General features: G+C 39.1%; 4 protein-coding genes across 13 annotated transcripts; 3 read left to right on the top strand and 1 right to left on the bottom strand.

The window, feature by feature from the left end:
* The first annotated feature begins 62,691 nt into the window (after positions 1-62,691).
* On the top strand, positions 62,692-144,982 carry LOC127651226 (serine/threonine-protein kinase DCLK2-like). 8 transcript variants are annotated; one of them, XR_007971541.1, is made up of 19 exons: positions 62,692-63,475; positions 83,755-84,095; positions 110,260-110,389; positions 117,290-117,397; positions 117,976-118,032; positions 120,401-120,483; positions 122,030-122,077; positions 124,325-124,409; positions 125,562-125,667; positions 126,019-126,076; positions 126,954-127,073; positions 130,921-131,067; positions 131,492-131,625; positions 131,922-131,999; positions 132,278-132,374; positions 133,610-133,690; positions 137,751-137,864; positions 139,704-139,786; positions 143,421-143,566. XR_007971541.1 is itself a non-coding variant. In XM_052136965.1 (18 exons), exons 1-18 carry the CDS (start codon positions 63,079-63,081, stop codon positions 143,748-143,750), a joined length of 2,487 nt encoding a protein of 828 aa, XP_051992925.1. In that variant the 5' UTR covers positions 62,692-63,078; the 3' UTR covers positions 143,751-144,982. The 8 variants fall into 8 exon arrangements, 6 of the variants coding, with proteins under 6 accessions (XP_051992925.1, XP_051992922.1, XP_051992921.1 ...); XR_007971540.1 differs by having other exon boundaries at positions 133,610-133,696; XM_052136965.1 differs by lacking the exon at positions 139,704-139,786 and having other exon boundaries at positions 110,260-110,362; positions 143,421-144,982.
* Positions 144,983-146,066: 1,084 nt separating this feature from the next.
* Positions 146,067-198,346, top strand: LOC127651966 (protein FAM193A-like). The gene is made up of 23 exons (XM_052138031.1): positions 146,067-146,365; positions 155,023-155,091; positions 155,407-155,646; positions 157,211-157,380; positions 157,464-157,631; positions 157,835-158,066; positions 172,647-172,771; positions 172,876-173,023; positions 173,517-173,591; positions 175,071-175,148; positions 176,836-176,954; positions 177,551-177,793; positions 190,674-190,806; positions 191,959-192,102; positions 192,282-192,548; positions 193,137-193,350; positions 193,570-193,794; positions 193,897-194,179; positions 195,409-195,595; positions 195,858-196,088; positions 196,175-197,012; positions 197,119-197,200; positions 197,303-198,346. The coding sequence occupies exons 1-23, from the start codon at positions 146,216-146,218 to the stop codon at positions 197,394-197,396; spliced, it is 4,515 nt and encodes a 1,504-aa protein (XP_051993991.1). The 5' UTR covers positions 146,067-146,215; the 3' UTR covers positions 197,397-198,346.
* A 7,468-nt stretch (positions 198,347-205,814) lies between these two features.
* On the bottom strand, positions 205,815-213,023 carry LOC127651711 (TNFAIP3-interacting protein 2-like). 2 transcript variants are annotated; one of them, XM_052137672.1, is made up of 6 exons: positions 212,586-213,023; positions 211,357-211,650; positions 211,077-211,166; positions 210,628-210,906; positions 210,167-210,283; positions 205,815-209,059 (listed from the first exon to the last, which is right to left on the bottom strand). In XM_052137672.1, exons 1-6 carry the CDS (start codon positions 212,904-212,906, stop codon positions 208,817-208,819), a joined length of 1,344 nt encoding a protein of 447 aa, XP_051993632.1. In that variant the 5' UTR covers positions 212,907-213,023; the 3' UTR covers positions 205,815-208,816. The 2 variants fall into 2 exon arrangements, with proteins under 2 accessions (XP_051993632.1, XP_051993633.1); XM_052137673.1 differs by having other exon boundaries at positions 208,939-209,059; positions 210,160-210,283.
* An 8,877-nt stretch (positions 213,024-221,900) lies between these two features.
* Positions 221,901-243,011, top strand: sparcl1 (SPARC-like 1). Of its 2 annotated transcripts, XM_052137606.1 has the most exons (11): positions 221,901-222,040; positions 223,010-223,065; positions 223,566-223,631; positions 224,939-225,967; positions 226,451-226,553; positions 226,931-227,052; positions 227,434-227,554; positions 236,323-236,459; positions 236,652-236,800; positions 242,118-242,266; positions 242,406-243,011. In XM_052137606.1, exons 2-11 carry the CDS (start codon positions 223,012-223,014, stop codon positions 242,432-242,434), a joined length of 1,959 nt encoding a protein of 652 aa, XP_051993566.1. In that variant the 5' UTR covers positions 221,901-222,040; positions 223,010-223,011; the 3' UTR covers positions 242,435-243,011. The 2 variants fall into 2 exon arrangements, with proteins under 2 accessions (XP_051993566.1, XP_051993568.1); XM_052137608.1 differs by lacking the exon at positions 223,566-223,631.
* Positions 243,012-288,358: the final 45,347 nt, after the last annotated feature.

The raw sequence follows: 288,358 nt of genomic DNA, 5'->3' as shown, positions 1-288,358 counted from the left end.
TTTTGTTCAATAAAGAACCTGCATGTAGATCCCTACTCCTTGTCTACCTCACGTACAAATGTAACAGAACGACCAACCGCAATGGATCTAGCGGTTCTTCGGGCAAGCTGCCGACTCCTAGATTTGAGGCAAGGAAGCCGCCCGGTGGAGGATCACGTTAGGGACTTCCTGGACATAGCGAGTGCCACCGACTTCCCTGACTCCTCTCTGGTGGTGTTCTTCCAGGCCGGCCTGGCCGGTTCGCTCAAGGAGCGGTTGCAACCGGCAACGCGCGGCTGGACGCTCCGCAATTTTGTGGAGGAGACGCTGCTGGCATGTGGCTCGCCTCCCTCAGTCTCTGTTGGTCGTTGTTTGTAATGTCTGATGTAGATGCTTTGCCCTGTTCTTCCTGTTCATGTTCCCTTGATGTTCTCATGTTTTGGTTTCATTTTTCCCCTCGTGGTTGTTTCCTTTGTTCCTGTCTTGTTTATTTTCATTTTGTGAAAATAAACCCAAAACAAACACTCAATTTTAACATTACACTTCTGAACACATATTTGATGCAATTTTACAAAATAAATTATTAAATAATCAAATCATTATGGTAACACTTTACAATATGGGTGCATTAATACGCATTAATTAATGCATAACTAATGCACAGATAATATTGAGTTACTATATGACTCACGATTAGTTAAGCCATTCATTAATGATTGACACATCAGCAACTAATAGAAAGTGTGTCTGTTTAATATATTAAGTAATATATAATTTGCTATTAATTTAATGTGTCATCATGGATTAATTCCCTAACAACTTATTATATGAACTAATAGTGTTAATTAATGTGTTAATTACCACAATGAGCCAAAGCAATGTATTTGAACTTCTACCCAAGACGGGTTGATTAATACATGCTTAATTACTGCATTATTACTGCAAATTCATGTAACTTGACAGCATTGGCTCTTTTAGTTCTTCTTGGTGCTGGCACAGGCTCATCTCTAGGTCAGGAACAGAGTCAACACAAGGGTGCAAGTCAACTCTATGGAATCTCTTTATAGGACCAACCTCAAGGGGCTCAATGGTATATGTAGTACACTGCACATCAAACCCAAATATAAGGTGCCCGTTGTACAACAGGAGCAGATCTTCTTGGATGATGTTGTAACGGTGGCAGCTCCCAAGAAGCACAATTTAAATCAAATGAGTAAATAAATTGATCTAAACAAAGTTTTCGGGTGCCAGACAGGAGTAAGGCTGTCAATATACAAAATGATGCCACGGATAAGCTCTAAAAGCCACCAGCTACATACATACAAAATAAATTTATCTTTTTACTTTGTACTTTTTGGCTCTCTACACCAACATAAATAACAAGGCAAGAGAAAATAGGTTTCAAGTCAAGTTCAGGTTATATTTTTTGTAACTAAAATCAACACATTACAGTTACCTTTTACACCTTGATTTAAACACTTGCAAATAATAAAAAAAAGGGGAAACAACAAAAACCAAACAAGATAATGAAATAAAGAAATAAATAAATGGCAGAGGATCCGCTCCAATCCCGCATTTAATATGGTAGATTCAGGAGTCCAGATCTCATCAACAACCATAAAAGAAAAAAGAAATAAAAAGGAAAAGACAACAATATTAAATGTCAAATACTGTTCCCTCTGGCAGGATAATAGTACTTAAGGAAAACAAAAACTACTCTTGATAATTAGGGGGTCACAGCTTTGATCGGGGAATCGCAAGTAACGTTTACCAGGAAAGTGAGGATATCTGGGCTGAATTCCTTCAGCGTTTGAGTTCACCCACGCTCTGCACTGGAATTCGAAGCTCGAGCACGATTCCTCGGAACACTCTCGCAATCGCTCCAGCCCTAAACACAGCGTGCGCTCAGCTGATGAGACGGCGTCTTTCTCCACTCAGGTATTCGCTTTGCACTCTCTCTCCTTACTTCCCAACCACCCTCCTTTGATGACTCCACCTTATATATACACGCGACCATTAACTCCCATCCGTTAATTACGGTCATATTTTCTTCGAGGGGCGGCAACAACAAAAGCTTGTTTTGTTTTGTCACAATGTATATGACCTTCCCACTGCTGTTGCTCTCCTCTTTGTCTTAATGTATGCCCTCAACATGGACTACCCTAAAGAACTCGTTTGAAACCATTCAAAAAGTGTTTATGTGCCTTGACCCCCAGTGCTCACCAAGGGTCCACTCCTTTAAAAACAAGTTGTTGAAGTAGCTGCACTACTTTGTTATTCCAGTAATTAGTGTTGTTTCCTTGGATGCATTTGTGGCAGGAAAACATTTACAAAAATAAATAAATTAAAGAAAGAACGTTTGGGTTCTTAGAAAGTTAGTTTAAGCTTTATTATGACTCTATTATGACAAGTGTTGTTTTAATAGTTTAAATACTTGCTTATTGATCCAGCACATGTTTGTTGCATTATGAATGTGCCAAAAGGAACTGATGGATCAAGTTGAGAGGATGTACAGTTTGTTGTGACTTTTGGATTAGGACTTTGGAATATTGTTTATTGCTGCAGCATTTGGAGATTATTATTACATAACTCTGGCATTTTAAGAAACAAATGTGTTACTTCAGCAGAGCATTTGTGTTGTAAATGTTCTTACATGTAAAATATACTAAATGCAGTAGATGAGAGGATATTTTTTTGTATATTTTAAGTGGAGTGTAGAACTGCATCACATTTTGTTCATTTTAAATGTGCCATTTTTTTCTGCAAAGCTTTTTTGAGTTTACTGAACTTTAGGACTATGTAGTTGTGCCAACAAATTTTTTAAATTTAGACTATTAGTTCACTCAACCCCTTATTCTTCTTTCAACAAACTCATATATATGAATATTTAGATGTACTTATTGAGGAAGGTAGACTTAATTAAAGTAGTTTTATTAAACTTTCATATATGATTTGGCACAACTTCAACCACTGAAGTTGAAAAAACTCAAAAATGCTTTGCAGCCAGTTGCTTTATTTTAGTTTAGTTGAGTTATTAAGTTAACTCAACTTTTTACTTTTTACAGTGTATGGCCCTGTATACAGTAGGACCCAATGAAACCTGTATTGTGTTCCTACCCAAAGGTCTGTGATGCAACTATACCCACAGACCAACATCAATCATAAGGAAATAGACATTGTTATTCAATTCAATGGTAAACCATTTTTAATGAACCACTCTTTTAGAAGGATCTTGGCAGTGGAATCAGCCCCTTGATCCTTGGTTGGAAATGACTGTGTGAACTTCGTGAAAACATCAGTGAAAATTAACAGGTTCTCTCAGCAATCAGAGGCAGGTTCAAGCACAATAAAATCTACTGTCACTACTTCAAGGGGCCTTGAACCCAGAAATGGCTTCAAAAAAGAATGTATCCTTGGCTGTGGCATCTTGTTTAAGATGTCAAAAAGACACTTTTTGATCCACCGCTCCACATCATTATTTATGCCAACCCAAAAGCATTGTTGCCTCAACAGGTTTAGTGTGCACTCAATGGCCTGATGTCCCAAACTGTCATGAACACTTTCAAGGACCTGTTCTTTTAGACATGGTAAGAGCAGCTATTAACATTCACCCTGATGTTGGTCATTCACAATGTGATAAAGCAAGCCTTTCAGCTTTCTTATACACTTCCACTGCTTCATCAAAAGCCTTTGATAGACCAAATCTCTCATAAGTGGTGGGCTTTTGTTTACATTCCCAAAATCTTCTGAAAGAACTGAGGGACCTTTGGTTCAGCTACTTTATAACCCGGCAGAATAGGCGTGCTTCCGTGAGGGTTTCTACCTTTCAATACTCCACATTCTGAAGCAAGAATCTATCTAACCCTACAGCACTTTTCACCAGCCATCATTGGGTCAGGCACTAAGCCTGTTCCTTGGTATTACTGTCATCTTGTTCTGTATCCTCAGGAGTGGCAGGCTATAGCTGCCTAGATAAGGCATCAGCAGCTGCATTATGCCGTCCTGGGCAGTATTTCACCTCAAAATCAAAGACGGCTAATTGAGTGATCCATCTTTGCTCAATTACACCTAGCTTGGCTGTTTTTAGATGGCACAGAGGGTTTTTATCTTTGATGACCACAAACTTGGAACCCAGCAGATAACCACAGCATTTTTAATTTTTCAGCTCAAGCTTCATACTACAGCAATTTCTGTCATTTCTTTCTGCATTACAGTCTCCTACTGGCATAAGCTATGACTCTCCTACTGTACAATCAGTGGGCTCAGTGGTTGAGGCTCAGGGTTACTGAACAGAAGGTTGGGGGTTCAAGCCCCAGCACCACCAAGATGCTACTGTTGGGCCCTTGAGCAAGGCACTTAACTCCAGGTTGCTCCGGGGGGATTGTCCCTGTAATAAGTGCACTGTAAGTCGCTTTGGATAAAAGCATCTGCCAAATGCATAAATGTAAATGTAAATGCAATCACCCTGCTGCTGATATAAGACAGAAATCTGCATACTCTAATACAGGAGCAGAAGTAAGCTTCTCCTTTAGCACTCAAATTCTGATTGGCACTCGGATGACCCCAAAGCACTAAACTCTCTCTTTGTGGCACCAAACTGTTTGATACACAGACTACATAATTAATAAAGGGGGCCGTCAATTCTAGAAAAACCCTCAATGAACCCTAACCCTAGTAACTACAGAATCCTAAGAATGAGTGTAATTCCTTAACTGTACTGGAAATGTTCCATTGCTTGACTGCTTCCTGGATCTGGTAATACTGGATCTGGTAATACCCATGGTTTCAACCTCCAACTCAAGATAACGCAGCACGCTTGAGTAGGCGGTCACGACAAGTATCGATATTGGTTGAGCCATTTGGACTGCCCACGTACTGCCTGGCTCACAGCAAGCGAGGGTGCAAGGTTTCCCTGCAGCACTGATGATTTAGCATTCTCTGAGACAGTCTGCTAGTTTTTCCTTACACACCTCTTAACTATGTGTCCAACACCATTACACTGGAAACATATTGGCTGACCATTTATTTATTTATTTATTTATTTATTTTCATGCAAAAATAGTGTGACAACAGAAAAGATACACAATAATAATAACGTATACACTTATGCTTGAAAATGGAGTGGGAAGAAGTAAAACTTATTAAACCTCACCCCAGTCTATCAAAGAATTTATACAAACAAAAAATAGCTGCTTCCTTCATCAATAATCTCAAAGAGAAAATAATAATAATTAAAAAAAAAGAAAAGAATAATAATAATAGTAATAATAATACCTCATTTAGAAACAGTGGTTGCACAAGTCAAAACCACACATTCATACCATACATATTAATAATATACAGATATTTCCACAGGTAACAATGATAATCAAATACCAACAATGGTAGACGAAATACCACAAGGGTACATAACAATGATTATCAAATACCAACAATGGTAGATGGAATACCACAAGAGTACATAATGACGAACAACTACCATGAATGGTAGACGGAATACCACAAGGGTAAATAAATAATAACTAATCCAACAATCCACACAACATGAATACAATCAAACCACAATGTCATTGTAATGGAACCAGACCTTTCGTTTGTAAAGACGTTTGAAATTGTGAATGCCTTGACACTGCTTTAATTCAAGCCCCAGATTATTCCACAAAGTAACCCCACAAACAGACATAGAAAAACTCCTCCTGGTGGAACCCGCCATTGGGACCACAAAGTTTCCAAATCCTCTCAAACTGTACGACTGCTCCTTATGAGAAAACATATTTTGAATGTTCACAGGTAATAAATAGTGATACGCTTTGAACATGAACTGTGCATTATATAATTTTACAAGATCCTGCATTTTTAATCGCTTTGATTTAAAAAGAGAGGATTTGTGTGTTCGAAATAGGTGACCTTGTGTATAATTCGTATAGCTCTTTTCTGTAGCAAAAAAAGTGGCTGTATTACATTTTTGTAATTATTGCCCCATACCTCTACACAGTAGATTAAATATGGCTGTATTAAAGCACAATACAGGGTATGGAGTGCATTATACTCAAGAATATGCTTAACTCTACTTATTATGGCAAGGCTTTTGGAGACTTTAGTTGTAATATGTGTGATGTGGGCATTCCAACTTAGCTTGTTGTCTATCGCTACACCTAAAAATTGTATTTGCTGAACATTTTCAATATGTACTCCGTCTATCTCAACCAGTTTCTGCAACTCAGCTTGATACTTTCCAAAAAACATCACTTTGGATTTATCTAGGTTTAAGGATAACTTTCCATCCATTTTTTAAATTTACTTAGTTCTTTGTTTATAACGCTAATCAGTCACTCCAAACTATCATTACTATAGAAAATATTTGTATCATCAGCGTACAATTACACATTTAACCAATTTAGAAACATTGAAAATATCATCAATATTTTCAATACCATCATCTGTAAACCTTGGCTGCATCTTGGGTTTACATTGAGGTACTGACATTGTGCACTACACAAGAGCTTGTGTAAGCTCTCCTTTATTTTTCCTTGTTCTGCTACAATTTTTAAAACTTCTATAAGAGTAGCAGGGTTTTTCTCAGGTAAACCAACAGCAGTGCACTGAGCTTCTGCTGTATCAGACACAGCACATCTGTTGCTGACTAATAAAGCTTCATCTCGCACTTCAGTTAGTTTTGACTGTGGCTTGACTCTCACAAGTTTACGAAGCTCCCTTCTAAGGCTTGCGTCCCTAATTGATCTTGGATTTCAAACTCACATTAGATACTGCATTTGATGATTGTTTAAGGATAAAACTTTGAGACAAAGCATGAGAAAGCACGAACACCCTCTCCTTCCATATGTTTATGGCTATAGAATGCTTGTAATATCTGACACAGACTGCAGTTTTCTCGAAAAGCTTCTCTCAGGTACACAAAGAGGTCATATGGCCACTTTGGTTCATTCCCCATCCGTAATCTAACCAATTTTAAGGCTGTACCCTTTAGGAGGGAGAGTATGAGGTCTAACTGGTCCTCGGTGGTCTGATTTCTAGCATGTAACACCCTCTCTACTTCTTCAATGAACTCATCAACATGTATCCCATCTTTGCTGAAATTACCACTAAATGGTTGGCTGTGATGCTCTCTTGACACATAAACATGAGACATGGTTGGCTCCCTAAATTGGCAATAGCTGCGATGATCCCGTCATACTTTCTGTTGAGTTCTTGAATCTGTCCCTTAACATCATGCGTACTACTACCTGCATGTGTTCCTCATCAGTGTTACTGGTAGTAATACTGGACAATTGTCATCAGTCCGTACCTTTGAAACCAAAGGATATGTTGCCGAATGTTTGTATAATACTTCCATTTTTTCTTGTAGACAGTCACTGTATAGGTGTCTCCTCAAACAGTTCCCCTGTGAAATCAGTGGAAATCAGGTGCTCTCTTGTCCAGCAGTCTCATCACCTTGCCATGTCACCTCTGGCCGACGTCTGTACACTGGACCACTGCACCATGGAAGACAGCCTCCACTCTGTGTCTCACTGAAAAATATCTTCACCTCTACCATATTTCAAGATGAACAAGCAAAAAACTATATATAGGCTCCCAACGGTCAGATACCCCACTCCTGGTACCAAAAATGTAGCTGATTGGGCTGCAAATAATCATACTGGACACAAAAATATATATATATTATTATATATAATATTTGTTCTGATGGCTGTTTATTAAAAAGTCAGCGTTCGATGGGGCCTTATTGAAAAAAGGGGATTAAAAATACATAGTTAATTTTAAGAATGAAAAATGGTAAAATGAAAAACGGAAATGAAAAGAGTGTTTCAATTTATCACATGTGTGCAACATGGTCAAACTTTACACATGAAATCCATTTGCATCCTTCAAAAATAACCCAAAACAAACACTCAGTTTTAACATACAACTCTTCTGAACCCATATATTATGCAATTTAACAACATTTTGTGTTGAATTTTTATATGTACCCAAATAACTCTTTACCGATGAACAAAAACTGGAGCTCTATTTCACAACATCTGTTTTCACATCTCCAATCTGCAGGCAACGCAATACAATGAGTTTTTAAAAGGGACACATCCAATTTATGACCAGAGTTAAATTACTTGAAATTGCTCCACTTACTAAAATAGTATATTGTAACTAAACTAATATATGTGGCTTGCTCCATCATTTTGAGATGCATTGACCCAGAATCACATTTTAAGTTAGTTTTGTTTTTGTAAAAAGGAAAGGTCTTTTAGACTTTCTATGATATAACTTTTATGTTTCTATCCCAATCCATCCCAAGCCAAGATATAATCATTTGAGTAAAAAAAAATTAAAAATAGTTTTTGAGAAAATGGCCTTTAAATATTCCAAACAATTTTTGGACATTATTTGACAGAATTGGGAGGTTTACAGTATATTATATAATTAAGATATAAATAACAGTAAATAGCAGGGATACTGATCTTGCGTGTTCTGTGTCCACATATGTGCATTTGAATTAATTCAATGTCTAAATAATGTCAGTGTCATCTCAAAAAGCAAAAACATATCCATGTATTCACACTTACTCCTACACACACACATCCACTGACTGTTAAAATACTGTGAAATTAGTTGTATCTACTCTGCAACTGTTGTTGAATCTTTGACAGTTTCAGAAATGTTAGCTATATTCTCTTCTCTAAAGTAATTTTTTTCCCCCCAAGATAACTATGGACATCAAATAACATTCCTGAGATAAATATAGTAACTGTTACTGTACATCCTTGATTTCTTCTAGTTGAAATATTGTGATTCGCCGATTACACAAGAGATGATTATTTCAGCAAGAAGCATTTTATTTTTCAACATCCCCAATGAAGTTCATTCATTTTTTTTTTCTTGATGTAAATTGTAATAAAAAGGAGTGTATAAAAACAACAGTTATGATTTATGACACTTTGAATTTCATGATTACACAAACATAATTAAGAAGCTGGGACTTTTCTTTATCAAAAAAATTTATAAAAAAAATAGATAACCCAAATAAAGTTTTTTACCACATTTTTACATTTTTCCAAATATGGCCCATTTCGACTTATGACTCTGTTTGATAGAGTGCTCACATGTTTATGAATATAATGAAACATATTGTGGTTAAACACTCACAATAAATGCAAAAATCACAGAGCCTATGACAGAAACATCCAAAATGAGGTGAGAAAGGCATGAAAAGGAGGTTTTCGTGATGCATGCAAAAAGTGGCTACAGTGACATATTCATCATAATACTCACCTGATATTTGAGGTGGAATGGCACCTTACTGGCAAGTATTGCATGGATATCACCCTCTTTATGCATGTTGTTATAACTGCATATCAATGACTCATAATGCATTTGTAAATTAATGAGCCCCTTTATGAACCCTTAAACAAAGAGAACATTCATGTAAAGTGGTGTCATAAATCACAACTGCCAAATCAGAGGACTAAAAATTTGATTTTGCAACAGGGTAAAGTACTGAAAAAGTGCACGTGTAGTTGAGTCTTCAGCTTCTTGTTCTAGTCACTACAAAGTGAAATGTGGCAACAATCAGCATATAGAGGTATCCTACAAATTTCACACATGGGGTCCCATTTCTGCTTATTTGAGATTTCAGATGACATGATGCATCAAGAGTGTGAGAGGTACCCCACAAACACCCATGTGTTTAACTTTCCCTTCATGATGGTCTTAGTCATCTGCCACAACACACAGACAGACACAAACAAATATCCTCCCACGTGACAAGCTCATCCAAACATACACCCTAAAAATGGGATTAGCGTGGGTGGCTTTAGTGGGCCAATAACCCTGGCTGAACCAGGCAGAGCCTGCCAGTGGTGTGCAGACTGGGAGACAAAGTGGGTCACAGTGAGAGAGTGATGTAATGTTAAAGCAGAAGAGGGGCAGAGAGGATTGAGAGGATTGTGATTAAAGCTGTCTCTTTTTCTCTCCATCTCTCTTTGTAAATCTCTTTCTCTTTCTGACTGTCTTGGTGAATCTCTATATGTCTTTGGCTCTTTCATTGTATTTTCAACTGTCTGTGTAGATACAACAGACCGTCTAAATTTACAGCTTGAAACAAGAATTAATGTAAGTGTCTTTATAACAATATAGGTTTTACATTGTATGCTTTAAAACACTCCAAAAATTGGCCCCATTCACTTCCATTGTAAGTGGAATTTTATTTAAAAAATTGTTTTTATAGTATTCAACATTATGCCACAAAAGTTGTTGATTGAGCTTAACTTGTATAAAACCCAGAATTTTCCTTTAACCTTTAAAAATTGCTATTTTCTATGGTGGTGCATTGCTGCCGCATACAAATCAACACCTTTTCTTGTAATAATGAGCAATTATGTCATAAAACCTTCATCTTTTCCTGGGTTCTTTTTCATTTTAGTGAGATGTTTTGAGCATCTCACAAATTAACCAAGGCTATGTGTCACTTTTCATGTCCCAGCCCAAAAATATATATTTTTATTTTGTAACATTTTATTAAGTCAGCATGGATTCTTCTCTAGAACATACAATGGCAGACAAAAGTTTGGAATAATGTAAAGATTTTTCTGTTTCAGAAGGAAATTGGTACTTTAATTCACCAAAGTGGCATTCAACTGATGACAAAGTATAGTAAGGACATACTGATGTAAAAAACAGCACCATCACTATTTGAAAAAATAATTTTTTTATCAAAACCAGACAGGCCCCATTTCCAACAGCCATCACTCCAACACCTTATCCTTGAGTAATCATGCTAAATTGCTAATTTGGCACTAGAAAATCACTTTCCATTATATCAAACACAGCTGAAAGCTATTTTTCTTTTTTTTTTTTTTTTTTTAAATGAAGCCTAATATTGTCTTTGTGTGTGTTTTTTGAGTTGCCACATTATGCAATAGACTTAAGGTCAATATTAGGTCAAAATTGCCACAAAAAAAGGATACAGCTTTCTCTAGAAACTTGTCAGTCAATCATTATTTTGAGTGATGAAGGCAATACAATGCTTGAAATAGCCAAAAAACGAATTTCATACAAAGGTCTACAATACAGTCTTCAAAGACAAAGGACAACTGGCTCTAACAAGGACAGAAAGAGATGTGGAAGGCCAGATGTACAACTAAACAAGATGATAAGTACTGTACATCAGAGTCTCTAGTTTGAGAAATGACACATGTCCTCAGCTGATAGCTTCATTGAATTCTACCCACTTAACACCAGTTTCATGTACAGCTATAAAGAGAAGACTCAGGGGTGCAGGCCTTATGGGAAGAATTGCAAAGAAAACCACTTTTGAAACAGAAACTAAAAGAAAAGGTTAGAGTGGGCAAAGAAACACAGACATTGGACAAGAGATAATTGGAAAAGAGTGTTATTGATCTTAACCCCATTGAGATTTTGTGGGATCAGCTAGACTGTAAGATACGTGAGAATTGCCTGACAAGGTACAAATTGTAATAGTAATTTTTCACGGTATTAATGTCCTGACTATACATTGTGAACAGTTGAATGCCACTTTATTGAATAAAAGTACCAATTTATTTCCATGAGAGCAAAATCTGTACATTATTCCAAACTTTTAGCCACAAGTGTATTTCAAAAAATTAATCTGGGCAATAATGAAACCGGAGTGTTCGAAAAATGGCAGAGAACGTAATATTTGTTTTATAAAAAATATATGATAATGTAAAATCGTAAAAGAAGCTATTTTAATGACAATTAGAAAAAAATGCAAGATTTGAATTGGCAACTTTTCAAACAGATCATGTTACAAATGACTGCATATGATAAATATATTGAACTTGTTTATTAAAGTTTGTTCATCGTTCGTGCACTTCACATCAATTATTCTTAAAACAACGAGTATATAAATATAAATGCAATCCAATGTTTAAACAAATAAAACTACAGAGGCATTGTAATGACAATAGTAAAATAAAATACTGTTTTTTGGTTGACATTTTATTTGCCCCTTAATAAAGTGTGCAATGAATACAATTTTTTAAATTAAAAACTGTTAAAGTAAAGCTATTGTGCATGCATATTTATACATATATAATGCTGCAACTACCAACAAGTGCACAAAGTGGTTAATTACCGTAGGAACTGTCAGTTGTTATGTGTCATAATTTAGTTATTACGATAAAACATATAATTTTTATGACAAAATATATCATTAATATGAGAAAAGAAGTTGTTTTATGACATAACATCTCATTCTTATGAGAAATTATTTAGTTTTTATGACATATCTCTTTATTATGAGAAAATATGTCATTTTTATAACATAATATCTTGTTATTACAAGAAAAGATGTCTTTTTTTACAACATAATATCTCGTTATTATGAGAAAAGATGTCATAACTACATAACTGAGTGAAAAAAATAATAAGTACATGGCAGCATTGAGCCAACGTAATTTTCTACCAGATTATGTCTCAGATAATACAATCAAGTTTTTCTTTAAAACATTGCTTTGATTTCAAATTTTAATTATTTAAAAAAAATTAAATGTGGGTTGAAAATAAACACCACAGGATAAAAAAATATTTGTTGGTGTTATAAACTGACAGCTGTTTATTAAAAAAAAAAAAAAAACAGCAGTCTATGGAGCCTTATTATATAAAAAATAAAATGAATTACATTTATTGAAATATGGTTCAACGAAATGCAGTAGAAGCTAATGCCAAAAGAAAATACAAACAGGGCATCAGTCTAACCACATAATTCAACATATACTTAATACATGCGTATATCATTCACAGCATTACATGCATTTAACACACACTTAAAGGCTCACAGTATTTTATGAATTTAATGTTTATGCATTTCTAACCAGGCTTTAAGGACATATATAATAATATAAAACAATAAAATTCTCATTACACATGTTCACTTAAATTGAAAACACTCAATATCAAATGAGATATGATTAAAACTAAATTTGCAGTCCTCACATGTGTGAACAGAACATGGTCAAACTCCACACTTGCAATCTATATGCATCCTTCAAAAATAACCCATAACAAACACTCAGTTTTAAGATATGTCTCTTCTGAACACACATTCATTGCAATATATAAACATTGTGTAAAATTTGAAATGTACGCAAAGAATTATCAGCCGATGAACAAAACCGGGAGCTCTCTTGCACAATGTTTGTTCTCACGTTTTCCAAAACAATACAGCACCAAAAAGCAAGTATTGCAAGACTCTTAAAGGGACCATGTCCAGTTTATGACTAGAGTTAAATTACATAATTTTTCTCCACTTGGCTACATTAAACTTTTAAACTCCCATGAAAATAACAAATAAAAGATAGAAACGTTTACCTTGAGGTCAGCTGTCTCCTCTCAGCATGCTGCCATGTTACTTCTAGACAGAGTTGGGTAAGTAGTCAAAAAAGTAATCTACTACAAATTATCTAAAAAAAAATTTCAGATTACTGTAGTAATAACTTGATTGAAAAGGTGCCTTTCTAAACACTTTTTACTGAAAAGTTTGTGTTTTTCCCAGCCTGACCTAATGAACATATATGTAACTGTGGCAACATTTTTGCAAAATGAAATTACGTGCCTCATTACATGTTTTGCTGAAGTTTCCCAGTGAAATGTCCAGTATGGGGTGCCAAAACCTAGTGAAATGGTGTTGCAATCAGAAATGGTTTTTAATGTGAATATTAGATGGAGGTTTTATTGAGGAAAACATACTTCCCTAACCTAAAATTTTAACCTAAACCAAACCAATAGTGTTCTAAATGCAAATGAGAGGTAGCCAAAACAGACATCTTTACCTTTAACTAACACCTAAACAAGTGTACCAAAATCATTTGGAAAAAGCACATTTTATGAAGCAACCACATACGTTTTGTTGCTTCTATGACACTCTTGTCTCATGTGCCAGCTTGTGTGATTGGCTGATCTTGAACCACTTTATTCTTAGTCCAAAGTCCAACACTCAATCAGGGAATCTACCACAGAAGTTAATCACATTGGAATGTGTGTGAAAATGAAGGTGGGTCTGCAATACAAGTGTTAAAATATATAGTTTTAAGAATATAAGTGTTTATATATATTATAACATCATATAGCAGTGTGTGAATAATAGAATGAAAAATAAGTTTTAATGAAGTCATAATCAGCCTGCACCATTGTAGTCTTGTGTGAAAGTGGATAAAATGCACAGATGAGGTTGGGCCTCTAGTGGTATATTCACCAGGAAACTTTGACTAAGAGTAGAACGCAGCACATAAAATTCAGTTTGCAAAAATGTGGTTATAGGCTGCGTTCCAGTTAAAGTTTTTATGCCCTTCCCTCGCTAACTTCCCTCATGGACTCAGATGTACACGATTACTTATCCATGCAATGAGTTTTAATGGAATGGACTAAGCCTTTGATCACTTTACCTATGGAGCCCACTATCACTGGTGCAATAATGCAGATAGCATTTTCTGAGATTGATGCAATCACAGATTCACATAAAGTTTATCTGAAATTTCAGAAAACGTTTTTTATTAGAATTAATTTGTTAGAAAGAATGATTGTTGATTCGACCTATTGTCTCAAAAGACTGTTTGCTGTTTGACTGCAATAATAAAGGACAAAAGCCGGGGGTGGCATCACTACTCCAAAAGTGGTGGGGCAAAATATTCTGAGCATGAAGGATTAAATTTAGATCATCATAATCATATAATCTATAAAAATATGAAGAACTGAGAGTCATACCCCTGCAATGACATAAAGCCATCCATATTTGGACAAGGGGATTAAATATGTATTTATGTTATATTCCACGTAAAATTAATCTATCTAGTCAAATACTGTTCCTTTATTTTGTAGGGGGCATGCTCACCTGTGAGATTTATTTTTTAAAGAGTAACACCAAAGCATATGATTTAAGCGATTTGTGAACCATATTTCTACATTTTCTTGTATAGATTGAATGTAAAAATGGGATACAATGCATCTCTAGACTTAAAGTATTCAAATGATCTCACTATCAGAGGTTTCTCACATTTAAATTCTATTCTATTCTAAGGTATCTGAAGTATTTCAGTACTCTGACTTGTTTTCCATTATCTAAGCATTTGTAGCATTTTGAATTTGAATATTTTTTGTTTTAATGTGTTATATGAAATGTAATTCTATGAGACTAGTTATAATGTTCTGACTGTACCCATGAGTAGATCACAAGTCTAGTTGGGAGTCACGAGTTGGGACAGTGAATTTTTTTTTTTCTTCTCGATAACAAAGATTTATAATATATACTGTATGTAATTGTAATTTGTAATTGTAATTTGTGGAAATATTTCACATCTCTTGATGGCATCCCGAAAGAATTATGGCACCGACGAAGTAATGGTACGTTGGTTAACTGTCACTCCTTTGGGGAATATTTTCTTATTCCAGCCTGCTCGTTCTGCGGCCGGGCTCTTGCATGATCCCCTCCGCTGCGAACAGTTCATTTCAAACGGAAAGGGGAGAGAGAAAAAGGCCTAGGCCTCTCTTCAATTGCCTTATTTATGTACATTCTCCCAGAACCTACATTGTTTGCAATGTGCATTGATTACAAATTTCAATATGACAACTCAGCTATAGTACAACTTCTCAAAGATCTCTCAATCTATCTCTCTCACCAAAGAAGAGGTTAAATAAACAGAATTAATTTGAAAGGGTACAGTACAAAACTGTATACAAAATACTGTAACAATAACCATGTTGCAATTACACAGGGCTACACACAACTCAAAGCTAGCTGTGGGCAATCTTTGTTTCTGCTTCCTATAAAAGCCCATTGTAAATACAAGAAATACCAGCAAGGACAGTTATAGTAATTGTACTTATTACAAATCATCTGAAATGAAACCATAGATTAAATATAACACACACACAATTTCCCTCAAACATTAGTTTTTTCTGCCTTTGCTTTCCCTTCCTGACATAATGCTGTCTAAAGTATATAGAGTGAATCAGACATTGAGCCTAATTGTTTGAATGTGTAACTGGCTTGTCATCAAACAAGATGACCATCCAACGATCTTCTATAGCCGCTTGTGCTATGTAGGGTCACAGGTAGTGCCGGAGCCTATCCCAGCTATCTCGGGCTGAAGGCATAGACACCCTGGACAGGTAGCCAGTCCATCACAGGGCAACACACATAGACATACACATTCTCACTCACACCTACGGGCAATTTAGGGTCTCCAATTAACTTAACCGGCATGTCTTTTGGACTGCGGGGGAAACCAGAGCACCCGAATGAAACCCAAGCAAACACGGAGAGAAAATGCAAACTCCACACAGAAAGGCACAGTTGAGCTCGAACCCAATACCTTCATGTTGTGAGCCAGAAATCCATAAAATTCCATTAAGTTGTTTGGGTCTATTTGCCAAGTGAGATGTAATATTCCTTACGCACTGATCAGTTGTTTTAATTAATCAGTGTTTTATTTGGTTTCCAGCTCTGTCTGTTTTAAATGTCAGAGCAACCAGCTAGAGTGTCCGATATTAACTATGCTGGAAAATTGTATTAATTCTTTACATCCCTGTCTTAAATAGCTAAGAAATCTATATGGTAGTAAATAGTATGATCTAACATATAAAATTCACCTTTTTTACTTTGCAAACAGCAATACATGAAAACAAGCTGTTTATTCAATAAAAAAATAGAAAGATCTCTGAGGGAGATATTTCTTTTCATCATTATTCGGCTGCATGCAATAAGAGCAAGTGACTCTTTGATGCATTTCCATGAGATTAAATGCTTATTTTAGACATTAAAAAAATATCTCCTCTCCCAAAATGTAAACATGGTTGGCCCATGGATTTAGTTATTAAACAAAGACTACATGTCAAAGCAATTAGGAAAGAGATAGTCACAGCATCAGGATTTAGAGCCATTTAAGACCTTGTCAGCCAGATCTCTTGGCACAAAGATGTGAACACCAGTCTCTGTATTCACTATTTATGACCTGGTTTTGATGTCTTTGATTACTCACCAGCTTGGATGATGATTAATACTTTTTTAGAACATGATGCTGAATTTGTCACTGGCAATTTTGTTCATCTTTAAGCTAACTCTAAAGCTTTGAACATCGGAACCCTCTGACTCTGTCTTAAATCTATTAAGACAGAGGCATATTCAATCAAGTGTTTCCAATATGACCAGTGCTGCACATTTCCCTCATTACTTCTACTGAGGGAATTTTCTATTACTACTTAAAGCTGTTTAGACTTACTTGCTAATAGTAGCTCCATCAAATATTCAAAAAATCCAGACTGCAACTGTGCATAAAAGTTACAAGGACTTATTCATTTTATAATTCGATATGGATTATAAAAGCAGTCTGCCAAACATATAAAGTTGACAAGTGGTGAATCATTTCACGGGAAACATTTTCCAAAGTGTCACTTGCAATTAGCAGCCAGCATTGCATAACATGCCATTCAATGTGTCAAAGTGGGTGACACCAGACTCGTCAGAATCGTCAGAAACACAAGTCCGTTTCAGATATGACAAAACAGTTTTGTGATGACTTATTAACACCTTTCATCTGATTCTCATCACTGAGGAGGCCCTATTGGAAACCTCTATCATAGAGATGGAGGTGTTCATTTGAGCAGCATTGTTTATTTTTCTTCTTAAAGACCTCATGAAAACATAATGGTAATTTTGTGGCTTTTAGTGCCTGTCTGTTAGCTTTGAAGCTATAGTATATGTGAGCATATCCCCTAAAGTTGACAAAATGAACTTTTAGCAGATGTGCCCATTTAAAAGGTACCATCTTTCTTTTTGAGGAAAATAATCAAAAAAATATTGATGACTCATGCAGCACTACATGGATTTTTGTTTAATAAAATGCTAGAATGAAAATGTCCCTTTCTCCATATCTGACTAGCAAGTAATCATGGCTTTGACGTGACTTACTATACTTCTATTGCTTTTTAAGTCTTTTAACAGGAAACACAAGATCAAAAACTGATATTAGGCTACAATGTTGTGATAAGGATCAGGCTTCTTTGAGTTGGGTCATAAATCTTAACATATTAATGTCTGAGTGAGGAACCAAAACCATTCATTGAAAAAAAAAACACCACTGAACTCAGCAAAAAGCCTGTTCTTTAGAGACATGGGCAGACAGTCGAAAATAAACACAGGTATATTATGCACTTAAATGAACAAATATTCAGATTTGATCTGCTTGACAGCTAGTCAAACAGTCTGCATCAGAAGCATACACCAGGAGCAGACGAGGATACCCATTCTAGGTCAGATTTGGCAAATCTAGGACAAGTCAGACTCTCCCAGAGCCTTGCCGCTGGTGCTGTCATGTTTTAAAGCATTTTCATTTTCAGAAGGAAATGCAACTAAACATGGACTACCTTCCTTGCTTTTCCAATATTCCTTTTGTCATTTCTTTCTGTTGTACCTTTATGTAAACTAAAACTGAATGTCAGACTGTCTGACTATTTAATTACCTCTTCCAATGTTTTTGTTGTATATAACACAAATCAGGGATTTACTCAGTTTTATCTGTCCTACATATTTATATGAATACAATAGGTTACCTGAGCTTTCATCAATAGCAAAACTCTCTGTGCTCTGCTTGTACTTATCTTATGAATGCACTCAATATAAAAGTTACAATCTATTTTCTCCTCACATAATTTAGGTGTAATTGTACCTTGTATTATATAAGAGATGAGCAATGCTAATCAGTGACTTACTAAAAGTTTGAAAACGGGCATCTGAAGCCCAGCTTTCCTTCACTCATTATTCATAACAGTAGTCTTCATCTGGGAAAGTGGCAGTCTTGGCTGCCATCCTTGTCTGTCTACACTACAGAGTAGGATCTGGGAATTTGTTTGATTGAAGATATCGTGATATTTGGCTACGGTGTAAATTTGTCTGGCAACCATTACATTTTTAATATTTCATTCAATTTTTTTCTCCATGCTCCTTTTTGTGAGTTGGCATAAACCTTAAATCTACAGTAATGTGGACAAATTTATGCTAGCAAAATAATTTAAAGACACGTTACACATTTCACATGGTTCCTCTACTTGATGATTTTAAATATGCTTAGTTAAAAAATGGATAATTCAGGTGCTGGATTCTGATTGGTCAATAACATATTTGAGCTTTGTTCTCCACAGTTTTTCTGACCAACCACAGGGCACCACCATGATAACTCTGAATGCTGCTGGACTGTTTTCTGGTTACGGTTTCTATAAGAAGTTTGGCGGTCAATTAATTAGAATATATAATATGATAATTAATCACACTGAACTAACATGTTAAATCAACAGCCCTAATAAGAAGCAATGTAAAAACTACTGTAACAGTTCAAGGATGGGCAAGGAGGAGGAGGGAACTGGCTGAACAGTCAACATAAATTATATAAATTTTTAATGATATAAATTAACTTAAAACAACATAAAACATACACGAACACAGACACACATGCAGTACAGCCATGTTCGTCTCTCTCTCTAACTGGTGCCTCCGGCTCGGCTGATTAGCACAATTTAGAGCCGGCCGTGTCCTAACGGCCCGCCCTCGCTCTCCTCCTCGTCACAACTACTAAAATGAGTGATCTGGATGGTAAACAACAATAATTTCATGCATTATAGAACATTTCAAGCATGTCAACAATAACAAGGTTTTCATGCAGCACATCCGGTATCCTTAACAGATCCATGTAAGGCTCTGAGTTAATACATTTTCCTCAAATTACATCAAACATTTATCTGAAGTGACTTATCCAGACGTGCTGTTGATACTTAGCATCTACGCGTGGGAGGAGATGAAAATGTATCATGGTTTAAATGCTCACAACTATTTCCTCAGCCGAGAGTTCAGGAATGGTCACTCCTTTTATAACAAAGTTTTTTAGGCAAGTTTTTCTATGTAAACAAGTGCAGCTACGATCTACTTCAATGGGAAAAGATCAAAATCCCATGGTTGGTCAAGATTACTATCCAAAAGGGATGTAAAGCTAATGCATGTGCACATTCTCAAGTTGATTGACAGATGATGTTTATATCTAAAAGGTGATTGGCTGGTTTACATGTAGTATGGGACTTCTTTCTACATCTGTTGCCCGTTAAGTGTTCCAATTTCTCCCTTTAATTTTTAACAGAAGTGACCCCGTCTCTGCTAAATAGTCTCTGGTTATAATCAATTAAGTCGTTCATGCTGTCAGTTTGAAGCGATCATACAGTATGACTATCATGATTGTTCTCCCTTCAAATGGCCTTTTGTAAGGTGATTTATCCCGTTTGGAATGAACAACTAGCAGGAAATATTTCAGGAACAGAAAGACGTTACTTCCTTAAAACATCTTGAAAGGGTCTATAGTTGATATGTTAGTTAGTTCAGGCTCAACTTGTGCAGTTGTTGGCTGATATAAAGACTCTAAGAAGTTCCCCCTCTGTCGCTCACTTCGACGTTGTGTCGAATTACACTAATGTCGCTTCATTCAACACAACGTCTTGTTCCCTCCATCAGGGAACAGAGGTTACAACAGTAACCTAGATGTTAATGATCTCAACCTAACTAACCATGGGCCACTCCTTAAACTTGGAGGATGTCAAAAAATAGTTATCACGATGGCCAAGAATATATGTCAATGCATGTGAATAATAAGAAACCTGAAAGGATGTCAGTTAAGGGATTTGCTTAATAAAAATATGTTTTATGAATATATTCACAGTATACCACATTTGGTGTACCTTATTGCTTAATTATATATTAAAATGTATGACACCAGGATAAAGATGGTTCAAAAGATCTAGTTAATATTACATTATTTAAACTAGTGTTGACAGATGGATATTTAGTTATGTATATGTATGCAACTATTCTCATTCATTCTCCTGTATTGCTGTACTGCAGCATTAATATTTACTAAATAGTTCTCTCCCTCAAATATGTAAATGAAATTTAGCACCACAGCAGTCTCCCCAGATGCACCCTAAACCTTACCTTGTGGCCCAACAGCCAAGTTATATTACTTGCAAAGGGGGAGAGCTGTTAATATTTCACTGCTCACTGTAAAGAGCGTGTGCGAATTGCCTGGAGTGTGAGACAGCACCTTCTGTTCAATATGAGGCCTTCAGAAAGCAGACTTCTCTCACAAACACAGTTCCCAATTGACTGCACTGCCTACAAGTTATGTAAAGACTGAACTGAACTTTTTGAAAAATGGCTAAACTTTTGATGAGTTTTCAATTTTCTTGCTTATCATGTCATAATAATTGTTTCTTTGTTACCTCCTGGAAATATTAGCTACATTTAAGGGTGCTAAGGAAAGCATTGGACATAATATTATATTAAACCAAATGGAGATCTTAATCTCTTGGCTGTTTAAATATGAAAGCATGTAAAAGCCTAATAAGGAAAATTTTATTATATTTTGTAGCACATATATTTTCCTCTGTTATTGTGTATTTTCCTTTCTAAGAAACTCCCTTGTAACCTAAATGCATGTTAAAATATGTATTCATAAGTTGCGAATTCTCAGTGCCAGCAAAGCCTTCTCTGCTGGCATAACATGCCAAATAAATAAATATTTTTCATCCTTTCATTCTCATTCTTACCTTTTTTTTATCGCTTTCCACTCTTAATGAATCTACAAACAAATAGAGAAAAACGCTTAGAATTAATTCCTTGATGCTTACAAGCGAAGCGTGACAACTGTTTCACTAATCACATGCCCAAACCCAAGCCCTCTGGCCTTCAGAATTTCCACAGAATCCATCAACAGTGCAAATTAATTGGCAACTAAAATCAGATTGTCAGATTCATCAGCCTTGCTATATGTTACAGAACAACTGACCATAAAATGGATCTAGCGGCGTACTTCATGGAACTAAGACAGGCGGGTTTAACAATTCAAGAGTTCTCCCACTTCTTCTCCATCGTGGCCATCCACAACGGTTTTGATGACAAATACCTGAAAGACATCTATCGAATCGGACTACCAACACGCCGATGGAGGGAATTGCCGGAGACCGGAGATTACACATGGAAGGAATATGTGGGGCTCGTTTTGGAGACATTCGCTGCAGAGGAACCACCTCTCTCAATCCCGGTTTCAGCTTCTGAGCATTCCACGCCTGCCACGGCCAACGAGCTGGAAGTCTCATCCGTCCCAGAGCCAGCGTTCACAGCCTCGTCCATCCCAGTTTTCAATTTTCTTGCTTATCATGTCATAATAATTTTTTCTTTGTTACCTCCTGGAAATATTAGCTACATTTAAGGGTGCTAAGGAAAGCATTGGACATAATATTATATTAAACCAAATGGAGATCTTAATCTCTTGGCTGTTTAAATATGAAAGCATGTAAAAGTAGGTGACTAATAAGGAAAATCTAATTATATTTTGCAGCACATATAATTTCCTCTCCCTTGTAACCTACTATGTACGTCATGCCGGGGGCTCTCCTGCCTGAGAGAACGAGGGAGGAATGTGGCAGGGTGGAGGGTGGGGCCGGTTCGTGATCATACACACCCGGTCCCTTATCAGGCTAATCATGCCTCCGAGAGGGATAAAGGTCTACTGCGGAGGATTGTGCGGGAGAGAGAGATAGTTTACGGACATGTCTGTCGTGTGTGTTTAAGTTTATCATTAAAACTATTATTTATATTGTCAAGCCGGTTCTCGCCTCCTCCTTTCCATTGATCACTTTACATGTACGTATGATGTCCAAAGGCATAGGTTGTCTTATTCATTGTAAACTGTGTTTTCTTAATGGCATGAATCACACTGAAGGCCTAGACTTTTAATGCACAGCCCACCACTGGTATTCATATATTGTTAAATAAAGAAGTTAATAAAATACCCATTAATAATATTCCACTACTGACTGGTTAATTAAACCTCTTGACATTAAGACAGTAGATAAATATACAGTACATACATTATTCAACTGAATTTATCCTGGGTTTTAACGTTAAACTATAAACTAGTGCGCCTTGACACATTTCTACACATGAGAGCAAAATTAATATTTCATATTTGTAAATTACACAATGGGATACACCTAGAAATTGTTTTGCGGCATATTTTTGTGATAAGTTGACTCTCCTCTAAACAGAAAGGGTTAAACCTCCTTTCAACCATCCAATAACAGCCATATCAATCAATTTTCATCATCTGTCTTTAAAATCCCATAGCACACACTCAACTTCATCAAAACAAAATTCTCATTTCCTGCTACAATCTCTTTACAAATTTCTCAGTGCAAGACATTAGGGACTAAACCCTTTGACTGCTGAGCAAAGAGTTGGAAATTAAAAGCATTAAATCACAATTTGTTGTCTGCAGTGACACATCCTTCATGGGCCAGTGGGCAGCAGTGGAGAGGTCATCCACTGGCTGTGAGTGATGTGCTTCATCAAGGTGGTCTAGCGCAGGATATTTAGGCTGATTAACTTCCCTCCAAATGACATGATGAGTTTGTCTGCACATTTGTTACTGTTGCGTGCCATATTAAGACTGACAGTCTATGGAGTTGTATTATACAGTGGGCGACAAAGCAACATGATTTCATTCGTTTACCATGAGTACTGGCAACTCCCAGAAACTTGAGTGAAAGTGACCATTTGTGACTAGATATGGCTTGTCCAGCAACTTCAGAATGTTTAGAAAACTTAATGTAGATGAGGAGCGACTGTCAGCAGCAACTATCAATAGGAGTGAGGAGTAAGTGGAGCTCATTATCCATCCCCTGTGAGACACTGGAGTCAAGTGCAGGCAAGACAGAGGAAAGAGTTTTTTACTGTTCTAAATGAGGGCAGTCTAAAGAAGTTTGATTCCTTCATTGATAGGTTGTTCATTTTGTTAGTGATATGATGCATTGAGCACTGCTGCAGGTTATAAAAAATCACTCTCCGTGGCAGAATGTTCATTTTTAGCTATAAGAAATCAAATTCCTTGTTAAATTAGAATGAAATATTAGTTTTACTGGCAATATGTCTTATCTGTGATAAGATTTTCAAAAGCTATGGCCAGATGTGCAGTCATCCAATAACGTTAGAGCAACAGCATTAAGAACACCCACTAGCATCATACAGTACATAGACTAGAGACATCAAGCGACAAAGTCTATTTTCAGACTGTCAGTGCAATTCAGATTTTTTGTGGTTCCGATCTGAATACGATTTTCATGATTGACTGTGCATAGCAACTGATCAGATTCGATTTGTGTGTCTCGTGGCTATTTTCATTTTCTGGCATATCTGCATTTGTTGCTATAGCAATGACGTTGCATCAGTTTAAAAAAAAAAAATGTAACATGGAGGGGAATGGAATATAGATTTTAGCTTAGAACATGGTAAAGTGTGGCTGTATGTGGCTAGCATGTTTCACTTTATTTCATGCTGCCATCTCCGCCGGTATCATACTGTAGTCAAAAAAAAACTTTTGAGGTCTTTTGAAGACTTTTGAAAATGGTATACATAACTGCATACTTTGGAAAATTATGACAGCAGGAAACTGAAAACAGAGGTTCTCTTACGAGAGGTTCTCTCGTATTGCGTAAGCTAGCTTACGCTACGGGAAAGATTCATCTTTTCTGAGATATTGAAGCCAAAAAATTATCCTTAATTTTTGTATCCATTGTCAACGCAGTGCGGCAGCTGCAGACCTTGAGCGGGCTAGCTAGCGAGCTCATAGGTTGCTCTGCGGCAACTGCTGCAGCCTATAGACGAGCTTGGGCGAACTCGCATCCAATGAGAGGCGTCCGCGCGCTCACTGCATCAAAGCCCGCCAAAAGGGCGTGACTAGAGTGCATATAAGCGTAGTTCGTAGGCTGGAACCCTGATTTTCATCTCTTCAGCGAAGCTCTCCGCATCGCTGACCTGGAAGCCGCGTCGCCGTTTGAGGGGCATCTAGCAAGCGTGGACAGCGCTAGAAGAAGCCGGCCGTCTCAGCCACCTTCAGCCATCCTGCGAGCTACGCCATCCGACGACGTATCCTTTTATTAAGCAAGCTAGTTCTCAAGAACTATTCACAAAAGAGTACGAGCGTCTTTTTCAAGATGCCTCGCTCCACTTGCGCCTCATGTCGCGCCCTTCTCAGCACAGGAGACCGCCACATCATCTGCGCTCTCTGCCTGGGACTGGGGCACGCAGAGCTCGCCCTCACTGAGGGCGGATGCGATTTCTGCGAGGAGCTACCGATGTCGACCCTGCGGGCTCGACTCGAGCGGTCAAAGCAGAAACCGCCCGCCGCCTTACCCTCAGCCGCGCAGGAAGAAGCGCCGCTCACAAAGGCTGCCGGAAACTGTGGTTGAAGCGACTGCCTCGCCGGAGCCTCTCCCTCGAGCATCGCTTTCACCCTCCCCGCCCCCGGACGCCAGCAGTTGCCGCCGAGCGGCCGCACTGCTGCCATCTCGGATGACGAGCGGAGGATAAGGGCTGCTGTTCCATCATGGCTTCGGACAGCGAGGAGTGGACAGGCTCCCAAGCCTCCTCCTCAGCCCAGGAATCCAGCAGGACCAGCGCCGGAGTCGAAGGGAGTTAACACGCCTCCTCACACAGGCCGTCGACCGCCTCGGGCTCGAGTGGTCACCGCCCCTGAGCAGGCACCCAACAGACTCGACGGCTGCTTTCTTCAAAGCCATCGCCGCTCTACACCCGCGGCCGGGCCGCTCCCTTCCTGCCGGAATTACATACGGAGCTTGCAAAGTCGTGGAACGCTCCGTTTTCAGCCAGGACCCGTTCACACGTCTCCACCTCTCTGCGTCGGTGGACGGCGCCACTGAGAGAGGCTACTCCTCCATCCCCCGGTCGAGGACTCGGTAGCAGCACACCTTTGTCCGCCCTCCGCGAGATGGCGTTCCAAGCCTGTGCTCCCGTCTAAGGCCTGCAGAGCGACTTCCGCCTATGTTGGCCGCGCCTATTCCGCCGCCGGCCAAGCCGCATCTGCTCTGCACTCAATGGCCGTTTTACAGATCCTACAAGCAGACCTTCTTCGGGAGTGGGATGAGAAAGGCAGGCACCCAGAGGCTGTTACTGATCTACGAGCGCGACAGACCTCGCTCTTGCGCTACCAAAGCTGCAGCCCAAGCTCTAGGGAAGTGCATGGCCTCGCTGACTGTGACCGAGAGACACTTATGGCTAACACTAGCCGACATGGGAGAAGCAGAGCGCTCCACGTTCCTCAACGCACCGCTCTCTCCAACCGGTCTCTTCGGCTCCGCGGTGAGTGGCATTGTTGACCGCTTCTCAGAAGTCCAGAAAGCCACCCAAGCCATGAACCTCTTCCTGCCGCGTCGCGCTAGCTCCTCTGCAGGCCGCTCACGTGATCAGCCTCCTGCACGAGCCTCTTCACAGCGCCCAGTTCAACAATCTCAGACTTCTCAGCGTCGACAGGGCGGCCGCCCTCGATCAGCGCTCAGACAGCCGCCGCGAGACCGCCTCCCGCGGGCCTCGATCTAAGGTAACGCTGAAACCCGAGCAGCCGAAGTCTTCCTAACTGTGTTGAACAAGCGACGGCTCAGTCCCGCCGCGGCGGACCACTGTCAAAGCTTTACCCCTGTCAGTCCCCTTCTCTCAGGCTACTACAGTGGTGAATTTAGCAGCCAACAAGCCGGTGACACTGCCCGCTTGCCTGCACTCAAACGCCGTTTTCACGGCGACCCAAATAAATCTTGTAAAGAGCAAACATGTCTTATGTGTAGAAAAAGTGCCCACAACCCAGTGTTCGCCCCTACACACAAGCATAACACATCCCGTGCCCCTATCAGAGCACGCTCTCATAAAGCGGTTACTGAACCGCTCGAGCGTCAGAGTCAATGAAGGCGCCCACAAATGCGTGCGCGCGCCCATTCTCTGCCCGCTCTGTCACACGACCAGCCCTATGTGTAGAAAATGTGCCCACAATCCAGTGTTCACTTCTGCACACAAGCACTGCATGTCTCGTGTCCCCACCAGAGCACGCTCACATAAAGCGGTTACGAACCGCTCGAGCGCTAGAGTCAATAAATGCGCCCGCAAATGCGTGCGCGCGCCCATTCTCTGCCCGCTCTGTTACACGGCCAGCAACCATTCCTCTGTGTGTAAGTCCCGTGCCCATGACTATGCTTGCGCATCACGTAACAGATGTGACTCTTTCCCCATTCATTCCAATCGGGAAGTCACTCACAAAACAGCCTGTTCATGCTGTCTGCGAGCAATCATGCATGAACACACTAAACGCGCTCACACATTTTGTTCAGCGCTCTGTGTGCGGCAATCAGAGCGAATTGGCCATTCACCCTCTAGCGTTACGCTTCAAAGCGTGGGAAGCTATTCCAGGGATATCCAAGTGGGTGTTAAGCACAATACAACAGGGCTATTTGCTACAGTTCGATCGCCGCCCCTCGCTTCAGAGCGCGGCTCGAAACCACTGTGAACACGGAAGCAGCGTGCATGCTTCGTTCAGAAATAGCAAGCCTTCTGTGCAAAAGGGCCATAGAAAAAGTGCCACCCTCTCTGAGCGAGTCGGGGCTTTACAGCCGTTATTTTCTTGTTCCCAAGAAAGACGGCGGCCTCAGACCCATATTAGATCTCAGGGTTTTGAACAAGGTGCTTGCAAAAAGACCGTTCAAAATGCTTACAATCAGGAAACTCCTCGCGCATGTGCGCCAGGGGACTGGTTTATTTCTCTCGATCTGAAAGATGCATACTTTCAGATTCAGATAAATCCCGTCACAGGCCATTCTTGAGATTCGCCTTCGACGGCCAGGTTTATCAATACACCGTCCTTCCGTTCGGCCTGTCCTTAGCACCCGTACTTTCACGAAGTGCATGGATGCGGCGCTCGCACCCCTGCGGAGTCAGGGTTTGCGAATTCTGAACTATTTGGACGACTGGCTGATTATGGCTCAGTCACATATGGAGCTTCTGTCTCACAGAGCAGTTCTCCTCAGCCATCTGAACAGTTTGGGTCTTGCAGTCAATTGGACCAAGAGCTCACTACAGCCCAGTCAGACCATTTCCTTCCTGGGAATAGAACTAGACTCCGTGGCAATGACGGCTCGCTTATCTACACAGCGCGCACGCCGTGTTCAGCGACTAGCCGCATCTTTTCAGATGAACAGCCTCAAGTTTCTGAAGAAATTCCAGAGAGTGCTAGGTTACATGGCCTCAGCCGCAGCAGTACTTCAGCTGGGTTTACTGCACATGCGCCCGCTTCAGCATTGGCTAAACACCCGCGCGTCTCGCCGGGCTTGGGCCACAGGCCGCCAGCCCATCAAGGTGACTCAGACCTGCATATCAGCTCTGCAGCCCTGGACAGTGGCCGAATGGTATCAGCGGGGAGTGACAATGGGAGCTGTATCTCGCCGAAAAGTCATCTCGACAGACGCGTCCAACACGGGTTGGGGCGCGGTCTGCGAGGGCTCTCCGGTTTCGGCCTATGGTCAGTTCAGGAAAAGCTCCTTCACATAAATTGTCTGGAAATGATAGCGGTCGAGTACGCGCTCGTGCGCTTTCTCCCGGTCATTCAGGGTCACCACGTCCTGGTCCGTTCGGACAACAGATCTGTGGTATCCTACCTAAACCGTCAGGGCGGTGTCAGATCCAGGAACCTCTTCCATCTGACAAAACGCATACTGAGTTGGTCCCAGTGCCACCTGCGCTCGCTGAGGGCGACGCGACGTGCCAGGCCACCTGAACGACGGCCCGGACAGACTGTCCAGAGACAATATTCCCCAGGGGAATGGTCCCTGCACGCTCAAACAGTCCAGACGTTATGGCACCTATTCGGCAGAGCAGAGATAGACCTCTTTGCGTCCAAAGAGAACTCTCACTGCCCAGTATTTTTCTCGAAGCGAGGACGCGCTGGCCCAGGACTGGCCCAGACGCCCGCTTTACGCCTTCCCTCCCGTCTCGCTATTGCCACAGGTAATGCAGAGGATCAGGGAAACGCGTCACTCGGTGCTCCTCATAGCCCCGCGTTGGGAGAATCAGACATGGTTCCCGGAGCTTACGCAGCTGTCACTGACAGCGCCGTGGCCCATCCCAGTGAGAGCAGATCTCCTCTCTCAAGCTCGCGGCACAATCTGGCATCCCCACCCAGAGCGCTGGGCTGCATGCGTGGGTGATCAACGACTACCCGTCGCTCTGCCAGAAGGAGTAATAAACACCATCATACACGCTAGAGCCCCTTCCACGAGAAGACTCTATGCGTCAAAATGGTCTGTGTTCTCAAAATGGTGCACCGACAGAGACCTGGACCCACGGACATGTGGGGTGTCGTCGCTGCTCGTATTTCTACAAGAGCTGCTGGATGAGGGCAGATCCCCATCCACGCTCAAAGTGTATGTGGCGGCCGTTGCGGCGTTCGCTGAACCCCTGCACGGCCAGTCATGGGGTAAAAACGAGCTGGTCATCCGCTTCCTCAGGGGAGCTAGAAGGATGAACCCCCGCGCCCCCATCGGTTCCTATCTGGGATCTTTCTATAGTTCTCGAAACTATGAAAGCCCCCTTTCGAACCACTTCAATCCGTGGATTTGAAATACCTTTCACTCAAAACCGTTTTTCTGACTGCCCTGTCATCAGTCAAACGTGTGGGAGACCTTCACGCGCTGTCTGTCAGCGCTGCGTGTCTTGAGTTTGGACCAAGTGACTCCAAGGTCATTTTAAAGCCTAGACACGGCTATGTTCCCAAGGTGATCGGTACTCCTTTCAGAGCACAGGTCATTTCCCTATCGGCGCTGCCAGCACCGGATAGCGACGCGACGCCAATCTCCTTTGCCCGGTCAGAGCACTGAGATTGTATACTGCACGCTCCGCTGCTTTCAGACGCTCCGAGCAGCTTTTCGTTTCGTTCGGAGGGCGCACCAAAGGTCTCGCCGCCTCGAAACAGACACTACCTAGATGGATAGTGGACGCTATTGCTGCTGCATACGCGTCAAAAGACCTGCCATGCCCGTTGGGCATTAGGGCTCACTCCACTAGAGGCATGGCATCCTCGTGGGCATGGTCCAGCGGAATTTCCATTCACGACATATGTGTGGCAGCGGGATGGACTTCCCCTCCACCTTTGTCAGATTTTACAATATGGAAGTGCCCGCTCTGCAGGCAAAACTACTAGCGGTTTAATACGCTACAGCTCCCCTGGTGAGCTGCACTGATGGGACACATTCCACACAGACCGGCACCGCCGCTCTGTCGTTCCCGTCCTACTATGTGCTTATGTATTACACAATCAATGACCCGCATTCTTGCCGGCCAAATATTATTTCCCCACTCATAAGGGCTCCCCGGGTCCCCCTTAATTCCCTGGGGCTTATACAGTGGATGCTTGGCGCGCACGGCGTTGACAATGGGTTCCCGTAGCGTAAGCTAGCTTACGCAATACGAGAGAACCTCTCGTAAGAGAACGTATCGGTTACCTAACGTAACCTCGGTTCTCTCTAGATGAGGGAACGAGTATTGCGTAGCCGGCCGTGCTCGCACTACGAGCGACTTTTCGCTTCAGTCAATGAAAACCAGGGTTCCAGCCTACGAACTACGCTTATATGCACTCTAGTCACGCCCTTTTTGGCGGGCTTTGATGCAGTGAGCGCGCGGACGCCTCTCATTGGATGCGAGTTCGCCCAAGCTCGTCTATAGGCTGCAGCAGTTGCCGCAGAGCAACCTATGAGCTCGCTAGCTAGCCCGCTCAAGGTCTGCAGCTGCCGCACTGCGTTGACAATGGATACAAAAATTAAGGATAATTTTTTGGCTTCAATATCTCAGAAAAGATGAATCTTTCCCGTAGCGTAAGCTAGCTTACGCAATACTCGTTCCCTCATCTAGAGAGAACCGAGGTTACGTTAGGTAACCGATACGTTTCAAACTTAAACAGATTAGTGTGTAAGACTTTTGGGCCCCATTTTCCAGTAGTTTGAATGATGCATAGAAAATACACATACATACAACATAGTATGTTGATTTTTAATTTGTTTTGGTACAGATGTCACAGATCCTTCCAGCCCTAGACCTTATTTATATGACATTGCATTGAATTGTTAACAACTAAAAATTATTGTAGATGTAACTCATATCAAACAAGTGATATTTTCTTCCTGCAACTCTACAGGACATTTTTGCAGTCGCACTCTGTCCTGTGGAGTATTGACTCCACCTGAGAAAACTATAGCCGTGAGGCTTTTGTAGTTTGGAATATCTTGGCAAGTAAAGAGTGATCAAGTCTGTTTAGAAATGGCAATCTATTTTAGCATAATATGCAATTCAGTGCATCAACACATCATCATGGGATTAGTGCTCAGCGAACTCTGCAGAAAACTTCACAGATTTCCGCAGAATTATAATGCAGAACTCAAAACTTCCTCCTCACTACAAAAAGAACATTTGCTGAAAGAAAGCTGCCAACATGGCTCATTCTCTCCTTTGCATCTGACCGCCCTCACAACACATCAATGCCTACTTTACCGTATCACTTCCGTAGCCCCTCCCAGTAGTAGTGAGCAATGAGATGGCTAGGATTTAGCTGGCCAGTCAAGAGCAGAGAGCTAATCATAACAGTGGATGTTTACTGTCAAGTCTTAAAGGAGAAGCACCAAAATGTGTATTACAAATATATTATAAGTGAACCTCAAGCAACATATTAAAATAATAATAAATACAAAAATGCATGTCACGACCGATATAATACATTTCCACAGAATTCTGCAAATTTTCCCCCAAAATCAGTGCAGAAAATGCAAAACAACATCTAATTCCAATTGAGAATCCAGTGTTAAACCCTGTCACTTTAAAGTATAAGAACAAAGCTACCTTTTTACCATCACCATTATCTCGCTCTTCTAAGAGCTCAAATGAGGAATTATATCCCACCAGCACAAACCACCTTAATTTAAACCTCTTATTAGCTTTAATTCCATTTAAAATAAACTCACAACCTGACTGAGGAGAAGGCAATTAGCACGTGCTGGCCCAGTGAATGGGAGCAATATGGGAGATGTGCCTCTTTAGCTGATGTACTCATTCACTTCCAGCGGTGTAGACTGTTTGTGCCGTCTGCACGTCCCAGGTGGGCACCCACCAGGCATGCTCTTGACAGAGGGCCAGATCTCCGGTTATCAGTTTAAACAATTAAGCAGCTATTTCAGGAACAAGGAACTACCATCCACCCACCAACTGACTTCACACTGGCTCATGGGACACCATGGCAACAGTCCATTCTAATCTTGAACAATAATAATAATATTGTGGTGGCTGATCTGGTACACACCCTTAAAATATTCTCAGTTTTTTCAGAACAATTAAAACAAAACAAAAAGCAAACAATGATACAGTCATGAAAATTGCTGTTGTTTTTCCAATATTTATTACTCAGAGGTGTTCTTTTATTCCTTCATCTAATTCCCCTTAAACATGATGGCTATTTCTTACCCTATAAGACATTTTCAATAAATCAACAATGAAAGATAGTTTTTCTTACAAGTGACTGGCATAAGAAGCCAATGTCAATGTTTAAATACATATATATATTCCGCAAAGTGGCATTCAGCTGATCACAAAATATTGTCAGGACATTACTGATGTAAAAATCAGCACCATCACTATTTGACATCAAATCTAGACAGGCCCCATTTCTAGCAGCCATCACTCCAAAACCTTATCTTTGAGTAATCATGCTAAATTGTGAATTTGGTACTAGAAAATCACTTTCCGTTGTATCAAACACAGCTGAAAGCTATCTGGTTCATTAAATGAAGCTTAACATTGTCTTTGTGTTTGTTTTTTAGTTGCCACAGTATGCAATAGACTGGCACGTCTTAAGGTCAATATTAGGTCAAAAATGGCAAAAAAGATACAGCTTTCTCTAGAAACTCTTCAATCATGAGGAATGAAAGATATACAATGCTTAACATTACCAAAAAACTTAAGATTTCATACAAAGGTGCAACTAAACAAGAGGATAAGTACATCAGAGTGTCTAGTTTGAGAAATAGATTCCTCACATGTCCTCAGCTGACAGCATCATTGAATTCTAACCACTCGACACCAGTTTCATGTACATTAGTAAAGAGAAGAATCAGGGGTGCAGGCCTTAAAAATTCCACTAAAAATGCCTCTTTTGAAACAGAAAAACAAAAAGAAAAGGTTAGATTAGGCAAAGAAACACAGACATTGTACAACAGATAATTGGATAAGAGTATTATCTTAACCCCATTGAGAATGTTTGGGATCAGCTAGACTGTAAGATGCGTGAGAAGTTCCTGGCAAGACAGCCAAATCTATGGCAAGTCCTACAGGAAGCGTGGGGTGAAATGTCACCTGAATATCTGGACAAACTGACAGCTAGAATGCCAAGGATCTGTAAAGCTGTGATTGCTGCACATGGAGGTTTTTTGATGAGAACTCTTTGAAGGAGTTTAAGAAAAAATAAAATACAATTGTAATAGAGATTTTTCACATTGTTAATGTTCTGACTATACATTGTGATCAGTTGAATGACACTTTTGGGGAATAAAAGAACTTCAAATGTTAAATAAAAGCTTTAGTGATGTAGCCAAGTGAAGAAATTTTATGTCATTTAACTTATGTCATTTAACTTTGAATACATACGTGCATCTTTATAACAGTTTAATTTTTGTAAAACTTGCTTTATATATATATATATATATATATATATATATATATATATATATATATATATATATACAGTATATATTATCCCTCTTTCTCCCCAATTTGGAATGCCCAATTCCCACCACTTAGTAGGTCCTCATGTAGGTGGCGGAGGACAAGTCTCAGTTGCCTTTGCTTCTGAGACTGTCAGTCTGCATATCTTATCATGTGGCTCGTTGTGCATGACATCGTGGAGACTCCGCATGTGGAGGCTCATGCTATTATCCATGATCAACACACAACCTACCACGCACCACATTGAGAGCGAGAACCACTAATCGCAACCACGATGAGGTTACCCCGTGTGACTCTACCCTCCCTAGCAACCGGGCCAATTTGGTTGCTTAGGAGACCTGGCTGGAGTCACTCAGCACACCCTGGATTCGAACTCGCGACTCCAGGGGGTGGTAGTCAGTGTCAATACCGGCTGAGCTGCCAAGGCACTCGCTTTGATATTTTGACATAAATTAAGAAATTACTCAGGCAGTAATATTTCTATTATGAACCCTTAAAAAAACACCCTACAGGAATCCTGCAGGATTTTCATTTTATCTGCAGGATGTTTGCAGGTATCCTGCAGGAATTATGAAATCCTGCAGGACACATTTAAAAATTGTGCAGGATATTCCGACATGTTTTAGAATGGAACAGAGACATGCAGGAATAGCCAGCACACTTCCTGCACTTGTCATTTCTACAGGACAACTGCAAGCCTCCAGCAGGAATAAAATTAGGTTCTAACCACTGATCTATCTATATATAAGATATTATATATATATAGATCAGTGGTTCTAACAGGTTTAATCAATCCTACAGGACACCTGCTTATTTCCTACAGGAATAAAACAGTATCCTACAGGATACACAAGAGGACATACTGATGTAATAACATATAGTAACACTGTTGTTATATGTAAAATACCTGACTCAATTTTCAAACACCAAGACAATTATTTATAAAAAAAAATAAAAAGAATTTAAGAAGAGGCTCCATTTAAATTAAACAAATATGTTTACTATTTTTAAAACAATAATTGAAGATGGCATTTATGTGTTAGGGTGTACAGAATATGCTGTAGTGTTTACTAGCATAATTAAAACGATTTTATCTATTTACGTTGGTGTTAACGTCTGTTACGTCAGTCAACGTATACACGCAAGTTCAACTTACAAGAAGCGTTCTGTGTCCGTCATCACCCTGGCTGCTGGTATGATGATCATTTAATCTTGATAAAGTATATGTTAGTGATGTGTGATTGTTTGTTAAATATGTGAATGTGTAGTTTTGTCAAGTTAAATCTCTGTTAAAGAGTTAACAAAGGCTGACAACTTTACGTTTGAAATATCAAAACAAGACTTGACATTTGAAAGAAGCTTTGTATATTGTTAACAAAACAAATGTGTTACAAATGTGTTATGTTGTGCGTTTTCCACCGTGAGGAAATTGTGTTCTACCTCCTTAAGTCTCCTAGCACCGCCATTGTATTAGGGCACCCATGGCTGGTTAAGCACAATCCCCATGTGAGTTGGTTTGAAAATTCTGTGTTAGCGTGGAGCTCTTTTTGACACAAGTTTTGTCTGGGTGCTGCTTCGTATTCTGGCTCTGTTTCTTCTATGTAACAGGAGGAGGCAATGGATCTAACTGGTGTTCCTGTGGAGTACCTTGGCCTGCAACGTGTGTTCAGCAAGTCGTGAGCGGCATCCCTTCCTACACATCGGCCGTATGACTGTGCTATTGACCTTCTTCCAGGAACCTCTCTGGCCAAGGGCCGCCTGTACTCCCTCTCTGGACCAGGTCTTCGCTAAGTTGGATCTCCGCAACATCTACTACCTGGTTTGGATCAGGGAGGGTGATGAGTGGAAGATGGCATTCACTGGGCACTTTGAATATAGCGTGATGCCCTTTGGGCTTATTAATGCTCTGGCTGTCTTCCAGGCCCTGGTTAATGATGTGTTGGGAGACATTATCAATATATTTGTCTTTGTGTACCTTGACAATATCTTAATTTTTTCCCCTTCGTTACAGGTACACATTCAGCATGTACGGCAGGTGCTGCAACATCTTCTGGAGAACCAGTTGTACATCAAGGCATAGAAATATGTTCCACGATGATTAATTTGATTACAAATTAATCACACTTTCCCCGGACCATAATAATGAAGATGCCTAAAAAATGCAAGCTGGTAGTACCACCTGTTTACTCCAGAGGGCAGTAAGTGTATCTTCAGCTGTATGGGCAACATGCAGTTTATACAGTGAACAAAACATCCCTTCAGCAGGCAGCTGAATTATGATTTAATTATCTGAATATTTTATATATATATATATATATATATATATATATATATATATATATATATATATATATATATATATATACATATATTTAAAGATAACTATGTATAATTATTTAATCATTATATATTGAATTATTGTTATATGAAGGACTTTCTCAGCAAATATTTGTATATGCGATTAAATCCGATTAATTAATCGGGACACCATGTAATTAATTTGATTAAAAACGTTAATCGATTGACAGCCCTACACACACACACACACACACACACACACACACACACACACACACACACACACACACACACACACACACAGTGCTATAAAAAAGCATTCCTCTTTTCTTCAATTTTTGTGTATTTTTAATTCTAAATTATTTTCGATCTTCAAACAAGATATTACAGCATACAATTAATAATAATAATAATAATAATTCCTTGCATTTATATAGCGCTTTTCTAGGCACTCAAAGCACTTTATATAGTATAGGGGGAATCTCCTCAACCACCACCAATTAAGGCAACCTGAGTAAACACAAAATAAAGATTTCAAATATATATATTTTTTATAGCTGGTTGTGCCACCTTTAGCAGCAACAACTGCAACCAAATGCTTCCGATAACTGGAGATCAGTATTTGGCAGGGCTATAGTGGAATTTCTGCCCACTCTTCTATGCAGAACTGATTTAGTTCAGCCACACTGGAGGGTCTTCGAGCATGAACTGCCCGTTTAAGGTCCAGCCACAGCATCTCAATCTGGTTCAAGTCAGGACTTTGACTAGGCCACTCCAAAACTTTAATTTAGCTTCTTTTGAGCCATTCAAAGGTGGACTTATGGGACAATGCTTTGGATCATTGTCTTGCTGCATAATCCAGTTGTTCTTGAGCTTCAAAACATGGACTAATGACTGGACGTTCTCCTTTAGGATTTTCTGGTAGAGAGCAGAATTTATGCTTCCCTCAAATATTGCAAGTCACCCTGGCATTGAAGCAGCAAAGCATCCCCACACCATCACACTACCACCACCATGCTTGACTATAGATATGATGTTCTTTTTGTGGAATTCTGTGTTTGATTTACAGGTTTGGGGAGTAACGAAATACATGTAACAGGATGTTAATTAGAATACAGTTACATTCAAAAGGTATTTTGATATCTCAAGAGATTACGTTGCATTTTATTGTAATTTGTTTCATTTAATATTTAGTCCTTTCAGATGGAAAACATATATACATATGATGTGATCCAAAGTGCATTTGAACAGCTCTGAAACACTTTCTCATGACATGTTACATTAATATAAGCAGACAGAGTTGTAAGTTTGAAGTAAGTTTTGATCAGAAGAAATATAAACCTTGTGTAAATTGTCAAAACAAGTGAAAAAATCTACCAGTGCTGAAAAAGTAATTTAGAATAGGTTACTGACCTTGAGTAATCAAATCAAATACCTTACAAACTACATTTTTCAGCATGTAATCTGTAGTGGAATACATTTCAAAAGTAACCCTCCCAACATTGTTGATTTATGCCAGATTTAATGGAACCCCTGTCTTCCAAACAGTTCAGGGAACTGTTCTTCTGGGTGAGTAGTGGTTTTTGCCTCGCCACTCTTCCATGGATGCCATGTTTGGCCAGTGTCTTTCTGACAGTGCAGTTCCTTGGATGTTGTCCTTGGCTTTTTTGTGACTTCCTGGATGGGTCATCACTGTGCTCTAGGAGGAATTTTGGAAAGTCGGACACTTCTGGGAAGGTTCACTACTGTGCAAAGTTTTCATTTGGAGATAATGGCTCTCACTGTGGTTCTTTTGAGTCCCAGAGACTTTTAAATTGCTTTGTAACCCTTCCCAGACTGATGTATTTCAATCACCTTTTTCCTCATAATTTCTGGACTTTCCATGGCTTAGTGTGCTATTGAGTGAGACCTTTAAGCCAACTTCATGTTTTTGAAAAAGTTATATTAAGGTTATTTGATTTAACGGGGTGGGCATTAATCAGGCCTGGGTGTGTCTAGTCCAGCTGGGGATTTAGTAAAAAGGGGGGCAAATCATTTTTCACACATGCCCAGTTGCTATTGGAACTTTTTTGCTTCAATAAATAACATTTTCATTTAAAAACTGTATTTTGTGTTTACTCAGATTGCCTTTGTTTTATGTTGAAACAATTTAGTATGAGATATACTGTACATAAAAACAGAAGAAATCATGATGGGGCAAATACTTTTTCACAGCACTGTATATAAATATATAGTAGCACTGAATTATTATTTAAATTTCAAACAGTGACCACAGCTTTTATCATTATTAAAAATGCAATTTCATGATGTCATATAAATTGATAGAATGTGAAATTTGTACACAAGCTAAAATGTGATTAAAAAGGATCAAAAGCGCAATATGAAAATACAATTTACAATTTATATATTATTAGAATAAGACTATGCCATATTATTTGATGATGCCCCTTTCTCAGTTTTCTTAATATCTTTTTTAATTTTCAGTTGCATTATGCTTACATGTTGTCAAAAGTCTGGCGAGTAAAAACAAAACTGTACTAGCCATTTGCGATTCTTTTTCCAACGTAGAGGGTTGTGGTTAGTGTTAATTTCTACATGTACTAATAACATTTAAAAGTAAAGTTGTGTAAGTTAACATTTGATATTATGTTATAAACTAACATAAGCTAACAATGAATAATTTAATCTTTATAAATTACTGTAATATTATTAAGGGAGACCTATTATGCAAAATTCCCTTTTACATGTTTGTACATACATGTGAGTCAGCAGTGTGTACACAACCACCCTACAATGTTAAAAGTCCACCCACTCCTTTTTCTGATATTTCTATTAATCAAAAACAGTGTGTCAAAATTAATAGTTTTCGTTTCTGCTCTAAAGTGACGTCATGTTAGAGCAAGCCTCGCCCACGACTGGAGACGGACTCCACCCTATTGTCATAGATCCTCCTGTCTACACACAGTCCGCCATTTTTTCCCACGCTGGAGCAGATACAGTGAGAAGAATTATGTCTCAGCTTTGTAAGCGTCATAAGTGTTCTGTTGTTGGCTGTAAAAACTGAACAAAAGAGTCATGTACTCCCGGCATCAGAGCCACTGAAGACGCAGTGGACAAGTTTTGTTTTTGAAGGAAATGTACCCAAAATATACAAAAATATGTGTATGTTTGTGCAAATAATTTTACACCGGACTGCTTTGTGAATGAGTGTCAATATAAATTAGGATTTTCAAAAAAATTGATTCTCATGCATGGATCAGTACCAACTGTACGTGTTCCAGCTTTATAGCCTGAAGATGTAAGTATCACAATTTTTATTTTCTGAATATTTTCAAATCGCCTTACCGAATGTGCTTTTTAGTGGTTTCCACCGCTAATGCAGCTAAAGTTACCATTGTATCTGATTGTATTCACGGAGAACAGAGCTATGTCGTTATTTTTCATTTTTAACACGAAAGCGTTTACTGTCAGTTACCATTGTCTCTGATTATATTAACGGAGACTAGATATACATATATATATATATATATATATATATATATATATATATATATATATATTCATACATATATTTCTGAACTCCGGTATTTACGCTGTCAGTCATATCGGTTCCAAAGACCTAAGAATTGTTCTGGATGAGTAAATTGCACTAAGACAGTGTGTATCCTGCTTGCCTTGTAAGCTAAAGCATTTTAGTTTAAAAAGTGGATGAGCAATGTAATATGTCTGTAGCAGACACAGCAACAGATTTAAGAGTAACAAACAGCAGCGAGGTTAATAAAACTGTGAAACTATATAATAGACTTAAAGAGGCGTGGGAGGGTTTCTTCTTGTTTTTACTATTTTGGTAGATGTGTTATAAAATTACTGTTTACTGACTATGAGGATGAAAGTCTGGGCATTCTGCTGGGGAGAAGGCCTGAATCCACTGTCAGTCTTCAACACTTTAGACATGTTTAGGTGAGATTTACATTTGATTCATTTGCAATAGATCATTACTTTGAAACCCAAATAAAAAGCAACAACTCTACTGCTACTGAAGGAAAACTACAAATTACAGAGGAAAATAAGTGACAAAATGAGACAGTCATCAGTCCTTCAGTCAAGGCTGACTGGACCACTGAATCATTTGGACTGTTTCTGGGATGCTTACAAAGCAATGATGAGGTGATAGTTTAATGATAAATTTATTCATATCAACCTGACTGAATCCCAGAGCGGCCTATATAAATAAAGAAATGTCATCTTTTCTTTCATCTTTATTCACCAGTCATACAGTGTGCTCCATGTCATACAGTGGCCAGTTACTGTAGGTTTTAATGCTACAAAATATGATTGAATGGCACTCTTCCAACAATAACGGATTTGTGATCATGTTTTAATATTTAAATTGGTGAATAGTATTGGTTTGAAGACTATAAAATCATGTGACTCGTTTTGCATGACACGTTAGACTCATGCTATTATCTGCGATACACATACAACTTACCATGCGCCCCACTGAGAGCGAGAACCACTAATCGCATCCATGAGGAGGTTACCCCATGTGACTCTACCCTCCCTAGTAACTGGGCCAATTTGATATCTTAGTAAACCTGCCTGGAGTCACTCAGCATACCCTGGATTCGAACTCGCGACTCCAGGGGTGGTAGTCAGCATCAATAATCGCTGAGCTGCCCAGACCCCATTAGTCTGCACTATTATAAGCAAAAAATACATAAAAATGAAATCTTGTTTTGTATAAATTAGTGATTTGTATAAATATATTTATACAAATGAGCTACCTGAGCTAGCAATGCACCCTATTGTTCATGTAAAATGTAGGTCAGTCGGGTTCACAGTATTACTCAAGCGGAGGATACTGACCTTGCACTGTCTAGTGCCTGAGATAAATGATAGGATTAGGAGCCTCACAGGAAGAAGGATTAGTAACCCTGTTGTCGTTGTCTAAGGATGCCTGGACAGTGTGTACGCAGTATTCACGTGACATATGGAAGCGACTTAAAGCTCTCGAGGCTCTACTGAACCCAGCTAAAGGTCGATCTGCTGGAAATGTTCAATATGACTCAACATCTAGTAGCAAACCTCTCCCATTGTTGGAAATACATTATACATTAAAACACCACATTCTATTACCTAAGACTGTAATTTCAGCAGTATAATTGCTGAAAAGCATCATGTTGACAAGATTCTTATAATTGATGTCTCAAAGCATTAAACTGTGACCCTTAATCTGAAGAGGGCATAGTGATTCAATGCAGGAAGCTGATTAATTGACCTTAAAGGCTGGCCTGTAAGCGTTTGGTCATTAAAAGATTATTCTGGTTTGTATGGGGCTCTTTTAGGCATTTCTCGCCAATGCTCATGGAAAGATAGGGCAAGGGGCCACAGCAGCAGGATTGGACAATTTAACTGGCTGGAGAAGAACTCAATCTGAAACATATTTAATGAAATAATTCACACAAAAAGCACAATTTCTGTAATTATTTAGGGTAAAACAGGGCTAAAATGTTCCACGGGGTAAAAGGCTTCATTGATTTAATTTTCTCTCAAAACACTAAGCAGCAAAAACTACCACAGGACTTTCCTAAACACCTGTATGTCACTATGCACTGCAAGATCCGTGTAGTGTCTTAAAGTTGATTTTGAGGCAATTTGATAATTTTTTTTATTATTTTTTAAAATGTTGCAAACTTATGTAGCTTATGAAAATCCCTAAATTTAACGCATTTCCTTTGAGACAAAATACTTATGTCATTTTCAGTTTTGTTTAAGGTCATTAAATCAAAACATTTTCAATAACCGCAACAAGTGAAAAGATAGTATTTTGTGTAAAAAGCCCCCCTGTTACAAGGGCTAAATGCCCCTATTAAACACATTGTTTTTTGGAATAGATTTGTTATGAAAAAATTTTCAAAGTGGGCTCACATTGACTCATCTATGGTGAGGGGGGGGGACATGTTCGGTTCACTTGATTTTGTCGTGGTGCTGTGGCCATGAGATATTAATTCGTGGGAACGTCATATTAACTTGTGTGAACGTGATAATAAGTAGTGGCCACGATATCATTTTGTCGAGGTAACAACATCCTTATGTTGTGGCCACGCAATGTGAAGTCGTGGCATTGAGAACTTACGTTGAGGGAACGACATCTGTCACTGTAACCATATGCTACAGCAGTCGGCATGAGATGGAGATGACTAATGAAATAACATTTTACATTGAATTAGTACTGTCATATAAAGATATAGTGCGGTCTCTGGCATTAAGACATGGGTACGTTATAAGTGAAAGACAACTGAAGCACATTCTTAAGTTTAATGGGCTTTGCCGTCGGAAATTTGCTGGCTTGAATGAAATATTCGGATTCATTATTGACCAGTTGAACGGTCCCGGACGCCTCCATGGATACCGCACTACGGTTAAGTTAGTTTTATATTTGACATTCGTGACAATACTCATTAAACTCTGTGCAAATCACATTTTGAAGCCAAACCAACTTAGACATGCATGAATGGGTTTTCTTTGCCTAGCACAAAGTGGAATAGTATTTTTTTATATAAATTTATTAGCTCTATAAATCAATTAAACAATTTAACCATTTGATATTATGAAATCACAACAAATATAAAATGTTCTTAGAAATAACCCTTTCATGACACAAGGCTTTGTTTGTGGAATTTACATTCTATATATTTTCAAATAAATATAGTGATGAAAATGTTTGTAATATTCTTGTTACGTTTGCAGGAGGAGGCAGACGAGGAGTGAGGATCTACACGCGGGTTTTATTGAACAAAGTGAAAACAAGACAGACTGGAACAAAGGAAACATCCACGGTGGGAAAACTGAAACCAAAACATGAAAACATAAGGGGTACATGAACTGGGTAAAACATCGACTAGCAGACATCTACAAACAAGCATGAGCAAACAACAATCGACAAGGGAATGGAGGAACAGCGGGGTTTAAATACACAGACATGATGATAACAAAACAACAATCAGGTGAGAACAATGACAGAGTGATGAGGGCCGGGAATCATGGGAATTGTAGTCTATGACGGTGACACAAGAAACACGGGGCAGACAACAAGGGATTGTGACAATTCTAATTCCATTAAACTGACCGTGTGACCAAGAGACATGAAACCAACTGTAAAACACTCAGAATATTATTCTTTATATTGCACAAGTCTTGTTTTGGGGAGTAAATATTCAATACGTTTTATACAGATTCAGTTATCCCTATAAATCTATTAAACTCAATGACCATTTGACCTAGAGATATTAAGCCAACTGTTCTATATAAAGAATAATATTCACATTATCTCGAGGCCACGACTTCACATCGTGTGGCCACAACATAAGGATGTCGTTACCTCGACAAAATAATATCGTGGCCACGACTTATTATCACGTTCACACAAGTTAATATGACGTTCCCACAAATTAATATCTCGAGGCCACAGCATATTATTACGTTCCCATGAGTTAATATGTCATTGCTATGACAAAACTAAGTGAACCGAACATGTCCCCTCCCGATCACTGTACTCATCCATTCATAATAGAGATTAGTTTGTTTATAGAATACTTGAGATGTAATAAAATGCCAAATGTGTTTGAAATTAACATGAAATTGCTTTTTCTGAAGTAGTAATTTTGAGTAAGCCTCATCTTAATTTATTACTCTGTCTTAAAATTATTTGCATTAGTTGACAAATTGTGCCATATAACTATTGCCCCGGTATCTACACGTTATCACTTTAAACCCCCTAGGGGCATTTTACCCCAAGTGAGGGAGCCTTTTACCTCAAGTGTGGAACACTTCAAAACACCCTCACATTATTATTTCTTTTCACACAAATTATGTTGCTCCATCAATATGAAATATAATACTTTTTTTTTTTTTGATAAGAAAAAAATCTAAAGCACTGTTGTACACTATACTTACCTTCATGTCATTCCAAACCCTTATGCAGCTTTTTCCATACGACAATAGTTGACAAAGAATTTATTTTTTTTTTGTTATTTGCTTTTGTTTTGGAGCTTGACCAATGTGGTCACTACGTACTGTGGTTGAATGGAAAGAACAGCATGGAGATTCTTCAAATATGTCTAATGTTTGAAAGGTTGTAAAAAATAACAACATTGGAGTTTGGAACAATATGAGGGTGAGTAAATAATGACAGCCTTTTCATTTTTGTGTTAACTATTCTTTTAATAGATATAATGAAGTTTGTTTAAAATGTGTAATATTCTCATTATAAACTTGATGTTGTAAATCTGAATGCATACTTGGCAACAAATTACATAAGAAAACATTTAAAATGTTGCAAGTGAAATGAATGATTTTTATTTTTATTATGAATTAATATTACTGTTAGGTTAAGGGTAAGATATGACTACAGATGGCACACTGGGATAAATGTAGTTTCCAGAGTACTAAAGAAAATGTTAGCCATTGAGTTTGGCTTATATCCAGCACTTGCCAGTAATGAAGTGGATGCGGTGAGTACCTTGCAATAACAATAATATCTTACTCGCATTGTTTGACCTCGTATGAGAGTTAATTAGTGGAGATCTTGGAGGAATGAGGAGGTGTTGTGAGCAGATTGAAATACATATCCATTTTAACTTAATTTAAGCTACCATTTTAAGTTCCACACTATTTTCTGAAGCTACAGCAATATAACAATCTTATTTGTGAGTTTATGCTTAATTAATCTTTCCAAACGTTATTAAAGAAATAGTTCACTCCAAAATAAAAATTGCATCATCACTTACTCACCCTCATGCCATTCCAAACCCACATGACTTTGTTCTCTGTGGAACATAAAAATAGATAATTTTTATAATAATTTAATCCAGTTCTTTTGGCTAAATTCAATACAGTATCAGTAGTAAATAAATACTTTAAATCTTAAATTTATCCTTGTGACTTGTGCATCATATTCGTAGTCTTCTGAAGTCATACATTCACTTTCTATGAAGAACAGACAATAATTTCAGGTGATTTTCACTCTCAAATCAAATCAAACCATTGATAACTATAAACAAAGCTTAATCCATTAGTGGCAATGTTGAAAACACTAAACAACATTGGTTCTTGCCTGTCTCCAAATGCCATCAATGATGTCACCTGTGAAGAAATTAAGAGAAATATTTCTTGTGAACAGTATTTTGATTGTGCGTCATTTCCAGTCAATATGTAATTTTGTCAAATTATGGCACACGCTATGACATTATATGCAAGACAAAAGAGTTGAAGAAGTTAATCCCAAAAATTTTGGAATGTTATTTTCACCACTGAATGTTAAAGAAACAACCTTAAACTAAAGGAATAAAAACTCTAAAACTATTTGTCCAAAGAAAACACTTTAAGACACAAAATAGTAAGCATAGATTGAACCATCTCGAGAGCTAAGAGTAGTGATTTAATGCAGTTATGATTTACAGTAAACAGTCAGTTGCTTTAGCCCAGGGCCATTACAGCAGTAATATAGAGTGCAGCATGTTAATCTCACACTATGTTAATCTCACACTGCAATCAATTTGATGAGTGTTTCAAGTGTTTGCCTGCAGTTTCAGGAGAGACCATTCTATTATTAAACTCTTTGCTCATGACCCCTCCATGGAATCTGTTTTAGCTTTCTTTTTGTAGGTATTGGTTTGCAAATGGAAACAACAATAATGCTGAATCATCTTTCACCAAGTTCAGTATATTTGGTTCACAACTCTGAAATTGCTGTGAGCTTTGTTTCGAACCCCAAAACTTATCTTTGGAGTTCAGACTTTTTCAAAAATTACACATAGTATCGTTGAACCAAGAGTCAAGAAGAATAGATTTATAAGAAAACCGTGCAATGACAATTTCATATTTTCTATGCACAAGGAATTATAAAAAAGCAAACTTACTGTCAGAACAAAGTTTCATGGAAAATTACGTATACGCATTTATATTACGTTCATTAATGATTAATGATAATTGTGGCTGCAGAAATCTCACACCATGATTTGGGTTTCTTTTTTTAAAGGAATAGTTCACCCAAAAATAATTTACTCACCATGTTGTTCCAAACCCATAAGTCTTTCTTTCTTCTGCAAAACACAAAAAGAGGATTTATAAAGGATGTCCTGTTAGCTTATTTTAAAGCTTAAAGGAATAGTTCACCCTAATATGAAAATTCTCTCATTATTCACTTACCCTGATTTCATCTCAGATTCTTTCTTCAGCAGAACACAAATTAATATTTTAGAAGAAGATGAAGCTCTGTCAGGTCCTTATAATTAAATGGGTGCCAGCACTTTGACGATCCATAAGTCACATTTAGGCAGCATAAAAAGTAATCCACATGACTCCAGTCGATCAATTAATGTCTGCTGAAGCTTATCGATAGGTTTATGTAAGAAACAAGTCAATAATTAAAATGTTTTTAACTTTAAATCAACACTTCCGTCCAGGGATCTGATGCTGTTTAAACTCTCATGTGATGTTCGTTCTTCTGTTGTAAATAAGCACCACTTCCGACAGCAACAACTTACGTCACGCGACAGCTACGTGAATGCCTGGTCAACTGCTGGCAGGAAGCGCTTTTTAAAAGTTAATAACATTTTAATTATCAATAAATTTTTTCACACAAAGTATTGATTTGCTTCAGAAGACATTCATTGATCGACTGGAGTCATGTGGATTACTTTTATGCTGCCTAAATGTGACTTTTGGACTCCCAAAGTGCGGGCGCCAATTTACTTGTATTATAAGGACCTGACAGAGCTCATATCTTCTTATAAAAATCTTAATTTGTTTTCTGCTGAAGAAAGACATTACTTTTCCTCATTGGTAGTGAGGAAAATGGTGGGCAGGAAAATAAGGTACTGAGAAGCACTGATGGGCACAGAGAGTACTAAAACCAATTGTGATAGAGAAAGAATTTTAGCAACAAAGGAATGAGATACAGACTGGGTAAAAGCATGTGTACCTGACAGCTTTCACTCAGGTGAGATTGAAGGAGAGTGTCTGAGATAGAGTAAGAGATGGATAAAGCAAAAGCGACAAACAGAAAAGGTATAGTGATGCTGAGGACTCTGCTGAGCAGTATTTGGAGGGCCTCCCCTCAATTACCCATGACATGGACGACAGATGCCAGCTCGCCTGCCAAAGGCCTCATCACTCTTTGCACCCACCGACAAGCCATAATGGTGGCGGGATACTAGTAAACCTGATTCACCCTGCAGCAGTCACATCTCATCCATCCCAACCTAATTAAATAATTAGGACAGTTCAGTAACGATCACTCACTATGACAGCAAGAGCTTGGGATGCACACATGCCATTCACAGGAGTCTAGTCAACAGCTAAGAAGCTAGGCACCATTAAAAGTAGACAGAAGGACTGTGTTCAGAATGATGTGGCTTTTCATACTTTCTTTAGAGCAGTCAGAGTTAGAATCACATTTATCTATAAAGTTGTATTTACAAAGACTTGATTCTATTTTGCATTTGACTAATTTAATACACTTTTTTCTTTTTTCATAACACATTTTAGGCATAATTTGAGCAAAAGTTTGTTTATTAATAATAATAATCTGACTTTTGAACCCCACCATACACAATATGTTCAGTTATCATGATTTTCATTATATCAAATGACCGATTACAGTGTTTGAGTGATGGTTTGTAATTGAAACAGGGTTGTGGAGAGTAAGTCAAAAGATACCAGTTTACAGCATGTGGACTGATTGGATTTAATCATGGTAAAATGCACCACATAGTGCTTGCCTGCTTATTAAGGCTATCAAAATATTTTATGAGAGCAACTGTGCTGCCACAAACAGACTATGGCAAGGCCAGCATGTCCTCATCCAAAACAAACCTTCTGCCGAACTGACCACTACCCACTGACTCACCTTAAGTGTTCTCCCTGGACATAATGTGGTATGGACTGCAGAACTCTCTTGCCTTCTTGTTGGCCAGACATTTTTGACTTGATAATATGAGTAATTTTAGAAGCAATTTAAATTCCTTCCAAATTTGAAATACTGACATCATAATCAATTTGATCTTTCTGCTATACGTGTAACACACACACTCTCTAATGTTGAAGACCAAATAAAATTGCTTGAAGATTGTAGTTTTCAGTCCTGTAACAATGTATTTCCTATTGAAACAGTAAGTTTGGGTTGGGGGCATATCTCCCATTTTTAGTGGCTTCTCCAACGTGGACCAGGATTTGATACTGGCTAGTCGGTTGCAGGTAGCAGTGTTGGGCAAGCTACTCTAAAAATGTAGCTAGCTAAGCTACCAACTACTCAACATAAAAATAAGTTAAGCTAAGCTAAAAGCTACACTTCAGAAAAGGTAGCAAGTTACACTGCAAGCTACATGCCAAAAGTTTGCTACATTTAAGCTACTTAATTTTTTTTGTGAAACATAAACTTGACTTATAAACTATGACTTGACATAACCTTAACATTAACTTGACATAACACATTACCAAACACATTCACATACAATGGCAAACATGAGGGCTTAAATAACAAGTTAACCAATGAACTGACAGCACTATAAACAAGACTAATAAACAGAACTATAAACAAGAGGGAAACATGAAATCAAATGACAAGGAAACCACATGACATGAAACAAAAACTAGACTTTTCAAAACAAAAATACATGAACACACACATTAAACATTACAGGTACTACACTATATTACCATATTCATATACTATTGTATTAACATGGTGCTCCCAGGTAATGGTACATGTGTTTTTGTATAGGCTAATAAGTGATTTGATACTCTTTTGGTTGGTATCTCCAGAAGTCATTAACAAGCTGCACATGTATTTAACTTAATAAAGACTTTCTTCATCAATGGCAAATAGGATTTATTTGCAGGTTTGATTTACATTGATTGATTGTAAATCCACTGCAACCAGCGTTATCTTTATTTGCTGTATTTCAGAGTTTTAGGCAAATGATTCAGACTCCTTTCCCATCTAGTGTGACCAATTCATTGTAAAGAACTTACTCAAATGAGTGATTCCTTTGTGATCGGACATCTTTAGTTCTGATTCAAAACTGCCATTTGTAAACACCTGGTACAAGGCATGATTAAGAGGTGTAGGTTTTCTCAACCCTAACCTTGTAAAAAATGTAGCTTCGCTACTGACAAGCTACTTGATTTAAAAAATAGTGAAGCTACAATCTCACTCCTCATAAATGTTGTTAAGCTAACAGCTTTGCTATATTTGTAACCCTAACCCTACTGCCCATCACTAGCAGGTGGTATTCGAGAGAGGGACATCATCATTTGACAGGACAAAAATCGGTGTAGTGCAGAAAGTCATTGTTACATCCCATGGCGTATCTTTCTTTTATTTCCATCTGTGGATGGAGAAGTTGCATGTATATTGATTATACATTGTAAGTTTTCTGTTGTCTCCCTTGTGTTCTCTGTCGTCCCAACCAGGTTAATTTACATCAGCTGTGAGTGATTAAGTCTGATTGGTGCACTACCTGAAGAACATGTGAATAAAGCTGAGGTGGAAAGTCTGCTAGGAGAGACTCTTTCCTCCTGCCCCAGTGTTGGTAGCCTTTGTGATTTAGTACTGGTCTTAATTAGAAACTACAAGTTGTATTTTATGTTAAACTGTTACCCCGTTTTAAAAATTGAACCTATAAGATCCTGTTGGGTGTGGGATCATTTCTACCCGTTGGTATCTACGGAACCGGTAGAGAGGTGGGCGCCATTTTCTTTGTTATTAAACCTGTTTTCTCTTGTTTATGGCTAGGTAGGGAGTGAGGCAAGATTTATGTTGTTAATTTTCTATTTCTTTGTTTGTAAGGGTAAGTAGTTTGTGCCTCCCTTTCAGCTAGATTTTGTTTGTTATTTTGGCCTGGTCCCCTCTTGAAGACTTTATGCTTCCCTTTGTTTTGTATTTATAGAGGTAAACTTTTTTTTGTTTGTTTGTTTTACTTTTCGTAACCTGTTGTGGTTATTGTTGGCTGGGACAGGAGTAAAGACCTCCAAAAAAAAAAAAAAAAACAATTCTTTAAGTTCACTATCACTTGTTAGTTTTCTTCCCGACCCCCTAGACAGGGAGGAAATATAAGTCATCAACATTTTATCTTGTCTGTTTTCAAAAGACAGAGACTGCAAATTTGAAATGGGTAAATCTGCTAAAGGTTAATTATGTGAACTTTAAAAAAGTACATTATGTAGACAGGCTAATCTCAAACATTATGTCACACATCACAACAGTTCTGAGGTGAAATGTCCACTGTGTGGCTCTAAAAGTGAAGTTAAATCTTCACCCGACCCAAACTGATGAGATTCTTTAAGGTTAAATGCTGTATCAAGTTTTATATCAACAAAACCTACCCTAAACCTAACCAATAGTGTCATAAAATCAAATGTGAGATGAAAACAGATGTTTTTCATGTAAATGCTCTGAGCTTTAAATCAGCATAACCTACCCTAAACTTTAAACCTAACCAAGTGTCATAAAAGCAAATGTGAGATGAGAATTGCAGTTGTTAAAGCAACCACTTCTTTTTGTGGTACTTCTGTGACACTTTTTGCCATGTCACCTAATCTGCTCTTCTGGACTACTCCAATCTTTTGCATTATAAGTGTAACCACTCTTTCAATTAACCGATTGCACAACTTAATTGCACCTGAATAAGCTTGTACATGTTGCCGGTGGTTGAAAAGAAACAACATAGGATACAAATCTTTTTGGGGTTATATTTCAACAGCTGTTTTAAAAAGGAAAAAAACTGCGGTCGGTGGGGGAAAAAAATGAAATATGGTAATGAAATATGTCATGCTAATGTTAAATGCATACAACCCTACCATATGCTTCAATATACATAATCTTAATACACGCTTATATTATTCACAGCATTTTTTATACTTGCTCAAACCGCTCAAAGCATCTTCTGCATTAAACACATGCTTAAACCTTTTCAGTATTTTATGCCTTTAACACATGTTTAAATCAAGAATAGTTTGATATTTAAGGACCGTTTAAACAATAAAATTCTCATTACACATATTTTCACATATAAGTATTACATTTATTCACTCAACTGGAAAACACTCTGGGCTATAAATCATTAAATAAGATATGATTAATTCTATATGTACATACCCAGTCCTTGCATGGTCACCAAAATGTGGTCAAACTCCACACATCCAATCCATAGGCATCCTTCAAAAATAACCCATAACAAACACTAAATTTTTACATACAACTCTTCTGAACACATATTTAATGCAATTTATGAGCATTTTGTGTAAAATGTTATATTTTCCAAATAATTATCAACCGATAAACAGAACCGGGAGCTCTCTTGCCCAATGTGTGTCCTCACGTTTCTAACACAAGATAGTGCTGGAAAGCAGGTGTTGCAAAACTCTGGTATCGTGAAACTCTGGTTCTTAAAGGGGCCACATTCAATTTATAAAAGTTAAATTACATGCAATTTCTCCACTTGGCTACATAAATGTAGCTGGTTAAGTAATGCAAATGTTAAAATTAGGGCTATCAATCAATAAAAAATGTTAAACCTTCTGTTATGTTTAAAAATAATAACATATGTTATGTTCGAGTAAAAAATTATTAGGTATAAGAGGTATAAGTGCAACGAGTTCAGGAGAGAGAGAGAGCTACAGGCAGCTGCCCTCTATGCGTTTACATTTGTGTCTTTGTGTTTAAGTTAATTAAAAACATTACTTTGATGCTTCGTCCAGTTCCCTCCTCCTCCTTTCCTTTGAACCCTGTTACAGAGTTCAATAGATTTGCAGTTGATTTTTCAGCCCACCATCTATAAATTATGAAAATGAAAAACTGGCATATGCTTACCACATGTTTTCACACTGACTGAGCACAGGCTTACAAGCAATTTAACAGTAAGACGTGCCACCTATTTGCCAGTTGTGGTACTACTCAGTTACAATAGATACACAGAAATTCTTAGCTTTACTTTAAGGATTTACAGTACTTAAAATAAGCTGATACTTGGATTACTCACAAATTTGATCTGACAGAAAAACAGAATCATGGTTTATGTTTGGCAAAATTACAACCCAAATGAATATTGAAAAAAGGAGCATTTATAATTGAATAACAAATACATAAAATGGGATGAGCACTTTGTCAGTTGTATGCAATGTATTACATGTCTATTGCCTCCTGGTGAAAGTTACTGTGCTCTTCTGGAAGCTAATTTCTATAATGGCCACCATTTGACCATTTTGTATTGTATTGCACATGTCTCTCTGCTGTGAAACCTTTGCTGATTCTGCTGAAGTACAATTTAAAACAATTAAGTGATAATCTGACATGGTGCGAGCTGCGAGGCAATCGTCTGTGTTGGAAGGTGGACTAGTAGGGAGTTGGTAGGATGGTCAGCTGGTCGATTTTCTGGTGCCCCCCACGGAGCCGGTGAATGCAGACTGTGTAATATGAATACAAAGTGATACTTTACATGTGTGCTTCATAAATGCCACATATTTATAAAGCTGTGTCAAGTTAAAGTAGATGAAATTTAAAAACAAATTGCCTCTCTTGATTCCAGTATTTTGTTGTTCTTCGCCCACCTGTTGTGCCTCCTATGTTTGCGATGGGAGAAAGATATATGTACAGTGTGTATGTGTGTGTGTGTGTGTATATATATATATATATATATATATATATATATATGCGCATTTGGCAGAAGAATTTAAGGTACACATTTTATCAACATGCGTGTTCCTTGGGAATTGAACCCATGACTGTGGCGTTGCTCTACCAGTCGATCCATGGGAACCTTCAATGATCTTACTACATAGTTTTCATCTACTGAACTCTATAGCGCATTCAAAGAGACCATCTCTTTGGCCTTTCTGTAGCTTCTCTCACAAGTGTAATTGTTTATTTCCTCAGAATTGATCATTGATTACCCACAGAAGTGTCCAAACATTGTTTTTAACCCCTTTTCTAATTCATGTAGTTGTTTTACTATATCTTTAGTATCTTTGGAATGTTCAAGTCTTCAGTACTTACTGCAGTCCTTTAGATTTGCATCTTGAATCATTATCCTTTAACTCTGGAGTCTTTTGTTCTGAAAATGTGAAAGTTATTTAAATGATTTGCAGGCAGAGGCCAGTAATACGGTAATTGTTTTTCATCTGTGCAAAGCTTTCCTTCTTTGATTTGTTGTATTGAAGTATTTCATTTTACTTGCAACAATGTGGTAATATGTTTGAGCTTCAGTGTTTAGAAATACAATTATCATAGAAATCTAATAAAAGCAATGAGGTAAACAATTACTTTTTTTTTTGGCAGATAAAAAAAATGATCTGAAAATAAATGTAAAGTTGTGTTTAGGTTAGTTAGTAAATGTTTTAGGGTTATTCACTATTCCTTGTCAATTATTTCAACAATTAGTTGATTAGTTATGACCAACAACAGGCTGTGTTCTTTGAATTACATTGTTGCTTTCTTGTAACACTATGGTGTCTATATATGATATTTTAGAAGTATGGCTCACTCTACATTTAACTGAACGTTAACCATATCAGGAACTGGAAAAAGCAACAATTTAAAATGGTGCATGTAGCATTGAAGAGGGCTTCTTCTTTCTGCAACAGACTGAACAGAAGAAATGGAAATGAGCAACAGATGGATGGCAAGAAAGAGAGGAAGAAAGGAAATGAGCGAAAGACAGAGATTTGAGAAGCATTAATTAATAATTTGCCACAAGCGTATTCTAATATCAGACACATGAAGTGGCTTTGGACGTTAGCACTCTATCCACAGAATAACATTACATTGAAAGTGATTAAGTGGCAATACATATTTCTCCTCACTTTGAAATCAATTTTCGTGCAGGGACCTGATTGGTCATTAGAGGCACCTCATGGAAGGTTGGAGTACAGCTGAGGAGATTGAGGTTCAGGTTTCCTAGCAACCTGAGGAACCATTGTCTTGGTGTGGCAGTGGAACATCTGAATGAGTTTCTGTTCAGCCCATTTGAAATGTATCTATAACACTGAATCAGCTGAAAATCTGGTCATGAATATGGGCAAGCTACTGTATATGATACTGTATTTATCCAGTGACATTGAAGTTATCTCTCTCTCTAGGGTCACACCTAGAGCTGAGTTTTCAAAGTGTAAAGTAACGTTCTGTACAATTCAGCGTGCATTACTAATTATTTGCCATTTTAAATAATTACATGTTAGGAGACATGGGTGACCGAGAGGACAATGAGATTTTTAATTAATTTTGGGTCTGAATAGGTCCCTAAAAATAGTCCAATAGAGTGAAAATCCGGCAAAAATGTGAAAAACATTTTTGCAGTGTGCAGTTGACAGTAAACCGGGACATGAAACACACATTTTATAGTATAAATGTTACCATGAAGACTAAAACCAGAGGATTTAGCAACCGTTCCATCTTCTGAATGATGAATGAATGACTCTACTTGTACAACTGGTTTACCCATTTCTTTTTCTGCCTTTTGTAAATGTACATTTGTATTTGGCAAATCAAAAGCTGTATACTGTGCATGTGTGCATTTGTATACTTTGAATTTGTGTTCCCTGAGAATTGAACCCAAGGAGTCATGCACAACTTATACAGGCTTTTCACAATTAAAAATGGTTTTCTATTGTGATACATTTAACAAATGTTGTAGATTTACATTGCAATTTGACTGTCTTGAATTTGTCTAATTTCTTCTATTCTTTAATGGATGGATACATCAGAACATTTTGGTAGATGACATGATAGGTATGTTGAAAGAATAGTTCATCCAAAAATTTTAATTCTCTCATCCTTTCCATACCCTCATGGTGTCTTAAACTGGTATGACTTTCTTTTGCAGAACACAAACAGTTATATTTTAATTAAGCTTGAAATCGGAGACTTGTGGATTAATTTTATGGTACCTTTGTTTCCTTTTTGAAGCTTGAAAATTGGTCACAATTCACTTGCATTTTATGAACAAACAGACACAATATTTCCATTCAAATATCTTCATCTGTGTTCCGCAGAAGAAAGTCATGAGTTTGAGACGGCATAATCATAAATTATGAGAGAATTATAATTTTTGGGTGAACCATTTCTTTAATGGCCTTTTGTTTGACATGATTTTCTCACCTCTTCTCACAAGTGTGATGCAACATGAATCATGTAAACTTCACAAAAGTAATGTTACAACACAAAAAACAACGACGTTGATATTTGGTCAAGCACTGGGTGACACATAGTCTGTAATGTTGTGAAAAATGTTAGACAGCAGTGAATTGACCAGATAGCGCTATCCCATAAAGAGCACTTGATATTCATTGTGAAACTGGCCGTCAATGAACTTGACTCATCATGAAGCAATGGAGCAAATGAAAACAGCATATCAAAATTAAAGGGATAGTTCTCTGAAAATGAAAGTTTTCTCATATTTAACTCACCCTCATGATATCCCAGGTGTGTATGACTTTCTTTCTTCTCCAGAACACATTTGTGTTCTGCTGAAGAAAGTCATATACCCTTGGGATATCATGAGGGTGAATAAATAATGAGAGAATATACATTTTTGGCTTAAATATCCCTTTAAGCCACAACACTGCAGCAAGGCCACAACACAACAAAATTAAAGGGATAGTTTACCCCAAACATTTTTAATTATCTCAACTCAAAGATTTTTAGAAAATATTTCAACTCTGTCAATGCAATGCAAGTGAATGGTGGCCAGATCTTTGAAGGTCCAAAAAACACATAGAGACACCATAATAGTAATCCAGTGGTTAAATCTATATCTTCACTATCAATCTTCACTTTCACTTTCAAATTCTTCTTATTTTTTGGTGATTCGTATTCTTGGCATGTGCCACAAATTCAGTATTAAAAAGGATTCAAATATTGATCTGTTTCTCACCCACATTTGGTACATTTTTGAATTTTTGGTAAACTTGAATTGGATGGATGTACAAAACTGAAATATCCTTCTAAAAATCTTTGTTTGTGCTCGGCAGAAGAAAGAAGGTCATACACATCTGGTATGGCATGAGGGTGAGTATATGATGAGATAATAATTTTTGGGGGGTGAACGATCCCTTTAAGCCACGACACAACTAAATTATCAATAAATAAATGAACTCTGTTTTTTTTTTTGTTTTTTTGTTTTTTTTGGCTTTTCTGTTGTGTTATGGCTTAATTTCATTTTGTTGTGAGTTACTTCAATTGTAATGTGGCTTTTCAGAGGTGTTGAGGGATTTCTGTTGTGTTCTGGCTTATTTCCATTGTGTGGTGGCTTCAATTTGTTGTGCTTTTTTATTTTACATTGTGTTTTCAGCTTTTAGTTACTTTACTATTTTTGTTGTGTTGTGCACGCCTGGCCAACTGTACTGTATGTGTGGATGTATTGATGGTCTCACATACACTTCAACTTCGTGTCTCATAAACATATTATAAATGCAAGTATGTTCTCATCTGCTTGAAAAACTACCATATGTGTCCCAGCCTCATGGCTATAGCAGACATGCTGTTATTTCTCCAGGGAGAGTTTTTGGTGTTAGTCATATGATGAGATGGGCCGCCTACTGAGACCGTCCTGAAGTATATAACCTTGCATTACTTTTGGCCACACATGAAACTGATGCGGCTTAGTAACAAATGCACTAGAAGACAGACTGATGGCATTTTAAATGGGCAGATATTTTACCAGCTGCTAGAGTATGCCATCAGCCACAACGTTCATTTGTAATGAAGACCACACTACTTTTCTGATGCATCGTTTACACAAATCCAAGTCCACCTCAGAGTAATGAATGGCCCAGTGAAGTATTTGTTTGTCTGTTATGTGTTTATGTGCGTGTATGTGAACCTACTTACAGTAGATATTGTTTGGGTACACAAAGGTCAGCTAAATATAACATCATTTTTTAACTGGAAAACTGATTCATAAATAAAGAAAATACTGTTTTTAAATCCTAAAAATACACACACGCACACACACACAAACACACAAATGTTGGTCTACCTATCATTATGAGGATTTTCCATAGACATGATGATTTTTATACTGTACAAACTATAGATTCTATCCCCTAAACCTAACACAACCCCTAAACCTAACACTTACAAAAAACTTTCTGCATTTTTACATTTTCAATAAAACATTGTTTAATAGGTTTAAGCTATTTAAATTATGGGAACACTAGAAATGTCCTCATAAACTACATTCATAGCATAATACCCTGGTAATTACCAGTTTGTAAACTAAAACATTGTCCTTGTAAACCACATAAATATGCCCACACACAATGTAAGGGTATGGTTTGTCTATAGTATTTCTAAGCTTTGTAAACAATTATAGGAATGTCCTATTTTGATTGCTTTCCTTTTTAGCTTTACTTAAGTAAACGTGCTTATGCACGCATGTGCATTATTCATGACCTCAGCAGGGAGCACAGACCCACAGAAATTATTTGCAGTTACAAATTAACTTTATTAACCATGTTAACCATTTGAGAATAATTCTGATCAAGATGCATTTATTTATGACAAATACATGTACTGTTTTCCTAGAAACCACAGTTTTCTGACCACACACTTTCTGTCAAAAACCTGACATCAAGTGTTTCAAGTGCCTCCCCATGTGGCACTATTTGGAAATTCAGGTGTGGTTGACATCAGCAGGGAGCAAAGGGGCAAAAAGACATTTGTCAACATGATTTGTGTATAAACGGTGGAAACGGATAAACTTTCTTTTTTTATTTAAAATCATGTACAAATAAACTAGGATGTTTCTTGCAAATACCTTTAAAATATATTGAGGAATATTTAAGTAGGCTACAGGGGCGAAAATTTCATCAAAATGTTGGGGGGGACAATAAACATAACAATTCTCAAGAGCAATTTTTGAAGGGGACACCAAGGGGTTTTTTGTTGTTGCCCCGTTTGCATTTGTATTATTTTATTTCTTAAACAATTATTTTAAGAATATATCATTATATAATTTACAATACACATATTTTAATGATATTTTGGGGGCAACCCTCAGATAGGGGTCCTGACTCCTCCCTAACCCCGCGATTTCCTGCCCTGTTTATTTTGGAGGCCCTGTTTATTTTGCTTTTACAGTAGCATGTTGGAACTACAGTATGGTGATAGGGCAGGCATAGTTCACAAAATAATCTCCATTGGAGCAGTTAATGTGGGCCCACTTTGCATATCTTTTCCAATAAATATTGTATATTTTTATTGTTTGTTGTCCTGAATATAGGTGGAAGATATGTGTAGATAGGCCAGGATGTAGCCAAACATTCAAGATTGGGAAAGTCCAGTTTAAATTGAATTGGTCATTGATTAACATTTATTGATCGACCAAATTAAATATTAGGAGTTGACTTCAACGTCAATGTTTTTTTTTAACTACGCAGTAATCTTATGTATCATACATGAATCACCAGGCGTATTTCTTGAGTGGCTATGAATCTGCTCTGTACTGCTTTGTCCACGATATCTCTCTCTCTCTCTCTCTCTGTTCTTCCAGGTTCAGTAGGCCAGCATCCCAATCCTAATGGAATGTGAGGGATCTAGGTCATGGGAAATGGCTTTCTTGTAGAGGACTGCACCAACTTGACTGGACAGCCACCTGTAGAACACGAGCTGGTTGCCCTGTGCATTCAGAACGGTTAAACTCTGGATTAAAGGGATAGTTCACCCTAAATTTCTTTCATAATTTACCCTCATGACATCCCAGATTTGAATGACTTTCTCTCTTCTGCTGAACAGATTTTTAGAAGAGTATTTCAGCTCTGTAGGTCCATACAATGAAAAAAGCATATAAAGGCAGCATAAAAGGAATCCATAAGAATCCAGTGGTTAAATCAATGCCATCAGAAGAGATATGATAGGTGTGGGTTTGAAAAAGATACATTTTAAATTCCATTTTTATTTTAAATCTCCACTTTTCCCTTTCACATTCTTCTTTTGTTTTTGACAATTTGCATTATTTGAGTTCATTGCCATCTACTGGGCAGGGTAGAGAATTTATGGTGAAAAAATACTTAAATATTGATCCATTGCTCACCCATACCTATCATATCATTTCTGAAGACATAGATTAAACCACTGGAGTCTTTTGGATTACTTTTACAATGTCTGTATGTGCTTTTTTGACCTTCAAAGTTCTGACCACCATTCACTTGCACTGATTGGATCAACAGAGCTGTGATATCCTTAAAAAATAATAATTTGTGTTCGGCAGAAGAAAGAAAGTCATACACATCTGGGATGGCATGAAGGTGAGTAAATGATGACAGTATTTAAATTTTTGGAACACAATCCCTTTAAGGAAGGATACGTTGGTCCTTTTTAAGCTTTGTAAAGATTTATCATCTGACATTTATGGACACATCAGACTCAGAAATCCTGCAAAAACTAAAATTTAATTAACCATGGTATAACATGGAAAGCCACTTTTGTAGTTCATTGAACATTAGCAAGGTCTGTTTGATTTTATGAATTTGTTATAGAGTATGGAAGTACTCGAATTTGGTTGCTACTCATATGATGCACCGTTTGTAAAATTTAGGTATATGCTCAAATGACACTGGAAATTCATCAGATTTACTGATAATTAATTTATATTATTAATAATAAATTGAGTATTAATAATAATAAACCTTTATATAAAACTTGCCCTTACTTGTAGCACTTGTGTCATGTGAGTATCTTTTATAGGATACCTATTATATCTGTATTTGTGTACTTGTACACCTTCTGGGTCCTAGCAACATTTTGCATGTCCATCAAGGTCTTCAGGTACAACCATGAAACACAGTATATATGATACGTTTATTAGTCTTGCATCTGTTATCAAGATGAGGCTAAATGCATCTAAACCATGATTAAGTGGTTTTTCTGAATAGTTGCTTAAATTTAACATGTTAATTTTTTTTTATTTAATTTTTTTACCATACTGTACATGCACAGGTCATGCACTAGATGGCAGACATGGATATTTCTTGTAAATAGATAGGCGCAGAACCGAATGTGCAGAAAGATTGCTAAAGCTGAAAATCTGAGCAGACAACTCTTTCCACTTAAATCACAGTGACTGACCTCTCTTTTATCTCACACTGTTCCTTACTTGACCATTTATTTTTTACCTTTAACAAATAAATAATAAATACATCTTCCATGGCTGCTTCATTAAGAGTTATTTAATACAGAGACTGTATGTGCTGTTTTCATCTCAAGAAAGTTTAATCTGAAATTTGAAAATGTATTAATCATAAAAAAATGTACAAATTACATAAAATGCCAATTTCATTTTGACCACATAAGCTTCATATAATTTGAAACACAAGCTTATTATTTCCCAAGTTTATTCTCTCTTCAGTCGGATTTAGAGATTATGTAAAACAAGGCCCTAGGTAGATCCTTCTTTGCAGTGAGGGTGTGCCCTCTTTCTCGCTTTCATTTTTGGTGGAGGGATTGTTCTCTCAGCTGCAAATTTTATTGTCTTCAGGATTTCCTCTCTCCGGAGCTTTCATTCCCCTTTACTTCCTCTTATGCAGTCTCAGCTGTTTTTACTCTTCCTTTAATTCATAAAAGAACCATCAAGTAACAGTTTGCTTTCACAGTGTCTCAGGAGGCTGATACTTACAAAAGAGACATCACAACAGAGATATACCACATCTATGTTGACATTATTGTCAGCAGTTTCAGAGCTGGAGAGACTACAGCCTGTGCCACATAATCAAGAGCAATTGCTTTATTGAAGCTTGAGTGTTAAATTACCCTGAATGATTAAAGGGATAATTCACCTAAAAAGGAACATTCTCTCATCATTCACTCACCCTCATCCCAGACATGTATGACTTTCTTTCTTCAGCACAACACAAACAAAGATTTTTAGAAGTATATTTCAGCTCTGTTGGTCCTTACAATGCAAGTGAATGGTGATCAGACATTTGAAGCTCCAAAAATCACATAAAGGACACATAGAAGTAATCCACAAGACTGTGGTTAAATCCATATATTTAGAAGTGATGTAATAGGTGTGGGTGAGAAGAAATACAAATAAAATAAAAATATTCATTTTTTTTAAATATCCACTTTCATTTTAACATCTGAAAGTCACATGTTGTGCCTATTTAGTTTCACTTTCACATCTGAAAGTGAAAGTTAAAGTGGAGCTTTAGAGTAAAAAAAGGACTTAAATATTGTTCTGTTTCTCACTTACATCTATCATGAAGCTTTTGAAGATATGGATTTAACCACTGGAGTCATATGGATTACTTTTATGTTTCCTTTATGTAATGGTTTTGAGCTACAAAGGTCTGATCACCATTCACTTGCATTGTAAGGACATACAGAGCTGAAATATTTTCTATAAAATCTTTGTGTTCTGTTGAAGAAAGAAAGTCATACACATCTGGGATGGCATGAGAGTGAGTAAATGATGAGAGAATTTTCATTTTTTGGTTGAATTATCCCTTTTATTCACTGAGCATACAACCACCTGAATTAAATTAACATAAACTGTGTAATCATTTAATGATAAAAAGTCACAAAACACAATGAAAACCTTTTATACAGTAAAATTGTATGACTATTTTCTGACTTCTATTAAAGCAGCACAAGAATCAGGTGTGTTACCAGAATTATAGGCTACTGTTAAAATACACCTATGACATTTTAGACATTACAGATGTCACGATCCCCTGTGTTTCACCTGTCAACTGTCATAAACTACACTTCCCATTATTCCCTGCCCTGTCATTCATTGTTCTCACCTGTGTCCCATTTGATCATCACTCTCTCTGTATTTAAACCCTGTTTGTTCTCCAGTCATTGTCGATCGTTGAATGTAGATGTTTGGATGTGTTTGTTCCTGTGATATGTTATCCTTGCTCTCCATAGGTGTTAATCCTGCCTGTTTACTCTTTGAATGTTTTTCGTGTTTTTATTTTATTTTCCCATCGTGGACGTTTTATTTGTTCCAGTCTAGTTTGTCTTCATCAGTTTCAATAAAAACCGCATTTAGATCCTCACCCCTCGTCTGCCCTCATCTGCCTTCATAACAATAGGATATTTTTGGCTTTGATCAAATAGAATGCACTTACTTCAACATAACATACAAAGGAGTGACTAAAAAATGTAGAATTTTATTTTTTTATAAACATTAACTAAATAAAAACAATCAAAAGCACATAAATAACCACACAAGTAAGATGAAATAGAACTTTTTTATTATTATTATTATTATTTACATAAAATATGTGATATATATGTAAACAGATGTGATGGGTCATGCAGGTATTCCTGAATGTCCATTCTTAAGAAATTACACAAGTAATTGATACTTTTTAGATATTTAAGAAAGACATAATCCCCCCTCCCCCAGAGGCACACAGGCATATTCAAATACTATTATAAAGTTTATTCTTTTTCATAATTTGCAAGCCTACTTCAAAATGCATAACAATTTACAGTAAAATATAACTATAAATTATAAACATAATTTAGTTTTTATTGTGGTATATGATATGGTAACTTAGTTACAGTAAACCATTTAACAGGTTTTTCACTGCACATTTGTTTAGCTCTTTTTTACTATAGGCTTCATAAGAGGGTTTTTTAGGACCCAGAGAAGGAGGAGCTCCTCTCATCTCCTCCCGTGGCCTTGATGTAGATGTATAATGTGTGAGTGTTATTGGAGGAATGAAGAGAGCAGCGGACGATCACGCGTGTCCAGCATGCGCACATACAACTCTTTCATCATTTGGATGACCAAGACTCTCCCCATGGATAGTATCTGTCCTTAATATTACACTTCTTGGATTTGTGGACTGCTGAGATTCTGCCGACCTCATTTATTTCACCTCAACCTAATGCAATGTATTTACTTTAAAATCTATTTTATTTAGCTGTATACAAAGTCTAAAGAGAACAGCTTTTGGTCAACAGCTCCTATGATTGTTATTACGAAGCAATAACACAGTACAGCATCTTACAGCCTGGACAGGACAACGCTATTTAGAAATAACAGGGCATTACAGTAAGCACCTCTAGTGTAAAGGATCTGCGACTTGACTCAAGGAAAATAAACATGTCCAGCAGAAGTATCGAGTGGGAGCATTTCGAGGAGCGCGACAAGAGTCACCGGTCCTCGCGAGGAATCGCCCGTTCTCACTCCGGTTCGCGGGGTAACGGACTCGTGCCCAGTCCCGCTCACAGCGCGCACTGTAGCTTCTACCGCACGCGCACGCTGCAGTCGCTCACCTCCGAAAAGAAAGCGAAAAAAGTTTGCTTCTATCGGAACGGCGACAGATACTTCAAGGGCTTGGTGTACGCGGTCTCCAGTGACCGCTTCAGGTCATTCGATGCGCTGCTGATGGAACTGACCCGCTCCTTGTCGGACAATGTGAATTTACCGCATGGAGTGCGGAGCATCTACACTATAGATGGGGGGAAGAAGATCACCAGCCTGGATGAATTACTGGAAGGTGAGTTTCAAGAATGTTCAGTTGCAACCGACCACCTACCTATGTGCATGCATACTTATCTCCATATAAGACACGCTATTGCCTTATTTATATGGAGAAATACGATAAAGCACCACTGGCATGATCATAATAGTAATAGCAAGGATTTATTGTTTGCAATTCTGCAATATGGTATCTCAGTTTAAGGATAACTTTTCCATGGATAACCCCCCCCTCTCAATTACCTTTTCAATTTTAAAGTAATTTATTAGCATGACTTTGTTTATATGCAATATTGTTATTGCCAAAGCATTAATAAACAAGACAGATAATGACAAGACAAAAAATTATAATAAAACAACAAATAACAATAAAAAATATAATTAAAATAAGGTGCCAGGCAATTCATACAATAAAAACTATAGAAATACACTTTACAATAGAGAATAAAAAAGCATTTAAAAAGACATTATGGACATAAAAAAATACAAAGTACATAAGGCAGTAATTGTTTTTGAGGATTGCACTTCAAAAATGAATTTTGCTGCAACTGATGCATGATTGTCCTCCCCCAGTAACACCTGCATTTGATTTGTTTCTGCTGAACTGGATGACTGGCATGAGGTTTGAGAGTTTGTCACCTTTGGTCTTTCACCTCTGTAAATTTATCACAGTGAAGGAGAAATTGTGTCTCTGTCTTGACCTCACCAGTGTCACAGTGAGCACAGACTCGTTCTACCTTTAGAAGCCATGTTTGCCTGTCTGTGTCTCCCTATAATTTTTATTGTTGCAAATTTAATTTTTACATTTTATACCACCCCACCCACCATATACAACCCTACCCAACCTCAATAGAACAATCCCCAATCAGAAAAACATGACTTGCATACATGTATACATACGTATATATATATATATATATATATATATATATATATATATATATATATATATATATATATATATATAATGTACATATATACACATACAAGCAGACATACATAAATGAAATGATAAAAAAAGATATACACATATATGATGCAAAAGCCACGACGTCAGCCTGTCTACGGCATAAAGGCTGAGACCGAGATGAAACACCAAAGACTGCAATCAAAGGGCTAAAACCTAACTTGACCCCTAGGACATCAGAAACTATTGTAAAGAAAGAATTCCAAAAGTTTTGCAATTTGGGACAAAGTACAAACTTATGGCTAAGGTTACATGATGAAAGTTTACATTTATCACACAAATCTGAAACATTGGGCTATATTTTAGAAAGTTTTGTCTTTGAGAGATGAGCTCAGTAAATCGTTTTAAATTGTATAAAGCTAAGTCTAGCACATGAAGTGGTGGTACATACATTGTCTAATACTCTACTCCAGTAGTCATCCTCAAACTCTAAGTCTTTGACAAGATAACTGCATATATCTTTGAGATAATCCCACCGATATGAGGATTCAGTTTAAATGCCTCTTCCCATGTAGTCTTTGTAGGCAGAGAGGGAAACCCAGAGAACAGAGATGAGGCACCGTGCCTAATTTGAAAATAACGAAATAGGTGAGAAGGAAGCAGATTAAATGATGAGGATAAATCAGAAAAACTTGCAAACACATTATTAATGAAAAGCTCTTCAAAGCATTTCAGACCTTTCTTTTCCCAGGAAGAGAATATGGAATCTGAAAATGGAGGAGGAAAAAGATGATTATTACATATAGGAGACATGGTTGATGCCAAGGTAAATTTAAAATATTGCAGAAATTGGAAGAATATTTTGAGAGAAGAGCATACTATTGGGTTATCTGTGTGTGAAAGGGACAAGGTGAGAGAAGAGAACACCATAGCTGGGAGAGATGTTGAAATACAAACCTTAGCTTCTAAGTGGCACCATGGCAAAGAGGAGGCCTGTACCCAGAACACCAATTTCTGAATATTTGCCAAATAATAATACATAAAGTTGGGCAAGGAAAGCCCTCCACTTAGTTGACGTTTTTGGAGCAAAATTTTGGAAACTCTAGGAGGTTTTCCTGCCCATATATAAGAGGAGATGAATTGGTCTATGTTCTTGAAGAAAGATTTGGGTAGAAACAGAGGAATAGCTTGAAAGAGCTAAAGAAAGTTTGGGAGAATGTTCATTTTTTACAGCATTTATCCTACCTAATGGAGATAATGGAAGAGCTACCCATCTTAAAAAAGCTGACTTCATGTATGAAACTAAATGTGTAAAATTTGATGCCTTTAAGGCAGAATAAGAAAGGGTAACATTAACACCAAGATACTTGAATTTAGAACTTTCCAAGTGGAAATGTATGTCATTCTGTTTTAGTTTTTGTCCAGCTTGATTTATGGCTAAACATTTACTCTTCTGTAAGTTCAGTTTGTACCCGGAAAATTCCCAAAATAATCTAATAGACATATTATATCAGGAATAGATGCAATTGGACCGGTAACATAGAGTGATAAGTCATCAGCTTATAAGGCTAATTTATGTTCAATTCCCTTACGGATTATACCCTGAAATACAGGAAGTGTTCTAAGCATTATTGAAAGGGGCTTAATAGCTATTGAAAAAAGTAATGGGGATAGGGGGCATCCCTGGCACGTACCAGTTGATAAAGTAAAATATTCAGATTTAACATTGTTAGGATAAACTGAAGCTTGAGGGTCAGCATATAATAAACATACCCATGAAATCAATCCCTCTCCAAAACCAAACTATAAAATATAAACACATTCTATCCTATCAAATGCTTTTTCGGCGTCCAACGAAATGATACCCTCAGAGGAGCTACTGTTTTGTCTTGAGTATAAAATATTACAAAGTGTATGGATATTAGAAAATTAATATCCTTTTATAAATCCAGTTTGTTCCTCTGAGATAATACTAGGAAGTATTGCCTCTGAACGAGAGGCCAAAACTTTGGCTAAAATCTTAACATCAACATTGTGGAGGCTAATAGGTCTGTATGAGTTACATAATGTTGGGTCCTTCCCATCTTTAAGCAATAGAGTTATATATGCTTGTCTCAATGTTGGGGGCAAGATATCTAGCTCTAAACATTCCTCAAATACAAACAAAAGAAGTGGGGCCAATTTAGCATGAACTTCCTTATAAAATTAATTGACTTAATAATCTCCTCTAAAGTAAAGGATCTATCAAGTTCAGACGCTAAAAGATAATCAGCCTCAGGGAAGTTAATACACCAAAGAAAATGGTTCATTTCCTCTGAATGGACAGAAGCCTCAGTTTTGTACAGAGAGGAGTAAAAGTTTTTAAGTGTTGAATTAATCTCCACAGGATCTGAGGTTAGTGCACCACCTGGCTGCTCAATTTGAGTAATAAAACGCAAAGACGCTCGGCTGCGCAGCTGGTGGGCCAGGAGTCGACCGACTTTATCCCCACATTCCTAATAATTGCCATGCATGTGTAACAAAAGTCTCTCTGCCTCACCAGTGTATAACTGATTGAATTCTGCCTGCAAATTAAGTCTTTGTTTATGAAGATCAGGAGTCAGGCTATGAGAATATTGGACATCTAGAGCTTGAATATTATCAGATAACATTTTAATCCTATTCCTCCATTCTTTATTAACATAAGGAGAGTAAGACATTATCTGTCCTCTTAAAAAGCATTCAAATTTTCCCAATGTAAGGAATAAGATATGGAATCGGTCTGATTAGTAAAGAGAAAATCATCTATTTAATTAGAAATATATTCACAAAATGCTCAATCAGATAGAAGCAAGGAATTGAACCTCCAGGGCTGTCAAGAAGTGCGATTTGAAAACAAAAGAATGTCAACACTTAGAGGGGCATGATCTGAAACAGCAATGGGCAGATATTCAGAGTTTACAACATGAGGAATTAGAGAACTATTGATAAAAAATAATCTATACGATAGGGTTGTGCCGATGGACGATATCATCGTCCATCGTGATGGCTGACCAACATCACGATGTAGAGCCACCATTGTGATGCCACGCCCCCTTTTGCGAGTCTTGCTAGTGTGACTCACTAATCCTAGTCTCTTCTATAGTTAACCTAAAAACTTTGCAGGGATTGCTCTGTAAATTAAATTGAGAATATAACTAATGCATATATGCTATTTTAAATACTGTAGTATATGCCAGAGACGTGACGTGTTAGTCTGTGAAAATACCGTGTCAGGCAGGTGTAGTATCAGGTTAACTACTGGGGTAGGAACCTTGTGTAGGTGGTTGTTAAAGGGGGGAAGAATAAAGCCGTAGGTTCAATGGACGTACTGTTGTTATCCTTGTGTCGAGCCTCCTTATAGTGTACTATAACCCACATAACATGGTGTCAGAAGCAAAAACGTAATATTAACGGACGTCGAACAAATAAGAGATAACACAGGACGCAGGCTAGTTGTTTATTTGTTTTCTCTCTGCCGATTACCGAAAGTTTGAGGCTAACGCTAATGCTAGCGAGCTCACGGACGGCAAAATGAATTAGTTTCAAGTCTCCCCACCAGAGAAGTTCACATTTAAAGCCGAAGACTGGACTAAATGGATTAAACGCTTCGACAGATTCCGCATCGCATCTGGATTGGAGACACAAGCGGACGAAAATCAAGTGAATGCACTGATTTACACAATGGGGGAGGAGGCGGAGGATATACTGGTTTCCCTGCACCTCAGCCCAGAGGAAGCGAGTACGACACAGTTAAGAGAAAGCTGGATGCTCACTTTGTAACACGCAGAAATGTGATCTTCGAGAGGGCAAAGTTTAACCAGAGACAGCAAGAAATGTGCGAGTCGGCTGACAGCTTTCATGCAGCTCTGCACTGTCTAGCAGAGCACTGCGGATACGGGGCTCTGCATGACGAAATGGTGAGAGATAGACTTGTTGTGGGTCTGAGAGATAAACGCTTGTCAGAACAGCTACAACTCGATCCCGAACTGACTTTAGAGAAAGCAATTAACAGAGCTAGACAAAGCGAGCAAGTGAAGAAGCAACAAGAAATGCTAAAAATGAACTTCAAAACAGATATCTCTAACGCTCAGCTTGACAGCGTGCACGCGCGACAGCGCAACGCACGCGCAAAACAACCCATACCAAAACAACCCAAGCAACATTACAAGCAAACAGAAAAAAAACAGAAGGAAAGACAAGCACGCCATATCACATGTGGCCGGCAAAGACATTGCAACTGCGGATGTGCTGTCCCGAGCTCCCATCAGTCACACAGCAGAAGGATTGCAAGAGGAGGAAATCAACCTCTATGTTGACTCTGTTGTAGCGAATCTCCCAGCTACAGAAAAGAGGTTAAGAGAAATTCAGAGACACCAGGACGACGACTCCACACTCAAGCACTTGAAGAAATTCTGTGTCGAAGGATGGCCAGATAAATTTTCAATTAACAGAGTGTTTCAGCCATATCTGCAATTTTCAGGTGAGCTCACAATCCAAGATGGTCTACTGTTGTATGGCAGCAGGATAGTCATCCCAGCATCACTCAGGGCGGACATTCTGTCAAAGCTGCACGAGGGCCACCTGGGAATAACTAAATGCAGAGACCGAGCTAAGTATTCAGTGTGGTGGCCAGGGCTCAGCAGAGAGCTGACAAACATGATAGAGAAATGTGATGTGTGTAGCCATGAAAGAGTCAATTTCAAAGAAAAGATGATGTCTACTGAGTTTCCGCCAAGACCATGGTCCACTGTAGGAGCGGATTTATTCCAGATAGACAGCAGACAATACCTGGTCATCGTGGACTATTTCTCCAGATATTTTGAAGTAGCCAAACTGACATCTACAACATCTGGAGCTGTGATTGATCACGTCAAGTCTATCTTTGCTCGTCATGGTATACCTGAAGTGGTCCGCTCAGACAATGGCCCACAGTTTGCACCTGAGATTTTCAGACAGTTCGCACAGGATTGGGGTTTTAGTCATGTGACATCCAGTCCCCATTTCCCACAGAGCAACGGGGAGGCGGAGCGTGCTGTGAGGACAATCAAAAGTCTTCTCAAGAAATCCAGCGACCCTTATCTAGCCCTGATGGATTATCGAGCTGCTCCCCTGGCGAATGGATACAGTCCCTCTGAACTTCTGATGGGGAGGAAAATGAGAACGCCAGTTCCTGTCATTCCATCCAAGCTCAACCCAGGGTGCGCAGACATGGATAACCTGAAAAGGACAGAACAAAGGTACAGACAAAAACTGCGACAGAATTATGACCAAAGACACAGAGCACGCGACATGCCGTACCTTCAACCCGGTGATCATGTATGGGTCAAAGATACATTGGAAAGAGGCACGGTGGTGTCTACTGCCGGCACGCCGAGGTCATACATCATTGAGACGCCTGGGGGCACTCTGCGAAGGAACAGATACCATCTTTCACCAACCCCTGTGGCTCCTGGAGAACCTGCTAACTTAATTGAACCAGCCTCCTTATAGTGTACTATAACCAACATAACAGCAGGCTACACAAATATTGATCTTGACATTGTTAGCTTCATGTCTTTTTTTTTACATGTCTTACACTGTACATTTAGATTAAAATATTTTATGTTGTAGGCTACAAGAAAATAGCCTTTATTAATTAATTATTAGTAGTTGTAGTGTCTCAGAAAATCTTGCTCATTGTCACATAGCTCTTGTATACACTGAAGCGGCAGTTTAAGATAAACCCAGACCAGCTAACGTCAAATAACTTTTGTCTGGTTAATACTTTTTTCCTTGGCCATAAATCCATAATGTCAAATCAAATGAAAGAAACAAGGTGAATATGAATAACACACATTTATTAAAACATAGAAGAACAACAAATAAAGAACAAGAAAACGGGAACAACACTCAGACCGAAACTCGGCATTAACATTTCACTTATAATTAGCAGCACAATTAACTTCAGCACAGGCTACAAAACAAATTATGTTATTGAAATATTGTAAAGTGGTCATATGAACTACACAAATGAACGTTTAAAAAATAATATGCAAAATCGAATAGCTCCGCAACGGATGGCGAAAAATGCGTAAAGAAGTCTAATATCTTTCACCATAGACCATGTTTAAATTTCGATGTTTCTGGCCAGAAATACCAACATATTCACTTTATCTGGTTTTAATAAGCTGCGGATTGGAGTAACTACACTACCCGCTGTGCTGTAGACCCGCTCTGATGGAGTACTGGTAGCACATATGCACAGATATTTCCGTGACAGTCTTGCCATGAACAGAAACCTTTTGTCGTTCGTTTTCCACCAAGTCAGCGGGTAGTCTTCCCCATCAATGGCCATTTCCTGCAGGTACATGGTCATTTCTGCCTCGACCTTTTGCTCATCAGTGAGTAAAATAATGAAATAATAGTTTTTAAGTGGAAAATAGTATTTATGTAAAGAGATATATTAAAATAAAAAGTGCACAACTCTTCTTAAGTGAAAGCTAAAAAAAAAAAATGCTTCACGTGTCGTGCAACCTAGCCTACTGATAAAGCGCCGACGAGTCATTAGTTGGGTTAGTAAAATAACGAAATTATATAATCCCCCCCCAATTTAGGGGACATCGCCCAACCCTACTATACGAGAGAAATTGATGGACATGCGAATAGAATAAATTTTTTCTCGCTGTGGGATAAAAGTGTCTCCATGTGTCAATGTAACCATTCTGAACCATAAACTCAGAAAATATCTTTGACATGGCAGAGGGAACGTTCATAACAGTATTGACTGTGCCGGTTCAGAAAAGTTAAGAGGACGCCAACACCAGACCTCCTCCTCAGTCACGAACCCGCCCCCTGCTGGGCGCGCGGAGCAAGGTAAGTGCTTTGAGTCTATTCTCAGCACCAGAGCCTCGGGACGTTACATTGCTTCCCGACGCCGCATTACCTGTTCCGCACCGCTGCGAAGCCCCTCCGGGCACGTCCAAAATACTCATCCCCTTGGTGCCCCTAGCACAGAGTTTAGAGGCGTGGCTTTCACTGCCCAGCCCGTCACGCTGGCTGCACCGGACCATTCGACTCGGTTACGCAATTCAGTTTGCCAGGCCCCCGCCCCCCTTTGTGGGCGTTCATTTTTCCGCAGTACATGGCGAACATGCCCAGTCCCTGCACGAAGAAATCGTGGTCCCAGGCACCTCAGCCGTTTGGGGCTTCAGGTCAACTGGGAAAAGGTTTGGAGTTAGACTCAGTCTCAATGACAGCATGTCTCTCCAACGAGCGTGCTCAGTCGGTGCTGAAATGCCTCGCTTCCTTCCAGCCAGGTCCCTCTAAAATGATTCCAACAGCTCCTGGGGCATATGGCATCCTCTGCGGCAGCCGCGCCGCTGGGGTTGATGCATATGAGACCACTTCAGCACTGGCTCCTGACTCGAGTCCCGAGACGAGCATGGCGCCGTGGCACGCACAGTGTGAAAGTTACCACCGCCTGCCACCAAACCTTTAAACCCTGGACGGAACTCTGCTTTTTACGGGCAGGAGTACCCTTGCAGCAGGTGTCCCGACGCGTTCTGGTCACAACCGACGCCTCCAAATTGGGTTGGGGCGCCATGTTCAATGGGCATGCAGCCGCAGGCAGTTGGAACCGGGCCCCGCTGCGTTGGCACATCAACTGCCTAGAGCTGCTGGCTGTTTTCTTTGCCCTGAGGAAGTTTCTCCCGTTAATTCGAGCTCTAGACGCTCTGAGCAGTTCTTTGTCTGCTTCGGGGGACAGCAGAAAGAGAACGCTGTCTCCAAACAGAGGCTTGCCCACTGGGTTGTCGACGCCATTTCATTGGCTTATCACACCCAGGCCGTGTCCCCCCCTTGCGGGTCCGAGCTCACTCCACCAGGAGTGTTGCGTCCTCGTGGGCACTGGCCATGGGCACCTCCCTAGCAGACATCTGCAGAGCAGCAGGGTGGGCAACACCTAACGCTTTTTCGAGATTTTACAATCTCCAAGTTGAGTCAGTATCGTCCCATGTTCTCTCAGGTCCGAGCCCGTAGAACTCGGTAACACGCTGACAATCTGGCCGGGTGAATCGCTTGCGCCTGGTGCCCTTTCCCTCATCCGAGGTAAAATAGTGCGCCTCTGTTCCCAGGAGATCCCGTCTTCGGGTCCCTGGTTGACTCCTCCCTAGCCCTTTTGGGTCCGCAGTTCAGCGGAGGAACTCACCGACCCAAGCCACTACGGGTACCCAATCTACCCTGTACTGGAATAGGTGCTCCACAGGTAAGGCCTCCTGTTCGGACTCCCCCTGTGTGTAATTCCGCGGTACTGTCCCCTCACGAGCGGACCCCCATGTCTCCCTTAGGCAGTTACAGCTGCCTCGGTCGCCATGCTGTAAGCTTCCCCCCTCTACGAAGCTGGATCTACCACCGCACCAACTTTCCCACATAGGTCCTAAGCAGGCCATGTGATGTATTTGCTACTCTTTGCCTCCCCTGCAGGATAGGTGTGGCCTCCGCAGGGTCTTCTCCCCCTGAAAGAAGGGGTAAGACCCCCTTACGTTAATGCATGTAACGGCCCCGGCTGTAGTTGCTCTATGCGAGAAACATGAGAGAAAAGAGGCCCAGCCAGGCTTGGCCCGTTCCCAGGTTGGCGGCCATCACCATGTTCCCCCCTCCAGGGTAACCAGAAGGACTCTGATGGCTTGAATGGGGCATTGGGGAAGGGTACGTGCAGTCTGATACAGCTGGTCGCCTTTGCACATAAGAATACCTGCCCGCTCCTGTATCAACAGTTCACGTACACGGCTCAGCGCATGGCACGTTTAAAAGTGGACCCCTAGTGTCACTTCTCTGACACAACATGGAGAGAGCGACAGAAGGGGAACGTCTAGGTTACGTATGTAAACTCCCTTCCCCGATGGAGGGAACGAGACATTGTGTCTTACCCACCACGTCGCTGAGCCGAGCCACTGTTGTAGCCAGACCATTTCCGGCTCCTCAGAAAAATCCTGAATGAACTCCCGTATTCGCCCCGCTTAAATACCCATATGTCCGGGGGCGGGATATGCAAATACCGGCTGCCAACTTCTCATTGGCCTTTTTTCATAGATCAGAGGTGTATATCGGTGCTCAAGAGAGACCCCTAGTGTCGCTTCTCTGACACAACGTCTCGTTCCCTCCATCGGGGAACGGAGGTTTCATACGTAACCTAGACGTACTTCTCACATAGGCTGTTTCTCACAGCTGTAAATGCCGCCCTCTTTTTAGCAACACTGGAGTTGAAGTCAGGGAAATTGAAGACCTTACGGCTCTTATAGAAGAGTTGTTACCTATTCAAACGGCGAACAGACTTTTCTTTGTCGTTAAAGTAGATAAACCGCACAATCTTCACTCCCAGTCAGCCGAAGGCACAGGGCCAATACGATGCGCTCTATCCAGCAGCGGGGGAGTTGGAAAGATTTCTGATCTGAGCACGGTCTGGAAAAATTATGACATGAAGGTAACCGGATCGCTCCCTTCTGTTTGCTCAGTTATGCCTATGACCCGAAGATTGCAACACCGAGAGCGTGACTCCAAGTCCTCCACTTTGTCGGTGAGTTGTTTGTTAGCCAAATTCAACTTTAGCACCATCTGTTCCAGTGCTACAATGCGGTCGCTGCAGTCGTTCAAGTGCTGATTAAGCTTGTCAATCTGCCGTCCTTGTGACTCAATGATTGATTTAAAAATCTCAAAAGACGCAACAACTGGGGCAAGAGTGGAGTCAGTGGCTGTTTTTACCTGTTCTGCAATGGTAGATGATAGCTCGGAGATCAGAGTGACACAGAGATTTTCCAGATCCAGCGGCAGCTTGTCGCCATGAGCCTCTATCACGGTCGTTGACGATTTAAGTTTCCGTTGCCTTTCAGAAGCCATAAATCTTTCCCATCTACAATTTTAGAATGTGTAATTAAATAAAAGAACCCACCAAGTATCTTAAGTCAAGTCAAGTCAAGTTTATTTATAAAGCACACTTAAAAACAACAAATGTTGTAACCAAAGTGCTGTACAATTTCTTACAAACATTAATAACAGAATTTAATAGAACTTATAAAATGTTAAAAAGAAACAAATGAATAAAACATTATAAAACCTACACAGAAAACTCTTATAATTCTCAAACAATATTAAAGGTTAAAGAGAAAAAATGTGACTTAAATTTTGATTTAAATTTCGGCAGTGAGGAGGAAGACCTAACAGCAAATGGGAGTGCATTCCACAACCTGGGGGCCGCAACTACAAACGCCCGATCACCTTTAGTTTTCAAACGGGAATGAGGAACAGAGAAGAGTAACTGATTTGATGATCAAAGAGACATAGTAGCTTCAAGTAGCCTGAAAGATATAATTGTAAGACAAAATGCTCCGGAGCCCACTTCACATGCGTCTTCTCTCTCACATGCTCAACCGGAAGTACACAACCAGAGTTATTATTATTTTTTCAATTTGTCCATTCAATTTAGTTTAGTTTTATCTAAAATTATGGGTGAAATAGATTTAATGTCATTAATGAAATACATTTAATAATGCCCACAGAATTAAATACAACAACATAAAATACAAACAGATAAGATCAGATACCATTAAAAAAATATTTATATACTACAGTACTACACTTCACACTTTTCAGCCCTGCTTTGTCCAGGTGTAGCCTACTTCCCTAAAGCCAAGATCAAATTTATGACAAACTCACCTTGGGCTGATGTTTTGTTCTTTTCACATTCTATTTAGTATGGATAATAGGTGAATAGATACTTCTCCCCTCACTTGTGTTCTTCATTGGATTTTTGGATTTTTTTGCCATTGAATCGCAAGTGTTACCATTGAAATGCGGCTTTACAGGTAACACACAGACATTGCGATACAAATACGTGACAGACTGAGTTGTACAATTTCCACCATGGTCTATTTTATCCATCATATTAGTTTAAATGATACATAGTAAATTTGATTTTATCTTGATATAGTCAACATTTGCAAAAATTATTTGCAGAGTTGGGGAACGTTCTTTCCAAAGTGTACATATGTTACTGGTATTTCTGGATGAGAGAGGCAGAGCACGTCTTTGAAATGGCAATCTCTCTCCCACACACACATACTGTCACGATTCCCTTGTTGACTGCCCTGGGTTTCACTTGTCTTTGTCCAAAACTACACTTCCCATGATCCCCGGCCCTCATCACTACCAGCCCTGTGTCATTGTGCTCACCTGATTGTAGTTTGTCATCATCATGTCTCCAGTGTATATAACCCTGTTTGTTCTCCAATCCCTTGTTGATCGTTGATGTTTCTGGATGCTTGTTTTGCCTGTTTCCCTGTTTATGTCCTCTGTGTTTTTGTTCCTCCGTGTTTGTTTTATTTTTCCCAATGTGGATATTTCCTTTGTTCCTGTTTTGTCGTGTTATGATTTTTTGCTTTAATAAAGACCTACTGCGATTAGATCCTCGCCCCTCGTCTGCCTTCCTGCTCATCGTAACAGAACGATCGACCAACAATGGATCTAGCAGGGTTCCTCAAGGAGCTGACGCAGGTGGACTTGTCTGTCCGGGAGTTCTCCCACTTCTTTGCCAGCGTGGCCAGTTACACCGGCTGGGATGACCATACTCTGAAGGTGGCGTACCGGTTCGGTGTACCCAAACACCGGTGGTGGGAATTACCGGAGACCGGAGATTACACCTGGCAAGAATATGTGGGACTCATCATAGAGGAATTCGCTTCCAGGGCTCCGTCTCTCGAGCCTCCCAGGGCTCCTCCTCTTGAGCCTCCCAGGGCTCCGCCTCTCAAGTCTCTCGAGCCTCCCAGGGCTCCACCTCTCGAGCCTCTCGAGCCTTCCAGGGCTCCGCCTCCCAGGGCTCCGCCTCCCGAGCCTTCTAGGGTTCCACTTCCCGAGCCTCCCAGGGCTCCGCCTCTCGAGCCTCCCAGGGATCCGCCTCCCGAGTCTCTCGAGCCTCCCAGGACTCCGCCTCTCGAGCCTCCTGAGTCGTAAGGACATATATGCTTGAAAACTGATGCGCAGTATCAAATACACAGAATGTATGACAATACTAACTGTAGAGAGCACATAAAAGACAAAGACAAATCTCAGACATTTAGCAATTTTGAAATCATGTCCGGACTCTTTTTTCAGTTCTGAAAAGAAGACATGTCTGGGGAAAAAAGGATGTATGGTCACCCTATGTTACATAATGTTTTTGTTTGTTTGTATTTCATTGCATCACAAATGCCATGGACTCGGCTGGACTATGAAAAAAAATTTCAAGTCCAAAAGGCTCGAGTCCGAGTCGAGTCAGAGTAAAAATGCATCTGAGTCTGTGATGTCCAAGTCCATTAAAATTGGACTTGGTACTCCGAGTCCGAACTCGAGTACCCCAACTCTAGTGTAAGGGGAACTTGAATTTAGGTGTGTCCAAAATTTGAGGGATCGTTTTTCAGTATGTATAATTAAGAGGCACCTGCCTAGTTCAGCCTGGCATGCATAAGTAGGTGATCTGAACTTTTAGAATGTGTCTACAGAATTCTGCGTGCAGGGATTCTATGGGTTGTCTGTCCCATCTAGAGTAATCTGCCAGAAAGTTGCTGTGTTTCCCAGAGTGAATGCTTATCTGGTTTCCTGTAATCTCTCTTTTTTCTGGAATATCATAATTTTATTTTTTCAAATTGACTGTCAGGGCCCAGTTCTGACAGTAGTTCTCCAGCAGGTCCAGGTGCTGCAGTACTCCTTGTGCAGTAGCTGACAGCAGCCCCAGATCATCTGCATAGAGAATAAATCTAACTTATTTACAATAAGAATGGGTGTTGCAGATTGTTCCAGATGCACTGCTAACATATTAATGTAAATGTTGAACAGAGTTGGATGCAAACTGCATCCTTGTCTCACTCTATGCCCTTGAATGAAGAATTCTGTTCTTTTATTGCCAATTTTAACTCCACACCTGTTGTCCAAATGCATAGATTTGATAGTGCTGAACATTTTACCCCCAATGCTGGATTGTAAAATATTATAATATAGACCATCATGCCAAATGGAATAAAAAATAATTTAAATCAACAAAACATGCATAAAGTTTGTCTGTGCTTTTTTGATGAACATGCTGGTTGACTATCGTATGTAGTGTTTTAATATGGGCAGGGGTGCGGTGGTTTGGTAGGATTCCAATCTGACTCTTACTCACGACATTGTACTTGGAAAGGACGGCCTGTATCAGGATACAACAGAAAGTCTTCCCCAGATTACTGTTCCCACAAATGTCTCAGTAGTTATTGGGGTTGAATTGGTCTCCACTCTTATATAATGGGTGTATTAAGCCCATACTCCAGGTATCAGGAACGTAGCCAGTTTGCAGAACCAGATTGAACAGATTAACCTCCTTCATTCAGGGTTGTGCTTTAGCATTTCTGTTCTAATGTTGTCAGTGGTGGAGCTATGGAGTGGCCAGGACCATGGACCGAAACCTGGCCACCCCACTTGCGATTGCTGTTTTAGTCATTTAGCCATTTGTTTATTGGTCATTGCTCCTGGAAGAGCCACTATTGATGGACTTCATGTCATCATGTGCCCTTCTGTAGTTACTACGGTGATTAACAAATACCTATTAAAGTAAAAAGCAGATTTGTACAGTTTCAGAAGGCTAATATCAAGTTTTTTACAGTGCCAGCATGGTCATGTAAATTACATCAGTTTTAAACTGTAAAATGTACAGGTTGTTCTGTAAAGTTGTTTACATTTTTACTGTAGTTTTCACATAATAATTCTGGCAATTATCACAGCTGCCAGTTTTTTTTTTTTTTTGTAAAAACAACAGGATTTATTTTTTACAGTGCATGTAACCAATTGTAATATATATATATATATTTATACTTTTATGTAAAAAGCTGATTTGACTATGCAGCATGTGAGGTTGTGATGTGGAATGTGGCTCTGTGTTTGCTCAGAGATGCAACTGTCCATGAGCTTTGCATTTGAAGTGCCGAGCTCAGCATCTCTTCACACATACTGAGGGTTGGCTTAATTATCTTTTGTGTTTAGAGTCTGTTTAAAGTCTTATACACTCATGTGATCAAAGCTATGAATGCCTTTGCTTCTGATCTCCAGCAAGAGGCAGCTCTGTGGAATTTTGAAGAGTTTTACATTATAGCTGGTGATACTGCTTATCACTGCAAACAAACTTTGTTGAGTGATGGGTAAATTGACTCATTAAGAGAGGGTGATGGAGGGTTCATAACCCCTGTGATTGTTCCACAGTCCCATGTGAGTGGGATCCATATTACTATATTTCCAAGATTTGTCTCTCTCCACATACACTGTGTCAAATAGATGCCATCGCATTCTCATTTTGGGTCATTTTTTTTCCATCAGTATTAGTGACCCCATCTGGAGTCTTCCTGATTAATTAGCTTAATTTCTCAGCTTAATAAAGCCTGTGCCTTGGGAGTCTCTCCCTCCCATTTATTTTTGAGGCAACTGAGTGAAATTGAGATTTTATGATCCACGTGGCAATTAAATGATATGGATGGTTGTGGTTCTGGGTCCGTGGCGGAACCAAACATTGGCAATGAAGATCTTTAAGGTTTTATGTGTATGCAGTGTTGACTGAATTATTTTCCTACTCTACAGTCATAAAAATACTTTAGCCTATTTTTAAGATTCAAGAATTTAAATTTCATAACAACATTCCATCAAATTGAATTGTGTAATGTTTAATACAATGAATTAAATAAAACTTTTTATTTAATTTTATTTTATTAAATAAAATTATTTTATTAATTATTTTTTATTTTATTCAAGATTACTCAATTAAATTTGATGGAATTTTGTAATGAAATTACGTAATTTTGACTTTTTTATTTGGACTGCACACTAAACACAATATACCAGAACAGACGTTTTAAGTATGCATCCAAGCCTGAGGCTGTGTGTGACTATAACGTCTAGGTTATGGATGTAACCTCCGTTCCCTGATGGAGGGAGCGAGACATTGTGTCGAAGAAGCGACACTAGGGGTCTCTCTTGAGTGCCGAATATACCTCTGATCTTTGAAAAAAGGCAGACAGAATTTGCATGTCCCGCTCCCGGACATATGGGTATAAAGGTGGGGAAATGCATCTGTTTCATTCAGGATTTTTCTGAGGAGCCGGAAATGGTCCGGTCAAAACAGTGGCTCGGCTCAGCGATGTGGCCGGGAGGACACAACGTCTCGTTCCCTCCATCAGGGAACGGAGGTTACATCCGTCTGTCGCTCACTTTGATGTTTTGTCAAAGAAGCGACACTAGGGGTCCAATTTAAATCATGCCATGCGATGAGCCGTGTACGTGTACTACTGACACAGGAGCAGGCAGGTACTTGATGTGCCAAAACGACCAGCTGTATCTGACTGCACGTACCCTTCCCTCAATGCCCTCGCTTCGCAGCGGGGCGGAGTAGGTAATACGACATCGGGAGGCAAAGGTGTGTCCCGAGGCTCTGGTGCTGAGAAAAGACTCAAAGCACTTACCTTCCTGGGCAAGCATGTCGGACATCTGGGCGTCGGCCTCAGCCTGGGCGTGCTGGCCCGAAGGCGGAAAGGCATCTTTATAATGCCGCTGTGTATTGCTCTTTTAAAGGAAAATACTCTTTTAGAGAAAATCACTCTTTTCAGGGGCAAATTGCACTGCCATGCAGAGAAGGAGAAAGCCGCCTAAGTGCGCCGTAGATCCAACAGCAGATCGCTCAGAGGTAGAGGAACAGGTGTGTGACTCGCAGCTCGCTGCATACACGACCATCTTTTACCTAACTCACAGTTTTCATTGCTGAGTGAAGGCTCACCTGCTTCAACAAGAGCATCATTTATCTTATCAAACATAGTACAGTGAATATTATGCAAACCTTTTAGTCATCCTGCATAGTCATGGACGGTCAATTGTATGTATAATTTACTCATTTAGCATTTTAATTTAATTTAGCATTACTTCGTAAAGTGTGCAACTTATGTCACACAAATTCAGCACACATGTTCACCCGAAACAGAAAATCTAAGATGTGTATTACTTTCTTTCTTTTTTCTTTTTCTTTTTTTTATTTTTAGATGAATATTTCAGCTCCATAGGCCCATTCAATGCAAGTGAATGGTGGCCAGAACACTGAAGGTCCAAAAAGCAGATCAAGTCAGCATAAACATAATCCATCAAACTCCTGTTGTTAAATCAATGTATTTTGAAGTGATCCAGTTGGTTTTGGTGAGAACAGACCAAAATGTAACTGTGGCATTCCTACAATTTGGTGGCATGTAAGTCTCCAGTACAAGTTTGTGGTATTTATATTGTTTAATAACCAATTACAAGTTTGGTAGGCTTGTTAAAAAGAATCAATTCTGTTTATAATGTTACACACTTCTGTTGACTTAAAAGTTATATTTTAAATAACTGAAATCGTTTTCAACTATTCCACTGTTATGTCCGCAAAACTGCATGTCAAACATTTTTGACAAAAAAAAAGTGCTAAATCATTGCCGTTCTATTCCCCCATACAATTAAGAGTTTAATACTACATTCTCTCACTAACATGTATTCATTTGTGATAAATATGTCATTTTAACACTGATAGTGGAGGTTTTTTGTGTGTCCCTTGATTTAATGTCCACACTGTAATGATGCTGTGACCTTTCACTGAAGATACTGTATATGTTATGAAACGATATCTCACACACTGGAGGTGGACATCAGCTATTCTGCAATATTCTTTTGAGTTTGTGACTCTTTTGTTTTATTTATGTTTTCCTTTATTTTGTGGTGTTAGTCATATGCAGTCAAGCATAACATGTTCACCCTGTTATGGGAAGATAGTGGAAATTAATGTAATTTTACAATTTCAATAAATGTTAACAGAAATAAAATCATCAATGTAAGTTTACAAATATGTTTGCTAGATATTAATCATAGTCCTGATGCTGTCCAGATGGACAAGTGTATTCATGAAACATGAATATACTTGAAAAGGACATTTGTAATTTTTTCCCCCCAAAAGTTTAAAAGCCGTAATTACACCAAATTGTAGGAATCACCCAACTCCTTTTTCACAATAAATCTTGACAGCAGTCTCCTTGGTGATCGTGATTTCAAGCTCGATTAGACTTCCTATAATGCCATCTTGCGTCCTGCACATGTGTCAAGCACTAGGAAGTGTAACCAAGCTTGAAATCATGCTAGTGCCTTGAGACTACAATGGCAAGATGTACATTAAAAGAAGTAAAATTTTGGTCTGTTCTCAACCAAAACCTTCTGGATCTCTTCAGAATACATTGATTAAACCACTGGAGTCTCGTGGATTACTTTAATGCTGACTTTATCTCTTATCTTCCTGGCCACCATTCACTTGCATTGTATGGACATACAGAGCTGAGATATTCTTCTAAAATCTTTGTTTGTGTAGAAGATAGTAAGTCATATATATCTGGGATGGCATGAGGGTGAGTAAATAATGTAAGCATTTTCATTGTTGGGTGAACTATACCTTTAAATGCAAACATGTGTATATTGTGCTAATTAGTCAGAAGTCATATGCTATGAATGTTGCACGCAGAGATTCTTCTTCTGAGGCAAGGGAGAGAGCAGAAGTCGAGGGATGTTTGTCCTGTTTTGATGCACTAGCATGCCTTTTGTCCTGACAGATATGCGCTCCTTAGGATGACAAAGCTCCATTTTCAGACCAGCTGCCTCTGCTGTAGTGCCAAGATGTGCCATTACACACAACAAACATGCCCTTTATTTTGAATAACACACATTCATTGGCTTTAAATACAAAGCAATGTCTATCAAACATGTTTAATTATGCAAAATGCCATGGCCTCTCTCAGCTACATTTTATGCAACATTAGTTGGGCAGTAATTTATATATATATATATATATATATATATATATATATATATATATATATATATATATATTAGGGCTGTCAATCGTAAAAAAATTTAATCAAATTAATTACATGGTGTCCCTATTAATTAATCGTGATTAATCGCATATACAAATCGCATATTTGCTGAGAAAGCCCATCATATAACAATAATTAAATATATATATTGATTATTCATATTTATATCAATATATAATTATACATAGTTATCTTTAAATATTTACAAATAATATATATATATATATATATATATATATATATAAAATTACAAATATTCAGGTAATTAAAATGCATTACATTCTTGTAGCAGAAGAGTTAATCATTGATTAGACAATACAAAAAGTGGCTTTAGAATACAATGTATTGTTTACTACCATATTATTGGTAAGTCAATCATTGGCATACAGTTCACAGCAATCCATTTCACAAGTTAATTTGTCAATCAGTTTGAGATTTATTATGAGGGCTTGTTTAAGGACCCAGTCAATTTACACCTACATCAGACATGCTTGTGTAGCGTCTCGGGTGCGTTGTGTCATAAACATAAAATGTTTACTGCTTACTGCCCTCTGGAGTAAACAGGTGGTACTACAAGCTTGCATTTTTTCAGGAATCTTCCTCATTATGGTCCGGGGACATGCGATTAATAGCGTGAATTTTTTTTACATGTTATTTTTTGTAAAATTAACCACACTGAATTAACACATTAAATCGACAGCCCTAGTATATATATATATATATATATATATATATATATATATATATATGTATATATGTGCTTGCAAAGGAAGCCTTTTATTCTTGTGTATTTATTTACTATGGCCTTTTGGGTTTTGAACAAAGTAGCCCTGGAACATGGGAATGAATACTTGCTAGCTGTTGCATTGGAATTTGTGCAAAAAAAGAAAATACTTTGCCTTGGACCTTGTCCAACACCATAGCTGAAAAGTGGAGAGAGAGAGAGAGCAGGGTCACGAATGGGCTAAGTGCACTTTTTATTCCTCCCGGTGCATTAACCCTATGCAGTCTCTGGTCTCTTGGATGGTATTCAGATATTGGTTGTGTATTATGACATTTGGCTGCTGATAGAACTTTTGTACATGTGCATAGGTGTACCAGCTTTGCTACAATTAATTCTAGATCTCTAGAATTTTGTAAAATAGTGCTCTGATTACTAGTGTGTTCTCTTTGGTCATTATTACATTAAATAAAGTAAAAATAGGTCCAAACCCTCAGAAAATGTCAGTTTACTTCATGAAAATATACAAATCTCCCATTTTAATCTATCTGAATCAAATCTGAATCTGGAGTCTTTACTTCAAACATAAGCCTTTTTCACCTTATGCTTGAAGTGAAGAGGAGATAATGGACGATTCACATTTTCAATAAATACATTTTTTGTTAATAACCAATCACTTCTTTAGCATACAAAGAATTTTGCACTAAAACATCATTCCGTTCATCTTATTTGTTTCTTTTTGGCAGGAGAGAGCTATGTGTGTTCTTCCAATGAACCCTACCGTAAAGTGGACTACACCAAGAATGTTAATCCCAACTGGTCAGTCAATGTGAAAACAGGCACATTCCGCTCGCTACCGTCTCTTACCACTTCAAAGAGCGACCTTAGAGAACGAGAGACCAAAGACTTCATCAAACCCAAGCTGGTGACGGTCATCCGGAGTGGCGTCAAACCGCGCAAGGCCGTCCGGATCCTCTTAAATAAGAAGACGGTTCACTCTTTTGAGCAGGTGCTTACGGACATCACTGATGCCATTAAACTTGACTCTGGAGCTGTGAAGAGACTCTACACTCTGGAGGGCAAACAAGTAAGTGATAGATATAAAAAGCCATTTATAAAATAATTTTAATAAAGATGTTAGACAAAGCCAAGGGGGGTTAAATTGGTCTCGATGCTGCCGAAGGGCATCACTATTCCAAATGTTTGCTGAGTGAGTGAGTGGGTGGTCAGTTTATTCTCTGTCATTCTCAATTATGTCAAACTTGGTTGCAGTACTACCAATTCAACATTATTAAGGATGAATATAAACATATTGTTTTGTCCTCCGATGTGCCAGATTGTCCTTTTGCATTTAATTGCTTTTAATAAATGTGAATGTTTCCTTGTCACCACCCTCAAGGGAGCCTCAACTAATGATCTGGACTGCTGCATGCAGTATTTACATATAGATAGTTCAGAATTATACATCACAAGGTGGTAATGACCACCTGAACCCTATTTAATGGTGAACACGCTTGAGCTCTACCGGACAGGAAATCCAGATGGGTCTTTATTCACGTCTGTGGTTGTTAAGACTATAAAACTTTATTACGTCTTCTTTGTTTTATTTGTATGGTTATGGCTCAAAACACACACTCTAAAACAGGGGTTCCCAACCTTTGTTTTTTTTCCGGCTGAACCCATATGACCTTAATTACTTCTCAGGGGTATTTAGTGGTCACATAATTTAATACATTTAATTTCTGTCATACTTTGGCTTCATATTATTAAAGGAATAGCTCACACAAAAATTCAATCTGTCATAATTCTTTTCCCCTCATGTAATTTCAAACCCATATGAAATTCATTTTTATGCAGAACATCAAAAAGAGATTTTTATTTGATTTTATTGAAGATGACCCTATTTATTTTTAAGACAATGGCAGTGGATAGTGCCTCACATTATAGCCCATTTGAGGACCTAATGGATCTTAAAAATAGTGTTGATAAAACCATACGTGTTTGGTACGACATGAGGGTGAGTGAAATATCTATACTTTTAATTTAAATCCTGTGATTTGGTTTTCATAATAATTTTTGTAGGTAAACATATTGGTTTTGTCATTGAGGTAAAAGTACTTAAATAACCGAATATCAGCAATATCTGAACAAAATCAGACAGAAGGACACATTGGAGTAGTTCTTATCTCTTGTGTTTGTATAATTTTGAGGATTGGCAGAAAGCACAATTGACCTGTATATTCAGTTAGTGACAGGGACACTGAGAATTCATCCATGGCCTTCCCAATAGAGACACTATTCAAGACAGATTGTGTCCCAGTGTTTATACTTTCTCTTTTCATCTGTCCACCCACGCGTTCCTTCCTGTCTATTTGGCTCTGTGTTGTTTGCGTTATGCTTTAAAGCTTCAGGCACAACTGGTCTGTTCCCAAACTTAGTGAGCTGCCTCGCTGTTTCCTGCCTACATAGGAAACCAAACTGAAATTAAGCCTCATAAGAGAGCGATTTGGAATGCTCTAAATAGGCGGCAACTCTGTGCATCATTGAAATAGCGCTCCTCACACGCAGCACAAGACTCGACTCACAACTGATTTCAATACAGGTAAAGCGAGAGGGACAATGCAATGCAGTTGCTGTGCAGTGTGCATGTGCAGAGATGCAATCCAGTAGTCATGCACACAGGCGATAGGCAGCACAAAAGGCATTTACACTTAAAGTGGATGTTTACATGGATTTATACAGTAGGCACTGATATATTTCAGCACTGGTCTAAAAATGTAGAATATGTAATATAGTAAAAAGGTAATTTTTTGCTTGTCTTGGTGTAAAATGAAGGCATTGCATGATTAAATTGTTTGTTTGGTGTGCTTGCTGCTGCATTCATGAACTCTAATTGAGTGACAAAGCGCAACTGTAAAGTCGTAAATGTCCCATTCAAAATGTTCTCAATAAATTACAAATTTATTTAAACTTGTTTAATTAAAACCAGTAATGTAACGAAAGGAACATTGCCCATTGTAACAAATAAAAATTAATAAAAAAATCACTTGAACTTTACTTGAGTAAGACTAAAAAGTACCCATTATTAAACCTATCTTAAAAGTACATTTTCTCCAAAAATTTACTCAAGTAAATGTAACAGAGTAAATGTAGTGCATTACTACCCACATCTGTCAAAAGTCATGCCGGCCGGGGGTTTACTGGAGATCTTATTAGCCGCACAAGCAGGGCAAGCGTCTACAAACCGGCATCCATCCTATGCTAGTGGTGACCACCAGAATAGCTGTCTAATGAGCGTCTGGGTGTGAGCTGCCCCTGTATGACAAGTGATGATGGATGAATGTCCAAACTGTAGGATGTGTGTCTGAACTGATCACAGAACAAACAACCGAATCGTTGGACACATAGCGGGAGACGCGGTGTTTAGTAGTGCAGCACAAACTATAGCCTCCACATCCCAGGATACTATCCCCACCACCCGAGTGGAAGGTAGGATGGTATCCGGTGGGAAGAGTTGGGCTTGAAATTCTTAGAGCCCAGGCAATAAGAAAGGATGAAGTTGAAACAGGTGAAAAATAGTGCCTAGACAGGCGCGCTGGAGTTTAGACATTTAGCACTACGAATGTACTCTAGGTTCTTATGATCAGTCCAGACCACAAAAGGTACCTCTGAACCCTCTAACTAATGACACCACTCACCCAAAGCCAGCCGGAGAGCCAGCAATTTTCTGTTACCGATGTTGTAGTTCCGTTCAGCTGGCGTTAAGTGGTGCGGAAAAAAAGCACACGGATGCATCTTTCCATCCGAGGAAGAGTGCTGCAACAAGACCACTCCAATACCAACCTCCGACGCATCCACCATATATGAATAGGTGCAGTAGAAAACTTTGTCTTCTTTAATTTAGAAAACAAACAAAATCAGTGCAGGTGGAGGTGAGATCCTTCAGAAACGCGGCGAGTAGGCTGTAATTGCGAATAAACCTACAATAGAAATTTGTGAATCTTAGAAACTTCTGCAAAGCCTTGCTGGAATCTGGGGTTGGCCAATCAGAGACTGCTCTGACCTTGGCAGGGTCCATGCACACTCTGACAGATGAAACGATGAACCCCAGGAATTCAACCGACTGTGCATAAAAAGTGCACTTCTCTGTCTTGACAGACAGCCGATTCTCTAGCAGTCGCTGAAGCACCTGCCTTTCATAAGACCCTGGAAGACAGTTGGGCGTTAACCAATCCGAAAGGCATAACCAAATATTCGAAGTGCCCCCTATGGGTGTTACAAGCCGTTTTCCATACATCCCCCTCCTTGATCCGGACAAGGTGATAAGGATTGCGTTAGTTAAACTTCGTGAAGACGGGCACTCCCTGAAAGAGTTCGAAAACTGAGGACATCAATGGCAAAGGATAACGATTCTTCACTGTAATGTCATTCAGCCACCGATAATCAATGCAAGGTCTAAACGAACCATCATTCTTCTCCACGAAGAAGAGCCCCGCCCCTGCCAGCGAAGAGGAAGGGAGGATGAGCCTGGCTTCCAGAGAATCATTGATATAACTGTTCATGGTCGCTGCTTCTCTTTATGAGAAATATAAGCCCTCCCGACATGCATGGGCTCTAACTCTGATGATGATGATTCCGATGTCTTGGCAGAATTCCGATGAGTTGGCAGAACTCTGGACTGGGTATGGTGGTCAGCTGCCTGGGCAGGTGGAGAATGGTGGCGGCGGCATATGGCCAGACGTTTATCGACTCAGATGGCTAGGTCCACCAAGTCAGGTCCAAGGGATATATTTCGTCCTGGATGTTGTCAGAAAGCCCATGCAGAAACAGGTCCCACATGGCATGATCATTCCACTCACAAGATGCAGCAAAGATGCGGAACTCGATGGCATAGTCTGCGAACCACTGAGCTCCCTGAGACAGTCTGGATATAACCCTCAACTCCTCAAAACCTTGAGTCGAGCGATTGAACACTCGGTGGAGCTCCATGGCGAATGCTTGGAATGAATTGCAACAGGGATTTCTGTTGTCCCACATGGCGGTTCCCCATTCACCAGCCCTTCGGCGAAGACCGATATAACGCATGCCTTCATTTTTTCCAGCGGGACAGCAGAGGGCTTCAATGTGAAGAACAAGAAAGACTGCATGACCCCGCCTCACCTGAGAACAGGCTGGAGGGTTGAGTCTCTAAGCATCCAGAAACATATGGAACCGCCAGAACCGGTGTGGGCACTTCCTGGGTGGGACCGGCATCGGGAGGCTGGCGGAGTTTTTGAATTCAGAGGTGAGCTCAGCGAGCTGCGATGACATCATCTCCAGAGCCCAGTTAGAAGCAGAGATTTGATCCTGCTGATGTCCCAGTAAAGTTCCCTGCTGAGAAGAAGAGTGGATTCCTCCGCTGTATCCATCCTGGCTAGATTGTTCTGCCAGAATGAGACAAAGAGACCCAAGAGCAGAGGAAAAGTTGAAAGAATTTATTCACAATAAATAATCATTTCAACTGGGCTGGTGAAGTGTGGAGGACCCGGCACTGACTGCCCGAAATGTGCCTTTTTACCAGCTGTAAACAGTGTCTAAAATTACTGCAGCCAGAGCTAGGGAATGCTATAAAACGACATCTGGAGGAAGTCCCACCCATACTCGTTTCTCCAGTAAGACCCCCAAGAAAATGGTGGAAAACCTCTTAGGAACTGTTGACATGACATCTCTTTGAATTTTTGTATGAACTTGTGGGTTCCATTTTGTATGCTCTTTAGTAAACTGCCATTTTTCAAACCGTTCCTCAAATTTCTCTAAAAGGCTCCACCAGTATGATAATCTTAGGGAGCCTCAAATGATGCCTCAAGTATGTAAGAGAATGAGAAACTGATCAGCGAATCATATCAGAAAATTTGACCGCCCTCACTTTGTTCTTACACTGTACTATACTGAATGCCAGGTTAGTAGTTCCATACCATCTTTTCCTTTTGGTCATACCTGTGGGTGATTTACCTCACTCAAAACTGTCAACAACTATTGTTCCTTCCTTTACAACATGGCTACGTCATTGTAAACCTAGAATGACTTCCTTCTGAGTTTGAGATGTATCTTTATGTTAAGATATTGCAGCATTTTTCTGCAGGTGTTTAGATGTGTTTTTCTTTCAAATCAGGATACTGGATACAAATTAAGATAAAGACTGCGCAGCCTCCACATTCTGATGAAAGATGGTATATGCAGGATTGGGGGGGGTTACTTTTGAAATGTATTCCACTACAGATTACAGAATACTTGCTGTAAAATGTCATTTGTAATGTATTCCATTAGATTACTCAAGGTCAGTAATGTATTCTGTATCTTTTTCAATTGTTTTGACTATAAAAACTCGAACTCGGACAAAATACGCATGTTAAAAATTAATTCTCTGATAAACCTAAATATCTTATGCAGTGTTGTTTCTAAAACAAGATTAATCAAACTGATCTTGTTTTAAGATTTTTAGATATTTTTTCAAGAATACAATACAAATAGTATAATCAAGAATACGATTTTTGCCCTAATATCAAACGTCTTACTAGAAAAAATTTAATTATGATCTAACCTGAATTTTATTGAAATAAATATGATCGTGCCTAACATGTGCATGTAAAATGGCTGGAAATAGTATTTTATCTTAGTGTAAAGCTGACAATTATTTCTGCAGCTCCAAACTTACCTCAAACTTCTCTGTCTGCTTGTATGGATATAACACTCCATAAGAAAGTGTTTCATCGCTGTTCAAATGCACTTTGGATTGCATAATTTATATGTATAGATTTTTCCATCTGAAAGGACTAAATATTAAATGAAACAAATGACAATAAAATACAAAGTATTCTCTTCAGTAATCAAAATACTTTTTGAATGTAACTGTATTGTAAATACCAATGATTAAAATTATAACTAGTGGAATACAGTTACTTTTATTTTGTATTTTAAATATGCAATCCTGTTACATGTATTTTGTTACTCCTCAACCCTGGGTATATGATCATACAGGAGCAAACAAAAAAAGCAGTTTGGCATAGGTGAATCATCCCTTATATCCCCTTCTGTTCTCCTTCAAAAAGCTGGGGTATGCACCTGGTGGAATGTGGATAGCTGATATGTCTTCATGATTTTGTCAGGGATTCGACCCAGCACTGGTGAATTGTATGTGGAGAGCTCCTGCTTGCCTGTCTGTTGCTCTAAATCTCTTTGGAATTTAGAAAGGTAACTCATCTGCATGTTCAAAATCTGTCCCGATCTACCTTAATTATGCAAAAGTGAATGGAAGAACTGCTTGGCAAAGGTGAATGCAGCATTATTATGGTAATGTTTTAGACTGGTTTGCATAACTTAAGAATGCTATGGTTGAAATAAGTCCCCCACATTGTCTTGGTAGGTGTGTGAGATTGATGTTAGGAAGAGATATTGTTTTTATTCATTAAAAGAACACAGCTCCGGCATACTTGATTCGGATTGGGTAATGGTGGCATTCAGGGGTCAATATTTGTATGTTTATGTTGTCAAATATAGTAAGAAGCAATGTAGGGTTTATTTTATGATAATGACTGTCCAAATGTACAGTATTCATTACGTGTTACGTTATTCCTATCTTGAGACCCTTCAATGATTGATAAAACTTCACATCCTACAAAGTTTACAATTTTAATATAGGAGATCATTTGTATACAATTAAATTGCACCATATGTTGTTCCAAGAGATCCTTTCCTTCCCAGCAAAGGTCTGAATAATTGTACGTAGCTGTCATATGGCTATGAAATGATATGATATATATTTTTGAAACATTATAGTCTAAAGGCAGCACGTTCCCTTGTCCTGACACAAACCTGGCTTTGTTGAACTGTCTAAATTACACATCAGATAGTTAATTTTTGTTTTCTGCAGTGTGATTAAGCAAAAGATGCCAGTATCTGCAGCGATGTCTTTGCTACTGTTTTTAAAAATAACTACATACAGTGAATCAGGCTTTATGCGACGCCTCTATAGTGGGGAGAGAGGCAATGCATGGAGAGCAGGAATAAAAGCACGTTCAGCGCTAGGGAATAAGCGAATAGCTCGGGACAGGCTCCGCTCTGTGCGTATAAATGTATGCTTACATAATACCTTAGCCAGGTGTGAAATTACTAGCACAAAAGTTTAGATCCTGATCCAGAGTTAATTGTCCTTCGGTCTGGATCCAGACCGGAGTCTGCAAATTGAGTACCACTGGTCTAAATTCTGTGAAGTAGACATTTAGCCTAAAGTGCTCTTTTGCATTATTCATTGACATTGAGCTGAGGATGAGCAGACAGAGAAGTTTACAACTAAAATATAATGACTAGTGCTATCCGTGATTGTGATGAGCATGCCATCTAGCCTGCAGCTCAGGGGTTCCTGATGTCTTTGAGTGGCTCTGCAGGAGTAGCTTCTAGCACACACATCAATGGGAAGTGGATTGTCACAGATAAGTATTAAAAATGTATGCTGGGACATCACTGCAGTGGTACCCACACCTTTTAAGTCATTTCAAGAAATTTATTTTTTACTAAGGAGAGAATTTCTCTAATCTCAACATCAGCAGCTGAGTATTTTAGTTCCAGGTTGCAAGATCAACTCAAAGTGAATAGATTTGGAAGACAAAGATCAAATAAATGAATGATACCTTTATAGTATTCTTTTTATTATTACTGTTTATTTATGAGCTTTTTACAATAATAGATAAGGACACTCAATGAGGCATGAGAAAACGAGGGAGGTTGGAATTAAGAAACAACATGATCATACAAGTCAGCATGTTTTTACCGAGAGTTTCAGTAACCTAGGAGCAGCCACTTAATGCAGACTCACTGACAAGCACCATCTCCTATCAAAATTTTTTTAATCAGCTCAAGTGATTTTACCTTTCCTTGTGGCGTGGCCAAAAGCTTGTTGCATCAGCAGCATGGAATACCCAGATTTGGATCCTGTGTTGAAACCAGAAAGTAATCACGTTCACGTAATCAGTGACAAGCGTGATTCGGATGTCGCATTTTTACCACATTTACCACAAAATTTTTACTCCACTGTTTGTTAGGTTTGTGGCTTGAGGGTCTAGTGTATTAAATATGCTTCCTCTTCCTGCACATCAGAAAACAACTCGCTTCACAATTTTGGCACCCCTCTGTGGACATTTCACATGTGCTGGTATGCCCAACAATACTTACAGCTTTGGCCACTGGGGGCAGTATTTAAAAAATTCACAGTAGCAACAGAACAAATTTAGATAAAGAAAAGTCAAGTGCTGCGTCCAAATATCCATACTACCCTACTATATAGTATGCCAAAAACAGTATGCCAATGGAGTAGTATGTCCGAATGCACTATATTCAATAAGCAGTAAACAAGATGACCCGGATGATTTACTGTTTCCGGTGAGATTCTGAATTGCGGATTAACTGGACACTTTGATCCCATAATCGCTCATGAGCTGAGGCGACATCACGTTCAAAACACTGGATTTAAAAGAATGGTGGTGAATCGTGAGTCTGATGGCTCTTCTCAACTGTAAGTGCTATTTATATACCAAGGTAATGGTTCCCTGTGCTTAAATGGTGCTTGTTTAACAAAACCTGAACAGATATTCTTTGCGGTTGTTTTTCTTACATCATATATTCGGGTCACGTGACAATGCCCCGGATGGAGTATGTCTGAAATCTATTCATACTACTTGCATGCATACCTAAAAGAACGTACTGTTTTGCTGGCAAATAAGTGCGTCCTTCATCAAATACAGTACATACTGTGTGTTAGGGTTTTCTTGACTGGTTTTACCGTTGCCCCTTTGGTTTCCATTTTTGTCCCTTTTGTTTAGCTCCACTGTCTCACTGGTCTATTGTTTAAAAGAACTACACTTCCCAGTATCCACCTGTCATCATCACTGCCATTTTGTTCATTGTGCTCACCTGTGTATCATTTGTATCATCCTGTCCTTGTGTATTTATATCCTGGTTTTTGGTTCAGTCCTTGTCTTTCGTTAAACGTTGTTAGCCCGGTGTGTTTTCCCTGCCCGTATTCTCAGTGTTGTGTTTATTTCCCCATTGAGGGTTTTCCTTTGTGTTTGTTTTGATTTTGTTAAATAAAGTAAGCCTGTGTTTAGATCCAGTCTCCTCGTCTACCTTCGCTGCCTTCTGTTCATAACACTGTGACAGTACACGCTTTTGGATGCAGCAAACCTTTTGTTTTTGATTTCACTGTGAGATCGGACTTGGATTCAAACGAGCGGGATGGACACTATGTCTCCTACAGAGTATAAATAATGTTCATAATAATTTCATATATTTTCTTAACATGTTAGGATTCAGAATGAATAATTCTAATAAAAAAAAATATAATCATAAATACAAATTAATAATGAATCATTTTTTATGAATTGGATAATTTCAATTTAATGAATAACACAATTTATTACACACCTTATCAATGCCCTTAGTGGATATTTTGATTTGTGTGGGTTTATAACTTCTAGCAGAGAAGATATAGCAAAGAATACTCTTAATAAAATAAAAAACAAATGACAATTTTTGTCCTTAATATTTCTATTATGTAGTAACTATTTAAGTCATAATATATAAAAGCCATAAAGCACTTGAGGTGATATATTGTGAATAATGTTATGGCTGAAGAGGTTGAAGGCACTTTCACATATACTGTAAAAAAAACAAATATCAGGTAACCTAAATTGTGCTTAATGTGGAAACATTAAATTGACTGGTTGTATTCTTTCTTACTAAATCAACCTGACTAATAAGGTTACAACAATTAATTGAATTTTTTGAGTGTAGCCTCTTATATCTTTTTGCTGAATTATAGTAGATTTATGTTCTTAGCAGTCCTAGGACTTAATAAGGGTGATCATGTTCTCTCTGACTAAACCGTATGTGTCCTCTGCAAAGTGAATCATAACACTGACAGGTTGAACATCTTGAAAAGTGCTTTAAGTGCTTATTATTAATTCAATTATAAAATGATTACAATTTAATTAAGATATCAATTAAAAATAATTGTGTCTGGATAATGTTAGGTGGTGAATGTTTGAAGTAAAACGGCCCACTCTTGCACTTCTTTGCAGTTTATCCTCTGTGCTGGCATTGGCCCTCACCATGATGGGGTGAGGTTAGATGTGGCTCAGTGCCACTGTACTCTCACTGTATTTCTGTTCTTAGCCTCATAGTAAGATTAAGGTCTTTGATTAATCTCTTTATCACTTTAACTGAGGTTTGACCTAAACAGATAATACAATCCTATTCATTTTCAGAAATTGGCAGGAAAGTGTTGATGGAAGAAAAAAAACATTAGCACATTAAAATATTTCTTAGAATCTTGTATTTGAGCACTGCTGAGTCTACTAGATGAAAATCCATTGAAAATCCTTGAGCTGTAACCTGTCCTACAGTTAAGCTGCTTTTGGGGTACCTTGTTGCTTTAAGGGTGTTTATGTGTGTGTGTACGTGCACGTACTAGAGAATTTCCTGTGGCATTGCGTTGACTTGAGAGCTGTTTTTGTTGGTTCAAGGCAAGCATGGCATCTCTGCATGTCATATGTATTTTGCAGCTGGCACGCCCTCACTAGGACTGTGACGAGTTTAAGGTGGCATGTCCCCAATGCACAGCTGCAAACACATCCGATAAAAAAGACACCCCCTGCTTGTCTCATTCCAGAGACTATATTATATTGCCAGAAATGCACTTTTTTCTGAAGGTGCTGATATTTTCCCGCTGGAATTGATTTTCAGTGCCATTTTTACCTTTATGGGGTCACATTTTTGTCACAGACATGCTGAGATGAAAGACCCAAATGCAGAGATGCAGGTACAAATCTTTATTAAATGAAAACCAAACAAAATACATACAAAAACTCTCTCAGTGGAGGAAAAGACCAAGTACAGCTAATAGAAAGACCGAAAAAAGCAACATAAACTGACTGAAGCTCTAGTTAGCTGAACCAACAAACAGGGAATACACACTAAACAATACAGCACAGGACTCAGCATGAGGGGAGCTTAAATAGGAAGAGGTTAAAGGGAGGCAGGTGCCACGGATAATCAGTTGATTGACGTAATTGCCATGGCAACTGGGGCTGACACCTTACATGACACCTGCTAAGCACAAGAGGAAGGGAGAGAAACACAGGGAAACAAGCAGAAAAGACAAATTGACAGATAGAGGGGGCACAGTCATGGCCAGACTGTGATGGTACAGGGTTCCTCCATTGCGACTGCCTCCTGGCAGTTAGCAAGGGGCTCCAAGCCGCAACTTGTGAGGTCGTGTAAATGCCTTATATGGTTTTCTTTTATTGGGGTAAGTTCATAAACAGTACATGCATAAACCGGTAGGGACACATAGATATTTGCCAATTACTGCAATTTTGCTTTGCATGCAAACATCTTTACCCATGTTCTTACCAGCTTAGCCAATGTGCACAAGTGTTGTGTGCATGACTGTTTGCATTTTGATGTCAAAAGCAGATAATAATCCATTGATTTAAAATATAAACATTTTCTTGCATTGTCAAATTTTTTGAATACGCAGATTTTTGGTTGTTATCAATGTTTGGTATGCATGTCAATGCACATTATTTAAAATTTGACAGTTACTATTAGACAAGCACTAAGTCTTGAATAAGCCTGTTAGGGTCACACAGTATGAGGTAAGGAGGACACTGGGACAGGATGTTTCAGGTCTCAGGTGAGCTTTTAATCACAAATTTCAGGGTAACACAGAACATCCTTCTTGAGCTTCACAAACTCTTTAGCGTCATAGCTGCTAGTCACAGCCTGCTAGTCACAGACTCCTAATCATCACAAAGTTATCACAAATCTTTAGTGTCACGAACTCAGTAGCTTCACCGTGAGACTGTCGTGCCAGACTCTCTCTCTTTCTCTGCTTGTGGCATGGTCGCTTATATGCCGCTCTCCCCATGCTCAGTGGAATTAGAGACAGGTGTTTCACGTAATCTAGCTCAGGTGTAAGCACCCTTACCTCTTTCTCTCTTTCCAGATAGACTCACAACCCCTCTTTCACAAAGCCATACCACATAGCCTTTTAATAGGGTGAAATAACCATCCAAGCCTGACCATTAACCAGGCATTGCCTAAAAATAAAAAATAAAAAAAGCCCTTCAAACAATAAATTATGAAAATTTAGGGGTAACATGCATGTTAATACAAGAGCCACTGGATGCCATCTGCTTCCGAGCCTTCCAAGTCTAATTCACGAGAGGGTGGGGTGGAGAGGTGCAGGCTGCCCACTGAGACTCCATCCAGCTCTGCTGTTACTGAACCTAAAGACTGGGGGATTTAATGTGCAGCTGGCAGGTGTGGGCCTTGTTTAGGGGGGCTATCAGATCTGTACTAGCCAACAGAAGACTCTCTCAGTCAGACACGCTCCTTAACTCCATAAATGCAGATCGCTCTTTTCCTTTCTTTTTTTTTTAGTAAAAAGCTTTGCTTGGTTTTACATCTTAGAAGCAGATGGAGAGAAGCCACACATGTTCTTTTGGCAGGAGTTTTGATTCGGTTTGCCAATTTAGTAATCTGTAAATAAAACTGACCAATTTTGATATATTATAGCTGTTGACGTGAGTTAGCTCTCTAACCAACTGCATGCTTGGTGATTAGCTGATAATGGCATCCAATGACATGGTAATAGAGACCCTTGACCCATAATCGTTTTGTAAGTCTGCATGTGTACAAATCTGTCTCCAGGGAAACAGGAGAAGGGTCGTACCCTTAAGTTATCATTCCTATCCCATATGCATCTGCCTCCGTGCCACCCCTTCAGTGTCCTTACAAATAGCATGAAAGTCACTTCAAGGGCTCATGATTAGATCTTTGTAAGCATTTAGAATAATTTGCATATTCATGTAAAACCTTCTACATACAGTTGAATTCACTTAGGTTGAAGTTTCATATTAGCAAACTATAGTTTTGGCAAGTCATATATCACATCTACTTTGTGCATGACACAATTAATTATTTCAACAATTGTTTACAGACAGATTGTTTCACTTTTAATTGTTAATCTTTTTTTTAAAGTTAACTTTGCCTTTAAGCAGTTTGGAAAATTCCAGAAAATTATGTCAAGCCTTTAGAAAATTAGCTTTTGATAGGATGTGTACTGAATTGGAGGTGTACCTGTGGATGTATATTAAGGCCTACCTTTAAACTCTGTGCCTCTTTGTTTGAAATCATGGGAAAATAAAATATAAATCAGCCAAGACCTCAGAAAAAGAAATGTGGACCTCTACAAGTATGGTTCATCCTTGGGAGCAATTTACAAATGCCTGTACCACATTCATCTCTACAAACAATAGCATCCAAGTATAAACACCATGGGACCACACAGCCATAATACCTCTCAGGAAGGAAACGCATTCTGTCTCCTAGAGATTAACTTAGTTTGGTACGAAAAGTGCAAATCAATCCCAGAACAACAGCAAAGGACCTTGAAAATATGCTGGAGGAAACAGGTAGACAAGTATCTATATCCACAGTGAAATGAGTCGTATATCGACATAACCTGAAATGCTGCTCAACAAGGAAGAAGCCACAGCTCCAAAACCACCATACAAACGCCAGACTACAGTCTGCAAGTGCACATGGGGACCAAGATCTTCCTTTTTGGAGAAATGTCCTCTTGTCTAATGAAACAACAATTTTATTGTTTGGACATAATGACCATTGTTATGTTTGGAGGAAAAAGGGACACCATCCCAACCGTGAAGCACAGGGGTGGCAGCATCAAGTTGTGGGTGTGTTTTGCTGCAGGAGGGACTGGTGCACTTCACAAAATAGATGGCATCATGAGGAAGGAAAACTATGTGGAAATATTGAAGTAACATCTCAAGAGATCACCAAGGAAGTTAAAGCTCAGTCGCAAATGGGTCTTCCAAATAGACAATGACCCCAAGCATACCTCCAAAGTTGTGGCAAAATGGCTTAAGGACAACAAAGTCAAGGTATTGGAGTGGCCATCACAATGCCCTGACCTCAATCCAATAGAAGTGTGTGCGAGCAAGGAGGCTTACAAACCTGACTCAGTTACACCAGTTCTGTCTGGAGCAATGGGCCAAAATTCCAGCAACTTATTGTGAGAAGCTTGTAGAAAGCTACCCAAAAAGTTTGACCCAAGATACACAATTTAAAGGCAATGCCACCAAATACTAACAAAGTGCATGTAAACTTATAACCCACTGGGAATGTTATAAAAGCTGAAATAAATCATGTTCTCTAATATTATTCTGACATTTCACATTCTTAAAATAAATTAGTGAACCTAACTAACCTAGGACAGGGAATGTTTTCTACCATTAACTGTCAGGAATTGTGAAAAACTGAGTTTAAATGTATTTGGCCAAGGTGTATGTAAACTTCTGACTTCAACTGTAGATCTTAAATACTTCAGCTTTTCTAAATATGCTTGTAAATGAGAAATATGCATGTATTGTTATGTCACAAACACTACATATTTTCTGTACCCTAGCCAGTAATCTCACTGTTTACTTGCAAAGAGATTGGATTTAAGGTGGCCTTTAAACTCAGCATGAAATGGTTCGCAACCCATTTTACTTCCATAATGTGATCTCAGAATGAAACAGGCTATTCAATGAGAAAAAACATATTGGGTGGGACTTGACTTTATGCAACGGGATACCGTTTGGATCGATAAATGGCCTCTAAATGACAGGCGGTTGGAGGGGAGGGTCTGAAAAATAAGAGGGCTTGTACATAATGAATACTGATAAATTGTGCACAATAAGAATAAGAACCCTAAGAATGTTTATGATGAAAGTAAAAAGGTTAATTTAAGGTGATTTCATGTTGACTTAAATACACTGTAGGTTGTGATGACATAGATGAGCCAAGCTGGTGTGTATAATTAAGCCAGTGTTTGTGAGAAACTCAATAAGATAGTTTGTTTGCTTGCATGAGTTGTACCCTGAAGAAGGCAGTTGTGCTGATATGTATGGGTTTGCAATCCACATTTCTCCTTTTTTACTGTTGACAGTTTTTGTGTTTCTAATATGAAATAGCCAACTTAATAAAGGTAGTTTTAATTAAGAACTGAAGAATGCCTTGGAACCTACTTCTTGATATTTTGACACTGTAGGTAAGGTTCTCAAAATACATACAAAATAAATAACCTAGATGCTTCCTCAAAAGGTTTAATTTATCATTGATTAGGTCATATTTAATTTTAGATCTACAGTGACTGTAAGTGACATAGAATGAAACTAACTTGGAAAAATAAAATAATCTCAGTTATAGTCATTGAATTAGTTATAAATATTTGCTATCAAGGGAACCTGGAAATTAGACTACAGTATGTATTTTATGATGTGATTCTGCTACATAACTGATGACATTTTGTTTTATGGTTTACTAAACTGTTTCTGTCTGTGAGTATTTTAGCAGATCTCCATAGCTTTGTTCATCACAGACAGATAAATGCACAGATAGCGTTAGCATGAAATGTCTGAAATGAGTGCATGTCAGTTGTTATGGACAGTGATTGGGGTGGATATTGACATGTGTAGATTGCATTAGCATAATAAAAGCCTTGCTATGTTCTGTGTTTGTATGACATCAGAATAATGTGCACAAGCAAGTCAGAAATCCCCTGCATACAGTCTGATGGCAGTTCACTTCAGGACACAAGTCTTTTAAATCACATTAGATCAAGATCTCATAGCAATCAATAGGACATGCTGTTTTCAACACATTACAATCTGTCTGTGGTTTTTTTTTAATGTCTAATCTAATCTCTTTGACCTGTCAATCACCCATGTTGGTTGGGGCCTGGGTAGCTCAGTGAGTAAAGACACTGACTACCACCTCTGGTGTTCACAAGTTTGAATCCAGGGCGTGCTGAGTGACTCCAGCCAGGTCTCCTAAGCAACCAAACTGGCCTGGTTTCTAGGGAGGGTAGAGTCACGTGGAGTAACCTCCTTGTGGTTGCTATAATGTGGTTCGGTCTCGGTGGGGGTGCGTGGTGAGTTGTGTGTGGTGCCATGGTGGATGCCGTGAAGCCTCCACATGTGCTATGTCTCTGCGGTAACGTGCTCAACAAGCCATTTGATAAGATGCACATGCTGGTGATCTTAGAAGTGGAGACAACTGATATTCGTCCTCCGCGACCCTGATTGAGGCGAGTCACAATGCCACCACGAGGACTTAGAGCTTATTGGGAATTGGGCATTCCAAATTGTGGTGAAAAATGTTGCAATCTCATTATTAATGATATCTCATTTTATATAGCATATACTATATAATATATACACTCACCTAAAGGATTATTAGGAACACCTGTTCAATTTCTCATTAATGCAATTATCTAATCAACCAATCACATGGCAGTTGCTTCAATGCATTTAGGGGTGTGGTCCTGGTCAAGACAATCTCCTGAACTCCAAACTGAATGTCAGAATGGGAAAGAAAGGTGATTTAAGCACTTTTGAGCGTGGCATGGTTGTTGGTGCCAGACGTGTGTGGACTGAGTATTTCACAATCTGCTCAGTTACTGGGATTTTCACGCACAACCATTTCTAGGGTTTACAAAGAATGGTGTGAAAAGGGAAAAACATCCAGTATGCGGCAGTCCCGTGGGCGAAAATGCCTTGTTGATGCTAGAGGTCAGAGGAGAATGGGCCGACTGATTCAAGCTGATAGAAGAGCAACTTTGCCTGAAATAACCACTCGTTACAACCGAGGTATGCAGCAAAGCATTTGTGAAGCCACAACACGCACAAACCTTGAGGCGGATGGGCTACAACAGCAGAGGACCCCACCGGGTACCACTCATCTCCACTACAAATAGGAAAAAGAGGCTACAATTTGCAAGAGCTCACCAAAATTGGACAGTTGAAGACTGGAAAAATGTTGCCTGGTCTGATGAGTCTCGATTTCTGTTGAGACATTCAGATGGTAGAGTCAGAATTTGGCGTAAACAGAATGAGAACATGGATCCATCATGCCTTGTTACCACTGTGCAGGCTGGTGGTGGTGGTGTAATGGTGTGGGGGATGTTTTCTTGGCACACTTTAGGCACCTTAGTGCCAATTGGGCATCGTTTAAATGCCACGGCCTACCTGAGCATTGTTTCTGACCATGTCCATCCCTTTATGGCCACCATGTACCCATCCTCTGATGGCTACTTCCAGCAGGATAGTGCACCATGTCACAAAGCTCGAATCATTTCAAATTGGTTTCTTGAACATGACAATGAGTTCACTGTACTAAAATGGCCCCCACAGTCACCAGATCTCAACCCAATAGAGCATCTTTGGGATGTGGTGGAACAGGAGCTTCGTGCCCTGGATGTGCATCCCACAAATCTCCATCAACTGCAAGATGCTATCCTATCAATATGGGCCAACATTTCTAAAGAATGCTTTCAGCACCTTGTTCAATCAATGCCACGTAGAATTAAGGCAGTTCTGAAGGCTGAAAGGGGTCAAACACAGTATTAGTATGGTGTTCCTAATAATCCTTTAGGTGAGTGTATATATATATATATATATATATAGAATATAATTGTAATTTAGTTGCTTTTTTAGTTGCTGATTCACACAAGATGGTTTTAAAATGGTTCTCCTTAAAGTGGCTTTGGGTCCTGATACAGCATTATTTGCTTGACTTGTTTTGAGGGCAGATCAGGATTAAATGGAATAATTGGGGTCAAACATACTGTATCATGAATCAGGATAGCTATTATTGTTTGCCCTTGAATTAATAAACAGCACTGCATCTGCGTCATTAATGCAGCTCTTTTGCACACAGACTGCAAGTTGACTGAAAGTTAAAGCCAAAGCGTCTCGTGACTGTGGCTTGTCTGACCGGCCTACCAGCCACAGCAGGCATCGCTAGGAGACATAGGGCTGGCACACGAATAGAAATGTGTCAGTGGAGCCAGTCGGGGTCATTGTGTGATCTCAATGTCCTCTTTTGTTTACGTCTGCCCAGTCTGGAAACTTTATCAAGTGAGCCCAATGGGATTTCCACATTTCTCATTGTTCACCGGTATCAGTTTCCTGTTTGTAAAGGAATGTGTAGTAACAAGAAATTAAAAATGACAACACATGAGAATACTTTTATTACATTTTCTGCACTTCTTTTGTGGGCAAATCTGCGATATTTATGTGGAATTACTTTATATAAACAGAGATGAGAATACTACAATCTTATTGATAGTTTAAAATATAAAACAAATTGCCACAATATTTAATAAACAAACAAAAAAGGGGTGGGGGATATTTCAGCATGTCCAGAAGGGATATCGACATGTTGCTACCGAATGTTCCAGTGTCCTGAAATCAACCCCATTCTGCCTTATTACTGACAAGCACCATCTCTCATCAGACATATTTGCCTCAATTTAAATGGGTTAAACTTTTCCTGTGGCATTACTGATAGCCAGTTGCACAAGCAGCCTCAGAAACATGGATTCTGGTCCCATGGAAATCAGGAAGTAATCACATTCACATAATCAATCATGAGTGTGATTTTGACATTGCATTTTCCTTATAAGTTTACATTTGTACTTCACTCCACCATACGTTCAAGAACACTTCCAGCTTCAACCACTAGGGGCAGTGGTTGAAATTTCGGTATACCGATTTCAGTTTAAGAACTTCTGATCTACTGTCACTAAATTCAATGTGAGATGAGGTCTAAATGTGGAAAACATTGTGGAAAAACAGGAATTCAAATTCTGCAGAACTCTGTGGAGCTTTCTGCTGAGTACTGCTGAGTGTAGATTCCACCTGCTCAAACTTTTGGGAAAATAAATAATTCAAAGCACCAAACACAATGCTATTTTTAAAGAGTTTTGAACCAGAAAGATGAAGTTGGGAAGAAAAATCCAAAAGTTTCAGGATCCTATGTATCAGAGTCTGAATCTACAGACAAACTCTAATATGTCTTTCATATTTTAAAGCTTAATTAAGGAATTATTACTCAAACTAATTTAGCATCATCAGGTTTTCTAATTCTACCCTGGTGCACGTTTAAAATAATAATATTAATATTCCAAAAGTATAACTAAAATTAATTCAATCTCAAATGTTAAATATTTTAGTGACACATAAGCCTTCACAGGAAGCACTTTGATTTACTCTAAGCTGATGTCCCATTCTCCGCCTTATCCTCACCAGCAGCCTCCTATATAACGTTTCTGGCAGGCAATGACACAGGTTCAGACGAAGACGACGATGAAGTCATCCAAGTGCAGTTTATTTACAATGGTATCTAAGCATGGAACATAACAAACATAAACATGAACTTGAGAATACATAAACTAGACTTGACTTGATCAAAACATGAACCAACAGATTAAACATGACATATCCCCACCCCTCTAAGGGGTGGCTCCCGAAGACCCAACACGTGAACAAAAACACATAAAATATGACATAAGTCCCAAAGTTCCATAGGGAGCTGGGGGGGGTCTTGAGGCGTGGTCTGGCGTGACAGGGCGTAGAACATGGGATCAAGGTGCAGCCTGTGGGAGGGGGCCATGAGAGGCTTGAGGGGCAGAGCCGATGGGGCTGTGGTCCAAGTTGGAGTAGGGGTGGGCCTGGATCGCGGAGTGGAGGCGGGCCTGGGCCGTGGAGCAGAGGCTAGCTTATGATATGGCATGGAGCAGTCTGGGGCTTGGATGTGACATGACATGGAGCAGATTGAGCTTTGGCTGTGACATGGCATGGAGAAGTCTGGGGTTTGGCTGTGACATGGCATGGAGCAGTCTGGTGCTTGGCTGTGACATGGCATGAAACAGACTGAGGTTTGTCTGTGACATGGCATGGAGCAATCTGAGGTTCGGCTGTGACATGGCATGGAGAAGTCTGGTGCTTGGCTGTGACATGGCAGGGAGCAGGCCGAGGCATTGCTGTGACATGGCCTGGAGCTAACTGTGGCGTGGCTGTGACATGGCCTGGTGATGACTCTGGCGTGGCTGTGACATGGCCTGGAGCTGAATCTGGCATGGCTGTAACATGGCCTGAAGCTGAATCTGGCGTGGCTGTGACATGGCCTGGAGCGGACTCTGGCGTTGCTGTGATATAGCCTGGGGCTGACTCTGGTGTGGCTGTGACATGGCCTGGAGCGGACTCTGGCATAGACAGAGACTCTGGAATGACCTCTGTGTTCAGGGGCAAGGACTGAGACTCGGAAACGACCTCCATGGTCGTGAACATGGGCAGAGACTTGGAAATGACCTCCATGGTCATGGGTATGGTCAGAGACTTAGAAAAAACCTCTGTGGTCATATACATGGGCAGAGACTTGGAAACGACCTCCGTGGTCGTGAACATGGGCAGAGACTTGGAAACGACCTCTGTGGTTGTGGGCATGAACAAAGTCTCGGGAACAACCTCTGTGGTTGTGGGCATGATCAGAGTCTCAGGAACGACCACTGTGGTTAGGGGCGAGGACTGAGACTCGGGAACGACCTCTGTGGTCATGAACACAGGCTGAGACTCAGAGAAGAAATCCCTTCTCCTCTTCCTCCTCCGTGAGGCCAATGTTGGCGGTGCAGGCTCTGGGACATACGAGGCTTGCAACGTTGGCTGTGGCAGACATGGGCGTTGGCCATGGCAGGCATGGCATTGGCAATGCCGTGAGATGCTGGCTTGGTGGCCATGACGTGAAACTCTGGCTTGGTGGCCATGACGTGAAACTCTGGCTTGGCGGCCATGGTGTGAAACTCTGGCTTGCCGGCCATGATGTGAAACTCTGGCTTGGCGGCCATGACATGAAACTCTAGCTTGGCAGCGGCCATGTCAAGGAACTCTGGCTCTGCGGCAGCCGTGTCGAAGAAATCTGGTTCGGTGGCGGCCATGTCGTGGAACTCTGGTTTGGCGGCAGCCATGTCGTGGAACTCTGGCTCGGTATCCACCTCCCCCACAGTGAACGTGGAACCAATGATCTGCAGGGCGAGGTCGATATATTGGGCCAGATTGAGGGGACTGTGACCCCCAGGCATCAAGGAGAAGATGGGCTCATTAAGTCCCACACGAAAAATGTCCATAATGGCGACCTCATTAAAGCCCACCTTGCTGGCCAGATCGCAGAAATCCTCCACGTATTCCTCCAGGGGACGATACCCCTGCTGTAACGTTTCTGGCAGGCAATGACACAGGAGCAGACGTAGACGTTGATGAAGTGAACCCAAGTGCAGTTTATTTACAGTGGTATCTAAGCGTGGAACATAACAAACATAAACATGAACTTGAGGATACATAAACTAGACTTGACTTGATCAAAACATGAACCAACAGAATAAACATGACATCTTGCACACTACAGGACTTTCAAAGATGTTGGTTTGTGGTACCGTTCATATTACACAACTGTCTGTCTTGTCATGGAAGTCGTAGGGTTTTCAAATTACTCAAGGAATCGGCAACGGGTGAACACATTACAAAACGTTTTACTATTGATGAATCCCAGACGACTCAAAATATTGTTGACAAAAATGTTAATTGTCAAATAGTCGTTTGATCTCATTTAACGTAACATGAGATCACATTAAACTCTAATGATGACGCACGAGAGCAGCACTGCAGTTCACGACTGACTGAAGAGAGGAAAAATGACACAGCTCACTGTCCAGATGCACTCTAAACTTTCCAAACAGCTTCAGGTGATGTACATCACGAAGTACAAGGGAATTATACAAAATACCAAATAAGTAAATACAGAAGCACTCTCGTTGTGGAATAAGTGGATTTGGAGCTCTTTAAAGGTTACATCTGAAATGCAGTTTTAATGTGTTATAGCTTTATTAAAGTTCAAATAATACGGAGGCAGGTCATGTAATTAACTACAAACTCTGACTCTGGCATTTTTCTGTTGCGCGAATGTCCCGATCTAAGGGGGAGAGATTGAAACTGCAACCGGCTGATACACACTCTGTCGCGGGGACGCTCATCCCTAGATCCCAAACTTGTTAAAGCTGCTAGATGATAACGCGATGGCTCGCGACTTATTGAATCATAAATTATGTCACTGTGCATTTCTTATCGTGAAGAAATATGTGGCGATACGCAGCTTTATTAGTAAGAGAGAGTTTGATTTTTTGTCAGTTAAGGATGGATTGAAGTGAACAGAAAGGTGAGAGAGCCCCATTAGAGGGTTTAATCATCAGGTTTAAAATTAAGGTAAAATCGATCTGTGCTCACTGAAATTCAAACCACTGCCCCCAGTAGCAGAAGCTGGAAGTGTTGTTGAGCGTATGGCCACATGTGAGCTTCAGTTTCCGGGTGAAATTTCAGCAGAGTGGTGCCAAAAACAAGTAAAGCAAGTTGTGTTTTAGTTATAACTGATGCAGTACAGTCAACAGTAATTCATATTTTATTAACCATACACACTAACCCAAATCTCCACCCTGAACCTAACCATCAGTGTAGTAAAAATGAAATCTTAGAAGCAAAATTCAACCTCAGAATCTGAAGCTCTTCATTTATTATGTGAACATGATTACTTCCTGGTTTCTATGGGACCAGAACCCGTGTGTTTGAGGATGCTTGCACAATGCTCTATGAGTAGCACCACAGGAAAAGGTAAATACATTAAAATTAATGCAAAAATATCTGATGGACAGCAATTGTCAGTAACATGCCAGGATGGGATTGATGTAAGGGTACCGGAACAATCTTTAGCAATATCCATTTCCCATGTGACCATGTTGACACCAGACAAAAAAAAAAAACATTAATTTCTTCAGTTTTGTTCCAGACTTTGGTGCTCTTTGACTTTTTCATACAATTAGATGTAAATTGTTGCATTCAATTGAATGTAAGAATGGATATATGTACACAGAAATTCATTCTGCTTGTGTTTCATGAATGAGGGCCATGTGCTTGCACATCTTTTGACTCATTTTGAACCCACTGAACTCTTTGCCTACAAAAATGCCCCATTAAATATGGCATTAAACTTAGCAGTCTCTGAACATACAATCGTTACTGGAGTACTTGCATGACAGACTCATTTGTCAACACTACCTTCAATGGCATCCATTATTGATGCTCCTTCAAGCTGTGCTGAGGTGAGGAGAGCATTTTCCTCAACTTCCACTCCTGTGCTTTAGTAGCTAAATGTTGACAAACTCCTCCAACCCTAGCTGATGTCATGTATGATTCCATCCAATTCAAATCCTATTTTCGATTTTGGCTGAAAGAAAACAGCAAAGCTAACAGCACTAATCTGACTTGTGCTGGAACTACATTTAAAGTAGAGTGTTGAATGCATGCTGGACTGTCTATCAAGTTTGCACTGTAAAAAATCTGTTGTCAGGTGTTCTTAAAAATGTGCTTCATGTGGTAACATATACTATAAATTAAATGATTTAGTCGAAAATGTTATTTAATGTGACTGAATCAACCCAACTACATTACAGTAAGGCTACAATACACCAATGAAGGTCATTTTTAAGAGTTAAATCAAGAAGGTGGTTGTCTCTGTTTTGAGCCTAGAACTCCCCCATCCTATTTTTATGCTTTCTTTTTCTTAATCCCTTTTTTCTGACTTGACAGTGTTAGAACAGCACTGCCTTTAAACCCTTCATTATTGTCAGCCAAATAAGCAAGGCTGTTATTACATTCAGCTCCCTCTCAGGTCTCTCTCTTTCTGCACAGGCATGTACTTTACTGAGCTTTGGAGGCCAGACGAGATGTAGAAAAGCTTGATTCAAGCCTTAATGAATATCTTTTGAGATTCTTAAAATAAAAGGATAAGTGAAAGACTTGTCGTTTAGAAATTCTGCAGGTTGTCTTGAGTATAATGAGGAGTCACTATATTTTATTTGAAAGTTTTTACCATTTCTATTTCGGTTTTTTAAATTGTTTTGTGGCTCTTTGTTTTTATTGCAATATTCAAGAATCCCCTGCTGAACAAAAGCCAGCTTAGACCATTTTTGGAAGCTTTAAGATAAACTTTGCTGATTTTAGATGGGGAATGTTGGTTTATAATTGGCACAAGCTGGCTGTTGTTACAGGTAGACCAGCTTGACCATTCTAGCCATGTATTAAATCAACATGAAAATTCCCCAAAACAAACCTTATACTGGTTACCAGCTATAAGTTGGTTTTAACTAGTCATTTAAACTGGTCACCAAGCTGTTTGTTTGTTTGTTTTTCCAGCAGGGACTGGTATTACTTATTCCAGAATGCCATTTTAAAATACAAGGCTTGATAAAAGCTTTACGAATCTGCATGTTTTATTATAAAAAAAAAATAATAATTAAATTGCTGCGTTTCTGTTGCCATGTTACAGGTCAAGTTCATTGTTTAAGAACCACAACCTTAACAGTACACAATTTTAGCTCTACTCCAGACTGTACTTTGTCATACAGATCCAAATTATCAGCTCAAACATTTCAGGCATGTGTAATAGTCTCCCAGTGTGGCTTTAGTCTGTCACTGTACTCAGGCCAACAACTGGGTCCATATGCTTCTCTGATCTGCTGACTGATGGCAATACTGTAGATCTTAAGACGCATCCCACAGACTGGCAAGACTTGTTTACAAAGAAACCCCTTTTAGGTTCATATACAAGTATTTCCTGTGTTACTTCAAAGTGATGCCTAATATATGATTGTAAAATTATTAGCAGGTTTGAGCAATAAAGTTTTTTTATTTTATTTTGTCTGCTGGACTGGTCGGTTCATTTGTTCAGATTTTTACATGCCATGCCAACATTTTCACTGGTCCCACCACCAATATGATTTTTATTATTAAATAGTAGATTTGTGATTGAACAGTTAACAGATTCTAACTGATGCATCCAATTTTTAATTCCAAGTCACTCATGCAATTTTTTAATCTGCACAATTTGCAACAACAATGTTCAATAAATCACATACAACCAAATATTTAAGGGCAAGTTACAGTGGCAATAACTGTCCCCAAACTCCCTCACTCTGGCCATGGGTCATCTGGCCATCTTTATTGTTGAGCCCTGAAGAGAATTAGAGTAATAACCTAAGAGCACTACCCACCATCGACAATTTTGGAACTCTGCGTAGGGTACCAGTTTGACCAGCTCTGGCCCTGTTCTCTACCATCTATTGTATGAATTTTTAAATGGTAGTACTTGATGTTTCAAATTAATATTGTATGAATTTTCAAAGGGTAGTACTTGATGTTTCAAATTAATGTAATGTATTGGGACTATCTTTAGCATATTCATGCCTTAAATATCAAATAATGTACATATTCACACAGCATCAGATGATGACAAATCATTCAGCTCACATTTGCAAGGTACTGTCTTTACAGAAGTCTCACTAGTTGCCACATTCTCCACACCACGGCAAGGTAACCCCACCTCTTCTGCTACTTAAGGAAAGCCAAGACCGCAGTGTGCGTGGTGTCCAATATTTCATGCTCAGTTCTTTTGGTTAAAGAAGTACATCATCTGGGTGCTAATTGTACTCGGACTACTCAAAAAACGTAGACTACAAAATGGCCTATGGAGTGCAGAAGTTTTAAATTTGGCATGCCGTTTATACAGTCTGGAGCTGCCTTGCCATTTTAGGGTGTTGAATAGCTGATTCATCAATAGCATCATATTAACAAAGTACACCCCAACACCCCCCTTTGTTTTTAGAGTAGCAGTGTGTCAGGCTCATAAAGGTAAAGAGGGGGCTCTGTACCACTGCTCTCCATCTGTCTGTGATCATTCTCTCAGTTCTGTGTGGATCAGTGTGTGTGTGTGTGTGTGTGTGTGTGTGTGTGTGTTGATGGAGCTCCACATTGGGACCATCTGTTTCTTGCTGCCCACCTCCATGAGTAGAAGAGTGGGTTGAAATCTGGACATCATTCCTTGCCCACAACCGCTGCTGTATGTGTGTGTGTGTGTGGGGGGTTGCAAGTGATATGAATATGTTTCTTTTATTGCATTAATTTATGTTATTCACCCTGAATGCATATTTGGTAAATTTATCCCAGGCTTTATTCTCTGAACCAAAACATCAGATGGCAACATCAATAGTGGATTTAGCAGGCTTTGCATTTTTGTTTAACTATTTGTGTTTTAAACACTTTTCCAGCTCTGTATTTACTTTAGCATGGCATTGTGAACTAGCCTACTACATGCTTCTTCAGTTAATAAGTGTAACAGATAGCTGTTGCAGTCACATGGTAACTTTCATTTACTTCTCAAACAGTGTTTCTCTCTTTTTCTCCCCCACCTTTCCCTTCTGTGTCTAGATTACATGTTTGCAAGATTTTTTTGGGGATGATGACGTGTTCATCGCATGTGGTCCTGAGAAATTCCGTTACGCACAGGACGATTTTGTGTTGGATCACAGTGGTAAGGCTTCCACAGCCTTTCTAACTGGTAGGCCCAGCTTAACACTAACTTCATTTTAAACCATTGTCTTTCATACTGAACTCTAATGAAATCTTTAATCCCTCCACTATATATATGCAAGACAACATGCACTAAAATCCAGCAAACATACTTTAAAGGCCTTTGCACACAAAAGGTGACACGAATATGAGAGGAGAATCGGCAATGAATGCTCCTTCCACATATAAAGCGACACAAATGATCGCTGTTAACACATTCAAGCCTTCACAATAGGTGGCACTAATTTTACCCTGGTATAGTAGGTGGCACAAAGCAACAGCTGGTCTGCCCTCCGCCCATCACAAATTAAAAGAAGAAGGCGCTAATAGCTCCAGAAGAACATGGCCTTTGCGTACGCTCTCTTTGGGTATAAGGTTTAAAACAATAAAAAATCATTTGTTTTTATTGTTTTCCAGACCAGGGCTGCATTTCCCAAAAAGTATGGCAAGCTTAAGTTGATCGTAGAGACCATAGGCGCCAATGGTTTCTACGATCTACTTAGGGTTACAATGATTTTGCGTAATGCAGCCCAGGTTACTTGTTTCTCTTGCAATATTTGGCAACACAGCAACTGTTGCACAGAATAACGTTGTTTCAAAATGCACGTTATTAACCTTTCTGTTATTATGTTCTAACTGGTTAACATTTGGAAAGGAGTCTGCTGAACTTTAGAACCGTAAGAATAAAACATTGTTTCTGCTCAGAATGTACCGAAATGAAAAAAAAACCATTTTGGTTTTAGTTTCTGATTTTGAAATTAAAGACATATAGTGCACTGTAAGTCAAAGCAATATTAATAACATATGGCGAAGAAAAACACTTAAGCTCCATGAAGTTGTTTAAAAATAAAAGGTGATACAAAGGCAAAGATGCTGCACTATATATTATATTTGAGATATAAGAGAACTCACGCAAGATTACATTCAAATGCAAAAAGTGCAGCAATATGGAATAAATTGTGTAGACAATCCACATGATATCAGATAATATTTAGAGATGCAAGGCAGCGATGCAGCAATATCATTTAATGCAAAAGAAATATACATCCTGGATGCGTTCCATTCCGAAGTGATCATTTCCATGCTCTATTCCCTACAAAGACTTTACCATCCACCTTTGAAAGGCTAAAAGGTGGGGGGCTCAAAAATAGAGGTCATTCGGAACTTAGCTTTCTGTGCTTTAGCGCCACCTGTTGCGCTAATTTTGGTAACTGCAATGGTTACCAAAGCTCAAACTTAATGGTCAGGTAATTTCATCATACCAGAGAAGAAAACATATTTTGACACACTCAGCATAAAAAAAGCATTGCTTTGTCGGTGAGCAATTCAGCATGAATGTTCGCTCCAGGTGTGAATGGCTCGTAAGGAATTCATTGTTTCAGTTCAAAATGTTAATTGCGGCACAAATTCGCATTTGGTGTGCAAAGGCTTTAAGGCTGTTTTAAATTAATTTAATCTGTTGCGTAGCTTGCATGTCTTAAGTAAGAGTATTGTCTCATAGCCTATTATTTTATCTTTACTGTTGATATCTTATCATATACACATAACCTGAATTGCTTGTTATAAGGTAAAAATGCTAGGATCAAGTGTGTAATTTCTGTTTTCAAACAGGTTTTCCAAACATCTGTCATTAGATGAACAAACCAATACTTCTGACCCATACTCACACCAATGTTTGTGTCAGGCTGGTCAGGATCCTTAAACAAAGAGCAATATTTTGAAAGCATACCAGAGCCAGTGTTTACAATAAAAAACAATTACACTTTAGAAATCAACTTGTAGTTGAAATACTCTGGATATGAAGCAGAAATGTGAGAAAGTATTTTAAAAATGAAAAAATAGTGGTCGACCGATATGGGTTTTTAATGGCCAATGCCAATATCCACAGAGCAGCGTGGCTGATAGATAAATACAATGCCGATATAGCACACAATTTAATATAATAAATAACATAAACATATTGCTAAAATTGCTAAAAAACAAACAAACTCTTATTTAGCACTATATTTACTCAATTTCACACAAAACTTTAACTTTGTAAAAAAGAATCAAAAAAATGATATTGTATTTGAAATGGTAGATAGCAGTTTCTTCTGATTTCTGTTTAGTAATCAAATTTTAGTAATTTGTTTGCACATGAAGAAATTGTTAATATATTAGGAAGAAGGAAATAACAGTACGCACAGTAGTCCAACAACGATGGACGTCATGTCCACGTTAGCAATCAAAGTTTCTCAAAAAATACTGCGTCAAACCAATTGCACATACAGTGCATAATGAATAAGACATTTACTTATAGCACACATGAAGCGCATTTACTTTGAAGTTGTACTCACACGCTTATGCAGATCCAGCGCAAGCAGCAATCTCCTGACAGTTTAAACTGCATAGATTGCCTGCTTGGATTGTCATGGAGTGACCATCATGATTTGTGTATCAGAGGAACTTTTTATTCTGATCCTAAAATTCTGGTTGATAGAATATGTGCTTCAGAGGAAGATATTAGATGAGCGCTCGACGGTAAGAAAAAACAAAGGAAACAATTTTTGTGAGGTTTGTGAATATACCTCTGTTTAAATGATATATCTGCATATTTGCAAACGGTATATAATAGAAGCCTTTTTATCATAAGAAAAGAAAGATAAAAGTGATTGGGAATGCTGAGGAGAGGCAGATGGAATACGTGCTTTAGAGGTAAATAAATTATGGATGCTGGAAGTTGTGTGAGGTTTGTTTATTACATCTGTTTAAACGAGATATGCGCATATTTGCAGACGGTATATGATATTAGTTTTATTGATATTTGCCTTTTTATCATTAGACAAGACAGTTGAAAATTACAGTGAACTGTTGAGGAGAGAGCTCAAATACGTCTGCCGTGGCTCTGATATGTGGACGGTTTTAATGAGACTGTGTTGCACACTGGTCTATTATTGTAGTAACAGGATGGCACTTAACATCAAAATAATCCATGACTGGACGGTTACATGTCTCAGTTGATTCACATGCAAGCAGGCCATTTTTGGCGTCCTCAAGAAACAAATTTGCTAAACAGAAAAACGAATGTCTACTGATTTATTGGTCTCTGTGATATATTGGTCGACCACTAGAAACAATTACACAATTAACCTTTAAATAGTACCCAAATGGGGTCATTTATTCACTTATTGTGTTGCAAAATTAATCCTTTTTCCAGAATGATCCAAAAAGCATTTAACAAGAGGCCAAATGATTACCATTCCTCACAGGAAGTGACATTGTTATCAGAAGTTCCTCACCATTGTTCAATGTGCAGTTCCCCGTCTGTCGCTCACTTCGACGTTGTGTCAAAGAAGCGACACTAGGGGTCTCTCTTGAGAGCCTTTCGCATGTCTGATCTATGAGAAAAGGCCAATGAGAAATTGGCAAACAGAATTTGCATGTCCCGCCCCCGGACATACGGGTATAAAGGGAGGGAAATGCGTCTGTTTCATTCAGAAATTTTCTTTGGAGCCGACTGGTTGTGTATGCAGCGAGCTGCGAGTCACACACTGTTCCTCCCATCTCTGAATAGGGATTGCTGTTGGATCTACGGTGCATATCAGCAGCTTTCTCCCTTCTCTGCACGGCAGTGCAGCTTTGCCCCTGGGTGCTTCGACAACGCAGTAAAAGAGTTTATTTCTCTAAAATAGTTATTTTCTCTAAAAGAGCAACCGACCTCACCCTCAGGGCCACAAAGGTCACAGCGCGGTCACTAGGGCAGGCGATGGCCACTCTTGTGGTTCAGGAACGACATCTATGGCTGAACCTGGTCGAGATGCGCAAAGTGGACTTTGCCCAGCAGATCTCAGTGGTGAAGAAGCAGATGGAGGCCATATCTTACATCCTGCCCTACCGCAAACCTGCCACCACGGGCCATGCTCCGTCTGCTCGCCGAGGGCATCCTCCTGCGGCTTCCAAAAAATGCGCAGCTCCGCCTCAACCCGGGCCCAGCTCTCAGCCCCTGCGTCAAGCGTCCTGCAAGAACTGCACGCCCCCCGTCTCACTGACCACTTCGAGGACCCGGAAGGCTCCCAAGCGGTCCTGAGACCTGAGGTAAGTAGACCACTCCGTCCCCCGCTGGAGGGCCGGAAGGAGAATCCTCAGTTGAATTTATTTATTTTGCAGCACCCCCTTCTGGCTGCTGTACCCACATTCTCAATAAAAGAGCTATTTCCTTTGTCTCTGGGTCACCTGGCCTGCAAATGCCATTCTCATGGCACACCACACCCCAACAGTCCCGGCATGCTGGACACAGACCTCTCGCCTTCAGCCCCACGACTGTTCAGACTGTTTCTGATGAGTCCAGAGGACGCCTCTACGGGACCTCCTCCTCAGTCACTAACCCGCCCCCTGCCGGGTGTGCGGAGCAAGGTAAGTGCTTCGAGTCTTCTCTCAGCACCAGAGCCTCGGGACGCACCCTTGCCTCCTGACGCCACAATACCTGCTCCGCCCCGCTGCGAAGCCCCGCCGGGTACGTCAAGAATAATCTTCCTCTTAGTGCCCCTAGCTCGGAGTTTGGACGCGTGGCTCTCACTTCCCTATCCATCAAGCTGGCTGGCCAGGACCACCCCCTCGGGGTCGTCCGCTTTACCGCAGTATACAAAGTATATGAAGAAGGGTTTCTACCACCCTTTCTTCATCGTACCCAAGAAAGGCGGCAGCTTACGACCGATCTTGGACTTGCGAGTTTTCAACCGGCCTTGCACAAACTCCCTTTCAAAATGCTCACGCAAAAACACATTTTAACTTGCGTCCTGGACTTAGGGCCCTCTCCCTGAAGACGGCCCTCCTGATCGCGCTCGCCTCCATCAAAAGGGACAGGGACCTGCAAGCGTTGCCCCGGGAGGAGGCAGGCCCAGCCCCTTCGTTGCTGTGTCCATTACGTGCTTTGCTTATCTTCTTGGACCGCACGCAGAGCTTTAGACGTTCTGAGCAGCTCTTTGTCTGCTTTGGTGAACAGCGGAAAGGGAACGCTGTCTCCAAACAGAGGCTTTCCCACTGGGTAGTGTATGCCATTACATTGGCCTATCACACCCAGGCCGTGTCCCCCCTCCCCCCTGCGGGTCTGAGCACACTCAACAAGAAGTGTTGCGTCCTCATGGGCACTGACGAAAATGCAAAGTCGAAGTGAGCGACAGACGGGGAATGTCTAGGTTATGGATGTAACCTCCATTCCCTGATGGAGGGAACGAGACGTTGTGTCCTTTCGGCCACGTCGCTGAACCGAGCCACTGTTGCAGCTGTTGTCGACTCCTCAAAAAAATCCTGAATGAAACAGACGCATTTCCCTCCCTTTATACCCGTATGTCCGGGGCGGGACATGCAAATTCTGTCTGCCAATTTCTCATTGGCCTTTTCTCATAGATTAGAGATGTGAAAGGCTCTCAAGAGAGACCCCTAGTGTCACTTCTTAATCCCACGTCTTGTTCCCTCCATCAGGGAACGGAGGTTATATTCGTAACCTAGACGTTTGTGTTTGTCTATTGGTGAACATGATAGCTCAAGAGGGAAAGTGAAGAAAGTCTCTTTGAACCACTTTCCTCTTTTAGCCAAATTCAAAATAAAATGATTAGTGTTTGTGTATAGTTTGTATCCTGCTATGATGAAACACTTCCAGTTCTTGTAGCATGTACCACACAAGCACTGTGATAGCTTGATTCATAGCTGTGTGAATTTAGTTCAGTTGCTTGGCATTATGTCCTAGTTTTTATCCACTGCCCCACTTAGACTAAGTAGGACTTTTCCAAAAATATAAAGAAACGGTAAGTTTCCGTCTGACGTTATTTACTGCTCAACCTCTTCTTTCTGCTGCACAAGTGTAATGTCCTCAAAACTCAAGCCCACCAGATTTCTTAATCTTCTGTAACTAAAGATCTCATTACAGTACGTGTTGTCTGGCAGAATCTGTTGTTAAATGCTTAAGTTAAGCCTCATGAAACAGATTAGCTGGGCAGTAACTGCATTTAAATAATGGCATTCAGCTTGTTTTATCTTCGCCATTTAACAATCTGGTGCTCTTCAGCTAATTTATCATAGCCAGCGTGATTAACAGATGCCGTGTAATCGACAGGACAGATTGGGCCCAGACACTGCTGAACTATATGAATCATTCTTTAGAAAAAGAAGAAAAAAAACACTGTAAAGTTCTGCATCTACTGCTCTCAGACTGTTCTCATAGGCCTCGGCCAGGCAATTCAATAAATTTACTGTCTTTGCACATGTAAAATTGGAATATGTTTACAGATGTCCTTTTACCACTCATTTCCTCTATGAGCTTTTAAATATATTTAACTGTGTGAAGAACAATCTGGCATTCAATCATTCTAAAATTCTTATAGGGACAATCCATCCAAAAATTCAAATTCTCACAAATGTGGATGCTGTTACAAACCTGTATTACTTTGGTGGAACACAAAAGGTGAATTTGTATAGAATATCCCAGCCACTTTTTCAAACCCATAATATGGGTTTAGAACAACATGAGGGTAAATAATGACATCATTTTCATTTTTGAATGAACTATCCCTTTAAGCATTTGAAATCGCTTTGGTGTGTGTGTGAACACGTACTGAATTGCCTGTGTATCCATTGTACTGAATTGAAAGGGTAAATGATGGTGGCACATGCTGTATTTTAAAATGAGGATAGCAACTTGCCAGCCACTTAAGGTTAATCTTGGAATTAAGAAAATAATTGCTCTTAATTCTTGTGACTGTGTAAATCCTCTGAAACCACTGATTCGTTTCAAACACCAAGCCCATAAACCACAGAAAGTCATTCAATCTTTAAAACTGTTATTATGAGACATTAAGTTCATAATTCCCTTCTAATCAATAGTGCGTGTTGGTTTCTGATGATTTTTTTGCAGAGTGTCAGGTGCTCAAGTCCTCTTATTCTCCTCGTTCTGCTGCCCCTGTAAGATACTCTGGTAATAAAAGTCCAGGGCTGACTCGCCGCAGCAAATCCCCTGGATTCGGTGAGTATACACTGCAGTGTAGTAGTTATAATCACAAACACAGATTCACAGAATACTGGATGAAAATGTGTACAGACTGTATGAGACATTCAAGCATACAGTGGCCCAAAAAGTAATTGTGCACTTAAAGTCATTGCATTAGATAACACAATATCAAAGCATTTGCATTTACAGCATTTAAAAATAGAATGTCCATAAAAAGAGACATTTCTCAGTAGTTCTAAATAATAGAAAAAGTCAAGCATCATGTGTTTGCAGATGCCACTTATATTTTTATCAAACGGAATGTAAGACTGGCTGAAGCTTTGGGGTCACTGTGTGTGCTTTTCATTGACCAAACCACTTGGAACAGCTGTTTCACTGTCTATGTTTCAAGCTAAGCAACTAACCTGCTTTATGGTTGCAGCAGAAAAGTTTGGACAGAATAATAGGTGATACAACTCTATTTCTGACCTGAATTATGTCTCTTCCTGTCCTTTTCCTCCTCCCACTCCTGTCTGGAACATTGTGCTTTTCAAAGTGTTTGGTTCTTCTTTCCCTTCCTCACATGCTTTTTTCCCCTCTAATCTGCTCTACAGTGAGAAGGACTGCAGGGCATTTCTCTACAAGGAGTCAGTCTCCAGTCAAATCACCAAGTAAGTTTAATTGGTAATACCACTTTCTTAAAAATGGGTCATTGGATAAATCTTTTTAGCTTAATATGAAGATACAATTAAAAGTATGTAAATATGTAAATTCTCACAGGTGAGAGTTTGGGGTGGAACTATTTTATTTCCTCGACCAATGGCAGAAAGTTATCTTGCACCAAAAAGCAGCCATTCTTTAGTTTTACAGAACAATTTTCCACCCTTTCATTGACCCCTTTGAATTACATGGGCTGTTTTTGCTACTGTATTTTTAAGACTTCTACATGTAAATGGTCTGTCTCTGTTTTGACAAGTTAACTTCTTCACATTTGAAAAACATGGATGAATACTGAATAGATGTTGTTTGAAAATGTTGGCTGTCATATGTTTATGTGTTGATATGAATGAACCCTTTAATCATATCCATTGTCCACTACATTATTAAGTCACAATAGAAGTTACAGTGCTAGTTCTTGTTAAATTGCACAATATCACTAGATCTGAAAGATAATTGTCTAGATATCTAACAAGTGAATCAGGCATCCTATCAAATGCTTCTTCAGAGGAATTTCCTAGCTTGATGTTGAATTGACATTCATCTGTGGAATGAGCTGTATGTAACCTCTTGCCCTTCCGTGCAGCATTCAATCATGCTAATAGCTCTCCTCCATGGCCTTTCAAATCCATCAGCTAGTCCAGAGAGCTATTTAAAACTCTCTCACTGGCCACTGTCCCAAACCCTGGCATCCACATACTCTAATCCAAGCAGACATACCAATTGGATGTGTATACTAAATTCAGGCATCCTCATCTGCTTTCTGCTTAGACTGGCTTATGCAGTATACATACTCCCTAAATTCCTGTGCCCCTGAACTATAAAGCCTCTATCACATGCCTGGAGAGAAATCTGCTCATGCCAACATTAAAGCACCCAGCAGGAAACACCAAGAGCAGCTTTTCTATGAAGTTGCACCACCTATGGAGTCTGACGCATATCAGATACAGTCCAGAAACCCTTATTGCTGTTGCTGTTACTGGTACAATATGATAAATTAACCACAAAATGATTATTTGTTGGATTGTACTGGATTTAAGTAGCCTTCTCACATTTATCTTTGTACAACTTTTGTAGTGTTATAGATTTTAACTCAAGGGAGTGGTGCACGTAAAGCCTTGTTTTGTCTCTGTGTTAATGGACTTATTCTGGCACAAGGTTACATCTGAACTTGCTGCAAACACAACCACTGAGTGGTGGTTATGTTCAGTTGTGCTTGGGACAGGGCCGTCATCATGAGAGGGAACAACCGGGGAAATTGTCTAGGCCCTGTGACAATGAGAAGGGCCCATTAAGCTTCTCTGTGGAATAACCTACTCATTGGGCCCAGATCAGAGTGGGGGCTCTGTTCATTTAAATTACAACTATCAACAGGAATTCAAAATGTATGAACCATACACACTTAGCACAACCCTAAACCTAACAGTCAGTGAAGTGAAAGTGTAATTTTAGAGCATAGATATTACCTACAATTGTTTATGTGAACATAATTACTTCCTGGTTCACACTGTGCTAGAATCTGTGTCTTGAAAGTTGCAAGTGCAATGTGTCATCAGTAGCACTAGTGGGAAATGTGTTCACACTTCAACTGATTGAGTCTGATTGGGATGGGGCTTGTCAGTAATTCCATTGAATTGGGTTGATTTCAGGGTACATTAATTTCTGAAGCAACATGACGATTTTCTGTGAGGTCATGTTGGAGAATTTTTTTTATTTATAATATTTATTCATAATTTTAGAGCCTCTTTAGATTAATTGAAAAAAATACAAAATTAGGTGAGGTTTAAAAGGTGCACATAGTACAGTGAGTATTTTTTTCCCACCAAAAACACATTTTTAAACAGAAATTAAATGTAAAAAAAAATGTAGTTTTGGCAAACCAAAATATGTTTGAATTAGATAAACAAGAGTTAAGAATAAGAATAATTTATTAATTGAAATAAATTAATCGTGGGTGGCAAAAATTCCTGCGAATAAGTTATTTCTACTTTATATTTCTGTTTCTACAATGAGATTGGTACAGAAAACAGGTCACAGGTGTCAGTATAAAGTAAAAGACCACTCTCAATTGTTTAGGAAGACAAATAAGAGCCAATAAAACATTACTTAGTGCATCTTTAAAACTTACTGCATCTTTAAAGTTTTGCAGAGGGCAGTTAATATCTTCTGATATATTGAAAATGTCTTATCAAACAGCTTAAACATTTTCAGCACTGTTTCTGATGTCTTGTACATGTGTAACAGAAGGTAAGGAGCATAAGAAGTAATGTTTATGTTTTAGTTTTTTTCTCAATCTCTCTCTCTTTGTGTCTCTCTGTTCAGTAAATGGAGTACCCAACAACCAAATTACTACTCCCAAATCTGGCAAATCCTCCAACTCCTCCCCGACCAGCCCCCACAGCAAGGTAAATATGTTGGCATGGCAACAAGCTTCGTCTGTACCGCTAATCTTTTTACTGGCAAAACATCCCTAGTTTTAGAAAAGATTATTCAATATCAAGTCAAAAATAAGAACAGGCATCTGGATGCTGACTCATGGATGACAGCATCATAACATTCTCAATCGTGAGTGCCGTGATTAAGAGAGATCTGAAGAATTAAGCTGGATAGACTAAAATGTCTCAATCAAACGGTGCTTTGGGGCATGCCTAATTACTTCACAACACATGGGCCAAATGCATAAAGCATTTAAGAGTATAGTCAGAATAGTAGTAATTTAGTATCAGTATAGTTGTGTCTATATATGTGTCTTATATAGACATAGACCTGTTTAACAGAATTTGAAATGGAAAATACATTCTGAAACAGCTAATCACACTTGCTTAGATACATTATAAATTTAGCCACTGATGCCAAGATCTTGCAGCACTATGTAGTTAAAGCAAGGGTCAAAGTCAAGCTCAGTCATTGCCTCGAGAACTCCTGGTGTTAATCTCCTTAACTGACCTGCCGGTCAGAAAGCTACAGTAAGCCTCTTGAATCTCAGGGTTGCCATATTCAAATGTTTTCAACAAACCACAATGAGAAACAACTCAAAGAGTACTGACTTTCCCTCACAAAGTCAACCCATAAGAAATACAAATCCCAAATGAGATCTCTTTAATGACACAGTTGTTTCTCCTGCATTGACAGAAATTAGATTAAATGAAGAGCAAATGGAGACTTTCACTCCAAGTCTTCTGACTTCTGCTTTTCAGGTATTTCTCCTGAGAAAAACACATTTATAATCTTAACAATGTTACATGTTATACATTTATAATCTAAACAAAGTGTGCTCAGATATGCCAAGAGACCAAAGTCTACAATCAAAAGACAAAGATGTCGATATGAACATAAACATTTCTCATCTAAATCTTTAAAAAAAAAAGAAAGAAGAGAACATTTCTGAGCAGTGCTATCCACATTAATTTTGTAGCTTTATACTATTGTATGTCATCAGTTGTCTCATCATTATCATCAATATTTGTAATTTATTTCTTATTAGGAATTTGGGGAAAACATCTGAAAGTTCCTTTGGGAACAACTGTAATTGTTCAGTTTTTTAAGATGTGATCATTTAACTTCACATCAGCTAAATAAGAAGGACATAATACTGTAGGCTTTGTACAATTCTAAAAGCAATTTTATGATGCTCGTACTACCAGTTCAATATGCAAACAAATAATAGCATTGTGACAGCATTCACAGCCACCCTCCCAAAAAAGTTATGTTAGGAAAATCAGGAATTTCAGAGGCCTGTGAATGTGTATGATGAAACAGGCTTCAAAGATGTATTCATAGTAGTCAACCATTATCTCTTCTCTTACACTGAAAATATAGCTGAATATGTGGTTTGGTGGAAAGCTGCCTGTCAGGATGGTTCTTTGCACATTGTTTCTGAGATTTCAAGCGTATTTTAGACCAAATGTGCCAACGATGTGGTTACATAAATATCTTCCCACTTGCCTGTAGTTTAGTTGCAACAAGCGGATGGGAGTCCCCGTCCATCTGACTGTACAGGTATTATGAAACTCTGCCTTCTATAACAGCATTTAATTGGCTGCAGTGGCCTCAAGGTATTGATGTGTTCAGTTGGGATCTTACACAGTATTAGTTACTTATCATGATTCTAATGCTGTATTTTATTCAGCTATGCATTGGTGTACTTGATTCTTTTAGAAGACTGTTGTAATACCCAACTGTTACCAGTATACCTAGAGGAATCCTCCAGCCTCTATCAAAACAGCTTTAACCAGAATGCTGCCAGTATTTGTCTCCATTGGCTTACTAAGTCTCAGTCTTTTCTCACATGTCGCTGTCACATCAGTTTAATTCTTGTTTTGCTGCTGAATCAAGATAACATGCAGGCTTTTTAACTGCACAGATTACCAGACCATTTCAAATATTTGAAGTGTAGATGCATTATTTGTTGTGTCAGTTACATGCAGTTTGTCTGCCAGGCAGTTGTGTTCTTAGTTTAACACTTTTTGTCTATTCATCAACCATTTAATTCACGAGAATGATGCTAAATGTAAGAAAGCAGTTTGTTGTTGATAAAATAATGTTTTTTTTCTTCTCTTGAGGTTGAGTGCAAATGCATAGTTTCTATTACCAGTTCACAATGCTTTTAATTTTAATACTGTATGTATCTCATTAATATTTGTAGTTATTAGTTTGTAAAGTATGGTTCTAGCATTTTCACATTTGAATAGACACTGAAACATAAAATATTGAAGAATTGACAGCATGTTAAAGTAAACTCTTTCACAGATCAACAACATTAGAATCATATAATCGTTTATGAATCCTTTTAGGTTCATAGACTACTGAATTAAAGAGATGTTTCACCCAAAAATATAAATGCTCTCATTATATAATCACCTCATGGTATACCAGAAGTGAATGATTTTCTTTCTTCAGCAGAACACATTTGAAGAAAATGTAAAAAATATCTTAGCTCAGTTGGTCTTAAAATGCAAGTGGATGTTGATCAGATTTTTGAAGCTCCAAAAATCACAGACAGTCAGCATAAACAGCATGTATACGACTCCAGCTGTTAAATTAATGTCTTCTAAAGTGACACGATAGCTTTTGGTGTGAAAAAGATAAATATTTAAGTAATTTTTTAACTCTTAATCATGCTTCCGGTTAGGAGCGGTACATGTGTGTGACATAATCGCAGTGGCATTTGAAACACTTGAGAACTGACGCACGTGAGTCACAGCTGGAAGAGCAGCACTGTTTGCAAGTGAGAAGGAGGAACACTGTACTGTAGCTTGGCTGGTTTTGGTTTACATTTTATGTTTCCTTACTCCAATGATGCGTTTGTGTGCTTATGCTGGATGTCTCTTCAGAGTGGAGACAAGAGATTACCTCTGTATCATGTCAATGCGAATACTTCACACGAGAGACCACTTGAACTCCACTCTCTCGTGAAGCTTACTGGAACTGATGATTAAAATGTAACTTAAATATTGAACTTTATTTCGCACCAAAAGTGATCGTATCGCTTTAGAAGACATTCATTTAACCACTGGAGTCATAGAGATGACGTTTATGCTGACTGTCTGTGATTTTTGGAGCATCAAAAATCAGATCACCATCCATTTGCAGACCTACTGAGCTAAGATATTTTTCTAATTTTCTTCAAATATGTTCTGGTGAAGAAAGAAAGACATTCACACCTGGGATTTTATGAGGGTGAGTAAATAATATTTTTTGAGCGAACTATCCCTTTAATGGAATTAATAGGTTAATTGTATTTATGAAAAAAAAAATATATGAAATATGTTCAAAGGCATTACATTTATTTAATGCAGTTAATGCAAAAATATTTGTTTAACTTTTTTCATACTTGTCGAGGTTTTCTGATATTTTCTGAAAATCAGCCATGCAAAGCCTGCAAATGACTTTACTTTTATTAGTCCCATCTGGATTTCATTTATAAATAAATGAACAATTAAGACAATGTTTCTATATCTTTAGCTGATAAATTTGTTTCAGAATTTTGAACTCATTCACTTCCAGTGGTAACCTTGCAAAGGTTCTGGGAATTTCAGTTCCAACCAGTTGTCAGAGGATGCGTAAATATGTCTATAAAGTAAATATGTAAAAGTGTTTGTTATAGATGCTTTCAATGCACAGAAATTGTACGTTTGAGTGTCTGCCCAAACATGAAATACTGCCAATACTAATGAGATCACCCGTGATATCTTCGTATTTTTAATGTTTTAAACATTGACTAATTCTATCTTTGCCTGTTTACAGATTCCAGCACATCACTCTTCTTCAACCAATGTGAACGGCTCCTCTGAGCAGCCTCAGCAACATACAGACAGTGTGAGCCCTGAAGGTATAGGTGTCAACCCCTACCCCCCTCTCGTTCTCTCTCTCTCTCATTCGCTCTCTCTTTTTCTATCTCTCTCTCTATCTCTTTGCTTTTTATCACTGTCATGCACTCATGCAACTTGCATCTCAGTGTATGTTTCCAAAAGACCTCAAAGGTCATTTCAGGGGCATGACAGGCTTTCGCAGTAGAGGTGCTGACACATGCCACTCTGTGCCAAATTTGCACAGGCACTCACCCACCATACACACTCACGCTTTGTGCTGGCAGTGTAATAGCACATGTCCCTGCTCTGCAGTGCATGAGTCAGGATGTCCTTCAGTTGTTTGTCTGTATAATACTCTGACCAAATAAAACACCAAATGAGGATATTTTTTAGCTTGTATGTTGTTTGGGTATATTGCAAAATATTCCTCTGGGGCAGTTTGAACTTTGCAGGGCAGACGTCTAACATTTGTATGTGTGTGTGTGTGTGTGTGTGTGTGTGTGTGTGTGTGTGTGTGTGTATGTGTGTGTGTGTGTGTGTGTGTGTGTGTGTGTGTGTGTGTGTGTGTGTATGTGTGAGCGTGTATTTATCACCTTGTGGGGACCAAATGTCCCCATAAGGATAGTAAAACCCGAAATTTTTGACCTTGTGGGGACATTTTGTCGGTCCCCATGAGGAAAACAGCTTATAAATCATACTAAATTATGTTTTTTGAAAATGTAAAAATGCAGAAAGTTTTCTGTGAGGGTTAGGTTTAGGGGTAGGGTTAGGTTTAGGGGATAGAATATAAAGTTTGTACAGTATAAAAACCATTATGTCTATGGAAAGTCCCCATAAAACATGGAAACACAACATGTGTGTGTGTGTGTGTGTGTGTGTGTGTGTGTGTGCTATATGTTAAAATCAATATAAAAGAAAATATGCCTTCAAAAAATGTCAAGTTGACATGATCAAAGACATTGCAACCTTACTGGACAGTGCAACCTTATTGAACACACCTCACCGCCAGTATTAATTTGCATCAAATGAAGTATGGTATCTATTCTGATTAAGGACTATTGTTTTTTTGTTTTTTGTTTTTTTTCACAAATCATGTGAAATGAAAGTTCTTCTTTGGTATTTTGTGTCTCATTCTGATATATTAGTTTAACCTGTTGGTTTGTTCTCTTTAGTTAATGGCAATCAGAACATTGCTGCCTCCACTGTTTTGGACAAATACAAAATTGGCAAAGTTATAGGCGATGGAAACTTTGCCGTTGTTAAGGAGTGTGTAGAACGGTAAGAAAACACCAATTACAAAAGGCTTATTTTAACAAGAATGTTCTTTCTGTTGAGATCTGTCAGACAAAAACACAATCGTACCTTGGGGATCAATACAATTGTTTTAATTTTGTACTGAATTGTAAGGTCTGTTTTTTCCTCTCGTCAGTGTATGTTATTGTCATGATGTCTGATCAATAAATACATTACTGGATTCATCCAAAATTTCCAAGTTCACATTGTTAGGTTAAAAGGTTCAAAGCACATCTCACATGCACTGAAAGGATGTCATCCTTACAAATGGGTCCTTGAGGCTCTGAAAACTCCTGAAACAAAGTCTATTGTTCTGTTTTCTCTTTCTCTCCACAGATCCACTGGAAAGGAATTTGCATTGAAGATCATTGACAAAAACAAATGCCGTGGCAAAGTGAGTTAGACCATAGAGTCATGCATTATGCGTAGAAGTGTGGGATATTGAGATGTGAATAATATATTTCACATTAGGCCGCTGATGAGTCAAGTGTGTATGGTCCGTTTAATCTGTCTGAAATAGATTTATTTATTTAATATTAGATTATTGTTTATTCATTTGCGTTCATTTGACCTGCTGCTTGGATACCAGTTTTTGTAGACCATGGGGCAAATGCTGGCCAACAGCTGAGAGAACACATAGTTCAAATGAAAATAGTAGTTGTCTCTGAATGTTTTGAATGCTATATTCTTCAGCTATAAATCTCTCTTAGTAGAATATGTAAATGATAGTTGATGTGTAACATGTCCATTGCCTTGTAATTAGAAAAAGTGTATATTTGATGTGTTAAGACTAGTCACCTTTTTTAAGTTGTTACACCATTTCTAATACAAATTAGTTTTAAACAAATAAACAGACAAACCATACAAAATAACAAGAGTTTTGATTTACCTGTAAAAATATTTCATGTAGTCTGTCAATTGATTTAAGCTCATGTTGATACATAATAATTATAAATGAATGAGCAAAATGTTGATTAAAATAGTTTTAGATTGAGTATAGCCAGTCACAGGTCAACTTCCCAAAAGTATTTCATAGCAACAACCACATAGCAGATATATTTGGGCAGAGGTCAATGCCTCATACAGTGATCTAGATTCCGTCTGTGCTTTAACTGAGGAAGTTTAGTTTCCTGTTTGCTTTGTTTCCTGCCAGAGCAGACAGACCTCAGGAGTTCATGTGGATTTATGCTTTAGCAGCTAAAGACAAAAGACTACTGAGAGATGCTGTATGGTTGGGAGTTTTTTTGAGACATGTGTTTTGGACATTGCAGGAGCATCTGATCGAGAATGAGGTGGCAGTATTGAGGCGTGTTAAACATCCTAATATCATCATGCTGATTGAGGAGGTCGATACACCCATTGAGCTCTGTCTAGTCATGGAACTTGTGAAGGTCCTGTTCATTAATCGCCTCTTTTATCTCTCATCAACATGCTGGTATCACACCACAGTTGCATTTCAAGACAACATGAAATAAAAAAATCACCCTGTTTACTTTCTTAATAAATGTACCTGGTCTCATTGTTCATGATGCAACAGTGCACATTATTCAAAAGTTTGTGTTCATAATATTTTTTAAAACTGTTATCCATTTTCTTTGCCTCTAAATGCCTCTCTTTTCTTTTCTGCTGACATAACCACAGAAGGCAACACAGGCGGGGACCAATATAATTAACCAGCAATATAGTAATAGTTATAGTAATATAACAGTAAAGTAATACTTTTCACCATCCAATTATATCCCGATTGTTAAAAATAGATCAGACATTTTTCTTGTTTACTCAGAAATTGTAAATGCTTTTTCATGTTGTCTTTCATCTCTGCTCCTTATAAAGAGAGGAATCTTAACCGTGCTACCATTCAAACATTTGGACACACTTGACTGAATTATGTTTCTCGTGATCGTAAAAAACTTTTGAAATAAAGGCATGTGCTTAAATGCTTGGAATTCGTTTTTTTGTTAAATATAAATTGTGTATGAATATCTGGTAACACTTTACAATATGATTGCATTCGGTAACATTAGTTAACTACATTAGTTATCTAACAATGACAAATATTTTTAAGAGCTTTTTAATCTTGGTTAATTTTAATTAAAACAAAATTATAATAAAAAAAGTTTTATTAAAAGTTGTATATGGTAACATTATTTATAGCATTATGAACTAACACGAACCTCGAACAACTGCATTTTTATAAATGAATATTAACCAAGATTAATAAATGCTGTAAAATTATATTGTTCATAGTTAGTTCATGATAACTAATGCTGGGCAACCGTGAGTCCTTAAAAATGTACTTTTTAAAATTTAAGGCCATAAAAAGTCTTAAATATCTTCAATAAATTAGAAGTCTTAAATTTAGTTTGCTGAGGTCTTACATTTTGGGGCATGAATAGAGGAGACGCTTTGAGAATATGCACGTGTCAAAATCATCTCTCTCTCTCTCTCTCAATTCAATTAAAAATTGATTTATTGGCAAGACTGTGAATAATACAATATTGCAATGGTTGTATGTAAAAAAATAAAATATTTTTTTTTTAACATTTTAATCAATACTATCATTTTATAACATTCCGGAACAGCAGAAGATCACAGTGTTGACATAAAACTGAAGATCGATAACAGATCTACATAATGTAAACACATACAGTATATTCACACACTTTCATATATTGAGGATCACTGTGGAGAACAGTTGGGTGACATACTGGGTTAATACACATACAACATATTCTCCCACTGCCTCTCGATAAAACTCGATCTCTCTCTCTCTCTCTCTCTCATGCAGCTAGCATTTAGCAGCTGACGCTTGAGTTTAGTGTGAGTGTGCACTGGGAAGCACAATCAAGTGCATTTTTACTGACTTCGCAATGGTGCACATGTATAAACAAGGGTGTAGATTTGGTTTGTGCATTGGGGGGTTACAGTATGAAGAATTTACATGTTTCCATATAAATATTGTGTGTGTGCGTGCGTGTGTGTGTGTGTGTGTGTGGGGGGGGTGGTGTTGTACTTGCTTGTTTTAATTATTGGGGGGTTTACCTCTCCCCCATCCTCCTGGAATCTACACCCCTGTGTATAAACCTGGTAATCCAAAATGGTGTTATTCTGCATCTCCATAACACTTTCACTCCAGTTTATAATTAACAAAGCTGTCAACATTGCAGTTTGCAAGTGCACGAGGTTAGAGCGGTCTTTTGACGCCTTTCAAATCGTGGCATTTCCTTATTTTGCATCACCTTTTACAAGAATTGTAAAGCTAATAGAACTACCGGTACTCAGCTGCAGAGTAACGCCTGTTATAGATCACATCTCATCTCTCTATAACTGGTGTTACTCTGCCATATGAATCAGTCAGTTAAAATGTTTTTGCAATAATAACAATAATAATATAATTATATAAATATTATAATATTAATAATATACATAGTATGAAAATATATATTTAGTATATATCGGTTTTCAATAAACATCATAACTAATTATGCAGCACAGTTCTCTTTCATAATTTATTCTGTTAACATTTTGAATAGCCTTAATCTTGTCAACTTTAAACTTTTTTAAGGTAACTTACGAGTTTTGACTTTTGAGATTTTTCACACAAAAATGAAAATTGTCATCACTTGCTTACCTTCATGCTGTTGCAAACCTGTATGACTTTCTTATTTCAGTTGATATCAAAAAGAGACATTAGGGAGTTTCATTTACCATGCACTGTCAGCAAATGAAAAAAAGATGCCTTGACAGTGAATGGTGACTGAGACTAAACGTTTTGCTTAACATCTCCTTTTCTATTCCATGGCAGGGAAGATTTCATACAGACTCAAGGGTGAGCAGTGATGACAGAAATTTCATTTGAAATGAACTGTCTTTTAACTACCTGTTAAAGTATTTGTTAAAGGTATCGGCCAAGAAAGAAATTATATAAATGTTATTCAGCACATACAGTGGACTGTACTGAAATTTAAAATGTTTCTGGATCGTTCCGCAGAAAAAACATTGAAAAAAATATTTCCCTTCAAATTACATTTTCAAGAACACTCAGTAAAAAAAAAAAAAAAACTCCAGACAACATGAGTTGTGGAAAATAAGATGTGATCTTGGAGCTTTATACAGATTTATATCGCCTGTGCCATAAAAGAGACTGTAAGTCTATCCTTCTCAGCCTCGTTTACATTTCCATTAAAAATCAAACATGGCGCTACTGTGAATAAGGCCTATTGCATCATGTCTTGCTGGACAACAAGTGACTAAAGAGATGGGTCACAATATAGGCTACATGCATACATAATGAATTAATTTAGAGTTTTAATATTGTACTATATTATTTAAAAAAGAAAACACATAAATGCACAATAAAATATAAAACAACATGTCCGGAGGCATCCAAGTAGCTACAGTGTGTTTGTTTTTCCGGCTAATTAATTATTTAATGTGTTTTCTATTTATTTATTGTGAAAGTGGTCTTAAATTTTTGTTTTATTTGGCCTTAAAAAGTCTTACATTTAATTCCTTCGAATCTGCAGATACCATGTAATGTTAACAAAAAGAACCTTATTGTAAAGTGTTACCTAATATCTTTAAAAATATCTTTATTTATTATCTATCTACAGTATCAATCTATCTGTCTGCCTATCTATCTATCTGTTTATTTATTTATTTAAATGCTTGTGCTTGAATGCTTTAAATTAGTTTTGTAGACAAATATAAATTGTGCCTATATCTTTATAAAATAATATAAATATATATTTTATTTATGTTTAATCAGTCAATTAATAAATAAATAATTAATGTATTTAATCCGTGAATTGGACTGGATGGTGAAGGAAAAACAGCCAACAAGTGTATACCATATAGTACATCGGAAGTCCTTGAGTGTGAGGAACTGTAATCTAGGCAAAGGGTGGTTACTTTGAAGAAGCTAAAATATTAGATATTTTTGAGTTGTTTAACTGTTTTGGTCACTGCATTATTCCTATACTTCAATTGTGTTTTTCATAGTTTCATTATTATATAAAATAGTAATAATAAAAAAAAAGAGTAGGTGTGTCCAAACAGTATGCGGCAGTGCGATAAAAGTGTGAAATGTTTTTAGTCAATCGTGAAATTGTGAATTCAGCTTTTATTTGTGCTATATATATATATATATATATATATATATATATATATATATATATATATATATATATATGTACTGTGTGTGTGTGTGTGTGTATTAAAATCTGTGTTTCTCACCAGGGTGGAGATCTGTTTGATGCCATCACCTCCTCCACAAAGTACACAGAGAGAGACGCTAGTGCCATGGTATTCAACCTGGCTGCAGCTCTCAAATACCTGCACAGAATGTGTATTGTCCATCGAGACATTAAACCTGAGAACTTACTGGTATGCAAATTCATAAATACACACAAAAACATCTTTAACAGCAACATCAGTTATACAATATACAGTTATGCACACCCACACACGCCTGCTCAGAGAAAATAAATCTGAGAACTCTTTAGTGCCTAAACTAACCAACACACACCTACAGAAAAACATCAAACATGAGAATCCACCTGTCTTTAACGTACACACACACACCCACAGCAGTATAGAGACACTGAATCTGTGAATCATTAACTACTGTATATATACACATCCACACACACCTACACTGAGGCATCACACATGTGAATGTACTGGTGTGTACACACAATCACATACCTTCTGACATCATTTCACTTGAGAAGTATTAAATATAGAAAAACACTTTGCACTTTGTACATGAATCGTAAATGCAGATGGATAAAAATAACATGTGTCATAGGTGTGTGAGTATCCTGATGGTACAAAGTCTTTGAAGTTGGGGGATTTTGGCTTGGCCACAGTGGTTGAAGGGCCATTGTACACTGTGTGTGGAACACCTACTTACGTTGCCCCAGAAATCATAGCAGAGCAAGGGTAAGATGCATTTTTTAAATCAAGATAAACGACAAATATCTTACTGTGAAATGTTTTCCTTGAATAGTGTGCTTGAAATAAATTCTTTGAAAAATGCCTCTTGTTTTGATATTTTGTTGTCTAATGCATTGACATTCATAAATTTTCAAGTGTGGCTTAAGTGTCCAAATAATTTCTGGGGCCGCTGTGCAATAATCAGATTTGTTTCCAAGCCTTTAAAATGTTGAATGTTATTACTTCCTTGATCCTCTATTAATTTTCTGTCCTTTTTGTCCTCTGGCCGGGCATTGCTGTAGCTATGGGCTAAAGGTGGACATCTGGGCAGCTGGTGTGATTACCTACATCCTACTGTGTGGCTTTCCACCTTTCCGCAGGTATCACAAGCTAAAAACAACTCCTATTACCACTCTGAAACACAGCCACTACAATAAAATTAGTACTTCTAAAATGTAGTCACAATACAGCTTGTCATAAAACATTTAAATGTAGCATAAAATCAATATTACAAACTATTGTCCAAACATCTGTTAATCAAACTTCACTAGATAGGAAAATTCTTAGTACTTTATGTATGGGAATAAATATACTGTATGTGTCTTAACTATATAAATTGTATATATACAGTATATATATATTTTAATTTTTTTTGTAGTGAGAATAATCTTCAGGAGGACCTTTTCGATCAAATCCTGGTTGGACGTTTAGAGTTCCCTTCACCCTTCTGGGACAGTATCACTGATTCTGCTAAAGTGGGTATAGTCAGACAGTTATCCTACACAAGATCATCCTGCAAGTACTTACATTGACTATTTTCATAATAAAATACTAGCTTACTACTTACAGAATACAGCTTAGTATAAACTGTATAGATCATACTGTTTTGTTTATTTGAAACTGTTGGTATTATTTAGCAATACACACTTAATTGTTGTCACATGACCCCATGACACTGCATGTGAGTGGTATCCACTCACACAGAATTACCTTGGCAATAAAAAAGGCAATTTAGCTTTTTTATAATTTTGTTTTTTTAATCAGTTCGGTTTTTGTCAGCCTAATGAAATGATGAGGAAAAAAAGAGATGTTAATAATCATTGTGGGAATTACCTACGGTTCAATAATCACTATATAATGAAGGTCAAGTCGGGTGCATTGAATTGGAGGATACAGTATTGCATGCGGAGTGCTCTGTTGTATAATCACATACAGAAAATGTACATACTATGCACAGTACACATACTATATACAGCAGAAATAGTAAGATTATTATATTAGTAAGGTATTCCAAACATTGCCATACATTCACTCTTTCTTTCGCTCACTCCCATATCACCACATTACTTCATTCCTTATTCTGCATTTCCTGTCCCCACTGCATCCCACTCTCTTTTATCCTACTCACTCCATCATCTCAACTCGTTCACATCCTCCCCCTCTTATGCTCTCCTCATCCCGCTTTAGTTCTGTGTTTCTGTGTGCTCAATTTCAAACATCTTTCTCTGCACCGAATTGCAGAATTGTTAGCAGTGTTTGCAAAAATGCCTGATTTTAGCACACTTTGGACCAACATTTTGGACCACGTTTGTGGTCTAGTGGTTTTTGAAAGCAGGGTGGTTTCTCTTCTGGCAGGTGTTAAATCAGCCCCATGTTCCATAGATAAAGCAGGGGGTCAGCTTTCTTGTCTGAGCATGTTTTATCGTAAGACTAACAGTAGAGAGACCAAAGAACATTCTGCAAATGTATGACCTTATAAGACATAATCAATAAGTATTGTAATTACTGTATATCATTGAGATATAGACTCAATTTTTTCAACATGTGACATTGCAAAATAAAAAAAAGTGGTTCAAATAGCCCTTTGCCAATGTTTGATGTTTGGAGGCTTTGCATATCTACTTATCCAAATGATAAAAATAAAATCCTTAATCTTGTATCATAATTCCTAGCTTTGGAACATCTAATATTTCCCCATGTGTTGTCATAGGTGTTGATTGGTCGCATGCTGCAGGTAAACGTGGAGGCCAGATACACTGCAGAGGATGTGCTCTCTCATCCCTGGGTCACGGTAAATGTGTGTTTATGTGGATGGATGTCGTGTTTTTTTAGATGATGCTTTAAACTAAAATATCAAAATACTTTTTTACATTTCAGACATTATTTTACATACTGAGTAACAGGACTAGGCACAAGTGGTGTTCCTCATAAATTTACCAAACAAATATTAATATTACCTATCTTTTAAATATACATTGATATACATAATGAGTAATTAAATTCACTCTGTATTAGCAGGTTCAATATGCCTGTGATTATCTTCAAATGAGAAACTGCCATTGTTGAGGTTAAAAGGCTCATGAAATGCTCTTTTTATATATATATATATATATAGAGAGAGAGAGAGAGAGAGAGAGAGAGAGAGAGAGAGTTTTATTATCTTCGTAATTTAGTAATAATTTATATGATAATTTTCCACCTGTTTGTGGTTCTCTGTCTAATCGCTCGGTTATGGCCTCAGCTCCTCCATTAAATGGCAACATAAACCCCCACTTTTCTAATTGGCTAACATCGCACAGCACCACAAATACAGCCATTTTTAAATTAAATCGGAAGAGAATGAACATCTCCACGATATTATAAAACTACATTTCAGGGTTTACACATAAAAGAGATTCAACACATTGCATCCAGATGTACTAATCTGTTCATCTCAAGCACAACTGGACGTGAGAGGCGCGTCACATCAAAAGCAATAGAACCCATTATAATCAATGATGCGGTCTACCATGGATGCATCCATATCAGTAAACAGATTTCCCGTTCCATTTTGCGCTGCACGTTCTGGCACTGCTACTGCCAACAACAACACAAATAAACGGTTTAAAAAGTTTGTGTCAATGCCCCCGGTGTAGACAGCCTCAAGCCGTCGCGTCAACGGACACGCCCGGTGTAGACAAGGTTTCAGCACCATAAACGATCAAATAGGGATTTGCCTGAAGCTGAATACCTTATTCGAAAAGGCACGAATAATGACTTCAAAACGAATAATGGATTTATCTGAATAATATAAAAAGTATTTGGATGTCTGATTATTCAAAAAGCACAAGAATAAAGCGACATTTTAAATAAACATATCCAAAATTACAACAAATTTATGAAACTTTGCAGCCAATATTTCTAATGTGTAAACCTTATGAATGAAAATGCGCCCATGTTATTTCAGATCGGATGGCCTCTGTTTGCGGTCCCTGTTAATTGTGCACGTCTGGAGCTTGTCAAGTGTAATATTAACAAAGATACAACATCATATACACCAATGACATACACTGACCTTTGCAAGGGTGGGGGCGAAAGGAAATAGACAGAGTGCGAAGAGAAATCTGGGGGGGGTTAAGACACCTCCGCTTAAATCTCCATGCTCTTAAAGGTACCTCCGCTTAAAAGGGCACCATTAGATTTGTGAAAAAAAGGGGCAGGGGTTTGCACCACTTAAGCCCCTGTTCTTTGCACATCAGTGATATACACGTTCCACATCTTGAAATGTCTGTGTTAATGTATCACACAATTCACATGTGATTCTCATGTACTGTATATATTTATAGCCTAAACAGTCCTGGTTTCTTCCTTAACCTCCATTCACTGGTGGAGGGAACGAGACGTTGTGTCGATGTATTGACTCCAGGGGTAACTCTTGAGAGCCTGAGACACCTCTGAACCTTGATAAAAGGCCAATGGGAATTGACGAGTGGAATTATTATTATTATTATTATGAAAAGGCACATACAAGGCATAGTTTATTCAGAGAAACTATAAATGTAAGAGTAACACTTAAAAATGGGTGTTTCATTTACAGTAGTTTTGATGCACTTTCAGTTTAAGCCCCACCCACAACCGGTTCTATCCGAATACAGAGACAGATACAGATAATTTTGTGGTATGAACAGACACAGATACTAATACAGATAATGGCTTTGCTGCACACCCCTACTATCAAACAGTCATGACATTTCAAATGTTCATGAATGGAACAGTTTACTTACGTTTTTGATCGGGTCCAATAGTATTTTTAACCACCCCATCCTTCAATGACAAATCCCTTGCAAAGTTTGAATCGTTTTATGACTGATTCACAAGCAATCGATGCTGAAATACGCTGATGACATATCCACATGACACACATTCATAGTCCAAAGTACAATGAAGACACATCCAGTTTCCAGTATCATCTTGTTCTGAGGTGCACACGTCAGAAGCGCATTAAAACTATTAGAGACATCCATTTTGTGTGTGTTTAAATACACTAACAATTTTAAATAGCTCAGATGGGTGAAAAAACAGTATGTTGAGTGGTTTGTGCACACAACATGTGGCAGCAGCTGAATGTAACCAAATGGCTTAAAGCTGAGTTGTAATAATTTGACACTTTGTCTTTTAAAAGCGGCACCAGAGACATGACAACTGTCAAAGATGTCTGTGTAGTACATGATTACAACAATAATTCAAAATAGGACAGATGGGTCCCATTTGGTGTTTTGGAATAGTTAGACCACACTGGGCCACGCTGTTTGCCCTGCTCTCTCTTTGTTTACAAATTGACTCCCAGGGCCAGTGGGCTGGGCCAAGGGTGCAATGATGTAAAGTAGACATTAATGTTGTTGCTATAGAGGCGGTCATGAATTAATGAGTATGCTTTGTGACATCACAATATTACGGAAGTAGAGAAAGAGGCTTTTTGACAGCTTGGTTTCAATAAATGCTTTTATTGAATTGGGGATTAAGTTGTGAGTTCTGAAATTTACAGTAAGTTTTATAGTAGAAAGACCTCTTATATGTTAAAATATCAAGGAAAATGTTATTCTTCATGACATGACCCCTTTCAACAAAAACAGCTAATAAAGAAGCAGCGAGAATAACAATCATTATTTTGTAGGATGGGAATTGTTTCCATATTTTGCCAGTACTGTACTGTATATACATGGCATTAAAAACTAGCCAGTGATACAGCTCAGGTACTCAGGTACTCATTCCACTCATATTAGAAGTGGAATGAACCAGTAAGACAAAACAAGTTACCAGAAAATTTTAATATTTGAATGGATAGTTCAAAAATTTTAATTCTCTCATAATTGACTTACCCTCATGCCACCCAGATGTGAATTACTTTCTTCAGCAGAACATATTTGAAGAAAACGAGAAAAATATCTTAGCTCAGTAGGTCCTTAAAATGCAAATGGATGGTGATCGGACAGTCAGCAGAAACGTCATACAACTCTAGTGGTTAAATTAATGCCTTAATGTGATACAATTGCTTTTGGTGTGAAAAAAAATAAATATTTAAGTACTTTTTAACTATAAATCTTCCATTCAGCAACAGTATGACTGTTCACGTCATGAGAGGGCTGAGTTCATGTGGTCTCTTGTGTGATGTATTTGCGTTGCTATGTTGCGGACGTAATCTCATGCTTTTCTCTCAATTGAGACATCCAGGATAAGCACAAAAAAGCACCATTGTGAAAAACATACAGATACAAATACAGGTCTACATGCTTCTGTTCAGCATTCCTCCTTCTCAGATGTAAACAGCGCTGCTCCTCCAGGTGTGTTGCACGTGTCAGTTCTCGTGTGAACATGCCAACATGATTACTTCACATGCTCATACAGCTGCTGACTGGAATAGATGTTATATAGTTAAAAAGAACTTAAATATTGATCTTTTTCACATCAGAAGTGATCTTATCACTTTATAAGACATTAATTTAACCACTGGAGTCATATGGATGACGTTTATGCTGACTGTCCGTGATGTTTGGGCTTCAAAGGTCTGATCACTATCCACTTGAATTTTAAGGACCTACTGAGTTTTTCTTCAAATGTGTTCTACTGAAGAAAGAAAGTCACACACACCTGGGATATCATGAGGGTGAGTAAATGATGAGAGAATTTTCATTTTTGGGTGAACTATCACTTTAAAGTGTTTCGCATGTGTTGTGTTGTATTGTGACTACATTTGAACATTAGGGCTTATTGTTGGCTTTCAAATGACTTTTCGGAACTGACAGATAAAATGTACTTTGACTGCTCTGGTGGACACTAATTGGCATATCCTAATACTCTCTAATAACCAACAGGAGGATGCTGCAATGGAAAACAATATGAAGATGGAGGTGGCAGGTAAACTCAAAAAGCACTTTATCTCTGTGCAGAAACAGAGCAACACAACCCCTGGAGTCTCTGTTATTATGGTGAGCACACAAACACACACTAGCACATACATCCAATATAGAGTCTACATATCATAACTGTAGCTGTTGTAGCCCACTATGCACTAGTACACTTTAAATTTGACCATTTTCTTTCATGCGGTCCTGAATGATTAGAATTTGGATTATATATAATTCCAAAGCACAGCCGTCACTGAAATCACAGCCACTGTATACAACAAAAACCTGCTTCAAATCAATCAGTTTGTCTCCCTCGGAGCTCATGACTTACATAACTGCCAAATGTCAGATCATTAGAGATTACGGTATTGTAAGCAAGCAAGCACAAAATATGCCAGAGCTCTGAAATTAGAAAATGCTACAGAGCACATTGTCCCCTGAAATTTCATAGGATGTGGAATTGTCTGACTAAGGCAGAACGACTCATAATTGTTGGCAGAATGTTCTAAAGAGTTCTGAGGCATTTACAGCCATTTCCAATTCCACCTTCATGTCTTAAATTTACATCCCAATGCACTGGTGACCTCATTTCCTGTACCTGTAAGACTTGACAGGAAGTTATGTTGTTCACTCTGCACCATACACCCTCAATGCTAGCCCTCTCACTGGCAGGACTTGTTAGTTTCACTTTATGTATTGGCTTCAGTGTTTCAGTGGTGTTTACATTGTCTTCATTGTCATGATCACGAATACTGTCCATTGCTCATTCTTTGTACTTGAACCATTATGCAGGAGGATAAATTATTATTGGAAATAATTATATTTATATAAGAAGGTTATTATAATTAACAAGGATTAATTGTTCTTCTAATTTTTTATCTCAGTCTGTACTTAAATAACATTGTTCATATTTATAAATTACAGTATGTTGTCAGCGTAACAATTTTTATTATTATTGTTTTATTTTCTCCCCTTTTTCTCCCAAATTTGGAATGCCCAATTTCCAATGTGCTCTGAGTCCTCGTGGTGACGTAGTGGCTCGCCTCAATCCGGGTGGCGAGGACGAATCTCAGTTGAGACCGTCAATCCTTATCACGTGGCTTGTTGAGCGCATAACCGCGGAGACATAGTGCACGTGGAGGCTTCCACACACAACGTACCACGTGCCCCACCGAGAGCGAGAACCACATTATAGCGACCACGAGGAGGTTACCCCATGTGACTCTACACTCCCTTGCAACTGGGTCAATTTGGTTGCTTAAGAGACCTGGCTGGAGTCACTCAGCACGCCCTGGATTTGAACTTGCTACTCTAGGGGTGGTTGTCAGTGTCTTTACTCACGGCCCCCGTCAGCCTAACAATTTGAGTGAAATGTTGAATTTAAAAAGACATTCCAAAGAGAACTGAGAATGTTTAAAAGATAATCTTGTGTGTTTCAGTGGAGGCAATCTCACCTTTTTTTTTTTTAAAGGTTTTGTAAGGATTTTACATGATCAATGTCACAAATTGTCTGATTTGATTAGTGACCTAGAATCCCAGTTATTTTATATCACAACTGTTCTTTATTTTTACACATTTTAAAATGCCACTTTTTGGAGGACTAACAAACTTTGTTTATTTTCAGATTTAAATTTTGGACCCCACTGTATTTGGGGTCAATTCAGTTAAAATATTCATTTTATTATAACTTTATTGGTACAGTAGTTATATTATAGCACCTCAATCCGCAATTGTAGCAGAATCAACAGCATTGTATACTGTAGGTGTGAAAACAGTTTAATGGCTTCGTTTTACCATAAAACATTCGGAAAAAATATATAACTTTTAAAATTCTGATGGCGTAATGCACTACATCATTTGAAAGTGCAGCAGTGGGGACTCTCAGCCAGAATGTGTACTGATGTGAATCTCATTTGACAGTTTGAACTGTAAGGGCAGGGCTGTATCTACACCCCACTCTTGTGGTCCCAAGATTTGCTGTGATGTCTGCAACTGGATATTGGGTATTTGACTCCAAACCTAAACCTGCTTTTGATAAGCTTCAGCGCTCTACTCTCTACTAAAACACTATAGTCTGTCTAAAATTCGGTCTAAATCTAGAACTCTCTGCATCCTGTCTGCACTTTGTTTACTCTTACGGGTTTTCCTCTTCAACATTTGCTGGTCTTGCTAATAATTCTAAAAGACAGCCATTCCCAGTCTGCATCCCATCTTCATACCTTCTCATTCCACTACATGCTCATGGTGGCTCTTTGGAATATTTTATTGCTGTAAGAATCTGTGCCACACTCTTTTGTGTTGCATACTACTGTTTTATATTTCTCTCTGGGTTCTCAAGGTTTGTATTGCATGCATGCATTACTGACTGCTTGGAATATTAACACTGCAATCCGATGGCTTCTCTCTCTCTCTCTCTCTCACGAAATCTAGAAAAGGTCTATTTAATGGCAGCTGCCAATGTCCTCAAAATGAACCTTTTCTTTTATCTGAGATTGTGAAAATCTGCCACTTGCTGGCCAAGTGCTATAAGCAAGGGATAATGTACAGTCAGCCAGTCATTATGGCAAAATAAATGCTAAAAGTGTGATCAGGACTTGTATCATCCTGAAGGGGTTTAATTTGCGATGATGACTGACTGACTGTACAATACCATTCTCATTATATGGCTAAATATTTAAATAAATGGACATGAGAGATTGATTTGAGTTAAAATAATTTTGTAATGTGAGAAGAAAGAGATCATGGAGCTATAAAATAGTATAAAATCAGTTGCCTATGATAACAGTCAATTACTGTATATAGTATAGCAGTCATTGCACAAAAATATAATGAACAATCAGAATCAAATATTTTAGAAAGCTGTGTAATAATATAAAAAAGTAAATCCAACAACCTAGTTATTTAAATGACTGTGTGTGAGAGAGAGAAGCATAATTATGCACATAAATTGCCTTGGATGAAATATTAACCTGAAGGTTTTAAATAGACTTTAAGACACCTACATTAATGTTTTTATTTATTTATTTATTATGAGTTTTAGTAGGCAGTATATTGATTTATCTAATCATTTAGTAGTTTTTTTCAGCTCTATCTGCATCACTGATTTTAACCACAGCTGAGGAACACACACGCACATACACACACAAACAAAATGACCACAGATCACAGTTTAAGTGGCTTTCTTCCGCTTTAATCAAATATGTCCCAATTTAAGAGATTATTATATTGTTTGTTATATTTTTCTTGTGAAATGTCCCTCAGCTGAAGTGTTAGAGTTTCTTCTGTTACAGTGTTGTGTATGGATTTGTGATGTATGTGCTCTGTGAGTAAGACTAGTCTCTGTCCTCTGCTTCTGCTCTCCCCATGGCATTGCTATCCTCTGACTAGCTCCAAGGCAATGGTATGTACTAACACTAACTGCTTTGCTCCTCCCTCCCCGCCTCTGTTTCTACACATACACCCTTTAAGCAGAACTGGGAGAAAGTGAGAGTAACACCACTGAAGAGACAATTTTTCAGTAAGAGAAAAGTCAATGCAGGGATGGACTGGCCATAGGGGGCATTAGTATTTTCTTGGTGGGCTGATCAACTTATCGGCTGTGTGTCCAAATATGTATTTACAACATACATATAGCAGCCTGATCTCACATAAATATCAGAAAGTGTGTGCTGATTTTTCTTTAGCCGAAATCGGTATACTTTTACCGAATTTTAAAACACTGCCCCAGATTCTAAAGCGGTAAGTGTTTCAGAACTTATAAACAAGTGTGACAGCCATTTATATCCAGGAGAGGTCGCCAGAAGCCAGTAGTAAAAATAATTATTTTTAAGATGAACAGGGTGCAAAACAGTGAAGAGAATGCTAATTGTATTTAATCTACCCCTCAACCAATACCCAAATATAAACTTAACCATTAATAGAGATGAAATGCAATGTTAGGGATAAAAATGCAATCTCCTTATCATGCACGTGATTGTTTATACAATCAAGATTACTTCCTCGTTTGAGTGGGGATTGAACTGTGGTCTCCCATGCAACTGACAACGCGCTAGCAGTTGTGAGATACCTGCATTTGTATAACTCATGTAACTCATGTATAACTAATTTTATGGGTCTAAACTCCAAAAGAGAAATAGTCTTATAGCAGTCATAGCATGCATGTGCCAACTGCCTGCTGTGTATGTGTCCACAAGCAAATGAAGTATACTTTAAAAGGCTAGCATTCGACTATACGCTCGACGCTAAGTTTCTGCATCAAAACCAAAGTGTACTCTGGGCTTACTTCATTGTTACACCTTTCTTTACAAAGCGCTAAACGATTATTTGCCCACATATCTTGGAACACTAGTTAATATTCATTCAAATTTTCACTACAGCCTACATTCAGATGAAATTGTATATTACACGGGTCTCTGGAATACTCAATATTTAATGGTCAATGGCACCATCTAGTGGTCTGATGTTTCTGGGGAACAACCTTACTTTAAGACATAACAGGTCATCCAGGTATTGCGTGTCCTGCTTCTCAGATCATTGTGTGATCTCTACAAGTAAGCTAACAAAATTATTCAACTCAAATGAATGATTCATGTCAATTTATTTATTTATTTGGCAAGATGTTTTGTAATAAGCTGGATAATGAACCATCAGACAGTCATTATTTACTAAATAAACACTAACAGAACTGTTCATCGATTTCATCCTTCTCATATAATATAGTAATTTCATGCAATTCAAGATTGTATGTACTATTTATTTACTTGGATTGTAGCTGTGTAAGCGGGATAATGTACAGTGTACCGGTTGTTATTGCGAAAAAGATCCCTCAAGAGTGAAACATAATCCTGATCACCCTGTTGCAACTTATTTTGTGACAACATCCATCTGACTGTACATGATCCTTAACTTATGGGTTCTAGTCCCTAAGTTGAGGACTGAATTGGGAAAGAATGCTTTTTCATTTGCTGCTTCTTTTTGGAATGTTCCTGGAAATTACAAACACTAGTGCCTTTAAATGTATGTAGGATTCAAGGCATTGCCCATTGGAAGATACATTGCCATTGCCAAGGCATTGGACAACCAATGTGCTGCGGGTTGTGTTGTGCCAGTGTAGGCCCCATCCTGTTTTAGTCCCAGTCCATCCCTGAATCATTGGAACATAATTGAAAAACTACAATGGATAACTTTAGCAAAGAAAAATTGCCAGCTTGCCAACCAAGAGAATTATTGGCTTGCTTTTATTCTGCAGTGAACTTCAATGGTGGTTATCTCACTCTTGCCATTTTCTGTCTTTCTTTGCTAAAACTGTCTCCTTGACATCTGTGGTATCCTTCCACCTCTGAGGTAATTAATAGTACTGACCTTTCAGTGAAATCAGGTCCTTCATGCTTTCCTGTATCTGACACTGCTTAGCATATACACATACTTCCTCTGACAGCAAAAGAAAGAAAAATCTCAACATTTGAAACAGAACGCTGTATTTATTGAATATTTATAATTGATTGTATCTCTTCTTCGAACTCCCAGACCTTAACTTCATCTCATCTTTCCCTGTTCAATTGTATTTCCCTTTCCATTTTTTGGACAGGTGCACCCACTCATGTGAACATTAACATGAACATTGTCTCTCTCCTGTAGAATACAGCTCTAGATAAGGAAACCATCCAGCTTTCTCGCCGTCGTCAAGACCGCAACCCCCCTCTAGGAAAGAGTCCCTCCTCCCACCCAGAGAGAAGACGCTCCTACAGGAGACGGTCGTCTGCCCAATCAGAGGAGTCCAAGGGTGCTGCAACTGTTGAGCCGTTAGCCTCAACAACCCCTAACACACCAGCACCTTCAGTTCAGCCTTTGCCCTCCACTTCCTCTGCCCCACATCTACTCCAGTCTCCCATCTCCTCTGTCCCTCCCACCTTCCCCCAGCACAACGCTGAGGCCGAGGCCACCAAGGGATTTCCAGAGGAAAAATAACATAATAGAGCACTGCTCAACCTTTTGGGAAAACAATATGAAAAAGTGACAATTCCAAACATAAATAAATAAAAACAGAAATAAATAATAAGCAGCCCTGCAAATGTTTGTATATACATTCTAACATAGTATGGTCAGAAGTGTCTGTATAGTGGTCACCTGCTTGTCTTCTGGACTATGTACCATTCCTGCTTCCAGTTTTGCACACCCATCAATGGCTTCCGATCCCAGAACCCAGGGTGGGCTTGAGGGCTTTATGTGTGATTGATCGTATATAAGTGCTTTGGATTTCAAAGATCCTGTGCTCTGCTTTTGTAATTACTGGCATGTAAGCAGCAAGTTTTGTATGGTGGTCACTGGTGGATTTAAGATGCTACTGAAAAAAAAAAAAAACTTTTTGAAACTTGTCCTGCTAAAACTTGAAAGTATGTTCTCTTTTCTTTGAGTGTTTAGAATGTTTGAAGATAGACTGCTTGAATTTTATAATTTTTGATTCTACTGCAACGCAGAAGAAAGCAGTCTGCCTTTTGATGGGTGTGGGGCTGTGTGTGTGTTTTCTTAAGAGGGTGCGTCTAGCTCTACTTCGTTCTGGAGTAATTTTGCAATAGTTTAGAGTCATGAGCCAGCAAAGCAAGAAATCAGTAGGAATTGTTAATAGTCATCTTCTTTTGCTAACTTATTTGTACAGATTAGAAACCATGTGAAATTGTACTTTTAGAATAGTTTGTTATTTATCAATCAAAGGCATTAAGTGCATGATATTTTAATTTCTGTCTCAATAGAGCCAACAGACGCAAAAGTGACTCTGTATTAGATTACAATCCATCTTGCATTTATCATATATTGCTTCATGTGCTAGATCTGTTGTTTTCTCAGTACTTTTACAGTGCTCACCCTGGTCAGATTTCCCAAAACATGTAATATATACAAAACAAACAAACAAAAAACAAACTGTGGTGAAAATTTGTATTGGTGTAGGTACAGTAAATGGCATGAAGTCCTCCTTAACAAAATGTTCTGCAAAATATTTGGTATGTATTGAAGGTTTTGAGAAATATGGCCACAATAAGTCAGGTATTTGATGCTTTAGGCACACTAGGGATCTATTTGGCTCACTAGGGATCTATTTGATCTATTCTAGTCAGTATTATCTCTTGCAGGCAAAATTAAATGTTTAAATATGTAATTTTCTATTAGTGTTCTTTATCATCACACCAGTATTCAAAAGGAAATGCAATAAAATTATCTTGTTGTTATTTATCCTTGTCTTATTGTTTACTCTTTCTTCTATCACTTTGCTAATAGACATTTTATTTATTATTATTATTATTAGTTGTAATAGTAGTAGTAGTACAATGTAAATTCATGTTTTGGTTCCATTTGACATTACATAGTTATCAGATTAAACCCATACAAATCTGAAAATCTAATCTGATACAACATATGATGTAAAAAGTAGGCTTATTTTAAGTCACTTGCTTAAACATGCAACAACATATATTTTAAATGACTAAAATGTGAATGTTTTCAAAAAGGCTAACACGTTTTCCTAAATCATAGTTTATTATAATCTAATTTGATTAGGCTATATGTAGCCTACAAGCCCAAATATATAAACTATGTTTCTTATGTTCATTTCCATATATCAGATTTCTTTATTGGAAGACATATGAGATAACTTTTTTCTTACACTGTTAATAAGCATAGTATGTGTTTTTGTATGTTTATATTTATTATATGTAGTCAAATCAAAGACTCACGTTTATGCAGATAATTATGTTTATGCAATGCACTAAACACTAGGCAGGTAGGAAGTGTTCTTTTTAAGCGTAAAAACAGCTGCAGTCTAAAATCGCCATCTGTTGGCCGAAGGGTGGCACTATTTAGGAAAAAGAAGACATCCGTCTTTTCAAACTGCAGTCATAACAGAGAAGTGAAAATACATAAATACAGTTTAATCAAAAAACTGCAACACCACATTCAAAAGGGCATATCAAAAATTACATAAAAAATAGACTAAATTATCACCATATAAATGTATTTTAGCCTACTTCAGTGTTATCATTTCTCATGGCACCATATTAGTACAACTAACAGCCAGAAGTGGTCCTTTTCTAATTGCCCAAAACACTCTAGCCCTGTTTAGACTTAGTATTATTCACACCACTGATTCGGAACACTTTTGACAAACAAATTCGCATTTCAAGTCTTAAAACTCGTTTTCCCATGAACCCGAAGCTGCAACGTCATGACGTTAACGCCATTGGCCAATTCTGGCCAATTCCTGTTGAGTCGGCCATATTGGAATTTGAAGTCTTACACTGTGAGCAGGTCGGCAGGGTCTTGCATTATATCTGTTAAAAACACATATTCTTCTCCTGTACCCGCAGCGCCAGCGCTTGTATTGCACCCGAGACCCTTCTGGCAGCGTACGGAACGCTGTCTGTGTATTTTGCGGTCTAGAAATGAGTCCTACTGACGCCAAACGCGGAACGAAGCGCAGGAAGAATAAGCGGGGTGGCGGCGCAGGCGCAGGGAAGGCCGGAGCTCCGCCAACACCCTCCAGCAGCGCCGCACACGGAGACCCGAGCACCATCCCCTGCCTCAAAGGAGAGGTGAGTACCGGCTGGGGCATGTGGATCGGTTAATTGTGCATCAGAGCTCAAACGCGTTGTTGTTTAGCCCAGATCCCTTGATATTTGAGGCCTAGGGGATCTCTAGTACCTGATCATACGTTTAGATTGAGCCTGTGCTGTGCTTTACTGATCTAGAACTGTTATTGTAAACAATTATTCATCTGTTGAAAGAAACATGAGAGAAAAACCTCGAGGACACGTTAAGATTTCATCCATTGTTACGTTCTGTTGTTGTGGAAGTCTGTATGGTTATGGATCACTTGGAGTTGATGTGAAAGCTAGCTTGTCAAGTGAAGTCTTGATGTTTTTGCAGATGTAATTTAATACATAGATCACATTTAGTATTTAGGCTGAAAAGATCACTGTTTATCGACCACAGTTCACATTAATGTTGCCTTGTAGATAGAAAAACAGAACTGATGCTAAACGCCAACCTTGTGTTTTGGAAATTAAGTTTAATTCAGAGATGTTCCACCTTTTTTGAAGAGATAAATAAATAATGAGAGAGTTCTTAGCAACCTCTCCCTATTTAAAGGGATTTTGTTGAGTTAATAAATGAAATTGCTTGTAATATTTCATTATAGATGCCCCCTTGAACTCTTCAACTATGAGCAATCAGGAAGTGCTTGGAAATATTTAACAGTTAATATCACAAACTCTTATAAATTGTTCTGAAATGGGGCTTATGCGAAGTATGTGATTTGGATATAAATGTGAAATGACCCTAATATGATCGCTTGGTGCCATATGCACTTAGAGAAACGACAGCAACTTCATTCATATTCACAGACATATGCACACACTTGCTTCATTTGATCAGCTGCTTTTCTCTTGTTACAGTTGTGTATTCTAATTGTCCAGCCGTTGGTCTGCTCGAGTGCTGAGAAGTTCAGTGCTTTGTCATAGACATGTACTTTCTGGTGGTACCCCTCTGTTTCCAAGGAAACCACATCTGTAGCTTAACAAGTGTATCATTCTGTGTTGACATAAGCAAGAGAGACCATTTCATGTCTGCTTGCAAACAGCGAACTGCGTAGACTTCAGTTAATGCAATTTCAGCCACCGGAGAGCACAACATTTTGCGTTTAAATGGAACTTGTCTATCTGAATTCAATTTACGATTTCAGACTGACATGTTCTCTCAAATGTTTTTGGCTTATATTAATTGTTTTTTGCACATTTATTAAGGCTAGCAAACAATACTAAATTCAGAAAGTTCATTGTTCCTCTAAAATCAGAGATGTCAGTGTTTACTCAGATCTTAATGTACATTTACAGCCAAATTGAACACTGTAAAATAATTGCTGTAAATGTACGGCCATATTCCTACAGCAATCTACTGTGACTCTTAAAGACAATAGTTTGCTGTTAAAAATGTTACTTTCTGGGAGATCAAGAGCAGGCTCACTGTTAACTAGTTTTATGGTAAATAGCTGTTGTATGCAAGGCATTTGGGGAAAATTAATATTTAAAATCATGTTATCATCTTGGCGAAAGCTAGTAACATTTTGAAATGTTTATATTTAAAATGCCAAATTAAAATTTTAGTTTGTGGCACATAGTTAATGTTCATGATGTTTCTGACCAACTCCTCTGTTCTTTATCATCTCACATTAGCCTTTACTTGTCTGTCTAATGAGAAGTCAAATATTATATTATAATGGATTAAATGTACAATGTTGCCAGGATTGAACAGTGTATTTTTAATGAAAAAACTACAACAACCTGAACACAGTAAAATAACTGTATATCACTGCATAGTGTTATAATGGTGAAATACCCATAAGCCTTTGTGCTTGAATATGTATGTATACTTTGGCAATGTATTGTGGCTACAAAAAAAAACACGTTCAAAAGTTTTTATTCAGACTTAATAGAAGTCTTAGGCATTGTCCACACTAGTACGTTTCAGTTTGAAAATGCATATTTTTCTCTCTGTTTTGGCCTTCCATCCACACTGAGACTGCGTTTTTGTTCACAAAAACTAAACTTTTTGAAAGTGGATACATTTGAAAACAGCGTTGTAGTGTGGACTGTGAAAATGGATATATCTGCAAATGATGACGTATTTGTTGTCATGTGACGCAGTCATGTGATCCATACAACCAAAACAATCAAGATGGCGGCCCGTGTTGTAGCTGCATTGTTGTACTTGATACTCACTTTTTTAGCGTTGTTAAAAAATAAATGTTACTTTGTACAACCGTCACATAGCATTCCTTCAAAGGCGAAGGGAAGTTTACTCGGAATTGGTGTCTGGCGACGGAACACACAAGGACAATTTTGTTTCAGACCGTACATGCAACAGGGATTTTCCGCATGTCATAAGTTTCAGTGTGGATGAGCAACTTTTGGAAAACGCTCAAAACGCTAGTGTGGACGGAGAGCGTTTTTAAATGAAATTCCATTTTCAAATGTATCCGGATTAATGTAGACGTACGTAGCCTTAGTTTAATTAGTGTTGTTGTTTTGTTATCAATAGTTCTGTTTTGTTTGAAGTCACCATCATGGTGATTAGTGTTCTCTTGAGCTGGCATCTTAGACCTTTTTTATTATTATATTATTTTCTTCCAGCCAGTCAAGTTGTTGCACTGTGCTACTTGTAAGACCAAACCTAAGGTCAGACTGAATGTCTGATCGTACCTTGCAAATGTCTCTATATGTGTCAATAGTGATGCATCACACATACAAATATTTTATAAAAAATAACAACAGTAAGGGATATTTCAGCAAAATGATATCAGCAAATTGAGTGTTTAATGTTTTTGAACTTGCAGCATAACACAAGTTGGCAAGACTCACACATAAATCAACTCTCGGCATACAAAACACAACAATTGTGCCAATTAACAAACAGACTTTTATGTAAAAAGTAAAAGCTGAACATTATATACAAATAACTTAGACTGCAACAAAAACAATGTCAAAATAAACCAGTAAATAGTAAAAAAGTAATTTCTTCATGCCGCAGTGCATACTGGGAACTTGGCTGTTAATTTCAACAACAGTAGATAGTATATAAGTATACTGTAGCTGTAAAACAGTAGCTTTTAAGTTCAGCAACAGCAAGACACCGTTCATTTTACAGTTACTTGCTGGCAAACCTGCTGCCAGTTCTTGACTGTTTTCTTCATGAGAAAGTCTTTAACAGTGAACTGTATCTACAGTACAGAACTTGTGTTCAGGATGTAGTTGTCAGGAGTTGATATTTGTTTGGGTTTAACCAAGCAAATACTCAAGACTTCGCATTAAGCATTTCCCAAGATTACTAGCTGTCTCTTAAAGAGTTCGAGGTTGGTTGAGTTCGAGGTTGATACGTATAGTGGATGCATCCTGTCATAATGGAATTTTTCTTATTTTTTCAAATTGGGTGAAAGTGAGCTTCCCCCTAGAGAATTTGAAGACAGCCGTGCATGGCTAATAAATTAAATAAAGTGTATTTATTAAGAAACTATTTTTATGAACCTGTCAACTTTCCATTTTAAATTCATTTTCATTTTGAAATAGGTTATATTTTTCAAAACATTTGAAACACGTTTGTCTTTCTTTTTAAAACATTTTGTAAACGCATACTTTACAACACATTTTTACCACATTCAAGCACTTGGGGAAACTGATCAAATTAGCCTTCTGAACAGAATCCTCCACAAAATCAGTCAGAGAACAAAATCAGCAGGATGGACAGCTCTATTTTCTGATCATTGAACAGATAAACCTTGATGGTCAAATAACTAAACTGGAAACATGTTCTTTATCAGCCACAGGCTACTAACATTATATCATTTGAATAAGAGCTATTTTGGAGATTTTAGGCTACTTAAGCCAATTCAACTTTAAAAACATCAAACATCAAACAACATCAGCTTTAAAGCATCAGCGCTGTTTTGTCACAGTATCAAATGTGTAAAGATCACTTCCATATAGGTCTACATTAAACAAAAAAAAGAAAAGAAAAAAATCTGATTGCTGATTTTGTCTCATCATTTTCATCGCCCCTACATCAGTGTGAACAATGAGTCCGACATTTTGATGTGCACAGGTGATCGATGTGGGGCTGCACATTAGAAAGGAATAAACGTAAATCGTCCTCCACCTGCAGCCTTGATCTGTATTTGTTTTTAAGCAGAGTCAAAGTGGAAAACACACACTCGCATAAGTAAGTGGAGGTGCAGGGGATGAGGACTTTCATAGCCTTTCGTGAGAGTTGGGGAAACTCAGTCCTATACTTAAAGAAACGCAATTTGATCCTTCAGTCGCCTTAGTATTGACGGCTAAAAGTCTGGATTACTCTCTTTTTGTGTTTTGTGATTCTTTCAGCTTTCTGTCAAAAAGTGGCATGAGCCACAAAGTGGCTTCCAGTGGCTTGACCACCAGATTAGAGCTTGGCCTCAATGTGACGTCGCAGCTTAAAGGGTCTCATACTATCGTTTGCTAGCACCTCTTTTCAAATAACACACTGTGGCAGTGGCCCATCACCGGGACCGTTCCATGAAAATCCCAAATTTAAATATTCGTGATCATACTTACTCTTTTTTTTTTTTTTAGCTTGGCCCAGAATCTGCCTCCTCTCCTGTAGACTTTTGTATTGTAGACACTACAAAGCGATACATTTTGCAACAAGCATATGCATAACATGCACTTTAACAAGCAAGCTAGCAGGACAGATGTGTACAGACGTGAACCGTTATGTTTTGCTCTCTGCGCCCCCAGGGAGGCGTGCTTCACCAATTGAAAACCTCTGTCTTACAGGCATTGATCAACTGATTACCTTGTGGTGATATGTTAAATAATATTGGGACTGTTTTTAAAACCTAAGCCATGTTACGCAAAATAACATTATTCTATCATGCTACACAACGATATTTAAGCTTAAAACTGTCACAACATTTGTGTGCTGCCGCATATTCAACATTGTTTTTTTATGCCCTAGAACAGGGGTCGTCAACCTTTGTGACATGGAGTGCCATTTTTTTTATTTTCCTGGTCAATTGCTGTGCTGACTAATTTAATCATGTATTTTTCATTACAAATTATATTAAAAAATTTTGAGTGAAAATGTTGAGCAAAACCTGATGATTATGATATAATCATGATCCTGCATGTGAATTTTCGGAGCATCTAAAGTGCTTTAATGAAAGAAAACCTGTCCTTTTGTGTTATGAGTTAAAGTTAATGTCACAAATTTGCGATTATATTAAATAAATAAGTGCATGTGTGGACGTGACAGCCCATTCACTCTGAGAGCTGTTTGCCCATTTTCTACACCGCTAATAAAAAGATTTAGGGAGTGGCACTTGTGGTCATGTCATGTGAGTTTCCGGTGTGCAGCGTGGAAATCAGGTGAAGATGGATGCCGAGCAGACCGACACTGAACAGGTGGCCAGAAAAAATAACACAGATCATAGCTTGGCGATATATCTTTATTTCATCCTTAATTCAAGTTCATATTATAGGGGAGCGTGCCAGGTAAATAAACACAAACTCCAAAACTGTCATTCTCGGTGTGGTCAGAGCCGCTTCAACCAGTCGCGGAAGAGACACAATCTGAGCGGGAGTCGAAACCTTGAGAAATATAAAGTTCTGCTGGCTGATGCACACTCTAACATGGAGACGCTCATCTCTCACCTCCGCTGTCTGCAGCTTGCAATGTGTAGCATCATTGATGAGATCATCATAATATCAATCTTATATGAAAAATAACACTAACATGACAACAACGATAAAATGTGTGTGTGTATGTGTTTGTATGTATGTATGTGTGTGTGTGTGTGTGTGTGTGTGTGTGTGTGTGTATATATATATATATATATATATATATATATATATATATATATATATATATATATTGGTTTTGGATAGACAAGATTGACAAATGCTTATCAATAATACTCTTATGGCTAAAATGTTTACAGTGTTCAGTGGCTAAAATATTAATATGACAAAATGTTACTAATATATGACTAAAATGTGAACAGTTTTCATTGACTAAAACTACATTAAAAAGCCCAGTAAACAAAGCACAATTACAGATGTGTTTGCGATTGTCACGCCATATGACAAGTCTTCACAGAGATATAAAGAGACATGATGCACCGTTAGCAAAGTGGGATTTCAGAAAATTATCCACACAGTGGACAAGAGGTACCAGCGATAAGTAGAACTTTTTAGAAAGAGGATTTGAAAATACCAGTTGGTCATTTAAAAAAACAAAACACAACAGCAACAACAACAACAGTTTTAGTGGTTTGAGTGAACCACACTTTTATATCCAGTTTCCTTTTCAAGAGAGTTTATAGAAAGTACATGTTACATCCTGGTTAAATGTCCCTGTTTGTTTGGACAATCTCATTTTCAAGAAAATTTGTATGTTCTTATTTATTGTTCCATTTTATTTAGGTGTAATATTGAGGAAAATAACAAGTTTGCAGTAATGCAAAGATGATGTTATTTAATTTTGTAAAAATATTTTTATTTGAAAACACTGCATTTATAGTTGTTGTTGCTAGTTTGTATGTAAAGAGTTGAAATACAAATTTCAGCATTATCAGTTATCTATTTGTGCATTTTCCTTGATAACCAAGCAAGTTGACTCATGTTACCATTTGTTTATTATATCGCATATCGCAATATTAGCCTCAATAATCGCAATATGACATTTTCCCCAAATCGTGCAGCCCAAGTCTATTCCTCTCGCCGTTGCAGTGATTATCCCTCCGCGGTTGCCGACTCCTGCCCTAGAACATTATAGTTTAATATTATTTGTACACACACAAAATAAAAAGTTTGATGGTCACCATTGGGATGATTAGTGTTCCTTTTGGTGAAATTGGATTCTGTAAATTTTTCCCTAGTTGTTAAATCTTATAGGCGTTAAATACCTTTTCAAGTAAATGAAGTTGAATAAACTGATACATTTGTGTATATCTAACAAAAGGTTTCTAGTTACGATGACATAAAATGGCCATAATTTGAATTTACTTAAAAAGCATGTTGCATCAGTTTACTTTTTTTTTTTCTCCAAAATTGACTAGTTAGTGGGTTGCTTGAAGACTAGTTAATTGGTGAATAATTATACATATTTTGGGGTCACCTGACCCCTGATATGTTTATATAGGTCGCGTTGTTGTGTTAAAAAAATAGCTGGACATGCTGTGTTTAAAACAGAGTGCTCAAAACGCTCAAAAAATATTACGAGTCGCAACGCAACAGCCAAAGAAGTCTGTCTCCATTATGGCTGTACCAGCGGTACTCTAAAAGAGGATTAATTTCAAGACTAGTCAACCATTGTGACCTATCCCTATTTAATAGCAAAAACAAGATCATCTGAAGTTCCACATTTCTTTGCCTGTATAGTAAAATAATTATCTGTGGAACTCATACTGTACAAGAAGACTTAGTGAAGACTAGGGATGTGCACGAGTATTAGAGTACTCGTTCTGCACCAGCTTCTCGAATATTAAAAACCCTACTCGAATATCACAAATAAATTTTCCTTTCCGCATTTCCTGTCGTGAGCAGCGCTGAATTACACTGTTTTCCCTCTGAATCTCTTGAGTCCACTGGGGGACGCTTTGGTGGATATGTTTTTTTGAGATGTTGGAAGAGAGAAGATATGTTATGGCGAGTGTGCATCTAAAGCAAAGCCAAGTTATATTAAGGCAATTCTTTTAATATTTGGATCCTTTTTAAATTCTTCTCTATTGGTATTTGATACTTGTTGGAGTCATGCAAACCAACAGATGAGGATCTGATTTTATGGTGGATAAAAATGCGAAGAGAACTTGGAAGCTGATCAGACCAGTATGTATATGAGTGCGAAATCTCTAAACATAGGCAGAGCTTATAAAAAGTTTGCTTTTTATAAAAAGCAAACTTTCACCACTTGTTTTTCTGAATAATAACATGTGAAATGATAAAAATTGGATAGCCTTTATGTTGACTTATATATGTGCATTTCCCTCATGCCGTCAATATTGGTTTCTATGTAAGATCTGGGTGAGTGCAAATGTTTTTTTTGTTATTTTTAAATCTTTTTTGTTTTCCATTTTGATTAATTTATATTGTTCATTTATTTTTCCCCCAAAAGAAAAGCATAGTTTGTTGAAGTTACCTTATTTTAAAACCGTTCTAGGGAATATTTTTTAATAAAACTAAATATAATATTCACAGATGTCATAAATTTCATTTTAATGTATAGGTAATCAGGTGCTCTTTTATTTTTTGGGGGTTAGAATACTCGAATACGAATTTACTGGAAATTGCCCATACCTAGCGAAGACTGCATCTTGGATCTTCATCTAAAGTGTGGGACATTTTCCTCGCCAAATTCTTTTATCACATGTTTAGCTAGCAAAATATTCTTCATATGTCATTACAACAGGAATATTTATCAGGGACTGTGCTACCCAAGGTTTGTTACTGTCAAGGGTTCATTCTGGGTCAGCCTCTGTTTGGTGAAGTCATTAAACTCTCTGCTGCATGTTGCTGCAGAGCTTATTTCCTTGCGATATGACAGCTATGACTGGTGAATTTAGTTTGCACTCATTCTGCTTTGAACTGAAGTAGTAAACACAAGTGTAATAACTAGGATATAACCTTGAGACAGTGAGTTGATTTATGGCCATCTTTCTCTTCAGGTTCCACTGAATGGCGCACCACAGTTTTCAGAAGGGCCAGTGAACGCTGACTTCTCGGGAGTCCTTCAGGTAACAGGCAAATGTATTTCTTTGCATCACCTCTTCAGCGCTCTGTTATATTTGCATTTCCTCTGTACGGCAGGACAGCTGTGATTTCCTTAAAGACTGCTCCGGTGTAAGTTGAGTGTGTTGAAGCGCTATGCACACTATCCTCACATTTTGATTCACACTGATTGGCTGCTGTTCATTTCTTTACATAAAGTCTATCTAGAAAGCACACCAAAGTTTGTTGCTGATGATAAATATTCATTAGCAAGGCCTTCATCTTAATTCTGTTTGTCAGTTACAAAGGTTGTTGATCTTTTTCTCTGTCTCACTCCTCAGAACCCGTTCACTTTCGGGGTGAACCAGAGAGCCCCCTACACCACAAGTGACCGTTGCCTGCTATGTCGAAGTGAACGCAAGGACACCAACTCCCAGGATGGGGGAGGATCCGGGCAGAATGGCACCTCCCAGTCACACAAATCACCCAGTGCCCTGCAACTGCCTCTGTACGTCTGCTCCGACTGCAAGCGCACCGTGGAAAAGGACGACCGCCAACCCACCTTCGACCAGTCTATGTTGGTACGTCACTTTTGTCTTCACTACTTACATGTTTCTCCTGTGCCTTAAGTCACTTAAAATATAATTAGACAAATATTGACTGTATTACAGTTTTGAATGTTGTTTCCATTTTTGACTTAGTCAGATGAGCCATTTGCGTGCATTTGCTCTGCACCACTTATGAAGACAGTTGTGTGATATCACCGACATCCCATGTTAGATTTTTTTGGAATTAGGCCAAGTGGTTTCATTTTCACTACACATTGATTTGAAAGGCAGATAGATGTTCAGTTTTCCTGTTTGTTTTTATTAAATGTGCTGGTTCTGCTAGTCTTTTCTTTTCCCACTCATGGAAAATGTTATTTTTTTCAATTGTGATTTCTAGGCCTGTTAGAATCATAGAAAGTAATACAATCTTTAAAAATTCTTGAAAATATCTATAGTGAATGCACAATTTTGTAGTTATTCTCGGCTCTAGTATGTCAGCTAGAAATTGCTCTTTTTGCATGCAATCTATGCAAAATTATATTTTAAAAACGCTTATTCAGTATCACAAACTGCTGGTAAAGTCATGGAAATTCAAAAGGTATGGGAACCCTGCTTATGGTGTTCTGAGCTTTGGACTTTGGTTTGGAAAGGCATGAAACGCATGACATTGGGCCTCTTTTTCAAATAATGTACATCTGTTTATCTGTTACTAGATTCTGCGTAGGATTATAGCTGTCATTAATATATTATCTGTTTGTTTGTGGTGCTATAAATATACTTTAAGAGTGTTAAGACCAAATAGACAAAGGAATTTAATATATGATGTGCCTCACAATTTATATTCAATCTGAACTTATTCATAAATAAATATATATATATATATATATATATATATATATATATATATATATATATATATATATATATATATATATATATACAATGCTAATTTTAATGTGTTAATTTTAATAAAGTTGTGCTGCCATTTATGTGTTGGCATCTGATCATTGTTTTTAGAAATAATGATCAGAAAACACTTTCAGCTTTTCAAGTTTAAGCAGGTAGTCTTCCGAATGAGCTGCAGTATTTTTGTGGTTGACTGTTACTGTAGTAATTCAATAAGGATTTTGCTGCTTCTGGGATATTCTTTCTAAGTGCACTTTTAAAAGCTGCCTACAGGGTGTGGCTGCAAATTTAGTTGGCAGCGCTAGGAGAACTCAAGATGGAAAATACATTTTATCAAAAAAATATTTGTCAAGAGGGCTTTTTGCAGTGCTTAACATGGAAACAGAGTGCTGACTGTTATCCATCCAGTGCTTCTTTAGGAAACAGACTAATTTATAAAATATTACAGGTATACATCCATATTTATGTATATTTATTAGAATTTTTTTCTATATGGTAAAACATATCAATACAATTACGTGAGTTATGCTTCTATGGATGTCTTTTTACTCTCTACTTTTATCACATTGAGTGGGATGTGGATGTGTAAAGGAAGTAGCAACATGTAGTCAGTTTTTGAGATACCAAGAAAGAAGAGTTTTTATTTTATGAAATGGTTTTACATCACCACTCTTCTCTTTTTCTTCTTTAGAATCAGGACTTCATATTGCACATGCCATTGGGTAATGGCGGTTTGTCCCAAGAGCCTGTAGGGGCCGGAGGGAGACTGACTGTCGGAGCTCCTACATTGCCCGCACCAGATCTCAACACTCCCCTTACTGCAGACACAGTGTGTAACTGTGAGGCCTGCTATGAGCGGAGGTCTGTTCTGCATTAGTACCACTGGTTTTTCTTGGATCAGCTGACTTGGGTTTTCATTTTTTGTTTATGGTTTTATTGATCAGGGAGATCACAGCTGAGTCAGAGCGAGAGTCACAAAAGCTGCAGAATCACTGGTCTGAAGTGCGATACCTGGTCAGGTGCATTTATCGTCAGACAGGGACTCCGTTGGCTGACGATCAGGATCAGCCTCTTGACCGGGACAAAGAGAGCATGAAGGAACTTGTTGACAGGTATTAAGTTGCTGAAAATGATTTAATATATAGTTACATTGAAGTGTGTAAGTCTTCTTAATGACCACGTTTACATGCACTTAAGGAAACTGTTTATTACAGGGTTTTTGAAGAAAGCAGCATTCTGAAATGTCATGCAAATGAGAATGCCATTTAAGGAATTAAGAGAACGTGGTTTAACACTCCCAGGTTTCTTTATTCAGGCTCTGTGAGAAGGATCCCTATCAGTTATATCAGCGACTTGAGCAGCAGGCGAGGGAATATGTGTTAGAGATGAAGGTGCGACTACTAAAGCACCTGTCCGTGGGCTCAAAGGTGACCGATGCAACAGCCCAGGGGCCCCCACAGGCCCACCAGTTAATCTCACTGCTGCTAGAGGAGTACAACGCACTCTGCCAGGCCGCCCGCACCATCAGCAGCTTCCTGTTCACTCTGGTATGTTGCTGCTATCACTGGTGTCATTAACTTATATTCATTCTGAGTCTGAGGCCAAAGTTTTTGCTTTCACTGAAAGTTTTTAATACCAGAATGTAGGGGTGGGTAAAAATATAGATTTTTTTCTGCTGCATCATGATCTTCATTTAAATGATCTCAATATCGATTCAAAAATCCCAAGACCGATGCAAGTCACAAGCATATGCAGCCAAGTTTTGTTCTTTGCGACACAAAATGTCTATTATTGATAATAGACTGATTGATTGATTGGTAATGTTCAGATTTCACAAAGTGATTGTGTAGTATAGTTGCAAAGAAGTTTAGCACGGAGTTCTTTTCACTACCTGTTGAGAGTAAAAGTTTGGTTCGACTCGTTCCGTGTAATATTTGTCTGAAGATGACATCCACACAATCCAGTTGTCATTGAAGTATGTCTCTTTTAATATCCTTTCTGTTCTCTACAGTCAGTTGTTGAAAGATACAGCAAAAATAGAAAATGTAATTCTAATCACACATAACACGAATTTGGAAAAAAAATATGCAACTCTCATTAATGTTCGCTCAATTATCAAACCTGCTCATTTAACTGCCGGTATTCTTAAGGAGACAGTACCATTTTAGCTCTTGCCCTACAAGTCAAAGTATTTGTAAATAGTACAAATTATGCATGTAAACAATCCATATTTATGTATACAGTATATATTAGGGCTACAATGGTACATGTATCCTTTCAGTTCGGCATGGATACATGTACCGTTGCAGCCCTAATATACAGTACACACAGTCACACAAATTATTACGCATCTTAACATGCGTGTAACCAATATTGAAACAACATATAACGAACAACACAAACTGCTTGGAACTAAAATGAAAAAAGATTGTGGTGCAACACGGGACCGCACAGAACCGAAACTTAACAGAACAGAGCACTACACGGTACACTAGAAACTGCGGATCAGATACACTGGCGGCCAAAAGTTTGGAATAATGTACAGATTTTGCTCATGGAAGAAATTGATACCTTTATTTAACAAAGTGGCAATCAACTGATCACAATTTATAGTCAGGACATTAATACTGTGAAACATTACTATTACTGTTAAATGTTTTTTCAACTACGTCAAAGAATTCTCATAAAATCCTCCACTTGCAGCAATGAGAGCTTTGCAGATCCTTGGCATTCTAGCTGTCAGTTTGTCCAGATACGCAGGTGACATTTCACCCCATGCTTCCTGTAGCACTTTTCTTGTCGGGCACTTCTCACGCATCTTACAGTCTAGGTGATCCCACAAAAGATCAGTGGGGTTAAGATCCATAACACTCTTTTCCAATTATCGGTTGTCCACTCTAACCTTTTCTTTTTGTTTTTCTGTTTCAAAAGTGGCTGAGTCTTCTATTTACTGTTACATGAAACTGGTGTTGAGCAGGTAGAATTCAATGAAGCTGTCAGTTGAGGACATGTGAGGCGTCTATTTCTCAAACCAGAGACTCTGATGTAGCCTACTTATATTCTTGTTTAGTTGTACAACTGGCCTTCCACATCTCTTTCTGTCCTTGTTAGAGCCAGTTGTCCTTTGTCTTTGAAGTACACTACGTACACCTTTGTATGAAATCTTCAGTGTTTTGGCAGTTTCAAGCATTATATAGCCTTCATTCCTCAAAACGGAGGATATTCAATATTAGATACCCATTTTTTATCTAATATTGAACTCAAGACATGACAGTCTATTGCACACTGTGGCAACTCATAAAAAAAAAAGACAATGTTAAGCTTCATTTAACAAACCAAATAGCTTTAAACTGTGTTTGAAATAATGGCAAGTTATTTTCTAGTACCAAATTAGCAATTTAGCATGATTATCACAAATAGTGATGGTGCTGTTTTTTTACATCCATATGTCCTTACTATACTTTGTCATCAGTTCAATGCCACTTTGGTGAATTAAAGGACCAATTTCCTTCCGAAACAGCAAAATCTTTTCATTATTTCAAACTTTTGGCTGCCAGTTTAAATGCATGTGAAGTTTATGCCAGCTAACTCACTTTTTTCCCTAATGTGATGTAACTAAATGAAATATGAATATCTCAGACTTGAATAAGTTTGAGATATTGAAGACTCACCGCCGTCTCTAAAATCTGTTGTTTGGGAGCACTATAGTAAACTACAGTAATACTTCGCAATGAGTAGTGAACAGGACGAAGGCTGTTTTTCGGCTCGGTTTCACCGAAGTCGGGTATGTCTCAAGAAGTATATCTAACATGATGGCTCATTTGCGGTGGCAACATCCACATATGTCTCTTGAGCCTACGGGAGCAAGTCATAAACAGCCTGCATGTGCAACTTAGTCTTGCCACAGCATTCAAGCAGCCTTGCTGCAAGCTCAGACAGAGATAAAGCGAATGCCATAGGGGTATTATATTGAATTTTGTATACAGTGTCAACCCGAGTATACAGGGCTCCCACGTGTCCTGGAAAACCTGGAATTTTGCAATGCATTTTTCTAGTCATGGAAAATTAGAAAAATACCTAAATGACCTGGAAAAATAATGATTTGTCCTGGAAAATATTAATATAACCATTTGAATGTGTTGCTAGCAAGGTTTGTGTTTCAAGCACAAAAACTGATTCGGAATAGGAGTCCAATACATTTGTATAGTTTTTTCACTGCTGGCAGCTGTACTTTGTGAAACAAAATCAACGGTTAAGGGCACTTATACCCTCATGTTTGATTATAGCAGCAGCCAATCTTGAGTTTGGCAATCGTGGTGCAACCGAGGCAGATCTCTTGATTGGTTACAGTTACGACCAATCGCGTGCTTTGCCCATGCAAAGTAAGAAGCGGCATTCATGAACCTTCTCATTCATAAACAAACTGAATGACCAGGTACTTGTACCGACCGACTGAATGAGAGGGGCATGTTGTTCATTTACTTCAGCATCGGCATGTGAGTCTGTCTTGTTCATCATGGAGAGAAAAGGGCAGAAGAACTAATAATATGTAAAAATGACTGTTTATGAAGTGATGCGTCAGCACAACCTCGGCTACAACTTCACACCAAAGTGTTTTTCATACACCTTTTGCCTCACAAATGATGTCTTTGAGAGTACAAATCTACATTCAGTATTTTTAAATGGTTGAAGATGTTGAAAGTCTTATAATTTCCCTCTTCGTCCTTCCAGCGTACCTTCCCCTTTGAAATCAATGCATTCGCAGCATTCTCTGATGCTGCATAAGCTCTAGTCAGTGTGTAGGCACCCTAATGTGGAGGACAAAGCGCCGCTTGATGCTGGTGTTTAGCGGAGCTTTGACACCTCAACTCATGGGAAAAGCACTTTACAATGATGAAGGGACGTCATTGAAATCAGTAGATTTGACATACAAATTGTAATAATATAGAGGGTAAGGACGTTATTGATACTCATTATTAGACTATTATTGTTGTCTTTTTGAATGAAAAGTCATGCTCAGCCGTTCATGAACTGAATAGAAATTATAGATCTGCTTTGTTCTTATAATGCTTATACTATAAAGCAGGGGTCTCCAACCTTTTTGTGAGTGAGGGCTCCCTGAAGGAATAAAATAGTCTAGAGGGCTACTTGTTTGATATAGGCTCACGCACACACACACACGTTTCAAGTTTTGAAAAATACAACAACAAACAGTAATATTGTTAAATACTATGACAATTGAATTTATAATTATATATTAGGGGTGTAACGGTTCACAAAATTCACGGATAGGTTCAATATGATACAGTGCTGACACGGTTCGGTACGTTTTCGATAGAGCAAAATGAAAGAAATGCATTTTTTTATATAAAAATAAACAATTTCTCATTTTTAAAATGTCATAAAATAAACAAACACTGTGGCACTTTTTTCACTTTACTTTTAATCACCAAAATATGTCTAAGTAATGAAATGAATATTGACATCTTGGCTTAATAAATGTAAATCATTTCTCAAGCATTTTAAATCATTATTAATTATTAGATTATTTTTATTCATCAATCAATCCTATTTATAGGAATTTATATTACAAATTTACAATTATAATTGTATTTATAATTTCTCTCTGTAGATCCCATTACACTGAACACATTTAAACACAATTTTAATACAAAATGTCAAGAGTTATTTGTCACACTTACAACAATAAATAGGCCAAATCAGCCTGCTTTTATGGGCAAAAAAACAACAACTACCTTTTAATGGGAAGCTTGGCATTGCATAACGTCCACAAGTGCCCTATAATCGGGAGTATAACCCGAAACTGTAACTCTAATTGAGTCCTCCAAATGTCCATCAGTAAGGCGTGTTCTGTGTTTGTTCTTAAAAAAATTCATATCTGAAAATGCAGATTCACACAGGTAAGTTGAGCCAAAAAGACAGGCAACTTTCATCGCTGCTGTGGAAATGTTAATGTATTTCTCTGGGTCAACAAGTTTCCAAAAGTCTGCTGCCCCCTGATGGGCTTTGAGGTTAATGTCACTTTGCAGAGTGAGAATCTCCATCTCAACCTCACTAGAAACCAGGTTAAACACATCACTTAGTTTTTCAGAAATGTGCAAAATGTCCACTTGCATGAAAGGATTTGCAATGAATAACACGCATGGTTCCAGACTATCAAAGTCATTAAATCTGTCCTCAAATTCTTGTCCAAGCCTTTTCAGGAGTTCAAAGTAATTGTGTAATGCTCTGTCAAAGACCTCAGATGCAGAATCATTGTTGCAATTTCTTCCTCTGCAAGTATGTGGAGAAAAGGCTGATCTTGGCTTTGAAAGCATTTACAGCACTGATCATCTCACTGATTGTCTTACCTTTGCCTTGCAGTTCACAGTTCAAATTATTCAGTTTCACAGTGATGTCAGTTAGGAAGGCAAGGTCCAGTAGCCACTCAGTGTCCTGAAGCATGGAGGTGTCCTCCCCTCTGGCTTCCATGAACACTTTGATTTCACACAAAAGTGATAAAAAACGTTGCAAAATCCTTCCTCTGCTCAGCCATCGAATTTCTGTGTGAAGCAATAGGTCACCATATTCAGCTGACAGCTCCTCCAGAAGTACCTTGAATGACCTGTGCTGTTTCACTTTGGACCGGATGCTGTTAATGATTTTAACGACTGGAGTCATGACGTGATCAAATCCCATCACTTTGGCGCACAGTGCCTGTTGGTGTATAATGCAGTGGTAATGTAGAAACTTTGGGAAATCTGGGTCTCCTCTGCATAGCGCAACGAAGCCTGCATGCTGGCCAGTCATTGCAGGGGCTCCATCAGTTGTTACTGATACCAACTTTTCAAATGGCACGTTCTTTTCCACGAAGTACTTCTTCAACGCATCATAAATATCAACACCCCTCGTTGTTGTCTTGAGGGGCAGTAATGTTAAAAATTCCTCTTTCACTGACAAATCACTGAATACCATTCTGATGAAAACCATGAGCTGTGCTGTACTACTAGAATCCACAGATTCATCACACTGGATGGAGAACCATTTGCACAAACCCAAGTCTTTCTCCAGCTGCTCCGTTACGTTCGCTGACATAGCCGAGACTCGTCTCGCAATAGTGTTAGCCCCAAGTTGAACATCGGAGACTGAGGACATTATTTCATTTCCATTCTTGTGATCTTTAAACAGTGTTGGTTATCACAGTCATTGCTCCCTTGACAATTTCATCATCAGAGAAAGGTTTTTTGTGTTTCGTTAAAAAATGAGCAACTCTAAATGAAGCTTCGGTTGCAGCCTGTGACTTTTTAGCGGGTTTTGTAAAAAATGATTGCTGCCTACTTAATGTTGTTTTCATCTCACTAACTTTTTCTTTTCTAAGTGATGTACCTGGTGGATAATGAACATTGAAGGTCTTGTGGGTTGTGGTGAAATGTCTCTCCGCATTGTGTCTCTTGGCAACCGCAATGCTAGCTCCACAGATGAGGCATACAGCTTTATCTTTAACGTTAGTGAAGAGGAATTCTGTCTCCCACTCCTCGTTAAAATAATAAGTCGTCTTCTTTTTGCATGACCTGCATCATCAGCCATAATTAATCTTTTTTCTTTTTTATAGTTCAATTTATCTTATGTACCGTCTGCCCGCTGACCGCCTCAACTCACAGAAGTTACGTTACGTTTTTTTTTTTTAAACGTGCTCGACGTGCAGATTCTAAATATTTTAAATTATTTTATTATTTTATTATGTTTTAATGGTATATGAAATGTTACCATTCGTTATTTTCTCATTTTATGCCATCATCATAAATAAAAAATAAATGAAAGATTACAATTCAGGCTATTTATAGAACGTGCTCGGCGGGCGACTCAGAGACTCCATGCGGGCTACCAGGTGCCCGCGGGCACCATGTTGGAGACCACTGCTATAAATTCTCTTGGCAGATTTCGGTTGTGAACATTTCAAATGATTCAATGACTCACTCATAGCACATTAGACTTTCATTTGTTTCCATCTAGTGGCATCTCCAGAAGGGGTCACTATTACACTATGTAACAAAATTTTTGTTCCTGGGTAGTAAGTGTTATTTCCTAATTGCTTGTGCCTCAAAAGTATAGAAAATGGCTGTTATTACCCACAAACTTTACTTTTGTGACCAGGAGAGTGATATTTTGAAATGTACCTATTTCCAGTGAGAAAACTGGTGAATTTGTGTCTTTTCATTCACATAAAGTCAGAAAAAGCAATGCCATTGAGCATAGTGCTTATCTGGAGGTGAGAAACTTGTCAAAAACACACTTAAATATAGCTGCAAGCAGCAATGCGGATTCCTCCTCAAAATGGCAAATCATTTAAAATTGATCAGTAGAGGGTTGGGGTTAAACCCTCTCAATGGATGAATGCAAAAAACACGTATTTCTGTCTGAATCCTAAACAAAACATTTTCAGTGTACAGGAAAATCCATCATACCGGACCTTATGGATCCTTGAGGCTTTTTTGGTCCCAATGAGAAATGAGGCATGTACACCAAGTTTCAGAAGAATTGGTTAAATGGCGTGGAAATGGTATCTGAAATGAGGAATGTACATTAAGTTTCAGACGAATTTGACAAATTGGGTGAAAATGCCATCAGTTTGAAAATTGGAAATTTGGGTGTGGTCTGTAGCGCCCCCTAAGGGTGAATGTGGGCCATTCTTGATTTGTGGGTTCCTGTTGGCCTGTAGTATCAAAGTAGCAATTTAGAACATTTTTGAACAGAAAATGAGACTTTTGGGCATGGTCTGTAGCGCCCCCTAAATGGCGAATGTGGGCCATTCTTGGTTTGTGGGTTCCTGTTGGCCTGTAGTATCAATGTACCAAATTAGAAATTTTTTGACCTGAAAATGAGAATTTTTGCATTTCCTGTAGCGCCCCCTATTGGCGAATGTGGTCCATTCTTGGTTTGTGTGTTCCTGTTGGCCTGTACTATCAATGTACCAAATTAGAACATTTTTGACCAGAAAATGGGAATTTTGGCGTGGCCTGTAGCGCCCCCCTAGGGGCGAATGTTGGCCATTCTTGGTTTGTGGGTTGAACAGAAAATGAGACTTTTGGGCATGGTCTGTAGCGCCCCCTAAATGGCGAATGTGGGCCATTCTTGGTTTGTGGGTTCCTGTTGGTCTGTAGTATCAATGTACCAAATTAGAAATTTTTTGACCGGAAAATGAGAATTTTTGCATTTCCTGTAGCGCCCCCTATTGGCGAATGTGGTCCATTCTTGGTTTGTGTGTTCCTGTTGGCCTGTACTATCAATGTACCAAATTAGAACATTTTTGACCAGAAAATGGGAATTTTGGCGTGGCCTGTAAGCTCCCTAGGGGCTGAATGTTGGCCATTCTTGGTTTGTGGGTTCCTGTTGGCCTGTAGTATCAATGTACCAAATTAGCATTCATTTGATGCATTGTAAAAATAAGTGAATGTTAAAGGGATATTTGATCATTTCCTCACCCTCATGCAGTCCCAGATGTGTATGACTTTCTTCTGCAGAAATTGAATGAAGATGTTTAGAAGAATATCTCAGCTCTGTTGGTCCTTTCAATGTAAGTAAATGAGAAGTGGTGGGAAACAGATCAATAATTAAGTCATTTTTTACTATAAATCTCTACTTTCACTTTCACAAGCTCTTCTCTCTTAAGAGTTCTTTTTCTGTTTTTTTTTTTTTTTTCGTTTTTTTTTTTGTGATTTATATAAGCATATCACCCCTCCTGAGCAGGGTGGACAATTTATAGTAAAAAAAATAAAAATACTCTATATACTACATATATCGATCTTTTTCACAACCACACCTATAATATCCCTTCTGAAAGTATGGATTAAACCACTGGAGTGTTATGGGTTACTTTTTATGTTGCATTTATGTGATTTTTGTTGATGTGAGTTCTGATCACCATTCAAGTGCATTGAAAGCACCAACAGGGCTGAGAAAGAAAGAAATACACATCTGGGATAGAAAGAGGGTGAGTAAATGATGAGAGAAATATATTTTTGGGGTAAACTAATTTTATTTGAAAGACTATCTAGGCACATAATAACACTGCATAGCTGTGATTGTTTATAACTATTTCAAAATGTACAAGCTCACACTTTAAATGGTCAGTGCTTTGATTTTTAAATCATTAAAATAGCAACAGATCCAGTGAAAAAAAATGGAGATTGAGTGATTATTTTTACATTTTACATGCCATTCAAAAACGTGGCATTCTACCACGTAAGAGAGAAATAAAAAAAACTTAAAATAATACCATTTGTACTTTTCAATTACTTCGGATGTCAATGCACTGGGCGAAGTCTATATACTGTTACTGTCTCTTTAAGAGGCTTTTATCGCATGGTACGATATTTAAGGCACAGTTCAGTTTAATCTTTTGAGAACTGTGAAGTATCATTATTTTCGTTCTGTGCAATGCTTGTTGCATCTGTATTCATTTCAGAGATTATGGGTGTGAGGTGATACAATACAGACTGCGTGAATGGTTGATGGTTCACTTGAATTTTGTGACGTGTTTCAGAAAGATTATCGCGAAGACAGACTGAGCACCCTGTTTATTTTCTTTATTTTACAAAAGCACAAGGTTTTGTTGTTATTGTAATTGTACACAAATAAAAGGACACATTTCATAGTTCGTAATGATGTATTAAATGTATCTGTATGGACAAAAATGACGCAGTATTTTATTTAAGTTGTTTCCGCTGTTTCGAGAGAAACATCTAACAGGATGTCACCTGGAATAATGCCAGAATTCAATATAATTATACAAGATTTCTTTCTCAACTGTTTGTTCACTTGACATAACAGGCTCCTCAATATATCATGTATTTTTACACTTAGTTGTATGAAATTGTCCGTTCAGACGCAAGCAGCAGCGAAAGCGAAGTCTCATCGGAGTGCGTGCGTTACGCGACGCGGCTCACTGTGTCACACAAACAGCTCGCAAACATTTATTTGAGTTGTTTTCAAATTTGTTGAGTTGAATAGTGTAAAATCGCTTGAATGTCAAACAGGCAAACATTGTATACAACCGACAAACCTTCGAGAAAACATATGTTTCATGTTTGTGTTATACTTTTCTGTTAGCGATTATTTTTCTGAAACACGTCATAAAAACTAAGACGGAGACGGCACACCCGGTTTATTTTCTTTATTTTACAAAAGCACAAGGTTTTGTTGTTATTGTAAGTGTATTGTAAAAGTACAACTTTCATAGTTTGTGACGATGTATTAAATGTATCTGTATGGGCAAAAATAACGCAGTATTTTGTTTAAGCTGTTAACGCTGTTTCGATAGAGAAAAATCTAGCAGGACACCACTAGCGGCATCAATGTTGATCACTGCATTAATTAATAATTAAATATATTGATACCCGATTTATTTATCAACTGTTTGTTCACTTGAGATATAGCAGACACCCCAATATATCATGTATTTTGGTGTATGAAATTGTCCGTTCAAACGCAAGAAGGGAAAGCGAACTCTCATTGGCATGCGAGCGTTAGACGCGATCGGGCTCGCTCGCTGTGTCACACAAACAGCTCGCAAACATTTATTTGAGTTGTTTTGCCTTTGTTGAGTTGAATAGTGTAAAATCGCTTGAATGTTCAAACTGGAAAGCATTAAAACACACAATTGACATACCTTCGTATAGACGCAAGTAAAATGTCTTCTGACTTCTAAGTCTGGAGCTCCACCCACTTGGAGACCGAAATGCTCCATTAGAGAGATTAAACAGGAGAGCTGCATGTGGTAGACAGAGTTACTCCAGTAGAGGGAGCCTCTTTGCTCAGCCAATGTAAGTGAATGGGATTTTACATGTAGACCGTATTTATCCAGTAGAGGGGGCACTTTTGCTCAGCCATTGTAAATCAATGGGATTTTTTAAATTTTTGATCATCATTTGTGTGTACATTTACATAAACACCCCCATTTCAGCCATTTTGTATTGTATTCATTTTTGCTAATTAACGTTTGGAAAGACATCCATTCTACACATGTGTACCAAATTCCAAGTCAATTGGAGCTAAGGTTCAGAAGAAGAAGAGTTTTGTAGGTTTTCCAAAATTTTCACTGTACAGGATGATTCAATTACTCACTCATAATGCATAAGATGCTCATTTGTCACCACCTAGTGAAGTTTCCAGAAGGGGTCACTGAACTAATCAGTTAATAAAATTTAACAAATTTGTGAAACAGAAGCAAGCCTCACCAAAATAATCTTTATTTTGCAACTAATACTGCACAATTGTAAACTTGAATAAACTTGAATCTCTAAAATAGCTAGAATTTGTGCTTTTAGCTTATTCTTTTGAAAAAATATCCCCAGAACATTTTTTCGTGGACCTGTAATTGTCTTAACTTTTTCGCCCCTCATGAGTTTACATCCCTGTAATTTGTTTTGGCATTGCAAGAACAAATCTACAAATTAGAAAAGAAGCAAATTTGTTGTTTTTTCATTACCCATTTAGCGCTTTTGCCACCTGTGACCTCACACAGTGTAGCCTACCTATGTGACTTGTTTAGTTTTTTTTTGCATAGCAGAATTTCAAACATTACAAGTAGACACGCTACTAAGACAGAAAACGGTTTCGACTACAGTAACGCCTTCAAAAACGATCAGAAATCTAGGGGCAACCATTGATAACAAACTGAATTTCACAGACCACATCTCAAAGACCACATGATCATGTAGATTTACACTCTACAACATCAGGAAAATAAGACCCTTCTTATCTGAACATGCCACACAACTGCTCGTTCAGTCCCTTGTCATAACTAGACTGGACTACTGTAACGCTCTCATTGCAGTCCTCCCTGCATGTGCAATTAGACCTCTGCAATTGATCCAGAATGCAGCAGCATGTCTGGTCTTTAATGAACCAAAGAGAGCACATGTTACACCACTCCTTGTCTCTCTCCACTGGCTACCGGTTGATGCACGTATCAAATTCAAGGCTCTGATGCTGGCATACAGAACAGTCACTGGGTCTGCTCCAACATACCTAAAATCATTTATGCAGAGCTACACACCCACTAGAAGCCTGCGGTCGGCTAAGGAACGTTGCCTTTTTGTACCGGCACAAAGAGGCTCCAAAACACTTTCTCTGACTTTCAGCTTCATCATACCACATTGGTGGAATGACCTCCCCAACTCCATCCATGAAGCAGACTCACTCTCTTTCTTCAAAAAACTACTTAAAACGCATCTTTTCCAAGAGCTCTTAACTAGTCACTAACAAAAAAAAAAAATAAAATGACTCGCTTATGTTTTCTCCTTTGTAAGTCGCTTTGGATAAAAGCTTCTGCCAAATGAGTAAATGTAAAACATGGATAGTTCTTGAAAAGGAAAAATATTGGCAATGGTTAGCCTATGTGGGATAGTGGTGTGCCATCGCAGAAAAAGAAACACTGATCTAGAATTTACACCGAATGGTGCCAGAAACAAAGGACATCCAATGAGCAGCAGTTCTGTGAATGGAAATGCCTTGTTGTTGAGAAAGGTCAACAGCGAATGGCCAGACTGGTTCAATTTGACAAAGTGTACGGTTATTCAGAGAACCACTCTGAACAATTGTGGTGAGAAGAATATCATCTCATAATGCTATTCTGAGATGCAGGTTGGTGTTGTTTTGGAGGGACAAGGGGGACCTACACAATATTAGGCAGGTGGTTTTAATGTTGTCTCTGATCGGTGTGTTTACATATATGCAGTATAATATATGCAATATCAAGACATTATATTCATTGATGGAATACTTGGAATTTGTACAATAAAAAAAAAAAAGCTAAAATGTGAATACAATTATGAAAAAATGTAATATATTTTTTTGTATTTAAAGTTTTAATCTCATAATATTAAAACTTGATGCACTAAGTTATGTCCCCTGCATAATTAACAGCATTAGCTCAGAGACAATTTCATATTTAAGCAATATGTATCCAAACAAATCAGAATGGAATTAAGAGCTGAAAACAAAGAGAAATCTTTCAATAACCAGCCCCACCAGAATAAATGTTTACAAATATTCATACCCAATTCAGAGTGTGTAAATGGGTATTTAGGAGCTTTTGCTCAATCCTCTATCCATTTGTATCATTACTTCATATCATTACTTCAACCACATCAATTGTTTGTAGTCAACGAGGTCTATTCTGTCTGATATTAAAAGATAGCTTTTAAGTTAGGCCTGCAACTTACAATTATTTTGATAGTCGATTAATCTAATGATTATTAGAATGATTATTCGCCAAAATAGCAATTATTGCATTGATTAATCATTAGCTCAACCAATTATTCAGCTTGTGTCCATAATTAAAAGGTTGTATTAAATGTGCTTACTAACAAAAAAGAGGACAAAATCATCTTTTAAAAATAACTCTAAATGACATTCACTGAATTAAAGGGAAAATACTTTTAATTCGGTAAAGAAATTCACTGCAAAAAAATTCTATTGTCATCAAGTGTTTTTGTCTAAAAATCCTTAAGATAAATTTACTTGAAAGATATTTAGACTTGCTTTAAGAGAATGTCTCATAAATATAAGTGTATTTTTTTTCACTTGGCTATATTTCTGCGAGTGAGGTAAAGACAAAATATACTTATATTCAAGATCTATTCTCTAAAAGGAAGTCTAAATATCTTATATGCTGCTTCTCAGGTGAACTGCAGTGCTGCTCTCGCGCATCATTTGTTTAATATGATTTCATTTTAAGTTAAATGAGATCAAACGGCTATTCGACAATTACAATTTTCTCGTCATTTTTTTTATTTTCGACATGGTCAATAATGTCGACTAATCATTTCAGCCCTAATGCAAATGATAATATGCTTTTAAACTAACCTGCTTTGGTTGCTTGAATTAATCCAGGTGTCTTGTCTTTCAGGTGCTTTATTAGGTTTGATCTGTTTCCTCTTTTCGTCAAAAAATTGCGAAAGCAGCGTTTGCAAATAGGTTTTTGCTGGTCTATGATGTTTCCCTTTTCATCAGCCTCAAATACAAAGAATTTCCAAACCTGGCTTTTTCCACTTTTCCTTTCGACAAGTTTCAGTTGAGACTCCGCAGCAGCTTTGCTTGTCACCATCTTTTGCTTGTTGTGAGAGTTCAAAAGTTCCCGACTCTGCATGGGTACCGGGTAGACCCGGTACACGGTACTTTCAGAAATTCTGGTATCGTAAAAAAAAAATTGTTTCAGTACCGACTTGGTACCAGAGTACCGGTATTTTTGACAACACTAGTGACACATACGATTCAATAAGTCACGAGCCATCACATTATAATCTAGCTGCATTTAGCATGTGCGCTCGAGGGACGAGTGCAGAGTGCATCAGCTGGTTGAGATTCAATCTTTCCCCCTTACATCGGGACATTCATGCAACTCATAGAAGAGGTGCTGACTGCACAGAGAAATGCCTTGGAATGTTTTGGAATTTGTAGTTATTTATATGATCTGCTTCTGTATTATTCAAACTTTTATAAAGCTATAATGCATTAAATATAACTGCATTAAAGATGTAACGCTGGGGTGTTTCCTTTAAAGGTGCTCAACGTGAATGTTTTTCCACTTATTCCACAATGAGAGTGCTTCTGTATTTACTTATTTTAAATTTTTGCATTATAATTCCATCATGCTTTGTGATATACATCACCTGAAGCTGTTTGGAAAGTTTAGAGTGCATCTGGGACTGTGAGCTGTTTTTTTTTCTTTCTCTTCTCAGTCAGGCGCGTGCTGCAGTGCTTCTCTCGCGCGTGCGTCATCATTGAAGTTTAATGTGATCTCATGTTACAAAAAAACTACAATTTCAATCATGGAAATTTGTGTCAAAATGTTTTATTGTCAACATTGTCGATAATGTTGATTAATTGTTTCAGCCCTATTTTCAAAACTTATTTTATTTTATTTCAATTAGTTTGTGTCTGACAAACTCTTCTCAAAAGGAAACCAAATCTTTGCTTGTTCAGTTGATTTCAGTTATGCCGATTTTTCTGGTGACCTCTTGTTATTATAACTGGCCTGTAAGGGCTTATACGTTACAGTCCTTGACATTGTACTGCTCTTAACTTTTTACTGTTCTTGACCTTGTACTGTTCGTCCCTTCTAGGAGAACGAGCATTTACAGAAGTTCCAAGTTACATGGGAGCTCCATAATAAGCACCTTTTTGAGAACCTGGTGTTCTCTGAACCTATCCTGCTCAACAGTCTACCTGCTTTAGTGGCCCAGCTCAGGTATGGTCTCCTTGAATCAGGTAAAATGTTTGCACTCTCTTATTGCACTCCTCTGCCTACATGTTTTAGATGCAGTAATTACATTATATTTTCTTATTTAATAGGCAGGGCACAACATCCCATGACTCATACAGTGAGGATATGTACCGTACGCTGCTGGGGAGATACCATCAGCTGGACCAGGAGATGAGTGCAGTGGCTCTAGAATGGCTGGAGTGCGAGAAGAGGATTGATGACTATGTCGATGAGCAGGTATGTTTGTACAAATCAAAATACATTTATGTTCACACTGAACTATTCAAATCTAATGTATGCCACTTTCAGATTTGGATTAAGATCAGATTCATATCAGTCTACGGCCATGAGATCTAAGTTTTGGATCAGATTTGGAATTCATGTAATCTTTAATATCACACATTAGAGCACAGGGAGTGTCACTGTCATCACCATTCATTGTCAACAGATCTTACTTAAACATAAGGAAAAAGTAAAAGAAGAGAAACATTGGGAGGAGTCAGTGGAGAAAATTTGTTCACTTTAATTTGTCATGTACATTTAACTCTTTTGTTGCCCGTTTTGTAAATGTGGACAGCATAAATGTGAATTAAGCAACAAGATTAGATCTTAGCAAAACATTGTAGAACTGATCACTAAAAGCCTATTATGTGAATACAGCCTTAATGAATTAATAATTGAGGGCTTTTATGACTGATCCTACATCTAATACCAGTTTTTCTGGTTGCAGTTGCTTTTCAAGGTTGAAGGTCAGAATCTCACAAATCAAAGGACAGAACCACATACATCTTTAATTAATAGAAATGTAAGTCACCACTCACTCCTATACATTATTAATCTTAGTTCATGATTTAGACATTTAAGAAAGTGCCATATACAGTGGATATAAAAAGTCTACACACCCCTGTTAAAATGCCAGGTTCTTGTGATGTAAAAGAATGAGACAAAGATAAATCATGTCAGAACTTTTTCCACCTTTAATGTGACCTAAAACATATAATAATCAGCTTGTGAGGACATCTCCTGTGCACAGCACTCTTCAGATCACCCCACAGATGTTCAATTGGATTCAGGTCTGGGCTCTGGCTGGGCCATTCCAAAACGTTAATCATCTTCTGGTGAATCCATGTTTTTGTGGATTTGGATGTGTACTTTGGGTCGTTGTTGTGCTGAAAGGTGAACTTCCTCTTCAGCTTTCTAACGGATGCCTGAAGGTTTTGTGCCAAAATTGCCTGGTATTTGGAACTGTTCATAATTCCCTCCACCCTGACTAAGGCCCTGGTTCCAGCTGAAGAACAGCCCCGAAGCATGATGCTGCCACCACCATGCTTCACTGTGGGTATGGTTCTTTGGGTGATGTGCAGTGTTGTTTTTGTGCCAAACATACCTTTTGGAATTATGCCCAAAAAGTTCAACCTTGGTTTCATCAGACCATAACACATTTTCTTTTGGTAGACTTGATATTTGTTTTTGCAAACTTCAGCCAGGCTTGGATGTTTTTCTTTGTAAGAAAAGGCTTCTGTCTTGCCAACATAGCCCATTCATATGAAGAATATGGGGATTGTTGTCACATGTAGCACACAGCCAGTACTTACCAGAAATTCCTGCAGTTCCTTTAATGTTGCTGTAGGCCTCTTGGAAGCTTCCCTGACCAGTTTTCTTCTCGTCTTTTCAGCAATTTTAGAGGGCCGTCCAGTTCTTGGTAATGTCTCCACTTGATGTTGACTGTCTTCACTGTGTTCCATGGTATATCTATAGCTTTGGAAATTATTTTGTACCCTTCTCCTGACTGATCTCTTTCAACAATGAGATCCCTCTGATGCTTTGGAAGCTCTCTGCGGACCATGACTTTTGCTCTGAGATGCTACTAAGAAAATGTCAGGAAAATCCTACTAGAACAGCTGAACTTTATTTGTGATTAATCAGAGTCACTTTAAATGATGGCAGGTGTGTAATGACTTCTATTTAACATGAGTTTGAATGTGATTTGGTTAATTCTGAACACAGCCACATCCCCAGTTATAAGAGGGTGTGCACTTATGCAACCAGGTTATTGTAAGGTTTTTCATTTTCATTTTTCCCCCACGAAGATTTCAGTTTGTTTTTCAATTGAATTGTTCACATTATAGGTCACATTAAAAGTGGAAAAGGTTCTGTCATGATTTATCTTTGTCTCATTCTTTTACATTACAAAAGCCTGGCATTTTAACAGGGGTGTGTAGACTTTTTATATCCACTGTAGTCTTCTTACAGAGCGGAATTAAATGAATTTATTATTTTATAGATGTCTTTCAGAAATAAGCAATGGATGCTTAAAGAAGATGCAGAGATCTTCAAACAGAAAAGGTTTTTTGAAGAGCAGGTAATAGTTCCCACAAACCTTGTCTGATTTACCCCTTTGGTCTTGTTGATAATAAAGAAGGTTGTTAGGTCTCCCAATAAAGTGTCTCCCAATTTAGAAGCATAAATTGTTTGAAAGTCTGCATGTAAAGTGCATTCTTAATAACCAATGGGATTAACATGATTAAATGGAATAGTAGCTTATGTATTCCATATACACAAGAATATTACCCATTCAGTCACTAAATGTATAATTCAAAGCAAAGTCCAAATTATTTAAACATTAGTAACAACAAATATTCTGAAGTAATCATTTGGTTCACTGTTAACCTTGTCTGCCTATTAATGTACAGCAGAACTTTGTTACTCGCTGTCAAACCATTGAGAACATGTGGTTTGCCATTGGTAATGGCCTTCTGTTTGTTAAAGTTTGCACGAAATGGAAATTACAACCGACGTGATGTATTTCCGAGTGAAACAGCTTATTGAACAAGAAAAAAATGGAGGACAGGACTTGACTTCATACATCAGTTGTTGTTGGATTGTGAAAAGTGGGCATTGAATACTGGAATAGAGACAGACCTGAATGCGAATTTGCAGTCGACAAACACCTTTTCCACTGTGCTGATCGTGAAGCAGTCTCAACGCTGGCCCACTTTTCTACTGACTTGAGAAGCGAATGATGACTTAACTGAACAGGTTACTACATACCAGCCCGCAAACACACACAGCACATTGCGATCTTTGCTTAGCCATTGAAGCCGTTGTCCAATGCAAATGAATGTGAAATAAGCGAGTAAAATATCACAATATTTCAATGTTTTCAATCACAATAAACCAAGTATAAAGGATAAAAAGAAACATTACTAGTGCTGTACATCCCAATGTACCTGTATTAAAAAAAAATAGGAATAAACTCCAGATGCATTCGACTCGCCTTGTATTCAGTAGCGATCACCTCTGGAAACATGAAGGTGTGAATTGTCTCGAAAACAAACTCAGATTCACTGTTGTTCCTTCTCCTTCGAAATGTAAATTCAAGCTAGCAGGCCCAAGGTAGCTTGGGGTAGGGAACAGGGTTTTGGGAGGGAAAAATTCACCTCTTTATCACTGCATAAGTTGCTTTGACGGCAGGTTTGTGCACATGACTCTTGAATGTTAAAACTGACTAAAAAAAACTGGCTTGAAAAGCGCGTCCTTGAATATGTCATCAGAGAGGAGTCAGGGAGACAAAGTTATGACATTTTTATTAGACTACAAGCTCAAATTATTTTAATATCTTTATAAAATATCACAAATGCATATGCAACTGTTCACAGTGAAGACCAGTAACATGCATTATTAATGTTTTTTTGTTTGTTTGTTTGTTTTTTTATTACATGCTGACTTTAAGCTTTTTCAGCATTCCTGACTGCTTTCATAACTTTCTGGCTCACAATTATGATGGATGATGATTACAAAAACTGATAAAACACAGCACTGCAAATTTCCTCAAGTGTATGACACATGTGAAATGTGCTGATATTCCTTCCTTGCATTTCCTGTGATATCACTAAAACACCTGCTTTTTGTTAAAGTCAGATCCATGGTCAAATGGTTTGCATAAATACACTGATTCACAGACATAAAGTGCTTAAGTTGGTGACTGTATTTATTCAAAGGGAATTGATAGTAGAAATTCTAAATATTGGTAAATACTTTGATTGCAGTTCTTACCGAACAGTAAGAAGTCTCTTGGTGGCGAACGTAAATTCACAGACACCGTGAAACAGATGCTGTCCTCCAGATTGAGCATCCCAGACTGTCCCAACTGCAACTATCGACGAAGGTGCTTTTTTCATTTTTCTGCAGAACATACTTGAAGGGTGTCAGTTTTGAAAAGCCTACACCCTGTTCTGTTGTTGTACATGGTCAGTCTTTTCATCTGTCTCACATTCAATCATGATTCAATCATGATTGAATGTGTCTCATATCTTAAAAACTTTCTGGCTTAAATGCTTGTCATTTTTTTAGGGGAAAAGAAAATAGTTGCCAATGATGTATTCCTTAAGACTTTTTTAAATAATAAAAAGAAATAGATGAGTTGGTGTGTATTGAATGAAAAGAAACCAACAAGTGTCCCCCGCATACATGAAAACTTGTTTAGTACTGTTAAGAATAGTACTGAGTGTGCAGAGCTGTAATCTAGCCAAAGGATGGCTACTTTAAAGAAGATAAAGTACAAGTTATCTTTGATTTGTTTAAGATATTTTGGTCTCTCCGTAATCCCCATACTTCCAGTGAGTTATTTCACAGTTTTGATGACTTTATTAAAATTAGGAGAAAAGTCATAATAAAGAAAGAGTTGGTGTTTCCAAACTTTTGACTGGTTCTGTTTATCATTAGCATGTGTAGTCCTAATTGAGATAAATGTGTTTCTTCCAGATGTACCTGTGATGACTGCAGCCTGTCTCACATCCTCACCTGTGGCATCATGGATGCTCCTATGGCAGAGGACCTGCATCTGAAGCTGCCCCTGCATGCAGAGCCTCCTCGGGACTACCTGTCAGAGGTACACCCCCCTAGCATGTCATCAGGCAGCTCGGGTTCAGGCTCTGCCCCAGGCTCCCCCATCACCATCCAGCAGCATCCACACCTCATCTTGCCACCGGATGGCACCACCACATTGTGAGTTAACACATCTGATTACTCCCTGGTATGAAAGTTATCAGATTACCCATACACTTAAAAGGCCTTGTTTAGTTTCTAGCCAGCTTTTGAGTTGTATGTGTGTTGTTTGAGATGCACAAAGGCTTCTAAGTGGTTATTTTCATGTTTAGTGCATTAGTATGAGGAAATGCAACATGTGGAGGAGGACCATGCCATTTCCTTTAGATTGTGGTTTCATAACATGCTGAAACCACAAATTAAAGCAACATTGACTTTTTTAAGGGATAAATATTCTTACAAACAGAGTGGCATTTCTGTGCCATAAATACAATCAGGATCACTGAAGTCACAGCATCAGTTTATAAAACAAATGTATATGAAATACAACTAGAATAACTCCCTGGTTTGTATTATTTAAATCTTCAGTTTATGTATCTAAATGTCACTTTATCTTTGAACAAAAAAGCTGTCCACTTATTTCAGTAATACTATACTATATACCACACAGTTTTCAACAACCATTCCACATACTAGTTGATCTTCAATTCAAGTCTCGTCAATTTTATTTGTATAGAACTTTTCACAACACACATTGTTTCAAAGCAGTTTCACAGAAAATCATTCTATAACAGAAAATGAGTCATCATTTGTGTATTTTTATAAAAAATATAAGTGTAAATTGTGTATAAATATAAATAGTTAATTATTTATTATTTTATGATTATTTATATAATTTTATTTATATTTAAATAAGGAAATAAATTGTATTTAGAACCCCTGTGAGCAAGCTGAATGTGACTGGCAAGGAACACAAAGCTCCAAAAGATGTAGGTTAATGGACAAAATAACTTTGTGAGAAACCAGGCTCACTGTGGGGGCCAGTTCCCCTGTGGCTAAACAGCATGAATATAATGCAAATATTAATTAATTATGTGTAGTGCAAGTCATAGTTTAAAATGAGTAAACTATTTAAGTGTTAAGGGCCAATGTTTAAACAGGTTTTGTACAAACAGTAAGATTGATAACTAATGTCTTGGAGGTCCATCCTGGATTAACTGTAGTAGTTCACATAAATGCATTGTCCTTTGTTAGTTGGCTGATGTAGGGTTTTGTTGGCAATCAATTGATTGTCTATGTATTCCATTTTAAGAGTGTAGTCCATCATTAGATCAAGGTGATGCAGGCAGAGATCAGTTCAACTTGCAGGAAATGTTGGTGAGGTTCATCCTATGTCCAAGGTTTAGGCAGTGGTACATGGCATCAGATCATCCTCTGTGAAGTCTATCGCCATAGACTGTAGTGTATCTGGTTGGCACACGTTGCAGTTAGTCATCATCACTCAGCGACATGTAGCAATGGGAGTCGTACACCAAGCAGGAAAGGAGCTGGATCTGGCAGGCTCTGTAAACCTCATAATATGAATCCAGAGATTGAGACAGGGAAACAAATAGAGTAATATTAGCGAAGATGCCATTCATTTTATTGCAGAGCTATATGAGAAGTGTTTCTAGTTCCGGCACCCCTAACTAATGCAGCATAACTATGAGTTGATGGATAAGTTAGTATGCCTGGCTGAATAGATGAGTCTTTATTCTAGACTTAAACCGAGACAGTCTGAGTCACCGAACGGTGTTAAGGAGATTATTCCATAGTTTAGGAGCCAAATAGGAAAATTATGTTTGAACCTTTTGTGGATTTTGATATTCTAGGTGCGATTAACAGGCCAGGTTTTTGCGGTCATAATGAACGTGAAAGAATATAGCATAATAGAAGGTCCCTTAAATACTGTGCAGCTAGACCATTCAAACTTTGTACGTAGTTAACAATTTATTTGAATTAATATGAAATTTAACAGGGAGCTAATGTAGCGAAGATAAAATGGGGCTAATGTCATCATATTTTCTTGGTTCTAGTCAACACTCTAGCTTATGCATTTATAACCAATTAAAGTTTATTTATTGAACTTGCTGGACATCCTCGCAGTATTGCAATACAATAATCTAGTCTTAAGGTTACAAATGCATGAATTAGTATATCGGCTTCAGCAACAGAGATCATGTGTCGTAACTATTTCTGAGGCAGAAGAATGCTGTTCTACAAACATTTGAAATTAAATTTTCAAAGGACAGATTGGTAAGTCATTAAAACTAATTTAAAAAAATATAACTCATCACTCCACAGATTTAATATTTGCAAACTATAGTTTTGGCAAGTCGTTTGGCAAATCTACTTTGTGCATGAGACAAGTAATTTTACCACAGTTGTTTACAGACAGGTTGTTTCTCTTTTAATTGACTATATCACAATTCCAGTGGGTCAGATGTTTACATACACTGTGCCTTTAAGCAGCTTGGAAAATTCCACAAAAAGATGTCAAGCCTTTAGACAATTAGACAATTAGCTTGGATGTATTTTAAGGCCTACCTTCAAGCTCAGTAACTATTTGCTTGGCATCATGGGAAAATCAAAAGAAATCAGCAAAGACCCCAGAAACAAAATTGTGGAACACTACAAGTCTGATTCATCCTTGGGAGCAATTTCCAAATGCCTGAAGGTACAACGTTCATCTGTATCACAATAATGCGCAAGTATAAACACCATGGGTCCATGCAGCCATCATTCCTCTCAGGAAGGAGACACATTCTGACTCCTAGAGATGAACGTAGTTTGGTGCGAAAAGTGCAAATCAATCCTAGAACAACAGCAAAGGACCTTGTGAAGATGCGGTAGGAAATATGTAGACAAGTATCTATATCTACAGTCCTATATCGACAGAACCTGTAAGGCTGCTCAGCAAGGAAGAAGTTAATGCTCCAAAACCACCATAATAAAGCCGAACTACAGTTTGAAAGTGCTCATGGGAACAAAGATCTTACTTTTTTTGAGAAATTTCCTCTGGTCTGATGAAACAAATGTGAAAATTTTTGGCCATAATGACCATAGTTATGTTTGGAGGAAAAAGGGTGAGGCTTGCAAGCCGAAGAACACCATCCCAACATTGAAGCATGGTGGTGGCAGCATCACTTTGGTGCAAGAAGGACTGGTGCACTTCACAAAATAGATGGCATCATGAGGAAGGAAAATTGTGGATATATTGAAGCAACATCTCAAGACATCAGCCATGAAGTTAAAGCTTGGTTGCTAATGGATCTTCCAAATACACAATGACCCCAAGCATACATCTTATGTTGAGTTTTTTTTTTTTTTTTTTGTAAAATGGCTTGAGTACAACAAAGTCAAAGTATTGGAGTGGCAATCACATAGCCCTTACCTCAATCTGAAAGGTCTAAATCCTTACTGAAATTCTTCATATGTACCATTTCCTAAGGATATCGAGTAGTTAATATTAAGAAGAGGTTCTGAGATTACTGGAAACACTTTTTTTAATACTTAGTTTGTACTGGATCTAACATACAGTGCTATGAAAAAGTATTTGAAAGTGTGAAAGTATCCTGATTTCTTCTGTTTTTGTGTATATCTCGTACTAAATTGTTTCAAACTAAATCTAACATAAAACAAAGGCAGTCTGAGTAAACACAAACTAGTCTTTTAATGATAATGTTGTTTAATGAAGCAAAAAATTATCAAATACCAACTGGGCCTATGCGAGAAAGTATTTGCCCCAGTTATTAAATCCCTAGATTTATGAAACTGCTTTCATAATGGGGTTCAGCTGGACTAGACACATCCAGGCTTGATTACTGCCAGCCCTGTTCAATCAAATCAACATCTAAATTGAAATTTTTGAGCAGCATGAAGTTGGCTAAAAGGTCTCACCTAGTAGTACACTATGGCAAGGTTGAAAGAAATTCCAGAAATTGAGGAAAAAGGTGATTGAAATACATCAGTCTGGAAGGGGTTAGAAAGCAATTTCAAAGGCTCTGGGACTCCAAAGAATCACAGTGAGAGACATTATCTCCAAATGGAGAAAACTTGGCACAGTAGTGAACCTTCCCGGAAGTGGCAGACCTTTCCAAATTCCTCCAAGAGCAAAGCGCCAACTCATCCATAAAGCCACGGACAACATCCAAGTAGGGATGCTGCGATTATATGATTTCACCATTAAAATTAAAAATGTCACTTTTAGTTAACCGCAAGAATTTAGAATCCACAGTTAAAACCGTGAAATACTTTTAGACATGCCAAAAATAATATATATATAATGTATAAATATATTATATAAAAGAGTTATTCATAAGATTTTGTAAGCCTAAATGTGAAAACTCTTGTGTCTGTGTGGGTACTGGAGCTGTTGTTATGGTTACAGATGGTGGCCACATGGTGCTAAGCCGGGTGCCATGGACTGAATGTGAACTTTTGAATTCACATGACACTGGGGCTTAAACACAAAAACTACAAAATATAATTCAATCTACCAGACTCCTATCCACCAAAAACGCAATTTAAATTCCAGAAAATCATAAAGGAGAACATCCGGTCATCAGTCGTTGAGTTGAAGCTCAAGCGCAACTGGATTATGCTGCAAGACAATGATCCAAAGCATAGAAGTCCACCTCTGAATGGCTCAAAAGAAACCAAATTAAAGTTTTGGAGTGGCCTACTAAAAGTCCTTTCTCACTGAGCTCCACTAGTGTTCAGACGAACCTGATTGAAATGCTGTTTCAGGACATTAAACGGGCAGTTCATGCTCAAACCTTCCAATGTGGCTGAACTAAAGCAGTTCAGCAAAGAAGAGTGGGCTAAAATTCCACCACGGCGGATCCATTGAATCTATTGTTGCTAATAAAGGTAGCACAACCAGCTTTTAATTTTAAGGGGCGAATTAGTTTTTCATGAGGGTGATATAGGTGTTGGATACATTTTTTACTTCAATAAAAAAAAAAATGTGAAAACTGTATTTTGTGTTTACTCAGGTTGCCTTTGTTTTTTGTTATATCTCGTTTGAAGATCTAAAACTATTTTGAATAAAAAATATACAAAAAATTGTACAAATCTGGAAGGGGGCAAATACTCTTTCACAGCACTGTACGTAATGCTTTTGATGTTTTAATTAGTTTTGTTAGCTCGTCATGACCTATGACAGTGAAGGATTGAAGTCGCTCATGGGGAGAAACTGTTTTTGAGGTGTTGTGGTCTGTTATAATTTCATTTACAGCTAGTGCTTTGGTTGAGAGAGATCTAATGTTTAGTAGTCCTACCATGATGTTTCTTTTGAATCTTTTATGTTATTTTCAATTTTGACCTCAATCAGTGCTTTTTTTTTTTAATGATTTAGTGAATGTTTTGTGTTTGGTAGTTGAAGTTGGCACCCCATATAATTAATTCATAACCAAATCTATACCATTAATTTGTGCTGCGATTGTGCTGTTCTGGTTCGGTGTTTGAGATATTAGACATAATTTCTTTGGCTGTGTGATGTCACTTTCCACCGCAAGGGGAAAGCGCTCCAAACCGGTGCTGTTTGTTTGTGCTGATTTGTGCCGTTAAAAGGAACACTTTGTCTATTTCCCTCAATTCCTTAGAAATATGAATTTGGATTCGGGGGCAGTGACGTCACTCTTCACCCCATGTCATCCATATCGCTCAGAACTCCGTAGTTCATTTGTGCTCGATTTGTGCCATTAAAAACATATTCTTTCCATTATATTTAACAAGAGAGATTTTGAGAGCCATTAAATCCATGTCAATCACTCTCACCTGTCTCCATTGTTTGTGCTGTGTTTGGTATCGTTGAAACATACGTTTTTTGGCAAAGATTAGATTTTTCACCCCATAAAAACTCCAAATGCAAACAATTCGTGCTGCAAATTATGATTTATTTATAGGTGATGTGTGACATTGCTGAACAAAGCTGTACATATTGTTATATATGCTAATTAAGTTAACAGCCACAGTATTCAGCTCTGAATTTGCTTTTATTCATTTTAATTTAGCTAGAAGCTGGCACGACTTTCATTGCCAGTGTTTGTGTAATTGCATAGTCCTATATGTTAGCTAATATTCAAAAATATAAAATTTCAGTGCAATATTTGAAAACATGTAAGATGCCGTTCACATACTGGAATGTGTTGTTGCACTAAAATTTCATGCAGTGCCACAAAAAAGCTAAATGTAGGTGTCTCGACGCAAGATGTACGTTTAACACTTTAGGTTCTTTTTAACTTGACATGGTGTCTAAAAACGTGAACAAGCCATCAAAGACGTCCATCTAGCGCACCTTTACATTGAAATCAATTATAAAACAGCGCAGATGGACACAAAAAGGGGCTCAATGTGAACAGCCTAGAACTTTTTAGAAAAGTTTGATCACACTTGCCTATTCTTTATTATTTGTTACTGCACATATTAGAATTTAGAGTATTAAGTTATCAAAACTAAGAAGTAACACAAAAGTATGGAAATTATGCAGTGACCAAAATAAATTAAATCAGAAACATCTTATATTTGAACTTCTTCAGTGTAGCCTTTTGTCTATTCCAGCTCTGCACTCTGTTCATTTTATCAAACAATATTGAATTATTTCATATGCTGGACACTTGTTGGCTACTTTTTTTTTATACTATTAAATATATAACTAATAGTTTGTCTAGACATCTGTAATTAGGCACAATTTATTTTTGAGTACAGAACTAATCCCAAATATTTGACCATAAGCCTTTAGATCAAAAGGTTTTAAGATTATGAGAAACAAACTTATTCAGTGCCCTTTGGACTGGTAGTAAAGGCTATATTTATTTTATATTTATATGTTCTTTATATTCATTTTATTTACTAACCTTTACTGTTTTTTATTTGGTTAGAATTGTATCTTGCTATGTTTTCCTATTGCTGTAGATAGATCTAGGATGACTAGAGTTTTTAAGCTGAAAGTACCAAACAATTAGGTAAAATAGCTTCAGAAAAGGTGACTTTAGCTGAATGGTGAGTACTTTGCATCCCTGGTTTAAATATCAGACCAAATCTGATATTTCTTGACAGAGAAAGTTTGATGGGGTGAAAAATTTAATCTTAGCCCAAAAATTAATGCTTTAATGATACCAAACACTGCACAAACCAGAACTGAGCATAAACGAGACATGTGGTAGTGATTGATATGGGGTTTAGCCTGTGTGATTTCATGGCTCCCAAAGGCTATCTTGTTTAATATAATTAAAGGAATATGTTATGATGTTTCTTTTAACGGCACAAACAAACTACACTGGTTCGAAGTGATTTGGAGTGACGTCACTTCTCCTGAAAAGTTTCATGCTATATCTAAGGAAGTTAAATAGTTAGTGTTTCTTTTAATGGCACAAACCGTGCACAAATTATTGAAACCGGTTTGGAGCGATTTGGACTTCATGGGGTGGAGAGTGACATCGCTGCTCCAGAATACAAGCTGCTATTTCTAAGGAAGAGAAATAGATACAAGATACATTTTAAAAGCACAAATCAGCACAAATGAATGACACCAGTTCAGAATATTTTAGACCACATGGGGTGGAGAGTGATGTCACTGCTAACAAATTCAAATTCTTATTTTTAAGGAATACAGGGAATGGATAAAGTGTTTCTTTTAACAGCACAAATTGAGCACAAACGATCAACACTGTTTTGGAGTGATTTGGACCACATTGGGTGGAAAGTGACGTCACACAGCCCAAAAAATTGTGTGTAATATCTCAATCACCGAACCAGCTCAAACGTTCATTTTTGCGGCAAAAATCAACACACATTCAACACAAATTAATGGCATAGATTTGGTAATGATTTAATTGTGTGTTGCCAACTTCACGGAGGTACAGAGACAGTCTCTATATGGTATCTAGGTGATACAGTCTCTACGTGTTGTAGTTTATGTGACCTGTGTGACGTTATATCCACAAATCAGACATCCAGCCATTAACTAATGTACCATAAACCTTGTCACCATGACAAACAAGGAGAGGCCCAGAGCATATTACAGTGTCTGACATTAACACGCCTCTTTAACATTATCTTTAGTGATTTCCGACTGGCAAAGCCAGACATCGTTAGTGCCGACATGAATAACAATCTTAGAAAATCTATGTTTAGCATTAGCCAGCACTTTTTTTAACTAATTCATTAATTAAATTTTATCTGATGTCAGATGTTCGAGCCCCAGAAATGCAATTGACAATGTTGGATGGAGTCTCTATTTATCATGTTCCTTATAATGATTCTCAGTGGGCCATCACTGAGTGGGGAAAATGTATTGGAAATCCTAACAGGAATGGGAGAGTAGTGTCACTTTGCTGAGCGAGTATGCTGCCGAGAAGTCACCCAATTGCCCTGCTGCTGGGGCTCTACAGCCGGAACCCAAATGTGTGTGTTGCTCTGTGTACTACCCACATCCGAAACAGTATCTACCGGCTTCTCTTTCTCACTGACCTGCACTAGTGTTTGGATTCATGTCTCTAACTCATTAAACCTCTCCTTCAGCCTGGAAAATTCCTTACATTTATCACATGTAAATCCCTCACTGCTGACAGAAGAAGCTATTGTAAATATGTGACATGCAACGCAGGAAGCGATAACATAAGCAGATTCCATGACTTATCGCAATTGTTTGTTGTTGTTGTTGTGGTGGTTCCTGATCAGTTGATGTTTGTTACTGATGCAATAATCTGTGTAGCATGGAAGAGAAAACAAATGCACACAGTCAAATCGTGATTTGTAGACAAGCGGGGAAAAAAGAGAGAAAACTGATGCATGCGGTAAAATACACAGTTAATCAAGTAAAATAAAAACAGTAGGTGTTAAAAAATGGCAAAGATCAAGTATTAAATGCTGAAAATAAAGGAAAAAGCAATGCTAAGCTGGCTAGCAAGCTAAAAACGCAGACTCGAGCAGCATGCCGTCTTCAACCGGAACAGGAAGTTCATTATGATTCGCTCTCCGGACATGGAACATTTTTTTAATTTTAAGTGTCATTTTAAGTCCTGGAAAAGTCAAGGAAATTGCTCATTTCAAAGCTCATTGAAAAATCATGGACTGTAAATATTTCTAATTTTGCTCTTCTCTAAAAATATAAGGGGCTATTCTGAGCACACTTGCTTAAAAAATATCTAGATACAGCGTAACAAATAGAACAGAATGCAGGTGTCTCGAAACACATTTTTAAAAGTTGCTGTTCTTTTTAACCTGATGTGTCAAAAAACTTGGCACTCCTGCATAACACGCTGGAAAAAACAGCAAGAGTCAACGCAATGGTCAAAGACTTCCATTGAGTATTGAAGAACAGCGCAGATCCCTCGCAGCCTGGTATGATGACACTACTGTGAATAAGGTCTATCGTACTATATTTGTGAGCAAATTGTTCTCTTAGGTCAATGATGTCAAAGCGGCTCAGAAATCAGTCTGAATGATTCATTAGCGAATTGGTCTGCATTGAAATGTGTTTTTGAAAACCTGTATCCTAATCACTAATGCCTGGAAAGGTCATGGAAAAGTCATGGAACTTCATTGGTAAAAAAAAATGGCTCAGCATAAAAAGTTTGTACAATACAGCATTGCATCCACTGCGATAGAAAGTGAACATGGATGACAGTGCGTCTGAACAACCATCTGTATTGAGTGTTTTTGCAATTTGTTAACGAAAACATAATTTGGCCCCTATATTTCAATTTACGAGCCAATGGGTCCTTAGATTATTTAAATGTTTCTAAATTTCTCATTTTTACCCATCTCAAAATTGTTAGAAGCTATTGAAAGGTTCTCTATCAGTTTTTATTCTAAGAAGCAAAACCTTCCTGGACCTCAGCATTAGAATCACTTTTTTTATTCCTACACTTGATTTGAATCATTATTTTCAAAGTTCTGGTTCTTATATGACTACAATTTTTGACTAGGGCTGGGCGTTAGGATGATGTAATCGGATATTGATGATATCTGACAACTATCAGGAAATACACTATTGTATTTGACAGAACAGATGAAAGAAAAGCCATTGATGCAAGTTTCTAATGTGCCGTTTCTTCAGAGTCATGTCTCGTGGAACACTCACACGTAAAGAGTTCACACTCTTTCTTTTCTTTTCCAGTCATCTGAAAGCAGTTTGCTAGAATAGTGTCTTGAATAAGTATGAGTATGTTGCAAATTACCTCAGACCATCTCTGGAGGTGCTCGAGGTTTAGTTTGTTTTGAGGTGTTCGCATTTAACATGCATTGTGAACGTAATTGTACAGGTTCACTTTATACTATAAATAGCCTCAACGTGTGATTAAATCATAAAATACAAAAAACACATCCACTTTGAACCTAAAATTTATTTATATTTCAATTATTAAAATTATCATCATCATTATCATATTTACATTTACTGCATAATTGTCTTTAGATATTAATATGTAGCCTATTATGGTGCTTTCACACTAGCACTTTTGGTGTGCACCATAGTTCAAATGACATCGTTCATTTAGGTTGGGTGTTGTGAACACTGTTTTCTGATCTCTGGTGTGCACCCGCGAACCGCACCGGTGTTCGATTGAAAAGGTGATCTGGGGTACGGTTCATGTGAACTCTGGTCAATCATACTTATTATTCACGTCTTTGCAGGCTCCCAATCATAATTATGATTTAACACATTTCTCATACCAGCTTGTGTCCAGATAAAGCACCTTCATAGAGCAGCTCCCATTTTTCACATCTGTATCAACACATCCGCGGGCACGCGGCAGACAAACGCTAATATTCTTCACATCATTGTACATTCAATGCATCAGTGGCAAACAAACATAATTGTCATTTTGTGCATGTAATGTTTTGGTGGTATATCCAAAGAGATGAATACATTAATAATATATCGAAGCTGATAACTTCTTGAGTTGTTGCGTTGTTAAAATTGTGAACAGTTGCCACTTGGACTCACGTTGATGACGTAATTGGACCACGGTTTGGACCAAAAACTTTGTTGTGAACCGAGACCAGTGGGGGCAGTGGAAGAGGGAGGAAATTATATCTGGTTCGGTCCAAGCAATTGAACCAAGTGTGAAAGCACCCTTAGTCATTTTCCATCTGTTGTCGTAGTAGACGGATACTTGCGTGGCATCAAATGGAAGGGTGGTTATGTATGATTTATTTAACACTTTATTTTAATTCCTCATTTGTTTAATTTGAAGCTCAAGTTGAATTTAAAAATATCTTTTGGTTTAAATTTTTTGTGTTTCAAACAATTAATTAAATTTTTATAAGAAAAATCAATAAAGCAAGAATATTCACCAATCCCTCGGCAGGGAGGTTGATGATGTCCAGGCTCAACAATAAGGACTGCCCAAAGACCCAGGGCCAGTGTGAGAGAGGTTCGGGCCAGTTGCTAGAACTGTCACTTGCCCAATCAGGCCAGTGCTGCATTTATAAAGTTAGTGTTAGCAGACAGCGAGCGAGAGAGCACAAAAAATACATGGAGTGAACAAAGTCTTCTAACCGAGCACTCTGAGAAAAGAGAGCGTGATTATATTTAGCTTGCAATGACTTGTGAGCGCATAATATACTGGAAGCATTGAGGAACAGTCTTGTGAGCATGCAGACACCGGACGTGCTCTCCTAGAACTGTCCTCACTTATTTCCAAGTGTCTTAGCAGCAGCCATCGGCATTATTAGGCCTTTTTTAGGAGTTCTTTAGCCCCCCTAAAATGATGTAACTTTGCAATCAGCACGTAACTGATCTGAACAGCTGCAGCCTCAACACTGCACTTGTTTGAGGCAATTTGGTTGCTTTTCCCACATGTAAAGACTGGCTGTAGTGTGAGCCAATAGTGTCGGAGTGTGGGCTGTGACAGAGCATATCATTGGATTGAGCCACTAAACTAATGCGCCCCATTTCCTCATTCAATTTATGAATGAATAAGGATCAGCATCGTCGTATGACCGATTGACAGATGAGGCTTGTTTAGTTTGGTAATCCCGTTTAACAAGGAGAGAAAAGAGCTTGATTAATTAATAGTAAAAGTGACTAATGACATCATAATGACAACAGGACATAATTAAAACCTGTAATTACTTTCAGGCTATGTTGTCTTATTTGTATATTCCTTGATGGTCATAAACAGCAGTTCACAAAATTATATTCTTTGTTGTCATTTGCAGGGAAAACACTTATGATATTTAAACACTGTTAAAGTCTCTTTAGATTTACAGAAATGATTTACAGAAATGGTTATCTGATTGAAATATATATATTACACACACTGCCAAATATTTGGAATAATGTACAGATTTTGCTGTTTCGGGAGGAAATTGGTACTTTAATTCACCAAAGCCGCATTCAACTGATCCCAAGTTATAGTCGGGACATTACTGGTGTAAAAATCAAAAATGTCATTTTTTATCAAAGCAGCCATCACAACACCTTATCCTTGAGTAATCATGCTAAAATTGATCATTTGATACTAGAAAATCACTTGCCATTATATCAAACACTGCTGAAAGCTATTTGGTTTGTTAAATGAAGCTTAACTAAACAAGAGGATAAGTACATTAGAGTCTCTAGTTTGAGAAATTATGCCTCACATGTCCTCTGCTGACAGCTTCATTAAATTCTGAAAAAATACTTCGTTTTGAGCTCTGGATGCAAGCGGTATATTGTTTTATTAAAATATTCGGAACATATTTTTTAGATATTGCCCAGCCCTATTTTTGACCTGTAAGTGGTGAAACGTAAACCTATGATATGTGGAAGTGGTTATATATGGTCTATTGACAGTATTGTAATATGTCTGCATAAGTCTGATATTGGTCAGATCAAACAAGTACTAATTATTATTGTCATTACTGTACTTATTATTTTAATGACTTCATCATGTACTTTCCTGCTGAGCACTCCGTTTCTGTTTTTCAATAATACCGCGTCATCCGTTGTTATAACGCAACACCATGAATGGCTGAGTCATTACATTTCTATTGCTTTCTGTCTTCTGCCTTTTTGTCCCTGTTTTAGTGATGATGAAGTGCCTCCGTTGTCTGCCATCTATCCTCTTAGTGGGTACGAGGACCCTGCAGTGGTGGCCAGCATTAATGGCATCCACAGCCAGCTTAGTGGAGGGGAAGAGAGCATGACCCTTAAAGATAAAGTAGGTGGCTGTGTATATGGTTACATGATCATCTGACTGTGCTATATATGGGGCTTTTCCACTGCACGGTATAACTTGACGTGACTCTGCTTGCTTTTTGGGGGTTTTCCACTGTGGATTGTACCTGGTACCTTTTAGTACCACCTCGGTCGAGGTTCAAGTGAGCCCATACTAAATGTGACGCAAAAACCCTGAATTGCCACTACTAGCATCACTGGATTTGCGACATGGGACATCAACCCGCTAGTTTTAAAGTTAGCTACAGCGATAGCAGTATCATTTGTTCACTCAACTACAACGCCGGGGTCAATAAACGAGGGGCAGACATTCCTCTCATTAGCGACGAGCAAAACGAAAAAGTCTTTCAGGAAGTGTCTCTGCTGTTGGCCGCACACGGCTACCACTGGACCTACCAACAGTGTCGGTAAAAATAAAAATAAAAACTTAAAACTGACTACAGAACCGTCAAGGAAAAGTGGAAGTGTTTCAACCAAATTGACGCTATCTGCGAGCAATGGGAGGGAGAGTGCCCTAGACTCAGCCATGGCTATTCTCTGCTTGAAAGCTTCACTTTAATTAGTTGACCAGCTACTGGAAGGCTTGCATCTATAACATACAGGCCAATTTAAGTGTTACACTTGTGTAAAATCACCATACAACAACTGCTTTATGCAGCACTATGAGCTAGTAGCTAACAGCTAGCGGTCGTGTTATTGTTTTGTGTCGCATTTAAGATGATGTCACAGCATTGGAGGCGGCGCAACTATAATGATCATCTTATAATCCCACCCACGTTGAGGCGGCACTAAACAGTAGTAGAAAAGTAAGCTAGTAGAGTCGAACCGTAACGTGCAGTGGAAAAGTGCCAATAGATAATGTTTTCTGTGTACAATAAAAATAACCTTTTCAACTGGATACAAATTTAATCTGAATGAACCATTCAGTTGTTTTGTGGAAAAAGAAGGGTTACATTTTAATATGAAACTAAAAATATGACTAGAAATTTTTGGATTGCAATTTAGAATTTTCATTTACACTTGATTTGGAATTTAGAATTGTCATTTAAAATTTGACCATTTTAAATTTGACATTTGACATTTTCAGTTAGGATTCAAGATATTGGAATGTATTAAGGTTTTATCTTTCTCCTAGTCTCCACGGGGGAGCAGCAGCAGTAGTAGTTCCTCTGAAGGTGATGAGGAGGAAGGGGAGAGTGGTGGGGAGCATCCAGGCCAGAAGGTAGCACTCTCAGGAGGGAAAAATAACTGTCCTCCTCCATCATACCATCACACACAGGTTGAGATTCTGAAAAGACATTACCAGCTCTTTGCAAACATAATTTAAACTCCATTTTCACATTCTTTCTACTATTCAGAATAGCACAAAGCTACAGAATGTACAGAGTGGTTAAATTATAAAGCCCATTCAGACTGAATAATGATCAACCTGTGTTTTATTTATTTATTTTTAATTAGGTGGAGCAGGTACAGCATCCTTGCGAGTGTCATGTGTGTAATCAGAGCTCTGGGGACTGTAGCCCCTCCAGCATGAGCTCCACCTGTCTGCCTAACAGCAGACTGCATGCAGGGGGGCACCATTTCTTCTCAGAGAAGACGCCAGCCTACCCTGCCCTCCACCTCTACCCCCACATCCACGGCCATCTCCCCCTACATAACCTTTCCCACCTGCCCAGACCACTGCTGCCCACTCTCTACTCCACCCCTCCACTCACACACAGCAAGGTTAGACACAAAAATACACAGTAAGTCCCGGCATGCCTTATGAGAGTTGTGTGGGTTTAAAGGGATAGATCACCCAAAAATGTTTAATTGTCATGTACTGGCATGTTGTTCCAAACTCAAAGAGGATGTTAGGCAGAATGTTAGCCTCAGTCACCATCACTGTTATTGGATATTTTTTTCCTTTCATGCATTGAAAGTAAATGATGACTGAGGCTAATATTTCTTCTTCTTGAAGTCATGTGGGTTTGGAGTAACATGAATAAGTAAATTATGGCAGAATTCACATTTTTGGTTGAACATACCCGTAAAGGTGCTCCGTGACTGTTATTTTCCAGCCACAATACTGGAAAGTGATCTTAAAAAGAGGTGCAGGTGCAATAATTTTACTTCCTACTGGCATGTCCCTTTCCACACCACTGGTAGCAGCAACTGCACTACACTGATTCCTTATTTAGCAGTGATGTAATGATAAATTCCCTCACATTTTCAATACCCTTATCACTGGATATTATTATGAATAACTTTAAAAAGGATATACCTTGATGAAATTTAAATGTAATGAGCTTTTCTCCTCATTATCTTCTTTAGACTCTCCCTTCCAGCCCCACGTCCAGTCACACAGGTGTAAAGCAGCAAGTTTTCAATCCCAGCCTACCAGAACATGTTTACCAGAGCTGTTTCAGCACGGCGGGGGACTGGAACGGCTCTTTGCCATTCCCCTCGCTCAAGCTAGAGAGCCTCTGGGACACGCACATGATGAAAAACTGGAACCCTTCAGTGCTGCTTCAGGAGCCACTAGCTGGTCAGTTACTCAAAAGGCATTTTAAGTTCTGCACACTTTTAATCAAATAATACTTTGCTTGAAAACCAGCATTCAGAAGTTATTTATATTAAGTGCATTTTTGACCTTTAAAGAAAAGTGATTCAAGATGTGATTTATATAATTGAATTATTCAAATATATTTATTTGAATAATTCAAAAGGAAATATGACCTCGCTGAAACTCTTTTCTTGACCAAAGGTGACATGCTGGGCCCTCCCCTTCCCGACATGCCCCTTCTCTCCTCCAGTTTGGAACCCGCTGCCACACCCCACCCTCCCCCAGATGGCAAAGAGAAGAAAAATGGCACTAAAAAAAAGTGTCTCTTCAACTACCAAGATGCCTTCATGGAGGCCAGTGAAGTGGTGATGGCCACTTCCTCTGCCACTACCTCTGTCTCCAGTAACCCCTCCACTGTCCAATCGAGTAATAATCACATGCACAACTAAATTATCCACCTTGAGTCTTTACAATTTTAATTTCTAAGATTTTACAATTTAATTCCTAATTACTTCTCCTTTTTTCCAGATGAAGTTTTCCATAATTTAGGTAAAGAGGACCATAGACATCTTTCTCCTGTTGCGCCTAGGAATAGCCCCATCAGTCTTGCATCTCTCCCGCCTCTCTGCGGTACCTCACACCCGTCTGTCCCCAGCACACACCTGCCCAGTATAGGCACCCAGCCCTTCCCAAAGACTGTAACTCAGACCCCAGGCTTCATGGACGTCCATCAAGGTCTGTGCTTGTCATCTGGTGAGCAGCCATCAGCCCACGTCGAAGGTCTTGTCAGTGGTCCAAATAGTGTTTGCAGGTCAGTCCTCTATAGAATTAATGTGTATATGTATGATGGGATGTAGGTTAATGTTCCTGCTGAAAAGACTTGCATGAATGGTTTATGGTCATTGATTTGGTGCTGGTCTACCAACATGGTCTTAATGGCGAGGCAAGTTGACCAAGGTAGACAGACACCTGCATGTTTTATCTCATGCTGAAGCTCCAGCTTCTAAAACACATTTGTAAGGAGGGCTGCACGATATGGAGTAAAAATGTGATATGCTATAAGTTGTTGGATAATGCGATATGCGATACGATATTCCTATGATGACATCATCGAAGTGCACAAAACTTCATAACCCCCACCGCCCATGTAAAAATAATTACCATCTATCCCAGTGATCACAAAAATACTTGTATTAAATTAATATTTAAATATTTGTATTTAATTTTTTTAAAAGCATATCAATATAAAAGTTATCCTGAAATGTCTGTGTTGTTTTACAAATTTAATTATTCATTCAATGTGGGAATTTTATTTTGAAAATTGTTGTCTAGAAGCGCTCGCTGTAGACATTCACGTTGGTTTAAAGTTCCTTTCCAGCTGCAGTTGCACTGAGAGGAATGTTTTCACTGGACAATCCATTCATTGAAACCCATCCTTTGATATATCCAAAGCAGCCATTAATCAAGCCAAGTTTGAGTTTCAAGCCGGTGTTTGGTCTCATTATTATCTGCACAAATGTTGTTTTGATACTCTTTAATGCTGTGTGTGACAGATTGAGATTCAAACGGAGCAGGGCACAGTGCACTCTCTCTCTTATGGCACAAAAAAGAAGCATGAATGAACATCAGAGGGTATATTGAAATTAAACCGTACGAATTACTGAAATCAATGTGTCTTCTCTCTGCTCATATGCACTCTGAACGCACACACACCTAGTGACAATCACACGCCCGGTCTGTTCTCCGCTATCTGCATCACCATAAACATTAGTTTTCAACGTATTAAAAACGTATCATGCCATTATTGCAATCCCTTGTGATATGCATATTGCGATATGTACATTTGCGATATTTCGATAAATTCGATATATCCTGTAGCCCTATTTGCAAATCTTTTAACAGAGGTGTATTGTAAAGTTTAATTTTATTTTATACTGTTAAACTTAGAATTCAATATAGCAGTAGCTTTTTAATAAAGGAATCGGAAAACAATTAAGAATGGAGTCCATATACACACAGTCAGGAAGTTTTTTGTGTTAGTGATCCAGACTGTGAGGGTCATCGCTGTGAAGGGAATGGAGGCTATGAGCACCAGCCGTATGAAGGGGAGGAAAGCCCGGACGAGGACAGCAGCTCGGAGCACAGCTCCTCCACATCCACCTCCACCAATCAGAAGGAAGGAAAGTACTGTGACTGCTGCTACTGTGAATTCTTTGGTCACGGAGGGGTATGAAAACACCTTTCACCAAAATTTTGCTAAATGAGAAGTGGTCACCTTGATGTTTTATCAAGCTCTTCAGTCAGCGTTTTTCACGTAGTGTCATTATTGAATCAGCCTTATTCTTTTTATTTCCATCAGCAAACTATTATTACATTAACTAGTTCATGTGTTTAATAAAATGCATGTGCAACCAGTTTGTGTCAGTCCGTGATTTTACTACAAAAGGAGTTTGTAAGCTAATCTTGCTCATGTCATTCGTGATATGTAGCCCCCTGCTGCACCCACCAGTAGAAACTATGCAGAGATGCGGGAGAAGTTGCGACTCCGACTGACTAAGCGGAAGGAGGAACAGCCTAAGAAGGAAGAATTGCTGCTGGAGCGGGATGGGGTGGAGGACCATCGCAAGGTGGAAGACCTACTACAGTTCATCAACAGTGCAGACAACAAACCAAGTAGCAGCTCCAAAGCAGCCAAACGTGCCCGCCATAAACAGAAGAAGGTATAATCAATTATATTCTTCTCAATGCAAGTTGTGTATGAAATCTCTATACAATCAAAATTAACTTGTGGTGTATTTTGGTGCAGCTTGAGGAGAAAGCCCGTCTAGAGGCGGAGGCTCGGGAACTGGAGTTACAGCAGCAGCTTCTGAAGGAACAGAGAAGGCGGCAGCAGGAGGAGGAGGTGGCACTCAAGCAAGAGCTGCTCTGTCTGCAGGAAATGCAGCAGTTTCATGCATCCAAAAAGAAAAAGGACAACAAAGCCAAAGAGGCAATCAAGTCTGAAAATCCTCCTCTTGTTCCAACAACCAACAACCCTCAGCCTCTTCGGCAGACAGCACAGAGTGTTTTGGAAAAGAACATGCAGAACGGCAAGACCAGACTCCTGCATAATCTCATCTGCCTCGGTCCTAAAGAGCCTTGTCTAGAGCTTGAACACACCACCAGTGGGAAGAATGTCGCATCCCAGCAGCCAAGCCCAAAGACCTGCAAAGAGAGCCCTTCTGAGCCTCCTGCCCTCCAGAATGGTACCTCCTCCCACCCAGAGTCAACCCACAACAAGGCGAAACTCAAACAGCAAGCCAATGGTTCCAAAACCAATGGTGAGGCCACCAAGAGGCCGGCTGAGACCTTTAAAGCCACAGAGCATCCAAAAGCTGGGAATGGGCCCAGCTCACAAACTGATGCCAAAGCCAAGCAAAGAACATTGGAAGAGTCAGCAAATGAGCTCAAAAAGGAGGAGAGGACTAATGGAAAAAGACAGCAAAATGATGGGAAAGATGAGAGGAACTCTCCTGTTATTGAGTCTCCAGATGTAGACCATCCTCAGCAAAACGGCAAAGGCCTTAACAATGAGTCCCCTCAGCCTAAAAGCAAGGTCAAGAAGAATAAAAAGAAAAAAGGAGATAAGATGAATAACTCAATAGGTGAGTGTTGAGAGATGCCACTTTGTCTGACGACAAATGGTCAGAAAGATACACATATCAAGAATTGAATGCAATATAAAGTCTGCACTCTTTTGTTGTCCAACAGATGATGTATTTCTGCCCAAAGACATAGATCTAGACAGTGTAGACATGGATGAGACAGAGCGTGAGGTGGAATATTTCAAAAGGTACTGTTTGCTTGTGTTTGCTGTCGTATTTTACTCTGATAACATTCCGAAACTTTCGTTTTCCTCATCTCCAAATAAAATAATTCCTCACCCTTTTCGCAGGTTCTGCTTGGACTCAGCACGACAGACAAGACAGAGGTTGTCCATCAACTGGTCCAATTTTAGCTTGAAGAAGGCCACATTTGCTGCCCATTAATGGGTCTTCCTTTCATGAGACAATGGCAGGAATCCAAAAGCGTTCCTCCCGATTCTTCTCTCACCCATGTTCATACAGACTGACTGCTGACCCCAGTGCTGCTATGCTTCAACCGCTCTTCTGGTCTACATTATCCATGCTGTCTTGCCTTGTCCTTGTTGCTGTGGGTTCCTCAAAGAACCCAAAATTGGCTTATATTCCTGCAGTACTTCTGGAGAAGAAGAAAAAGAAAGCAAAAGAGAGCAAAGTCAAAAGAAAACCACAAAATGCTATTTTTTCCCCTTGAGTATTTTTTGTTTGTTTATTTTCCCTATTTCTGTTCAAGCATGTATGCTTTTTGTCAGTGAGTGGAGCATTTCTCTGAGGTCTATGCCATGTTCTGTGTTTTCTCTGGTCTTCACAGGTGTCAAGATTCTTTATGTACTTTAGGACGAAAGCACTGCCTAAAAGACATGCTTATAGAAAAAAGATGAATTAAAAAAAAATATCCTTTTCAAATCAGCTGTGGCTTTGCTCACCTTTGCACCTAGCACTGCACCTCCTCACAACTCCTTGTCAAGAGAATCGGACTGGTCAGCTTCACTTCATTGCTCACTCTCTCTCCCTTTATCGGGAGAAAGGCTAATACTTGACAATGTTCACATCAGTTTTTAAGTTCCATTTAAAAATTGTTCATTATTTTCTCTCTTTTTTTTCCCCCCAAGCTTGTATCAGAATACTTTCAAAAATCAAATTGAAAAGAACAATACTCACACTATCAATCTGTTATAGAGTGTATATTGTATTAACACTGAAGCCAGACTGGCTACATTTTAACATATTGTTAAGTAATATTAAAATCTTGCCTTTCTTTTTGAAAGATGGAATACAGTAGAGTGGCAGGATCTTTCTGTGTCAATGTCTTTTTTCCCCATTTGGGGTCAAATCCTGTTGTCTCCTAGTTTTAGACTAGCACTTATCAAATTCCTATTCTTGTCCAATAAAGGGGGAATTTCAAAAACAATTGCAGATGAACATAAAAGGAGCACTGTAACCCCTTATTTGCATGACTTTGCACCTTGACTCGGGACTGTCCCTGTAATTCTGGTAAGAACATGTGCACGTGAAACGCCACAATGCCATTTTCACTCAATGTTTACGGTTTTACACTGGCTTTATCCATTTCGAAAACAGTCATTATAGTTATTGTAGCAATAACAATAGATTATTTAAAAAAAAAAAAAAATGTATGTCATCACGAATAGTTTGAGCTTTTTTTTATTGATCTTATTACAACGTTGCGAAAGGAACGAGCAATGTTCAAGCTATTGTTTTCTCACTAATCTTTGAATCCAAACTATAAAGTGCTGCTGCTACATTTACTTAGAGGTGAGTGCCTGTTGAAGGGGGTGCAGTTTAATTTGCACCTTAAATTCAAATGAAAGCACATGTCTCCTGTGTGGGAGAATATTTATTGTAAAGTGTTAAAGGAATGTTCTGAATTCAGTACAAATTAGGCTCAGTTGAAAGCATTTGTGGCATAATATTGACTACCACAAAAGAAAATTCTCATCTTGTCCCTAATTATTTAAATAAAAAAAGCAAACATTGTGGTTACAGTAATGGACCTACCAGTGCAGTAAATGGGGCCAGTTCATGAACATTAACATACAGATTGTTCTAAAAGTATAACCTCAAAATGTCACAATTCTATGTATTAATATGATTTTAGAGTGATAAAATGATATCAATATTAAAATTTTCTTTCCATGACAATGCAATGATGGTAAATCCTAGGTGACATTATCCACATATTATACACCAATCATGTTAACATGTACACCAATCAGCCACAACATTAAAACCATCTGTCTAATATTGTGTAGGTCCCCCTCGTGCTGTCAAAACAGCGCTAAACCTCATCTCAGAGTAGCATTGCGAGATGACATGCTTCTCACCACAATTGTACAGAGCGGTTATCTGAGTTACTGTAGACTTTGTCAGTTCAAACCAGTCTGGCCATTCTCTTTTGACCTTTCTCATCAACAAGACGTTTCCGTCTGCAGAACTGCCCATCAATGGATGTTTTTTGGTTTTGACACCAATCTGAGTAAATTCTAGAGACTGTTGTGTGTAAAAATCCCAGGAGATCAGCCATTACAGAAATACTCAAACCAGCCTGTCTGGCATCAACAATCATCCATGCGATTATCTAAACAGCCAATCGTGTGGCTGCTGTGCATAAAATCATGCATACACGGGACAGGAGCTTCAGTAAATTTTCACATCAACCATCAGAATGGGGAAAAAATGTGATCTCAGAGATTTGGATTGTTGATGCCAGATGGGCTTGTTTGAGTATTTCTGTAACTACTGATATCCTGGGATTTTCATACACAACAGTCTCTAGAATTTACTGGACTGGCCCCATTTATGTCCATTGCTTACTGCCTTACTGTAACCACAGTTTTTACATAAATGAGGTTAATCAATATTATTATGACACAAATGCTGTTGATTGAGCTTAGCTGGTATTGAGCCTGGAATATTCCATTCAAGTCAGCATGAAATAAAAATCAGCACACTATTGCTCCCAAATAAATTTAATAAGCTCACCAAACAATATATTGTATGAATACAATATTTGAACTAAATGCTCTTCAAGTCTGATGGAAAAAAAAGTTTCTGCCTATAATCTTTTACCAAACTGTTATAGCTTGCGCCACCTCTAAAACCGCTTAACCTTTTTGACTGATATCAATAAGTTCTCTAATTTTTCATCTTCTTCCCCTCAACCACTTGTAGCCACTTTTCACAGTTCCAGTTCATGAATTCCTGTTCTGTGACAGGCCTGCCCTTTTTGTCTATTATTGGAATTTTTTTAAATAACCCATTGCATTATAGCCATCTGTTGTGCATACTCTAAAGAAAATACTCTCCGATTTCTAATGATCAATGACAATTCTTGGTCCCAAAATGTTATGTTTGATATAAGAGACATATGATCACTTAAGGTATTATATTGGGACTTCGATTTCAGCTGTTGAAGTAGAATGCATTCATCCTCTATTTGTTTGTAAATGCTTGGTTTTTGGTTTTAGCCACTCATTTGGAAGCCTCAGTTCCGAATAATCTCCATTGCTTTCTAATAATATTTTCATTTTAGAAACGCTGCCCTCAAGGTGAATCATTTGTCTGATGGTGGAACAGCCCCTCTGACACAATTTTGAAGTTCTGATCATTTTGAAATTCACCTTACCTTATTGGAATCCTCATACTTTCCGGTTTGTATCCTCCTTGTTTGGGAATTTTGGAGTGATATGTTATTTTAATGAGACAGCACTTTAATTCTAAGAAATTAGTAAAATTTGCTTAATCCATTTGGTGACCCCTTTTTTTGGACCTCTGAAGAAGTACACTAAAACTGAGACATCAATAATTCATAAACATGTTGACATTGAACAGTCAGATGATAGATTTTACTTGGTCTATTTTAAACTCAGAAACAGAGTAGCTTGAAACCTTTATAAGATTTAGGTTCACACTTCAAAAGTGCAACAAAAAGTGACAAGATTACCTCACTCTTCATCAAAAAGTGTTGGAATCACAGATATGAATAGGCGGAAGAGCATATTTGTAATCTTAGAAACCATTTAAGGACTATTTCTGAACTCTACACTCCCACGAAAAGGGAACTTTTGTCACTATCCGTCATCATCAATCTTTGTTTTATGCAGGGCTTGTTTTTTTTTCTTCACTTCCTGCCAAAAACTTTTTTGCTGTGGTGGAACGCCTACCTCCTTTTTAACATGTAACAAAGAAACAGATATAAAAAGAGTTACTGTTGCTCATCTTGTTTTGAATATATATATATATATATATATATATATATATATATATATATATATATATATATATATATATATATATATATAATTTGAGTTATGGATAATATATTCAAGCTTATTTCTACACATTATAGCAAGATAAACCACCCAGTATCTGTGTTTGCCATTATGCAAATTACATCCTGTAAATTAACAAAACATGAGACTCAAAAGACTTTAAGAAGCACAGGAAGTATAAACCAAAGTTCTATAATATCAGAGAGGTGTTATATTGCTTGGCTGGTACTAAAATATTATTCAGTACCGGAGTACTTATTTGTGTATGGATTCATGTGTACAGACATGTGCCTGGAAATCGGAGACTGATCCACTGACAGGAGATTTTGTGAATCTCCTGTTAGTGCTTTTGTAAAGAGTTTGCCCACTTTTAGTCGCCCATATTGCAATGCTGGAATTGCATCATTTCTGTAAAATCTTTTTTACTAAGACATTTCTGGTTAAGACCAGGTTCACTTTGTACTTTCAACATGAAGTTTAAACAGTTTTTTTCCCCAGATGAATGAAGAGTGCTACTACCTAAGATGACGTGTGCAATTTATATGTCCCAAATTACAGAATTAATTACATATGACTTAACAGACATTTGGATATTTAAATAAGTATAGTGACAACTGCTTTCTCCAGATTTGATTTTATATTGTACATTGACTTGTTGGTAATGTATAACAACTGTCATTAATTATGCTCTTCTATTAGAAATGATTGTCCATGCGGTGCCTAGACAGCTTTAGTCTGTCTTCTGAAGGATGACTTTGACAATGACAGGGTCAGAGACAGAGCTTGGCTTATTAGAGAGGATTCAGTGATTGGAGATGAGATAGTGAAGATTTTTCCAATGAGGAAGGCCCAGAGCTGGGGGAGAAACAGACATCTCAAGAGGGAAAACCCCATCGTTCCACATACTGGAATTGAAAATAGTTCTGTCTTTTCCCTGATCTCCCTTATAAAAAAAGAAATTACACAACATGCCATGAAAATTCTACCGCAGTTGGTAATAACAACAATCAATGTTAAAGGTGCTTTTTTTAATGGAGTGATGTGGTGAGCCAATGTTTTGGAATTCTCTGCTTTAAAAATGAAAGGCCATATTTATCCATGTTGGCATGGTGTTTCACAAAGGTTTCCCACTTGCAAGAACATGGCAGGTGAAGTCAAGGATTATTCTGGTGTGTGTGTGTATGTTTGGAGAATAATGTACAGGGAACAACGGGCTAAAAGGCTCCTTTTGATTTAATTTTCTCTCAAAATACTAAATAGCAGCAAAAACTACCACAGCACTTTCCTAAACAACTATGCACTGCAAATTTTTCCTGTTCCATGAAATCTTTGCGTGTGGTATCTAAAGGTTGATTTTGAGGCCGTTTGATCTACATTTTTTATTCATATTTAAAATGTTACAAATTTATGTAGCCTATGAAAATCCCTGAAATTTGTTTTGAGCTGAAATACTTTTTATTTTTTTTTATCAATTTCAATTTTGTTTAGGGTCATTAAATAAAAAAAAAATTTAAATAACTGTCCATTAAGTGAAAGGATAGCATTTCCCCTTTGCAGGAACTAAAGGCCACATTGTTTATTTTTAAGTGGAATAGATTTGTTATGTTCAAAGTGGGCTCAAATTGATTCATCCATTCATAACAGAGATTAGTTTGTTTATAGAATACTTGAGATGAAATAAAATGGCAAATGTGTTTGAAATTAACATGAAATAGCATCATTTTAATTCTTGCATCATCTTGCAATCTCAAAATTATTTGCATTAGTTGAAAAATTGTGCTCTATAACTATTGCCCTTGTATTGTCACGTTATCACTTTAAACCCCCATCGAAACAACCATCTGTTATTAATTATTTTCACACAAATTGTGGTGCTCCAATATATATATATATATTTACCTTGATACATTTTGTGATCAGAAAAAGCCAAATTTCCTTAAGGGGTGCCTTTAGCCCAGTTGTACCTTACACAATGGCTCTTTGAAATGGTATTTTGAAATTTTGAATTGTAAAGGAATATTTCAGGTTTAAAATGTCAAGCGAATCTTAATCAACACCATTTGTGGCATAATACTGATAACCACAGAAAATAATTTCTCGTTCCTTAAAAATTCCAGTTACAGTGAGGCACTCACTATGGACGTGAATGGGTCCAGTCCATAAACTTTCAGCTACAAAGTTTTTCACTGGTGTATAGCCAGAAAGATAAAAACATATGTGTTAACATGACTCAGGTGTGATTAAAATATCTGTTCTACATGATTTTACTCAATAAAATTTCTTATTGGGCTTACTGGCATTGCATTGTCATGACAACCACGTTGTAATATTGGACATAACTTTACACTGATAAGATTAGTAAGTGATTTGAATACATTAAAATCACGTTTCATGTATGTTTACATCTTGTGGCTATAGTGTATTAAATAGCTCCAATCACTTCTATTGTAAGTGCCTTACTTCAGCTTTTTTTTGTATGTGGTAATCAATATTATGCCACATTGATTGAGGTTAACTTGTATTGAACTCAGAATATTCATTTAATGCAGGTTATAGCAGCCACATAAAATTCTGACGATAAAAAAACTACTACAAAACATTTTTTACAGCAAAAGTCATGTGATATTGTGACCTAATTATTTCCACTTCATGAGGGTGGATTGTGGTGTGTGTGTGCATTTCTGCAATAGACCTGTGGGCCTCACATTAATGTAGGAGTGTGTGTGAATTGTTTAAGTTTGTGTGGAGGTGGGGAATCTCTTCCAGCCTACCTTTCACTTCTCCAAGGAAAAAAGGTTCAATAAAAGAACAAAACTACAGTGGGCCAGCTCATCCATCACTTTAGCTTTTCTGAAATAACTGGTTACATTTCCCAGAGGTACACTATATATTTTCAGTGACTTCATAATAAATGACTCCAGTTAGTAAAATGACACTCTTCTACACAAAACATGACAACTGGTGTGGCCGCAAGCATCTTCCGAAGTGTGTAGTTGTGCCTGGGTGACGTCATTTCGAGAGTGCGACTTGACTGAAGTAGAGAGCATGAAACTCCTGCTGGAGTTTTCCCTCCTACCAGCAGCTAGGGTCGTGCGTCTGAGCTCATCAAGGGTTTATCGACTCGGGGGACCATGATGCTCTTTCACATGTCTGACAGATCAACCATCCAGATCATGATCTTATCTGTACATGCTGAATAAGTACATGAACTTATGTACAGTTTCCTGGATGTAATAGTGAAAATGATAGTGAGACGCAGTCTCTTGTGCTTAGTTTAAAAGAATTCAACCAAAAATGAGAAATGTGTCATTCACATCGCGTTTCATCGTAATATGTTTTGCAATACCCCACAACACATTAAGCATGGTTTTACTACAGTTATACCATAACCAAGACTGTAGTAACCATGTTTTTGGTGTGTGTGTTTTCTTGGCAAAATCCATGGATTGAATACAAAATTAACCATAGTTTTACTACATTAATTTTAGTATATAGTATACATACAAGATTCATTACAAATACCATGGTTACTGTAGTTAAACATCATTAGGGTTAACCATGGTTTTTACTACAGTAATGATATTTTAACCATGATATTTGTGGTAAAACAGTAATAACACAGGAAAACACACACCATGGTAATAAACAAAATAATCATCATTGCAAAAAACATGTAGAGTTTTCCTTTAGTAACACCATTGTTAATTCGTTGTACGCATACTGTGGTTTTTAAAACATGGTTCTTGCCACAAAAAAATATTATATGTACAATAGTAAAACCATGGTTATTTTTGGTTACTATGGTTTTACTACAAATACTATAGTTCAACTATGATTACTGTAGTAAAACCGTGGTTAATTGCGAGGAAACGCAAAGTTTTGTGAAAAATTATGGGTTCTGTAACTGTCCTTTTGTGGTGTTACTAGCCTCTATAATTATTACACCAGAAAGAATGAGTTTACTCATCAATACCACATTACTAGTAACAAAATGTGAATGGGGAAAACATTTCAGTCAATTCTGGACAAGAATGATACTCCTGTATTTGTATGAGATAGTCTTAATTTGATTCAATGGCCTAGTATTTGTTAAAAGGTATTAACTTTAATAGCACACAGAAGTGCATGCATTGCACATACGCATTTCAGATACACACAGAGACACAGCCTTGTTTTGTCCCATAGCCCCCTCCCCTTTAAATAGCTAGCACTGAAATATCCCTCTGCTATACAGTCGCCTACTTCTCTGTGTGCTATTCACTTCCAGGCCTCAGGACAGCTGAGAATTTGCTGCAGTTATAAAGCCTGTCCATTCAGTTCTGTTTGGGAAGGGGCTTTCCACCACTTGCACACACATGTACACACTTTCAATCCCATGGGACTTGAGTTTGAATGCTTTATGATAGACTATGCCTCATGATTTTACCAGAATTATCACAACTATTTCAGTGTCTGGTGTGTGCACTTGTGAATTAATTTACAAGCGCACTTAGGCATTTAAGCAAAAATTATTTTATTACAAAATAAACCCTGTTGTACTTGTCACATTTCAATGTCTTGGTTTGATGTTGTCATAAAACTGTTCAAATGCATTGCAATGGAAGGCATTTTGTCAGACACTAAGGTTTCACATCTCAGTTTACCTCTATTACTTAAAACTAGAATGTTTTCAACAGCCTTACAGTCAAAGGGTGCCTTGAAGTCTAAGAAAGTAATGACATGCTGAACCATGTATCATTTAATAACATGTTTATAATCATGAAATGAAATTGACATAAATCTTAAAGAGATCAGATATCAACTGATTATTAATATTGCATGCTGTACTGCTTTATATTTCCTGATAAAATTTCAATTCGATTTGATTTACATTTAAGACCAAGTCAAATAATAATATAGCCTACCTACAATTAACAGAAAAACATTACAGAAACATTACATCACACTTTACATTACAATTAGCACCATGACAATAAACTGTATGAATGATAATTTAAAGTATATAAAATAAAAAGCTTATGTATTAAATATAATATACTGTATGTGCTTTTATCATCTGTATTTGGCAATAATTAATACAGCAAAAAGTGCAAACCAGTTGATAAACAGAATACATATCAATGAGGTATATGATACCAATTTTAGGATCCATTTGGATTTTAAACATATCCAAGGGCATAGATTCCAGGAGGGATGGGGGGAGCTAGCCCTCCCCAATAATCAAAACAAGCAAGTGCGTTTAATACAAAGTTGTATTAAAAGTGCTTACTAACAATAAAGAGGACAACATAATATTTTAAAAATACCTCTAAATGACATTCACTGAATTAAAGGGGAAAAACAACTTGTATTTTTTTTGTTTAATTTATAAAAAATTGAACTGCAAAAAATCCTATTATCAAGTGTTTTTGTCTCGTTTTACATTTAAAATAGTCCAAAAATCCTTAAAACAAGATACATTTACTTGACAAGCAACATAAAAGATATTTAGACTTGCTTTAAGTGAATGTATCTTAAATATAAGTGTATTTTGATAAGTGTATTTTTATTTCACAAGACAAAAAGCTACTCATATTCAAGATATTTGCTCTAAAAGCAAGTCTAAATATCGTATATGCTGCTTTTCAGGTAAATGTATCTTGTTTTATGGATTTTTAAATATTTTAAAATATTTCCATCCATCCATCCATCCATCCATCGTCAACCGCTTATCCTGTGTACAGGGTCGCAGGGGGCTGGAGCCTATCCCAGCTAACATTGGGCGAAAGGCGGGGGACACCCTGGACAGGTCGCCAGTCCATCGCAGATTTTAAAATATTTAAATATTCAAATTATTTAAATATTATATTCGAAATTCTCTGATAACAATTTTTTCTTCTGCAGTATAGCTGCTAAAGTAAATGTACATAAAGAGTTTTAGATATTTATATTAGAAAAATAACAAAAAAGATATAAAAAATAAATAAAATTTGTATTGTATAATGGCCTAAAACCAGGGCTGGACTGGTAATCTGGCATACCGGGCATTTTCCCAGTGGGCCGATGCACTTTGGGGCCGATCATGGGCTGACTGGCCATCGAAAGATCCGAGCGGGCCGGTGGGTCGCCACGAAACGGGCCTAATGGGCTGCGATAAGCTAAAATGAGCTGCCGCATTATGCAGAACGGACCACAAAACGGCGCTGCGATATGCAGAAAAGGACAGCGAACACCTGCCCCCCCACAACTTCTGTCTCACCCCCACCTTAAACAAGTTTTGGGCCAGTTGCCATGTAAAATCCCAGGCCAATTTCTCTTCCCAGTCCAGCCCTGGCTAAGACTATACTCTCTCACCTTTTTGTTCGCTTGATTTCGATGCATCTTTAACTCACAAAATACAAAATCTTTCCTCTTTATAGAGCTGCGTATCACCATTTTTCTTCACCATATGATACACGCCGGGACACTCATATTATAATTCACTATGTCGCGAGCAATCACTATAAAAAAAATCTAGCTGTAGCAAGACTGCACCAGTGATAAGTATCTCCGCGCGAGAGTGTATCAGCCGGGAGAAGTTTGAAACTCTCGTGCTGTTTTTCACGCGACTCATATAAGCGGCTCTGACCACACAGACAAATGCCAGTTTCGGAGTTTGTGCTTATTTATACAGCCCGCTTCCTTATTATTTGAACTTTAATAAAGAATGCATTAAATACAGTATATAACAGTGCAGTGTTTCCTTTTTAGATGCTCTGACAGGCAATGTTTGCTCAAGCAGAACACCAGGTACGGCTCCGCTTTATTTCATGACGACACTGCTTCTGTATTTACTTATTTTGCATTTATGTTGTATTATAATACTTTGCTATCTACTTCACCTTAATCTGATTGGAAAGTTTGGAGTGCATCTGGACTGTGAGCTGTTCTTTCTTCTTCTCATCAATCAAGTGCGAGCTGAAGTGCTGCTCTCCCACGTCATTATTAGCGTTTCAAAAGATCTCATGTTGTGTTAAATGAAATCAGATGACTATTTGACAACAAAACTTTTTGATGACAATTTTTTTTTGTCGCCGCTGTCGACTAATCGTTTCAGCCCTAAACACAAACAAAAACTATTTTGTGCAATGCTTGTAACTGTGACACAAAACAAATTGCAAAACTCACCTACATATTAACCACAAATGCTTGCCATTATGTGAGCTGTCTGAGATTTAAAACTTAAGCAATTTTCACAATTCACAAACAAACCATTTGTATTCCGTGACAGCCATGTGAGTAAGCCCTTGAACTAAGAATGACTGACCCTAGTCATCTTGAGCCCTGTGCCCCAACCAACCTTAACATCAACCAAATTGACAACTGCAAATCCAGGCCTAAAAGAAACAACAAAAACCAATGCAAATCAAAGCTTTTCCTCAGACTCCATCATGTTTCAGCATGCCTTTGTCTTTATCAACACCCTTTCTGCCACACACGCCATAGTCAATAAGCTTGTAGTGATTCAGTCCTCAGTGCTTGTTGTGTCCTGTGAAATGTCAGTGAGGTGTGAGAGACTCACAGCTTGGCACACTCGTCCCAGTGGTTTAAATATTCGGCTGCATGCTCGTCATCGTATGTGGTAAGACAACGGGGGCACTGCAGTTCAGCGGCTCCCTGTTGTGCAAAGTTACTGATAGTTCTCTTTGAGCTTGTTTCTGGGGGACTGTTCCTTAGTGGTTCGGCAGTGTTCGCCTGTCGGTGGGGAGCTTTTTTCAGGCCAATGTGGAGTCGTCGTGAGGATGAGGCTTCATTGATGCTCTGTGGGACAAAGAAAAGATTTATGTTACAAGAAAATAAGCTTGTTAAAGCTAACCTTTGAAAATTGCACTGTTAAAACTGGGTGTGTGCAGTGGTTATCTTAAGAATTAATTTCTATCTGATCTAACCATTACAAATGTCTTTTGTTCATTTAACCACATTTAAGCCGGCGCAACATCAGCTGATTTTTCCAGTGATTTTCATGTGTGAGCTTCATTAAAATAATCTCCAAGAAGTGAGGAAGACGAATCGGTCTTTAGCGTCTGCCCGTGGGAGGTTGTTAATGTCTTGACCGTCAGGACACCCTGCTGAAATAATGGTTCCAGCAATGGGAAAAAAGGATCCAACATGACAGAAAATGTGTTCTGTCACAGGAGTTGGCTCTTATGTTCCCTTTAAATTGAACAATGAGCTTCTTCTTTAACTGTAGCACTGACAAGAGGTCAAGCTGATCTTAACATTTTCATCACACTCAGCTGCATATCATCACAACCGCTGATTGCAAAGCATTTTCCTGCTTTTTTCCTACACTAAAATGACAAATGAAATCAGAATGCAAGGCACAACAGTTTGCTTTTATTGAATGTAATTTCTTTACTGACTGAAAGCTGCATATGGCCATATGCATTCTAAGGCAAGCCTTGAGGGGATAAGTACACAATCACACACATTAGTAAGGTAAAGGTACTCCATAAATGCATCCTACATCACTCGTTTACAATTGTTTATGCTCACGTGGTACTCCTGATATTTCAGCAAGCTTCACGTCGTGACAGGGAATCAGAAAGAGAAAGAAAGTTGCGGTGAGTTGGTATGTCCGTCACCCCTCCACCATACTTAATCGGCAGGTGTGTCATAACTCTGACTGAAGAGAGCAAGGTCTCAGCAAAACAGTCGGCAGCTGTCGGCAACCTCGTGTTGTTTTGAGTCTACCAGTGTAACGCTGGCTTTAGTCATAGTAAATAATACTTTTTGATTTGAATAAAATCAGTTAATTTAGACAAGGTCACATGAAGAACACATTTCAAGTTAACTGACAATTTTTTTTTATAATGTGTGCTATTGGCGTGGTAGACACTGCAATGATTTGAGAAACTCACAACTTGCCTGTGCGTGTATTTGCTGCTGGAGTCGCCCAACTTTGCTTTGAAGGTCCAGAATTTTTCCTTGCGCCCTCTCTCTGTCTGCTCTCTCTGATTTAAAGTCCTCAATATAGGCCAACACCTGTGAGAGAGCCCGGAATTATGACACTTAGTTAATGGGCAGAAAGACAAACAAAACTACTAACTTGTTCTGCAAGAAAATGCAAGAACTTCCTGTTTTAAAGAATTCAGATTCACAACTTGACCTATGATTTTATTACAAAAATAAATTCTATTATATTTACAAGATTTTCTGTCTTAGTTTGGGCACTTATTTTCTCGCAATGTTTTCTTTTTTTTATTTATATTACGTTAAGTGCCTTGAAATCCTATAAAAGTGTTCAAATGTGTCATTTCGAGGCATTTTTGTCAGAACACTGTGTTTCAGTTCTGTTGATTGGTGCTTCAAAAAGAACAGTTAATAACCTGTTGCTCAAGCATCTGAATACGCTCCTGGTCTCGTCTCAAATTGTCGTCCCTCTCTCTGCTGAGTCTCTCAGATTCAATCATCTTCTCCTCCACAAGGCCGTTTAGTCGAGCTATCTCCTGCTGTATCAGAGCCGTGCTGCCCGCTGTTGGAGTTTGGGTCATGGTGGGACCAGCAGATGCCAGGCCGTTTGATTCTTTCAACTTCTGACACAAACCCCTCACATACTCCTCTCTACTGGAGTCATACTTCTGCCACTTTGAGTTTAAACTTTCCACCTGAGAAGAATGGAACAAAAACATGTATAGTAAAAAATGACAGGGCATTTTCCAAGTTCCATTTTTTGCTGCTTTACCTAAAAGTTACAGAATAACATTTTCTGTGTATGACATGGGTAAGACAAGTGTCAGTGGGTGATCAAACAAAAATTCCATCATGTGGTACTTACATATGCAACTCTCTTATTAAGCTGGTCGTTCTCCTCTTGTAACTTGCTGATAATGACATTTAGATGGGAAACCTCTGAGGAATCTGTTGTCTGGTAAAGACACAAAAACACAAGGACAACTACAATTGTTAAACAGCAATAGAGAAGTGCTTTTATTTGTTGATATTGGAAGAATCTGTTCCATTCCATACATAGCAGTTAGTTAAATTTTGGGTACTAGACAGTGGCTTTCAATAGCGGAAAAGAGGTATATTGTACTCTGTGCATTTCTCTTACACACCTCATGAACCTGAGCTCTCTGATCCGTCATTGCAGCCTTGCTTTTCTCTTTCTCCAACCTCCCCAAAAGCTTCTGGCACACCTGCACTGTGGCCCCCAGCTGCGCCCTCAACTGCTCAGCTTCTTCAGCAAGAGAGTTGCAGAGGACAGCCCTGGTGGCCTGTGCCCGGTCACTGTCGGCCAGGGAGGAACGCAGTCGCTGGATCTCCCTCTCCTTCTCCTGCTCGGGCCTTTGCCTGATCATCTCCAGCTCTTGATACTTCTCCTTCAACTTTTCTTGTAATCTCTGGATCTCCTGGAATCAGTGAACAGTCAGGTTAGACACATTGCACCCTAGAGAGAGACTATTTCATGGCCATTTCCTGACAGTTCAGGTGAATGTGGTCAACAAATGTTGTGAAGTTTCATCACAGTTCAATACTGAAGCATCCATGAATGAGTGACACATCTTATAGCCTACTTACAATGGCGAAACAGTGTCCAACAACTAATGTATTTTACAAAGAATGTAGACTTTACAATGCTTTAGTGGCCGTTTACACCGAACGCGTTTTTACGTCTCTCTGCGCTGTTTTTCTATTGATTTTCTAAGCAGACGCGCTTTGATCGTCACTTGCACAGGAGCCATGTCAAGTTTAAAAGAACGTCAACTTTTTACAACTTGTCTCGAGACATCTTCTGACTTTTTACAACTTGTCTCGAGACATCTCTGCTCTATTCGTGGAACTGCGTCAAGCTTATTTTATATTATAATGTTTTATATTTCGTTTTAGTTGTTTGTTTTGGCGCAATGAAACGTTCAGTGTGAACGGCCCCTTAAAAACACCGTCAAATGTTTAAAACGCGTCTCGAGACACTTGCGTTCCGCTCTTTTTGTGGTGCTGGGTTTAGCTTTTTTTTTTTTTTTTTAAGCGCAAGGAAGCGTTCGGTGTGAACGGCCCCTTAGGAACATCGTCAACTGTTTAAAACATGTCTTGAGACGTCTGCGTTCTGCTCTTTTCGTGGCGCTACATTTAGCTTTTTTTGCGCAAGAACGCGTTTGGTCTGAACATTTCCTGGGTTGTTGATAAATTGTGCTGGAGAAACAAAGAATAATTGACAGTATGATGTGGTGAGATGATTGCATAAGAGTATGATATATATATATATATATATATATATATATATATATATATATATATATATATATATATATATATATATTTTTATTTATTATTATTTTTTACTTACTGTTTTACTGGTTTCTTGTCTTTGTGCGGCGTCCGACTCTGAATCCTTGAGGTTTTGTTTTAATTTGCAAATCTCCTTACACAAACTCTCGATAAGGGATTGTGACGGTCCAACAATATATGGTTCTTCACCTTCTATAACCACAGTTTTCTCATACTTTCCCAATCTTGCCCTCAAATCAGCAATAATTCCGTCTTTGGTGGAAACCAGTTGATTTAAATGAGTAATTTCTTGTTGTGTTTCGTGATAAAATGTGTTGAGTGTCGAGCAGCTGCGTAACTTCGCCCTCAGCGCCTCGTTCTCCCTCTTCATCTCATCCATACTGAAAAATCCGCTCTTGCGTTAAAAAAAAATACAACCGCCGCACAAAAAGTAGCCTACTATTTTTCCATAAGCTGTAAAGGTTTATGTACACCAAAGACATTGAGCTTCAGCCCGTGTGAGACCCACACTCAATTTCGAAATTATTTTATGATGAGGGGATTTCCTCGCGGGGACTTCCTCCATCTCACATAGGTTTTTTCTTTTCTTTTTTCTTTCTCTCACGCACTTCACATAAATGTCGAAAGAGAGTTTAGAGCCCCTCTTTTGGCATAATCTATTCCGTTAATTGTCGAGTCATGTGTGCTTTAGCTGTCATTTTTTAGATATTTGAGAAACAGTTCTCTCTCATCAGAGTAGTTTGTGAAGATAGGAGTTCAGTTTGACGCAGCTTGATGCGTGAGCACGACTGTTGCGTCCCTTCAAAGACATTAGTAATTCATCTTAAAGTTAATTTAAAAAAACGGATTTATTTTTATTTTTAGAAACACTGGACCTTAATGCTTATTTAATATGCAAATTTAAAGCACACAAATAACTAATATTGGCATTATATTCATGATGTTAGCCAGAGGGGAACTAGCCCCCACAGTGAGCATGGATTCTCCTAAGCTTATTTTCTTATGGAGTTTTGTGTTCATTGCCACAGTCGACTTCAGCTTGCTCACTGGGTTCAAAATACAATTATTATTTACTTTCTATACACATTTTACAATAATACTTAATCAAACTACACAATGAGCACTGTAAGACATTATAAATATTACAGTATATATTCTTCACATAATTTCCTGTAAAGCTGCTTTGAAACGACGTGTGTTGTGAAAAACATTATACAAATAAAATGACTTGACTTCCTCTTCACTGCCAGTGACGCATTGCATCTAACTAGTATGCACTCATTAAAATAAAGGAAGCTGTCGCTTCTCGCTCGTTTTCAGAGTAAATGCACATTCAAATTGCAAAATTCATGTGGAGCTACCTGTTTAATGTGGCTCACTGGCCTTAAAAGCAAGGCTCAAACAATACTGATGATACATTTAGGCTAATGTTAAAGGAATAGTTCACCCAAAAATTAAAATTCTCTCACAATTTACTTACCGTCATGTCATCCCAGATGTGAATGACTTTCTTTCTTTTGCAGAACACCAATGAAGATATTTAGAAGAATATTTCATCTCAGTAAGTCATGCAATAAATGTGATTTGTGGCCTGAACTTTGAAGCTCCGAAAAGCACACTAAGGCAGCAAAAAAGGCAATCCATAGGATTCCAGTGGTTAAATCCACATCTTCTTAAGCGATATGATAGGTGTTGGTGAAAAACCAATCAATTGACCGGTTTCAGTGATGTCACTTTTTCCTCACAGCTGCCATATTTGTGACCATCAGCAGGAGGAAACTAGGTGGAAAAACACCAGTGAAACCGTATCAAGAAAAACATTAATGTTTGCTTTTGTTCACTCTAAGTCACACAAAAAGTTCATACAGGTCTGAAAACAGCACAAATATTGCCAAATTGGACTTTCACAATCATTTGTTATGATTAATCTCCGTACACTGGCAAGCCAGATGTGTGACCAGCGAGTACATACACCCACCAATACATTACCGTATACATCTCTTATTCAGAAGTTACAAATGTTTTATGTTGTTCTCAGCTCTGATTTGGTAACAATATTACAAAAAGTTTGTGATGATCCCATCTGTATGAATGTACTGTATGTTTAACTCCTGAAGAAGGCTTTTATTGCATCCCGCAGCACAGCACATTGAAGGTATATGGAATTTTGGTTGCAAACATGGTGGAGCGGTCGTACAGTAACATCACATGAAACAGGTCAGTAAGTTATTTTTTATTACTAGAAATATCCACCTTTTACCAGGCCTGACCAGTAGGTGGTGATATGCATGAAGAACGTGAATCGGCAAAATAAAAAACAAGAAGAACGTGGAAGGGAAAGTGGAGATTTGTTGTAAAAAAGGACTGACATATTGATCTGTTCTCACCCACAACTATTATGATGCTTCTGAAGACATGGATTTAACCACTGGAGTCATATGGATTACTTTTATGCTGCCTTAATGTGCTTTTTGGAGCATTGAAGTTTTGGTCACCATTCACTTGCATCATATGGACCATAACCGAACTGAGATATCCATTTAAAAATCTTTGTTTTGCGTTCTGCAGAAGAAAGAAAGAGAACGTTTTATTTTTGGGTGACCTATTTCAAGGAAATAACACACAAATCTTAAAATGTACATGTGTTTTTAGCTTTAAAAATCTAAATAACAGAATCCCAGTTTGTTATTATGATATAGGTCTTTTAGCCACATATTGTAACAACCAGAAGTTGCTTAGATTTTGTTTGTCATTATAGTGTATAATTTTGTTACAATGACTACTGAAAAGAGCTGGGATAGGCTCCAGCCCCCCGCGACCCTGTACACAGGATAAGCGGTTGACGATGGATGGATGGATGGACTACTGAAAAGTTGACTGAAAACTAAGAAAAAAGCATGATAAAAAACAACAACAAACAAACAAACAAACAAACAGGAATATTGGTCTATTATATTAAATTCCTTTTTTTTTCTCACATTTATTTACCCCAAATTCATATGACTATTTCTATACTTAATCCCCTCATCTCAGGCCATATCTTCTTGTTTTGTTACTGCCTATTTAAGATACCTTTCATTGTTTCGCACAATTTCCATAATAGCCACATAATGCCATGTCATTATATTGGATCACATTATATCAATTGTCTAAACAACGAATGCCAATGGTGCTTAGTCTGTTATCTGAAGATTGCACCATAAAACAGTCATTTTAATTATACAGTAATTAACAAACTTACAACGTCCTAACCCACATTCTTAATATAAGGCGTCTTTATCCCTCTGCCAAAAGCAGCACACTTGAAACAGCAGAAATTCCCACTCAGCATGTAATGTTTATGTGAGTTTATTATGTGCTGCATAGGGAAACCCCACCATTGTTCTCTAAAGTTTGCCATCTTGTGGTATCAGATCAGCAATGACATAGCTTTGATGCATATTGCCTTGACCGGCTTGTGGTGTGAAATGCTCAATCTAAAATATTTTTTTTAATTAAATCTCAATACAGTGACCCCACCACACACACACATTTGCTGAGGTATTGAGTTCTTACAAGTTGCTTTACACTTGCAAGTCAAATTTTGTTTTTAAAAATAGGCAAAAAGAAACACATTTCTCCTGAAATTCTATTTTCTCCTAAAGTCTAATGTTTTAGAGAGATGAAGGCTATTCCATGCATAATTTATGTAATTGTAACTACATCAAATATTATTAATAAAACACGGGAACTCATTGGGTGGGCATTTTTTGCCCCCATATTGTTGCCCCAAGTCCCCATTAATTTCCGACACTGTATTGGCATTGTATCTTTCTAAGGTATTTAAAAAGTTTTTTTTAGACATATAGTAGCAAGTTAACAAGATAAGCCCACATATATGTCAAACTATTTTGTGTTAATGTTTGACAGAGTTTAAACTTTGCCTACATTAAAAACAAGTGATGTTTGATCAGTGGTTATACATGTTCAGACGGTTCCCTCGTACCTAAATGAACGGCTCCTTTCCAGAATAAAAAGAAATATGCAGAAAATCACAGTATTGCAGTTCTTGAATAGTGACAGGGCAGAAAGTCTTGGAGAAGTTAGAGAAGAGAGGACACTGGTGGCAGTTTATGCAAGCTGCTGTGCTCATGATGATGTTCCCTGCTTGATTCAATAAAGTTAAATCAACTTTTGATTTGAATAAAACCAGTTAATTTTGATGTTGCCACATAAAGCATATATATATATATATATATATATATATATATATATATATATATATATATATATATATATATAAAAACATAAACCAAATATAAACCAAAATAAACTGGTTTTATTCAAGTAAATAAATAATATTAGAAATAATAGTAATAATATATGACTGAATCAACCTCAATACTTAAGGTTGCACCATCAAATCTATATTGAAGGATCAGATCAGTTAGAAATGGAACATTTTAATTTTTTAAGTTGGAAAAAAGAGATCTCTGAAATTATAGCATGAGTTTTGTGTTATTTATTTGGAGAAAAGAACTTACCAGACTTTCCACAGAGTGGCTTTGGTTTTCTTTAGAGATCTTTAGAGAATTATATAAAAAATATAGTAAAATATTTTCAGTTGTCCACCTGTTTAGTGATTTTGTAAATTGTTGTAAAATGTGAGAAGATTATAGTTGGTTTTGTACAGTAATTGTTAGTTATGCCAGTTCAGCAGAGTCAGATTCAAGTGATTCTGAGGTCTATCAAGAAAATGAAGAAATCAAAGTGATTCCATGTCCTTACAATTATTCTATTTAAAAGTCTTCTAATAAGATGTGTTTAGTTGTAATACATTGCTTTCAGAGGTATTTTCATTCGACTTCTGTTTGAAAAAATGTGCATGATTGAATTCAATTCTGCATACATTTTTTGGTATAATTATTGTAAATATACATCGACAGTATATAGTTGTCCCTGCTTCTAGGCATCTAAGTTCATTTGTGCATATACAGTTCTGAAAGCATACCTCTTCTAAAGGTTCCGATGTGTTGCTCTGTTCTGAAGATTCAAACGTAAAGGAACTTTCTGACTGTCAAATATGAAAGATTGTAAGTACACTCTTACAAGTTAATGCAAAAAGTGATTTACTGAAGTTAAAGATAAGCTTAAACTTACAGCGTTGGATGCATGTTTAATTATCTCCATAGTCATTTTATGGAAGATCTGCACAAAAATAACACAAGAAGATGCTATTACTCTAAAATATGACACAGTTCTTCATATCGCCAATTAACTGATTGTAATTTAAGTTCATTAAGGTTGTTCACTGGAGTACTCACTGGATTAGCACCGACTGCTCCCAGCAGGTACAAAATCAACATGGCAGGTTTCATTCTAAAATACACAATTCTGAGGATAAACTAATATAAAAACTGTTCAGGGTAATTATTTGTCTTATGTTTAAGATTTCTTAAAACATTTCTGTTTCTAAATAAATTATATGTGGGCTAAAGGTTTAAAAACCTTATCTTTCTCTTCTCTTAGTGTGAAAGTAAAGTCAAAGAAAGCAGCAGAAATCCACTAACATAGACTACTGTGTTTATAGCTGAAGGCTGGATTTAATGGTACAGTATGTCTGGAGACTTAGTTATTTATCAACATGACTCTTCATTATGGTAACAGCATCACTTTCTGCTCGCCAACACTCTGCGCGTGTCCCCACACTCATACTGCTGTTGGGGCATGCTAACTGGAGCGGGAATATTCACACAAGAAAATGAGAGTGCCAAAATATGAATGTTTACATTATGCAATGACATGCACTATAGTGTGCACTAACCTGAACTTCCTCTTTTGTCAATTTTTGTGTCAATTTTAGGATGCCAAACTATGGGGTATGTGGCCTCTAAATACTGAGTAAGAATGTATCTGATCCCACACTGGAACAGGAATCCAGGTAGCTCAGCGGTTAAGGCTCTGGGTGGCTCTGGGTGGTAGCTCAGCGGTTAAGGCTCTGGGTTACTGACTGAAAGGTTGGGGGTTCAAGCCCCAGCACTGTCAAGATACCACTGTTGGGCCCTTGAGCAAGGCCCTTGACCCTAACTGCTCCAGGGGTGCTGTTTCATGGCTGACCCTGCGCTCTGACCCCAGCTTAGTTGGGATATGCGAAAAACTGCATTTCATTGGCTCTGTACCTGTACTCTGCACAATGACAATAAAGTTGAATTTTAATCTTAATGAGATGAGAGCATAACAACCTTCATATTTATATGTATTGTGGATAACAAGCAATTTTGTAATTTTTGCATAAAATTCTATCCCTGTATAAATATCTCCATATCAACTTATCCCCAACCAGGCTTGTTGTTAAAAAGAATTATACCAGAACTTCCTGCTCCATATTTGGAGTGCCTCCTACATTCCTACACATAATCATCAGTGTAGCCAAAAACCCATGTAGCCTATATAACTGCACTCCTAGATGTTTACTGGTAACAGAGTAGATTACTAGAGGAAATATAAAACAATGTACAATGGTTAACAAATAAATATTCAGCTCTAGCAATTTCAGCATTTCATATATATCTGGAAATCTTAACATACTTATATGGCACAGCTCTGCAAAAGGCAAAATGGAGTATCTACATTTTTTTTTGTTCAAAAAGTCATGACTGTAGAAAGTTGGGTAACACTTTATTTTGATGGTCCCCTTATAGATATTCAACTGACTATGTGACTTATCAACTGACTTGCTATAGCTAGTAAACAGTGTTTCAACAAACATTAAGTAGACTTTCAGTAGCCTGTATATAGATCTTTATTAATGACCTACTTACCTTCTTTTCTTTTCTTATTTCACTTTTAATTACACAAAGGTTTTCTGGAAATGCTCCACTGACTGTTTGTTGCATATGAATTTCCTATCAGTACAGTGTCACTTTACTTAAGGTATTATAAACTGTTCATCTATAGTTACCTAGGGAAATCAAAATAAAGTGAACTTCTAAGGAATACAGTTAACTAACTGCTACATGTCTCCTTTTTTGAAACAGTCAATCAACAGATGGTAAATACCAAAATCTGATAATAGCACACAGGAATAGCAGCCCCACACTGCAACCAGCACAGAGACTGTATGTAAAAGAAATTTAAATGTAATATTATATAAAATATAAAAAGTCATTGTTTTGTCCAACAATTTTAATGAACTAATGTTCTCAACAATAATGTAAGTAGGTCATTAATAAAGATATACAGTATATACAGGCTATTGAAAGTCTACTGAATGTTTGTTGAAACAATGTTTAATAGTTATAGCGAGTCAGTTGATAAGCTGTTATTTCGCTGTTATACAGGCTATTGAAAGTCTACTGAATGTTTGTTGAAACACTGTTTACTAGCTATAGAAAGTTAGTTGATATGCCACTTATAGTCAGTTTAATATCTGTAAGGGGACCATCAAAATAAAGTATTAACGAAAGTTGTTGTGCTTTAATAACACAGAAATATCTTGGCTCAGTAGGTCCTTTAAATGCAGGTCGATGGAGATTTCTCTTTTGAAGCTCCAAAATGAACAGACAGTCAGCATAAACATCATCCAAACGTCACCAGCTGATAAAATAATGTCTTCTGAAGCGACACGATTGCTTTTGGTTTTAAAAAATAAATATTTAACAACTTTTTTATCTCTTAATCATGCTTCCGGTGAGCAGCGGTACACGCATGTGACAATCGCATTGGCATTTGAAATACGCAAGAACTATTGCAGGTGCGTCACAGCAGGAAGAGCTGCACTATTTGCAAGTGAGAAGGAGGAAAGTTGTACAGGAGCTTGGATGGTTTTGGTTTAGATCTGTATTTATCTGTTTCGTTACTAACAGTAGTGCTTTTGTGTGCTTATTCTGGATGTCTCAATCGAGAAAAGAGAACGTGATATTACATCGGTATCCATGTCAACACGAATACGTCACACGAGAGACCGCTTGGACTCCACCCTCTCATGAAGTGTTGGAGTGTTATTGATCTTTTTTCTCTGCACCAAAAGCAGTTGTTGACTCATATCGTCATCAATATGAGTCATATTGATGACGTTTATGCTGTCTGTCTGTGAATTTTGTAACTTCAAACAAGAAATCTGCATTCACTTGTATTTTAAGGACCTGCTGAGCTAAGATATTTTTCTATTTTTCTTCAAATATGTTCTGGTGAAGAAAGAAAATCATACAGACCTGGGGTAGCAGGAGGGTGAGTAAATAATGAGAGAATTTTCATTTTTGGGTGAACTATCCGTTTTAATGTATATCTGAATTTTCAACTAGTTTAGGATTAGAGAATCATCAGTAATGTTTGAGTTTGATTTCCAGGAAAGTTCAGATCGATGTTAATTTAAAGGAATTGTTCACCCCAAAGTGCAATTTCTCTCATTATTTACTGACCCTCATGCCACCACAGATGTGTACGACTTTCTTTCTGTAGGACTATACAATGCAAGTGAATGGGTTTTGAATGGTAAATTCTTTGTACATATCACCACCTACTGGGCAGGGTAAAGATTTTATAGTAAAAAAGTACTTAAATATTGATATGTTCACACACACACTTATTATAGCACTTTGGAAGATATGATTTTAACCACTGGACTCATATGGGTTATATTTATGCTGCCTTTTATATGATTTGTGGAGCTTTAAAATGTTGGTACCCATTCACTTGCATTGTGAAGCCCTACAGAGCTGAAATATACTTCTAAAAATCGTTCAACAAAAGAAAGAAAATCATACACATCTGGATGGCATGAGGGTGAGTAAATGATGACAGAATTTACATATTTGGGTGAATTATCCCTTTAATTTAGACAGATAAAGAGCATGCCTGGCTGTTTTCTGGAGTATAATGTGACTGAGCAAGCATTTGAGCTTTTATATGTCTGAAACAATCTAATCCAATACAATTTTAACTGGAAAAAAATAAAATAAAATATTGAAATATTTTGATAAGATAACCCACTATTGCACAGAAACATACATAAGTGTAACACTGTACAACAATTAAAAATCCAAACCAATCATTATGAAAATAATGTGATACCAAGGTAGGTTGGTAAAGATTCAAAGCCAAAATAAGAAGTGAGCACCATCTAGAGGTGGCCTTTAATATCTGCTATAAGTTATGAATGTCAAGATTTCCTGTCTGCTCAGATTTTCAAAATCAAATTAGAAGAAAAGGACAATAATAATGTCTTTATTAGTTTTTTAATCCTTAATTCTTAATACAATGCAAACATATATTAATTGTTAATGTTTGAGCTACGTAAAATTGCTGCAGTGTTTTTGTGTCACTTTGCATAACTATGATCCCCACCCCACCCCACCCCGACTGCAGATTCAGTTGGTTGTTACTGTTTGTGTGCCCCATTGCAGATGAAGGGTATCTCAGTGTTGAGGGGTCATTAGGGAGTGAGAGGTGCCTTGACTGACTACCTCTCATTTACTCTCTGCAACTTGAAATTGAAAGATTCCTCCCCTTTCCATCTGTAAACTTACAGCTCAGGTAAAACTCTCTCTATTTTTTTTTTTATTCCAATGTCCTGTTAATTTAATTTATTAGATGATTGCTCAAGGATTTGTTTAAATCAATTCCATAATAATAACTGTATGCAAAGCTAATAATAATGATCATAGAAAACCATGATACATATTATGTTTTTGTCTTATTATTTTTATTTAATGGAAATTAGAATGTCCATCAAGAACAGAAACTATTGAAACTAAACATTGTTTGTTTTATGAAAGTTTTTTATGATTAATAATCAGCCATTAATACATGCAGTGTAGATAGATATTGCAGATTGTATTATGCTTCTTTAATTTGTATACCTTGGCTTATTTGCATGTTATTTTTAAACATAAATGTATTACAGACAAAGAAAAAAAAAAGTCATACAAATGTCATACATCAAACATTTCACCATCTCCTGAATAAAATAAACTGTCATTATTTATAATTTTCAGTCATGAAATATCTTCATGCATGTGCACCTTAGCAGAAGAGTCATTGTCCACATCAACATAATATAATGGGCATATTATCTCAGTGCAGGAGGCAGAAAGATTGTGTACTTGGTCAACTCTTTTTCCAGTCTGGTAGCCTCTGATGTTTGCTTTGCCCCTCCGGACTTTGAATGTGACTTTTGAGTGGGGCTCATCTCCCGGGCCCTGTTGCCATGACAGCTGAGGCAGCTGATTTATGCTGGGGTGTTATGGCAGAAGTATGTCCAGAATACAGATGGAGAACTCTGAACTCTCAGTGCAAATGGCTTGGAGGACATTAAAGCAGCATTCTTAGAAAGTGATAATAGAGATGGGGAGATGGCATCTTCAGGGAGTTAGAGGGTGTTCAGAGCTTTTCATGGAGAAGACTTGTAATATTCAATGGTTTAAAATATGTAAATTGCTGATTCATAATGAAAAAAAAAGTTGTAATGAACAAATACAAATGTTGTTTTTGATCTCTTCCTAGAAATGAAGAAATATCTGTTTCTGTTCGGCCTTTTGGCTTCAGCACTGGCTGCAAATGTAAGTAAAATATGCAAATGTTCAACAACATTTCTGTAATGCCACAATCACAAGCCATTACATCATGTCAAAATCAAGTCAAATCAGGTCAAACAACAGAAACCCAGAAATCCAAACCCAGTCCAAAAATATATTGCAAACATATTTCAAATGAACAAAGGTAAAGAAACATAGATAACAAGTGGTTTGAAAGGAGGCATGACCAGCAAAGTAATTTTATGGAGTAGACCCAACTGCAGCTCAGAATGGAGAAGACTGACCTACTGCTGAAGCAGTATTTTTTTTCCGTCTAATTCAACAGAGGTTGATTCTGCAGAGTGTAAATAAAAAGTAGTGAACATCAACATGTGTTGTGAAGTTGTCATTTTGAACATAGATGTCAATCAGTGTGCTATCATACTTATTTTTGAACTGGAACTGGTGAGATGAAAGTCAAATTTAATAGCTTAGTCCTTTTTTTAAAAAAACGATTCACTGTCCTTTTGAACATTCTTGTCAAGGGACAAAGTATGCTGCATGGAAAAAATCAGCATGTCTCCAAACACAACCAGTCTCCAGAAGAGCAGGTAATTCTTAAAAATTGTAGTTTACACTAGAACAAAAAAAAAAAAAAAAAAAAAATAACAAATGTATTAATAATAAAAATATGTTTTAGATGCTGTCAATGTCCATATGGAACATTTCAGTATCTGTCCAAACCTCCAAAAATGTATGTTTAAATCAATGGCGGCTGCTGGTCTTTCAAAGAGGGGAAGCTCATTTTCGGCCTACATTATAAACTTATTTACCCTATTTTTTGCACTAAATCAATCTTAGGTGTTGATCTGCCCTGCTGTTTAATTCTAATTTTTTCCTCGTAAGGAAGACTTTCAAATGGCTTCGCCAAAATCAGGTCGACAATATTAGCACCGTCTGCCATCGTGCGCAGTTTCACCCGTACGATGCTAGCCTAGCCTACTGTATGAATGAATGAACGAATGAACGAACGAACGAACGAACGAACGAAAGAACGAACGAACGAACGCTCTAAAACAAAATTATTAAACTTGGTAAAACTGAAACAAGGAATGTGGTGTATAATTGTGTGAAATGTATTATGCAAATTGACTAGCAATTTCGAAAAACAAATATAAAGAAATAGGTTGCAGCAGTTTGTCTTTCGACTACACTTGAGAAATCCGCGATGGGACTGAGCGCGAAATAGCTTCAGTGACTTCTTATTGTACAGATTCGCTGTCAATCAAAAGGAGATGCAGTCTTTCGACAGATCCTCCAATCATCACGCGGAAGCCCGGAGTCTGGGCCAGCCCACTCCTCATTCACCCCCAGAGACGCTGAGCGTCCGTGGGCGGGACATAATCGCAGCATTTATCCAATGACCGTCTATTTTCTGAGCACTGAAAAAAACTGTTCAGAGCAGCCCCGTTGAAGTCAATGGACGCTCGGCTTCAACAGGGAAATGCACTGACGCTACGGGAATGTATGAGAAGTAAATCGAGTCAGCCGACCTGCTATATTTAATGTAGCTGATTCTGAACGAACTCGTCTTCGAGATGAACGTGTTCTAACGCATTTTTAGTCAATAAATTGTTTACACAATAGTACATATTTGACCATTATTTTTTTTGACATTATAGGGAAAGCTGAGCTTCCCTTGCAGTCTTAAAGAAATCCCCACTGGTTTAAATGTGACGTACGAATAACTTATGAATAGTAATGAGATCAGGCTATAATTACAAATGACTTAATCAAGTGATCCAAGGAATGTTACAATATGACATTTTCTGAGATGTCTCAAGAGTGTAAATCAGTTCTCAAACTTTTTAATTAAAATTAAGAAGTACATCTCACAATTATTTTCTCTAAACACAAGTCAGTGAAGCTTCACAAGAGTAAAGATGAGGTTCTGCCAACGTTTCTGCCTTTCGAGTCCAGCACTCAGGACCCAGAGGATGAGGAGTACACAAGTGATGAGAATGAGAGTCGTGTGGAGCTCAAGAAAACAGGGGTGGAAGTTGTAGAAGACTCAGAGGGAGGTGAGAAGAATACCCCTGTGCTCCTGAGTGAAGCGGCACTGACTCAACTCCTGCAGGACTCTGAGCAGGCAGAGGAACCTGTTGAGGAGGAGGAAAATGAAAAAATAGAAGAGAAGAAAGTTGTGAAGGAGACAAAGGAGGATAAGGAAGATAAAGTGTCCAATTTTGAGAAAGGAGATGGATCAGAGAAGAGTGAAGGTGAGAACAAGGAAGAGGATAGAATGGAGACTGAAAGCAGTACTGAGGCAGAGATACCAATGTTCGTGGACTATGCTGCTGACCGTGATGCCTCAAAGCCACTGCCTATCAAACTGAAGGAAGCTAAAGCTTCAACCACCAACACTCTGGAGAAAGAGGTGGAAGAAACAGTAGAAGTGGTCCCAACAGCCATGGAGGATTATTATTTTCAGCAATCCAACAATGACTCTGAGGACTCCAAAGAAGACATTCCAGATGAGAAATGGTCTGAGCAGGAAGTGCCTGCAGAAAAACAACAATACCAAGATGAGCTGAAAGAGCCACTTCAAGACTCTGAAAATGACGAAAACAATGTGAGTGAGAACAAACCCATTGAAAAGGAGAAGAATGATCTACAGGATGGGAAGAACAGCATTGAATCTGAGACTGCTATTATTTCTAGTGGTGATAAGGCAAAGATAGAGAAGAAACAGAAGACTAAGAGGACAAGCCTTGAAAAGGACAAAGCAAAAAAGCAGCGAAAGAACCAGCAGATGGAAAAGATGCAGAGTGACCAGGCTAGTGCAATAGAAGTAACTGAGGAACATGTTCAGAGAAGAGATCCAGAGAAAGTAGTTGAGCCCACTGAAAACACGGCACTGAATCCCAAAAGGAAGAATGGAAAATGGGTACGAAAGTGCATCACACATACATTTTGTTATAATTGTTATAATTGTAAAAGCTATTTAGAAAAGTCTAGAGCAATATATTCAGGATTGAGGAATTAAAGAATCCAGCATTGAAAAGCCCAAACTGGTTGGTACAAGTCACCCTGAATGTCTATGGTAATAAGGGCCCTAATAAAATGAGTGCAATTGTTCTTGATAAACACAACCAGACTGTAAGATTTGTACAGGTAATAGTAGTTTAAAGTAGTTTATACAATATAGATTTGAATTGGTTTAGAATAAAAGCATTCAAATGAATAATTCGTTTTCAGCTCTAGGGGATTTAAACATAAATACTCTGAAATTGAAAGTAAAAAAATAATGTAAAATAATAATGCAAGTTATTTAAAATTGAATAGAAGTATAATTTCAGAGTGTATCAGGAATCAACAGAAAATAACTCATCAGCAAAGAAAGAGAAGTGTTGGTTTTGCCTCTTTACAGGCTCGTTTGGTGGGGATGAATCCAGTACAAATCAGGGCCACAATGGATCTTTACCCTGACATAAGACCCACTCATCGACCCAGCGGACAGGAGGTGCCAGCCGGTGAGTGTTATTTTAGCGCTGTGTCTCCACTGCCCCGAGTTCTTATTAGGAATCTGCTGAGCAGAGTTTTTCTTTACCATAGACTGTTAAACCAACCCGGCTTAAGAAGTCAATGAGAACCGTAGTCCCTGGTTTATGCACTATCCAAACCAACAGAGCCAAAAGAATGTTGGCAGTTTTAACAGGGTGGTTACTGGGGTGGTAAATAGGATGTAACCTTTAATATATTTATCTTTTATAGCCCTTTAAAGCAGTAAGTTATGGATGTATGAATTGAAGATACAGTACTTACAGTAAAATGCCTGAGTATCTGTAGTTAGTTGGAAAGTATATGACAGTTTATCCCAACAAGCACATTCTGTCACTGTTTTATCCAGACCCCTGTGAGAACTTTCATTGTAAAAGAGGCAAAACATGCAAAATGAACAACGAGAACAAGCCAAGCTGTGTTTGTCAGGAGCCGTCAGCATGTCCTCCCAGTTTAAATGTGTATGACCATGTAAGTATTGTCACTGAAGCTACACTTTACTGATAACAATAAAACTACTTTCATTTCCTCTGGTACTGATTTAAAATCCTTTGAACAAACCTTTTTAAAAATGAACAGGAAGAGCCCCCTCAAAACAGGGAAATTCTTGTAACTTCTACAGTTGTGTCTGGTCATTCAGAACTTCAAAGTACCTATAGGCTAAATTGGAACTGGTAATGTGCCATAAACTCAATTAGAGGTATTGTTGCAAGCCCAGAAGAGTTGTTAGAAAAAGTTGTATTTGTTAATGATCAATCCTTTAATTAATAGATAATGATAGTATGATTAACTGTACTGAATAAAGCAATCCTCTAAAAATAGCCTTTTAGTATTGTGACTTTTTCATTGCAGGTGTGCGGAACTGACAATAAGACATATGACACATCCTGTCAGCTCTTTGCCACCAAGTGTAGCCTTGAGGGTACCAAAAAGGGCCAGAGACTTCACCTGGACTACACTGGATCCTGCAAATGTAAGAAATTTTTTTTCCGGGCCGGGAGAATGACGCAAGCCCAGACCTGATTCAGCCTGATGAGGCATGCGAGTGATATAGGCAACCGGGGATGGCAGTTCGAGGCTGATTGGGGTCCGGGCATGCATCATTCCAGCCCAGCCCGGCCACGCCCTCCTCCGTGCTACACACGTCTAACACGCTTATTTTAAAATCAGCATACGAGAGGCCATATTTAGTTAGTCATGATGCCAACGTGGATAAAACTTTTAGCAACCCTTGTAAGAACAAGTGCATTGCTAAATGTCTGTGAAAGTGTGTCCCCTGGAAAGCGTTGCGTGCTATTTTAAACATCATATTTGTGTAACAATATCTGATAACAGACAAATATCTTTATTGGATGTATTCACATACATTCGAAATCAGTGGTTCTCAATAGGGTGAGTCTCAATCAGCTTTATAGTTCAGTAGTCAGGGCACTGATCAGGGAGTCGGCTGGTTCTGGTTCTTGGTCTCAGTCACAAAATCTTTCCACTGCACTGAAACGTTTGCTACCTAAAAAAATCCCACAATGCACCGTAAAAACCAGGGAGCATCATTGCTCGCTATATTCCCTTACCGGAAATGTCGTCATGTCTTCTGAAGTCTCTCAAGTAGTTAAATTACGAGCACAAGTGTAAAATTACGAAGTCCAAGCCTTATTTTCTCTTAAAAAGAGATGTTGTTTGTAATTCATAATTACAATGGAAGGGAAACGTCTCGGGTTACATGTGTAACCCTTGTTCCCTGAAAAAAGCAGAACGAGATGCTGCGCTGCTAAGCGCTACGGGGAACAACTCTAGCTGTGAACCGAGCTGAAATAGTGTGTGTAACACGTCAATGAACATTGACCGGAATTTATAGCCTCGGCTGATGTAATCATTAGATGCACCTGCGGCCAGGCTATAAATGGATACGTCACCAGGTGTTGTCAGATACTTCTTTTTGAAGAGCAGTCCTGGGATGTCCCAGTGCGGCAAAGCAGCGCAGCATCTCGTTCCGCTTTTTTCAGGGAACAAGGGTTACACATGTAACCCGAGACGTTCCCTTTACAAAAAGCTTCACTACGATGCTGCGCTGCTAAGCGCTACGGGGAACGCAATACCCACGCCGCCCGTGCCTCAGCACCCACGATAGTCGACTATAATGACGTCGAGGGTATGTGATATATATATATAAAATATATATATATATATATATATTTTTTTTTTAGGGGTTCTCTATGAGTGAAAAAGCTCTTCATGGAGGTTATCAAAGAAGGGAAGGGACCCATGAGGCGTTCCCTTTCTTAGACTGGAAGATAAAATCTATCCCCTAATTTGGAGCGTTTGGGGGTCTCTTTTTCACATGACCAGTCCAATCTGGCAACCGCACGAGTAACAACATCGAGCAATTCCTCCGTAGATTTTCTATCACGGACGGAAAGCTCGGAGGCGGGAAGAGAATCGCGATCCACCTCATGATCCGAAGAAGCGTCGGAACGCGCTTCGAGATCATGTGAAGGACCAGCTGGGTTTGGGGAGAAAGTGAGAGAAAGGGAACAACCCGTCTCTTGCTCCTCAGCCAAATCCATGCAAGAGCCCCACGAACGATCTTTTTTTTTTTTCGTGAGTGCTGACTCCCGGAAGCAAGCGAGGCGAGCACGACGCACTCTGCCTGTTAAAGCAAATCGCAGTGCTCGCACCCGCCCTGCTGCAACGCGAGAGCCGTGTGCTCTTACCCCCAAACAAACAGCAAAAACTGATGTGTGTCGTCTTCAGCTATAGAGCGATAAGAGGGGAACACGCACCGTTTGCGGCTTTCAGTCATTCTCTCTTTTTTTTATTATTTTTTTTTTTTATATATATATAATATTTTCTAAACAGAAGAGAATAAGAGAACAACGTTCACTGCACACTGCCTAAATGATTCTAACTTCTAACAGAGGAAAGAAAGTTTTGACAGGGTTTGTGAAACGCACAGAAACAGAATCGCTCTGAAAAAAGAGTTTCTGACGACACCTGGTGACGTATCCATTTATAGCCTGGCCGCAGGTGCATCTAATGATTACATCAGCCGAGGCTATAAATTCCGGTCAGTGTTCATTGACGTGTTACACACACTATTTCAGCTCGGTTCACAGCTAGAGTTGTTCCCCGTAGCGATTAGCAGCGCAGCATCGTAGTGAAGCTTTTTGTAAAGGGAACAATACATATTTGAGTTGTTAAATGAAGGTTTAAAATAAATATTTTTTATTTTTTTTTAATAACACTGTACATTTGAATATCTTCAACGACAATGAACGATAGTGTTATTTATACAGCAATGTTGATTAATAACAGCTGCGCTTCAATGCACAACCTTATTAATGTGTGATTGAGTCATAAGTGTCCCAATGTTCAGTGGATGAACACCCTTGCCTGTGCCCGAATTCGTGTTCACGTTATACTAATTCACGACATAGGGAGCTATGGAGCTAATTGAGACACACCCTTAGTTTTCCTTCAAGTACATTAAACATTTGCAAATTAAACAAAAATGTCCTTAAAATCAAATATGGACATGCATTATTATTTATTAATTATATGTATCAAGTCAATAATAAAACACATAAAGTTCAGAACAAAATTGTATATTTTTATCCATGTTGCAAACAAAGCCGTATTTAATCTAGGCTAGGTCTTTTTTCCCTTGCATAGTTTTGATCATGCTTTTCAAGCATGACAGCATGTCATGCAACCTGTCCACAATGGCAGCTGTCTAATTTGGCTAGCTTCTACAAGATGAATTTGCAGCCAAATACTGTAGAGTTTCATTGGATGTGCAGCTTTTGACATTAACAACAGAATATGTCAACTGTTCCCCTTCTGTCGCTCTCTCCACGTTGTGTCAGAGAAGCGACACTAGGGGTCTCTCTTGAGCGCCGATATTCACCTCTGAACTATGAAAAAAGGCCAATGAGAGTTGGCAACCAGTATTTGCATGTCCCGCCCCGGACATACGGGTATTTAAGCGGCGCAAATACGGGAGTTCATTCAGAAAATTTCTTTGGAGCCGATGGTCGTGTTTGCAGACTGCTGCGTTTTACACACCGAGTTCCTGCTACCCTCTGCTGCATGCTGTTGGATTCTACAGCGCACAACAGCGGCTTTCTCCTGTTTGCACGGCTGTGCACTTCCTGCCCCTGAGCGCATCGACAGTTGCAGATAAGAAAGATCTCTCACGAGTTCTTTCATTCATAAAAGAGTGATTTTATTTAAAAGAGTAATTTCCTCTAAAAGAGCAAAAAACACAGCGGCGTTGAACGTCCTTTTAAGGACGCGTCTTTATAAAGATGCCTTTCTGCCCCTGTGTTGTTCCTGGATGCTGTAGAGTACTCTCCGCTTCCGACGGCCACAGGCGTTGTCTCGTGTGTCTGGGCAGTGATCACACTGAGGCTGTGTTTGTGGATGGTTCATGTTCTCATTGCGAGAACATGACCATTACAACGTTGCGGTCGCAGCTTGCTTACAACCGTAAGCAAGCCACTCCAGCCGCCCCCCGCGTCGCTCCTTCTTCCCACGGGATTGAGGACGATGCGGCTGGCGATGGAGGCGATTCGGGGATGGCAGCGGGTGCAGCTCTGCCGGATACGCCCCCTCGGACCACCCGCGCCCGGCACGCTCGTTGACTCCCGTCCCCGCTCGAGGTGGCGGCGACTCGCCTCACAGCCAGTCTGCCTACCCTCTTGCGATGGAAGCAGATGAGTTTGCCGTGACATCGGAGGGCGTGGGCTCTGATGCTGAGGGCTCCTCTGGGCTGCCGCCTTCGGGCTTGCACGCCCAGGAGGAGGCCGACGCACAGATGTCCGATATGCTTTCCCGGGCAGCCAACAGCGTGGGCCTGGATTGGAACCCTCCATCCTCCCCACAGCCATCACGGCTGGACGATTGGTTCTTGGGCGTGGGGCGCCGCTCACAGCCTCGCCCCCCCCGGTTCCTTTCTTCCCGGAGGTGCATGATGACCTGATGTCTTCGTGGAGAGCACCCCTCTGCACTCGTCGCACCACCCCCGGTGGAGGGCCGGGAGGAGAATCTTTTGTTTTTTCATTTGCCGGTACCCAAATTCTCAATATAAGAGCTATTTCCTTTACCTCTGGGTCACATGGCCCGCAAATGCCGTTCTCACGGCACTGTGCTTTCAGACCTCAACAGTCTCGGCGCCCAGGATGCGGTGCTCCAGCCCTCAGCCCCACGACTGTTCCCCGGCCGGCCGGTTCAGACGAGTCCAGAGGACGCCAGCATCAGACCTCCTCCTCAGTCACGAACCTGCCCCCTGCCGGGTGCGCGGAACAAGGTAAGTGCTTTGAGTTTATTCTCAGCACCAGAGCCTCGGGACGCCACAGCGCCTCCCAACGCCACATTACCTGTTCTGCACCGCTGCGAAGCCCCGCCGGGTACGTCCAAAATACTCGTCCCCTTGGTGCCCCTAGCACGGAGCTTAGAGGCATGGCTTTCACTGCCCAGCTCATCACGGTGGCTGCACCGGACCATCCGACTCGGTTACGCAATTCAGTTTGCCAGGTCTCCGCCCCCCTTCGTGGGCGTTCGTTCCTCCGCAGTGCACGGCGAACATGCCCACTCCCTGCGCGAGGAAATCGCCTCCCTTCTAATCAAGGACGCGATAGAACCTGTCCCTCCGACCGAAACGAAGAAGGGTTTCTACAGCCCTTACTTCGTTGTACCCAAGAAAGGCGGCGGCATACGACCGATCTTGGACCTGCGAGTTTTCAATCGGACCTTGTCCAAACTCCCGTTCAAAATGCTTACCCAGAAACAAATTTTATCTGGCGTCCGGCATCTAGATTGTTTCGCAGCGGTAGACCTGAAGGACGCGTACTTCCACGTCTCAATTCGCCCTCGACATCGACCCTTTCTACGGTTCGCGTTCGACGGCCAGGCGTATCAGTACATGGTCCTCCCCTTCGGCCTGTCTCTGTCCCCTCGCGTCTTCACGAAGGTCGCAGAGGCGGCTCTTGCCCCGCTACGAGGAGCGGGCATACGCATACTCAATTACCTTGACGATTGGCTCATTTTGGCCTCCTCGCAGGAATTACTATGCGCACACAGAGACAGGTGCTCGAGCACCTCGGCTGTTTAGGGTTTCAGGTCAACTGGGAAAAGAGCAAGCTCACCCCGGTCCAGAGCATCTCTTTTCTCGGTTTGGAGTTAGACTCAGTCTCAATGACAGCACGTCTCTCCAATGAGCGTGCTCAATCAGTGCTGGAATGCCTCGCTTCTTTCGAACCAGGCACCGTGGTCCCTTTGAAACGTTTCCAACGGCTCCTGGGGCATATGGCATCCTCCGCGGCGGCCGCGCCACTGGGGTTGATGCATATGAGACCACTTCAGCATTGGCTCCAGACTCGAGTCCCGAGACCAGCATGGTGCCACGGCACGCACGCCGTGGAAGTTACCCCTGCCTGCTGCCAAACCTTCAAACCCTGGACAGACCTCTGCTTTCTACGGGCAGGAGTACCCTTGCAGCAGGTGTCCCGTCGCGTTCTGGTTACAACCGACGTCTCCAAATTGGGTTGGGGCACCGTGTGCAACGGGCGCGCAGCCGCAGGCCGGTGGAACCGAGGCCCGCTGCGCTGGCACATCAACTGCCTAGAGCTGCTGGCCGTTTTTCTTGCCCTGAAGAAATTTCTTCCATTGATTCGTGGCAAGCACGTCCTAGTCAGGACAGACAGCACCACGGTGGTGGCCTACATAAACCGCCAAGGCGGAGTACGCTCCCTCCACGTCACAGCTCGCCCGTCGTCTCCTCCTTTGGAGTCAGCAGCGACTGGAGTCACTGCGTGCCACTCACATCCCCGGCAACCTCAATGTGATAGCGGACGCGCTGTCAAGACAAAACTTGCCCAGCGGAGAGTGGAGGCTCCACCCCCAATCGGTCCAGCTGATTTGGGACAGGTTCGGCAAGGCCCAGGTAGACCTGTTTGCCTCCCAGGAAACCTCCCACTGTCCGCTCTGGTATGCCCTCACAGAGGCTCCCCTTGGGACAGATGCTCTGGCGCACAGCTGGCCCGCGGGGCTGCGCTAAGTACGCTTTTCCCCAGTGAGCCTTCTTGCACAGGTGCTATGCAAGGTCAGGGAGGACAAGCAGCAAGTCACTCTGGTGGCCCCCTACTGGCCCAACCGGACGTGGTTTTCGGATCTCACGCTCCTCATGACAGCCCCTCCCTGGCGAATTCACCTGAGGAAGGACCTTCTTTCTCAGGGACGGGGCACGCTCTGGCATCCGCATCCAGACCTCTGGAATCTCCACGTCTGGTCCCTGGATGGGACGCGGAGGATCTAGCCGGCCTACCTTCGGCCGTCATAGACACTATTAACCAAGCCAGAGCCCCTTCGACCAGGCATCTTTACACCCTGAAGTGGCGTCTGTTCGCGGACTGGTGTTCTTCCTGAGCCGAAGACCCGCAGAAGTGCGCAGTTAGGTCAGTGCTCGTGTTTCTTCAGGACAGGCTGGAGAGGAGGCTGTCCCCCTCCACCCTCAAGGTGTATGTTGCCACTATCGTGGCCCACCACGACACGGTAGACGGTAAGTCTCTTGGTAAGCACGACTTAATCGTCACCCGGCCTAACCTGTTTCCCTCCTGGGATCTCTCGGTCGTCCTTATGGGACTCCGGAGACCCCCCTTCGAGCCGCTTGACTTAGTTGGACTTAGGGCCCTCTCTCTCAAGACCGCCCTGCTGATCGCGCTCGCTTCCATCAAGAAGGTCGGGGACCTGCATGCGTTCTCTGTTAGCGACGCTTGCCTGGAGTTTGGTCCGGCGGACACTTTCGTGATCCTAAGACCGTGACTGGGCTACATGCCCAAGGTTCCTACCACACCCTTCAGGGATCAGGTGGTGAACCTGCAAGCGCTGCCCCGGGAGGAGGCAGACCCAGCCCTTTCACTGCTGTGTCCAGTACGTGCCTTACGTATTTACCTGGACCGCACACAGAGCACCAGACACTCTGAGCAGCTCTTCGTCTGCTTTGGGGGACAGCAGAAAGGGAATGCTGTCTCCAAGCAGAGACTCGCCCACTGGGTTGTCGACGCCATTTCCCTGGCTTATCACACCCAGGCTGTGCCCCCCCCTTTGCGGGTCCGAGCCCACTCCACCAGGAGCGTTGCGTCCTCGTGGGCACTGGCTAGGGGCATTGCCCTAGCAGACATTTGTAGAGAAGCAGGGCTGGGCAACACCTAACACTTTTGCGAGATTCTACAATCTCGAGTTGAGTCAGTATCGTCCCGTGTTCTCTCAGGTACCGAGCCCATAGAACTTCGGTGGCACGTCCACGATCTGACCGGGTGAATCGCTTGCACCCAGCGCCCTTCCCCTAACCAGGGAAACAGTGCGCCTTCTTTCCCAGGAGATCCCAGGTTTGGGACACTGGTTGACTCCTCCCTAGCCCTCGTGGGTCGCAGTTCTCGTGGAGGAACTCGCCGACCCAAACCACTGCGGGTACCACTAGCTACCCTGTACTGGTATAGGTGCCCCACAGGTAAGGCCTCCTGTTCGGACTCCCCCTGTGTGTAAAACCACGGTTCTGTCCCCTCACGAGAGTTGACTCCGTGTTTTCCTTAGGCAGTTACAGCTGCCTCGGGTGCCGTGCTGTATGCTTCCCCCCTCTGCGAGGCTGGATCTACTACCGCACTACTGTTCTGCATAAGACCTAATTATAGGCCATGCGATGTATTTGCCACTCAAAATTTGCCTCCCCTCCCGGGTAGGTGTGGCCTCCGCAGGGTCTTCTCCGCCCTAATAAGGGCTAAGACCCCCTTCCCTCAATGCGTGTAAGGGCCCCGGCCGTAGTTGCTCTATGTGAGAAACATAGAGAGAAAAGAGGCCCAGCCAGGCTGGCCCGTTCCCATGTTGGCGGCCGTCACCTTGTTCCCCCCTCCAGGGTAACGATAAGGAATCCTGATGGCTTAAATGGGGCATTGGGGAAGGGTACGTGCAGCCTGATACAGTTGGTCGTTCTGCACGTAGGAATACCTGCTCGCTCCTGTATCAGCGGATCACGTACATGGCTCAGCGCATGGCTCTTTTTAAGTGGACCCCGTCTAGGTTACGTATGTAACCTCCGTTCCCCGATGGAGGGAACGAGACATTGTGTCTCCCCTGCCACGTCGCTGAGCCGAGCCCCTGTTGTGGCCGGACCATTTCTGGCTCCTCAGAAAAATCCTGAATGAACTCCCGTATTTGCGCCGCTTAAATACCCATATGTCCGGGGGCGGGACATGCAAATACTGGTTGCCAACTCTCATTGGCCTTTTTTCATAGTTCAGAGGTGAATATCGGCGCTCAAGAGAGACCCCTAGTGTCGCTTCTCTGACACAACGTCTCGTTCCCTCCATCGGGGAACGGAGGTTACATACGTAACCTAGACGTTTTCTCCTCCCTTTTAAAAGTCCCTAAAACTACGCATAAAAACTAATTAAAATAATTTTACTTTGCAACCCTAAATGCATGATTATAAATGCTGAATTGTATTATTTGCATTTAGCATTGTTTTTCCCTTCTATATACTATCTAATCAGAACAAATCCCTTTCTGGTTCGTCACCCACCAGTTGAGAACCACTTTTCTAAATCTTAAAGGTCACAAAAGCATTTGCAAAACATTTCAGCAACATATTGCAAATGCTCTGAAAAATCTTCCATAAAAAATGCACATATCACATAAAAGTCCACATACATGAGCAAATGTTTATTTTTTGTTTATTTTGTCTGGAAGTTATTGCTCCGTGCCAAGAGTCAGAGCTGGTCCAGTTTCCTCTTCGCATGCGAGATTGGCTGAAGAATGTACTTCTGCAGCTATATGAACATGACTCCATGTCCCCTGGATTTCTCACAGCCAAACAAAGAATAAGGGTATGTCTCTTAGAGATACTGCAAATAAATGTTTTATTTATCTTATAAAGACAAATAATGGATTTATGACAATTAATGTTGACAATGATTGTATTATGACATAATGAAAGTATTATGACAATAAATAAAAACAGCTGAGTATTAGTATAATTTTTTTATTTTCTTTCTTTCTTTCTTTCTTTTGGCAAACAGGTTCAGAAGATCTATGAGAGTGAGAGGCGTCTTCATGGAGGCGATCACCCCATTGAGCTTCTACTGCAGGATTTTGAGAAGAACTACAACATGTACATCTATCCAGTGCACTGGCAATTTGCACAGATGGATCAGCATCCTTCAGACAGGTGGGTGCTATTTGTCAGTACCAATTTCTTCTTGTAGCAATATTCCTCCCTCAGTTTAATTGAAAAGGGAAATCCCAAATGTCTTTCAGAAAAGCCACCTGATTCGCTTGACATTTATTGGCAAATGTTCTTCAAACTCTAATCTAGCATAAAATCTGGCCCACTTTCCAGCACATTATGTAAATCTGAAATAGATGGTCAAATCCTCATAGCCTTGAAAAATCATTTCTACTCTAGTTTAGAGTAATATATATGAATGTAACTTGAAACGGATATGTAAAAATCAGATTTCATATGATTTTTTGCTGTTCAGTCTTATAATTTGATTCCAAGCGGATGTGTACACAAATAGTTTTTGTACTAAGAGTCTGGACATAGCCTAAGTGCCTCAAACACAACTCTGAATATCTTTCATAGATTCAATGTAACAAACTTAACAAACTCGCAACTAGTTCTACCTCAAAAGTGATCATTAGCAGCCTGGTACCTTGTAAACTGCAGACGTGCACCATGCATAAAACCAGCCAGTCAATCAGATCTTGTGATTTTTGCTAGTGATTTTTTTGTGCAGTAGGCTATACATCAGACAGTCATTGAATGGTCCATGGGCAGTTTGTGGGCATGTTGTCTGAGACTATTCTCTAGTAATACAAGGCACTCAAAGTAGGGATTACATTTTAAAAAGCCTTTATTAAATCATGGTTACTGGATTAAAACATACCACAAACCGACGCATTGCGGCTTACAAAGCCTTCATCAGTGTGTGGAAAATTTCCTGGTTGAGGTTTTTATAAGGTGTGGCTAATTAGTGTTACATGACAATGTCACATTGTGTAACAAAAACATTTTTTAAAGGTGAAGACAATGCAAGATATATTCATTCACACAAACATATACAAAAACTTGTAAATGTAAAAACTTATTTGAACAAATATCCAAACGCATATGTATATAAATACACACAACTATACAAGAGGTGGAGACAGGCTAAAAAAAAACCGTTTACAGAGGGAATGATTTTTAGATTTACACTCAGTTTCCTGGCTTAAATGGAGAATTCCATTTTTCACCATATTTGTAAATGTTTTAGGATTAATGTACTTATTGATTCAATTTGAAACATACCACATTTACAATACCCTTGTCTGTTTGTAAAAATATTTTATGCATATTGTTCTTTGCTCATGTTTAAACCTGCTCAGAAGGGCTTATGTAATATATAAAGTACTGTGTCTTAGACACATACGATGTTTAAAAAAAACATTTGCCTTAAAATAGTTATTTATATCTTCAGCTTTAGTGTGTCATTAGGGAATATACATTTAGACTCCCAAACATTCCTTTTGCAAATAGAATCGAATATAAGAACAGGGAGCCCTGCAACAGATGGCATGACCCCCACAAAGCTCCCCACTGAACATCAGGTCAGACTGGGATTTCATGAAAAGACAGAAGCAATTGAGATCAAATGCCTAAATAGATTGAAGAACTGTGGCTAATTCTGCAATAAGCTTTGAACATCCTATCTGCCAACAACCAAGAATAACTTCATGGTTACTGTTGTAACCTCCGTTCCCCGAGGGAAGGAACGAGACGTTGTGTCGAATGAAGTGACACAAGGGGTCTTCCTGGGACGCCAAACGTACCTCTGAACCCGAGAAAAGGCCAATGTTAAGTTGGCAGACAGAATTTGCATGCATTGCACACGGCACTCCAACCCTGTCAAGGGGTGTCTGTGGTCACCATGACACATCTGGACACCTGCTGCAAGGGGACTCCGGTCCGCAGAAAGCAGAGGTCTGTTCAAGGGTTGAAAGTCTGACGGAAAAAGGGGTGATTGTCACACGGTATGTGCCGTGGCGCCATGCCCATCTCGGACTCGAATCTGTAGCCAGTGCTGAAGCGGTCTCATATGCATCAACCCAAGCGGCACGGCCAAGGCTGAGGATGCCATATTCCCCAGGAACCTCTGGAATTTTTTTAGAGGAACCGCTGTGCCGGGCTCGAAGAGAGCGAGGTACCTGAGCACTGACTGAGCACGCTCGTTGGTGAGACACGCTGTCATCGAGACTGAGTCTAACTCCATGTCGAGAAAAGAGATGCTCTGAACCAGGAAGAGGTTGCTCTTTTCCCAGTTGACCTTAAGCCCTAGACGGCTGAGGTGCCTGAGCACCTGGTCCCTGTGAGCACACAGTAACTCTCGAGAGTGAGCCAGGATAAGCCAGTTGTCGAGGTAGTTGAGTATGCAGATGCCCACTTCCCTTAGCAGGGCAAGAGCTGCCTCTGCGATCTTCGTGCAGACACGAGGGGACAGGGACAGGCCGAAAGGGGAGGACCTTGTACTGATACACCTGGCCGTCGAACACGAACCGTAAGAAGGGTCGGTGTCCAGGCAGAATGGAGACGTGGTAGTACGCATCCTTCATGTCTACCGCCGCGAACCAATCTAGCTTTCGAACTCAGGTAAGAATCTGTTTCTGCATGAGCATTTTGAATGGAAGTCTGTGTAAGGCCCGGTTGAGAACTCGTAGATACAAGATTGGTCGCAACCCGCTGCTTTTTTGGGTACGATGAAGTAAGGGCTGTAGAAACCGTTCTCCATCTCGGCTGGAGGGACAGGCTCTATCGCATCCTTGAGGGGCAGGGTCGTGATCTCTGCTCGTAAGGCACTGTCTTTCTCACTGTGCACGGAAGTGGAGCGAACAATGCTGAAATGAGGCGGGAGCCGGGCGAACTGAATCGTGTAGCTGAGTTGGATGGACTGGCCAGCCAGTGCGATGGATTGGGAAGTGAAAGCCACGCATCCAAACTCCACGCGAGGGGTACTAATGGGACGATCACTTTTGACATCCCGGGCGGGGCTTCACGGCGGGGGTGAGCAGGTAGCGTGTCGGGAAGCAGAAGAGCGTTTGAGGCTTGGGTGCTGAGAAAAGACTCAAATCACTTACCTACCTCCGTGCATCTGGCAGGGCACAGGTTAGAGACTGAGGAAGAGGTCCTAGAGAAGCATCTTCGGAACTCGTCAGTGCTGTCCTGCCAGCAGTCGTGGGGCCGGAGGCGAGGGAACTGTAGAGTTTTGGGGCCAGGGTGCCGTGAGAACAGCGCGCACTGGCTGGATGACCCAGGGAGTAAGGAAAACGCTCTTTATTGAGAATGTGGGTGCCACAGCCCGAAGGCGGTGCGGCAAATGAAACAAGGATTCTCCTCCCGGCCCTCCACCGGGGATAATTTGGTCTTGGTACCAGCTCAGGAGCAAACATCTGACTGCCTGGTTCGTCCATGTAAGGAGGGCTTCGGAGCTTTCCTGGTCCTGGAAGGGGTCCTGGAGACGGGAGGCATACGCCGCCTGCGAGGTGCTCAACGCTGTGGCTGAGAGCTGGGCCCGGGTTGAGGCGGAGCTACCTGTTGTTTAACCGCAGGGGGACGCCCTCGGCGGGCAGGCTATTAGCGGCACCCTGACCCGAGGAACCGATCGAGTAGCCGTGAGCGGGGGATGGAATTTTCCAGTCCAGCCTCGTGCTCACGGCGGCCCGGGAAAGCATAGCGGACATCTGCGCATCAGCCTCAGACTGGGCGAGCAGACCCGAAGGTGGCAGAAGGTGGCGATATCGTCATCCAATTCCGGGGGCTCAAGGGAGAATGCCTGGGGCGGGTAGTTCGTGGGGATTTACCCGGCGAAACCGAGCCCGTCGTCATTCCTCAGATCACCTTCATTGCCAGCCGGATCATCCTCAATCCCGTGGGAAGAAGGAACGATCTCTCGTGAGAAAAGAAAGCCGCTACCGCAATGTTGCCATGGCTATGTTCTCGCACTGAGAACATGAACCATTCATAAAACGCTGCCTGCGTGTGATCACAGCCCAGGCACGCAAGGCAGATTTTATGACCGTCAGAAGTGGAGAGAAATCAACCTCATCCAGGACCTACACAGAGGCGGAAAGACATCTTTAAAAAGACGCATCCTGAAAAGGAAGTTCAATGCCTGCTGTGTATTGCTCTTTTATGAGTGGGAACTCAAACGCTTTTAGAGGAAATAAACTCTTTTTAGGAGGAGAAACACTCTTTCAGGCAATGAAAGCGCTGTTGAAGCGCCCAGGGGCGTGGACTGCACAGCGTGCAGAGAGAGAACACCAGCTGGAAACGTGCCGTAGATCCAACAGTAGTGCTTCTTGCCAACAGAGGTGAGTGAAACAGTGGTGAACTCAGCTTGCTGTTGCACAACCGTTCGGCTCCAAAGAAAAATTCTGATTGGCACTCGCTGACCCCGGTTCCCTTTATACTTGTATGTCCGGGGCGGGGCATGCAAATTCTGTCTGCCAACTTGATATTGGCCTATTCTCAGGTTCAGAGATACATTTGGCATCCCAGGAAGACCCCTTGTGTCACTTAATTCCACACAACGTTGAGCGAGTGACAGAAGGGGAACTGTGTTCAGGTGTACTTAGGAGAATTGGTGCTGTTTTGAAGGCAAAGGTGGTCTGAGTTCTCACTCAAAGAAGGGTTTAAATACCATTTCCTTCAACCAGGACATTTCCATTTGACCATTTCCTCCAACCAATACATTTCCACACCCTGGTGAAGCGTGTCAGTTTGTGGTTTTAATTCAGCAGCCATGACTTAATAAATTAACATTTAAACCCTGCTTTGAGTGCCTTGGACTCAAGCTCAAACTCAGTGGTTCATATATGTGACAAAAGATTTAAAGGTGCCATGTGTAATTTCTTCAACTAGCAACACCAAGTGAAATTGCAAAAATAGTTTGTTTCCAAATAGTTTTCCCAAATAAGTGCCACCACTCACACTATTTGTTGAATCAAAGTAGCTATGTCAGGTCACAAACAAGCAAAGCAAGTGCCACAAAACAAATAAGTATTGAAACTTTCAAATGAAAACAGCCATCTAACAGCAAACATATACTGCCCGACAATGGCAAAGTGCAGTAACTAAGCCAACACTGAAACTGAAAGCTTATCAATTTGTTTTTTATTTCTCCATCAAAACAAAACTGATGAGATATGTACATGAATCTGAGCACAATTCTGTCTCAGGACTTATCATGTCCGATTTCCCGGACTGTGTCGTTATAGTGTTTTTAAATGCGTTTTCAAATTAACTTGACGTGAACATTGTGGTGCAACTATATTTGTCTTTTCTGCCAATGTGCATTACAAGAATATATTTTCTACCTGTGTTAGCCAATTTTGTTCTCATGAGATCTAGACAAATGGAAACTTTAATTCTAGCTGTAAATTTAAATCATAACATTGTGGAGGATTTTTCACCACTATGATATTCATTTTTGGGAAAACTGTTACAGGTTCCTTTCTCACTCCGAGCTGGCTGCTCTGCGCGTTCCCCTAGTACCCATGGAGCATTGCACCTCAGTCTTTTTCCAGAAGTGTGATGCTGACAAGGACAAACAGGTCTCTTTCAGGGAGTGGTGCAGCTGCTTTGGAATCGAGGAAGGTAAGAATCCTTATATTTAACAGCTGAAATAGTTACCTGTATATTTGATTAAATAAAAAAAAACTTTAAGTATGTTTAATTATATAAATATAACTTTATGAAAAACCTTGATGAAATTTCAAATATTTAATTCCTACAGGGGATATGGATACCAATTTGCTGTTCTAAACATCACTAAGTGCCTTAACAAGCATATCTGAGTTTATGGCTGTTTACTTTAAAAGAAATATGACTGGAGGTTTAATAGAGTTGGTACTGTTTTCTTTCATGTGTAATGATCAAGAATGTCTAAAAACCTTTTTTTTATGCATTAAATGTTTAGCATATCATAGTTACAGAAGATATTACAGGGGCAGCAATTAAAGTTGATAATTTACCATGTTCAAATGACCATTAAAAAATCTTTGTATGCATTTCAGTGGGGAAAAAGTTTACATATTGAATAAAAACTAAATACATTTTTACAAAAATATGGCACTCTCTTATGTGCTTTTTGCCTATTTGCATATTATGTTGCTGTAAAAGTTGTAATGAATAAATCAGGAGATTTAAAGATAAAAATAAAAACTGATTATGGTTTTATTAACAACTCTGTTAAAGTTCCATTTAAATATGCATCACAAGTGTTATGTCCTCTATTCCAAGCCTTGATAGTTTTATTTTATTACAATGCTTACTGTAAGTGTGTGCTTGGAAGAAATGCTCCACTAGTTGTAAAATGTAACTATACGCAATAAACAAATGTGAAAACTATTCCTATATGTTTACTTTTGTTGGCAGACAGGACAAGAAATGTGTGGGGTATGAGCACTGTTATCAAAACACAAAATTTTGTCAAAAAAGTAAAAAAAGTATAGTCATCTGCTGTCAGGAATGCATGACTCATTGTGCATCCCAATTCAATGACCATGTGATGGCTGAGGGTAGATCTGTATCAAATGTAATAATCACAGGTGTCTTCTCTGCTCAGACTGACTGCTTCAAAATACATTAGATAGTACTTTTATTATTTATGGACAGCGATATCTTTTTGGTATCAAAAATGATGTAAAACTGATGACAAACGTACAAAATAAATAAATAAATAAAAAATAACAATAAATTATCCTGTAATAAAAGAGTTTCAGTGTGTCCTAAAACTGAGAAACTGCACTCTAACCACCATTGTCCTCCAGTAATTACCCTCGAGGATGAGATTATATAGCAAGCAGGAAAAAAATAAAAAAGCAGCATATTACTCATATTATTTTCTCTTTTATAGGCTGTCTGTTAGGATTAGATTAGAGTTGTACAGACACCCATAAAACAAAAATGCTGAAAATTCCACTCAACAAATGCAGGAGAGACAGATTTTATGGCATACAAATAAAACACCAGAAACATGATTGATTAAATCTGTCTTTTTAGCAGCAAACTAATGCCTGTATTTCAGTGGAATCCTTGGAATAATAAATGTAATTTTTAATGATTTTATTTACTTCCAAGCATCTAACTTTTGAGCAGTGCTGTTAGTATTTCTAACCCCCCCATAAAGATTAGGATAGTTGCATAATTTCAACAGTATATTAACAGATTTTGCATACGCATGTCAAGCCTCTCTGTAATCTAGCTTTGTGAATATTTAATGATTTTGAATAAAAGTTAGATATTTTAAAGAGTTTTTTCTCCCCTCAGGCCTAACTGTTAACAGACTACAGTATTGTTTTTTCTCAATGCAGAAAAAAATACAATTAAAATAACTTAAGATAGTGGGTGAAGGGAATATGTTAAAGGATATTGTTGTTCACAAGCTTCCCTGATAAGGTTATAAGGCACAAAGTACAAATCTTTGTTAGAATGTATTTTGGTACATCCTATACAGGTATTAGTTTTGCACAAATACGTTTGAGCTTGAAATCTGCAGTTATGGATAAGCCACTAATGAATATACCCTAACTTCAAGTACCTATTCTTCAAAATGTTGAATTTCAGCAATTGTTTTCAAGCCTAATTCTTGCCCAAGCCACTAAGCTATACCACCACCCAATACGTACGCTGTTTCAGGATCCGGACACTCATGCTCAATGTCTCGTCTTTTGTGAGTACATGGCTTCGGGTTCTGTCCTTTTGCTATGTGCTCTTCTGTTTTGTGTTTTGTGTGAGTGCACATGCCTTTGTTTGGTCCTTCATTACCATGCACACTCATGTCTGTTGTATTCTTGTGTTAGCACATAGCTTTGTGTTTTTCTGCCTTGTGCTTACCTGACCCCGTCTCGTCATTACCCTCATCACTCTCCCTCGTCTAGTCCTCGTCATGTTAGTTGCATTCACCTGTTCCTCATGATGGCACATTTGCCTCTATATAATGTGCCATCTTCCCTCTTGTATTTGTCAGATAATTTTGTAAGTTTGTCGAGTTGGTTTGTTTGTTCCTGTTGTGTTACAGTTTCTGGTCGGTTCCTGTTTATATCTTTTCCTGTTTTTTGTTTAGTTTGTTTCTTTTGTTTATTAAAATATACATTTTTCACAAATTCCTGCATTTGGGTCCTCATTCCTGACACATTCCGTGACATAACGATCTGACCAACCATGGACCCAGCAGTAATGAGTTTTTCTGCAAAGTGCCAGGAGGCGGAGGAGCCCCCTGCTGACCGCCTGGATGTGGAGGAGCCCACTGCTGACCGGGGATCAAGTCTGCTGCAGCGCTCCTGGATGGGTCTGATTCTGCTGCAGCGCCCCTGGATGGGTCAGAGTCTGCTGCAGCACCCCTGGAGGGGTCAGAGTTGGCTGCTGTCCCTGGAGGGGTCAGAGTTGGCTGCTGTTCCCTGGGTGGCCACTAATGTCCAGTTCTCATGGCCATCGAAGAAACTGTCCAGTTCCCCATGTCCATTGACAAGCCGATCCAGTTTCACATGGCCGTCAACGAGCCGGTCCAGTTCCCCGTGGCCATCGATGAGTCGGTCCATTTCCCTGTGGCCGTCGACGAGCCTGTCCTGTTCTCAGTGGCTGTTGACGAGCCTGTGCAGTCCCCTGTGGCCGTTGACGAGCCTGTGCAGTCCCCTGTGGCCGTTGACGAGCCTGTGCAGTCCCCTGTGGCCGTTGACGAGCCTGTGCAGTCCCCTGTGGCTGTTGACGAGTCTGCGCAGTCCCTTGTGGCCATCAACGAGCCTATGCAGTCCCCTGAGGTCGTCGACGAGTTTGTCCAGTCACCAGCAGCCACCACTCAGTCTGACTGCATCCATCACTCTGCGGTCAATAACCAGTCTGTACAGTGTCCTGCAGCTGCCATCCAACCTGTCCCCTGTCCAATGGCTGCCAACCAGGCTGACACCATGCCAGTGGCCGCTACCCAGATTGACCCCTACCCAGTGGCCACCGGTTAGTCAGTCTAGTTTTCTGTGGCCGCCACACAAACTGACCCTGTCCAGCAGCTGCTGTCCAGCTGGACCCCTCACCAGTGGTATCCACCTAGCCTGACCCCACTTCAGTGACCACCACCCACTCTAACCCCACACCAGCAGCCACAGCACATTCTGACCCCACACCAGTGGCCGCCACAGACCGTTATTGTTGCCATCCTGTACCTGTCCCACAGTATATTCGGATATACCGATGCTTTGCAGGTGTTATTACACGTGGTCTGCCACTTCAAGGATAATCAGCTGTCCTTCCTGTCTCCCTGTAGTTCTTTCTTAGGCATCTCACAATACAGACATTGTAATTTATTGCTCTGGCCACTCCTCATGCCTCCATGCAGCATGCCTAAGGCATGTTCATGCAGATCACCAGGGACCCTGGGCATCTTTTTTGGTGTTTTCCAGAGTCAGTAGAAAGGTCTCTTTAGTGTCCTTATTTGCCTACCATCTGTAAGCTGTTAGTGTCTTAACGACCGTTCCACAGGTGCATGTTCATTAAATGTTTATGGTTCATTGAACAAGTATGGAAAACATTGTTTAAACCCTTTACAATAAAGATATGTTAAGTTATTTGGATTTTTACAAAATTATCTTTTGTTTATATTTCATTAATATATTCATGCAGTGATCTCACTTAACAGAGGGCCAGAAAAACTGCATACAAACAGCAATTGTACATACAGTGGTCCAAAAAAGTATTTCGACACTGAAGCCACACAAAGTCAAAAATGCACGTTTTTTAATTGCATGAGATAATAAAATATAAAATCAAATGTCACCTGCAAACAAATTATGCAGACTTTCCTCAGAACTAACTTTTCAGAGCCATTTTTTGCTTATAGTTTTAACCAACTGCTGTGAAGGGAATTATTAGTGGATTGATGGAAGCAGTTCCTCGTTCACACATCTGTCCTAGAACAGCAACCACAGGTTTGACAACCAAAAAGTACAGTATATTTATTTATTTGTGAATATTTATATATATATATATATATATATATATATATATATATATATATATATATATATATATATTTATTTTGTATTATCTTTTTGGGTTACTGAAACTCTGAACTGAAGATTACAAAGTAGATTTTTCCCCTTTATCTGGGTAAAGAGACATATAATATCTTATTCTTTTGGGGTTTACTCTTTTGTTTCCGCAATCCCAACCAGTAATGTATGATCTAGGCCAAGCAGTTGAATATAAATTTTATAGCATTTTGTTTCCAAACACCTATTGTAAAATGTAGAATTCAATACTAGGTTTCTTTTCTTTTTAACAAGCCACTGTGACCTCTCAAATGTTTATCTTACAAATTAACCCCATTATCCTTCTTGCTCTCAAATGGCCCTCATTTTCTTGCATAACATCAAGAGTGATTTGTTTATAAATTTTTCACTGTATCTGATAATACTCTGCATTAACATTATTCATCTTAGAATTACATAATAATAATAATAAAAAATAATAATTGTAAGCTAAGAACATCAAATACCTGATTACTTTTGGTGAGTGAGGTTTGGGAATTTTAAGGTAGGCTGCAAGTATAACAGTACCTTTTCCAGTAGAGGGCAGCATTACATCACTAAACGTTTTTTAAAGCATTTTGTAAGGCATCCAAATCATATAACATTCTTTCCACTGTCTCAAGTTAATCAAGTTAATATTAATAAAGTCCCTCAGCTTGACCAGCATATTTCTGAACGGGGGAATACCCTTTAATATAAATACTTACTTAAATTATTGCTAAATCATGACCATGCTATTCATCAGAAAGCAGTGTAATCATAGCTTGTGTTGCTGTACAGTATTTAAAGTTCCCACTGTTAGTAATATGCAGACTAATAGGCTGGAGGGACAGTCTGCCTGGGTCTGTGGAGGAAATCTGCTGCTGTTTCAACTCCCTGATTCTTTTCAGATGCAGTCCTGACATCTAATATTCTTCTCTATTTTGCATGCATTATAATTGACATCAGACTTAATTTTGCATACTAAGCATGCAAAAATGCATTAAAATTCTGCAAAATTAATATAAAAATTGTGTTTCTTTTTGGATATTCTTATATCAAGTATTCCTACACATGCATTTGCAAGCCTTTACATGGCTCAATGTGGTATTATCAAGTCTTAGTATGTTTCTTGAAAGCATGTTTGGCATGCAAATGCAAAACTTACACTCATAAGACAGGATGTTCAAACATGTCCCTTGCTGACTTCTGAAAACCAACATTAGCTCTAGCATAATCATTTGGCCATGGCCCCAGAGCATTGTATGAATGAAATGAAACAGCTAATGGTGTACAGGTGACACTTCAAGGGCTCTCTGACACTTTAATGGAATACAAAGAGGGTATGTGTGAGATGTGCTGTTAGAGAATACATGCTGTGAATGAGAAATTGTGAGTGTGACTGGAGTAGAATCTGACTTGAGCATCCCCCTTTGATTCCCCATTTAGCTCTTTGAGAGAGTTTTATGGTTACATCCTATCAATTTTGTTATGGCTACTGTAAATTATGCAGGCAAGAGTTCACAGGGAACCACATCATGCATTTGGAAAATTGCATATCATTGTTACACATTATCATGGTTATTTTGTGTAACATCATAAAGGTGCTTTTTAATGTTTTTTGTTGGTGTTGGTTAGATTTATGATTTTAGCACAAAGTTTTGGATTTTTCTTTTGCTTCAATTATTTATATCCTTAAAGGATGGAAATCTTTGACAGAAGAGTGCTTTTTAATGGTCAACTTCAATATTTAGATGGAGATTCTATCTGCACCAGTCACACGTGTTTTGGCAGAGTCTGTCAGTTTATTGGTTTAACCCTTTCATACGTACTGTCGCAGTGAATAACTTAGCCCTGCAGAGTAGCGTCACACATATGTGTTTCTGCAACATCAAGTTACGTTACAACCACTTAAACCTGCCCACACACACACACACACACACACACACACACACACACACACACACACACACACACACACACACACACACTCACACTCACACACACAATGTCTGAGAAGTCAAACTTCTAGGCAAACCGGACTGCTGATATTACTTGTTTATTGTTTTTTTTTTTTACAGCTATAACCACTTGACTTGACTTGACTATAACGACAAAATCAGTAAAACAAATATAGTACAGCAGACTTAACCCATTTGTTCATGTTTACTATATTATATACAGTATTTTGCTTTATTTTTTTATGACAAGAAATACATTTTTATGTATTTTTTTTTTATTAAAAAAATATTAGTCTACACTCTGCCTCCATCTACTGGCTATGCAGTGTCACGTGAAAAAATAACTCACTCCAGGGCGCACTTCAGGGGAATTTAGACCCAACTCATGAAAAGGTTAAGATTAAGCTTGCAACTTTTCTGCTTTTTCAAGCTCTGCATATTCACATTAATTTTTATCCAAGGTCACCAGTCCTAGAAGACTTAATTAAATCTCTCTATATCAGTGCCTTCAAAGAGTGTATTTATCTATTCACTAAAACACTTTTCTATTAAAATATTTAAGTTCACTTTTGAAACATAGTTTAATTTTATCCAGGTAGAGCATATTAAGTGTCCTTTTACATCTAAGCTATGCTGCTGCAGTTGGTCTATATAACCGGCTTACAGATCCGCTTGTAAATTGATTTTTTTGAGTCACACAAGGTTCAAGGTTGGGATGAAATGTCCTTCTAATGGAATTGAATTTCAATTAAATTAAATGCAGTTGTACTAAAGGCTGTAAATCCAATTTACTCTTACCTCTCTTGCCTCTTGCTCTTTTTTTTTTTTTTAGACACCTCTCATTTTAAAAATAAGACAACTGTGTTTTTGTATTTATTGTATTTATTGTATATTTTATTTAAGAAGCTGTTAGTTAGTATGTTTAATTATCCAACAGATGGGTTGTGGTTCTGTACAAGATTTGTATGCATTGTGAGTTTTCTTGCTTGTTATCAGATCAGAGGCCAGCCAAGATTCATGATAGTAAAAGATTACATCTCTCTCATCTGACTCTCTCACACTAGAATAGTGAAAAGGAAATCTCTGGTATCACAATGGAATAATCTCTTCAGGGATTTGGATCTGTTCAACTGAACAATGTTTTCAGGTCCACCTAAGGAAACATGAACAGTGTTTAAGTGTCCTATTGTAGTGTACTCCTTATCACCTCATCACATAGTTTTTGTAGGTAACGTGAAATTGTATTTTTAAAGGGGCTCGTCTTTGTGCAACATATAGAGAGAATGAGTACAATAGAGCTATTGTTGTTTATTTTGCGAAAACTCACACAATCTCCGCATCTCTGCTGCTTACATTGCAATTAGTGATAATTGTATGTCACAGCCAGTGCTGCTAAATGTATGGCTGTTGATTCATCCTGATAAACAGATGTTAATTGGATTTCATTTAGCAAGGGGATAACTTCTACCCTGTTCACAAGCCTAAATTATTTCTGTGGATAGTAGGAAGCTTGTTCGCAGCTCTAATGAGGCAATTTAGAACAATTCAATTATTCTGTGATAGGTTAACACAGTATTTGGAACAGTTTTGCATTTAGTGCATAATTTCTGTGCCACATGTGTTACAAAATGGAATTTAAAAAATATTATGTTTTGCATTTCAATCAGGTGTCCCAAACATTTTATGTGTCTGAACTGTTTCATGGGGAGTCCCGTTCTTATATTTGTAGACCAAATAATTATTAGAATTCAGCATGTTGTCTGCAAAATGGAAACCCACTTCACACTGCCCTGTGGCAATCTTCTACTATGTTTGAGGTGGTGTGACAAAGCTGTAATTGGTTACTATTGCAAATAGTCGAATGCAAATCTACTGGAGTTTGATTGGAAGCCACAAGTTTGCTTTGATTTTGCACTGTAGAGTCACATTCGAGTCTCTTTTAAGACAGACTCCTCTTGCCAGGTTTGTGAGATCGATGAATGATTCATGTCACAGTTGCAAAATCAATACTAAACCCATATACATGATTTTGGAAGCACAGCATCTTGTTATGGTTTAGTCTAAGCAGGGATAACCTGTTTACCTACAGGCTTTTAGGGGGTATTTTGGAGTTACGATTATTTAATGCCTGGTTAACAACAGTGCTACAATAAACATGGAAAGCAACTTGTCTCTAACTGACATTGTCACCGTACTGTAATGAGATTTGAAGACAATTTTGACCTTCTGGATAATGAGGAGACAGTGTGTAAAAAATAAGTTGTCTGGTAATTTTGATCCTAGCTCTCCTGTCTGTCTTTTGAGCAGATTGGAGGAAGCCTACTGACTGTATTTATGTGCTGCGTATCATTATAATAAACGACAAGCATCCAATAGTGAGTCAAAACATCACTAAAGCTGTTTCTCCAGCATGGTTCAGACTGATCTCACGAAAAATCTGTGATGGGAGGTTGAATGTTTTGTCTGATCAAATCAGTGTATTCTTTTGAATGTCCAAACCGCCTTTCCCAGTGGCCGAAACTGGAACTACAATTGTGATGCACTGCACAAGCACAAGAACTTACTTCTTGGCTTGGCCACATTTAACTTTGCATAGCAAAATTTGGCGACTTATTTCGGGGGGCGATTATTGATTTTTGTAGAATTTAGCACATTGAATCAGACATTTTTTGCAAAAACATCTGGTGGAGCAGCATGACCTTTATTGTGATGCTGGTTGACCTAGATTAGAAGACTGCACACAGTATCCAATGCTGGAGACATTTGAACTTTTGAAGTATCTCTTTGATAATTGTCTTGACAGTATATTTACGGTATGGATGTGTTAACATGCATTTGTCAATATGTAATGCTAAATTTATGCTTGCCAATATAAGGCTTATGCAACATCAAAAGTGCTGTCATACAACAGAAAAGGCAGAGGATTATGTTCAACATATAGGGTGAATTCAGGTTATTCTGCTCTTCAAAGCTACTTTTTTGACAGTCATCAATGTAAATAGTCCTCCTTTCTGTTTGTCATGTAATTATGGTGACACTGACAGAATTAAAATGCAAATCCCTGCACACAGCATGTGTGTAAAAGCACAGTTTAGACCACTTCCTCTGTGCTTCAAGTATTTAAGAAGCACTCATGTAATAACATGCTCTTCAGTGCCAGTTGGTGAAATTCTTCATAATGCAAGTAAATATTCAGATAATATCCACTGTTTGCAGGTAATAGATTGAGCACTCATTAATTTTTTTTGTAAAGATCATGAACACTCTTTCTTTGTCAAGTCAAGTCAAGTGGTTTTTATTGTCGTTCAACCATATAAAGTTAGTACAGTACACAGCGAACCGAGACAACTTTCCTCCAGGAAAATGGTGGGTAACACTTTATTTTACGTAGTCCTTGATACAGAGTAATTACTTAGTTAATTACTTAGTAATAAACGTTGTAATTACATGTACCAAAATGTAATTAACATGTAACTAAGTTATGGTACAGCCTGTACTTACAGATTGTAATTACACACATGTAATAGGCAGCTACTGTTACACATATGTAACAAGCCGAGCCCGTTACATACGTGTTACAAATATGTAACAAGCCGAGTCTGTTACATACGTGTTACAAACTTGGTACACTGTAATTATGTAAGAAAGTACTTAGTAATACACAATGTAACAAGAAGTACTTAAATATATTAGGCTACTAAGGTCTGCAGTTACATATGGCAAATGTGTACGTTTTGTAGCATTACATGTATGTAACATAAAATAAAGTGTATCAAGATTGTACTTAAGTGGACTTCATGTGTATCTACATACCTTATCCATCTTAAATAACCCACTAGTTCACCGCTAAAATACATGCATTAGCTTCTTTATTACATTAAAATTACAGAAAATTACACAGGTATAAGCTACGTAAAATAAAGTGTATCAAGACTGTACTTAAGTGGACTTCATGTGTATCTACGTACCTTGTTCATATGTACCTTAGTTTGAATTAACTCACTAGTTTACAGCTTAAATACATGCATTAGCTTTAGGGCTGGGACAACGCGATGACGTAGACGCAAAAAATACGTCGACGCAAAATATGCGCGTCGAATCGTCAGACCCAAAACAAAGATGGCGGCGCCGGAGCGTAGTAGCAACACGAGTAGCTCCTCAGACTATCAGAAGTGCAAGGCGCACGCACTCGCTCCTCAAAAGTATGGGAATTCTTTCATTTAAAAGGAAACAATTCCGTGATATGTCATCTTTGCAAAATGGAGATGGCCTTCCATTCTAGCACCACGGCAATGCACCAGCACCTGAAGAGGCGCTATCCGGCGCTACATGACGCATGCACTGCACGCATGCACACACACACACTATTCTTAAGGTGAAAGGAAAGTGTAAGTTGTTATTTGCATGTGATGCTTTTTTTCAGTAAGCTAGGCCCATAAATGTTGAATTCTGAATGTTTATTTTCACTATTTATTTTTTGTTGGAAAAGCACTTTCTGTATTAGCTTAAAGCCCTCAAGTTTACATTGGTTACTGTATTCTTTCAATTGCTCTAAACAAGTATTTTGGGTGACCTTTATTTTTTTATTGAATGCTAGACATTAAGTTGTTATTTTAATCTGAAAGAAGAATTACAAGATGCACTTTTTCAGTAAGCTAGGCCTATGTGTTTTCAAGGCTTCAAGGTTTTATTGAACGCTAACTCTGACTAAGAATGCATTACTTTGCACTTGTATAGTCTTTAATTTTGGAATTTTAAGAGCAATAAACATATATTGCAATGTTAAGGAATTAATGTTTTTTTTTCATTCAGATATGTAAATCAACATGTATAAATTGCTATTAGTCAATTCATGGGTAGATAATCGAATCGAAATCGAATCGGACTGGAAAAATGAATCGTTAGATTAATCGATGCATCGGAAAAATAATCGCTAGATTAATCGTTTAAAAAATAATCGTTTATCCCAGCCCTAATTAGCTTCTTTATTACATTAAAATTACAGAAAATTACACAGGTATAAGCTACGTAAAATAAAGTGTATCAAGACTGTACTTAAGTGGACTTCATGTGTATCTACATACCTTGTCCATATGTACCTTAGTTTGAATTAACTCACTAGTTCACAGCTTAAATACATGCATTAGCTTCTTTATTACATTACAATTACAGAAAATTACACAGGTATAAGCTACGTAAAATAAAGTGTATCAAGACTGTACTTAAGTGGACTTCATGTGTATCTACATACCTTGTCCATATGTACCTTAGTTTGAATTAACTCACTAGTTCACAGCTTAAATACATGCATTAGCTTCTTTATTACATTACAATTACAGAAAATTACACAGGTATAAGCTACGTAAAATAAAGTGTATCAAGACTGTACTTAAGTGGACTTCATGTGTATCTACATACCTTGTCCATATGTACCTTAGTTTGAATTAACTCTCTAGTTCACAGCTTAAATACATGCATTAGCTTCCTAATTACATTGCTAATTATATGTTGAATTTGAAGGGGGAAAATAAATTTACAATTTGACTTGTCATTTTGATAATGTCACCTTTTGTGTGCCGGCAGGTGGATGGAAAGGGTAACCACATCAATTCAACTCTACACTATTGAGTTAAAATACAGTATTCTGTAATTGTAATGTAGTTGGGAAGCTACTGCTTGTATTTATGCTGTGAACTAGTGAGTTTACCCAAACTAAGGCACATATGGACAAGGTATGTAGATACACATGAAGTCCACTTAAGTACAGTCTTGATACACTTTATTTTACGTAGCTTATACCTGTGTAATTTTCTGTAGTTGCAATGTAATTAAGAAGCTAATGCATGTATTTAAGCTGTGAACTAGAGAGTTAATTCAAACTAAGGTACATATGGACAAGGTATGTAGATACACATGAAGTCCACTTAAGTACAGTCTTGATACACTTTATTTTACGTAGCTTATACCTGTGTAATATTCTGTAGTTGCAATGTAATTAAGAAGCTAATGCATGTATTTATGCTGTGAACTAGTGAGTTTACCCAAACTAAGGCACATATGAATAAGGTAAGATAGAAATGAAGTCCACTTAAGTACAGTCTTGATACACTTTATTTTACATAGCTTATACCTGTGTAATATTCTGTAGTTGCAATGTAATTAGGAAGCTAATGCATGTATTTAAGCTGTGAACTAGAGAGTTAATTCAAACTAAGGTACATATGGACAAGGTATGTAGATACACATGAAGTCCACTTAAGTACAGTCTTGATACACTTTATTTTACGTAGCTTATACCTGTGTAATTTTCTGTAATTTTAATGTAATAAAGAAGCTAATGCATGTATTTTAGCGGTGAACTAGTGGGTTATTTAAGATGGATAAGGTATGTAGATACACATGAAGTCCACTTAAGTACAATCTTGATACACTTTATTTTATGTTACATACATGTAATGCTACAAAACGTACACATTTGCCATATGTAACTGCAGACCTTAGTAGCCTAATATATTTAAGTACTTCTTGTTACATTGTGTGGTACTAAGTACTTTCTTACGTAATTACAGTGTACCAAGTTTGTAACACGTATGTAACAGACTCGACTTGTTACATATTTGTAACACGTATGTAACAGACTCGGCTTGTTACATATGTGTAACAGTAGCTGCCTATTACATGTGTGTAATTACAATCTGTAAGTACAGGCTGTACCATAACTTAGTTACATGTTAATTACATTTTGGTACATGTAATTACAACGTTTATTACTAAGTAATTAACTAAGTAATTACTCTGTATCAAGGACTACGTAAAATAAAGTGTTACCAAATGGTGCTACATAAAATAACATAGGACAAACACAGAACCACATGAGACTACACAGACTAAACATTTCTACATAAAGTGCACGTGCAAACATGTGCAAAAAGTACGGGACAGTACAATAATGAAAGGAACAGGACAAACTAAAAGGAACAGGACAAGCTCTTCGTATTTAAAATAGGGCTGTCGATTTAACGCTTTAATTCAGTGCGATTAATTTTACAAAAAATAACATGTGCAAGCTTGTAGTACCACCTGTTTACTCCAGAGTAAGTGGAATTTCAGCTGTATGAGCAACGCGCAGTTTATTACAGTGAACAAAACAACATTCAGCAGACACACAACACAAACATGCGTTACGTTCTTGCATTCAAAACACTTGATGGAGCACACTAAGGGATCTCAAGATGTGTTTAAAGATTGAGTATTAAACTATATTTAACTTGACACAGTGACCTAAACATATTATGTTTATGACACAACGCACCTGAGATGCTACACAACCATGTCTGACGTAGGTGTAAATTGACCCTCATAATAATTCTTGAACTGATTGACAAATTCACTTGTGAAATGGATTGCTGTGAACTGTGTGCCAATGATTGGATTATGATCAATAATATGGTAGTAACAATACATTGTATTCTAAAGCCACTTTTTGTATTGTCTTATCAATGACTAACTCTTCTGCTACAGGAATGTAATGCATTTTAATTATCAGAATATTTTTTTATTATTTATATATTATATTATATAAATATTTTCAATATTTAAAGATAACTATGTATAATTATATATTGATATAAATATGTATAATCATTATATATTGAATTAGTGTTATATGATGGGCTTTCTCAACAAATATTTGTATATGCGATTAATCACAATTAATTAATCGGGACACCATGTAATTAATTCGATTAAAAAATGTAAATCGATTGACAGCCCTAATTTAAAATAAAATCTTTTTGTATTTAAGCTTTACCTGCAAGAAATGTCCACATAACTGAATCTTTGTGCTTATTTTCTTCCTGGAAATATGTGAAAATTATGATTCAATTTAAACCAGTAACCAACTGTATTCTGTTAACAATAGACCATTCTTTTTTCCCTCTCTGCTGTTGCACATTATAAACATACCTAGTGTTGAGTTATTATCTTGATATCTATAATGTTAATCTAATGACACATTATATTAAACTAGCCTGAATGCTCAGAGACATTACAGCATTTCAGCAAACCTTTGGGTAGTTGTTAATTCTTACCCTTATCAACACTGCTTGCTCTCAGCCAGGGCTCACTTTGCTAGTAGGAGAAATCAATAACTTATTCCCCGAGCTAAACCTATTTCTAACCCCTCAAGACGTGGCAAGCAGAAAACCAGCAGCTTTCTCTGGCCTTTATTAAGTGGAGAATGTGGTTCATGTAGGCGTGGAAACAAATAGCCACAATTTAGCCATGGAGCTTGGATGAAACACAGAAAAATCTGTCTGACATGCAGAATATAATTGAGTCTCTAGAGTATGATGTTCTCTGAGTCTCTCTCTATCTCTCTGATGCCACTTGCTCTAGCTGCAATTCACAAGCTGATGACATTGCACAACATGAAGCAGGCCATAGATGCATTTGAAAGCAAAGCATTTTTAATTAGCAAGAAATTTGTTGAAGGCAAGCTTGTACAATATTTATGTTCACTAAATACTCTGGTTAGGAAGCATAACTAAAATGACAGGTGTGAGGAAATTCAGAAGCTGTGGGCTAATTATAATCTAGGAATGTGTTGAATCCATTCAGGACTACAGTAACGAACATTGTCTATCCTTTTGTCATTTTACCGTGTTTCTGGTTTTCATCTGTGTGTATTTTACATGTTGCTGCTGGCGCCAAGCTAGAGTCTGTGTTTGTAGCCTGCAAGCTTTTTTAGAATCACTTATCTGTCTGTTTTCATCTTTTAATCCTTAACATCTGCCATTTTTAAGCATTATTCTCTTATCACGATTCAACTGCGTACATTTTTCGTGTGCATCCATTTTCTATTTTTATCACGATTAAACTGCATGCATTTCACAGAGCGCACCCATTTTCTCCACTGTGTTACATGGATTATTGCATCGATCTCAAAGCCTGCTAACTGCTAAAATACAACCATAACAACAAACAATTGCGTGAGGGATTCACATCGATCTCAAAACCTCACCACTCAGGAACAAAATCAACAACAACAACAACAACAATCAATTGCGGTAAGTCATGGCATCTGCTCATGTTATTTCTTCCTGCATTGCATGTCACATGTTTACAATAGCTTCTTCCGTCATCAGTAAGGGATTCACATGTGATAAAGTTAAGGAATTACTCAGGCTGACAGCAAAGGCTAATGAGTCAGAGACACGCATCCGAACGCTAGTGGAGGTCAGTGAGAAAGAGAAGCTGGTAGATACTGTTTCGGATGCGGGTAGTACAGCGAGTAAAACACACACTTTGTTTCTGGCTCTAGAGCCCCCGCAGCAGGGCATTTGGGTGACGTACTCGCTCAGCAAAGAGACACCACTCTCCTGTTCCTGTTAGGATTTCCCCACTCAGTGATGCACCCACAGAGAATCATGTTGAAAGAGCCCTAATAATTGGTGATTCTATTGTAAGGAACGTGGAATGTGGCCACTATTGTTAAATACATTTTGGGTGCCAGAGCGTCTGACATCCGATCAAATTTACAAGTGCTGGCTAATGCCAAATGTAGATTTTATTAAATTGTTATTCATGTCGACAGTAATGATGTCTGGCTTCGCCAGTCAGATATCACTAGGGATAATGTTGAAGAGGTGTGTGAATTTGCAATATAAATGTCAGACACTGTAATATGCTTTGGCCCCCTCCCTGCTTGTCATGGTTATGAGGTTTATAGTAGATTATTGTCACTGAATGTCTGGATGACTGAGTGATGTCTGGAGATTAGAATAGGATTTATGGACAATTGGAAGAATTTTTGGGGTAGACCTGACCTGCTAAATAAAGATGGACTCTATCCCTCCAGGGAAGGTGCCGCTCTCCTCTCTTGTAATTTGGCTCATAGTTTTAATAATGATAGTATTTGACTAAATGGGGCCCAGATCAGGAAGCAGACAAACTGGATGAGTGCTAGCTGCCTTGAGACGTCACACAGGTCACATAAACTACAACACACAGAGACAGTACTTTATGTAAAGAAAATATATAGTCAGATTACTTCTTTTAACTTAAAACTTGATTTTGATTATTAAGTCTCCTCACTTTCATTCTCTTTCTGTCACATTCCTCATTGATAGGCCCAGGGGATGGGTCTTTGTGTCCTCAAGTGTGAATCACCTCCATATTCATGATAGTTCACGCCTCCTCGCATATGACCTTTCAACAGTAAAATTGTCTTACAAAAGTTAAATTACTATATTGTTTTGTATGAATAAGTGATCAGGATGGTTTTAACATCATTTTGTAGCAAGAAATCTAGGCTACAAAATCCAGTTCTCAAAAGGCTTGTGGACAAATGTTTAGTATGTGTTATATGGCCTTATTTCAGTGACTTAATATTTTAGTTTTTTCAAAAACCATGCATAAACGTTATTTTCTCAAAAATACAAACCTGTACATACATGTTTCTCACATATTATTGTAGCCCAGTTTGTGATGAATACAGTGTTATCAGACTTTAGACATTAATATGTTTTTAAGCAACTGAAAAACTTCTCCAGGGCCCAAAACACCCTCAGACCACAGAGGGTTATTGGACCAAAAACCTCTAAAAACAAGCCAGGAAAATATACTTTGACTCTCGATGAATGTACTGTTACATCGTCTTCAACAGCAAAGAAATTAGGTATTATATTTGATACCAATCTGTCCTTTGAAATTCAAATTACCTATGTTTGTTGAACAGCATTCTTCCACCTAAGAAACATTGCTAAATTACGACACATTCTCTCTGTTGCTGATGCCGAAAAAGTAATTAATGCGTTCATGACCTCATGACTAGATTATTGTAATGCATTACTGGGAGGATGTCCAGCAAGATTAATACATAAACTATAATTGGTTCAAAATGCAGCAGCCAGAGTGCTGTCTAGAACCAAGAAATATGATCACATTAGCCCCATTTCTCCGTTACATTGGCTACCTGTACACATTTTTATAAATTTTAAAATTCTGTTAACTACGTACAAAGCTTTGAATGGTCTAGCTCCGCAGTACTTAAGTGACCTTCTACCACGCTATATTCCATCACTTTCATTATGATCGCAAAATTCTGGCCTGTTAATAGTTCCTAGAATATCAAAATCCACAAAAGGAGATATATCCTTGTAATACTGTATATGACTCCTAAACTATGGAATAGTCTCCCTAACACTGTACAAGATGCACTCGGATTTAGCAATCACTAAGTTTAAGTCTAGACTAAAGACTCATCTATTTAACCAGGCATACACCTAATTTATCCTTCAACTCATAATTAGGCTGCTAGGTCTGCCAGAGTGATGATTACTAATAGCAGCCGGTGCCAACCAAACATCACTTCAGTCTATTACTATGGACTTCAGAGAATGAACTGATGCCAACTCCACCCGTAAGACATGGGATACTTCATATGCCATAGCCTGAACCTTGGATTTAGGATAGACCTCAACTAAATTACTGGCCGGTTAAACGGCAATGCACCTAACTGATCTCTGCCTGTATCACCTCAGTCTAATGATGGACTACTATCTTGAAATGGAATGAATACATAGACTATCAATTAATTGCCAACAAAACCCTTCATCAGCCAACTAACAAGGACAATTGCATCTATGTGAACTTCTGCAATTAATCCAGGATGGACTTCAGAGACATTAGTCATTAATCTTACAGTTCATACAAAATCTTTGTTTAAACACTGACCCTTAATACTTACTTCGTTCATAATTCTAAACCATGACTTGCACTATACATAAGTAATATTGGCATTATATTTATGATATTAGCCAGAGAGGAACTGTCCCCTACAGTGAGCCTGGTTTCTCCCGAGGTTATTTTTCTCCATTAACCAACATCTTATGTAGTTTTGTGTTCCTTTGCACTGTCGCTTTTGGCTTGCTCACTGGAGTTATGAATACATTTATTATTTAATTACTTATTTTTAAACACAATTCACAATCATATTTTATCAAACTTCACAATGATGACTCTAAGACATTATAGATATTACAGTTTCATTTTCTGTTAATGCATGATCTTCTGTAAAGCTGCTTTGAAACGATGTGTGTTGTGAAAGGTGCTATACAAATAAACTTTTGTCTTTTATTGTTTGCTATGATATTTGTTATATGAAGCCAATATGTCTCTGGTATGGAGCTCACTTGTAGAAAAAGATTGTTAGCTTGTGTTGAGTGTCTGTAGATGGAGCTATTGGCCTCAACTCTGCAGCTGGAAATATGTCCTCAGGAATCCCAAAGCACACAGGGCCTGATCGTTTAATATAGGAAATGTAGCAAAACAGACTTTAATCACTTCGAGAGTGATATTGGAACCAGGAAGATGTATCTTAAAAACTCTCTGAAAATGATAATCATCAGAAGACAGAATAATAATTTCATATTTTGTCAGCAAATGAATATACTTTTCCCAGTCATATTTTTGGTACATCTAGAGTGCTTACCAAATGCAGGAGGAGAGACCACGCTACACCTGGTTTTAGCTAATTTGCATTGGTTGCCTGTTTTTCTATCAAAATATGTTCCAAACTGTAGTTGGAAGAAATATTACACCAAAAGTGAAAAGTCTGTAATTAATTACTCACCCCATATTTTTATGAACCCTTATTACTTTATTTCTGCAGTGGAACACAAAAGGTGGAAATTTGAAGAATATTCTGGGCACTTTTTTCCTTATAATGACAGTGAATGAGGACTGAGGCTATCAATCTCAAAATTGGCAAAAAGCCTTTGATCACACAGTAAATGGACATGTTGCTACTGAATGCTCATGTACTCTGAAAATGACTCCATTCTGCAAAATTACTGGCAAGCACCATCCCAATCAGACAATTTTGCATCAGTTCAAATGTGTTCACCTTTCCATCTGCCTGCACTAATAGCATACTGCCTTCAAGAGACAATTTCTGGTCCTATGGACACCATGAAGTAACCGTGTTCACATAAAAAATGGTAAGTGTGATTCAGAGGTTGCATGTTTACTCTACTGATGGTTATGTTTAAGGTTGGAGGTTGGGTTAGGCTGTAGGTAAAATATGCATTCCTGTTGAATGAATTACAACAATTTACAACTCACACATGCCCATACATTCAACCAGGGCCTTAACCACAATATACATTGGACAAGTCCCCCCAAATAATCAGAAATGGCCCCCCCAATAATTGTTGATATCCTTGTTGCTGTTCTGCTGCAGTCCATTCCACCTCTGTCTAACTGTCATTAAGTTGTTGCAGGAATAACATCATGGTTAAATATTTTTTTTTTTGGCATGCTCAGTAGTTTAACACCCCTCGTCAATGTCATTTCAGATGAAGGCAAAACTCAGGTGCCAGAAGCTAAGCGGGAATCTCGTGAAATTATTCAAGAGCCACGCATCAGTAAGCAGGTGAGTGTTGGTGACATGTATGACAAAAGTATCTAAATCAATAATGCAATATTTGCCCACTGTTTTATGATTTAAATGTTGTACTGACTGACAGAAATTTCCAAAGGTGCAAATTATTCATTGTTGAAAATATGTCATATACAGTACTTGATTTGTATGTCATTCATAATTGTGAATGTAAAACATTAAACATCAGTTGTTAGCATATCAGGCGTAAGACAACAAGTGTGTATATTGTTAAGTAATTGAACGAATAAACTGGCAAGCTTTTGAAGTAACTTTTTAGAAAACTCACTTGACATTGTCTAAGAAAATGATCTATACAAATTACAGCGTTATCACCTTCAGATTAGAACTAGAACATGGTAAGACTTGTGACTTGTGGCTTCAATTGAGATTTTAGATTGTGGCAAGGACAGTGTAGTATATTTTTATTGCAAATATTATTAGGTAATAATTTTAAATCAATTTAAGATTTTGTAAAGAAATTCTGTCTTTAATTAATTCTGAATTTAGTACAGAATCTCCTAAGAAAAGAGTATGTCCTTGTCAGGTCTGTGCTCATAAAAATTATCCACCAGTTAAAAGAGTTGTTCACCTAAAAATGGAAAATGTTCTTTTACTTTTTCACACATTTACTACATTTCAAAACCCATTTGCTGTTAAAATGTATATTTTAAGCAGCTCAATTCCATAGAATAAACGTTTATAGTGAGCATGAGCTGTCAAGCTTCAGAAAGGGCAAATAATATAAAGCACTACTAAAAAGTCCATATGATCTGTGCACAATATTCAAAGCTTTCTGGGGACATGCAACAACTAATTGTTGTATGTTGTATACTTTTATAGTATTTTAATCATGTTTTCTCTCTCTATTTGGACCTTGACATGAAAAGAAAAGAGCAGCATTGGGATTCTTGAAGAAAATAATTTGTTAAGATTCAACAGGGGAAAAAAACAATGAGGGTTAACTTTTCTTTTAGACACTACAATAAATATATAAAATATGACTGAAACAGGCAATTTGCTAGCAATGCAGACACAGTGGTTGTCTTTATCTGTGTGAACTTAAAAAAAAACATGTATTTTTTAAAACCAAAAATTATAACATTTTGGGCCTTTATCGCATTTAATGCCTTTATTCATAAAATTATTGCATTTAGCACCTTTACTAATTTAAAGGACCAAAGTGGACCAATATATTTGCAACCTCAACACCCTGCAACCCCCCACTCCCAAAATGGGTTGGTCCCCTCCAATGTTTAAGACATTGTTATGGCCTTGCATTCAACAACACTTACAGCTTCGGCCACTGGAGTCCATGGTTCATGTTTTGATAAGCACTGACCAATATCAAAACTTTTGACCTACCGAATTCATGGTGCGATCAGTCTGCTGAAAGTCCCATGAAAAGGCATAAAGTGCCACTCGTGCACTATACTCAAGTCTTCTGAAGCCATAAGATAGTGAGGAACAGTCTGAAATTAAAATCAGGGCAGTCATAATTATGAATGGACTTGTTATGTGTTGTTTAGTCACTTGCTAAAACATATGATCAAATATATGCAGTTAAAGTATTCATTTCTGTGGTGAGCGCTAATAATCTAATAAACCAATCCTGGTAGACAACAGGATTTTGTGAATTGATAGTTTACTAGCTTTAACTGAGGAGTCATGAAAATATCTAATTAAATAAGAAATGACTTATCCACATGAGCTCCAAACATAATTATTTTGTTGGAATAGTAATTATAAATTCCCAAGTTGACAGCAAAAATAATAAATCCTAAACTTCCCAGGAGAATTAATTGCTAATATTGTTATGTTAAAGGAATAGTTTGCCAATATATATATATATATACTGATGGCCAAAAGTTTGGAATAAATGTACAGATTTTTCTGTTTTGGAAGGAAATTGGTACTTTAATTCACAAAAGTGGCTTTCAACTGATAACAAAGTGTAGTCAGGACATAACTGATGTAAAAAAACAGCACCATTACAATTTAAAAAAAATATTTTTGATCAAATCTTGAACAGGCCCCATTTCCAGCAGCCATCACTCCAACACCTTATCCATGAGTAATCATGCTAAATTGCTAATTTGGTACTAGAAAATTACTTGCCATTATATAAAATACAGTTGAAATCTATTTGGTTCATTAAATGAAGCTTAACATTGTGTCTGTGTTTGTTTTTGAGTTGACACAGTATGCAATAGTGTTAGGAGTGTAGGTGAAGGCAGACGAGGGACGAAGATCTACTTGCAGCAGTCTTTATTTAATAAACCAGAAATGAGGACTAGACAGACACAAAACCGGAACAAAGTAAATGCCCGCAATGGGGAAACAAAACAAAAACACAGAAGGCATACATAGTGTTAACGGGCGGGATAAACACTGACGGAAGGCATGGAAAACAGGCATCCACATACATCAAAGACCGACAGGGCAATGGAGAAACAAACAGGGTTATATACACAGACACAGGAAGATAACAAACTACATTCAGGTGCGAACAATGACAGAGTGTAGAGAACCGGGAACAATCGTGACGGTGACATGAAAAACACGGGACAGACAGCCAAGGAATCGTGACAGTGTGAAGGACCGGGAACAATCGTGACGGTGACATGAAAAACACGGGGCAGACAACAGGGGATCGTGACATAAACCCCCTCAAAAGGATCGGATTCCAGACGATCCAGAAAACAAACCCCAAAAAAACAAAATCGTCCAAGGAGTGAAGGGGAGGCTAATAGACAAAAGCAGGTACACAAGGGGCAAACAGACAGACCAAGGGAGCACAAGGGGCAAACAGACAGACCAAGGGAGCACAGAGGGCAAGGGGGCACAGAGGGCAAGAAGGCAGTCCAAGGGGCAGGGACAGGTTCAGGAGGCCTGGGAGGCGGCCACAAGACAGAAACAGGTTTAGGAGGCCGGGGAGGCAGCCACCGGACAGGGACAGGTTAAGGGGGCCTGGGAGGTGGCCACAGGACAGGGACAGGTTCAAGAGGCCTGGGAGGCGGCCACAGGACAGGGACAGGTCCAAGAGGCCTGGGAGGTGGCCACAGGACAGGGACAGGTTCAGGAGGCGGAGCTGAGGGAGGCTCTGGAGATGAAGCTGAGGGAGGCTCTGGAGGCTCAGGAGGCAGAGCTGAGGGAGGCTCAGGAGGCGGAGCCGAGGAAGACTCAGGAGGCAGGGCTGAGGGAGGCTCGGGAGGCTCTGGGGCCTCAGGAGGCGGAGCTGTGAGAGGCAGAACCATGGAAAGCTCTAGAGGCTCAGGGGGCGGAGCCATGGGAGGCTCAGGAGGCAGAGCCGAGGGAGGCTCAGGAGGTGGAGCCGAGGATGACAGATCCGAGGAATGCTCGGGAGGCTCAGGAGGCAGAGACGAGGGAGGAGGAAGCATGGAAAACTCTGGAGGCTCAGGGGCGGAGCCGTGGGAGGCTCAGGAGGCTCAGGAGGCAGAGCAGAGGGAGGCTCAGGAGGCGGAGCCGAGGAAGGTTCGGGGGGCTCAGGAGGCAGAGCCGAGGAAGGCTCGGGAGGCGGAGCCGAGGCAGGCTCGGGAGATGGAGCCGAGGAAGGCTCAGGAGGCGAAGCCGCCGAAGGCCTGGGAGGCGGAGCCGAGGGAGGTGGAGCCGTAGGATGCTCTAGGGGCGGAGCCCTGGAAGGCTCTGGGGGCGGAGCCGGAGGTGGCTCGGGAGGCGGAACTGTGGGAGGCTCGGGAGGTGGAGCCGAGGAGGGCTCAGGAGGCGGAGCCGTAGGAGGCTCGGGAGGCTCTGGAGGCAGAGCCAGAGGTGGCTCGGGAGGCGGAGCTGTGGGAGGTGGCGCTGCAGGAGGCTCTAGAGGCGGAGACCTGGAAGGCTCTGGAGGTGGAGCCGAGGGAGGTGGCGTCGTAGGATGCTCTAAAGGTGGAGCCCTAGAAGGCTCTGGAGGCTCTGAAGGCAGAGCCGTGGGAGGCGGAGCCGTAGGAGGCTCGGGGGGTGGAGCCATAGGAGGCTCGGAGGGTGGAGCCCAGGGTGGCTCGAGAGACTTGAGAGGCGGAGCCCTGAGTGGCTCAAGAGGCTCGAGAGGCGGGGCCCTGGGAGGCTCGAGAGGCTCGAGAGGCGGAGCCCTGGGAGGCCCAGGAGGCGGAGCCCTAGAAGGCTCGGGAGGCTCGAGAGGAGGAGCCTTGTGAGGCTCGAGAGACTTGAGAGGCGGAGCCCTGGGAGGCTCGAGAGACTCGAGAGGCGGAGCTCTGGGAGGCTCAGGAGGTTGAGCCCTAGAAGGCTCGAGGCGAGCCCTGGGAGGCCTGGGAGGCAGAGCCCTAGAAGGCTTGGGAGGCTCGAGAGGAGGAGCCCTAGGAGGCTCGAGAGACTTGAGAGGCGGAGCCCTGGGAGGCCCGGGAGGCAGAGCCCTAGAAGGCTCGGGAGGCTCGAGAGGAGGAGCCCTAGGAGGCTCGAGAGACTTGAGAGGCGGAGCCCTGGGAGGCTCGAGAGATTCAAGAGGCGGAGCTCTGGGAGGCGGAGCCCTAGAAGGCTCGGGAGGCTCGAGAGGAGGAGCCCTGGAAGGCTCGGGAGGAGGAGCCCTGGAAGACTCGAAAGACTTGAGAGGTGGAGCCCTGTGAGGCTTGAGAGGCGGAGTCCTGGAAGGCTCGGGAGGCTTGAGAGGCGGAGCCCTGGGAGGCTCGGGAGGCGGAGCCCTAGAAGGCTCGGGAGGCTCGAGAGGAGGAGCTCTGGGAGACTCGAGTGACTTGAGTGGCGGAGCCCTGGGAGGCTCGAGAGGTGCTGGCTCTTGGACGGTCAGGGCTACTGGCTCTGAGAGGCTCGAGAGGCGGAGCCCTGGGAGGCGCGGGAGGCAGAGCCCTAGAAGGCTCGGGAGGCTCGAGAGACTTGAGAGGCGGAGCCCTGGGAGGCTCGAGAGACAGAGCCCTAGAAGGCTCGGGAGGCTTGAGAGGAGGAGCCCTGGAAGGCTCGAGAGACTTGAGAGGCAGAGCCCTGGGAGGCTCGAGAGACTTGAGAGGCGGAGTCCTGGAAGGCTCGGGAGGCTTGAGAGGCGGAGCCCTGGGAGGCTCGGGAGGCGGAGCCCTAGAAGGCTCGGGAGCCTCGAGAGGAGGAGCCCTGGGAGACTCGAGTGACTTGAGGGGCGGAGCCCTGGGAGGCTCGAGAGACTTGAGAGGCGGAGCCCTGGAAGGCTCGGCAGGCGCTGGCTCTTGGACGGTCAGGGCTACTGGCGCTGGCTCTTGGACAGTCATGGCTAATGGCGCTGGCTCTTGGACAGTCATGGCTACTGGCGCTGGCTCAGGGACGGTCATGGCTACTGGCGCTGGCTCTTGGACAGTCATGGCTACTGGTGCTGGCTCAGGGACGGTCATAGCTACTGGCGCTGGCTCAGGGACGGTCATGGCTACTGGTGCTGGCTCTTGGACGGTCATGGCTACTGGCGCTGGCTCAGGGACGGTCATGGCTACTGGCGCTGGCTCAGGGACGGTCATGGCTACTGGCACTGGCTCTTGGACGGTCATGGCTACTGGCGCTGGCTCAGGGACGGTCGAGGCTACAGGCACTGGCTCAGGGACGGTCGAGGCTACAGGCGCTGGCTCAGAGACTGTCGAGGCTACAGGCGCTGGCTGGTTGGCCGCAGAAGACGGAGGCTGGAGAGCGGAAGCCTTTCCTTTTCTCCTCTTCCTCCGGGCGGATGAGACAGGCAACGCTGGTTCGCTGACCATGGCAGGTGTGGGCGCTGGCTCGCTGACCGTGGCAGGCGTGGGCACTGGCTCAAAAGCCTGAATCAAGAGGGGTGGTTCCTCGGCAGCGAGTTTCTTCAGAACGACACTCACGTACTCCCTCCACGTGTGCTCTCCGGGTTCCGGCGATTCCCTCCGCTGGGATGATGGTAAGCCGATCCGATAGATGGTTTTCAGGGAAGCGTTGTCGAACCCGGTGTGGATGGCGACCGTGGAGAAGAGATGTGAGTACTCGCGAACGGTCAAATTTGCCAGTTCGGTGAAAACTGCTGCTAGATCCATTTTTGTTCGGTCTTTCTGTTAGGAGTGTAGGTGAAGGCAGACGAGGGACGAGGATCTTCTTGCAGCAGTCTTTATTTAATAAAACCAGAAATGAGGACTAGACAGACACAAAACCAGAACAAAGGAAATGCCCGCAATGGGGAAACAAAACCAAAAAACGGAAGGCATACATAGGGTTAACGGGCGGGATAAACACTGACGGAAGGCACGGAAAACAGGCATCCACATACATCAAAGACTGACAGGGGATTGGAGAAACAAACAGGGTTATATACACAGACACAGGAAGAAGATAAACTACATTCAGGTGCGAACAATGACAGAGTGTAGAGAACCGGGAACAATCGTGACGGTGACATGAAAAACACGGGACAGACAGCCAAGGAATCGTGACAGTGTGAAGGACCGGGAACAGTCGTGACAGTGACATGAAAAACACAGGGCAGACAACAGGGGATCGTGACAAATAGACTGGCATGTCTTAACCCTCTGGGGTCGATGGACGTGCCGGTGCGTCCTGCTGGATTTTTTTGACATTACAGTGGAAACAATGTAAAATACTCTGTATTTTGGGGCATACAGATAAGTGTAAGACATCATTAGAGAATATAAAGGGTCTATTTTTATTTGTGTACCCTCACAATAACAACAAAACCTTGTGCTTTTTGTAAAATAAAGAAAATAAAAAGGGTGAGCTTACAGCAGTCTCTATGTTCATGAGCATATATCTGAAACATGTCACAACAAATAACTGAAACTCTGTGAATACTTATCACACGAACATGAAACATATGTCTAAAGAAAGCTTAAAATGTCTACTTTTAAATAAAACAATTCAAATTTAAAACAAATATTCTTCTGAAATGTAATCTGTATGAAACAAAGCGATGTACAGGTTCTCCTGGCTCAGCTAATTATCCCTAATGTGATCACACCCACGGGCAGAGGGCGTTATTCATACGGTAATGTACTGAGGCGATCAATGCAAATGGTAAAGCCCCCGATTGTGCCTTAAAAACAAAGTTAATTCACTTTTCTGCATGTTTGAAAGATCACACGATACACAAGTGAGTAAGCTCCTGGATAGTGATGAAGAGTTAACATTTTCCTCAGAAGAAGATCGGGACTCCGATGAACATTTGTATATTGAAGAGAGACTTGATCCAGATGAGGATACAATTTCGAACCAATAAGTCATTTAGTTTTTATTAGTTGACATGCTATTTTATATAAACATGTACATATTTTACTAGTGGGGCTGTTTCCAAACTTGCCAGCCAGGATTCAGAGTATTGAAATTTGAAATATGTCCTAATAGGCAAGTTTTAGTTACATTTAAATGCTGTTTTGGCTAAAGCAGGCATTTAAACTGTATGCTGTATGATATAACTATGTTATGTTATATGATATAAAAATAATATGAATGTTTAGATTATATTTTAACTAGTGTTTATGCTGCCTCATTATCATCAACAAAGTGTGTGCTTGCAAATATCTGTTCAGGTGTAAATGTGTCAAATGTGATGTAAATATAACCCATATTTTTAAATATACTTAACTGTAACCCCTGTTCCCTGATAAAAGCGGAACGAGATGCTGCACTGATTTAGCGCTTTGGGAATAACTTTAGGTGTGACCAGCTGTGAATATGTGTGCAACATGTAGAATTTATAGCCTCTGCTGTTGACATCATTGGATGCACCTGTAGCAGGGTTATAAATAGATGCATCACAGGTGCATCGTCAGGTATTTTGTCTGAAGAGAAGTCCTGGGGCGTCCCAGTACGGCAATGAAGCGCAGCATCTCATTCCGCTTTTATCAGGGAACGGGGGTTACAGTTAAGTAACCCGAGACGTTCCCTATCAAAAAGCTACACTTTGATGCTGCGCTGAATTAGCGCTTTGGGAACGAGAATACCCACGCCGGATGTCCAGACCCCTTTCAGTTGTGTAGTTGTGAAAGCACGAGAGACATGAGCTTGTGATGTTGACTCAAGGACATAAGAGCCCAGAGTGGCATGAATATCCAAACTAAAAAATCTTATGAATGTGTGCGGAGAGGACCAGCCTGACGCATCACAAACATGCTGCAGAGGGACACCTCTAGCCAAGGCTTTAGAGGAGACGACCCCTCTGGTAGAGTGAGCCCTGATACCTACTTGCGAAACTTGACTGCGCGCCTCATGGGCCAGGGCAATAGCGTCCATCACCCAATGTGACATTTTCTGCTTGGTGGCAGTCGCCCCCCTGTTGCGGCCCCCATGGCAAACAAATAGTTGCCCTGACTTATGCCACTGGCTAGTGCGGTGGACATAAGTCTGAAGGGCACGGACTGGACAAAGTCTGTGAAGTCTTTCCTGCTCCAGCGTTGTAAACGGCGGGGAGCAGAAGGCTTCGAGAGTGACCGGATGTACAGTCGAAAAAAAGAACATTAGGCAGGTAGTCAGGATGAGGGTGCAAAATTGCTTTAGACATTCCTAGGAAAAATCTAAGCAGGCTGGCAAGACACACAGAGCCTGTAGATCCCCAATTATTTTTTAGAGAAGTAATTGCCATAAGAAAAAACATCTGGAGAGTCAGAAGTTTATCAGGCACTGTCTCTAGAGCTTCGAAGGGGGTCTCAACCAGACCCTGAAGGACTATTGCTAAGTCCCATGAAGGGATCCTGGTCCTAGCAGGAGGTCTCAGTCGCATGGGTCCACGAACGAAGGGAGCGAGCAGAGGATGTCTCCCCAATGGCACCCCGTCAATAAAGTCGTGGCAAGCTGATAGAGCGGCCACGTAAACCCTGAGAGTGGCGGGGCATGTGCCTGCAGATAATATTTCCTGCAGAATGTTCCTGGTAGTTAACTGGATCTGCATTATGTGCACTGCACCATCTTTCAAAGACACCCCATTTATTGGCATAACTTCTTCTAGTAGAGGGAGCCCTAGCACTTAGAATGGTCTCGGTAACTTCAGGTGAAAGCCTAGTTGGCACCATTCAGGGGCCAAACATGAAGGTTCCAGAGCTTGGGCCGGGGATTAAATATTGTCCCCTGCACCTGGGACAGAAGGTCCCTCTTGTCCGGAATTGCCCAAGGTGAGCCGTCGAGGATAGACATTATCTCTGAGAACCATACCCTGTTCGGCCAATGTGGCACCATCAGTAAGAGGCAGGACCCTTGCTGGCGAACTCTGGCCAAGACTCCCGGGAGCAGAGAAACTGGGGGAAACGCATACAGGCACATTCTGGGCCATGTATGTGCCATTGCGTCCAGACCCAGGGGGACTGGGTGACTCAGAGAGAAGTAGAGGGGACATTGCACTGTATGTTGAGAGGTGAATAGGTCCACTTCTGCCCTGTAAAATCTCACCCAGATTTGTTCCACTACCTTGGGGTGGAGTCTCCACTCCCCCATCTGTATTTTCTGTCTGGACAGTAAATCTGCTCCCACATTCAGGCATCCAGGGATATAAACTGCCCTGACTGACAGGAGCTTGCCCTGGGCCCAAAGGAGAATCTGACGTGCCAGAGTGTTCAGCTGGCGTGAACGAAGACTTCCTTGATGATTTATGTAAGAGACTACTGCTGTGTTGTCCACCCGCACCAGGACATGGCAGCCTCTCAAATTCTGGAGGAAGTATTTCAGGGCCAGAAACACAGCCATCAACTCAAGGCAGTTGATGTGCCAATCGAGCTGATGACCCTCCCATTCCCCTTGAGCTGGATGACCACTTAAAACTGCTCCCCAGCCCGTCAGGGAGGCATCTGTCATTAACAACTTGTGACGGCAAGACGCACCTAGAGTGGGACCCAAAGTAAGGAACCAGGGTCTGAACCTCATAGAAAGGGAACAAAGCGTGCAATGCGTAACCCTTATTAGCATCCCTTATTAGCATTAACCCTCTGGGGTCTGAGGGTGTTTTGAGCCCTGGAGAAGTTTTAACATGCCTTGTCATTTGTGCTTTTTTCAGTTGCTTAATAACTTATTAATGGCTAAAGTCTGATAACACCCAAAACACCCTCAGACCCCAGAGGGTTAAGGTCAATATTAGGTAAAAATGGCAAAAAAGAAACAACTTTATCTAGAAACTCGTCAGTCAATCATTGTTTTGAGGAACAAAAGCTATACGATGCTTGATATTGCCTCCAAAAACTGAAGATTTCATACAAATGTGCACACTACAGTCTTCAAAGACAAAGGACAACTGGCTCTAACAATGACAGAAAGAGATGTGGATGGCCAGATGTACAACTAAACAAGAGGATAAGTACTTCCGAGTCTCTACACCAGTTTAATGTACAACAGTAAAGAGAAGTCTTAGGGGTGCAGGCCTTATGGGAAGAGTTGCAAAGAAAAAGCCACTTTTGAAACCGAAAAACAAAAATAAATGGTTGGAATGGGCAAAGAAACACAAGCATTGGACAACAGATAATTGGAAAAGAGCGTTATGGATATTAACCCCATTGAGCTTTTGTGGGATAAGCCAGACTGTAAGGTGCATGATAAGTGTCTGACAAGACAGCCACATTTACGGCAAGTGCTACAGAAAGCATGGGGGGAATTTTTTTAATTTACGGATGATGGACTCCACTGTGCTCATTGAGACCTTCAATGATGCAGACATGTTTCTGTACCCTTCCTCAGATCTGTGGCTCTATACGATCCTGTTTCGGAGGTCTACAGACAATTCCTTGGACTTCATGGCTTGGTTTGTGCTCTAACATGCACCGTTAACTGTGGGACCTAATATAGACAGGTGTTTGCCTCTCCAAATCGTGTCCAATCAACTGAATTTACCACAGGTGGAGTCCAGTCAAGTTGTAGAAACATCTCAAGGATTATCAGTGGAAACATGATGCACCTGAACTCAATTTTGATTGTCATGGCAAATGCTGTAAATACTTATGTACATGTATTTCTTTTATTAATTTATTTTATATATATATATATTTTTTTATAAATTTGCAAAGATTTCAAATAAACTTCTTTCACGTCGCCATTATGGGGTATCGTTTTTAGAATTTTGAGGAAAATAATGAATTTAATCAATTTTGGAATAAGGCTATAACATAACAAAATGTGGAAAAAGTGAAGCGCTGTGAATACTTTCTGGATACACTGTAATACATAGACTGTTGGGTTTGAGTCCACCTTAGTCAAGTTTGAATCAAGTCCGAGTCTTTAAAAAATTTAGTCCAAAAGGGGCCGAGTTGGACTCAAGACTGGTCCATAACACACTGATTCTGAATAAATCTGTTCATGAATCTGAATTAAAATTTAAACCGTAAACTCATCAATATTTTCAGCTTATTTTAACATTCACAACTAAGAAAAAACTATATAAATGTAACAAAAACACCTCTGTTGCATTTCACATACATATATATAAATATTTTATGATAAGTATCCTGCTGAACAAACTTCAAAGTGGTTTCTGAATGAAAGCATTTGCTTTAGGTGTCTGAAGACAAAGCTGTCCTTCAACACACTTCTTGCATTCTGTTGAAATTTCAGTTATTTGTTCCTTTTTCCCCTCAACTCAAGTTAAAGCTACATTTGTCATTACAACTAGGATTATTATTGTTTCAAATTTCTATTTAGTTTTTATTTCTACTTAATTTTTCAATTTGTCCTTTCAATTTAGTTTATTTTTATCTAAAATCATCTCTATTTAAAGAAACAATAGTCTATACTGAGATTTCTTTCTTAGTCTCTATCTGCTGACTGGTTTAGGAAAATAATGAGTCAACATAGTAGTAAATAACACTCGCTGAGAAGTTAAATCGAAGACTTAACTGCAAAAGAGTAGTGATGATGATTTGTGATTGATTTCTCTAGTTAAAACTGCACAATGTGGGGCAGTTCTGCACACTGCTTTTGCACGTAAAATCCTGATGTGTCCGTGTGTTATCGTTTTAAAAAAATAAGAGGGAGCATAAAAATGTATTTACAGTAGTACTACCTTGAAGAAGCTATTTGACCACATATGCTTACATATAGTCAACATAACAACATAACAATATAGTAAATTAATTTAAACAAATTATCCTGTTCATTTCCTTGGTTCATAAAGGACTAGTTTACACCAAAAAGAAAATTCAGTCATTGTTTACTCACACCTGTGTTGTTACATCCCCATATGACTTCTTTCTTTTTCATAACATAAAGGGATAAAATGTGAAAAAATTGTGTATTCAGTGATGTCATACAATGGAAGTTTATGGTGATCACCTCTTCAAGCTTCAAAAGGACACAAAAGTATAATTCAGAAGTCTTAAAATGTTTTGTATGCGACTCATGTCTTGATCAGAAGGAATATGATAAAGTTTGCTGAGAAACAAACATAAATCTGATGTATTATTTAGTGAAACACTTCACCGGCAGTTGATCTCCTGTGTACATTCATGAGACTTATAGCACGCAAGCTTTAGATCTCCTGGCACGAGAGCAAACCCTTTAATAGTATCTGTTGCTTTCTCGAAGATCAATGACTGTTTGTGTAATAATTGTTCATGAGTCCCTGCTTTGACTTAAGAGGTGGAGCTGCCCACTTTTCTTCTCCCAACTACTGTACATTCTTTGGTTTTTCAGCCTCTTCTGCACATTTGGGTTCTTTCCAACAGTGGTTATATGATATTGATATCCAGCAGTGTAAATTACAGTAAAGTTTGTGTATTAAAGGGTTTTGAAGGGCAGTACTACATAAAATCTATAATCTTTTATACAATCTCTTATATTATACATTCTGAAAGGTGTGAAAACATCATGGTTACTGTTGTAAACTCTGTTCCCTGATGGAGGATTGTAGTGACATAAGGTACAGCCATTTACAGTGGTAGGTCTAGTGTTGTGGCAAGGGGGACACAACGTCTCCTTCCCTCCATCAGGGAACGGAGGTTACAACAGTAACCATGAAATTCCCCTTCTGTCACTCACTCAACGTTATGTCGAATGAAGTCACACGAGGGGTCCCATTTAAAAACGGCATTCACTAGACCGTATAACGTGAACTGCTGACACAGGTGCAAGTAAGCTACTATGTAGAAGCAACTGTATCGGCTGCACGTAACCCTACCCAACGCCCCCAGAAAAAGGTGTCATATACAGACCTTAGGTTCCCAGCACTCCTATGGGGGAACAGGCAACATGACGACATGATCATGGGAGCAAGCCGGCCAGCCGCAGACTTTTCTCTCTCTGTTTCATAGAGCATAAATCTGATCTTAACGCTATGAAATGTGCCGGGGAAAGTGATCTTTTCCCTTCCTATTCTTCAGGGGGAAACGACCCTGCCCAGTGTCCAAGTCCTGCCCAGACTGCGGGGAGGTGACATGTGGCTAATACGTCACATGAGTTGTCAAGCCTCATGTGGAAATGGTGCGGTGGTAGGTCCTACCTGATGAGGGAGGAGCTCTACAAACACAGCGACCAGGGGCAGAGGGACTTCCCAAGGGAGACGCGGGTCCACCGACAGGGTGACCATACTGCGGAAAATACATCACAGGTATTTGCCTGAAGAGGGAATTAGGCCTGTGGAGCCCCACCCCAGTACAGAGCACTTGTGGCTCTTAGTGTGTCTGGCTGCAAAATTCCTCTGCTGAACTCGCAGGCCAGCAGGTTAGGGAGGAAGAACATCCAGGAAGCAAGAGCTTAGTGGGTAACCTGGGAGTGAGAGTGAACCTGGGATTCTGATCATACACATTAGTTAGCAGTGGCCAGTCCTGTTTGTCCATGTGCCTTTGGTTTGCTAATAATACATTAGCAAAATATTTGCTAAATATACTTCTTACAGTAGCAAATGATGGTCTGATTTGTGCTCCTCAAGCAGCACTCCATCACAGTAGGTTTTATTAATTTTATCAATATTTTTATTAACACAATTACATTTAAAATGAGTTTGTTTGTTCAGAGCTGATAAAAGTACACAGTGTGCCATGTCCCCAAACCTGCAGTGCGAAAGTGTGGCTTTCTCTTCTGCTGCTCTAAATGGACTGAGAGGGAAACTGGCAGAGGCGAGAGCACCATAAGCTGGTTTTAGCGAGAGTGAGCCAGAGAACTGCAGCTAAATTTGGCCAGCGGATCTACCCACAGGACACCTACAGAAACCTTTGGTTATTCTGTTATGCACTGTAATGTAAGCCAATTTTGTTGTGTAGCCTGCTGTAACATTGATAGCAGCATTCTGGCACATACCATTTGTACACAATACACAAATGAAAAAACATGCATGACAGAAATATGTATACATAGAAATCTAAAGTAAAATGTGAATTTAATGTTCTATTTGTAGTGTGGGAAAAAAAATTGCACACACACACCGGTAACAAAAACAAAAAAAAATTTTTTATCACACACCACAGAATGGTTACTTTTCCAAGTTAGGATTAGCTCAAATGTAGTAGGGGAAACTAAACAAACAGAATTAAAACCAAGCCAAACAAATTTAATGAAAAAACTATAATGTACCAAATACAGTACAAAAATAAAAAAGCTAAATCACTGTACAAACTACGGTAGTGGCAAACTACTTTCCCTAAATTCCTATACCTGGTTCAGCACCACAACTCGACTGAATCCACTGTTGTGGAGGTTCATCAAGAAGTACTGCCAGCAGGACAAGTCATACCTACAAGGTGAGTTGCAGGAGGATACCACTGTTAACCCACAGCCAAGTCAGGGACAGCAATACAATGAAAAGGAAGCATGGAGAAGGAAACCAATTAATTGGCCAAGATCTAACAACAATGAAGCCCAATAAAGATCCCCAAAAACAGCCAGCTAGGCTCACCCAGATATGTCCCACAGCCAGTGGAGCCAGTACTGGGATTTTATGTAGCTGATGTTCTTTTTGATGGTAGCAAGGAGTATGTCGGATTACATCATGAGGCGTAACAGGTTTTCCTGTATGTGTGATGCATGCATCAGTAATATGGGAGCAGATCCAGTCTGCCAAGAGAGACAAGAAAGACCTCCATGTTATAAATCAGAGTGTGGCAGCGGGGGCGTGGTCAAGCGCCCGTCCGGGAGAGAAAAGCGGTAAGGGTGCTTGCACATGAGCTAAATGATGTCTAACACCTGTCTCTAATTTCAGTGAGCACGGGGAGAGCGGCATAAAAGTCAGCCAGAGGGCCTCCATGGGGGAAGAGAGTGACATGAGAGTTACTATGCTGTGTCATTAAGCTGGCTGTTTAAAGAGTGCTCCTTGCACGTTGTTATTGTTATTGTGATTGTTATTGTTAGTAATAAAGATCCTCACCTTTGAGCCACTGCGTCAAGTGTCATCCCTTGGAGGAGATCTTTACACAGAGTTTATAATCAGTCTGTTCAGTTCATTATTTGTCCAGCTAGAGTCACCAATTCACACAAAAAAGAGTGTGTATGCACAGTCAAGAGTGTACAGATGGTGTGCACATATTTACGGCAAGTTTATTTTTTATAAATCACAATATCACAATTACAATATACATTTCAATGCCCAATTTGTATGTATGCAACGTTTATACATCAGGCCCCAGGTGTTACCAATATACAGTATATTATATCATCACCTGATGTGACTGCAAAAAATGTGTGCGATCACTGCAACAGCAGTGACAAGGATATACACCAAGGACAACAGTTACATCAGGATGTGGCTGGGCTTGTCACATTGACTTTCAGTCGTAGCATTGTTGGGAGGAAATGGCTTACAACTGCCACAAAAGTACAAGCAGGAGAAGACCAGGGTTTTCTTAAGTCAAGTCATTTTTATTTATATAGCACATTTTTTCAAATCAACTTTACAGAAAATAGCTCTAAGGGAACTAAGGAAATCAACAGACCAGGTAGTGGGCTTGTTAAGCCCAGGTCCAAACAGGCCGAGCCTGTAAGGCAGAGTAGTTTGTAAACAGGGCGGTTTCAAGACTGAAGCAACAAGAGATTGTTGAAAGAACCCACTCAGGAAGAGTAGGCCTTGGATGGGGGATGGTTCTTAAACTGTAGTCAGCAGCCTCTAAAAAAACAGGAAAAAAAGCAGGTGAAATTTCCTTCTGTGATCACATTACTTCCATGAGGCCTGACATAGTTTTATGGTTGGCATCCGCTAAGAAAGTCATAATGATTGAACTTACTGTCCCACAGGAAGAGGACCAGGAAGCAGCCTATGAGAGGAAGAAACTAAAATATGCTGATCTGGCCACGGAGTGCAAGGAAAATGGATGAAGGGGTACAACTTACTCTGTGGAGATTGGGTGTCGAGGAATTATTGGAACATCAATGCAGAAACCTGTTGAAAGACATTGGTATCTTTGAATCAGCAATAAAGAAGTCTCTAAGGAAATGGCAGATGAAGCAGAAATAGGGAGCTTCTGGCTATGGTCAAGAAGGAAGGATGAAAACAGGGGTGTGCAGAAGTGAGAAAGAAGGAATAGGGAACAATTGTGATATGTGGTGAGGTAGTATGTAGAAGAGGAAAGGGGTGGGGAGGAAATATTTCTGGTGACGCACTTTGTCCTTATCCAGGGGTTTCTGGAGAGGGATTGAGTGGAGGAGCGAAACCATGACAAGCTAGGCATTAGATGGGCGGTTGAAGCAGTCTTGCAGCTCACCTCTCAAATTTCTCTCTTACTTAATCCTTTGGAGGATTGGTTTAAGAATAGGCACTGAGCGGGTGGTAGGCAGAGATTGATAGCTTGCGTTTCATAACAAGAAGAGGCCTTGGACATAGGATAGGTCTGCTCATGGGGGGTGTTTTTTTTTTTAACCTTGGTTGTATGTTATGTCTCGACAGGAAAGGAGGAATGTCTTGATGGGAAAGCAAGAATGAGAAGCAATCGAAAGGATCTGATGTCCAGCTACGTTGTTGGCAGGGAGACATTCCTCACCGCTGCCCCAGCAACAAGAGATGTTTCTGGACTAATCGGGCCAAACATCAATGATAGGTGGCTCCTGGCTGATGACCACGTAGCTGGATGGCTGAAGGCACTGGCGGAGGTCCGGCAGGCAGTAATGCCCAGCAGGTTTAGACATCTTCCTTGAAAACTGTGTGTGAATAACCCCACACGTGTACTTGCACAACTTCTAGGAATATCTGTCTGAATGCTGTCTGCAGTTTCAGACAGCATTTATGAATCCAACAGCCTGCATTCCTACAAAGGCATTAGCCTTGAAGTTGCTTGTTTGGTTACACATATTCATTTCTCCAAATCAACAGCAGTTCAAAGCATGCATGGCATCACCAGGTAGATATAAGTGTCAGTGCGTAATGACGTCTCAGCACTGAAGCTCCAGTATTAAAGTGGTCCCTTCAAGTTGCAACACCTTAGTCATTTCAAGATAAAAGTACAGACTTTAAACCCAAAATCATTACAAAAGAAAAATAAAATTTTACTTGATACTGTAAACCACGGCACATTAAACCTTTGAATTAAACCTGGTTACATATTACACTGGTTTTTCTCCAATCAAATGCTCTGTAGGATTAGAATGTCCCTCCCAATGCAACTAACAAGCAAATAAAATATAATGGATCATGGCTGTCAACTAAAGCCTTCATTGGTAATTTCATGGGGTCTTTAAATGAAATAGATATTTAATGGCCATGGAATTTACAGGAATATGAAAACAGAGAATTTCATTTTCAATGTTATTTATATTGTTCAGGATATTCATTGACAAAGACTCACATACTACTTTACACCAGATTCATTCCAGAGTGGCTCTGTTCGATAATAATACACATGAAACACATTTTGAGTGAATCAGAGATATGTGTTTGTTAAATCAGTGGTGGTGTAAATGAAATCGTCCAGCATATAAAACATAGGGAGTAGCTCTGTCTACCCAGTTAGATAATTGTACAAAATGAAATACAGCTTAGAAGGAGAAGAGGCAGCCATTTGCATAGTAATAACATGTCAAAATGAAACATGCCATTGTGTACATGGGGGGTTATCTAAGACTGTCTGAAATGTTTGGACTTGAGGAGAGATTTTTTATTCTTTCATATGAGAATACAGATATGAAGCATCTACATACATTTAACATATACTTTAAACTATAATATTGTGGGCAGTGAGATGAATATGCAATAGTTTAGGGCAAAAGGTCATTGTTGCTGGTGGGAAATTTTCTGAGAATTCATAATGATAAAGTTAGCGGGTTGATTCAAGACTGTACTTTTTTAATGAATATGAGCTCTACATAGTCACTATGAATATAGACACTCAACCTTTGAGGATTCTAACACATTATGAATCACAAAAAAAAAAAAAAAAAAAATAGGCTGCTGACACAGTTGTTTTGGAGTGCTAAATACAGTTCTGTTAAAGCTACAATATGTAAGAATTATTTTGTTAGAAATGAACAAAATTTCATTAATGAGCAAGTACACAAACAAACTGTCTTCAAAATCATGTATTTGCCTTACCATTCATTATGGTAAGCCTATAATAATTATTTATATTTTAGAGCTGTCGGGATGAATTTAGCAGGAAATTGTATACTTCCATCAGTCATGAGTTTACTTCATGTCCATAAATAAAGAAAAGAAGGTCCAGCTATACAGCTTGTGTATATGTGCGGTGATACAGTAGGAATGGTAGTAGATTGAAGCTGAAAGCTTGTAGCCACAACACATGAACCACACTGATCATGGATCATTCAAAAAGGCAACCAGTCTGGGGAATCGCCCACTTTCAGAATAAAGAAAACTCGAACCAAGAAGAGTCTGAAAGCAAAAAGGGAAAGCGACAGAGGCCATAATAACAAAACAACATAGTGTAGGATATTTGGTATGCGACATTTAGAAGAAAATATTAAATTGCCCTCATTCTCACACCATTATATGTAAGGATATTTAGTATGCTAAATTTAGAAGGGAATTTAGGGTGTCGAAATATGTGAGCTATGAACTAAATTAAACATCTTTCACACTTAAGTGATAGAAGAAAGAAGAAAAATATTTCTGCACACTGCCTGACAAATCTAACTTCTAACAGAGGAAAATACAGAGTTTGAGAGGCTTTAGAAGAACAGCACATCACATAGTGGTCTGAAGACAAAAGACCTGACAATGCACCTGTGGCAGATCTATGTATAGCCCTGCTACTGGCGCATTCTGATGATGTCACCAACATAGGCTATAAATTCTAGTCAATTTTATTGACATGTTGCACACATATTCACAGCTGGTCACTCCTAAAAGACGTTACCAAAGCACTGAATCAGCGCAGCATTAAGTGCAGCTTTTGATAAAGGAACTAGAGTATTCTCCACCATTGAAATCGTAATACAACGTCTCGTTATATCAGTTCACAATTTCTACTGTGAGGAATTAGCTGTAATAAGTGAATTATGATTCATTCATTTATTGGGGCGATATTATTCTCATGGCTTATTGAAAATAATATCACATGTATTTAGGTACAGCTTTGAAGTGAAATCTTTTAGATTTCTTTTAGTTAGGAGTTAGAAACAGGGATAAGATTATTTATCAAAATATACCACAGTCAATCATCTTTGAATACAGACAAACTTTACTACTATTCTAAACATAAATATCATCTTTTTTTTTTTTTTTTTATTAACTTTTTAACAACATTATTACACACACACCAGGAACAAAAATACAAAATACAAAATGCAGTATAGACACATATTGATGTCTTTCGCATCATTACAACTTAGCATATCTCAATTTGTACAGGACTCACATCCTCAAGACTAATGAACTAAAAAAATAAAAAAATAAAAAAATAAAGAAAAAAAATAAAGAAAACATACATACAAACTATTAAGGCCTCCTAATACAAATACATCCTAGAATCTCACATATCTTCAATTGTCTCTTTAAACATGTCACTATCCTCCTTCTCTATGAAGGATCTAAAGGGATTCCAAACATCTTCAAAAGTCTTACCCTTTCCTTTAATAATATATGTTATTTTCTCCATTGACATATTCAATACCATCTCCCTGAGCCACCTTTTTATGCTGGGTGGTTCTAGATTCTTCCATTGTAATGCAATGAGGTGTTTAGCTTGTAAGATACACATAGAAATAAAGATACATTCCTTTGACTTAAGCTTAGGATACAAATGCAGTAGAAAAATCCTTGGTCCAAAAGGAAGATTCACATTTATACTTTTACCAATCATATTATGCACTTCTTTCTAGAATTTCGATATTTCTTCACATTCCCATATACAATGGAAATAGGTACCTTTACAAACATTACACTTGGGACATGTATCTGGTATATTTTCATTAAATTTGTTTGATAATACTGGAGTTATGTATACACGCATAAGCCAATTATATTGCAACAACTTTAAACTTATATTAACTGTTTGTACTTGAGCATCTTGACAAATCTCACTCCATTCATCTAGTGTGATCTCCTCGTTAAGATCCTTACTCCATGCTCCTAAATGGGAGCTAGAAGACTCCGGGGAGCCCTCTACCAACATATGATACAGAAGTGAAATCTGACCTTTATCATAACAATCTTTGGTGACTACTCTTTCCAAGACTGATACTGGCGGTATATTTCCAGTAATTTTTTGAAATGATAAAATAAAACTTCTTATCTGTAAGTACCTAAAAAAAATGACTTTTAGGTATATCAAATGCATTACTCAGTTCTTGAAATGACATAAGATTGTCTTCCTTATATAAACCTTTTATACTTTTAATACCTTTTTCTGCCCACGTCTTAAAACCTACATCTACTTTTCCGGGAATAAACTTAGGATTTCCCCATATTGGACAGTAGCGAGATATCTCACTTGTGTAGGAGATATTCAAGTATCTCTGCGTCTCATGCCATACCCTTACCATATTTAAAACCATTGGATTCGTAACATCACCCTTCATTTTCTGTAGAAATTTTACGATCTATATCATATAAATATGATTCCAAGGGTATTTTATTTGGAATAGAGTTTTTTTTTCCATTTCTACCCATACGGGTTGTTCCTTAGATGTTGAGAAGAAAAACATAATAGAGCTTAACTGAGCAGCAGTATAATACCCTTTAAAATTAGGGCACTGAAGCCCCCCCCCCCCATCAAATGGCAAATATAAAAGAGATAATCTAATTCTAGATCTTCTATTGTTCCATATGCATTTAATAATTAAATTTTGAAGTCTAGAAAACAGATTACTAGGAGGTGTGATCAGAATATTCTGAAATAGGTACAAAAATGTAGGTAAAATATTCATTTTTAAAATATTAATTCTTCCTATTAAAGACAACGGTAAAGAAGCCCATCTTTCAACCAGCGTCACTGTATTCTCAAAAATGTAATTATAATTTTTTGTTACTATGTCTTCAGTTTTGGAGTAATTTTAATTCCCAAATATGTAAACATTTCCACATTATTAAACATATCTACCTTACTGATAGAACTTTTCCTTTCTTCTTCATTCAGCAACATAACTGAAGATTTTGAATTATTGATCCGATACCCTGAGATTTTCCCAAATGTCTCTATGATTTGAATTAAAGCCGGAATGGTTGAGTCTAATTTCTTTAAAAATAATATAACGTCGTCAGCAAGTAGCGCTATTTTATGTTCACTGCCCCACATTTCTATACCTTTTATATCCCTTTCTTTTCTGATAGCAACTGCCAAGGGTTCAATAGCCATCAGAAAAAGGAGAGGAGAAAGAGGCGATCCCTGTCTACATCCCCTAGAAACATTAAATGATTTTGATATAAAATTATTAGTTAAGACCTCTGTCAAAGGATTCTGGTAAAACAACTTAACCCATTTGCAGTATTTTTCTCCAAATCCAAACCGAATTAAAACATCAAGAAGAAAATCCCATTCCACCCTGTCGAATGCCTTTTCTGCATCTAGTGCTAGTAATGCAGTATCTTTTTCCCCCTTTTGTTGATGCAGGATATTTAGCACTCTTCTTACATTATGACATCCTTGTCTATTTATCATAAAACCATTCTGATCCATCCCTATGACGTAAGATGCTACAGTTTCTAATCTTCTTGCCAATATTTTGCTCAGGATTTTAGTGTCTGAGTTGAGTAAACTTATAGGACGAAATTTTCACATTTATTGTTAGGTTTTCCTGGTTTAGGTAATAAGGTAATTATAGCTTCATTCAAAGACATAGGAAGTTTATTCTCCACAAAGGCTTCTACTAGCATGTCTAACATAGGTCTTACTAATTTATCTTTAAATTTTTATATATATCTATGGGGAGACCATCAGGTCCCGCCGCCCTCCCCGCTTTCATCAGATCGATCGCCTCTACCACCTCTTGTAAACTAATGTCTTTTCCTATTTCATCTTTATGTTCTTCTGGTATACTAGGTAACTCCAAATTATCCAAAAAAGTTTTTTGTATTTCTGAACCTGAAGTACATTCAGAATTATATAGTTTCATATAATATAATCTAAATAAATTATTAATTTCTTGTGGGTCAACAATGATATTACCATCTGACTCTTCAATCGAATCTACAGCCCTCTCCATTTGCTTTTTTTTAATTTGCCATGCCAACACTTTACCTGTCTTTTCGCCTTGATCATAAAATGTTTGTTTCAGCTTTAATAACTGTGGCAGCAGGGGCGTGGTCAAGCGCCCGTCCGGGAGAGAGAAGCGGTAAGGGCGCTCACACCTGGGCCAAATTATGTCTAACACCTGTCTCTAATTGCAGTAGAGTGAGGAGAGCGGTTAAAAATGCCAGCAGCCACAGAGGAGGAGAGAGAAACTGACAACGAACTCAGCGTTCGACTAGATGGAAATTGTGGACACCAAAAAGATTGTGTGAATATTGTGGGCACTAAAAAAAAAGGGGAATTAAAAGACGCACCTTGCCTTGAAGTCTTGCTTCCTGTCGTCTTTGTTCTATCAGCGTTACACTGGTGCCGAAACCCGGGATATTATTTGGAACACCTGCCTTCCAAAGGATGGAACAGAATCGCCCCGTAGAGTCCTCCCAGCTGGCGGAAGTCCTCCAGTCCCTCGCGACACTCCATCAAAGCCACCAACAATCCCTGCTTGAGCTCCGGCAAGACCAGGATCGGCGCTTCTTCGAGATCATGCGGGCTCAAGCAGAGGACCGGCACGCCATCCGGAGCCTCCTCAGCCAGGAGGCCGCTCCAGCCGCAGCCGCGACCCCGGACACCCGCGCCACCTTGCCCCCACCCGCGTTACAGAAGATGGGGCCGGCAGATGATACAGAGGCGTTTATCGACCTGTTTGAAAGAACGGCGGAGATTTGGGGGTGGCCCCAAGACCAGTGGGCAGCCCGCCTAGTCCCTCTCCTGTCCGGGAAGCGCAACTCGCGGCACAACAACTGCCGGCATCAAGCCTCCTGGCTTACCCCGACCTGAAGAAAGCCATCCTGCAACGGGTTGGTCGGAGCCCGGAAGAAAGTCGCCAGCTCTTCCGGGCCTTGAAGCTTGATAAGTCCGACCGCCCGTTTGCATTCGCCCAGCGGCTCCGTGATGCTTGTCGGAGGTGGCTGCTCTCGAGGGACCGCGGCGTCGAGGAACTAATCGACCAGGTGGTACTGGAGCAGTTTGTTCAGCGTTTGCCCCGGAAGACGGCCGAGTGGGTCCAGTGCCACCGCCCGGCGTCGCTGGAGGAAGCCGTCCGACTCGCGGAGGACCACATGGCGGCGATCCCTAGGGCGGATGAGCCCTCTCTGTCTGTCTCCCCTTCCCCTGTGTCTTCCCCTGTTTTTTTTCCCTCCCCTCTTCCCTCTCGCTCTGCTCTCTCCCCAGGGTCCGTTCCTGCCCCCCGCAGGCGCGGAGCGTTTGCGCGCCCAGCTCCCCGGCCTTGGGAACACCCGCCAAGCCCTTCCCCATCCTTCAGCCGCTCTCCTCCTCAGGTGGGGGCACCCGCCAGCACGGGTGCGGCCGCAGCGCCTGGGCCGGTCTGCTGGAGGTGCGGAGACCCGGGCCACTTCCGGGATCAGTGCCCGCTGATGGAAATAGGGGCGGTGGTACGGGTCTCCGATGTTCCACAGGCTGCCCCCGATCGGGCTGGAGCGTACCGGATTCCGGTAAGAATCCAGGGGGGTACATACCAAGCTTTGTTGGATACCGGCTGTAACCAGACCACCATCCACCAACGCTTGGTTCAACCCGGGGCTTTGGGCTCAGCTAAACTGGTGAGGGTAAGGTGTGTACACGGGGATATTCACAAATATCCCGTGGTGACTCTGGCGATCAAATTCAGGGGAGAAAAACATAGTGTAGAGGCAGCGGTTAGTCCCCGCCTCACCCATCCGCTAATTTTGGGTACGGATTGGCCGAATTTTAGAAAGTTATTGGAGGGAGTTTGTGCGGATGGGTCCTGCGCGAGAGTGAAGGGGTGTGTGATGTGCGATGCTTTGGCGGGGGAGGCGGAGCCAGGGCCATCCTCGACTGCTCCGAGTGACGTGGGAAGGGGCGAGGTGGACGCTCCTCCTCTCCGGGAATTCCCGGAGGGGACTTCCCCTTGGAGCAGTCGCGGGATGATACCCTTAAGCACGCCTTTGACCAAGTGAGAGTAATCGATGGTCAACAACTCCGGCCGGGTGTCGCCGTCTCATATCCGTATTTTTCGCTTATTAAAGATCGCTTATACAGGGTGACGCAGGACGCCCAAACAAAAGAGGAAGTAACACAATTATTGATTCCACGGAGCCGTCGGGAAATGGTTTTCCAGGCGGCTCACTATAATCCTATGGCCGGTCACCTAGGAGAACGAAAAACACTTCTCCGTCTAATAGCCCGCTTCTATTGGCCGGGCATTGGCGGTGACGTCCGCAGGTGGTGTGCGGCGTGCCGCGAATGTCAGCTGGTAAACCCACCGGCCACCCCAAAAGCGCCTTTGCGCCCTCTACCATTAATCGAGGTCCCCTTCGAAAGAATTGGGATGGACCTCGTCGGGCCATTAGAACGGTCAGCACGCGGACATCGCTTCGTGTTAGTCCTAGTGGATTACGCGACGCGATATCCGGAAGCAGTGCCTCTGAGCAACATCTCCGCACGTAGTGTTGCAGGGGCACTCTTCAAGATAATCTCCCGGGTGGGGATTCCGAAAGAAATCCTCACCGATCAAGGCACAACTTTTATGTCACGGACACTTCGCGAACTTTACGAGCTCTTGGGCATTAAATCGATTCGCACTAGCGTTTACCATCCTCAGACAGATGGCCTAGTGGAACGGTTTAATAAAACGCTCAAAAACATGATTCGTAAATTCGTGCACGATGACGCTAGAAATTGGGATAAGTGGCTAGACCCCCTGTTGTTTGCGGTACGAGAGGTCCCGCAAGCCTCCACCGGGTTCTCCCCGTTTGAGCTGCTGTACGGGCGACGCCCCGCGGTGTCCTCGATGTCATCCGCGAAGCATGGGAGGAGGGACCTTCTAACAGTAAAAATGAAATTCAATTCGTTCTTGATCTTAGAGCAAAACTCCACACACTGGGGCGACTAACACAGGAGAATTTGCTCCAAGCTCAAGAACGCCAACGCCGGCTGTATGACAGGGGTGCTCGGCTACGGGAATTTGCACCGGGAGACAAAGTACTCGTATTACTCCCAACATCGAGCTCTAAATTACTCGCTAAGTGGCAAGGACCCTTTGAGGTCACACGACGAGTGGGGGATCTCGATTATGAGGTTATACGTACCGATAGAGGGGCGCGCGTCAAATTTATCACCTCAACCTCCTGAAATTATGGAGGGAGGAGGCGGCCTCTGTGACGTTGGCCACGGTAGTTCCGGACAGGGCGGAGCTCGGACCGGAGATAAACAAAGACTACAATCTCAACACTCCGGTCACTTGTGGAGACCAACTCTCACCGCGGCAGCTCGCAGAGGTTTCTGAGTTACAAAAAGAGTTTGCGGACGTGTTTTCCCTCTCCCGGGCCGTACAAACCTCATACAGCACCACATCGAGACCGAGCCGGGCGCGGTGGTGCGTTGCCGCCTCTATCGCTTACCCGAACATAGAAAGAAAATCGTTCGGGAAGAATTAGATGCAATGCTTGATATGGGCGTAATAGAGGAATCCCACAGTGATTGGTCCAGCCCGGTTGTTCTTGTTCCCAAGAGTGATGGGTCGGTTCGGTTCTGTGTGGATTACAGAAAAGTCAACGCGGTGTCTAAATTTGACGCGTACCCAATGCCCCGTGTTGATGAACTGCTCGATCGGTTAGGTACTGCTCGATTTTACTCGACCCTGGATTTAACAAAGGGTTATTGGCAGATCCCCTTGACACCAATGTCCCGCGAGAAAACAGCCTTCACCACGCCGTTCGGATTACACCAATTTGTGACGCTTCCTTTCGGTTTGTTTG

The sequence above is a fragment of the Xyrauchen texanus genome, chromosome 11 (genome assembly GCF_025860055.1).
Source record: "Xyrauchen texanus isolate HMW12.3.18 chromosome 11, RBS_HiC_50CHRs, whole genome shotgun sequence".
Classification (NCBI taxonomy): domain Eukaryota; kingdom Metazoa; phylum Chordata; class Actinopteri; order Cypriniformes; family Catostomidae; genus Xyrauchen; species Xyrauchen texanus.
Note: the sequence above shows the minus strand (reverse complement) of the source record. Positions and strands in the feature narration are given on the sequence as shown.

Coding starts and splice junctions, on each gene's coding strand:
- LOC127651966 (XM_052138031.1), top strand. CDS start 146,216: ATGAGTCCTACTGACGCCAAACGCGGAACGAAGCGCAGGAAGAATAAG. Junction 195,596..195,857: donor AATTCTTTGGTCACGGAGGG/GTATGAAAACAC, acceptor CGTGATATGTAG/CCCCCTGCTGCACCCACCAG. Junction 196,089..196,174: donor CCCGCCATAAACAGAAGAAG/GTATAATCAATT, acceptor ATTTTGGTGCAG/CTTGAGGAGAAAGCCCGTCT.
- LOC127651226 (XM_052136960.1), top strand. CDS start 63,079: ATGTCCAGCAGAAGTATCGAGTGGGAGCATTTCGAGGAGCGCGACAAG. Junction 63,476..83,754: donor CCTGGATGAATTACTGGAAG/GTGAGTTTCAAG, acceptor TCTTTTTGGCAG/GAGAGAGCTATGTGTGTTCT. Junction 84,096..110,259: donor ACACTCTGGAGGGCAAACAA/GTAAGTGATAGA, acceptor TTCTGTGTCTAG/ATTACATGTTTGCAAGATTT.
- sparcl1 (XM_052137606.1), top strand. CDS start 223,012: ATGAAGAAATATCTGTTTCTGTTCGGCCTTTTGGCTTCAGCACTGGCT. Junction 226,554..226,930: donor CGGACAGGAGGTGCCAGCCG/GTGAGTGTTATT, acceptor TGTTTTATCCAG/ACCCCTGTGAGAACTTTCAT. Junction 236,460..236,651: donor CAGCCAAACAAAGAATAAGG/GTATGTCTCTTA, acceptor TTTGGCAAACAG/GTTCAGAAGATCTATGAGAG.
- LOC127651711 (XM_052137672.1), bottom strand. CDS start 212,906: ATGGATGAGATGAAGAGGGAGAACGAGGCGCTGAGGGCGAAGTTACGC. Junction 211,651..212,585: donor GACAAGAAACCAGTAAAACA/GTAAGTAAAAAA, acceptor CACTGATTCCAG/GAGATCCAGAGATTACAAGA. Junction 210,284..210,627: donor TTCAGATGCTTGAGCAACAG/GTTATTAACTGT, acceptor GCTCTCTCACAG/GTGTTGGCCTATATTGAGGA.